General features: G+C 46.6%; 4 protein-coding genes and 3 long non-coding RNA genes across 10 annotated transcripts; 5 read left to right on the forward strand and 2 right to left on the reverse strand.

Moving 5' to 3' along the window:
* The first annotated feature begins 55540 nt into the window (after nt 1-55540).
* On the forward strand, nt 55541-72363 carry LOC139050524 (TNF receptor-associated factor 6-like). The gene is made up of 2 exons (XM_070527024.1): nt 55541-56148; nt 70967-72363. The coding sequence occupies exons 1-2, from the start codon at nt 55864-55866 to the stop codon at nt 72134-72136; spliced, it is 1455 nt and encodes a 484-aa protein (XP_070383125.1). The 5' UTR covers nt 55541-55863; the 3' UTR covers nt 72137-72363.
* Nucleotides 72364-81007: 8644 nt separating this feature from the next.
* Nucleotides 81008-83066, reverse strand: LOC139050892 (uncharacterized). Its single transcript, XR_011509118.1, has 4 exons — nt 82880-83066; nt 81825-81949; nt 81422-81561; nt 81008-81345 (listed from the first exon to the last, which is right to left on the reverse strand). It is a non-coding gene; the product is annotated as an uncharacterized lncRNA (long non-coding RNA).
* A 49693-nt stretch (nt 83067-132759) lies between these two features.
* Nucleotides 132760-140993, forward strand: LOC139051061 (TNF receptor-associated factor 6-like). The gene is made up of 2 exons (XM_070528112.1): nt 132760-133109; nt 139758-140993. Exons 1-2 carry the CDS (start codon nt 132825-132827, stop codon nt 140871-140873), a joined length of 1401 nt encoding a protein of 466 aa, XP_070384213.1. The 5' UTR covers nt 132760-132824; the 3' UTR covers nt 140874-140993.
* Nucleotides 140994-153970: 12977 nt separating this feature from the next.
* LOC139050613 (uncharacterized) lies at nt 153971-161230 on the reverse strand. 2 transcript variants are annotated; one of them, XR_011508973.1, is made up of 4 exons: nt 160942-161230; nt 159697-159801; nt 156843-156987; nt 153971-154063 (listed from the first exon to the last, which is right to left on the reverse strand). It is a non-coding gene; the product is annotated as an uncharacterized lncRNA (long non-coding RNA). The 2 variants fall into 2 exon arrangements; XR_011508972.1 differs by having other exon boundaries at nt 160794-161230.
* Nucleotides 161231-175571: 14341 nt separating this feature from the next.
* LOC139050481 (TNF receptor-associated factor 6-B-like) lies at nt 175572-218780 on the forward strand. 3 transcript variants are annotated; one of them, XM_070526911.1, is made up of 3 exons: nt 175589-176003; nt 214482-214811; nt 217552-218780. In XM_070526911.1, the coding sequence occupies exons 1-3, from the start codon at nt 175662-175664 to the stop codon at nt 218662-218664; spliced, it is 1785 nt and encodes a 594-aa protein (XP_070383012.1). In that variant the 5' UTR covers nt 175589-175661; the 3' UTR covers nt 218665-218780. The 3 variants fall into 3 exon arrangements, with proteins under 3 accessions (XP_070383013.1, XP_070383012.1, XP_070383014.1); XM_070526912.1 differs by lacking the exons at nt 214482-214811; nt 217552-218780 and adding an exon at nt 180676-181811 and having other exon boundaries at nt 175572-176003; XM_070526913.1 differs by lacking the exon at nt 214482-214811 and having other exon boundaries at nt 175590-176003.
* Nucleotides 218781-241283: 22503 nt separating this feature from the next.
* LOC139050585 (uncharacterized) lies at nt 241284-247558 on the forward strand. Its single transcript, XR_011508958.1, has 3 exons — nt 241284-241336; nt 245880-245945; nt 247492-247558. It is a non-coding gene; the product is annotated as an uncharacterized lncRNA (long non-coding RNA).
* A 13546-nt stretch (nt 247559-261104) lies between these two features.
* On the forward strand, nt 261105-265930 carry LOC139050583 (TNF receptor-associated factor 6-like). The gene is made up of 2 exons (XM_070527147.1): nt 261105-261493; nt 264551-265930. Exons 1-2 carry the CDS (start codon nt 261152-261154, stop codon nt 265664-265666), a joined length of 1458 nt encoding a protein of 485 aa, XP_070383248.1. The 5' UTR covers nt 261105-261151; the 3' UTR covers nt 265667-265930.
* The last annotated feature ends 5879 nt before the right edge of the window (nt 265931-271809 follow it).

The following is a 271809-nucleotide window of genomic DNA, read 5'->3' on the forward strand; positions in this document are numbered from 1 at the left end:
CGAAAAAGGCTATTTACAGGCTATATATACTGGAGCCAGGCAGGCAGGCCGACACTCACTCGCGCCAGGGGCACCGACCAACTTCATCGTCGTTCTCGCGGCGGCTCATCTCGTGAGCATCGCTCGATCATATCGTAAAACTCCTCCCCTCCCCCCCGCCCCAGCGGCAAAAGCACCGCCACAGTGCTGTTAAATATCCAAGGCGCGTGGAAAGTTGTAGGGCTTCAGTTGGGCGACGTGGACAATGTCTGTGGTTGTCACAGCGGAGGACGTAGCGGGCATGGCTAGAACGATTTCATAGGTGGCATCTGTCACTTTGCGTAGCACGCGATATGGGCCTGTGCAGCAGGAAAGCAGTTTTTCAAAAAAGCTAACGTTACGCGATGGTGACCAAAGCAACACGATGGGGCTCGGCACGAAATGAATATCACGGTGACAGAGGTAGTAGGATTGCTTCTGTTTGTCTTGACACACTTGTAGACGAGCGCGCGCAAGTTGGCGAGCATGGTCAGCGTGGGCGATTGCATCATGGGCATAATCGCTAGTTGAAGCTCTGGCGGACGGAAGCACAGTGTCCAGTGGTAGCGTCGGTTCGCGGCCATACAAGAGGTAAAACGGAGAACAGTCAGCAGTTTCGAGACGGGAAGAGTTGTACCCAAAGGTAAAGTAAGGTACAGCCAGGTCCCAGTCACGGTGATCGTCGGGGCGTCTGTATTCGGATAGCATGTCTGTAAAGGTATGGTTCAAACGCTCAGTGAGGTCGTTCATTTGGAGGTAGTAGTGGGTGGTAAATTTAGGCTGTATTGAGCAGGCATGCATGATGTCATCGATGACTTTGGCCAAAAACGTACGACCACGGTCTGTTAGCAATTGACGCGAAGCACCATGAATCAAAATGATATACAGGAGGAAGTCCGCAACATCACTTGCGCAACTGGTTGGAAGAGCACGGGTTACGGCGTAGCCTCGCGTAGTAGCCCCAACTGCAACCCACTTGTTTCCTGATGTAGATTCCGGAAATGGCCGAGAAGGTCTAAGCCTACACGAAGGAAGGGCTCGGCAGAGATGTCGAGTGGCTCGAGGTAACCAGCGGGGAGCTGGGAAGGCTTCTTGCGTCGTTGGCAAAGCTCAAAAGAGGCGACGTAACGTCGTACCAAACGGGCAAGGCCCGGCAAGAAAAAACAGCGACGTACACGGTCATAAGTTCGAGATACGCCCAGATGTCCTGCCGTTGGTGCGTCGTGAAGCTCTTCTAGAACGGTGGAGAGGAGTTGTTTCGCTATTACAAGCAGGAACTTAGAGCTGTCTGGATGAAGGTTACGAGGGTACAGAGTACCTTCGTGGAGGACGAAGAAGCGTAGAGTAGCATCGGCCGGAGAGTGTTCAAAATGGTCGATGAGTGCTTTGGTGTAGGAGTCACGGCGTTGCTCGTCAGCGAAACGAAGCACCTGTGATACAGAGAATACGCACGAATCACTGGCAATATTGGAGGAGTCAGATTCGTCAGCAGGGTAACGCGACCAGCTGTCAGCGTCTTGTTGCAGCGGCCAGACTTGTACACCACGGAATATGAAAATTCTTGCAGCCTCAAAGCCCATTGACCAAGCCGGCCTGTAGGATCTTTTAGCGATGAGAGCCAGCAGAGAGCATGATGGTCTGCGACTACGGAAAAAGGGCGACCGTAAAGTTAAGGACGACGCAACTGCGCAACCGCCCAGACAACATCAAGGCATTCTTCTTCCGTAATGGAATAGTTGTGCTCTGATGGTGCTAAGAGGCGGCTCGCATAAGCAATAATGCGATCCTGGCCACGCTTGCGCTGAGCTAAGACGGCACCTACGCCACGACTGCTGCCATCTGTAGGCAATTCTGTAGGGGCATCAGGGTCAAAGTGGGCGACAATGGATGGTGAGGTTAGAAGAGTGACAAGACGAAAGAAGGTGGTGGTTTCTGCAGCACCCCACGAGAATAGCACGCCTTTCTTCAAAAGATTAGTCAGGGGCCTAGCAATTGCCGCAAAATCTGGAACAAAACGGCTAAACTACGAGCATAGCCCTACAAAACTTCGAAGGTCTGCGGCTGTCTTCGGAACCAGAAACTCTCGGACAGTGCAAGTTTTGTCAGGATCAGGCTTTAATCCGGAAGCGTCAACGAGATGGCCCAAACGAGTAATTTGTCGGTGGCCAAAACGACATTGGGACGAGTTAAGTTGCAGCTTCGCCTTTTGCAATACCTCAAGTATACTTGTTAGATGCTGAAGGTGAGTGTCGAACGTTGTCGAGAAGACGATTACGTCGTCGAGGTAGCCGAGGCATGTGGACCATTTGAAACCTTGGAGCAAAGAGTCCATCATACGCTCACAGGTGGCAGGGGCGTTGCATAATCCAAACGCCATTACATTAAATTGGTATAGGCCAACAGGTGTGATGAACGCGGTATTTTCTCTGTCCATACCGTCAACAGCAATCTGCTAGTATCCCGAACGAAGATCAATAGAGGAGAGATAGCTGGAACCGTGGAGGAAGTCAAGGGCACCGTCTATACGCGGCGTGCACGCCGATGGCCGCGCCACTGGTGGCGGCCTTGCGCAGAACGCACGAGAGAGGAGCGAGCCGCGCGCCGTAGCACACCGTAGTTTGTTGCGTCGCTGATAGTGCTTCTCCGTCTTATTTGTGTTTTCAGAGCAAAATAGGCAACAGCCTTCGCATGTGTGGGATGGCCAAAGCTTCCGAAGAATGTCGAAGAAGAATTCTTGCATGGTGGGGGCCTCCAATACCGGCGAAAACGTGCCAGCGATACAGTTCTAATTATTCCCCGCAAAGCCTCATCAGCAGGAGCAACGGTGGCAATAGATCGTCGCTTCGGTGCGAAATTTCTTGTTCTCATCCTTTCCTTTGTCGTTTCGGTGTTTTTTTCTTTTTTATTGGTATTTTTTTACTCGATTGTAGTTAGATGCGTAAGCGACGAAGTTCGTCTGCAGTGCAACATGCGGTTTAAAGGCATTTCGCTAAAGTTCGGAATGCCATTTGCCGCTTATATTGTTTTCCGCTTCTTTACCGCGTTGGGCTAGCTAGGCAGCATGACTGCATGAGCGCATTGTGTTGTATGTTAAAGTTACAGAAGTTTCCAAGAACTGAAATTGTTAGTTTTATGTGGCCAGGTAAGTCCTCGCACCAGCTGTCACGCACTTCATGTTTTTACATCTATTTTATGTGCGGTTTTGCACATGTTTAACTGTTGCTAGTTGCTTCGTGCATAACTCTTGATTCTTTTGAGCTGCGAGGTTTTCACCCTGCCTCGTTTGTGAAGGGTATAAATCACGCTGTGTCTTATCGGAATGACACCATGCAAGTGCTTCTTTAACAGCTTTATTCATTTCTCCCGAGGGCATCTTAGATATTGTGTTTTTTTGGGAAATGTGTTTAGAACATAGGTAGCTCAGGGCGAGAATTGCTAATAGTTGCTGCATATGGTATTTTTGTTCCATTTTTCGCTGAATAGTGCACGTCGCGTTTGGTAAGTCATCACACCTTGATGCTGTCTGAGCAGACTTAACACGCCAAGTGATATGTTTGTTTCACAGCGTAGTCGCTTCTTGCAAGTGAATTTTGTACTCAACTGAATTATTTCTTATTATGCTCATGCCGCATAGGACTAAACCCGGCCTTGCCGCCAGCGCTGGATCCAATTTGACTGGCGCTGCTCTGCCTTTAAATATATCATGTGGCACCTCTCTCTAGTAACATTTAAAAAAAGTACTGCAATGTTAGTCAGACTATAGCTTTGTACGTTTCCAAGCAGCTCCCTTAGGGAATTTAAAATTGCAAAAACTGCAGCGCGAAAGGCAATTCATCGGCGGTACAGCGCTAACACGCGCTTTTATTAACCCGTGTAATTGGTGGCTTCGTTGACTATAGTGTACGCGTTTCTATCAATAAATTCGCAATTCTTCTCCTTCAGGCGACTTTCACTACACTTATTCGGCAGCGTCACATGTATTCATCGGCAGAAAAATCACAATGGCATATTCAGACATCGCAGCGTGCGGATTTGTTATCTAAGTCTGCACTAACGACGGGTTCTTAATATTGAGGTACAGAAGCAGCATCACGGCAAGGGTACAATTAAAAAAAACCGTCGAGACATCGCATTAGTCAAAAAAATTTGTCGGCTATTTTACATGAGCTCCACTTCATGTAAATTGTCTTCATGGCGTTTGTCTGCGGGACGCACCTGGCGCGTATGTGGACCATGTTGCCCCAAACACCGGTAAAATATAGTTCATACCCGCTCCCACAGAGGTCTGCGTCTTCCCTACAGCTGTCACCGCAGAAGAAGCAGTCTGGCGCCTGAACAAAGGACAAATCGCAGCCGCGAACTTTAGTCACCCTTGCTGCAAAGCGTTGTCGTCTGCTACTGCTCCCGCGCGTATTGTTGGAAGCGCACGCTAGGTGGCTATCAGTGGCGCCTGTATAGGCGGTGCACGAGGCCTATACGTGGGCGCGGGTAGACGTCCTTTTTAGTAATGTTGATCAGATGACAGTAGTTTGCACAGAAGCGCCACGTGCCGTCCTTCTCCATAACGAACGCCACAGGTGACGGCCAAGGACTCGAAGATGGCTCAATGATCTTTTTATGTAGCATTTCTTTTCACTTGATTTTGAATTACTCGGCGTTCCGATGCAGAAACTCGGTATGGTCGTCGGTGAATACGCGTAGCATCGCCAGTAAGAATCCGATGCTTGACCGCGAGCGTCTGACCTAAACAGCGATCGTCAAAGTCGAAAATATCTCGGTAGGACGAGAATATTTGCAAAGGTCTTCAGCCTGTGCAGAGGACAGGTCCGTCGCAACCATTTTCGTTGTGTTGTGATCGGCGCCCGAGGCTGGCGCGAGGGGCATGCTAAGCTCGCAAGAACCATCAGTCGATAACGCTGCCACGCATTCGTCTCCAAGACAATCAACGCTGGCAAGGCAAATACCTTGCGGTAGAATCCAAAGTTACAGACAGGCATGCGAGTGCGGTTAACAGTAATAATAGTAAGTATACTGTGCGGCGCGGTAACGCCATACTGTACTGAAATGTCGGGCAGAGGAGTGACGAGGTACTCGCCATCAGGAACTGGTGAGAAACACAACAGTTCAACGTAGGCTATTGACTTTGGCGGCAGGCGAAGAAAGCCGGTGGGACGTAAGCGGCAGTCGGGTGCGTCAGAAAGTTCTGCTAGCATCGGCAACTCAAGGCGAAGGTTGCTGGAAGAGCAGTCAATAAGAGCAGAATGCGCGGAGAGAAAATCGAAGCCGAGAATTAGGTCGTGGCGGCCGGCGATGCTGACATGCCGTGCACATGCCGATGATAGGCGCAGTACTACCATCCGCAACGCGGACGACGCGTGCCGACACTGGGGTGAGGAGCTTTTGGAGTCGTCGTCGGAAGGCAGGACTCATAATAGAAAGATGTGCTTCTGTATCAATGAGTACCGTGACAGGATAGCCGTCAACGTCAAGAAGGTTTCGGTTAGTAGGTAACGTGAGCAGAGGATTTGAGGGCAGGGTCGACAACGCAGCTTCACCTACAGAAGCTGCAGTGCTTAGTTTTCCGGCTGGATACGGGAGCCGATAGGCATTAAAGACAAGCGACGGCATTCGGGCGAACGAGACTCACGGCGTCGAGGTGAGGGCGAGCGGCTGTAGTGAAGGTTTGGAGCAGGAGCATCAGCGGCAGTGGGTTCATGGCGGGTGGTATAGGGAACAGAAGGTCCAAAAGTACGGAAATAAGCAGTGGCGTATATCCGAGGAGGTGGTGCCCATCGGCTGTGGCAGGGACGAGCGACGTGGCCAATGCGACAGCAGTGGAAGCAGATCGGCCTGTCATCAGGGGTACGCCGTTCGGATGGGTTGCGGCGAGATGTGGCAGAAAAGCACTGCCGGGGACGAGGAAGGCCACTAGAGAAATGGGGAACGCTGGGTTGAGACGTGGAACACACGGAGTTCAGACCGCTGGTCTCAAATTCCTGTCTGACGACGGCCTGAATCATCACTATGGTGGTTGCTGGCGGATCGGGAGGCGTCGTGGAGAAAGCTGGCGAACAGGTGGCCTCGCGTTCGCGGCGAACAATACGGGTGACGCCGTCACAGGTAGTGGTCTGACGCGGCCGACCCTCACATGTCGACGTCGCAGCAGTGTTGGGTAGCCGCGTAATGCGGTGTGAGTTACGGCGGCTCTTCGCTTGTTCAAGACGAGGGCATTTTTGTATGATGGCCTCGATAGTCCAGACGTTGCTGAAAAGAAGCAAATTGAAAGCGTCGTCGGCGATGCCTTTTAGCAGATGTACCACTTTATCTACTTGCGACATATTATCGTCAGCTTTGTGGCATAGACCCAAGACGTCGAAGATGTAGGGAACGTACGGCTCTGTAGATGACTGAACACGAGGCGCAAGAGCCTTTGCCGCGGCAACCTTGTGTTCAATGTGGTCGCCGAACAGTTCCCTTAGCTTTTCTTTGAAACTGTCGCAACTGGTTATCTCGTCGTCATGCGTTTGGTGCCACACGCGAGGGGTGGCACCGAGATAGAAGATTATATTGGCGAGCGTAGTCGTTGGGTCCCACTAGTTATTAGCACTGGCGTGTTCATAGAGCTTGATCCAGTCGTCATCATCCTTTCCCTCCAGACCAGAGTACACACCTGGGTGACGATGTGGGGAAACCGTGGCGATTTGGAGCAGTCGGACAAGCCGAAGCCGTTGCAGAGGGGGGCTCATCACCGGGAGGCACGGTCACAAGCTCGATGTGCCGACCACTTCGGATTTCCGTGGCGAGGACGGGCATCGCTAACCTCCACCAGAACGTTACGCGTGGAAAGAGACAGACGAAGGAGGCTATTTACACTGGAGCCAGGCAACCAGGCCGACATTCACTCGCGCCAAGGGCACAGACTAGCTTCATCGTCCTTCTAGCAGTGGCTCGTCTTTTGAGCATCGCTCGATGATATCGCAATTATATCAGAAAAATGTAATGGGACAGCAGTGTGTTTCCTTAGGTCACGTTTATTTGGAACACTGGTGGTAGTACCGAGACTTGCGCTGCTTCAGCTACATGTGGCGTACATTAGATATTCCGAGGCTTCCGTTGCTCTGGCTACATGTAAGGGGCACCATCAGCTGTATCGGCCCCTTTTTAGGTGGCAGTCGCTTGCCAACGTCACCCATGAGCATGAACACAACGCAGTAACTAACGTAGAACGACCAACGCGCTGTGACAATGAAGGCATCACATCAACGACATAGCAATTTGGAATTTGCGCAGATGCAATAACCATATCATGATGATGACGGCTTGGGAACAATGGCATCGCAACGAGTGTATCACTATTTATGATGACGATGGCGTGAAGATGACCGGAGGACGAATCTAGAATGATGGCGAAGGCACGAGGACGACTGCGTAGCGACTGTGTGAGATAGATGCATGGCAGTGACTGTATGACGACGACTCAATGAGAACCATGGGATGACAACAGCGGCATAATTCTGATTGAATAACAACAGAATTAAATAGATCCACAAAGCAACCTCTGTCGATGGAATGACAAACGCATTATGCAAATGATGGCATGATCACGGTGAGGTGACGTTGCTGACATGATAATGATAGTAAAACGACAGCGTGACGATGACGTCATGAGGACGCTCACATGACAATGGTTTTGTGATGACGGTGATCTGACAGCCATGGCATGAATTACATGAAGATTTATTGATTTTAGAGGCGCTAGGGTCAGGTATGGCCAAAGAGCGCCATTAAAAAGACAGTGAATGAATTCTCGATGGCAAAACGTGACAAATGTTATGAACTTGAAAAGCGAATGACAGATGTAACTTGGCTGTAGAGGGGCCTAAAAGCTTTAATGAAAAGGAATGACGAATCAAACGTTTGAGTAACGGCAACACTCCTACATCACCATTGAGCCCTGGAATGCAGGTTCTGGGAGGCACGGGCTTTACAATAATGCAATGGCAACATCAGCCTCAAATGAAAGGATGTGCAACATATACCTTGCGCTTACAATGTGCAATGTACCTATATCTCGTAGAAACGTTAAAACGAACGCAATGTCAAAAAGTGGGCCAATGCCGAGAAACATTAACAGGTGGATGGAACTGTGCTTTCTACATGCCCGGGCCGAGTACTTTTTTCTTTGAACTTATGCTGCCGGACACTCTAAGAAAACGTGAAGTGCCGTTTGTGTCTCACCACATCTATCCCAGACAGGAGGATCATCATCGGTCACCAGGTGTGGCATATCCTAAGAGGCAGAAGAAAGCGTAATTGTGTTGTATTTGTAGTATTGGTGGCCTGTTTCCGAGGCTTGGCTTAGTAACGTAGGGTTTATTAAATTTCTCAGTGTCCCACGTACATTAACAATAGCCCCTGAGTTTCTTACGAAGGAAGGGCTTTGAATCAATGACAGCACAATTATGGAATAATTATTTTCTGTTGTATTTACTGATGTGGTTATACACTCTACAAGCATATTACCCTCGATGTCTCTGTGGCCAGCTATGCAGCATGTTATGATGTTGATTAGATGCGTACAAAGTGCAGAGCACTGAATAGAGTAAGGAAAGGATTCTTATTTTTATGGGGAAATTCAGCTTTTAACGACGCTTAATGAACCTGTAAATATTATTCCCTTTTGTATTTTAATTTCCTTGACGTGTATAACAACCAACAATAGTCTTTAGGCTTCCACCGTAAGTATTCTTGCTTCCGGATGCAAGCAGCCGGATTCCGAGAAGCAGGGGCCGACTACAGCATGAAAAACGCCGACATGTGACTTTGAAGCATTAGTGTAAACTTCTGTGCCCGACTACATTGACTGACATTCTAGGAAGTGTTTTTGTTTGTATTTCTAGCCCACCCTTTGTAACTTTTAAAAGCGATGTGTCTCAATCTATCAGCTGCCACAGCCACGTCGGTACTGGCATGACTGTAGCCATGAGAGCGTTTCCCGCAAGTGGAACAGCCATTGCTTTGCTGAGGTTTCTCACACGCAGTGTAGGGAGTTCTCTGACTGTTCGAGAGTGTAAAAAAGTTTGGCTCTCGTCATATCGTTCACGGTTTTGTTACAAGGATGCTCAGGGCTAGCGTGTACTTTCAGGAGATACATGGAACTGAAAAACGACTTTTGCAGATGTAGTAACCAGTGATTCGATTCTACATAGTGGCTTCGTACCGAGTTGTACGCAAAGCTCCTGTGGCTAGACGTATCGCTAATTTATAAACAGGATCAAGCATTTTGGGCACTCTTTGTCGTAGACGGATATGCCATAAAGCAGTAGTCCGAGCGGGTCGTTGAATAGTTTTGTACAGATTCGTTAAGCATGTTGTCTCACTACCTCAATTTGTGTGCGAGACAATTTCCCATATCTTTATTGTATTCAGGCACTTGGACTTGCCGTATTTGCATGTTCTCTCACTACCTCAATTTGTGTGCGAGACAATTTCCCATATCTTTATTGTATTCAGGCACTTGGACTTGCCGTATTTGATGAATGGGATGCAACTTAGGAGTGGAGTATTTGGGGCTCTCAGCCATGCACTTGGGACAAAGGAATGACAACACAGTAGTGCAAACAATCCCAAGGGAATTTATTGGGCCTAGACTAATGCCTGCTAGCCGAGTTGCTATCCACAAAACATGCCGATGGACGCGCGACAAATCGCGGCAGTCCGACTCACCGCGACCGGATAGCGAGCGAATATGTTCGCCCCATGCTGGACACCAACACCTGGTCCTTCGCGTGCACGGTCACACGAATTGTGGCGCATTCGAAAGATCGTATTCGTCCATTCCGGGGTAGGCCTCGTGCGACGGTTTCGCAGAAGCATGGATCGGCGCATACGAAGAACGTCGCGCTGCTTGCCGTTTCCCAGCAAAAGAGGAAGAGCCTTCTCTTTTTTGCGCCCAGGTAACCCCGCCGTTAGTTGGCAATAGCAGAGCAACACTCGCGCCATCTCTCGTACTACCCTGCAAGCATACCGACTGCCGCAGTAAAGCCAAGCGGCGAAGCCGGATTGCAGGAGACGGAGCTATGCGATAAACCAGCATATCAGGGGACGCGTGAGAGTCGCGCATCGCCACAAGCATGACGCCCAAGAATTTATTATCTGTGTTCAGAAGATTGGGCTTTCCTTGCAGCTGGGTAGTGGGATCTGTGAATTGTCCTCTTTTTCTTTAACGAGGAACACAGCAGCGGTTATCCGGATTCACCTTGAACCCATTTTCGTCTCCTTATTTAGATGCATTCTTCAATCCTAGATGAACTTGCGTCTCGTAGACTGCAAGATTGCAGAATTTAAAACCTACCTCTGCGTTCTCTCCGTAAACAGAATAAAAAACGGCGCGAGGTAGCGAATAAAGAAACGTGTTCTTCTTCACAATAAGAAGTGTACATCTCAGGATGCCTCTGTCGGATGCCCCAGTTTTCTACTTGAATCGACGCGAAAGTCTGTTGCCAATTTTTACGCCAAAAGTACGTTTCGAGAGGTAGCTTTCAATAACTTTCAGCAGGTTCTCCCTGATACGCATTTGTGCTAGGTCTCAGAGGATTCCGTAGCGCCACGTTGTGACTTAGGCCTTTTCCACGTACCGAAATATCAATAAAAAGAACTATTTATGGACAAAAGCATAACAAATATTAGCCTCCACACGCACGAAGTGATCGCTTCTTGACCGAGCTTCTCTAAATCCGCATTGGTACGGATCTAGCTTTTTGTTTGATTCAAAGTGATGTAGGGCAAGGCTACAATTTATGATATTTTTGAACAACTTGCAACTTGTTGGTGCTGTCAGGCGATAGCTTGTTACTGAACCGGGATCCTTACCCTATTTCAACGCAGGGATTACAATAGCTTCGTTCCACGAGGATCAAAGATGTCTCGCGCTGCCTAGAGAGTATTAAAGAGTGCGAGTAGTGTGAATTATGTGTCTCGGCGAAGGTTTTTAACTATCTCGCACCTAACTCTGTCAGGACCGGAGGAGAGGTATGGCATGTGTTCAGAGAAGCTTTCAGCTCGGCTATGCAGGAAGGCCAGTTAAACCGTTCGTTTGGACTATATTTACGCTAGAGTGGCTTCCGCTCCTCTGTTTCTTTGAATTTCAGAAAATACAAGGATTAGCACATAGAGTAAGAAACGCACACAAAGTAATCACCAAGAGCGTCGGTCTGGTCCTTCCGACTGTTTCTTTGTTTATTTACCAAGGGCAGCGGATGTACTTGCTGCTCCTTCAGCCTTCTCGGCCCGTCCCAAACTTTCACCTCCTGTGTCTGCGAATTAATTGCAGAAAGAAACCCCTCCCAGGTTGTCCCCCTTGCTTGACTTAGCGTCCTCCTTCCTGCGATTTAATCTGTTTGAATGTAATAAGTTTCTGCGCATTAGCATACCGACGGAGGATGCCCCAACTTTATTTTCTTTCGAGCGCCCCTCTCTTCTGTCATCATTCCACAAAGGAACTATTTCATAAGGTACCACAGGTCTGTCGCATGCACTTTTCTGTTGCGTCTATTATTAAAGCGATAAATTACGCTACGGCGTTGTCGAGGCAAAGTGTACTCACGAAATCTTGTGGTCAATAACATGCGTCTTAAAGATCCCAGTGGACCACTCATAGTTTCCACGGGAGATGATTTGGAGGGCTTTCGTTTTGCTGTATCATCTAAAGTGTTATAAGAAAGTGGTCACTTCCGAAGCGATTTTGTTATTATACTGCACTCTAAATATGGGAAGATGGTCGCAGAGCCCATTGCTAAATCCATTGCGGAATATGAATTATTTTGTATTATTTAATACGATGGCTTTTTTTTGTTAAAGAGACACGTACAAAGAGTACAAGAAAGTTTTCTATAAGGCGGCCTCTGGTGTCGCACCGGCAGTCTCCCCAAATTGGGTCATGAGCCCTCAAACCGCCTGTTATCACTTATGGGTCTGGGAGCTGGTGAATGTGACTACGAAATTTCGGTTTAATAAGTTGATAGTTGCGTGGCATATAAATGGATCAAGTCGTTTTGTAAACAACACTGCTCGGACGGACGCGGCCTAACAGACGTTTGAAAAGCTATATGTGAGCAAGCGACGGACCTGCAGAACGACCTGGTCCGGACGAGGCAACAGCGTCGTCGCGGTCTTAGTAAAACATTGTGTACTGCCGGGGAAGACTCACTTGTCTCAAATTTGGATGTGCCTACAAAGACACAGAGCACCTCGGGCTGATATCAAGATAATGATTCCGTTATGTCGTCTGATTCCGTTATGTCGTCTCGATTACGGATTAGTCTCCTGTCATTCCATTCTGCGCGTCCATTGTAGTGCTATAAAATGGGTGCGCGTTCTGTCAGTTAAGGAGACATTCAAGTATATGTTCATTCCCCGCCTTGGCCAATGATCTTTTGTTTTATTTTTTGCCTTGGTCGAGAGAACCGCGCTGCTCCTCCCGCGCCTGCGGCGCCGCTGTTATGCATTGCGCCCCACGAGGCGCTGGATGCTCGCCTTGGCTAGCCTTTGCAGGCGGCTTGTTCGTGTTTTACGCCTCGACTGGTGAGTAGAAGTCGTGTGGCCTGACGGCTTATGAGTTGCCGAGCACTTTTGCTAATTTGGCGGAGTATTACCTGCTGCCACCATGGGCGCAGGCACCATACCCGAAGGCTCATTGGGCACGGGCCGTCGAAGTGGCGAATTCCGACGAAGCGCTGCCCCCTGACGTGCAGCAGCCGCGTATGCTATACTGTGAAAACTGAGAGCATTTTTCTGGCTTCCTTGAACGAGGTATTTTCTGTGATTTTAAAGGTAATTATTTCTTGCTCTTTTTTCCTAGTTTCACATGACTGGGAATATGCCCAGTGGTTGCCTTCCCAGTTCACACATTGGGATGTGCCAAAGTAGTTATCGGAGGAGTGACCTTTTTCGCTACATTTTGCGCAGGTGAGTTGACATCGGCAGGTATGCGAGCTGTGGCCATACTTCTGACACTTGAAGCACCGCCGAGAATTGGGGATTTAGGGCTCATGCGGGTTCTAGTATAGCGCGTCTCGATAGTCTCTGGTATATTACTAGAGCAAAATGTAATTATCAGGTGCTTTGTTGAGATTTCGTTGTTGTCACATATGATTTTTATTCCTTTTACCTAAAAAACATTTTGGTCCCCATCTGAGATCACGCCTCTGGCTGTGTCCATGGGGCGATGTGGAGTCACTGTTATTGGGATGTCGGCAAAACTTAACAACAGCAAGCTTTTCATGTTGCAGCTTGTCACAAACCTGAAATAAAAAAGCTCCTATTGTTATCTTGCTAGCTTTATAGCCTGGTGCTACAGTGCCCGTTAGTGATTTCTGTACAAGAGAATGTAAAATAACTCTTAATGGTTTTTCATGTTTATCGCTGTGAATAACGTGACAGTGTGGGAAAGATTCTTTGTGTTGAACGAAGAATTTCAGGGAGCCTGCGGTGCGTATCAGCTTAGCAGTGGTACGATCAGGAAGCAAAAACAAAGGTTCTCTATGTATGGCGGATGTAATTACTTAGGCAGTAACAGCAGCCAATCACCACGAAGTCCAGCAACAGAAACGCACAAGTTTCGCACAGCAATGACTTGCACATGCCAACCGTGCATCGCTGCTGTAGCCTAATGCGCCATACTCAAGCTTGGATATACCGCGCCAGGTTAACCCATGCCGCCTGGGAGAGACAGAAAAATCGGGAAGAGAGGACAGGACAGAAGAGGTAGTTGGCAGACAAGCAAAGATAGAGGAAAGGGATAGGAAAAGGCTACCGCCCATTTCCTCCGGGTGCATCAGTTCTAGGGCGCTGTCTGCGTTAAGCGGATGCCAAAGAGGTTTGTTGCCTTCTCCAAGGGCTTTAAAGGTCCACAGCTCTCGCTTCGGCTGAACCCCCGAGATTGCCCTTCCCCCGGTGAAAGCTAAATCGCGCACGGCTAGACGCGAGATGTTCCAACCCGCATGTGCTCGTGCATGTGGTGTCATCACATGCCAAACGCCTGCTGATGCAGACGCCCCTGTGAGAACAATGAACTTAGAATGACAATGATAGAACGAGAAAAACGGCATCATGACGAAGATGTGACATCGAATGCGCGAAGACAACTGTATGACAACTACCCAATGATGACGTTGCGCAACAGAGATATGCGCACAATGGCGTGACGAGTGTGGGAGGATGACTACATCACGCAGACTGTATTATGATGATGGTGTTACGATGGCAGCATGACGAAAATGATTCCAAAGCTGGAACGACGACAATGGAACGATCGAGAAGGCCTCACGTGACGAGGGCAGACCTAGGGCCCTATAACGTAAAACTATTCCAATATGTTTCTATTCTAATCTCCTGACGTCAAATTTGCGTAACCACCAACGCAAGCACCGGGCGGTCACCCGCAGGGCTGTCTGAACGGACCAATCAAACGCTCTCCTCGTTCATAGGCGGTCACTTTTGTTTGCTTGAAAAACGAATAACATTGCCTACACTGAGCGGCTTGTCGTAGCTAATGGGCTGACAAGAGGCGAGGAGAACGCTCTAGTGGAGAGGGATTCGATGGGGCCGAGCCACTGCACTGAAAGTCGATAACAGGATGAAGAGGGTGGTGCCGGCGTCTACGATTGGTCGGCTTTCCCTTACTTAGCTTGTGGCGGCTGGTCGAAAATCGCGGCGGCGTGCAGCGGAAGTTCAAGAATCAAAGAAGAGTTGGCAGAATTAGGGGGTAAACGTGCCGAAAGTGCTTCAAAACGTTACACGGCCACGCAAGAAGCTTTATTATACGCAAATACACCCATGCTCTCCGGCAGGTGCGAGTAGCCAGCGTCTGAACGCTCGGCGGCAGCCATCTTCTATTCCTTTTGGAACGGGGCAGCCCGCGGCTATTCCGAAAAAAAAATTCAGTTTTGTTCGGCATATTAATGCATCTTTATCGCGTACACGTCACGTTAACGCGGGGAGTTCCTGCGGCTTTGTGACGTCGCGTGACAGGCAGGTGAAGTGGGTGCAGCCCGAACATTTTTACCAATAGCCGAAGGCTAATGGCGAAAAGGGGTCGAATCAGAAATAACTGTTTTTCTTTTTTCTGTCAAATCATGCATAATCAGTGTGTACACATCATATCAGATGGGGAGGTATCGCGGTTTTTGTGACGCCGCGTGACACACAGCTGAAGTGAGGGTGGTCGAAAAAAAGTTTTTGACCAATCGTGGAGGGCTGATAGCAGAATTGGAATAGAAACGTTTGGAAAAGTTTTACGTTATAGCGCCCCTAGTTGCGCAAGCGATCAGACAGCATGGACCACTGGGTCGGCAAAGAAGGCGTGATGACAACTACATGTCGAGTCAGGGAACCAAACTTTAATGACGTCAATGAAATGACCATGACTGTCTCACAACGAAGGCTTGACAACGAATGCATGATGACTGTGTACATGACGACTACGCCACGAGGATAGTCGCATAACAAACCTGGAATGAGGACAACGCAAGGACCATAATGAAATTCGTTGCACTAGCACATACCTTGTAGCCCGCGATAATCGACAACTTGGCCGACTAGACTAGACTAGACTAGAAGTCTGAAGACGACTGCATGACGAGAATCAGATGACGAAGCTTTCGTGAAGATGATAGAACCGCCACAATTAAACAAGTGCGTAATTAGTAGGCCAAGAAAGTAGGCATCTTGGGCCACTGGGTTGGCGTGAGAAGATAGATAGATAGATAGATAGATAGATAGATAGATAGATAGATAGATAGATAGATAGATAGATAGATAGATAGATAGATAGATAGATAGATAGATAGATAGATAGATAGATAGATAGATAGATAGATAGATAGATAGATAGACAGACAGACAGACAGACAGACAGACAGACAGACAGACAGACAGACAGACAGACAGACAGACAGACAGACAGACAGACAGACAGACAGACAGACAGACAGACAGATAGATAGATAGATAGATAGATAGATAGATAGATAGATAGATAGATAGATAGATAGATAGATAGATAGATAGATAGATAGATAGATAGATAGATAGATAGATAGATAGATAGATAGATAGATAGATAGATAGATAGATAGATAGATAGATACAAATCTCAATATGGCTAAATTATGCTTATGTTTCTAATCGCATTAACAAAGAGGAACAATTATCTGTGTCTCTACTTCTCCATGGGAAATACCGCCTCCACAAACGATGAGGACATGGACTGGAGTCTTTTTGGTTGTGTGTGTTCCCCATCAAATATTTGTCTGACACGTTGTACCGAGAGTTAAAAAACATTGATGAGATAGTTGTTAGTATAGAACGATGTAGATACAAATCCCTTAAATTTTGTGGCACATACCCACTCGGGGGTATAACGAAAAGTCGGGTAGTTCAACATAACATAAATAAAATGTAAACTAGTTCACAGAAATTTTGAGAACAGGTATATTACCGACATAAAGATTGGAGATGACTCTAGCAAACATTAGGAATTAACAAAAACGAAAAAGCATGAATTTATTTCTCACTGTGTGCTGGCAACACGGAGGCAAGCTTTGCCTTTGTGTGAGTGTATGTATTGCGCGGACAAACGCTCAGTTTATTTCATCGACGATTACGGCGGAAAACAGAGAAAAAAAGAACAGGGTCAACAACTTGTACTTCTGCGTACTTGGATAGTAACGTTTAATATATTAAAGAAGCGCACTGCTACCTTATTATGTTCACATCACATTCTTATCGGTAGTTCAACGAGTTCTACGGATTGATAATGAGTCTAATGGTAAACGCATTGAAGTCCAATCTTTAACGTATTCGCAGAAGAAATACAGTGAAGTATAGATGCTTCAGATCCCTGCCCGCTACAGGTGAATAGACACGGACATTTTAATGCGTAAACATTCTTTGGCGACCTTCCTGAAATTAAAAGTTAAGGTATGGGGTTTTACGTGCCAAAACCACTTTCTGATTATGAGGCACGCCGTAGTCGAGGACTCCGGAAATTTCGGTCACCTGGGGTTCTTTAACGTACACTTGAATCTAAGTACACGGGTGTTTTCGAATTTTCCCCCATCGAAATGCGGCCGCCGTGGCTGGGATTCGATCCCACGACCTCGTGCTCTGCAGCCTAACACCATAGCAACTGAGCAACCAGGGTGGTTTGACCTTCCTAGCCCTGTCACGCGAAAACTGTAATACCTTGTATTTCCAGAAAACGTGTAATTTGCAATTGTTAAGACATTTATCATTATGAAAGTGTAAATGCAGATGATTGCCAGCGTTTACGCGACAAGGCACAATTTAAAGCAAAAAAATAAAATAAAAAGATAATAGCCATAAATATACATAGGGCTCCTTATAAAATGCACGAGGGAGCTTATAGTAGGAGTGGGCCTACTGAAGTTTGGAGGTGAGCCAAATTGAAATTTTTGGTTGGGTCACCTTGAAATTGGGAGGTGGGCCAACTGAAACTTGGGTGTGGGTCGACTTGACTTTGGCGGTCAGCCAACTTGACTTTGGGGGTGTGCCAACTTGAAATTTGCAACTGGGCCAACTTGAAATTTGTGGGTGGGCCAACTTACAACCTGGGGTGGGCCAACTAAATTTAGAGGGTTGGAAAACTTAAAATTTGGAGGTGGGCCAACTTGAAATTTGGGAGTGTGCCAATTTAAATTTGGAGTGGGCCAACATGAGGTGGGGACGTTCGTTTACTGAAATTTGGGATGAGCCCACTTGATATTTTGTGTTGGGTCAACGTAATTTGAGGGTGTCAACCGAAAGTTGGGTGTCAGCCATTTTGACATCTGGAGGTGTGCCAACGTGAAATCTGGGGGTTAGCGATTTGATATTTGGGGATTGGCCAAGTTAACATTTCGCGGGAGACAACTTAAGATTGGGCATGCGCATAAGGTTTGGCCAAGTTAAATTTAAGGGTGTGCCAAATTAGAATTTGGAGCTGGACCTACTTAAAATTTGGGTGTGGACCAACTTAACATCTGGGGTAGCCCAATGTCCATTTGGACGCTGCTGAGCTACCTTCATGTTGTGAACACCTCGCGAGCAAGCGAAGGCGTTCAGACACTTGGCGCGTTTTCATTGGGCCTTACCGATGCGCACCCAGAACACCGGCGTGAGCTTGCGTGGACAAGGAACGCGCGCATAACACAGGCTTGCGAGAGCAACAGCGAGGGTGACGTGGCAAGGTGACGATGCACTCACAGATCACACAGTGCCGCACGCGCTACTGTGGCAGCTGGTGTTCCCTTTTGACCGCTCTGCTCCGTCGAGGCGCCATCGTGTCCTGCGTTCTGGCTCAAGTGGTGCGATTGCATAGAAGGAACCAGGTGCGGTGAGAAAATCTGGCAAGTGTCGGCTAAATCCTAAGCATTCTTTGCTCCCGCAAAGGTCAGGCGTAGACGCGCATAGGCTAGGAAATGCAAGTAACCAAAAGTAAGCAAGAAACAAAGTCAGACGAGCCAAACAATGCTTGTGCATTGGTAGACAATTCCTCGAATTTTATTAGGTTTACTGCACCGCCAAATGTAATCATGTCTTCTCCATTCCTGACACCTGTCGTGTCTCCATTCGTGTATTAGGCCGTTGACTTTCGCATATGTCTAAAGGCAGCGGCCCGTTGACCGCCTCCACTGCAGGAAATGAGGTCAATCCCCGCTTATACATTGAGCCGGGAGAAGCATAAATGCGTATAGTGAACGCTTTGTTTTCGCGGAGCAGTTGCCGTTAGGTGCAATTTTCTGCGCCACCCTGCTGTCTGCTTTTTGCAAGTTGTGAACGAAGTCAATGGTATTTACCCAGGCCTAAGTGGCCAGTCAGCGTGTGCCAGATAGCGCCTAATTTCCGCTATAGCTCATACTCGCACGTAGAGGCTTAATGGCCTTTTACTAGCAAGTAAACTTTCTGCAGAAAGTAATCAAGAGAATTTCGGAGCGGTTTATCATTGACTTAATAAAGTGCTATTATGTAACGTTCATGACGCTCTCAAGCGTGGCATCCGGTCGTTTAAGGTGATCGTGTTAAGCTTCAATTGAACCTTTTAGACCGGTTGTCTTAGGCTCCTATTCCTGCGGCGAGTGCTGGCGTGCTATCTCGGCGTTACCGAGTGAACTGCAAAGGATGAAATCGAACACAAAGCTCAGCGGTGGATGAAACTGCGACTTCGCTTTCGACGCGAAAGAAAGCGAAGTCTTGGGATCTCCTCGTGTTGGAAATGCTCTTTGGCGAGTATGTTTTTTGCAAAGCGATCTAGTGATCTCGCCGATCTTTCGCCGATCTAGTGAGCTCGTTTCCAGTCAAACAACTGTAGTGTTGTGTTCCTGCATGCCTCCTCGTGGAACGTAAGCGGGGATGCGATCGTCGGCAATTGTGCACTGTCCAAAGTTGTCTGCAATCTACAAAGACGGTTTACACGCGTGAAAAGCTTCCCGCTTCATGCAGTACGTGTAGTGACCTTCATCTGTGCGCCATCCGCACACTACTCGTAACCGAAGTCGTAAAGGCGGCGAATTCCGTCGGCTACGTGAGACGGTCGGTTTCTCGCTGTGCGCGAGAGAAGGGGGGAGCGTAGCGTACTGGCGTGCGCCTGCTTTCCAGCACATGCAAACCCTACATTTGCACTGCGTTATGGTAGCTGCATGCAGGCTGTTTTACAACACACGTGCAAATAGAAAATTCGCGGCGCTTTGCGACGAAACCTGCGTCAAGGGCGGGAGATAAACATGCACCTTCCGTTGAGCGTGCTAACACGAACGAGCTCGCAGTAGATCAAAATCCAGGTTTGGGCGAGTTCGTGTATTCATAAGACCTTCCAACACCAGTTATCATCAGTCAGTCCGCACTCGTGCCGTCTTTGTTTTCGTTGCTAGCGTTTTCGCGCAGTCAGGTTCTTACCTCAAGCTTCCTTCTTTTCGCGAAAGCTGGCCTTGACAGCGGTGACGACCTCCTTGTGTATGCGAACACTGACGGCACTGCGCCAGGCCTTAGACGAGCCGACTTGACTGGCAAACCTAACGCACGTTTTAATGAAAAAATTTTGTGATAATCGTCGTCACGGAAGTGGTTGGAGCACAGCACGGTTGTTCTTGAGGGCTTGAAATTCTTTCGCTTCACAGCAGCCTCCCATTTCGTCAAAAGCTTCTTGGTTTTGGGGGGAAGTAATGGAAGACAACATCGTCGCGGCCGCTGGTGTTCGTGCAACCGTAGGCTGCACAGAAAGCCGGCATGATCGGCCCACCACTTCAGTTGATGCTGCGCACGTTGACTACCACTCTACATACACGCAGACGCACCAACAAAGGAATGCAGGGTCGATCGAAGCAGATTACGATGGCACGCACGCAGAAACAAGCTCGGTCAGGCACGGTCGCGGAGGCTGCGAAGGAACGGAACACTAGTGTTGACGTCACAACACCGCGGTTTCCGGTCTCCGCTCGCATCGTCAGCGTCAGCAGCAGCGCGCGGCATTCGACGGGGGGCGGAGCTACAGCGCAATTTTAACCGACGAATACGTCGCTCCTAATTGAAAAAAAACCAAATTTTACCTACATTGTTTATAAGGTTCCCGCTTCCGTATATGAGCGTCTTATTGAATTCGACAGACTCTTCAGCTTCCCTTTGAGTACACTGCGCTTTGAAGCGCAGTCTGCACTTCAAATCGCAGCCATGTTGTAGCGATTGTTTATATTGTTTATCTGACTGGTCAAGTAGCGTAAATGCTAGCTATATTCTTAACTCTACATTACTCTGCTAGCACTTTTTGCCGTTTCTTATGTCAAAAAATGCTGAGCAATGTTGAACGCGTTTTACTGAGGCAAATTGTTCGTTGCACAAGCCGTAGGCAAAGCGACGGCCAGACTCAGACAATGAAATGGGTGAAGTAATAAATGGTGAAAGTTATAAATGCTCTCAGGGCACTCCTTTACTGGGCTTCTTTCACTGAAAAATGCCTTTGTAATGTTGAAAGCGTCAAACAGAAAAGAAACAGAAACTTCACTGCACAGGGTAGTCTGTGTTGAATATGTGTACCACCATTTGTGATGGCCAGTGAAACCGTTTGTTTATTTAGAAGCGGAAACCTGAAAAATGCAACAATATGGCAAGGTGTTGATTCACAATATGGCAACCTTTCACATGCACCTCTTGCGAGCAGCCACATGCACTGATGCGTAAACGCGTGAACAGGGGTAAGAAGCGAAGTTACTGTGCAAACCACCTGATGCTTTTAACATAAGATATACTTAAACTATTATGTTGCCATAGCTGATAGAACTTTCTTTTGTGTGAGTTGGCTAATCACATTGTGGCAACGACACAAGACGCAAGGACAGGATAGAGGAGAAAGCACTGCGAGAAGACAGATTGAGAATAGAAGGTAAACGAGAGGAGGAAAGCCTTAATGAGTTCCAAGAGGCCAGCTCTGCTATTGACATGAATTGGTACTTTGAACAAGAGGAGTCAATGAAATTGTGAGAAAAAGAAACGTAGCTGAGAGAAAACTTACGAAAACAAACGCAAACATAGAAATGGGCAGAAACAACAATAAGCACAAACACGCAAAGAAGCACGCACATATTAACTACACATGCAGCAAAACGCGAAATTGGTGGAAATAAAGAAATATACACAAACATGCAAGGAAGCAAGCACACTCATTTATAGACAGATGCGGGTAGAGCTATTAGGAACAGTTTATAAGCAGGTGTGTCTACCTTGTCGTATCTTTTTTTCTTTAGAGCAAAGCTATATATAGCTACTTTGTGGCGGTGGTTGATGTCCGTCCGCCTGCACGTCGCATCGACACGAATTAATTTTCGTCGTGTTTCTCGCGAATACTCAGTAGCTCTCAATCTGATGTAGGTACCTTGGTACCTTGAGGTACCTTGACGTAGGTACCTTGCAGGTACAAAACGTTACGCAGAAATTGGCCGCTAAGAGGAGTCTATCATTACACCGAGCTTAATTTGCTTGTCATAATTAGGTCACAGTGAAGTTGTAAACCTCATAAAATTTCCATCTGCTGTCAATACATGGCCGTCTACGAAGGGAGTATGCTTACAGAAAACTGCTGTACCCTTTGTTTTGTCGCAATCCCGAAACAAATTATGTGACAATTAGGCACTAAGAGGACTCTAACATTACGGTGACTTTCATCTTCTTTTCATAATTACCTAGCTCACAGAGGAGTTGTAAATATTGTGCGATTCCCGCCTGCCACGCAGCGGTACTTGCAGACGCCACCACTTCACAAAAGAATGAGGAATAAATCACTCCATAGTCAAAAGATGTATTCTTTGTCTGTGCCCTTCAATAATAATAATAATAATAATAATAATAATAATAATAATAATAATAATAATAATAATAATAATAATAATAATAATAATAATAATAATAATAATAATAATAATAATAAAGCTATTTATACATAGATGTGTCGATTGAAGTAAAGCAGAGCACAGCTTCGCTGCTCGTCCTTCTTCACAGAGTGGAAGGACCGATGAATCTTTTTGCAAAGTTTGCCTCACATTGTCATAGGAATCTTTAGTAGCAACATATCAGGAGAATCTAAAAGCAGGGCGCAGCTGTTTTGTGGAAAAGCATATCGAGCTCTCTAGCACACCTCTTACCTGATTGTGTCACAGCAGGCACTCTACAGCTGGTGCGTGCCGTGACCAAAGAGTAAGCAAAAAGCAGCGCAGCGACGCGACTTCATGCCACGATCTCTTGTGTAGGCACCGGTTTAATGTTCATAATTTTATACAACTTTGTACTGGGGCTAACTTTAACGAAACAGGCACTGCGAGCAAACATGTGACCATTACTAATTCAATGACATTCGCTCTAGCGGCGCGTGTTAGTCACTGGTTGTTTGCATTAGTGGTCAGAATTCAATCGACTGTGGTACACAACGCTCGAACTACGCTGCTAGACGCTCCGCTATCTCATAGCACTGCTGCCAACGATCATTCGCGTTTAGCTGCCAGCAACTAATACTTGCGTTGGAGGTTGCTTTCGCAAATTGTTTTGTTGAAGTACTCGGAGGTTTGTTTAATCCGTGCATGTTTTTCTCCTTTCTACTGAGAATGGTTTTGCTCCATCACTTCACCACGTCCGACGAAAAACACACCGACACAGTACATGAACACACCCGCCGCTCACGTAGGTACCATACCTTTTTCAAACTTAGCTCGTCGTAACTTCACTTTGGAACAAAACGAAACACCACGGAATAAACACCCAGGTTGTTTTGTTTGCAGCGGTGCGTCGCTCCTGGGTCCCGTTCTCAACCAAAGCATAGCGCAGCTTCACTGATGCTCGCTGCAATCTTCGCCTGATCACAGCCGATACCTTACGTACGCGGCATAAATGGTGCATTGTAAGCGAGCAATAATATTTACGGCATGACAGACCACCACAAACAGTTTTGGAATTCACTCTGGCGAGGGGCATACGCACACTACTGACGCAAGAACCTAAACGGGTTGAGGTGGACTTTCTTTTTTTTTTTCGACCCAATTTCGCGACACAGTGCGTTATGGCACGTTCACAGTAGAAATTCGGCGTCTACAAGGAACGGAATTCTCCTGCTGCCGAAATTAGCGTAGTGCACACTGATTGAACACCGCGCCGTCGCAACGCGATACAGAGACATCTTCATGCAAAACGCTCATCTCCAAGCAAGCGCGGGATACCACGGATGTCCCCACGACACACAACTTTACTCGCGGCCAATTTTCTGTGGCTGTGAAGGCAAAGCTACTAGGGCGGAGCTTCTGCACATGTGTTACCGCGCTAGGTAGTCCGCCAGCGTTTGACAGTGCTTTTGGTTGCTCGTAACAGACGCCGAATTGGTGCAATTTCCCCGTGCGACTGATTGGCTAGACGTGGAAGGGGAAAGCCGCAAAACAAGCAAGCTTTTACTATCAGTGGCGTTTTTTTCATTTATTGAACTGTTGCTAATAACGTGTTTATGTTGTCCTTTCCCTAGATTCAACTAATGTGGGTGAAAACGCCGAACTCTTTCAGAAGCGCTTCACTTCTATGCGCTTTGCCTGCGTGGCTTTCCGTTCATAACCAGAGAGAGTTCTCCGCGAATATAGAGTGTAATAGGATAGGGGAGTTGGTCCAGCGGACGCCTTGGAAAGCGCAGAGGGTGATGCAAAAAACGCTGCCATTGCGGTGGCGCTGCCATCGCCTTATCCTGAAGCTCTGACTGTTTCAGCAGCGTGCATTGGCAGAGAGGAGGTCAAGTGCGGAGTAGCTGTCGTCTGCTCAACGCACCATCATTGTTGACTCGTTTGCATTGTTTCTGTCGCTCTTTTCCCATTTTATTGACTACAGGTCGGTAGGGAAAAAATCACTCATTTCGCCACTGAATATCAAAACTACATGCAGCAGAGTGAAACGCCTGTCAAATGTCCATGCTGCTGCGGTAGGGTCTCCGACTCGACAAGCATCCGACTGGCGTGTGGGACCGCTCTTCAGGTGAAGGGGACGGTGGTGCAAACAACTTTTCAGCAAAAAAAAAAACCCAGTAGGGAGCCCCCCGCGGACGCACTCCCCCTTCCTATTATACTCCTTCAAAACTGCGCAGTTATCTCTGCTCGCGTAGAGTTCGCGTGTATTCAAGCGGAGCTTGTATTTGCTCACAAGCTGCGTCATCGTGGTCATGCAAAAAAAGGAACAAACCAGTTGCTCCCAGAGGAGCAGCATGCTGGAAAGAGTGCTTTGATGAGTTGACAGCTGCGCAGGCGCCGGAGCGTGAGTGATAAGCAAGGATTCCAGATGCACGGGCGTGCGCTCATGCCACGCGCAATCAATCAGAGCCGTTTCGCTTCCGCCGGGGAGGGAAATGGCAGGAAAAGCTTTCGCGCGTGCAGCATAGAGAAAGGCATTCAACAATAGCGGAAAATCCCATAGAGCCCAGCAGCCGAATTGACTGTAGCGCACCAAGCGGATTGGATTAACTGCATCCGGTTCCGGTGTTGAGGCCGCGCGATTTGAACGCTAGCTCGGACGCGCTACGCCGACTGCGCCATTCAGCGCCTTTTGTTTGTTTGTTTTTTTCTAGCTTCGCTTCGACGGCTCAATGGCGCGCGATCCTAGTGCGAAGTCGTTTGTCTAATTAAAATGACTGCGAACGATCTTCACAAGCCTCCATCAAATCTGCGCCAAGTCCAATTTCAAAAAGACGCAAAAGTTTTTGTAAATGAGGCAATATTTCGCTCTATATAGATGCTCGTTCCGGCCTTTTATGCGTTCATCCAAGGTTGTGGCACCACGTATGCAGCAGCAGTTTCCGTATGAAGCTCCACCGCAGGGCATCAGCTGAAAAAAAGTAAATTACAAGCATGTGTCATTTTGGCATGTAGACCTTATAGGAACACTGTGTGTAGAGGGAAAACGTGCGGAAGTGGTGAATGGACGAAATTACAAGCAATTCGGTTTTACATAAATACCGTCGAGAATACCCGACTAATTCCAAGCCGCGTTATAAATTATGAAAAAAAAAACATCTGATTTCCAAGCATTCCCTCTTTCCGGAGGAATATTTCCTGCATTTTAAGAGCAGAAATGCACGGCCGATTGCGCGTTTCCAAAACGTGACTCCAGCCTATGCGATTGTGCGCTACATACACAGGGTTGGCCACAAACAAACAGTTAGACCATGCTAGACGCTCGCAGAATGCCTTCAACTCGCACTCAGCAGAAATGCTTGCGTGCAAAGCCTCTTTTCAGTCGTTCAGAAGACAGAATTCTCTATTTCATGGTTTTTCAAATGCTCGGCGTTATCTTTTGCGCGTTCTGCCGGCGCAAGCGCGACACGTCAGTGTTATCGCTCTTGGCAATCCCTCGTCGCGTCTTCGACAACCGTGAGTATCGAAATAAGGTATATGTTGCGGGGCCATAGAAAGCGTCCCAAACTCGTCTCGCTAAGATTCTGTAAACGACAAACATACCGTCACCACGGCCGGCTTGCTCTTTGGCTAACTGCATTTGTTGTATAGCCCACTCCTGTCTCTAATGCCGCAAGGCCCTGAGAGTAAATAAAGAAAATAAATAAATAAATAAAAATTAATAATTCATTAATAATTAAATAACCCCGTGCGCAAAAAGCGTGCCTGAAGGCGACCCCAAGAAGTAACGAAATTAGCTACAATAATGTTCGGGGTCAAAAAAGCGCCAAAACTTGTTCCAGTAATATTCAATACACGCGAAACTACATCACACGGCCGGCTGATTTTTGCCAACTGCGTCACAACGCCGGACGCGGCCACTGTGGATGAAAAGTACCCTAGAAAGTAGCGAAATTAGTTACAATAATGTTGTGGGTCAGAGAAAGCGCCAGAACTTATCCCAGCAAGATTCAGTACACGCGAAACTGTGTCACAAAGCCGCGTGCGGCGAGCGTGACCAAAACTATCGAAATAAGTTATAATAATGTTGGGGCTCATTGCATTGCAAACATCTCCCAGTACTAGTCACTAATTCAAGTTAACTACGCCAGGACGGCCGAGCAGTTTCTCACCAACTGCGTCACATGTCACTGTTCCTTGCCATCTAAGCCAAAATTGATTGAAATGCGTGAAAGACGGTCGAAGAAAATTTCTCACTTTGCCGTAGTCCCGTAGTGCAGTGATGCCGTGTCTGAATGCAGAAGGAACGCAAGAACACGCCGGGAGCCCAACAAACACGCTAAATCCAAAACAGACGGGTCGCCCAACTGGCGACGTTCACATGCGCAACCGGCCTCGCTGTCTTCGGTGGCCTGTGTGACGCATGAGGCATGCATCTGTCGCGCCTGGCACCTGGCGTGCCGTTAGCTTGTTGCTAGGTAACGGAAGAAAAATAAGTCCCATAGTATACGTTCATTTATACGCAAAACTTTTTAGTTATAGCGGGAAATATTTAAAAAATAAGACCTTGTGTCTAAGTTCATTTCACATTCTTTTTTAAGTTCGTGTCAACTAAGAGATCGGATTAACACTAGTCGTGTCTTGTTCCCTGTCCACAGTTTTTGCCGAGTGTCCGCTCTTGTTGAATTTCTTTGTCTGTGCCCGCTGTGCCCGCTTCATTTCCATTATGTCTGGGTATACTAATGGGACGGTCACGCGTTGTGCGGCCCCTGAAGAACGGCCAGCGTTAGACGAGCGCCGGGGAGAACTCGCCCGCGTAAGAGCTCGCCGTTGGTGCACCGATCTACAGTTAGAACCGGCCGATCCCAGGCTACCGACAGCAACGAGAGGAAGATACCGAGCTTAGGCAGCGGGAGAACGAAGCAATCCGGCACCATTACTTGCGGGTTCGTTAACCGTGACGAAAGTCAGGTATCCGCAGGACAAGCTGCGCTTACCCCAATTTTACGGTAGAAGTGATAATCAATTTTACGTTAAGACTCTTCATCACTGCCTGTAACGCAGATGATAAACCCTGAGCAAGACGAGGCAGTACTGCTAGGCCTCCTCACAAGCACCCTTCTGGCGATGCATGGCGTGAAGAAGAAGCACTCGCCGAAAAGACGAAGCCAGCAGCGTTGGTGGGATTGTCGTGCTTTGCTAGAGCGCGAGAAGCTTGGCCACGACACTTTGTCAGGCCACGCTATCCTTGTGCTTCATGTGGCACTCGCCAAAAACGGACTGGTGGTTACGTGCCAATTCGATGAGACTTTCCGATGTCGCGACGCCCTTTGTAGACTGTGACATGACGAGTGTGTCTGGCTTGCCCGCCATCTTTCGAATTTCTGACTCGCGCTCCGACTGGTCCGCTGCGAAAATCTGTCCTGGACTGATCGGCACCAAACAAAGGGTTGTTCCGGCGGATCTCGCCGCCGGCGTACTGGCTTCCGCGCCACTCCACACATCGAATATCTTAGTGTGAACGTGCCATTACACGGATAAACTTTGCTGCCTCTGTAATTCTGACTGATTCGCGCGCTGACCAACAGCGGTCGGCCGTCGAGCTAGCGATCAAGATATTGGCGATGATAACCTGGGCTCTTGTTGAAAAGGAATCAACATCGACTGATTCGATAGCTAAAGCTAGCGCAATCATTGTCCGTATTCTTACCTAAAATAAAGTTATCTCTTCGTAACAGAATTGCCGTGGTACCGGCAGAGCCGATTGAGCCGACGTGACCAGGGTGTACATGACGATGCACCGGCTCAGCTTCGTCCAAATCGTTTTGCAGCCAAATGCATTGCACCTCACAGGAGGCCTCCTCACCCTGCACGCGCGGGCTGTGTATGCGCTGCCGATATCGTAACAGCACAGTGGTGGCGTCTGTGCCAATAGTGCGAACGAATCTCGAGTGGGCTTACAATTGTTATCTCAGTGTTATACGCTACTGCCACCACCAACCATAGTACTGTTTACGAGCACTAAACGGACGCCCGGGAGGAGATGTAACAGTACAAACATGCACTGAAGAGGTATCGCAGCCACGATGGCAGCGATTCAGAAATGGTGGACTGTCTTACAAGCTGGTGACAAAGGATGACCACGAAGCCAGCCTTTGCCATGTTTCGTGTACCACCGCCTACATGCCATCCGCGTAACACCGTTGCACCGGCCGAAGGGAAAAGGCTTCCTTTGTGTCTGCCCGGAAGTTTTAGTTAATGTTCATGTCAGCAATCTGTGGAGTCCCATCACGCACCATCACACGCGTCTCTTCCAGAAGGCCAGTAACGCTTGCTGCTGTATGGATGGGGCTGCTGTCATGGCCGCGAGAGGAGTGCCGACAAAATACTAGTACTCCGTACTCCACGCGAACGTGTCGGCGACTGCGTCTTTTCTTGTCTAGAAGTTTACGTTTTGGATTTGGAGTAAAGTTTACTATTCCTTGGTGCAGACGCTCGTTTTATTCATATTGTTACGTGCCGAAAAACACCGATGAAAGAGGCTATATACAGGGTATTTACACGGGAGCCGGACTACCAGGCCGACACTAGTCCGCGCCAAAGGCACTGACACACTTCGTCGTCATTCTCGCGGCGGCTCGTCCCTTGAGCATTGCTCGATGATATCGTAATACTACCCCCCGGCGGCAAAAGCGCCGTCACGGTGCTGTTAAATATCCAAGGCGCGTGGAGAGTTATAGGGTTTGAGTCGGGCGACGTGGACAATGTCACTGGTTATCACAGCGGAGGACGTAGTGGGCATGGCTAGAGCGATTTCGTAGGTGACATCGGTTACTTGGCGAAGCACGCGATATGGGCCTGTGTAGCCGGAAAGCAGTTTTTCACAAAGGCCAACTTTACGCGATGGTGACCAAAGCAACACGAGAGCGCCTGGCACAAATGGACATCATGGTGACGTAGGTCGTAGCGTTGCTTTTGTTTGCATTGAGAGACTTGTAGACGAGCGCGCGCAAGTTGGCGAGCATGGTGAGCATGGGCGATAGCATCACGGGCATAAGCGCTAGTTGAAGCTGTGATGGACGGAAGCACTGTGTCCAGTGGTAGCGTTGGTTCACGGCCATACAAGAGGTAAAAAGGCGAACAGCCAGCAGTTTCGAGACGGGAAGAGTTATACGCAAATGTAATGTAAGGTAGAGCCTAGTCCCAGTCACGGTGGTCGTCTGAAACGTATTTAGATAGCATGTCTGTAAGGGTGCGGTTCAAACGCTCAGTGAGGCTGTTCGTTTGAGAGTGGTTGGAGGTGGTAAATTTATGCTGTATTGAGCAGGCACGCATGATGTCGTCAGTGACTTTGGCTAAGAACGCACGGCCACGGTCGGTTAGCAATTGACGCGGAGCACCATGAATCAAAATGTAATCATCCAGGAGGAAGTCCGCAACATCAGTTCCGCAACTGGTCGGAAGAGCGCGGGTTATGGCGGAGCGGGTCGCGTAGTCCGCCGCGTCGGCAACCCATTAGTTTCCTGATGTAGATTCCGGAAATGGGCCAAGAAGGTCTAAGCCGACACGATGGAAGGGCTCGGCAGGGATGTCAAGCGGTATCAGGTAACCAGCCGGGAACTGGGAAGGCTTCTTGCGTCGTTGGCAAAGTTCACTAGCGGCGACGTAAAGTTGTACGAAACGGGCAAGACCCGGCCAGAAAAAACGGCGACGTACACGGTCATAGGTTCGAGATACGCCGAGGTGTCCTGCCATTGGTGCGTCGTGGAGCTCTTCTAGAACGGTTGAGCGAAGGTGTTTAGGTATGACAAGTAGGAACTCAGAGCCGTCCCGATGAAGGTTAAGACGGTACAGAGTACCGTGGCGAAGGACGAAGAGGCGTAGAGTGGTGTCGGCCGGAGAGTGTTCAAAACGGTCGATGAGTGCTCTGATGTGGGCGTCACGACGTTGCTCGTCGGCTAAATGAAGCAGCTGCGACACAGAGAATACACAAGCAGCACTGGTAATATTGTTGGAGTCAGGCTCGTCAACAGCGTAACGCGACAACCTGTCAGCGTCTTGGTGCAGGCGGCCAGACTTGTAGACCACGGAATACCAAAGTTCTTGTAGTCTCAAAGCCCATTGACCAAGTCGGCCTCTAGGTTCCTTTAGGGATGAGAGCCAGCAGAGAGCATTATGGTCAGTGACTACGGAAAAAGGGCGACAGTAGAGGTAAGGACGGAACTTCGCAACCACCCAGACTACAGCAATGCATTCTCGTTCCGTAATGGAATAGTTGCGCTCCGATGGCGTGTGGACGCGGCTCGCATAAGCAATAATGCGATCCTGGCCACGCTGACGCTCAGCTAAGACGGCGCCTACGCCATGACCACTGGCATCTGTACGCAATTTTGTAGGGGCATCAGGGTCGAAGTGGGCGAGAATAGGTGGTGAGGAGAGAAGATTGACGAAACGAGAGAAGGCGGCGGCTTCTGCTGTACCTCACAAGAATTGTACGCCTTTCTTCAAAAGATTAGTGAGGGGTCGCGCAATTGCCGCTAAATCTTCAACAGAACGACGAAAGTACGAGCATAGCCAGAAAAAACTTCGAACGTCTGCGGCTGTCTTCAGAACCGGAAAGTCTCGGACAGCGCGAGTTTTGTCGGGATCAGGCTGTAATCCGGAAGCGTCACTGCGATAGCCCAAAAGAGTAATTTGTCGGTGGCCAAAACGACATTTGGACTCGTTAAGTTGCAGCTTCGCCTTTCGAAATACCTGAAGTATACTTGTTAGACGCTGAAGGTGAGTGTCGAACGTTGGCTAGAAGACGCTTACGTCGTCGAGGTAGCAGAGGCATGTGAACCATTTGAAACCACGGCTCAAGGAGTCCATCATACGCTCAAAAGTGGCAGGGGCGTTGCATAATCCAAACTGCATTACTTTAAATTGGTATAGGCCATCAGGTGTGATGAACGAGGTCTGTGTCCATATCGCCAACAGCAATCTGCCAGTATCCAGAACGAAGAACAACAGAAGAGAAATAGCTGGAACCGTGGAGGCAGTCAATGGAGTCATGTATACGTGGGAGCGGGTAGACGTCCATCTTAGTAATGTTGTTCAGATGGCGCTAGTCTACACAGAAGCGCCACGTGCCATCCTACTTCTTAACCAACACTACAGGTGACGCCCAGGGACTCGAAGAAGGCTCAATGATGTTTTTGTCTAGCATTTTGTTGACTTCACATTGAATTACTCGGCGTTCCGACGCAGAAACTCGATACGGTGGTCGGTGAATAGGAGTAGCATCGCCAGTAAGAATCCGATGCTTGACCGCGAGCGTCTGGCCTAAAGGGCGATCGCTGAAGTCGAAAATATCCCTGTAGGACGATAATAGTTGGTAAAGGTCTTCAGCCTGCGCAGAAGACAGGTCCGTCGCAACCATTTTCTGTATCTTGGGATCGGCGGCTGAGGCTGGCACGATGGGCCTGCTAAGCTGGCAAGAAGCATCGGTCGAAAAAGTTGCCACGTGATGGTCGCCGAGACAATCAACGTTGGCAAAGCAAATACATTGCAGTAGAATTTGCTTTGCCAATCCAAAGTTAAAGATAGGCATGAAAGTGTGGTTCGCAGTAATAGTAAGTATACTGTGAGGCACGGTAACGTCATACTGTACTTGAATGTCGGGCAGAGGGGTGACGACGTACAGTCGCCCAAATCTTTAACTGGTGTGCGGGAGCGGCGACTTTTCCGGGCGTCAGCGCCGTATGACGCGGCGAGGCTGGAAACAGCCTAGTAGACGATGGGCCCAGCTGTGCGCGCTTTGTCCGCATGCGCTTTGCCTCAGACTGTTTCCAGCCTCGCCCCGTCAAACGGCGCTGACACACGGAAAAGTCGCCGCTCCCGCACATCAGTTAAAGATTTGGGCGACTGTACTCGCCATCAGGAACTGGTGGGGAAGAGAAGAGTTCAATATAGGCTATTGATTTTGGCGGCAGGCGAATAAAGCCGGTGGGGCGTAGGCGGCACTGCGGTGTGTCAGAAGGTTCTGCGAGAATCGGCCACTCAAGGCAAAGGGTACTGGAAGAGCAGTCAATAAGAGCAGAATGCGCGGCGAGAAAATCGAGGCCGAGAATGAGGTCATGGGGACAATGAGCAATCATGGTGAAATGGACAGGAGTGTGGCGGCAGGCGATGCTGACACGTGCCGTACACATGCCGGTGATAGGCACAGTACCGCCAACTGCAACGCGGACGACGCGAGCCGACGCTGTGGTGAGGAGATTGTTCAGCCCTCGTCGGAAGGCAGCACTCACAATAGAAAGATGCGCACCTGTATCGATGAGTGCCGTGACAGGATATCCATCAATGTCAACGTCAAGAAGGTTTTGGTTCCTGTGTAACGTGAGCAGAGGATTTCAGGGCAGGGTGGACAACGCAGCTTCACCTGCAGAAGCTGCAGTGCCTAGTTTTCCGGCTGGATCCGGGAGGCGATAGGCGACGGAGAGAAGCCACGGGGTTGGGGCGAACGAGACTGACGGCGTCGAGGTGAGGGACAGCGGCTGTAGCGAAGGTTCGATGCAGGAGCATCAGTGGCAATGGGTCCATGGCGGGTGGCATAGGGAACAGAAGGTCCAAAGGGGCGGGGATGAGCGGCGGTGTATATCCGAGGAAGTGGTGGTCATTGGTTTCGGCAGTGACTAGCGACGTGGCCGATGCGACAGCAGTGGAAGCAGATCGGCCTGTCCTCAGGGGTACGCCATTGGGACGGGTTGCGGCGAGATGTGGCAGGAAAAGACTGCCGGGGACGGGGAGGGCTGCTAGAGAACTGGGGAACCGTGGGTGGAGACGATGAACACACGGAGTTGAGACCCGTGTTCCGAAATTCCTGTCTGACGACGGCCTGAATCAGTGAAATCGTGGTTACTGGTGGATCGGGAGGCGTCGCGGAGAAAGCTGGCAAACAGGCGGCCTCGAGGTCTCGGCGAACAATACGGGTTACATCGTCACAGGGGGTGGTCTGACGTGGTCGACCCTCACATGTCGACGTAGCAGCAGTGTTGGGTAGCCGCGTGATGTGATGTGTGATACGGCGGCTCTTAGCTTGTTCAAGGTGACGGCATTCTTGTTAACTTGGCGTCGATAGTCGAGTCGTGACCGAAAACAAGCAAATTGAAAGCATCGTCGGCGATGCCTTTTAGCACATGCGACACTTTGTCTGCTTCAGACATCGCATCGTCTGTTTTGGGGTGGAGAGCCAAGTTGTCGAGGATGTACGGAACGTACGGCTCTGTAGATGTCTGAACACGAGACGCAAGAGCGTTTCTCGCGGCAGCCTTGCGCCCAATGGGGTCGCCGAACAGTCCCCTGAGCTTTCCTTTGAAACTGTCCCAACTGTTTATTTCGTCGTCATGCGTTTGGTGCCACACGCGTGGGGTGCCGCCGAGATAAAAGATGACATTGGCGAGCATGATGGTTGGATCCAACCTGCTGTTAGGACTGGCGTGTTCATGGAGCTTGATCCATTCGTCAACGTCCTCTCCCTCCAGGAGAGAGAACACACCAGGGTCACGATGTTGGGCAACCGTGATGATTGGAGCAGTCAGACAAGCCGAAGCCGTTCCAGAGGCTGTCTCGTCACCGGGAGGCATGTGACAAGCTCGATGTACCGACCACTCCGGGGTTCCGTGGTGAGGACGGGGATCGCTGACCTCCACCAAGATGTTATGTGTGGAAAAAAAATTGGCTGAAGGCTTAGCTTGGTTAAGCCTCGAAGATTGCGAAAGCCAAGCGCCATCGCTTGGCCGCAGCAGATCGTTCCAGCCTCGCCTTGTACACATCATCCGACATAGCGCAAGGCAGCGCACCGACCACTGCGAGGAGCCGAGCTGTAGCCCCATTTATCCTCCTGGCGTGACGTCACACCAGCGAGCGCCCTCGCTCGGTAGCGCCGCAGCAGCGGCGCGCAAGGCTTCGCCTCCACCATCGGTGCCGCTAGCTGGGGCCCCGTCTCTTCGTCTGGCGTGACGTCACACCAGCGAGCGCCCTCTCTCGGTAGCGCCGCAGCAGTGGCGCGCAAGGCTTCGCCTCCACCATCAGTGCCGCGAGCTGGGGCCCCGTCTCTCGGTCTCGCGTGACGTCACACCAGCGAGCGCCCTCTCTCGGTAGCGCCGCAGCAGAGGCGCGCAAGGCTTCGCCTCCACTATCGATGCCGCGAGCAGGGGCCCCATCTCTCAGTCTGGCGTGACGTCACACGGTCACGTGACGCGCAGCTGTGTAAGCAGGCGCCACGACCACCGATGGGCCGAAAGTGCGAGCAGTACTGCTTTTGCAATAAAACACAGATGAAAGAGGCTATATACAGAGTATATACACAGGAGCCAGATCACCAGGCCGACACTCGCCCCCGCCAAGGGCACAGACCCACTTCGTCGTCGTTCTCGCGGCGGCTTGTCCCTTGAGCATCGCTCGATGATATCGTAATAATATGAACATAACGGTGCCTTACATATGTGCCGCTTTGGAACGGCCCGCGTAAGAGGAGCGCGCGAGGAGACGATGTTGCGAAATCGACGGCGCGCACAGCCGAGTGACTGCCGCTGGAACGCAAGTGCCCTCACTGCGTCATTACAGCTGGCCATTGGCGCTGCAGGAAGCCACAGTCCCGATCATTGGCAACCGGAAGCCGGAAGCCTACGCTTAAAACGCTCTAACCCTCGCGGTTTACCACAATGCTACACCTTGCTTCCACGGGTGACGCTGTATGTACCAGCGGCCGCGCACTCACATTGTCGCCTTTCAATCAGTGAGCACTGCACGTTGACCTTGTCTACTTTAGCGCCGGCATTTGGTCTACACTTTTCTTTATTTTCGATTACGCATATGGAAATTGGAATTAATTGGTTCTTCACGGTCGGCTGCATGCTCTTCTGTGGGCGTTTGTTCAATGGTTCCTCAGTTCAGCAGCTGCTGGCGTCATTTCTGGATGAAAATCAATCTGGCGCAGAGCTTTATAGCTACTCTGTCATAGCGTCATACACTGTCATAGCAATATGTCCCGTTCTCTTCTCTTGTGTTCTCTGTGTTCTTCTTTGGCCTCTGAAAGTAGTTATAATGAATTGATACCAACTTTCCCAACAAGATGTTCCCTTACTCGGTCACAACTTGCTTGGCAACTGGCGGCCATATTTATTTGGACTTGATGACAGCGCTTTGTTGAAGCAATCTACAAGATTACTCGTTATGTATTTGGTGCCATGCATAGTATGCAATGCAAACGTTGCCGACACAGCCGCTGTGACTGTGAAGAGTTCTTGCACGATACATAGCCAACCGCCCCGTAGGGGATGTTCTGGTTTGTTGGTTGATCTGCGAATTTTTCCAAGCCTCTTCACGTCACCTGGAGTATATCTAGGCAAACCGTCCGTTGCTTTCTGCAGTCTTCCTTTTCTAAAGTCGCGCTTTCCTAATTTTCTAAGTACAGATGCGAATAATTTTTTCAATGCGATATCATTGTATCTCTCGTGCTTTGTGTTGAAATGCAGTTAACATTTACGAAGTAAATGTCATACGGAAAGACACCCCAAATAAAAACGATCTGGGAGACCTCCTGTCAGAACCTCTATCAGATATCGCACGTGTAAGATGGCAGCTAAGCTTAAAGCGGCAGAAATATGCAAATCAACATTTTAGAAACAATTAAACAGATGAGGTAGTTTAAGATTACAGGACAATGAGCAAGGTGTCGCTTATGGATTAGGCACATGAGTACAATGAATTTAAAAAAATTAGTAGCATAATAGTTGTATAAAACCATGAGTACATGAAAACACAGCAAATAAACATATAGGGTGAATATACAGGAAGAGCCATTTTCTAGTAACAATGAGAGATACACAAGTATTACTTTAAATCGGGTAATATACCTTGACATCTAAAACTGTTTTTTAAGCTGTCAGAAGAACCATTGCGATGGGAACGATGTAATAGTTGATGGGAGAAAATTCCAAGTGAAATGGCTCAGGAGAGGGCTGTCATTTCAGCTTTGTTTGTGTTTACTTTTCGTAGTAAAAAGTTAGTGAAAAGCAGGTGCCTGTATTTTATAGTTGCGTTGTGGTTAATACCTCAGCGGGAATGTCACCATTTGGCAATGAAATAAAGAAAGACCTAGCTTAAGTTTAAATGTGCACGTAGCTGGTAAATTCTCAAGATTGCGATAGACGGGTGGTGAAGATTCCACGTACGGACTATGAGTAATTATTCGAACTGCCCTGTCCTCAAGTTGGATGGATGTAGACAGTAATGTCTGGTACATGTTACTCCTTAATGAAACACAGTAGATGAGGTGACTGTTAATGAAAGCGTAGTAAAGCAATCTCTAAATATGTTTCTGGAAGCAAAACATCGTTCGAATGAGTAAACAGATGCAATCTTCTTATTCACAGATTTTACGTGAGCTTAAATCTGAGCTGAGGATCTGCTACAACGCCAGGGACTGTGACAAAATTTGATAAGCCAATCGCACAACTGTTTACGCATGAATCAGAAATTATTGTAAAGGTTTTTCTGGATGATGTAAATAACATAAAGCCTGTTTAAACGGGGTTAATTTTAAGCGTTGTTCTTACACCATGAGGTTACATTCGCGACTTCAGCGTTTAAAATTGTTGGTAAACAAGTATCATCTTTTTTCTTTGGCAAAGCGGATGCAATCGTAAGAATTAGGCGATCGTGGTAACGCATGAATATATATATATATACACATTTATATATGGCGCAGGAGGGAAGCCGGAAATGAACCTCGGGGCACGCTTTGGCTAGTTGTTATATCGCGCGGTAAAACATCTCCATAGCTAGCAACTTGACATCTGTCAGTAAAAAAAAAAATTAAAATATGGGGTTTTACGTGCCAAAACCACTTTCTGATTATGAGGCACGCCGTAGTGGAGGACTCCGGAAATTTCGACCACCTGGGGTTCTTTAACGTGCACCTAAATCTAAGCACACGGGTGTTTTAAGCATTTCGCCCCCATCAAAATGCGACCGCCGTGGCCGGGATTCGATCCCACGACCTCGTGCTCAGCAGCCCAACGCCACAGCCACTGAGCAACCACGGCGGGTGTTCATCTGTTAGTAAGAGAGCATCGAAAAAGTGCTAAGAGAGGCCCGCATATTCTAAGAGATTGAAGTTTAACTTACAGTATGACGTGGTTAATAGTATTAAAAGCTTTATTTAAATTAGTGAATACAGCCCCTGCCTATATCGCCATTTTCAATTAACTGTTTCATGCTGTCAGTAAATTTTATGAGCGGTAATTTTGTTCATAATGTAGGGCAAAAACCAAATTGCTTAGGTGTAAAAATGTTTTATTTTGTTTGATAGTTCATTAGGGGGTTATTAATAAGCTTCTCGAATTATTTAGTAAAGTATGGGAGGATGGCTATCGGGCGATAATTAGACACCGTGGCTTGTTTAAGACTCGTTGGAATAAACGCCTGAGCAAAATTCAGTGTTATGACAGAAGGGACAAAAAGTTGGCGAGTAACAATGTTAATTTTAGATACAATAATTAAACCAAAGCCACTGCCTGGGGCCTCAAGACTTACGATAGTTCTGCGAGCTCCTTCAAGTGGTGTGTGTTTAAAAAAAGGGGGGAGGGGGGGATACGTGAAAGAGTACATGGCGTAATATCAACTTAATTGTGCAGTTGTTCATCAAGCGTTAAGCTTAACTTTGTCACTTACGAAATTGGCGCTTGCAGTAGTGTTCGCAGTGGTAACCACGATAATTTGATGAATGTGAGCTGTGAAATTGATCTGTGATTATGCACCCCCGCTACAATTCCCACTGTCTGGATGTATTGTTAATAAACATATAAAATACAAGATCTATAAAACCTGCTATTTTTATGCTTCTCTACAGCCGCAATCCAGCATACGTCTTGACGCGGCTGCTTACTCACACAAGCAGGCAACAGCTGCTACTGTTGGCTGTTGTTATTTGATACCTTTTCACGGATGTCATGTCTTCCATCGTTGACGCTTGGCGGCGTACCATTGAAACGTGAAAAAAATATCTTGGAAATAAAATTGCGACTTGGAAACTGTTGATTATGAAGTTTTCAAATGTGATGCATAACATCAAATTCAAGCTCGCACAATTACGCAAGTACGTATTAATTTAGATGATTACGTTTTAGCAATTAGCTAATGAACGACAAGAAAAACTTATCTAGTTTGAGGAGTGCGACAGCTTAAGAGATACCATTGATCGCATCACTGCACCTCGTAGCCCATATTTTAAAGACACGTTGGAGTGCGCTTAGACGGGACACCTTGTATTTATATATTACTTCCACAACAAGTCGACCTGCATGCAACACGTAACAATGTAATTGTTTACCTTTCCAAATAATTACTTTACTGCACCAGGAAATTAAAGAAGAAATATCAGAACCAATGAGACTATTCGACTACATTGTCATACCAATGAAAAACACGCCACTGCAAGAGCCAGTGCATTAAAAGCATACTTAAGTCTGTACCATAAGGTTTAACACGTGAAAGCCAAAAACGTTGACATAACCTTCAAGGAACAAGATACCCACATAACGAAGGAACGAAAGCATTACAACTAATGGTGCTGGATATATATCGACTACCTGCAACAAAAACAGACCACAACAAAAACTGCTACAACACTACCTGGAGACATGTCTTGACAACGTAAGAAGGGATAGAAACTTACCTGATATCGCACTTCATAACCATACAAGACAACACACAGGATCCCACGCCCACTGATACGATGAACCGGACGAAGCAGGAACATGGTATGTTGAGCCCAAAATACACAGCACAGTTGAAGCGAAACATCGCCAAGAACCAAAATCAGCAGGCCCCAATAATATCACCTACCAATTCGTAAGAACACCGAACACAAACCCATGAAAAGGACTGCGACACTACTTCCACATTCTTGATTAGAGCCAAATCACGCCAGCATGGAAAGAGGCAAAATTGACGCTATTACGTACGGGCAGAGGAAAAGCACTTCAACAACAAAGTGCCTCCCATCCGATATCTGTATTGAGCAACGCCGAAAAACTGTTCAGCGCAATCTTTAACGGAATACTAGCAAAGGTCTGTGAATCAAACACCACATTCACAGAATTTGAAAACGGCTTCAGACTAAGCCGTAGGAAAAGTGATCAGATATTCACTCTGGGCCAGGCTCTATAAATGAAAAATAAAGTAAAATCGCGTTATGTCTGGCTTTCCTTGATAATGAAAAAGCTTATCACGATGGCCCCCACTCGAGGCCTTGGCGAAAACTGCGAGACATCAGACTAGAATGCACTAGCACAGACCTGCTCAAATACGTATGCACGGCTTGCACAGCAATGTACACACTCCACGAACTTAGGTCGAAGAAATTCCACCAAAAGATAGAAGTTAAACATGGATGTCCTTTGTTCCTGTGACGCAGGTTCGTCTTCTTTAACTGCTGGAGATGATTCCCTGAGGCGAAGCCTCCGAGAACTCAATTGAGGACAAAGTCGTTTCCTCCATAACACACACAAAACTTTTAATGCAACTAGTGTGGAGAGAAACACATAAAATAAACACTCAACGAAACGTTCACAACAATACGTAACATAGGCTCAGAGCTATAAATCTACCAGTAGCGCTTCAGTTTCCCGGCCCAGACCACGTGTACTGGCTCCTCTAAGCAGCTCCCGTAATTGCCATGTGTGCCACCCGCATCTCCTTCGCCGATCACTCTACTATCGTTCTCTTTTCCGTGGTCGCCCACTGTCCCCGCTACATATTCTCGGCCTGGACTTGCTCTCAGTGCATTCCGCTCTGATAGACTGTTCAGCCGGTACTCTCCGCCTTGACTTGCCTGTTCTGGACCACCCTGAACCACCCCACAGTCGCCTCAGTTCCGCAGACTTCATTCGCTTGCCACCTTCAGCACTGATTTACGTTGAGTTCGTATCATCACCGCCTGTGCCCGACAGTAAATACATCGCGTCTCCCATGTAAGACCTTCTCCTTTTACATGGTATCATGGTACATCATACTGTTTTATCTATTACGAGCAATTGCGTCTGCCTACCAGTTGTCGATTTTGGCTTGACGACACAAGTGCTGCCACGTGGAATATCCCTGTCCCCGCTTTGCCCATTTCAGGATCACGCAGTAGCATGTGTTGTAGCAGACGACAGCTCGACCAACCCTACTCTACAATCGCAGTCTGCAACTTGCACAATAGCGGACTTAAAGAGAATGGTTGCGCCTGGCTTGCCATCCGAGCACGCTGATGGGCTCTACAGCTTTCTGTTTTTATACCGAGATGTTTTTTACATAAATGATCGTCCTTTCGCTCAAACAACAGCTGTAAGACATCGCATGAACACCGGTGATGCTCCTCTGATTCATCACCGCCCATACCGAGTATTGCCGGCTGAGCGTCAAGTTATCCATGAAGTTCGCGAAATGCTTGCTAAGAATATTATTGAGCCATCCTGTAGACCTTGGGCGTCACCTGTTGTCCTGGTGAAAAATAAAGATGGCTCATAGCGATGTTGCGTCGATTAGGGCCACCTTAACAGAGTTAGAGAAAGGACGTGTATCCTCTACCTTGCACTGATGACGGCCTTGACTCCCTATACGGTGCTCCCTATTTTTATTCTAATAACCTTCGTTCCGCCTACTGGCAGATTGCCGTGGATGCTCCAGACCGCTATAGGACAGCGTTTGTAACACCCGATGGTAAATATCAATTCAAAGTGATGCCATTTGGTATATGTAACGCTCCAGTCACATTGAAGCGCATGATGGACTCTCTTCTTCACTGTGTCAAATGGCCCACATGCCAGTGCTTCTTGGTCGACGTTATAGTGTACTCCCCCACATTCTCCACGCACCTCAAGCGCCTATCAGCAGTGCTGGACGTTTTTTCATCGAGCCGGTTCTGAAACTAAACACATCAGAGTGCCACTTTGGCCGTCGCCAGATTACAGTGTTCAGACCCGTCATTGATGTGAATGGAGTGCAAGCGAACCCAGGCAAAATCCATGCTTTTACGCACCTCCCTGTTCTAAAGTGTATCGAGGATGTCCACACCTTTATCGGCCTATGCTCGTACTTCCGCCGTTTTAAGAAAACTTTCGCGGCCATCGCACGACCTCTTACCGAGCTTTTGAAAAAAGAGTGTGGCGATAACGAGGCCTCAAGTGTGGCGATAACGAGGCCTCAAGTGGGACGATAACGAGGTTTCTGCGTTCTCGCATATAATCAAACTTCTCACCACGCTGCCCATTCTTGACCATTTTTATTTCTCTGCCCTTACCGAACTCGGTACTGGTGCAAGCGACCATCGAATCGACGAAGTACTAGCACAACTTCAGCACGGGAACGGCAGTGTTATTGCTTACGCCAGTAGGGTCCTCTGAACAAACTGTGCAAGCGACCATCGTATCGACGAAGTACTAGCACAACTTCAGCACGGGAACGGCAGTGTTATTGCTAACGCCAGTAGGGTCCTCTGAACAAATTCCGAGCTTAGCTATTCTATCACTGCTCGCGAGTGCCTGGCCCTAGTGTGGGTGATTGCGAAATTGTACCCTTAATTATATGGCTGACCCTTTTCAGTCGTCGCATACCAAAACGCGATTTGCTAGTTATGTTCACTGAAAGATCCTACAGGACAACTTAGTCGTTGGAACATACGCGACTAGCCGTCTCCGCAAGGACGCCGATTGACTGCCCCGCTACCTGGTCGGCCAGCCTGACAATACCGACAGTAGCACCGTCAACGACACTTTCTCTGTTTCCGCCTTTGCTTACATCGCCGATGAGCTGTACCAGGACCCGTCGCTGCAAGCATTAATCAAGTGTCTGCACTCTTCACCTAACTGCGCCTGTGTTCACCAATATGTCCTCCAGGGTGGAATTATGAACCGAAGGAACGTTCTCCACCCCGGATATGATCTTCTTGTCGCGCCCAAACATCTATGACGGACTGTACTCGTCGAGCTTCATGACGCACCCACGGCAGGACACATTCACGTATATGGCACGTACGACTGCGTTTGCCGCTGCTTCAATTGGCCCGGTCTAGCTTGCTGCATCGGGTGCTACGTTGCTGCCTGTCATTGCTGCCAGTGCCGGAAAACGCCTCAGCTGTTGCCTGCCAGTCATCTGCAGCTGATCACCTTCCCTGTGGAATCATTCTGCCATGTCGGATTAGATCTTCTCTGTCACTTTTTGCCACGTCATCCTCTGCCAACAAATGGGTATCCGTTGCAAGTGATTACGCCACCCGATACACCACTGCACGAGCTGTCCCAACCACTTCCACCGCTGACATCCTAGACTTCCTCTTGCACGACATCACATTGCGTCATGGCGCCCCGCGACAGATGCTTACTGATCGTAGACGCAAATTTTTCTTGAAAGTTATCGCAGACATTGTACGTTCCTGCTCCACTCTGAACCTCATACCACCTTCAAACCAATCGACTAAGGAGCAGTTCAACCGTACCCTCACATAAATGCTGTCCATGTACGTTTCGAAAGACCACCATGGCTGGGACATTGCTCTTCATAGGTCATGTTTGCCTACAACTCTTCTCCCCACGACACCGCGGAATTCTCTTCATTTTATCTATTGTAGGGTCGCGAACCAGCATTGCCCCTTGATACTTCACTTCTTCCTGCTGCGACCTAACAAGCCAGTATGCGCGCGGCGCCATGACCCCTGCCGGCCAAGCGCGCGTGCTTGCACGTACTCGATTGACGGCCTCGCAAACAACTCAGCAGCGTCTGTACGACGCCCGCCACCGTGATGTACAGTTTTCGTCTGGTGCGCTCGTGCTACTGTGGCCACCCTCTCGTCATGTGGGACTTTGAAAGAAGCTCCTTTCCCGGTACACGGGCCCCTACTGCGTGCTGCACCAGGTGACACCAACGACCAGTGAAATTCCTCCGGTCAATTCTAGCTCCCCTCTGCCCCAGCATGCAGCGATGTCGTGCACATCAGTAGGTTCAATGCCTGCTACACTGCTTCCCAGCATGGCCCTTATCTGCTCCAGGACGGCGCTTTTGCCGCCGGGGATAGTGCTACGGACCAGTATTCGCGACGTGCAATAACGAAGAGGTAAGTGGCGCTAAGACTTCAACGACGATTAACGGCTAGCGCAGGCTGTTGCCTTTTTGGCGACGTGTAGCGTATTTACCTGTAAATATACGCGTACGTAGTGTTACGTCTGCGTCTTCCCACGTAAAAATATATTTCTTTAGGTGTGTTATAAATTCTTTTCGCATTTTCTAAGAAATGTTACTGTTAACTAAGTGTCCTTATTTTCCAGTATGATGCAAGAAAATTTGAATAACTTATAGGGTTTTACGTGCCAAAAACACTTTCTGATTATTAGGCACGCCGTAATTGGGGACTCCGGAAACTTCGACCACCTTGGGCTCTTTAACGTGCACCTAAATCTAAGTACACGGGTGTTTTCACCCCCATCTCAATGCGGCCGCCATGGCCGGGATTCGATCCCGCGACCTCGTGCTCAGCAGCCCAACACCATAGCCGTTGAGCAACCATGGCGGGTAGTATGATGCAAGGAGCCGTTAAGTAAATGCGTGGTTTGACATTAGGACCTGGTTTGTGAAGGACACATTCACGGTTATTTAAGGTGAACCAATGCATATACATGGGTGCATATCGTCATGTAGTAGTAACGGTAAAGAACACAGTAGCAATACTGCGAATCACGAAACTAACTTTTATCGGGCTAACCTGTGCACAAAAGGAGGCTACAGATAACGCCCAACGATATCGGTGAACGCTGTCGGTCATGGTGGAAACAGAGAAAGAAATTCAACCAGCGCGGACACTCCCATAGAGCCCAGCAGCAGAATGGACTGCAGCGCACCAAGCGGATGGGATTACCACCTCCCGGTTTCGGTTGTGGGCGCGCGCGTTTTGAACACCAGGTGGTGTACGCCACGGCGGCTCCGTACGGCTCCGCTCCTCGGCGCGGCATTTTTTTTTCTCGCTACTGCGTAATCACGCACGGCCTTGGCGCGGAATCGTTTTATTATTTAGTAAAAAAAGATTGCGATCGGTCTTTACAAGCCTCCACCGAATCTGTGCCACGTGCAATTTTTTGAACGCAAGACGTCTTCTGAAATTATGAAATGTTTATTTTGCTTCATATAAATGCTTGTTCCGGGCTTTTTGTGCATTCATCCAAAGTTGTAGCACCAGGTAAGCAGCAGTCGTTGCAGTAGCAAGCTCCACCGAACGCCATCAGCTGAAAAAAAAGTAAATTACAAGCATGTAACATTTTGGTATATTGACTCAACAGGAATACTCCGTGTAGAGGCTAGACGTGCGTAAGTGGTAAATGGGCGGTATTACAGATAAATTCACTTTTACATACATTTCATAGCAAATGGCCTCCTCCAATACAATGCCATAAAATATGAAGAAAACACCTGATTTTCAAGCATCCCTCCTTTCCCGGGCATTATTTCCTGCACTTCACGAGCACAAGTACTCCTGTGGGCTGCGCGGTTCCAAAACAACTTGGCCTCAGTCGACGCGATCGTACCAAGTACACAGAGGTGGCCACAGCACAGGCTCTCAGCCGGACCATGTTACACGCTCGCAGATTGCTGTCTAGTCGCACTCAAGACAACTTCGTGCGTGCAAAGCTTGTTTTCAGTCGCTCAGAAGACAAAATGGTTAAGTTCTTGGGTTTTAGGCTCCTCGGCATTAACTTTTACGCGTTCTGCCTGTGCAAGCATGACACTTCAGTGTTATCACTCTTGGGAATGCCTCGTCACGTGTTCGACGAGCGTGGGCACCGTAAGAAGGTATATGCTATTGCAGGGCTATAAAAAGCGTCACAAACTTCTCCCTCTAAAATTTAGTGCATGCCAAACTAACTGTCACCATGGCTGACTTGATTTTTTTCCTAACTGGTTCACAACCCCAGGCTCGGCGAACATGCCTCAAACGTATCCCAAAAGGTTATGAAACCAATCACAATAATCTGGGGGGTCAGAGAATACGTCACCAACTTGTGCCAGTAAAATTCAGCATATGCGAAACTGCGGCACAACGCCATGCACGGCGCGCGTATCTCAAAAGTATTCCAAAAAGTAGCTAAATACAATAATTTTGGGGGGTCAGGGAAGGTGTCACGAGCTTGCCCCAGTAAGATTCACTACACGCGCAACCATCACCCCGGTCGAGCTGCTAACCGCGTCACATAGCCGGGTGCGGCAAGCGTGCCCAAAAACTAGCGAAATAAGTTACAACGGGTCTCATAGAAAGCGTCGCAAAAATTTCGCATTACGAGTACATAATTCAACTGCGCCAGAACGGCCGAGCTGTGTTTCGCTAACTTCGTCACTGGTGCCGCTTTGGGGCCCTAAGCGTAAGTTTGCTTGACATGCGTCGCAGACTTAAAATTTCTCACCTTGTCGTAGTCCAATGGGGCAGTGGTGCCGTGTCTATATGCAGAACGAACGCAATAAAACGCCGGGAGCCCAACAAACGGGCTACATCCAAAAGATGCGGGTCGTCGAACAGACGAACTTCACATGCGCAGCCGGCCACGCTCGCATCGCTGGCATGTCTGGCGCATGACGCATCATATGGCGCGTCTGGCGTGCCGCTAGCTTGTTGCTAGGCCACGTAAGGAAAAAATGACGCGAAGTATATGTTGATTTATACGCAAAACGTTTTAGTTTTAGCGGCAAAGAATAGAAAAGAAATAAAGATCTGTGAGTTCATTTCAGATTCTATTTTCCTCTTTTTTTTCCGATGCTCGCGTCAACTAACGGATGGTATTAACACTAGGCGTGACGTGCTTCTGGTTGGCAGTTTTCCTAGAGTGTCCCCTCTTGTTAAATTTCCAATACAAATGGGCGCCTCCCGCACTAAGCCATAACATTTGTTGGTCAGTCAAAATCGGTCACCCGATACAGATAAACAAGTAGTCGTATCAATATTCAATCACCACATGTTCGTCCTGCAGAAAATATTCCTATATACTAACGTTTCATCTTAGCAGCTGGTGTTGACTATTATTCAATTTGTTGGCAGCTCATGCAGCTACCTACGCACGTTTTTTTTTTACAGCGAAGCTGTGTACCTCTACCGTCAAATGAAACTTTCGTTTCGTAGGCGTGGTAAGCCGAAAACTCCCCATACATGGCCGATCCCGAAGATAGTGCAATGCCGGGCCGACCCGCGACGGAGGTGCAGTTCGCCATTAGTGGCCCACATACACAACTTCGCTGGTGATCTTTCTTCACAGAGTGGAAGGGCACTGAGATCTTTAAGTGTAGTAAGTCGGAAGAATCGAAATTTATAATATCCCGGCCACGGCGGCCGCATTTCGATGGAGGCGAAATGCGAAAACACCCGTGTACTTAGATTTAGGTGTACGTTCAAGAGCCCCAGGTGGTCAAAATTTCCGGAGTCCTCCACTACGGCATGCCTCATAATCAGAAAGTGGTTTTGGTGCGTAAAACAACATAATTTTAATTTTTAGAAATTTATATTCCTGTAGCCTATGCTAAATGATTGGTTTCAAGAAAACGAACGTTGGTAGAAGAATAAGAGGTTACCTTCTCTTAGAAAATTACAATTTTTGTAATTTATATACGATAACCTCCGCACTGCACGTGCGCGCTGCTGTCTTGCTTTTGTAGCCTAACTGAAAAAGTGTTATGAACGAGTTCGTAGCTTTTGTATAATGCACTTGTACTTGCAGTCAGCATCTATATGCTGTGCAATGGACAAGAGCAACACGACAATCAGGCAAACGAACACGTGAAACACTTTAAAGATTCTCGATTAGGATGAGTTAGTAGTTTATAGTGCAAGAAATACACGTAAACGAATGCTGGCTTTCACCGTTTCTTGTTTCATATTTTCATGCATATTTAACATGAAATGGCAACGGGAAAACTATTAAATGCATAAACTGCCAAGCAAATATAAATTTCAGGCTTTGCAGTGCTGTCACCTCCACTATTGAAAAGTTTACACCGTTTGGGTCGTATCTTGTCCCACAACAATAATAGTCCTCTGCCTTGCCCACATTTCCTTTTTTTAACACTGCGAGCCTGGTACTTCCATGTCACAAGCGGCATGTGCGCTATCAGAGTGGAAAAGCATTCTTGGCAGGATAGTAGCGAGCGCCGAGCTTTCAAGAAAGGAAACGCAAGCAAGGCAGATTATCATTATTGTGTGAGACAAGATACGAACCAAAGGGCATACACTTCTTTAATTGTGCGTTTCCTGCTCACAGCATTGTTATGTTTTGCTATAAATTTTGTGCAATTACATTTGATTGTTCATTGAATGACAAAAGCGTGCGTTGTTTTATAACTCGAGGTACATTAGCCAACATCAAAGTTACGTCATCCGGATGTTGTAATGATTAAGTTATAACAGTGTCATACTTGTGGTGCATAAGGCTAAGCCCGATGTTGTCTGTTCATCAAAAAAGCGGACATTACCAGCATGTAGGCAACGTTATAAGCCGACATTTGGGCACATTCAGACAACGTTACGTTAACATATTGCGTTACCTGGGTCGGTCCTTGCAAATGCGATTACAATAGAGGTGGTGTCTCCCAGGCGAGGAGCGGCTACGACACCTACTACGGGGTCGTACTGGAGGAAATCGTCGTAGATTTCCGACGGCGTCTAATTCCAGAAGGCATTGTATATGATCCAACATACGGATAATATAGGCGGTCTTGCCACACGTTTGCTCATCTAATTGGACAGATTTCAAGGTAAGGTAGATGAGTACCCTGGTCTTGATTGGTGTGCTGATAGTGAAAGTATTGTTTGGTAGGGTCACTATGAATGCGATCTCGGGCGGCCACATATTGTAGCGGGGGTTGATGCCGGGACATACTGCGCCGAGGCAGGGTGGTGAGCTTATCGTGCGGAGTGAGAGACCACGTGGCCGTACGACAACCATATACTCAATAACAGGGAGGTGGACGAGAGGCGTTTGTTTACGGGGAATCTGCGGCATAGGCTGCGTTAGCATGGACGCTGACTTGGCTGCAGCGACGCGGCCCTTACCTTGTCGAGACGAGGCTGCGGCGTTGTATTTAGCGGATGGGACAGAGCGGGATCGTTCGCAGCGGTCGCTTAACTTGGTTACCAGTTCCCTATTTTGGTCAGTGAGGTGGCTCGCATACAACGGCGTATTCCATGGTGGTGTAGTTGGCAGTTCGCCAGTGCAGGTGGCGAGTGGCCCGTAAGTGGGTTGTGCGGGCTCGTATTGGTCCAGACGTGGTATCGGAATTCTTGGGAGACGTTCATTGACTTTGGGTATTGTGGACGATAAAAAATCACCGAAAACAGACGAAGTAGGATGTCATGGGAAACGCGTCCACTTGGTACGGCCCCCTAGCGGTGATCCCGCTGTTAACTGGTACCACAAGCAGCGTTTCACAAGGATGGTTGGTTGATTAGTTCGGGTTTAATGGTGCAAACGTGACTAAGACCATGCTGCGCCAGTCACAAGACAATAGAAACGCAACGTTAAAGTACGTAAACCTGTATTGCATTACATTTGGTGAAAATAACCATTTGTCTCTAAAAAGCCGATGTTAGCAGATGGCGAAAGTGGGTCATGTGCCAGTAATAGGACAAGGTGTAAAGGTATATGTAAATTATACAGGTTTTCTAAAAGCTTTCGTCATTGTGTTTTGACGTGTGGACGTGTCATAAGAATGCATATCACTGTAACAATATTGTTGTTTTTCATCTCACAGAAGTACAGAGTGCAGATTGCTATGCAAATATATTGGCGCTATTACAAAAAATAAAACCAAATACAAAAGTACACAGCGCAAGTTTTTCAACAAAAGTAGTGATGCTATTTCATCAGGTAGTCAACAAGCGCTGATGATAGATTTCACGTCCACAGCTGAGCCAATCGAAGGGAGAAAGCGCGTCAACTCGCAGCAAGTTTTTGGCAGGAATGAGTCGAAGAAAACATTAGTGTGACAATAGGGGATGCCGACCTTCAACTGGTTGTCAGTGCGAGATGATACGTAGGAAGGATGGAAAAGAAGTTCGCTGTTTATGATGGGCAAAAGATTTTATCAAACAAGGATAGGCGAGAAACTTTTCACCGGAGAAGTACATCTGGCAGTCTAAGATTCGATTTCATTAAGGAAACGCTAACTGTACGGCAATAGTTGGAGGTAATGAAACGAGCGGAACGGTTTTGCTAGGATTCGATGAGGTTAATTGAGTCGTGTTCAGCAGGATCCCATATTGCCGACGCGTATTCAAGTTCAGGCCTGGCTAGAGTTTGGTCAAGTAACTGTTTAAATGTAAGGGGGCTTGAGCAAAATTGCGGTGCAAGCATCCGAGAGTATGAGTTGCGTTGGCGGTGATGAAGTCAATGTGCAAGTTCCATGAGAAATTACTGGTTATGTGAACACCAAGATCTGATCAAGAAACGCCAATGTATGAAAGCCTCTAACCCTACAGCTAGAATAGAACTGGCAGAACTTTCGATGTTAATCAACAAGCGTAAGACAGCTGACATGAGGAAGTATAATATGGATGGAATTGAACATGCTCTCAGGAACGGAGGAAGCCTAAAAACAGTGAAGAAGAAACTAGGAATTGGCAAGAATCAGATGTATGCGTTAAGAGACAAAGCCGGAAATATCATAACTAATATGGATGAGATAGTTCAAGTGGCTGAGGAGTTCTATAGAGATTTATACAGTACCAGTGGCACCCACGACGATAAGGGAAGAGAAAATAGTCTAGTGGAATTCGAAATCCCATAGGTTACGTCGGAAGAAGTAAAGAAAGCCTTAGGAGATATGCAAAGGGGGAAGGCAGCTGGGGAGGATCAGATAACAGCAGATTTGTTGAAGGATGGTGGGCAGATTGTTCTAGAGAAACTGGCCACCCTGTATACGCAATGCCTCATGACCTCGAGCGTACCGGAATCTTGGAAGAACGCTGACATAATCCTAATCCATAAGAAAGGGGACCCCAAGGACTTGAAAAATTATAGACCGATCAGCTTACTGTCCGTTGCCTACAGACTATTCACTAAGGTAATCGCAAATAGAATCAGGAACACCTTAGACTTCTGTCAAGCAAAGGACCAGGCAGGATTCCGTAAAGGCTACTCAACAATAGATCATATTCACACTATCAATCAGGTGATAGAGAAATGTGCGGAATATAACCAACCCTTATATATAGCTTTCATTGATTACGAGAAAGCGTTTGATTCTGTCGAAACCTCAGCTGTCGTGGAGGCATTACGGAATCAGGTTGTAGACGAGCCGTATGTAAAAATACTGAATAAATATCTATAGTGGCTCCACAGCCACCGTAGTCCTCCATAAAGAAAGCAACAAAATCCGAATCTAGAAAGGCGTCAGACAGGGAGATACGATCTCTCCAATGCTATTCACAGCGTGTTTACAGGAGGTATTCAGAGACCTGGATTGGGAAGAATTGGGGATTAAAGTTAGTGGAGAATACCTTAGTAACTTGCGATTCGCTGATGATATTGCCTTGCTTAGTAACTCAGGGGACCAATTGCAATGCATGCTCACTGACCTGGAGAGGCAAAGCAGAAGAGTGGGTTTAAAAATTAATCTGCAGAAAACTAAAGTAATGTTTAACAGTCTCGGAAGAGAACAGCAATTTACAATAGGCAGTGAGGCACTGGAAGTAGTAAGGGAATACATCTACTTAGGGCATGTAGTGACGGCAGATCCGGATTATGAGACAGAAATAATCAGAAGAATAAGAATGGGCTGGGGTGCGTTTGGCAGGCATTCTCAGATCATGAGCAGCAGGTTGCCATTATCCCTCAAGAGGAAAGTGTATAATAGCTGCGTCTTACCAGTACTCACCTACGGGGCAGAAACCTGTAGGCTTACGAAAAGGGTTCTACTCAAATTGAGGACGACGCAACGAGCTATGGAATGAAGAATGATACGTGTAACGTTAAGGGATAAGAAAAGAGCAGAGTGGGTGAGGGAACAAACGCGAGGTAATGACATCTTAGTTGAAATGAAGAAAAAGAAATGGGAATGGGCAGGACATGTAATGAGGAGGGAGGATAACCGATGGTCATTAAGGGTTACGGACTGGATCCCAAGGGAAGGGAAGCGAGCAGGGGGCGGCAGAAAGTTAGGTGGGCGGATGAGATTAAGAAGTTTGCAGGGACAGCATGGCCACAATTAGTACATGAACGGGGTTGTTGGAGAAGTATGGGAAAGGCCTTTGCCCTGCAATGGGCGTAACCAGGCTGATGATGATGATGATTAACACCAAGATATTTGTAGGATGAAACTTCATCAAGCTGGTCTTAGTTAATAATGCAACCAGAACAAACAGGAGTATTAGAATGACGCGAAATTGTCATGCTTTTACATTTGTTAGTTTTTAAAGTGATTAGCCATTTATTACACGAATTGCAGGTAGCGTTAAGGTTAGATTGAGGAATACAAGAATCGTTTGAACTTGTTATTACTCGATACGAAACACAGTCGGCAGCAAATAATTTAATAGGAGAGCTAATGTTAACAGGAAGGTCATTATTGTATATAATAAACTCTAAGGGACCTAAAACAGAGCCTTGCGGAACGCCGGATGTTACCTTACAAGGGGGTGAGGTGCAGTCATTGGCTAGCACAATCTGAGAATGGCTAGCAAGGAAGGATCCGATCCACCTAAGGATGTGAGGATCTACATTTATTGTGCTGATTTTATTGAGAAGCAATAGATGGGGAACATTGTCGAAGGATTTAACGAAATGTAAGAAAATGCAGTCAATAACAAATGCGATGTCGAAGGCAGAAGAAATGCTGTGGGTGAAAACAATAGTTGCGTTTCGGACGAGAAGAATTTGTGGGAACCATGATAGGAGGGACTAAAAAAGAATTTGTTGCTAGAAAAGACACAAGACTTGAATAGATGACATGTTCTAGTAGTTTGCAAGGAATTGACGTTACGGATATCGGTCTTTAATTAATGGAAGATTTGGGGTTACTTGATTTAAAGATCTGGACCACCTTCCCCACTTTAAAATTTAACGGAAGTGTAGAAGACTGAATAGACTGGGTGAAAATGTGTGACAAAAAATAGATGTGTATGAATCTGTCTTCTTAGAAACTTCAAGTTAATTTCATCAACACCGCAGCATGAAGGCAATTTCAATTTCCTTATTAGGCTCATTATTCCCACGTAATCAATCGCAATCGGGTCACTTGGACAAAAATGGCGAATACATACATATGGCGTCCCACATGAATTGGGATGCGAAAAGGATGAAACAAATGGAATATTTAACACAGTACAACATTCCTCAGGACTCATGAAGTCATCATATGGGCCCTTTAATTATATGACGTCTCTTTTGATCGGCTTAAGGATTTTCCAAAACGTTGTTTGCTCATTGGCGATAAATGATACCAGCGTATTATTTAAAAATGCATGCTGCGCTTCCCTAACAGCAGTGCGATAAGAGGACAACGTGTCTCGATACGCGCACCAATGAACACGTATTGAACAATAGGGTTGGTTTTGTGTGCCGAGACGGTGACAGCAACAGTTTCTGCGTTACTATTAATGGTAACTTTTCTAGCTGCGATACTGCGCGGCAGGACAATGGCTATACCACCTGAAAGCTGGCTCACCTAAGTAATTTCGCGCCATACCAAAGTGAAGCATTTTAACAATTTTATATTTTTCGCCTAAGTTTGTTTCCGTAAGCACAAGGCCATAGGAGAGAAGTTACTCTCTCTCTCTCTCTGAGGTGCTGTAGGGCCGTGGGTTGGGCGCCGAGACACGTGTCTCGGGCCTTGGGGTTTTGTTGATTTAAGGGACCAGCGGCACTAGTGTCTGCAGGCCCTTCGAAGAGAATGGAGCATCACGGACTGCTTCCACCACGGGGTTGGGAGTGGTCACTGCTAGACCATTGTGCGTTGCTCGGAGGACTCCTGAGGCCTCCGTGACGCTGCCCCCATCTGAGTTACATCAGCATAACTACTTGTCGAAAGGTAGGACAATGGCTTTCCTGCTTCAAAGAACGAGATTTTGTTTTCACAGTTAGTGCAATTACTTCCTCTTATTTTTTCCATCAAGGGCAAGGCCACGAGTAAGCTGCATGGCCTCCATTGTGGTTCACACAATGTGGGGGAGAAGTGCAATTGTCAGGTTGGTGGTCATTGGAGCTGCATATAGCACAGGTTATTTGTCCTCGGCATGCACGTAAAGCATATCCAAACTTTCTACATTTGAAACCTAACCTAGGGATCGCAATATGTGGTCCGACATTTACTTTTATGTAACCTGCATCCAGCGAGGTAGGCATTACCTCGTTTCAGTGCTGACTATAACACGTCTTGTGGGATTTTTTGCTCATTTTTGCGAATGACCATTCCTTGTACTGTGGTCACAATTTGTTCCTGGATACCCTCCAGAAGTTTCTTATCGCTCAAGCCAGGAAAGCCTTTCTCTTATATCACACCCCTGTTAATATTTAGTGTTCTGTGCGGTGAAATTGTCACCGTCGCGTCGCAAATACTGAGATGTTCTGAGACGTTTTGTGCTTGATCTTTTTCATTTAGTTTTAGGAGGTCCACGCTGGACATTTTTGAGGCTTTGTATGCCGGTCCAATTTTGTCTTTCAGGCATTTGACCACGGGGAACGGTGGGAGCTTTCATACTGGTATGTTGTATTTGCTGTGGACTACATAGTATTCGAGAAATGATGGGGCGCGTTGCTCCGAAAGCAGAACTGGAACGATACTTCAGTGCGGCATCTTTTCAGATGCAGATCATCGACAACAGAAGTATGCGCTGCTATAATAAATGTGTACGTTCTGCAACAGCGCGACCGCCCAACACGGAGCCCAACGTGGGGACGCTGCAGGCTTGCATAGAAGTTTGCATGGCGCTAGTCGTACGCCACTACTGTAAGCAAATATGGCGTACCCAAGTTAGGATAGTCACACAGGGTAACCCTTCCCACCTGGGAGAAAGGAAGTAAATGGAAGAGAGAAGACGACAGGAAAGGCCAAAAATGAGACAGAAAGACTAAGGCTCGAGGGAGAGAGAGAGAGAAAAATTCATATACCGATTTGCCCCGGTTGGGTCTGTCCGGTGGTGCGTCTACGTAATGTAGAGGCTAAAGAGGTGTGTTGCTTCTGCTGGGGGTCTTAACGGACCGAACACCCTGCTACGACACAGCCTCCAGGATCCCTCATTCCGCCGACACGACACAGCGCGCCCAAAGCCTGCTGGCGCAGATGCCTCTCCGGAGCGTTTGACATGGAGTACAACACGACGCGGCCGCCTTTATTGTTGGTCCGGTGGCAAAAGGCTACTCCTCCACCGACACTAGTTCAGCCTAATCATCGCAACGTGCAGAGGGTCAGAGATAAAGACTCGAGATCACCCAATCCCAAACTACACGAATGCTTGCCGCCATGCTAAAACTCGAGCTTGCACCTTGGGTTTGCCTCGTCTCGCGAGGAATGTTAGTTTCAATATACAGCACGCGCACCAGCGCGCGCCCATTTGGCTCAATATTTCCGCTTTGGTAGACATCGTTTCGTTTTTTCTGTGGCAAGAAGAGCGCAGATATTCGTTGGCGCAGATATTCTTGATATTGCTGTGCTTGGACTGGCACAATCTGTACCGCAATATCCGCGCATGCGCAAGCGTGGGCTCAAGCTTTTGCGCATTGGCATCCGTAGGCGTGGTTTGGCTTTGCCTTGCGTATTCAGAAATTGATCTTAACTTGGAGCCTGTGCTTGACTTCATCTAACTGACGCCTATCTTGAACACGCGAAAGGAAACGAAATGTGCATCCTCTGCACGCGCATGCAAGGTATCATTTAGGCGAAGTGAAGCGTGGGCTTCAATATACATTCCTGAATATGGGAGGCTACAGTATGCTGTGACATTCTTTGGCAACGTTATCGATAAAAATATTCGCGCAGTCTTTAAAGATGGTTTCCTTTAGTGTATCTCCCTTCAGACGCCATTCAATCATCCTCTCCCTCTCGATGCCTCTCTTAGAATTATTCTTCGACCGCGTTCAGTTGGAACTTGCGTGCTTGATCAAAATCGTCCTTTGTGGTGCTTGAGGCAATGATAAAGCTGTGACTCAAACTTTCAAGAGATTGCTGACACAACCAGGCGGCTAGATAATTTCCAGCCTTTTCCTTGTATGAAGCGGCGCGATCGGTGCTGCGAGCCGAAAGGGAGTGGTTGTGGCACCACGGCGAATGTAATGTAATGGAACCGGCAGTTCCGAGAATACTGCGCTCTCGAGGCTAGAACTTTCCGCAGAACCGTTGACACAACATTTTCAGGCAAACTGACGCGCTGCTCCTCATGGCTGCTCAAGACCAGCGCTACACGTTGTTTGGGTTTTCACCTGAGCTGGATTGGAGACCAGTGCACTTCGTCGATTCCGCACCAGTGAACAGAATATGCGAAGCGTGTGGTCTGCTGCCCAGAGTGAACATCTTTATGCCCTGTGGACACGTGCTATGTCAAAGCTGCTATGAGCAATGCCTCCTCGACGACGCATACGCCTGTCCGCTGGACGGTCAACCGTTTCTTGAAGAAGACGCCCAGTGGGCATACTTTTCTTTGGAGAACCTGCTCAGCCGGAAGGTGAGAACGCGAAGAACTCTTGTCTGTCATTTCATTGTCGTTACCGTTCTTGGAAATCGAACCACGATTTCTTAATTCTATCTCACCGTTTACGTTGACCGATCTAGGAGATAGGGCGTTCAAACAAAGCGTTCGAAATGGCATGGTCTTATAATACGACCATACTGTGGCGCTGGTGGAAAGCGCAGTGCTCTATAAATCTTTCCTCATTGCAGCCACCATTTTCAGATGTCATTCTAATGGTGCGGCTCTGGTCAAAGGCGCAGATGCTGCCATTGCGTCGCAGCGCCTCTGGTCGCACAGGCAGTTGCAGACGTTTCACGGTATTGCAAACTGGTTCTTTTGGAATTAGCGCTCAAAGTTCCGGTTGGTTTGCGGGGTGTACGCGTAAAGCACAGTATTAAGTGGAGCACCAACTCCAAGCCAAAGTACAACATACTGCTACAAAAGGACACATCCGAAAGCATGCTAAGCGCTTTCTTGTATAGCTACGGGGATTCGATCTGCATAACGTTTTCCCCAGATCTTGGTGTTTTTACACGCAACCACATGCCCCCTTTGTGAAATCGGCTATATTATGTTTGTCGAGGCGAGAAAAGTGAGCGCCGGAGGTGGAAGGCGCATGGCGGTCAATAGAACCGCGCGCAGGGGTACCCGGCGTCGCTCCGTCGAGATCACTGTAACGTCAACGATCGCATTCGCGCCCTTTCCGTTTGTGCTTAGACGCTTCATTGCTCATTGTTCATGTCCGCGGCGTCTCTTCTTTGCATGTGTAGCAAAAATTGGAGGACGCTTAAGCTTCGCCTTCAAGAGTGGGACGCGACAGCGTTCCCGTCGACCCGCCAAGGGGTATATGACAATGCGCTACGGCACAGCAATCACTTACGATGCGCCCCGCATCGGACTTAGCGCCCACCTATCACGCGGTGAGCGTCGAGCAACGCAGCGTTGGGCGCGGCAACGAAACGTGCGCCTGAGCGAACGAAACGAACCAAAGAACTCGGTGTCTCGGAGGGGAAACGATCTACGCCAGCCAAACGTCGTGATCGGCACGGGCAGAGAGATAGATAGTAATCTAAACCGGAAGCACGGCGAAGCGTCGTCAGGGGAGAGGGAGTCCCGCGACGCGCCTGGCAGCGGTCCCAATGCGCGCGCGGCGCGCCTCCTGTCGGGGCAGCGCCGTACATTGAGAGGAGGGGGTCTTCTGTGTTTGCCGCAAGATGGCTCTGCGTGTGCGGAAAGCGCAGAAGAAATGCAGCGGAAACGCACTTCGCAACTCGTGTAATTGTGACTTCTGTACGTTACATGTTCATAATTACCGATATACACCGCAGTATAACTTTCTACGGCTCGTTTCGAAGGCAACACCGCATTCACTAGAGGCGCGTTTGCACCGCTTGGAAGCAACGAACTCGTGGCTGAGTGGTAGCGTCTCCGTCTCACACTCCGGAGACCTGGGTTCGATTCCCACCGGGCCAATCTTGGAAGTTGCTTTTTATTTATGAAGCGCCTGCCGTGATTTATCGCTCACGGTCAACGCCGCCGACGCCGACGACACCGGCTTTTCTGCGACACGAGCTCCTTAACGCTATCGCGTTAATATGCGCTCGGCAAAGCTAGGTCATGTACAGGAAAGTCTTGGTGGCATTGAGTGAAACGATTAGGAAAGGAGGCGAAGCGTCGTGAAGGGGGAGGCTAGGCTGATGCGCGCTGGTTTGGCCTCCTCTGGCAGTTCCTGCAAGTTTTGTTTGCGCTATTCACTTACTGGATTCGTCGATCGATACTGGATCGAGAGGCCTCAGCATCGAGTGAGAGCGGAGCAGCGACGCACGCGGAGGCAGGCCCAGCACGAGCCGAGCGCTCCCCAAGTCATCACCAAGCGCCGGGCACGCACTGAATAATTCCGGCCAAAGGGGTGGGCTTGGCATGCCCCAGGAGAGTCCCGACGCACGTGCTAAGCGTCTTGCCACAATGTAGATACTGAGGGCTTTCGGTGTCACGTTGATTCGTCTGTGAGTGCTGAAAACGCGCTCCAGGAAACCCAACTTACACATCTGCGTAGAACACTACAATTTAAATTCGCACTTGTTCCGATAAGAACAGTGGGAAAACGCCACGCTACCCAGACGAACTGCATATATCTGCATTGCATTACGAGGGTCACGCAATGCATTCCCGGCCATCCCTAGGGGTAGGGCGCGGGTGCACCGCTAGCCAGGAGAAGAGGATGCCGTATGCGAACGTAAGCGCGAGTGCGATCGTGCCCGTAAGGCGGCCAATCCTGTGTATGGGCAACGGCATGCACATCCCATGCGTACGCAGCGCCAATGCGATCCGATCGTGCCCATCAACGAGACGGAAGCCAGACGTCATCGCCGTGCTGATCTCGAGGTTCGCAACCGGGAGAACACGGCCAAACGCCAGCGACTCGTGGTGACCTGAAGACAATTTCTGCCGATGAACAGAGCTACATAGGTCCAGAAGAATCCCGAATGAGACCAGAAACGTGTTTTGTTTTTCATAATTGATGAGGTAGTGCTTCTGGTAAAGCGCACATAATAACGTTTGGTGTAATGACTCAACCTTGCTAACTCTGCAAATACAATGGGATCTATGTCGTGTTCTGTGACGTGGCATGTACGTATTTACATTTTTTCCGAGGGCCGTATGTACCATGCTAGCAGCTTATTGCTGTCGCTGAGCGCAAGACGCGGCTGCATGATTTTCGACTTATTCGAATGGTATCGTTGATTCTATCTCGTCTAAGATCTCGCCGATGGTTGTTTAATCTAATCGCGTGCGGGACGCGAACAGTCTGCTACTTAGTGAAAAGTATGGTGACATCAGTGATTACGCTGGAACTTTCTACAAGTCATGTGTAATCGCCGACAAGCTTGAACCGCAGATCAGATTTTCCAGGATGGACGAGAGTGCTCGCCGCTATAATTGTGTTACTTGTTTCACTGGGCAGGTACGCCCGACGAACACGTAGTTTTGTGAGCTGCATTCTGCTTTGTGTATTTGTATTGTCACTACACCATGACTACATTAATGTAGAATTGTGCTCGATATTCATAATGTATAGCAGTATTCATTATTAAATCACTTAGATTCGTTGAGAAAGTTATCCGATCCCTACGACATTCGCCCTAAAATATTTTTTTATTATGACACTACCTTTTGTTGCAATATTCGTGCATCATCCTTTGGTATTGTTGATTATTAAACTGAACAAGATAAGATGACAAGTAAGAATTACGTTAGCAATCGTGCAAGATGCCTGTGCAGGTGGGTGCAAAAGTGCTAACAGTTTTCTGGAAATATCGGTAATCTCTGTTCATCGTAAAGGTTCCGAAAACAAATCTATTGCCTTTGAATATAAGTTGCCATAATATAAGAGAAATGTGCTAGCATCAACTACACTAAAGCTCATAATAAGGATGAAGCTTGGACTAATAAGATTACTTAACTATTGAAATTGCCGAATTATTTTACCACTTTTGAATAATTTGGATAGTGCTTGTACGAAGCCGAGCAGCTCGGTATATAATAGCTAGTACTGTATATAGTGCACAGTACAGTGAGGAGCACAGTGTATTATCTAGGAGTAGCTTCTATGTTTGGCCTACATCCTAATTTTACTTCATCCTACACAGCCGTGCATTCGGCTCGCAGCATCAGATGGCTGTTGGCGGAAACCAGTTTATGTATCTTCCCCAAATTGGTGTCAGCGCTAGCGGAGACTATATTTCCGAAAGGTTATCTTGTTGATGGCGAAAAAATTGCTGCAGCCGTTGACGTTGTGTTAGACAGAATAAAATCTCTCACTGCCAATGAATCTCGGCGTCACGCTCGCATAACTTATCCACATCAATTCCAAACTCTGCTCAGTCACACGCTCTTCAAGTAGGTCCTTGTTACCGACTGGTACGTTACAAACATGTTTAATTGCCCCCATCAAACACTGGAGAGCGTATCTTCATTGAAGTGGAGAAGGTCCCCATATGAACACAGTGCTTATTTTAAAACATTAATTTTGTCACTTATGTATCCTTACGTGATTTGAATGCGCAAGCATGATGACTTCTCTAAGTTCTTACCCTAAATTACGACTGTACATTAGTCTACTTTATTACCCCTTAACCGAATATTGGGAGTCAGCCAGATCGGTGTGTCACGGCTTCCGTCCGATGCCATGGCTGTTGACCATGGGATTTCACAGTGCGGTTGGCAGCAGGTCCACTGGCAGGGCCGCGACGTCATCACGTATAATGTTTACCTGTTACAAAGACTTATGAATATCTTCTGTGCAAATCATATAAACAAGAGACAAACAATAATAATTGTTTATTACGCCGGCTAGCAAAAGTAAAAAAAAAACATTCTACCACACATAACACACGAACTTTTGAGAAATGGGAATTCAACACATGTAAGACAACATATGTTTTACAAATGGTAATAAACTGGCTACTGAGATTGCTAAATACAATCATAAGAAAAACATTGAACCTGATAACATTACTTTCAAGAAACTTTGTGACTAGTTTCGTAAATAGAAAAAAAGACACGAAATCACTTCGCTATTCTTCCATTTACTTTATTTTCTTTACAATTCGTTTTGTGTATATTTCCGGTGCGAGCCTATTGTTCGATTTATACTGTCTGTTTTGAGCCAAGCTTTTGTGCAGATTAATCTTGTTAATGTTCTAACTTCTGTTTGTTTATTTGATCGTAAATGTATATAGCATTGTAAGATGTATGCAGTAACTTGTGCTGAGTGAGAATTTAAAAATGTGTTAGATATATGGGGTCCTGAGAGTTGAATGCATGCGGTTCGTGCCTCTGGAGAATTCGAACGCGATGCCGTAAAAGTTTAATGTATTCTTTTTCTTTCGTATTCGAAATTTGAATGCTTATGGATTTCTATATCACATTTTGCATAATTTGCTGACCGCTACGTGAAGTTGCCAGTGGAGGCGCTCACGGCCTTGTCAGGCTGCCATTATGACAGCTTTTTCTGCAGGCCTCCAGCATCATGTATATGCGTGATACGAATATATTATTATTATTATTATTATTATTATTATTATTATTATTATTATTATTATTATTATTATTAACATTATTATTAATACTACTACTACTACTACTACTACTTGGTCAGATGGGTTCTCTTGCTACTGGATGTTAACGCCAGACGCTCGCAGAATTTTTCGCTTCATGACGAATAGAAGTATTGCGCGTCAAGGAACTACCCCTATTGCTACACCGTGGCGTGGTTTTTACTGCTGCACTATCTGCAATAGACTGCACTATTTGCACGATCGGCCCACTGAGTTGGTTAGCCTAGAAGTCCTGGTTGGTTCCCCAAGAATTCCAGATGGAATAAAAACATTTTTATTGGCAAATACACACCGATTGGGATCTACTAATCAGGGGGGGGCTTGCATCCTTAATTTGAGTGTCAACTCTCAGTATTGGAAATATAATAATTACTTATTGTAATTGTAAGTGGCCACAATAATGCGCTTAACCCCATTTGACACAGTTTTGAATGCATCTGCTTTCATATCGGTCATAGATACTGGACGTAGTCGGTTCAGTTTTCTTTTTTAGAGGATGAAAGCTTGGTACCCAATTGGATATCAAAGGGCTGAAATGGATAACCTCATAACGCCGTCGGCACCACCTGGCCACTTCTCACCGATCTGCTCGTAAGCTTAAAGACAATGGCGCAAACCATTAAAAAGTCTAGATTTCCTCGCATTTTTTAATCTACGGGGTGTTTAATTTGATGGTTAATAAAACTTTGAAATTCCACCCATGACATCTGGTAAAACTATACCTCACCTATATTACTATCGGAGGCAGACATGGTTTCCACAAAGGAAAGCGAACAATTGACTGCTTAAGAAATTTGTGCTAATGAGATTTAAACTAATTACTTCGCGCCGCATATTGCAATTTACAAATTGTAAGCGGAGACTTCTGATGTTATATTGACATTTAACTAATTTTAAAGATAACACCAGTTACGAGATATTCGTTCCCACAGTTTGCGACCGAACGCAGTAGCGTTCCAATTACTTCTAAGGACCGGTGCATGGAAAGGACGTTTTGTTGAAAAAGTAATTGAAATCGCAAATTTTTACCATACATTCTTACCACACGTTTGACTGCACCCACCTTAAAACAAGAGCTAGATTCGCAATGCGCTCCAAGTGAATGATCCTTGTGAGATCTCTGACTTCAGTGAGAGACGACGACGAAGCGTCTTTTGACACAGCGCTGTTCATTCTAGGAAGAATAAGCTTTTATTTTGGGAACAGTATTCCGGGGTAAGCCCCGGTTCTACTCTCGGTGGGAGGTCTCCTCATTCCAGGAACCCTCTGGCCTTCGCTGCTTCCTTGACCCTGGCGATGAGACGTCGTTGTTGTTCCAGGTCCTCGAAGACAAGCTTTCCCTCCCACGCTTCTATGGGGTCTTTGCTTTGTCTGGCGTTGGAACAGTCTCTCGCTGAAGGCAATGCGTCTTTGTCTAGATACCATGGACATTCGAGGATCAGGTGCGCTAATGTGTCTGGTACGCCGCACATTGGGCAGTGGTATCCTTGTAGCGTTGGGTACAGTCTATGCATGATGATTCCGTGGATATAAGTATTACTTTGCAGTCTTCTGAGTGTAGTGCTTTCTTCCTTGTTGAGCTTTTGGTGAGGTGGTAGGTATACCCTGCGTTTCAGCCTGTGATGTTAAAGGGTCCCTGAGTACATGATGGGTACGATCTCTGCCTCCGCTGGCGCAGACCGGGCGTCTCGAGAGTAGGAAGGGTTGGCCCGGCAGGTGTGGCCTCGGGCCGTGGCGTGTGCCGCTTCGTTCCCCGCCAGCCCCTCGTGCCCAGGAACCCATGTCACGCAGGTGTAGGGGATCGGAGTTCTGCGGTGCTTCAATAGCTTCAGTGCTTCTGTCGACACGCGACCCTTAGCGTAGTTCCTGACGGCTGCTTGAGAATCTGAGATGACAGCTGCGTCCATGCACGTGGTAGGTGCTAGGGCGATCGCCGTCTCTTCTGCAGTCTCGGGGTTTTGGGCACGGACTGTGGCAGACGCTAGCTCCCTGCCCTGAGAATCTACGACGCTCAGGGCGTAAGCGTTTCTTTGCGGGTATTTGGTTGCGTCGGTGTATCTGGCGTCCAGATCTTGCCTGTGTCTTCGCCGTAGAGCATCCACTCGGGCTTGTCTCCTTTCCTTGTGGTACGTGGAATGCATGTTGCGTGGAATTGGGGCTATGCACAGGGATTGGCGGAGGTTTGAATAAATTCTTTTTTTTTCGGTCCGTGGTGGCGATAAAGGTTTCACCGTAGCTCAGCCGTTGCAGCACTGATCTTCCGGTGGACGTGAGCTTCAGTCGTTCTAATTGACTAGCTTTGTGAGCTTCAGCTAGCTCTTGCCAGGTGTTGTGTACGCCCATCTTGAGAAGTCTCGTAGTCGACGCCGTACTTAGTAGGCCCAGGGCAATTTTGATGGCTTTCCGTATTTGAATGTTAATTTTTTCTACCTCTACATTCTTCAGCGCGAGGTAGGCCGGGCCGTATGTTATTTGACTGGTGAGGAGTGCATGCATCACGCGTAGCGTGTCTTGTTCTTTAAGTCCGCTTCCATGGCTTGCTACTCTTTTGACGAAATGCGTGAGCTGTGATAGCGTTCGCTCTAGTCGCGGGAGGGTGGCCGCCCCGGACCCGTCTTTGTGTATGTGTAGCCCTAAAGCTCGTAGGGTTTCCACTTTTGGAATGGGCGTTCCATTGTGGGTGTCGTTAGGACCGGGTTCATCGTAGCCGGGTGGTCTGCCTCTCGTCTTGACTTGAGGAGGAGGTGTTCGGACTTCTTGGGAGCACAGCGGAGGCCGCATTTGTGCAAGTAGCTCTCGATGGTATCTACTGCTTCCTGTAGGCGTGTTTCCTGCGTTCCAGTGTTTGAGGCCCTTGTCCATAACGTGTACAAGGGCCTCAAACGTGTTCTTTCTATCTACGGTTTATTTCTGTGAAAACCTAAGTTCATCCGCTGGTCCTCGCTCCCTACTCGGTATTCATGGAAGTGGACAACCCCGCACGTCTGCTGGCGACGGCGGCGTCTGCGGCGGCCGCCTCCAGGAAGCGGATCGCTCAGCAGAGTGACACCGACAGCGAGGACACCCATGTCTACCCTCTCAGGAGTCAGGACACTTACGATGACGACTTCCAGCTTGTGCAGAGCCGCAGAGCGAAGAGAAGGAACACAAGGACGTTCTCATCGTCAAGCACGCAAACAGTGAGACAGACGCAGAGGCCGGACGCCAATACCATCATATTTATGCCCCTGCTTCCCACCATCAACATGAAGCAACTTAACAGGCAATCTGTGTCGATGTCACTGGAAGCCCTGGCGCCAAATGAAATATCGGACATTCGAGTGAACACCCGAAAAAATCTACTGACGGTTGATGTCCAGCATGCGGCTGCTTTGACCACTCTACGCAGCGTAACAGACCTCGATGGCATTCAGGTGCGCTCTTACATCCCTCTGGGACCTGACGTAGTCACAGGCGTTACGACGTAGACATCGCCATCCTTAATAACGATTTGCCCATTCTTATCAAGCCAGCCAATGATGAGGTCATCGTTGATGTTAGGTGGCTAGGCAGTTCACGCTGCGTGAAAATAGCATTCAAGGGTAAATATATACCCTCGCATGTTAAGGTGGGACACTTCAGACATGCAGTGCGGCCTTTCATTGCAAAACCTCTTCAGTGCCGCAAACGCATGAAACTGGGACACGTGAGCAGCGTCTGCGAAAATCGGGCAGTATGCCCCCGCTGCGGAGAGCCCACGCTGCAGATGAATGTGGCGCGACTGTAATGAAGTGTTCAAACTGCGGAGGATCGCATGAAGCTTCATCGCAGAAATGCCCACATATTAAGAAGGAAATGGCCATCTTGAAAGAGATCGCGAGAGATCATTCATCTCATCGCGAAGCCGCCGATAAAATCAGGAAGCGACGTTCACGTAGCCGGCGCTCCTGAAGGAAGGCGCATGCCACTTCCTACAACACCACCTCCTCCTCCACCGCTCAGGCCAGACAATGTGGAAAGGACCGCGAAGAACAAGTCCACTGAGAAGACCACATCTACCGAATCTTGGCCGGCTCTACCGAAACGACAACATTCCTCAACAGAATCACAGCAAACTTTCGCTGGACAACCCCCGACGTCTACTGTCGGCAATTTGTACGACCAAGACAGGCAGGTGGCTGATATGCTGCAATCGCTGATTAATACACTGCGAATTATAATGAACAAGCTTCAAACACCAGCAGCTCGAAGCGCTCTGCAAATACTGGATGCACTAAATCCAGTGCTTGCTAGCATCGTTTAGGCATCATGGCTCGACCAATAGTCCCCCTCCGCAATAAAGTTAAAGTGCGTCGATCTTTCAGTGGAATGCCAGGGTTCTAAGGACCCGTATATCAGACTTTCGCCAATTCATTTTTACAAATCGCTTCCCCATACTGGTTATTTGCGAACCAAATACATCAACGCCACTCAGACTGTCCGGTTATGAATCTTTCGTCTCGTCCACATGCGGCGCGAGCACGAAAGTGACCATCTACATCCACACGCACTTAACATATGTCGCTTACGTGGTAGAGCCTCATGACGACAACCAATATATCTGCCTAAATGTCCAAAAGAAGAATGTGTCATTTACACTAATTAGAGCCTACATATCGCCAGCGGGTCACTTTGACGGCGAAGGACTTCAGAAAATACTACTAATGAACAATGGCCCCTGGGTTAGCACAGGTGACTTCGACGCGCATCACCAGCTATGGGGAAGCACTAAAATTGACTCCAAAGGCAGGAGTCTTGCCTCCTTTGCTGCCGACTATGATTTGTGCTGTGTGAATGACGGCAGCCCTACATTTCTGCGAGGCACGACCTATAGTAGCTGCTTGGACTTTGGTGTCACGGCGCTTTGCCTCGAGTGTCCAAAGGATTACGGACATAGAAACACATGGAAGCGACCATATTTCAACACACGTAATAATTAGAGGAGTTGAGCAACGCTCCTCTATTGTCTTGCGTACAGTTGATTGGTCAAAGTTTAAAGGATATGGATGACGCATGTCGGGAAGGTCTTTTACACAATATCGAAGAAGCAATCGCAGAGGCATTGAAAACATCCATCTGCTCGCTTACAAGGCCAGCAAGGCGAACAGACTTGGACATGGAACTGCAGAGGCTGCGTGCGGCACGCCGACAGGCGGAGAAGAGGTATCGGCGCGCGAAGTACGTCTTGGATCTCAGGGCTTCACGACGCATAGAAAAGAAAGTCCAGCATCGCATGGATAAATTCCATGCGCATGGATAAAAAGCGATGGAATACTTTCTGCCAGTGGCTTGATCCCAGAAAATCGCTATCTCACATATGGAGAACGGTTAGGAGTCTTCGCTCATCTCTGCATCAAAGGAAGCCCTTCGCCGCTCTGGCCCTGAACCAACTCCGCTCGGAACACCAAGTGGCTGAAGATTTCTGTGTACGGGTTGCTGGGTCCGCGGCCATCATTACTGACGCAGCACTGAATGACATCCCTGAGGCACGTGTACCAGAAATGAACGTGCTATTTTCACTCGAAGAGCTCGATGCTGCGTTGGCGAACTGTAGGTGTTCTTCGTCACCAGGACCTGATGGCATCACGTTTGCTGCCCTATGCCACCTTGGACATGACGCACGTGATGAGCTGCTCAACTACTACAATGAGTCTTGGCACAACGGCGCCGTTCCTAAACAATGGAAATCGAGCCGCTGGATCCCCATTCTGAAACCTGGAAAGTCTCCACTTCAGATCTCATCATATCTTCCGATTGCGTTTACGAGCTGGTCGGCAAAGTAATGGAAAGAATGATTCTTGCTCGCTTGGAATGGTACCTAGAACAATTCAACATCTATCCGGACGCCATGACAGACATCCATCGACAACGTCATTGATATCGTAACATGGGTCCGAAATCAAGAAAGCCTCAAGCGCCTATCTGCGGCACTTTTTCTAGATATAAAAGGAGCATACGACAACGTCGCCCATGAGGCCATACTGAAGTCATTTCAGGCTGTTGGAGTTGGTGGCCGGATATATAAATGGATTCGGGACTATTTGACTGAGAGGCGTTTTTATTCGAAGCATATTACGAGAGCTTAACCCAGCTCCTCAGGCGCGGCGATGTCGCCTTCGATACCGCGTGACACCGTGACGTCACGACAGAGGAGAAATGGGGCTCCAACTCGCGCCGTCGCTCGCGGCGTCGCGGCGGTATATAAGCAGCTGCGCTTGCCTCTGCTAGACACTCACGAGGCGAGATGCCTCCTGGAGACAGAGCTGCTCGTTGGAACGAGAAGCGAAGGTTGCGGCGTGCTACAGAGACTGATTTTCTAGGTGGCTTTGGCTCAACTCTTGCAAGATGGGCTGGGTGGGAATCGAACCAGGGTCTCCGGAGTGTTAGACGGAGACGCTACCACTGAGCCACGATTACGATGCTTCAAAGCGGTACAAAAGCGCCTCTAGTGAATGCGGTGTTGCCTTAGAAACGAGCTGTTTCTCAGGCGTGCGTCTCTTGCTCAGGCGCACATTTCGTTGCCGCGCCGAACGCTGCGTTGCTCGACGCTCACCGCGTCGGATGCGGGACGCGTAGTCGCTGCGCCGTAGCCCATTGTCTTACACCCCTTGGCGGGTCGACGGGAGCGCTGTCGCGTTCCACTCTTGAAGGCGAAGCAGAGTAACGCATGAGTTGTTTCTTCGTCTAGCCGAACCAAATATAGCCAAGCAACATCAGTTCACCAGGCTAAACAGTGGTTCAACAACTAAAATAAAGGCTAGTATGCTTCGCATCCTGGGCTTAACCTTAGCTAAGCCACAGCCATTTTTTCTTACAGACCGAAGACGGCCCAACTTCAGACCATTACATCTGCCGTGGTGTGCCGCAGGGTGAAGTGTTGAGCCCTATTTTGTTCAACCTTATCCTGGTAGGACTAGCGGATTACCTACCGCAGACAGTTCATGTCTCAATATACGCCGAGGCCATTTGCATTTGGGCCTTTGCGGTGACTCACCCTCAGGAACGAGCCAGGCTTCACCGGGCGGCAACCATGACGACGTCTTCTCTCCGAGAACAAGGCCTCAACGTGTTTACTGAAAAGTGCGCATTATTGGTTTTACGCGCAAACAAATGTCATTGTACCCTGTTTCCATCAATGGTCAAGCTGTATCTTATGTTAAGACGCATCGCTTTGTGGGCGTCATCATTGACCGCAACCTCTCGTGGAGCCCTCAATGCGTCTATCTGAAGAAGTTAGTCGCCATTGTTCAGGTTTTCAAATGTCTCTGCGGAAAGAACTGGGGTACACCAGTTCATTCTATGTTGCAGCTGTACAGGGTCTTGTTTCTCGTACTCCTACATTACAGCCTACCAGTGTTGTCAAATGCATGCAAGACGAACTTTCGCGCCTTGGAGAGCATACAAGGTCAAGCCCTACGCACGTGTTTAGGGCTGCCTCGGTGCACCTCAACAGCAGCAACAATCGCCATGGCGGGAGACCATACAATCCAGACACATGCAACTGTCGACTCTCTCAGAGGGCACATTCACCATCTGTCAAGGATCCATGACCATCATTAGGCCTCCCTACCAGCCGAGAGACATCAAGCGAGATTTTCACGAATGATTAATGCTCATCAAGAGTGCACACCGGCATCTTTTACACCGGCGGTGAAGCCTTCCTCTCCCCTGTGGTGCCTGCGACAGCCTCGAGTGAATTTTCCTATTCCTGGAAGTACAAAAAAGTCCAATCATCCAACCGCGGCTCTGAAGCAACTTACGCTCTTATTACTGCACCAGACGTATCATGACTACATTCATATGAATACCGATGGTTCAACCTCACCTACCAGATCAACTGCCGCATTCGTCGTTCCAGCCAAGAACTTTACAGTTAAATTCAAATTACCGACACGACTACATCTACATCGGCAGAACTTGCAGCTCTCCATGCCGCTATGATGTACATCACCGAAGAGCCAACATAGAAATGGGTCGTATTTTGTGACTCTAAGGCAGCCCTTCAAAGCATCTAGTCTGCATTACGTCACCGAACTTACGAGCACATGGTATCTGACATCAGGGAAGTCACCACCATGCTCTGGAATGAGGACACCACACTATATTACAATGGATTCCTGCTCACTGTAGCATCGTCGGCAGCAACCTAGCTTACAAGGCTACCCGGTGTGCCCACGAAGATACCAACACGCGTCCAACACATTTGGCGAGGTCGGACGCTGCCAGAGAACTTCGTCTACTTGCACGCAAGAAGTCACAAGATCCCTAGATTTAAAGTGCCTTCAATTGCAGATTACGTAAACTGGACCCCACGCTACGGCTACAGCTGCCATCTAGTCTTTCACGCGACGAAACAACCTTGTTGTGTCGCTTGTGGCTGGGAGTGGCGTTCACGAACGCATACTCCTACCGTATGGGAATGGCCGAGAGCCCGATGTGCGACTCCTGAGGGTGCGAGGAGACCATCGAGCACCCATTGTTTAGCTGCCCTCGCTACGATGTCCAACGCCCCTCTCTGCCGGAAACTGTACGCCGACTGGACTCGAGACTGTTCACCGAGTCAAAGATACTCAGACTGTGGCCACACCCGTCACTGGCTCGAAAAGCGATTCGTGCACTAGTGCAGGACTTGAAGTGCACCGGCTTAAGAGACCGTTTATAGTGTCCTTGTGTATGGTGTCCCTCCCACACTTAGTCAGTGCTTACTCTCCCCCTTTCTTCCTCTTTCTATTCCCCTTTTCCCCACCCCCAGTGTAGGGTAACAAACCGGATGCTGCTCTGGTTGACCTCCCTGCCTTTCCTATCCTTTTCTTCTCTCTGACTCTCTCTCTGACTTCAGTTCGTATATTGCGAAATATGCCCTGAAGTAATTAGTTTAAAAGACAATTAGTGAAATGTTGCCAATTATTTATACGTGTGCTCATTTTCGTTGTATGTAAAACATACTTCGAGTATTTCAGCACAACAACAAGATTTGTCCTAAATGCCAAAGGCGATTGTTTTAAAAAATCTCTTCCCATTGCCGTGAAACCGATGGTATATTCATATCTTAGATGAATGTTTGAGGGACGACTGCACTTTCATTTTGCGCTATATTGTCGTCACGGAGGATCGTTCTGGAAGACATCACGTAATACCGGCTAGCGGGTGAAACGGCTTGCTCTGAGGCACTGTGCAGCTGCTAACTCGCGTATTGTCCGCCGTAATGGCATAGCCGCGACGGTGTCGCGGTGCCAAGTATGAGGTCGCACGTTAGATTGGTGGTCACGATGGCAGCATTTCAGTGGTGGCGAAGTGCGAAAGTGCTCGTATACCGTCCATTTGCTCGACGCGAAAATACTGCAGACGGTCAGAATCGAACAGGACTCTCTCTGCCATGCATGCTTCGCAATCAGACTGTCGTTTCCCATGTAATGTCCCAGAATTTATTTTAACCCTGACGTTGATAAACATTCTGCGCCGCCAGATAGTACGATAACTTCGGACTTAGAAAAAAATGTATTTCCTCCCTTTCACTTGACTCGAAAGCTAGACTGAGGTGCTTGAAGAGGTCACACGGCTTCTCAGCAGTGTTTTGTAACCTAAGTTTTCAAGTCTTGGAAAAGGAGCGAAAATGTTGTGCTTGCCGGAGTTATTTGACGTTGCTACAAAACATTTATTTTCTCCTCTTGCAGGTAAAGTGCTGGAATGAGGACCATGGCTGTGAGGTGGTGCTGGCTGCTTCAGACTTGCACAGGCATTTTTACGAAGAGTGTGGATACCATTGTACACGTTGTCCGAAATGCTCGGCATTCGTTCTGCGCAGTAGTATGTGTGCGCACAGGAGAAGTGACTGCAGCAGCAATGCAGCGCCAAGCGTGGCGGAAGATCTGAACTCATCTAACAAGTCGGCGCAGAAAGCAGTGTTCATGGCATTGCAAAAAGTATTAGTAGAACTTGGAGGAGACATGAGGTGCCGGCTTTATGAATTAGTACGCGGCAGCATCGCTCCCTGCAATGTACTGAACGAGCTTTCGTGTAATGTAAATGCCTTGAGAGAGGCACTGGCAGAGCTGTCGGAAAAAACAGTGCATGAAACTAATGACGTTGGTGACGTTTGGCGATGCGTAAGCGCTCTTGGTGAGGCAACGAGTAAATGCCTCGAAAAGTTGGAACAGAGCAATACCGAGCTAAGGAGATATTTTGCCACCGACGGTGACCTAGTGCAGATAGTTTCCCACAGTGTGAGCACCTTCCAGGGTACACTTTCAGAAGCCCTAGAGCGTGCCACAGAAACGATCTGCCGAAAGTTGAATACCAGCACCGACCCCATAGCTGCGCTAAACGCTCAAGAGATGGAAACTGGCCATGTGGCATCGGATGTGCAAAGAGATCTCCTTGGAGTCACCACACTGAATTTTAAACACTACGAGGCTTACGTCCCGGGAGTGCAGTATCTAAAAGAAACGGCAGTGTCAATCGGCTCGGCCGGATTCTTTTGGGATCCTGTATATCTCGGTGGCTATTACATCTCGCCGGGTTTGCTTATGGAGATAAGTGAAGGCTCTCTATTTGTGTCCGCACAATATCGCCTGCACAAGGGTGCCATCGATAAATTTCTGAAATGGCCATTCAGTCATACCTTGATGGTCGCTTTCGTGAAATTCTCAACAAACAGAATCGGCGAGTCTTCAGATGAGACTGCCATCAGCATGGAAACTTCTGGCGGGCCTGCAGTTGCGATGAATACTACAAGTACCGTTTTTAACAATAAATGTGACTTTGAATATCTCGAACGTGAAGGCTATATTGAGAATGACCAGGCCCGGGTAAAGTGGGAACTTGTGCCTAGTGAATCCGAATAAATCCTATGCTTGCTGTGTACGGTTGTATAAACGAGTAACATCACTTGGATTTAGCTGTGCGTTTCGTGAGGTGGATAATAATGGGTGCGTACAAATGGAGAATGTGATCAAACAACGAATGTCCCTAGTATTTCTTTGAGGTTATTCCGCCTTTCCTGTTGCCCACAGTCGATTTATAACCCTTCTGTTTTAGACATGCCTTATACAAATAAATCGTCCGAAAGTGATGGCGTGTTTTTTTTTTTATTGTGATAGCAATTAGATGGACACTGCAAGTGAGTTTCTGCCGTCGGCGTTGCCATGAGGTTCCATGTAAATTCCAAGGGCGATAACACCGTCGCCACGCCCTCTACGCTCCATGTGCCAATGAAAGCGTGCCAGGGTAACGGATGATTGCGGCTCAATCTCGACCAGGCGAAAGGGACGAAAGCGGAGAGAAAGCGCGCCGTCTTGCGTCGCGCGCTAGCTACCCGACGTTTCGAGGCACCGGAGGAGAGGGAAGGGAGGCGGTCGGCGTTCTACTCCGGCTGCAACTGCGGATGTGGCGTCTACGCGCAGTCGCGGCGCGACATATTGGGAGTGATCTGCATTAGGGACAGCGTCTAGGTGCGTCGGCGGCTCGTAGCTTTGTGCGTGCTGCGTTTTCCCAGCACTCACTTTGTGTTGAAGCGACCGACAGCACGGAGATGACTTCGCTTGCTGCAGCTGCCGCGTTTGCTCAAGCCAGCGTTTGGACAGCGAGTGTCTGCGGCCATCGAGTATGATGTGCTCATGTTTTATGTGTGCGCTGGCAGCATGCTTGTTAATTTAGTTAGCAAATAAATATACAGAAGCTGTTACGGCCGATAAAAGTACTATCCTTACTTCGTATGGCTGTCTGCTAATTTGCTGTCAGACCGATGCTTCTCCTTTCAGGCTAAAATAACTTTTTTTTTTGATGACTCCACCATAAGACGTATTCTGAAGGGAGCTGATAAACAGGGTTCGTTTACCGTACTATTTCACGCAAAGTACTTGTTTTGTTCTTGGAATATCGTTTGAGTGAGTAGTGGCTAAACTGGTGGTAGCTTACAGGGCACGTTCAATTCTGCACTCATAACACACTATCGAACTATAGTGCCTAGAATATACTGGCTAGTGTGCCGTGCACCCGCTCTTTTCAATGGAGGAGCGTGGCGCCGCCTGCAGTGAATGCCCACGGTGGCCGGCAGAGGTCGCTGCCATATGGGTGGGTGCAGAACGGACAGAAGGCTGGCACCAACTGATGTAGTTTGTGAAAAACATTTAGAAAACAGATTAGCCTGGCGTGCATTCTCTATCACCGTGAATGGTGTTGTCCACGAGATTCCTCACGATAAAACACGCCTGAAACCCTATGCCATACCAACGATATTTCCTGAGTATCCTAAGCATGCACCTTGTGAGTGCCAGGAAAAAGAAAAACAAGAAATAAGGAGCAGTAGTGATTCGAACTGCAGGTTATGTTGCACGAAATATCACTGCCAAAAATTCTTGACCGCAGTGTGCAGGGTTAATTCCTTTGCGTAAGTAAAGCTGAAGCTAGTGCTGACGCTGCTTCATATTGCACTACGCATTTTGATAATGGAGGCCTTGCCTACCTTCGTCAGACCTTGTCAACCGCTGTGAAGGTCATCTAAAATGCTTTTACTGTGTTCCTTAGTAAAAACAAGTTACATGTTGCGAGTCTAGCTGATTTTTCAGGTCAGCTCCGGACACTGCCCTTTCCACAACTAGGGTGCCCAGAGTATGAAAAACCAGCTTTAACAGCAGTTGTAAAGTTCTGTTTTCTTTAGGTTTCGGTTAATGTAGAAGGCATCAACAAAGAGAGAGAAGCGCAAAGGCAACGGCAGAAGCTCCTTAAACTGCGTCTCTGCCACTAGATCTATCTTCTTCATGCATGTGTACATTATCTCATATCTAGTGCTGTCTTGTGCCTGCGTTTGACTGTTGTTACGCTTTAATAAAACTTTTGTTACGCTCCACTAAAATATCTCTTTATTATTTTTGTTCACGTATGTCAGAAATGGAATAAACTTCACGTATTTACCTAGCCCCTTCAGTCACGAATTAAAGCAAAGTGCGGGAAAATTATTCCACATGCTTTTTCGACAAGAGGATGTTCCCAGAATGAAAATAAAGCAAAGAAAAATTTTTTTTTCCTCCTTACTGAATTTTAGCACGCGTACACATATGTGTACATTGTGACAGCCAGTACAAATGAGACAAAGTTGCATTTCGCGTCTGAGGCAAAGCATTTGTTTATTTCGCATAGAAACGTCATTCAAAAAAGGAAACTGAAAGCTCATTTGTTATGGAATGCGTAAAAGCAGTCATTTGTCGCTGAATGACAAAGGAACACGTTGCATTTGCGGCATCGAACTCGCGTCCTTGAATTCCAGCCTTCTAGCTTGCAACGCTGAGCAAAGCTATTATTGCCTGTGTGTGCTGGCCAGTGGTTCATTCCGTCATACCGGACGGCATTTACGGGCCGCGGCTCAGCATTGTGCACCTTCCTTGGGGGCTCCTTCGCATCGTTGCTTGGGCGACCGCGTTTCCTGGCACCATTCTTGTTGCACATTATCAATGCCAAGCCCACATCATTCTGAAATGCCAACAAGTCCAGAATTTTCCTGCGTTGGAAGCAGTTGTCATTTGCGTCAGCCAGGTACTCTTGCCATCCATTCACTAATGAGAATGACGTGAAATGAGAGATGACGCGTACTGGCCACTTCCTTGTTCTTTGCTTTAGTGGGTACAACGACAGCAAAAAATCCATCTTGTCAACTCCGCCCATCGATTCATTGTACTGGCTGATGATTTCAGGCACGGTATGTCGACATGCTTCTTTCATGCCTCACTCCAACGTTTAACATTTGTAGGCTCCCCAACACCCAAGAATGTCGACGCAACATTCACAATGCCATAGTCCTGCCACCTGACAACTGTGACGTCACCACTTTTGGTGACACTGGCATCCATACTGCCGCGTCCTTCTTTTTTAAGGGCCTTCTCCGACTTCAGTGGACATCCTTGCAGCCTATTGCTATGGAGGAGAAGGAAGAAGACGACGAATCTGCTGCTAGTCTGTCTGAGTAGCTCTGCCTACATTTATCGTTATTTTCGTTATTTTCTGCTAGTATTACTGGTCAGAACGGTTCAAGACGTCGGTCGACTCGAAAAGGTACCTTCCGTATCGGAGACCGACGGGTGCTGCGCCACCCGCCGCCTCACAAGGTGCTAGAAGGAACCAAGCTGGCACCGACGAGCACCCCGCCATGACCTCCCAAGGGCTGACTCCGGGTCAGAAACGCCAGCTGGTTTGTACAAGCCAGCCTGACTGCAAACGACAAGACACTGGTGAATCTGAAGACGAGTCAATTATCATCGAGGGCGACAACGTGGCAAACCCTTCAGACCTGGACATGGACGAGGGTGGTTTCCGAATTGTGCGCCATCGTAAAGACAGGGCGGAGGGCATTCCAGTGTTAATCACTGCCACATCTGAAAGAGCTGATCTAAGGCAAGTAAACCCTATTGCCCTGTATTCTGAGCTTGAAACGATCCTCGGTGGAGCACCAGTGAAGAGCCACTTCACAGCACAGGGAGCATTGCTATTAGATGTAGAGACAGAAGGACAAGCCAGCGTCCTTCTAGAGACCAAGAATATCGGCGGCATAGACATATCTGCCCGTGTCCCGCACAGTTATATGAAAAACACGTGCATTGTTAGAGGAGTTCCTAAATGGTACTCGGATAAAGAGCTGCTCACCTACCTGAGACCTCAGGGAGTATTCCATGCAAGAAGAATCACCCATCGGGTCCAAACCTCGTCATCTGAATGGGAGTCAAGGCGCACTAACTCGGTGATTCTCACATTTGCTCCAAATTCTGAACGCCCGGAGAAGATCAACCTTGGTTTTACCAGACACGAGCTTATCGACTACGTGGAGACACCACCACGCTGTTTTAAGTGTCAGCGCTTCGGACATATCGCTAAGTACTGTCGTGGAGAACAGAGGTGCAAGCGCTGTGGAGGACCTCATGACTTTAAGACTTGTGCAACTAAAGACAACTTTGTGTGTGCAAATTGCGGCGGTGACCATCCTGCTAGCTACGGTCGATGTCCTGCGCGGACAGCTGCTCAGCAGAGAAATAAGTTGTTTGTTCTGGGTCCAAAGAGTGCAAGCGCACCATCGAACACGAAGAAGACGCCCAGAGCGCCACAACTAACTGGTTTGGAAACAGAGTACGCATCTCATTTCCCGCGTCTCACACCGATAAACGAAGTTATTGAGCCAACGCAAACGGTCACAGCGGCTGAGAAACCTGTTCGAAAAGAGTCCGAAAAACGCACCTATGCGGCCGCAGTAAACCGACCTCAAGTACCACATGGCAACAGTCAGCAGGAAAACTGCCAGCATGTGATACGCGCCTTGTTCACGGCACTACGTTCCCACGTCGCGAAGATGCCTGCTAGTTCAACGAAGGATATGTTGGAAGCAGTGCTGGCTCTTGAGTCAGTAATACTCTGCCCTACTTCCCCGTACCCTCAGTAACATAATGGCAGCTTCTCGCCAACTTGGTCCATTCCGTCGTCCAAAAGTGCCCTTAATAATGCAATGGAACTGCGCCGGCATTCTACAGCGTCTTTCTGAACTCAGCCTTTTCCTTCGAGACATACCTATACCAATTCTAGCCCTCTCGGAGGCCGGTCTCCCAAATGGAAGGACGATCCCAGGGTACATCAGACATGGAAATCCGAGTATACCATCATTTGCAAACGGAAGTGCGATGATATACATCAGGCGAGAAATACCTCACGTCACCTTACCAGTGCAAGACCTTTGTTCTACCTTCTTGGAAGTCGCCGCTGTGCAAGTGTGTCTAGGAAAACGAACACTCAGTGTGGTGTCGGTGTATATAAGTGCGCGCAGGAAGGTCTCCATGGAGGCGTTCATAAAGGACCTTTGCATTCGTTGCCCCTCTCCTATAATAATCTGTGGCGACTTTAACGCACATCATTCGCTTTTGGGAGATAAGACTGCAGATTACCGAGGCAAGGAACTTGTCGCAGCCACGGATGCTGCTGACTTATGTATCGCGAACGATGGCAAACCAACTTTCTTCAGACCACCAGATTCATGGAGTGCCATAGACCTCGTGATCCATTCTACAGACCTTGTCGTATCGTCAACAACGGCCCCAGACAGGATGGGCAGTGACCACTTTCCGATCTTCACCACCATCACCGGATTTCACACTGCTGGGCGGCAATTCTGTGCTGTGACCCGCTGGGACACATACAGAGAAGCGTTGGATGAATCCCCTGGTGAGCTGTTCGCAGATATGCTGCGGAGCAAAAGAGTGGCTACCTCAATGTTGAAACTGCCAGACCATTTCCCTACTCCTGATTTGAAACTAAAGAACCTCTGCGCAGCGCGTTGGAGAGCGGAACGAAAACTAATGAGAAAAACGGGAAATCCATCAGCGAAAACTGAATACAACAGGATAAACGCTGTCATCCGTCGTCACACAAAAAGCTTAAGACGAGTTCAATGGGCTGCTTTCTGTGAGAGTTTATCGGCGTTTACTCCCATGACAAGGATATGGGGAGTAATGAATAGCCTATCTGGAAAGATTCGCATACACAGGCCATTCGAAGCACTTGCTTTAAAGCAAGGAAAAGATTTGCAAACCCTTGCAGAAGATTTTGCAGACGTATACACATCTGGCAGATCAGCAGGAGTATCGAACCCTCTGTTGTCTGCAGCATTCCATACCATGGATACGCCGTTCACCTTTCGTGAGTTGGATTTGGCGCTTAGCAAATTAAGAAGACGCTGTGCTGTGGGTCCCGATTCGATCAGCAATCAGATGCTGACAAATCTGCCATATGAACGCAAACGAGCCCTTCTGGACATATTTAATCACGTCTGGAGCACAGGAGAGATCCCAGAAGCGTGGAAGACAGCATGGGTGGTGCCAGTGCTCAAGCCCGGAAAGGATCCTGCAAACCTCACCTCATATCGGCCAGCATCGCTAACATCATGCGTATCAAAGTTGATGGAAAGACTAATATGTACGAGGTTAACATGGTATCTTGAGCAAAGAAATAGACTGCCATCATGTATGACCGGATTTCGTCCACGGTTGAGTGCCCAGGACAGTGTCTTGGATCTACTAAGCCATATCGAGCACCATCGCGTAGACGGCCTTTCCACACTCGCCATATTTATGGACGTTGCCAAGGCATACGACTGTGTGCTTCACACAGGCATCATCAACGGACTCCGAGCTATGGGCGTCTCTGGAAATGCTCTTCGATTCGTCCACGAATTTCTGAGTGACCGATGTGTCCAAGTTAAGCTCGGATGTATAATGAGTGACAAACGACGAATTTCCCTCGGCGTCCCACAAGGAAGTGTCCTGTCTCCCTTGCTTTTTAACGTTGCCATGGCCAGCCTCCCAGATGCCCTGAAAGTAGGTCGGACGGCAGTTAAAATGTCCATCTACGCAGATGACATCTGCATTTGGATCTCGGGGTACCAACACAAACGTTTGGCCCGGATAGCCCAGGCCGCAATCTCCACTATCGATCGCCACTTATCGACGCTTGGCCTGTCTTTATCAGCAGAAAAATCTGCCTTCATGCTTTTCCCGGGAGTGAGACGCAAGTCAACACATCTGACGCTGAATATCAGAGGGCATTCACTTCTTCGTGCAACTCATGTTCGATTCCTGGGCGTCACCATCGACAACAAGCTACTTTGGCGTGGTGCGGTCGAAAGTGTTGTGGCTGCATCAGTGCAAAGAATCAACGCACTTCGTCGATTGGCAGGTGTACGTTGGGGAAACAATCCTATATCCATGCTTAAACTGAACGCTGCACTGATAACAAGCCGCATTCTCTATCAGCTCCCTCTGATATCACCGTCATCGAGTCAATTCGAGCGCTTGGAGGCAGTGCACAGAAAGGGACTTCGCTTGGCGATGGGAGTTCCAACGACGGCTTCAAACAAGAAAGTCACTAATGAGGCAGAGTCTCTCCCACTCCGCCTCTTGGCATCTCAGGCCTTGCTGACGCAGATATTACGGCTGGACGAGTCACGCGCAGGCACGGCGCTTCTCCGGCGGCTAAGAGCAAGAACTCGCTCACATTTTCATGCGGCGCTGAACACCTTCCGATTTTTAGGATTGGAATGGCCTAAACAAAGCCGCCTTGACCCGCCATGGTCTTTTCCGGACGTTACCTGCAGCCTTAATGTACCCCACCTACCGACGAAACGCACCATTTCAGCTGCCGAAGCCAAGTTTCATGTGATGAACCACTTGAGCACTGTGTTTCAAAGCCACCTACAAGTATACACAGACGGTTCGGTGTGCGCACAAACAGATAGCTGTGCAGCGGCATTCTGCATACCATCCCTTGATGTGTCATGGTCTGGCCGACTGGATCGTGTAGTTTCCTCTACAACAGTAGAAAGCGCCGCAATCACCGCGGCTTTGCGGAAACTACGGGCCTTTTCTGCACGTGATGTCGTGGTGCTGACGGATTCCAAGTCAGCATTACAAAGATTACATCGGGGCCTACCTCTAGAGAAATTTACAAGGCAGTCTCTGGCACTGATTGACGACCTAACGAGCAAAGGATTTAGCATAAGGTTTCAGTGGATTCCATCACACGTAGGAATTGATGGAAACGAGGAAGCTGACGCCCTTGCACGCCTAGCGCTGACATGTGTCCCAAAAGTGAAAGCTCCAAAACCTTTTCAAAACTCTAAGGGTGCAATCCGCCTTCACTTTAGAGAGATGCACAAGAATCCACACGAACCCTGTGTGACTCATGGATTTACACGCGAACAAGCGACGCTTTTATACCGCATCAGGAGCGACTCCGCGTACACCCCAGCTTGGTTATTCAAGACTGGGCTTCGCGCTTCCCCACTCTGTGCTTTCTGTGGTGACATTGGCGACATCGAACACTTCATTTGGCTATGCCCCCAGTTTGACACAGAAAGAAAAGCGATGGTCGACAAGCTACAAAAAAGCGGTCTTACGCACAGGACCTTTGAGGACGTTGTTTTCCCCGGAGGGCCCGCGGCATTCAGGAAGAGAGCGCAACGACTGCTGATAGCCTTCCTGCAAGACACGGGGCTCACCGACAGCTGGTGACACACCCCGGATCTCAACTCGGAGGAGGATCAGGCGGAACAATTGCCGGCTATGTATGCCAGGCTAACCCCGCCTGCTTCAACATCACCACCACCACCACCACCACCACCACCACCACCTATTGCTATGGATGGTGCCAATAGCCCAAATACCTATTTCCTTCAGTTCTTGAAGCAGTGTTATCGAAGTGAAATAGTTATCAAAATAACATTTGAAGTTACGCAGTTTTGGGAGGTGCTGAGTCACCCTAATCACAATGGAGCCACCAAGCCCTAGGTGCTTGTGCTCCACTGAGGTGCCGGTACCTTTTCCCTGGTAAAACTCGACGTCATGCGCGACACCACTGGAGCTGCAACGAACAAACACTTTCACACCTTCAGGGTTGGGTTTGTTACAGACAAATTGCTTCGCAACGACTCTCCCTGTAAAGGGGATCATTTGCTCATCGATGCTGTTTTTTTCAGTAGGAGGCAGTTCAAGGCATCTCTTCCTGACAGCATCAAGGAGCGGTCGCACTTTCCAAACTTGTCAGTTCCAGTGTGATCTGGGTCTGGCTCAGTGACATGTAGTGCAGAACGGAGCCTGAAAAATCTGTTCACGCTCATTGCTCCCGACACACTTGCAGTTTGCGTTGCAGGACTCCAGTACATCCTGACGCGTGGGAATTTCAGTGTTCCCATTATCAATAACATTCCAAAGAACGTTTTTATTTCTTCTGGTGTTGTTCCAAGGATGGCTCCTGAAGTCTGAAGCGCGTAGATGTTCGTGCAACGTGCAATCTCTTCAAACAGTTCTTCTGTAATGTACCTGAAGAAGTACTCACACGGTTCAATCACAACACTGACATCACGGCCTGCAGAATGAAATGTGGCGTCGGGCGGCTCAAATTCCGCACTGGTCCAAACAGCTTTCCTCTTTTGTCGGCCGGCGTCTTTTTGTTGCTCATCATGGTCTAGCAGAGGATCAAGACGCTCAGCTGCTCCGGAAGGACCAGCTTCATTGTCTGTGACGGCCGCCTGCCAAACAAAATTTATTTTATAATTGCCCAGGGAAACACGACAGAATCACAATCGCGGTCATTCCGCCACTCACAGATTGATTGGGATGCCCTTCTTCTTCCTCGTCGTCAGAAAGTCCGATATCCGACGTGTTCCCATCGTCAATTCTGGACAGCAGTCTTTCTGCCTAGTCATCATCGAGTCTTCTTCGTTGTCTTCCATGATTTCTCAAGTCTGAAATGCGGAAACACCAAACGTTCTATCAGTAAAAACCTCAAGTACAAGATACGCCATCTTTCGGTTTGTGCCGATAGCGGCACGCCGTACACAATTGTGTACGCTGAAGTTTGAGCTGGATTTTCTAGCGCGGTAATGCAGCTCTAATAGATTTCACGGTTTCTACGTGTTCCTTGTGTCTTTACGAGCATAAAAAACCGCGCAGGTGCCTCCCAATAGCAATATAAATCCAGAAACCTTTGGTTTGGTAAATCACTTACCAGCGTTCCCGTGGAATGTGGCGGCGTCCATCTTGGAAGTGGCTGTTTGCGACTTCATTTCTCGATTGCAACGACAGATGGCGCCAGTAGTTTTGCCCAGTGCCCATACAAACCTACACAAACGTCTGTCGCGCGGGAAATTTGAACTCCAAGAGAGGAAAAAAATCCGCAAAATCGCGTACACAAACGTGTACGCCGTGACTCAAGGGGCTAGCATAAAGATGCATAGTACACAGAACACCGCAGTTCCTTTTACAGGCTAATTTATTTACTCAATATCATACCCTCGGGGCCCAGTGGGCATTAGGAGGGGATGGGTACATGGTTTATAAACAATCAAAAACATTCAAACCTATGAGAACAGTAAAATAAATAGGCAGAAACAGCAGCAAATAAAAAGAAAGAACAGCGAAATTTGAGTCATTTCAAAAGATGATCGGATAGAACGGCCTTGAATGGTTATGCATTAATACAACATTAATAGAACAGTAGCGTAACCTTAAAATTCTGTGACTTTATTAGAAACAAAGTGCTATCTAAAGCTTACGCTTAAAAAAAATGATGCTGCCGTCATCACTTGAATAAAAAACAAGTGTCTTACATATTGCCTCAGAGACACGAAGGCGAACGCTCTGTAAAGCCTACTGTAATCTACGCTAATGTTCCTTCATCCCCTCTAATCCACCTTAATCCAATCACTAATTAATAATTAAATTTGCTAATCATTAATCATCTCTTATACACAGCTGGACATGCTTTGGTTCGCTTCTGGCCTTCCTTGGATCGTGTGATATGTTCTGCTCCTCACAACACGACATTGAAACATAGAGATTTAAGGCTACTGCCTTAAAATTACGTTTTCTTTTCGCCAGCATAGAAATCCATGAGGTTCCCCGTCGAAGCCGAGCTGGATAGCACAAGCTTTTCACGCAAGCGACAAGCGCTAAAGAAGCCTGTTGTAATCAAAACAAACCCTAATAGTAATCAGCTGCCCAAATTTGAACTGCGGCCTCGCTACAGCTTAACAAAAAGAAAAAGCGCAGCAGCCCGCTTACCGATGCGGTGGAAACAAGGCGCGTTACGAAGACCGGATGGTGCCGCGGCACCCACCTGCACTGCAGCGCTCCTAGCGGCTGCGGACGGCACACTAGCCAGTACATTAATAGTCGAACAATCAGAACTCCCCAACAGTAGTTTTCAGTGCGGTAGCAATATAGGCGGGCCTCACTGAATTTTCAAGCATCCGTGTAACCGCAAACGTGAGCCCCTCTCGAAGGCAGTGCAGTGTTACACAACTTCTTGAAGTGGTAGCTGTCACGAGATTACCATTCGAGCAACTGGCGCGTGGCGCACTAAACGCGGCTGTCGCCCGAGAGAAGCACGCATGCGATCCTAACCCAACAGTGATAGTGTTGGGCTGCTATGCTGGACGAGATAGGCAAGATCTCATCGTCGGACAAGCATTTGTCAAGCCGAAAGGTTTAAGTGGCTCATATCGCGTATGGTGCGGAAAACGCAGTCTGCGGTATAGAAAGTCATGTGACCTCGCCTCGGGCACACACGCGCTAGTTCCACTGTTCGCGTCTTTTTCGTCATCTCCTTCCACAGCTGGCTACGATGCCGCTCACCATGCCACAAAAAGGCACATTAAAGTAGCGTTAATTTAGGCACTTGAACCCACGACCTTTGGTACTATGGCTAAGGCAATTAGTGTGCAGCTAATTAATATATAGTTAAGCTTCGCGAACTCGATACTTGTGTTAATTAGGGCGAAGTTATTTCAGGCACGGGAAATTAAGGTTGGGTCAGCTAAGGCACTTAACCCACGAGCTGTGTTGGTTGAAAAGAAGTAACATCTCATTCGAATGAGAATGTCAAGCAATTAAATAACTGCATCCTGAGCACGCAGGCTCTCGCCTTGACCCTTTTTGGCCTATGCTAAAGTGACTGTCAGTTTTTATAGGTACACTACACCTGCTTTGGAAGTATGGTGAATTCCACTGCTAAATATGGAGCGTGCACATACATCGGCTTTCTTCTTTTTCTTTTTTTTTGCTCTGTGGCAGGAACATCCCAGTCCACAGGTCGGTCTAGAGTAAGTTTGCGTTTTCCATTGGCAGATTTGGATCAACCCGCTCTGTGACGAAGCGCGCCTTTCGATTCGTCGTGCAGAGGCGGATTTCATCAGAACTGCGACGACGCTTTGCCGTCAATTATGGATGCATGGCCTGCTTGATTTCACTCTTTCAGCTGAAAGCTGAAGCGCGAGCTCAATATGGAGGGCGGATATTGGCAGTGTCCAGGTGTTTTATTCTCAATATGCATGGCGGCTGCACGGCCGCCATTATCTGCCATATTGATTCTCTCATTGGTTGTCAAGAGGTCCCGTGTTTTGCAATTTGCCTCTGGAAGCGGATGTTTAGCAAAATGCAATTTTGCGTTTTGATCAAGATGAAATGTGACATGGAGCTACAAATTTGATCTCCTAGTGCTTTGTTCTGGTCCTTGGCTGGTATTTTGCGATGTTAGCACTTCGTAAAATAAAGCGAGTGGTAGTGTGCACAAGTCTGTTCGAACGATCTGCAATCTCACGAAAATGTGGGAGCGATATAAGATAGCCACCATGTCAGCTTGCTCATTGGCTGAAGGAATATTCTGTGAGGAGCGTTAGAAGGAGGGCCACTTCGTAAACGTCAGTTTGACGTTGCGTGGGTTGCCATTGCAGACATCTGCTGTTGTAATTTGCGGTGCGACGAGCCGCACGATTTAGGCTTATGAGTGGCCATATGCAATCCCGGCCGAGATGCATGCGTATCGCCACATTTTCCGTGTCATTTGGGGCCATGAAATTATTTCGTTCATAACGCCTGCTCAAACATTTGCATCGGTCTCGAGTGGTGCTGGCACTGGTGTTTTCGGCCTACATTTTAAAGGATCGCGTTTACGTGAAATAATATTGTTTGAAGATTACAGACCTCCTGTGACATCTTGCACTTTTCACTTCTGGTTCTGTATTCTAATCCAGAATAATGACTTTTCACAACATCGGGGGTTGTGACAATGGAGATTTTGTACGAAAAATAACTGTATGGAAGGCAACACCCTCATGTTTTCCGACGTAGTGCGAGTAAGCAGCGAGATGAACAGAAAGATGCCAGCGCCGGCGCTAGCGTCGCACATGCAGCTATCTGTGGCGCGCGCAACGCAATCTGTGATATTCCGCCGCTTCTCAGCCAGCCGAATCCGACGGAGTGATTGCGTTTCGCGAGACCGCAATAACGGGGCCTTCAACGAGCGCTCATCACCATTCAGCGGTTCGCGTATGCTGCAAGGTCGATCCGAATAAGTCAAGAAGCTTCGGGCAAAGGCGGTTCAGTACAAATTGTCACCGACATCAGCAAGAGTGGTTATGGAAGCAGCGATTGAAGCATGGCTCTGTTTGGAGGGAACAAACATATGCAAGCGAGACACAGTTAGATTCAATCAAAGAAAAAAAATTCCTGGTGAATCTTATATATTTGTGACGAGTTAAAAAATACAAGTTTATTTAATTTTATTATTATAAATAAATACATTTCTTTTCAGCGCCCATCGTTACAGGCACGAGGTCGCGGGATCGAATCCCGGCCACGGCGGCCGTATGTCGGTGGGGACCAAATGCGAAAACACCCGTGTACTTTGATTTAGGAGCCTGTTAAGAACCCTAGGTGGTGAAAATTTCCGGAGTCCTCCACTACGTTGTGCCTCATAATCAGAAAGTGGTTCTGGCACGTGAAATCCCATAATTTATTCTTTTTTATTCGTTACAGGGGGCGGTGACGCCGCTATCACTGGCAATGCAATGCACCTCTTGAAATGTGCAGAAAGGCGCGCTCGTACAGTTGACCTCTTGAAAGACGCCCCCCTCATACGTTGTGCCTTTATGCTTGTCAAAGTTTGTCTGAATTTGGTGACGCGGATAGATTCAGCCCTTTTTAATCTGTTCAGTCAAAAGTAGTGAGTTACGAGAGCCAGATAATTGTGTAGTTGTTTTCGTGCGACAGCGTTGGCCGACGGGTTTGGCAACCGATGATAAGATCAGCAATCTACACCTAAAGCTTTCGTCCGCCTCCAAAGAAAGTATGTTCTGTGCACGGGTGCGATTTCGACAACCGTACGGCTGGCCTTTTCCTGCATAGCCTTTCCGCGCTGAAAGCTGGAAACGCCCATCAAGTTGAAAGATGGGGCATTTGAATATATAGCTCTAAAGGCAGACCAACAAAACAAATTTCGCGCCTTCGAAAACAAAATGACATCACTCCTGTTTTTAACGGATATGACGTCACATTATTTCTTCTTCCGCCGGAAGTGTTCCCTCCACATATAGATGGCGCTAAGCCCCGTCAACCGCCGAGGAACCGCCATGTTTTGAACGTATGGGCTCCTATGGAAGCTTCGCTACCAGGTGTTTCACCTTGTATGCACATCTTGTATGCACATCTTGTATGCACATCTTTGCTTCGTGTTGTCGACAAATTCGACTTCACCCTGCCATCTGCTAGCCGCCTGGTTAGCTCAGATGGTAGAGCGGCTGCCCCGGAAAGGCGGTGGTCCCGGGTTCGAGTCCCGGACCAGGACGAATTTTTCTTCAACTATGAGGCCTTTCTTTCGAGGAACCCGTATAGGTTTCCTTTGTAGCAATTGCTACGAACGGGTAGATGTGTGATTTTCCCTTTATTCATTACTTCTCTCCACCTTGCGGGTTTCCGCAGAACTGCTACGTCAAACCTTGTATGTTGTATCAAGGTATAAAATAAGCACGTTTAACCTACATACGATGGCTCAATGCGTTTCTCGGCAACACGCATCCTGCCAATTGAAGCAGACGATAGAAGCGAGAGAATTTTTCGACAGAATAATTGTATGCGTTTAGGTCTCTGCTATGCGATGGCAGTTATATGGACACTGCAGGCTCATTTCTGCCGCCACCGTGAGGTTCCCTATTGCCGGCGAGCTCCACCACAGGAAAAGCTGGCGCCATTGTAGGCGTGACGTGGCATGAGGGACCACGTGGACACAGTGGCCGCGTCCGCTGCTTCGGAAGCGCCGAAGCGAGCAGAAAAAGAAAGTTTAAAGTCACACCTGCGCTGCGGTTATGATTAAGTGCTGATGCTTTACAGCCTTGGGTGTTTGCTTGACAACATTTTAAAGTACTATAATAGGTAGTGGCTGCCTTTGGACGCGTGCAGCATGGTAGGCTACTGCTCGGTGACGCAGTGCCGGACATAGGCAACGGAGCCCGGTGTCAGCCTTATTCACAAGTAGCCGCAGGGCAAGGAGCTGCGTGAAGCTTGACTGGCGAAACTTAGAACCGGCAGACAGCCATCGGCTACAACTCGGGTATGCAGCAAGCACAGACGGGAGGAACATTTCTGCTACGGCGCCGGGACTTGGCGATGTTCGGTGAGTAGCAGAAAGCGCGCACTGAGACGCTCGCCCACGCCCGGCTGCCCGGCTAATGTCATCAATGTTTGGTCTATGAACTTGTTCATGCTAGATACAGACAAGTTCACTGGAATGAAAAGGGAGCGATAAGACGCACATTAAAAAAACGGATGACATATGTTCATGTTTGTGTTATGAAATAATGCACTGGATTACGAAAAACAAGACCGATAAACATACAGTGCGACGCAACTTGAGAAATGATATTGATATGTCCAAGAATTTAGAAGACAGAAAAAGATTGAATCGTCCCGACGGCACATCACAGTCGCCGTAGCTTGGCGTCGATGTCTCCATAACGGGATTACTTTTTAACAGTTCTGATAGCGTCCACGCAACAATGGTTGCTAGTGTACTGTCAAATGTTCATATGGTGCGGCCTAAAGCTCACGGCATGGTGCAAAAACGCGCTCACAGCGAAAGCAAAGCATGGTGCGCAGATACACATGCAGACGCGCAGTAGGTCGCCGCGAACCCGTGCGATCACTGCATTGAGGCTTCATTCTGTTATGCCCCATTCTGTCATGCCCCCCCCCCATACATACAGCCCACTTTAAGAACATATTTTACGCAGTTTACTCTCCGCGTTTGCCTACCTTTCACGCAAGACGCCGGTTCGGGAGACTCCATCGCGGCGACCGCGCGCAGTGGCGTTCACTGTACGTATTCCGTAAAGAGATAGCGTCTGTAAACGATTCTGTGCGTTCAGTTTGCCCAAGATTATTGTATCTACAGCCAAAAACTTCCCTCGTTTTGTGAGTACCTATATAAATGTACAGGAGGGCGGCCGCGTGGTGTTTTTATTGAGCGCCGTAAGCGAAACCTATGAGGAGCGCGCCGCGTGATCCCTCATACTACGCAAGGGAGGCGCTTCCGACAGATGGCGACTCCGTACCTGCTCGCCCCCAATAGGCGACAAAATCCTAGGCGCGTGCCGTATATGCTGTATGCGCGGGAGAAAATCTGCAAATGTGATCCTACGATCGTGGCTCAATTTCACGCACGCAAGGAAGGAAAGCAAAGAGGTAGCGCGGCATCTTCCACCGCGGGAAGGCTGTTGGGAGAAGGTAAGAAGGGGTCTGCGTTCTACTACGGGGCGCCAGGCTCTGGGGGGAGGGTAGGGAGCGGGGGCACGTTCTACTACTGGTGGCCGCGTAGCGCCCGCCCGCCCAAGCTGCAGCGCCCGCCCGGGCTGCTGCAGCTTGAAAGTCACCTGCGGCGGGGACAGAGTCCGTCATGCGCTGTGTTTTGGCCGCTTAGTTCGCGTTGATGCGAGAGGCAGCAAGAACATAAATTCGCTTGCTGCTGCTGCCACACCTCCTCACCCCAGCGTTTTTACAACGAGTTTCCGCAGTCATCGAGTTAGATGTGTTCATGTTTTCTTGTGCACGCGTGACACAGCGCTTGTTAATTTAGTTAGTATGCCTATGCTTACATGTGGACACGGCAGATAAAACTACAATTTTTACTTCCAATAGCTGTCAAGTCGCCTTTCGGGCGAAACTGCGACTTTTATTTTTCTGAAGATGAAAACTCTACTTATCTATTAAGAAGAGTAGGTTCATAGCCTTCATTTCAGTTGTTTAGGCAAAAGGTGAAGTTTTCGTCACATTATGAAAGAAAATCGGCGCCAGCCGCACCATTGACGTGGCGATTACGTCACACCTCGAAGCAAATGGCAGAATGACCAGAATAGAGCCCGAGGCCCCGGTAAAGACATGCGCTTCTTGTCAATGCCATTCGTGCCCTTTCTATCATGCGACGATAACACGCGTGATGTCATTACGATGTTCAAATGTGTGGGAGCCAGAAACACCAGACAGCGAAACCAAAGCATAAGCTTGACTATCTGCTTGCGGTGCCAAACTTCTGGTATCGCTATTAAACTGCCGCAGACTCATCGCGGCTCAAAAGCGGGCCGGACATGAGCTGCGAGACGGCCAATAGCTGATGCGAATGACATGAAAGAGCCTTTGGTAGACTTTAGAATCTTTGTGTTCACGTGCTTCGACGCGAAGTTGCAACAGGTAGACGAAGATGTTGCGCACTTGGGCGACAGAGTGGCGCGTTGGCTAGAGCGAGCCACTCAGACAACTGTTCTAGACCAAACTGCTAATTTATTTCAGAGTTACACGAGGAAGTAGTCCAACAACTACCACTCGTATTGCTACAAAGGTGGTACAGTAACTTCGGCTTATAGGCAAGACAGCGCTTCTAGCGAATCCCGACGGACAAAAAAGCGCATTTTTCAACAAGCGCCCCTCACGATTTCCACCCAAAACGCAATCAGTACACCTTCTCTTCACGTCTGTACTCTATACATCTTTATTATTTCTTTTAATATAGCGGCAATAGATAGCTTGGCTGTGCTCTCCACTCCCATGCATTTTCGTTTTCAGCGACCTGTTTCCCGTGTGAACATATAAGTAGATCACTGGACTGATGTACAAAACTTGGTGTTATTGCTTACTGACTGTTTTAGTGACTTAAGTGCCGCAGTTTGTGAAAAATTTGTTAAAGTGTGTGTGTGCACGCGCACACACACACAGAAAAACTCGGGCGATCGCAGGTTACACCCAGCCTTTTGCTAAGCGGTGTTGCTGACTACTAGCACGTACGAACGGCGCCGTAAACTTGGTTTCAGAGACAGCATGCGCATACGTACGCAGCGCAATTGCAATGTATAATTTACGCAAGAAGCCTTTAATTAATCATTACCGTGTAGCCGCCGAAGCACGAAGGCGAGCTTTCTGATTCTCTTATTTTACAGCCAAACTGTCCGCCCCTAGGCTGTCGGGATTTTTCGCGGCATCAACATCACGAAAAAAAAAAAACTTCAGTCATTGAAGCGAGAAGTGCGTACATTATTTGGTATCACGGATACAAGATACAGCATGACGTTCATTCAAATAAATAAAAAAAGCAAATAAACAAGCATTCAAACCACATAATTTTGGATAAGCCCCTCCTGCTAACAATACGAAGCACGTAGCGCTCACCGCACACATTTTCCCGGTGAAGGTTACTGTTGCGCAAGCTGTCGCGTGGACGGCAGCTTGCAACGCATGCAGTGACGTCACTAGCCTTTCAGATATAATATACCCAGCCTAGCGACTGATTTCATTGTTGTTGCAGCACCGCTATTGCAACGCATAGTTAGGACTGCCAAGGTGCAGAGTGAATACGGGGAATGGCAAAGAGAAAAGAAACGGCAATACGATCAGCGGCGGCGTAGCGCTATGTCTCCGGTACGGCGGTATGGATAATATGGTACGCCTGCATTATCCTTTCAGTTGAATCATGCGCCGAAGGAAGAATTTAGCCAAAGTTGCAGTTTCTCCCGAAAGGCTAAGCATTGACTGTGATAGCTAATTAGTAGTCAGCTATACGAAGCAACGATAGTAGTTTTATCAGCCGTATCAACTTGGGAACATTCGCTTGCTAACGGATTTGACAACCACGGTGTCAGCGCGCACAAGCAAACATGAACACATCACACTCGATGGGCGCGGACACTCGTTGCAAAACGCAGGACGCTGTCTTGAGCAAGCGTGGCAGCAGCAGCGAGTGAATGGACTTTCTTGCGGTCTATCGTTTCTACGCGAGAGCGTCATTAACACTGCCCCCACGAAGGTATGAGCCGTCTGCAGATCCCTTTCACGATATGGGGCACGCGACGGCGCGCGGCTATGCAAATAATCCACTTGTGGGCGGAGCCTAAACCGCCTTCCCTCCCTCTCTCCCGTCCTGCCTCTCTTCTTTCCTCCTGGTATGCCGCGCGAGATTGAGCCACAATCTTCAGTTCCAAAAAGAGAAGTTGCTGCCAGAGCACAACGCCGCCCCCTCCCTTCCTTCCATACCCCCATGACCATTCGCTTCACGGAGAACGGGGAGTTCGCCCTCCGCTTTGTCCTTCGCGAGCCAGATTGAGCCGCGTTCGTCGCCTTCTATCGCGTGCTTTACTCGCACATACAGCATACGACGCACAGCGGTGGTGTTATTTCATTTCGTTTCTTTTTGACGAGCGTTGTTCTTGGGGCGTGCTAGCAGTTTGTGTTCATTATTTCCACTGCTTCAGGTTACAAGTGTCGCTACGTCCCGTAGGCTCTGTTGAGATTACTTCACGTCGTGTGTTGTTATGTGCTCTGCTCATGTAGTGTGTGTGTGTGTGTGTGTGTGTGTGTGTGTGTGCGTGTGCGTGTGCGTGTGCGTGCGTGCGTGCGTGTGTGTGTGTGTGTGTGTGTGTGTGTGTGTGTGTGTGTGTGTGTGTGTGTGTGTGTGTGTGTGTGTGTGTGTGTGTGTGTGTGTGTGTGGCGATGGCCCTCGTGGCTGCACCCAACACCGACTCACAATACGCAGACTTGGATTTTTGGGCATCATTCTCCATTTTTCTCGTATGTGTTGAGCAGCGGCGTATACAGCTACTGTGTATCTTTGCTGAACACAGTAAACACAAATTAGCCCATATGGGCGTTTTAACAGATGACATGCAATTTTTCCTCTCTAGTTTAATATAAGTAATCCCTCAAAAAGAAGTAAAATAAGCTAGAACCATCATTTTACCCCTGACCTCATTTTAAGGGGCATTGCGGTTGTAAAATTGGGGTTTTCAAGAAATAACGGTGCCGTACCGTAGATTGGGAGTGTTTAATAGGCCCATATCTAACACGAGCGAAATAGAGAGAATAATAATTCAGCACTGGGCAACAACGCTGTCAGCCACAGCGACAATGTCAGTAACACTCATTAATTATGCATTCTTTTCCCTTAAATAATTTGTATTAGGAGCCGGTCATTGTAGGGGATCAGTAAACATTTCATAGCTTAACTGCATGAGTTGGACAAAGGTTTTAGTTTGTAAAGAGCAAAGCCATTAAGATACAAGCTTTTGGAAAGCTTAGTTTAGCAATAAACTGAACAACATAGAAAACTCAATGTAGCAGCGGAAGTAATCCAATATAAACTTGCGACGAGCTTTTTCATGTTCTGTGTGATCATTGTAAAGTCAAATTTTTCTCCTTTAAGAACTGTGGCTCAGGCCGTTTAATCGCTAGCTGCGAGAATGAAGGAGCTCCATAGCCGGACATGAGACGCCTTTCAGCAGCTTCCCTTTTCAACATACCGAGTGGCCTTGGTCTCCTCTTTCCTAGAGTTTACTTTTTTTACCCTGTATGTTTTACGTGCAATGGCTAGTTTAGAGGCTTCACTTAGGGTGATTGGTGTGACACCTGCTGCGTGGGGCGATGTATGCAGGTTATACCACGTAACTGTAGCAAACATTAAAAATAAGCATATGCCACCTAGCTTCACAGAACCTAAATAATGTTGACTGCTGCCGCTTGGAAAATTTTGCCAAATTACTTTTTTGCATTGCTGGATTTTTTAAAAATTTTACCTAATTACTTAATTAGTATTATTCAATTAATAAACTTCTCATATTACAATTAGTTGAAAAGTGCCGATTTGAAATTTGTAGAGCAACATAAAGAATTCCAAGTACAGCTTTCTGTGGCTCAATATGTACTGCATTATATGTTTTTCGGAGCATGAAAGAGCCCGAGAATACCCGCAAAGTGCCTTGAGCAGCCAGTCCTGTGGCACTTTCGCGTGTATTCGAGGGCTTCCCCTGTATAGGCAAGTGTGTTCCAGTAAGAAAAAAAATACTGCGAAAGCCTAACATGACGTATTTCAGGACAAGTCCATGATGTAAATTACTATATGACAATAAAATAAAAGACTGAAGAAACAAGACTGTGCACAGTAGAAGTCTGCAGGTGAATGCATCAGCATAATGGGGGAGGACCGTAACTTCCTGCAAGTTTACAAAAACATTCATTAGGTTGGTTTCTGCCACATTATTGCAATTGTTCTTTATCGCATTATTATTGGAACAATGTGCTCTCTAGTATTGCACAATTAAATACACAGTTCGAATACACCATTTGCTTCCACCTTCACATCCATAGCCATATAGAGAAGTATGGTTAAAAATTTGCTTTGCTTCTCTGGCCTTCTTTTTAGGTCCTTCTCATGCTTGCTGAGCTTCTTAGAAAAAGTGTCATAGACACCTTCCAGAATTTAGAGGCAGCTTGAGCACATTGTACCGGATTGTGGAGAAGCCGAAAAGTTTGCAGTGTCTATAATGGTGTCCGGTAAATGAAAATTTCTTGCGTGATGAATTGTGCTTAGTACCAATTAGATTAAGTTATCATTTTAGCGAAATAATTGTTTTCCAGATATATGTAATTTAATGGGCGTCCAAAGAACCGCACTTTTTAAAAGAGTTGCTCACTTTGTAAGTCTATTGTTCAATGTTGTAAAATTCATGTACGTTGGGCAGCAGAGTGTTTGGCCTTCAGCTGAAGGTAGGATTGGCCCACTTGCATGCACATAACATAGCATTAGGACCAATGTGAGAAGACGAGTGATAACACAATACAGCCACTTAACAAAATCTACGCATAAGCAAACTCTTTGATGCAATCCCTAGGAAAGTAAGCAAAAATGTAAGAAAGTGATTATATGATGAACAGTACCTATATTTCAGGCGCATGGGCTTTTACCGCCATGTGCCATAACAGTTAATTATCTAGCACTATAAAGCTATTTGTCCAAATTAAGTCCAACTGCTCTGAAATCGAAAATTTTCATTTATTGCTCTATGAAGGTTTAGGCAGTGTCTTGAGCCACTTCCAGAATTAAATTTATAATTGTAGCCATCCTACGTGTGATAACAAAAAAGCATTTGGAACCAGGTGACTGTTATTCAGTACGCTAAGTGTACGTATTAGAACAGTCACTTATATTTTCATTGTAAACGTGTATAAAATATGTATCTACACATCTCGAAGCCATAGACTGTGCAACCTTAATCGAAGGTGTTATTGTGTGGATATGGGTTTTTCTGTAACATTGTCTAGAATTAGCAGTACATTAAGGTGTAATGAAGCAGAGCGAAAAATGTTGTTAAACCAAAATGTTCAAACTGCATCGTTAAGAGTCTTCAGTACATTTGGATGACTTTACAGCATGTAGTAAAACAAGAAAGGGAATTGAGGGACTCAAGTTTTGTTCCTTATTACCATATGGCACCAACAAACAATGAAAACAAATGAAAAGAGGAAGGGAAGTGAAGCGGCCAAAAGGGCAAGTCGCTCCAGATGGGAGCTGCACTCACATCTGCATTATGCATGCGATCTTTGAATTATAGCAGCAGCGAACCACCTGTTCACTTTGTAGCACATTTGTTTTGTTTGTGTACTAACCCTGGCCCTGGAAGAGTTGGGCAGTGCCACTAATGGCCTTGGTGCTGCATGCATCGCATTCTTCTAACCACAGGTGTCATGTATTATGTGAACCTAACTTCTTTTGAATTCATGTCACCCACTGAAGTTACACTTGAAAGGATGTGCCCTATTCGCCACCATTGCCTGGAGTAGCACTCGCTGACAGTCCCAGGGCAAGATATTAGCCGTGTTCAGCTATTATGCAAAGCTATTTTATATACAAATGTGGTAATTAGCAGACATGTTAAAAGCTTCACAGAATAAAATTCTTGATCCGCGTGTTACAGTGATTGTTATTTTGTTTTAACTCCGCACGCCTTTCTAGCTGCGCTGCGTCCTGTTGCTGACCACTCCAATTATCTCAGCAGAATCGTTACATAGGTGTGTTCTTTTATTATTCTTAGTGCTGATATTTTGCAGTTTAAATGCACAGATCGAATGAAAAACAGGTTGAAAGATGAACTGACAGGAGCTGTCTCCAATCGTTTGTTAGGAAGGAAAATCTTTGTTACAAGTTGTCATTATAGCAACACAAGAGAGTCTGCACATCAAAACAACAGTGCCTAACAAGCGACAGCATTGTACCGTAGAAGAATCTAAAACATCATGTGAAAACCTGTACTAAACTAGGGAGTGTATTGAAACGTTTGGGAGGCTTAAACTATTTCTTGGGTTACTCTGTCTCATTGCTTGAACTGAACTGATGTGTCCTGCAAAGCAGTTTGCATTCGCATTTGATACAATGTGCAGCAAAATGGGTACAATGCGCTGCGATACTCCAAGGGCCTACTATTGAAGTAGCAACCAGTTTGCTTAGTGTACTGCAGCCTTAGGAAAATGAAATGTACCACACTGCACCACATGCGCACGCAACGAACTTTAATCCATGGGCATTTGTACACAGTACTTGTGCAGGACTGGGCAGCTGCCTGTTTGTTCGTGACTGAAACAACTACGTAGATCATGAATGTATTGGGAAGCCACTATCTTTTTCAGTCAGTGTAATAGTTCATAAATATGTGGCATTTCCACGAACAACATTTTGTCTGCCACACCTTGCTTTGTTATTTTTTGCACTCCTGCCTTGATGGCTGCGAGGCACTTCAGGGCCGCTGAAGAGACAGGGGTAACCTAGTAGCTGGCCTTGCAAAGTTCTTACTTTGATTATTAAGAGCCAAATTGCCTTGGCCAATGCTGAACGGACACATCAAAACGTCACGGGATTATTGACAAAGTTAGAACGGCCTCGAAGGAAGCTTGTGAATGTTCTTTTTTTACTCACGTCTGTCTGCTGAGACCAAATCATATCAGCTTTTAATGAAGCAATGCACATGTTGGAAAACCTTAATATTGTTTTATTGCTTCTTAGACAAAGGGCTCTTAGTGGTAATTATGTAGGTTCAAGGGCTGTCGCACTGAGTAAGAAAATGTATTCCCGATACAGTGTGAACATAGTGTTAATGCTGAAGAACAGAGTGGCACCACCTGCTTAGTCTTACACAAGCACATGCACAGAAAAGGGATGCCTGTTGAGGTCGAGGGCCACCACTGGAGAGATCGACTGCTATCGCTATGACATATAATGTGACGTCACATGACTAGAGTTCACACCTTTGCTGCAGCTTGCTGTCTGCGCAATTGAATCCTTGATTGCAAGGTTGAAATTTATGTTTTAATCACAAGGAGGACATATATTTGCCAACACTTACAGCATGGTTCACTGCTCAGTGCTGCAGTGTTGGACGTATTTGACCAAGCCTGGGGCGAGTTCTCATGCATAACCCAAGTTCAAGCCACCGCTAGTTGCTTAGTTGATAAAGTAACTGAAAACGAAATAATAGTGTCGTCGAAAGAATCATGCAAGCGATTCACATGGAGCTTGTAACGTGCTCACTTGGTATGACATCAGTCAGAACCGCCTGTGCAGAAATGCTGGCAGAAGTGCGTCAGAAGTGTGGATTGAGGAGCGAAAAATATAAGCTGTTCAACATATAATATGCAAATAATAAATAGCAGTTCAGCAATAACTCTGGCTAAAAGGCAAGTCGCACTCCTCATGACGAATGACGTGAAAACAGTAGTGTTATTGCAGCAAAATTACCTATAGCTCTTTTGTGAATGATCACGCCAACTAAATAATCAATATAAAAGAGTCCAGTTGCTCCAATAAAAGTCTCTGTTGCGTTACACACCAGGCTGGGATGTAAGATCTAGGTTGTGTAACCAAGACGCCCATATGCAATGCGTAAAACATGTAAATACTTGGAAGTAACTGTGATTGAAGTGCTGCCATGAGTGGTGCCATGATCAATGTTTTAGGTGATAAATGCTCGCAAGATTTTTTTCCTGCACTATCATCATCGGGTTTTGAAAATTACATCGGTGCGCCAACAAGAATCACGTGTTCCTCCTTATCTGCCCTTGACCTTATTCTGACAAATATAGACACTGCAGTCGATAGTGCTGGTACGATTGCATGGGACCTTAGTGGTCACTGTCCAGTTTTTTTTTATGTATTGTAATGAATCCAACACGTGTAGAAACTCGACTACTGCATTTAAGATACAGCTTATCACACAAGATAGGCTTGAGTCTTTTAAAAAGGAGATAGCTAGTTGCGACTGGTCATCTGTGTTGGAAAACCAAGATGCCAACGACGCATACAATATTTTCAGCGATATCTTTACAAGAATTTACCACAAGCATTTTCCTTATAAAGTTATAAAATCTCCACGAAAAGCTAGAAAACCATGGATCACTAAACATTTGAAGATTAGTAAAGAAAAGCGTCGCAAGTACCATTCATCTTTACGGACACGTTCAGAAATCGCATTGAAGAATTTAAAATTTATAGGAATTGGTTGAATGCTGAGCTAAAGCAAGCAAAAAATACATATCAAAGCATTTTTGCGGATGTCAGTCGACCGCAGCCGGATGTAACGCGGAAAATTACCAATATTTTACTGGGTCGTAAGAACAAAACCAGTGTCCCAAATACAATAATAAACAATGGTTCCGCACTCAGCGGTAAATCACTTGCAGATTTTTTCAACGAGCCCTCGCATACGGCGATCCCACAAATACACCCTCTACCACCAAAGGTATACTTAACCCTGTTCAGCAAACCATTTTTATGCAGCCTATTGATGAATATGAAGTTTACAGTACCTTCGCTAGCTTAAAAAATAGCAAGGCAGTCGATATTGAATATGTGCACGTAAAGCCCATAAAATACTGTTTATGTTACTTTTCTAATTTACTGGCACATATATTCAATTTAGTGTTGCAATTGGGAAGCTTCCCAGAACGTATGAAATGTGCCAGGGTTTCAGTAATCTTTAAAGGTGGTGATCACAATGTACCGAGTCACTATAGGCCAATATCTGTATTGCCTGTTTTTTATGCGAAGCATATTACGAGGGCTAAACCCAGCTCCTCAGGCGCGGCGGTGACCATGAAATCACGTGACACCGTGACGTCACGACAGAGGAGAAGTGGCTTTGGCTCAACTCTTGCAAGACGGGCTGGGTGGGAATCGAACCAGGGTCTCCGGAGTGTGGGACGGAGACGCTACCACTGAGCCACGAGTACAACGCTTCAAAGCGGTACAAAAGCGCCTCTAGTGAATGCGGTGTTGCCTTAGAAACGCGCTGTTTCTAAGGCGTGCGTCTCTTGCTCAGGCGCACATTTCGTTGCCGCGCCGAACGCTGCTTTGCTCGACGCTCACCGCGCCCAATGCGGGACGCGTAGTCGCTGCCCTGTAGCCCATTGTCTTACACCCCTTGGCGGGTCGACGGGAACGCTGTCGCGTTCCACTCTTGAAGGCGAAGAAGTAATGCATGAGTTGTTTCTTCGTCTAGCCGAACCAAATATAGCCAAGCAACAGCAGTTCACCAGGCTAAACAGTGGTTCAACAACTAAAATAAAGGCTAGTATGCTTCGCATCCTGGGCTTAACCTTACCTAAGCCACAGCCATTTTCTAACGGTCTTGAAAAAACTGGAGGACGCTTAAGCTTCGCCTTCAAGAGTGGAACGCGACAGCGTTCCCGTCGACCCGCCAAGGGATGTGAGACAATGGGCTTCGGCGCAGCGACTACGCGCCCCGCATCGGACGCGGTGAGCTTCGAGCAACGCAGCGTTCGGCGCGGCAACGAAATGTGCGCCTGAGCAAGCGACGCACGCCTGAGCCTTAGAAGAGCTCGTTTCTAAGGCAACACCGCATTCACTAGAGGCGCGTTTGTACCGTTTTGAAGCATGGAACTCGTGGCTCAGTGGGCGGTCCCGGAGGCGTCTAGCATTGAGCTAGACGCGCAATCAAAGCGCCACGCTCCGGGCCTACCGTTTCCAGAAATCAACGATGGCTTCTCAAACATCACTTACACTCGCCACCTTAAACGTTCGAGGTCTCGCCTCTAGGAAAAAACAAAGTCAACTGTACCGGTTGTTAATGGAAGAAGATCTCGACGTTTTGGCTGTGCAGGAGACGAAAGTGGAAGGAGTAGAGGAGACGGCGAACATGCTGCGGGGGTTCGCTGCACGGTACCACGCCGTTGTGAGCCACGCTATCGGCAGGTCTGGTGGGTGCGTCCTCTTTGTTCGAAGGGATCCAGGACTGTCAGTGCAAAACGTTTTTTCGTGTTCTTCCGGTAGATTTGTGCTGTGTGATTTCACATATAGTGACATTGCATGGCGTGTTATGTGTGTTTATGCTCCAAGTGTGGCGCAGGAACGCGTTAATTTCTTTTCTAACCTAAGACAGTATTTGTGCATTGCTAAGCAGCTTGTTTTGATTGGGGATTTTAATTGCGTTTTGAATTCAAGTGATAGGTCAACTGGAAGAATGCTTAGAGACAAAAGCAGTGATGTATTGTCACAAATGATTGCAGATCATGAGCAAGAGGATATTGCAGAGTGCCTAGGGGGCTCCCGAGCTGTGAAGTACACTCATTTTCAGGGCAACAGCCATGCCCGCTTGGACCGACTGTACCTGTCACTGGATACGATCCCAAAGTGCCGCAGTTATAGTGTTTCGCCAATTTCTTTTACTGATCACTGCCTTGTAAAATGTCAAATAGGATCAAGGAAAGAGAGCAAGAGTTTTTCATGGGAGCAATGGAAATTGAATTCTAATTTATTAAGGGATGAATCTTTCAATGAAGCTGTGATTCGTGCAATTAAGAATATTCATGAAGATAGTGGGGAAAGAATAGGAGAGCAGTGGGAAATCTTTAAACAACAGATAAAAATTCAAGCGATAGAAAGATCCAGCATTTTATTATTTAAAGCCAAAAAGAAAGAGAAAGAGCTCAAGACGATTTTTGAAAAGCTAACAGCGCTTGAATGCGAAACGCCAGGTGTGTATGCCGAAGATCTGCGTAGTATCAAACAGAAACTGGAGCTTTATGATGAGAACCGTTATCGCGGAGCGCAAGTGAGAGGCAGGGTAGAAGCGATGGCCATAGATGAATGTCCAACAAAACGCTCACTTGGACTCGAAAAATGTCGCGCCCGGAGGAACCATATAGATGTTATTGAAGATAACGGGATAGTAATGACAGACAATGACAGCATAGGACGTGCTTTTGCTCGACATTACGAAGCGCTTTTTGCTTCCAGACCTGTGAATGCACAGAGATTTAAAGAAGAATTTCTTGAGAGAATGCCACGACTGCAAGATGACACCAGAACAGAGTTGGAATCACCCATATCACAAACGGAAGTAGAAAAGGCTATAGATAACCTGAATCTCGGCAAGTCGCCAGGGCCTGACGGTCTAAGCGCTTCGTTTTACAAGACGTTTAAAAAAGAATTGTCTCATCTGCTTACAGCTATTTTTAATGAGGCTTACGAACTAGATGTCCTGCCCCGGTCTTTTGGGGAAGCTCATACTGTATTAATACCAAAGACAGAAGAGACAGAGGAGTTAAAATTGGTTTCCTCATACAGGCCTATATCATTAACTAACTGTGATTATAAAATCTTGATGAAAGTGCTAGGAAGGCGCCTACAGAAAGTAATTAAGGAATTGGTTGGTCCTCACCAAACATGTGGAATTATGGGGCGTTCGATTGTGACTAATATACATAAGATGCGGTGTGTGATGGAGTGCTGCGACATTATGCAAGCAGGGGTAGCAATTCTACAGCTCGATCTCGAGAAAGCGTTTGATTGTGTACCTCATGGTATTTTGCTTGACATCCTAGACCACATCAATGTCGGATCCATCATTAGAGATGGGGTAGCTTTGGCGTACCGGAACTGCACTACGCGATTCATTGTTAACAAGTCAGTGGGGGCCCCCATTAACCTAAAGCGTTCTGTACGCCAGGGCTGCCCCCTGAGTCCCCTTCTGTTCAGTATATACATAGAAACAATGTGCCTAGCGATCATTGAAAGCAGCAACATTCACGGCTTCAGATTAAATGCATCGGAAGTTGAAATTCTGGCGTATGCGGATGACGTCGCAGTCTGTTGTACAGATAAAGAGAGTGTAGCTGCAGCTATCGCTGTAGTGAAAGGTTTTGGCAAGGTAACTGGAAGCATGGTAAACTGGGGAAAGTGTCTAGGCTTCTGGCACGGAGAATGGCCTTCCACCCCTGTCACTTTCGCCAATGTCAAGTGGCTGACGACACCCGTTAAATACCTAGGCGTCCCACTGGAATATTACAAAAATAACGATGAGTATTGGCAAGATCAAACAAGAGAAACACAGATAAAAGCGAACAAGTGGAAAGGTGGACGTCTGTCAATGTTTGCAAGAGCTACAGTCTGCAATCTATTTTTTGTCGCGAAAATATGGTATGTAATGCAGGTATTGCATTGTTCAAGGGTAAATATACAGAAGTTGCACCGAGTATTCGCAGTATTTGTGTGGGCTTCGAATTGGGAACGATGCAGTCGAACGAATTTGTTCAGGCGAGTTAAAGACGGAGGTTTGGGAATGACGCACCTTTTTATACGACAGGTCGTAAACCGGTTTTTATTTTTCCGCGACTTAAGCGATCCTTTCTTGCGCACGGTGTGCCAAGTGAGGCTAAGGAGCGCATTACCTAGCTATGTAGTCTGCACAGACAATATGAGCGGTCCTGTTTGTGGATTCCTTAAAGAAGTTATTTTAAGTGTACGGTTTTTGTCCGTTAGATTTTCAAATGAGTACCTTTTTTCAGTGAAACGTAAAACATTGTACAAAGATGTATGCGATCTAGTTCTCCCTGTGCCAATGTACAGGGCCATATACAGCGGAGGCCAAGGGCAAGACGTGCTTAAGCGGGTGAAAAGAATGCCAGTAACGCCAGAGACCAAGTCTTTCTTTTAGAGCGCAGCTCTTTGGCGTCCGTTCCTGGGTTTCGCGTCGTCGTCGTCGTCGTCGTCGTCGGCGTTGTCGGCGTTGTCGTCGGCCTCGTAACCAGCTCGCCGACGAATCTGCTGCTCCGCCGCCGCGCATGCGCGCTGTCGGCTCTCCGGGCGAGGGAGGATGATGGAAGGGAGGAGGAGAGATTGTGGAGGAGGGCTGGCTACACAAATGGCTCTTTGGCGTCCGTTCCTGGGTTTCGCGTCGTCGTCTGCCTCGTAACCAGCTCGCCGACGAATCTGCTCCGCCGCCGCGCATGCGCGCTGTCGGCTCTCCGGGCGAGGGAGGATGATGGAAGGGAGGAGGAGAGATTGTGGAGGAGGGCTGGCTACACAAATGGCTCTTTGGCGTCCGTTCCTGGGTTTCGCGTCGTCGTCGGCGTTATCGTCGGCCTCGTAACCAGCTCCGCCCCCCTTTCATTCCCCCAGCGCTAGCAGCGACCGACTGATACCGCTTTCGTGAGTCCGCTACCGCACTCACGAAAGACGTCGTGCACTTCCTGCAACTCGCATTAACCGTCCATCGATCCACACCGATGTTAGTAGTGGGGGACTTTAATGTTGACATAAAGACAAACAGCAATTTCCTAACACTTATGCGGGAGAACATCCCGTTCCTCTCGCTCGTAACGCGTCCCACGGCTGTGACAACCTCGCGAGGCACTTCTATAGATCTCGTCTTTGAGAATCAAGCATTGGTGTACCGAGTCGAACATATATCAGTCTATTTCCCCGACCACAAAGCTTCCATCATGACTGTTAAGAACTGTTAGTGGAGTCTTTGTTAAAGGAATACGTGTGAAAAATAAAAAAAAAATTCTGTGATAGCGCATACATGTGTTGCTCAATTTCTTTGCCTCAATCTATCGAAAAGGTGAAACAGCTTATTTGCTGCGCTCAAATTTCGCATTAGGAAGTAAGGTAATCGTCGGTAATTTTTTTTTAAGCTTCACACGGGTACGTTGAATGTCAAAACCTTTTTAGAAGATCGTGGGTTTTTCTTACCCTGGGGCTCGCATTGCTTGATCTGTAAGAAACCGGAAACTATCGATCATGTATTTCTAGATTGTTGGGCGGGTGTCTTCTTTTGGGATGTACTTCAGAGGACTATCAAAAACGACTTTCCTTTAGATCCACAGGGTATTAGATATTTATCTATAGAAAACGATGATGGACTGCCATTTGACCTTATTATGCTAGTTGGCCTTCACTGTCTATGGCGCGCCCGTATGGCGGGCTATCACTGCGATCCGGATGCTCGGCCTGCACGAATGCTGTTGCGAGAATGCATGTCGAGATTTGTGGAAATTCAGAAAGCACAAGATTGTGTACCTGCGTGGCTGTCAAGGGTGGAACCCTTGACCGCGTTCAAAGAATTCTAAAATAGTCAACCCTATAAGGCTGACACTTGGTGCTGAAAACATGCAAATTTGTCTTGTTTTCTCAAATGTCATTTGTTGTTTGATATAGAAGTACAAAACAGACAAAGAAAAAAAAAACTCGTGGCTCAGTGTTAGCGCCTCCGTCTCGCACTCCGGAGACCCCGGTTCGATACCCAGCCCACCTTGCAAGTTGTTTTTTATTCATGAAGGGCCTGCTGGGATTTATCGCTCACGGCCAACGCCGACGACACCGGCTTTTCTGCGACACGAGCTCCTTAACGCTATCGCGTTAAAATGTTATTCTCTCGAATGGCAAAATTTTTTGCCAAGCTTGATGTTTTAACAAATGCACAGTTCGGCTTCAGAAAGGGGACATTAACAGAGACAGCTCTACTTTCATTAAAGGAATTCATCGTACAAAACATAGAAAAGACCATGTTTATGATTACTCTATTTGTGGATTTTAACAAGGCGTTCTACTGCCTTGATCATTGTACACTACTTGGCAAATTGCAGTCTTATGGTATACGTGGTATTTTTTTTTATTTGTTTAAATCATATCTCAGTAAACGGCTACAGTGCACATGTATAAATAGCGAAACCTGAACCCTCTTACACAATAAATTTGGGGTACTGCAAGACAGTGTTCTAGGACCACTTTTGTATAACATCTATATTAATGATATCGTGCATTTAGACAGAAGGGCGAAATTTATTATATATGCAGACAACAGCACCATTTTAATGGAAGGATCTGATATAAACCAGTTATTATCACAATGTAACGATCTTCTAAAGAAGCTATCTATATCGTCTAAGAAAAATCAACTTAAGATTAATGCAACAAAGACAAAGGTTATGATATTTCATGCGAAAAGCAAAAAAGCAACATTAAACCATAACATTATTTTTGAGGATCGAGAATTCGGGATTGTTGACAGTTACTACATTCTTGGTGTTCATTTTTCATCTACTTTAACTTGGGATACACATGCAAGCAATCTATGTAAAAAACTATCCTCTGTGACAGGAGTACTATGCCGTTGTCGCGGCATGCTGCCAGCCTCCGCCAGACTACAGATATATTATGCCATTTTCGATTCACTCCTAAACTACTGTGCCTTTGTCTGGTGGACGACAACTAAAGCCAATATAAACAGACTTTTGATATTGCAGAAAAAAATTATTCGTCTCATCGGAAACCTATAATCTTTGTATACGACTAGAGATGCATATAAATTGTTTAATATTGTCAGAGTGGATCACCTTTACACATACCGATTAATATATCTGATGCAATTTTCTGAGACATCAGCAAACAACTTCATTGAACGTCTAGCATGCTTAGAACACCGTCAGCCTAGGATAAACACAAGAGAATCTGACAAATGGATTAGTCCACATTTCCGTACATGCTGCTACAAACACCAATCGCTAGCCTGCAACTTACCGTTTATTCTCAACAAATATGTAGATGTTGCAGGTTACAATAGGATGCAACTGAGACAATATTTTGTTCAGTTATGATATGTTGTTTCATTATTAACATGCCGTTTCCGTTGTTTTGTTTTTCTTATTTTTCTCCTGCATATATGTACTTCGCTGTCATTACTACGGTGCACTAAGACATAGTTATTTATAACGTAGCCATGACTATTACGTTTTCTGCCTCACATATATGTATATGTCTACTACAGTGTTTGATCGTGTGCCAAGGTGGTGTTGCCATGTAAGGTGTTTTGGGCCCCGTCAAGCTACTCTCGTAGCTTTTAGCCCAAAATGACCATCCAGTTTCTGTTTCTTTTACTGGAAAATAAAGATTGATTTTATTTGATTTGATTAAACTGCTGAATAAACTGATTAACACTTCACAGCGGGTGTCACACAATGTTGTTCTCTGCGCCACGGAAAGATTCCAGCAGATGGGTGCCACAAGGTCTCCTTGAAGCGAATACAGAGACAGGGTGCCAGCAAGCACGGACGAAATATTTTTCCATGTGCGTTGATGTAGTATATCACATTTATTTTGCTTGGTGGCATAGTCCTATTGGGGTAAAAAGTTTCTGCCTAAATACTCATCGCAGGGAGAACTCCAGCCAACTAAAGCGAGTTTCTTGTTCACACCTTGCCGCAGATGTAGACATGACCTATTTTTTCTCGGCGCATTTATTTATTAAGGACAACTTATTCCTTCTAGATTTAAGACGCCGTGCCAGGCGCTAACCATTGTTTTAAAAGTCTCACGAAACCGGGGAACATTATTTCTTTAAAGTCTTCTCATATCAGCTTGATACTGTCCCTGGCTTAGTATGGGTGCATGTGCTGTGGCTGCATAAAGGGACACTAAAGGTTACTGTTAAGTCAACGTGGACTGTTGAAATACCATCCCAGAAACTTCGAAACGTTTGTTTCGTGCCAAGGAGAGACTTATTTTAAGAGAAAATGCGTTCTGAAGAGTCAGCGTACCTCTAGCGCAGTTCAAATTGCCCACACACCGATCGAGGAGTACTGGCATCATGGTCTCATAGTGACGTTGCGCCATCGGTGAGTAGAACGGCGTCCGCAGACGGCGTTACGGAGTTTCTGCGCAAAACGCAAACGAGCGGCCAGAAATAGAGCCAAGACAGAGCCGACAGCAGAGCGAAAGTGGGAGTATGGTGGCTAGCGGAAGGAGAAACGTGCGACCACAAGCTGGTGCTTCATTCTATGACGCAAACTTCGACGCTCGTCACAATGGACCCTGACAACGACAGATTGGCACGCGATGTTGGGCTCAACTTCAGCGATTTGAGCACTGACGAGCGCGACCTGCTGCTGAGGGCTCGCGCTGCCGGTGTCATTGCGTACTACGATGGCGGCCTCGACACCGGCTCTCCGGAGCGGGAAAGCAAGGAGGGCTTCCCACGACATCACATGGACGCGGTATTCTCGCTGCTTGTTCCAAATGAAAGTTTCGCGAGCCAGCAGAACCCTCACAGCACGGCGCGATAACGAAACTACTGAAACTCCAAAGCGTGCGCGGTGCAGAGTCGAGCGAAAACAAAACCTTTCGACCACCCATATTTCTGAAGGGTAACGACAAAATGTTATTTTTTTCTTAGAATTTAATAGACTTAGACAAGTAGCATTCTTTCTCGTCTTATATTCGAATGAAATGATATTTTTAATACGAGTAGTTGAGTATTAGTAACACAAATTATGAGGAGTGCTTTCGTCATCGGGCTAGTACCGGAATGTCGCTGGGGGGTCTCAAATCGTGTCATGCATTTACCTCAATTTCTCGGTTACTAAAGCTCTGTTCGCGATTATATTGACGCCTTAGACATTCTAGAACATTGCTCTACCACTTTAACTTGAGTTTCTCGCAGCCTTTAGTGTCCCTTTAAAAGGTCATTTTCCTTGTGAATGTGTTCCAGTCGCAAGGAAGTCGCGACATTACTTGGACTTCAGCAACCGTTCATGTGATCTTACACAATTCGTTCAGATGTCGCAACCAAGCTTATATTTAAACAGATGCCTTTCTTTCATCTTGAAAATCTTAGATGAAACAAGGGAAAAATGGCTGCTTATGCATTTGTACGATATTCCGACTGAGAGAGGCGAGAAGTGATAAAATGTCCTACACTTTCATACTTTTTCTCATACATAAGTAGAAAATGTTTTAATAGGAATGAAGCAAATTCACTTTTTGCACTAGCTTATAACAGAAACAAATAAATGACAAACTGAGCTTTTAAGGGGGCCCTCAGAGGCCCAGTCTGTGCGTGTCTTCTTTTCTAGAGCAGGTGAGAACACATGCGGCGTGCGCAGGCCGTTTTAGAGGTGATCTGCTGCGTGTGGCAAGAGTGGACGTGCTGACATGGCATGGCATTATGTGCGCAGTCTTCCCTTGTGTTTAGTACAGGAGGATGCATAAAAATACAGAGTTGCTTCAGTGGAAACTCCCTAATCAGTAGTTTCACAGATGCATTGAAGCGAGAGACAAATAATTCGCCGCCACTGCTCGCACTTTTCATGATAGCGTGTTCCCACTGTGTATGACAGTATCAGCGAGGGTAGAGTGGATGCGAAACCAGAGCTGGGTTCGCTCGGCGATTTCATTGGAGAGTAAATTGGAGAATAAATTGGAGAGTCGGCGAATAATGATATGTTTTCACGATAAACCATATCTTTAATCGCCGACTCTCCAATTCAAAATTTTTTTTCTCTCATTCAAGTTAGCTTTTTTCCAACGGCGGCCCCTCGTGTGTGAAAACAATCCATTTCCAAATGTACCTATTTGAGTAAAAGTTGGAATCTCAGTAAAAAAAACAAAATTGCTGGTTTTAATGGCTTCGTTATGTCGGTGTTTAACTCTACGTAGCTGTAGAAAAAAATTGGAGGACGCTTAAGCTTCGCCTTCAAGAGTGGGACGCGACAGCGTTCCCGTCGACCCGCCAAGGGGTATAAGACAATGCGCTACGGCACAGCAATCACTTACGATGCGCCCCGCATCGGACTTAGCGCCCACCTATCACGCGGTGAGCGTCGAGCAACGCAGCGTTCGGCGCGGCAACGAAACGTGCGCCTGAGCGAACGAAACGAACCAAAGAACTCGGTGTCTCGGAGGGGAAACGATCTACGCCAGCCAAACGTCGTGATCGGCACGGGCAGAGAGATAGATAGTAATCTAAACCGGGAGCACGGCGAAGCGTCGTCAGGGGAGAGGGAGTCCCGCGACGCGCCTGGCAGCGGTCCCAATGCGCGCGCTGCGCGCCTCCTGTCGGGGCAGAGCCGTACATTGAGAGGAGGGGGTCTTCTGTGTTTGCCGCAAGATGGCTCTGCGTGTGCGGAAAGCGCAGAAAAAATGCAGCGGAAACGCACTTCGCAACTCGTGTAATTGTGACTTCTGTACGTTACATGTTCATAATTACCGATATACACCGCAGTATAACTTTCCACGGCTCGTTTCGAAGGCAACACCGCATTCACTAGAGGCGCGTTTGCACCGCTTGGAAGCATCGAACTCGTGGCTGAGTGGTAGCGTCTCCGTCTCACACTCCGGAGACCCTGGTTCGATTCCCACCGGGCCAATCTTGGAAGTTGCTTTTTATTTATGAAGCGCCTGCCGTGATTTATCGCTCACGGTCAACGCCGCAAACGCCGACGCCGACACCAACGCCGACGACACCGGCTTTGCTGCGACACGAGCTCCTTAACGCTATCGCGTTAAAAGCCGACTGTTGTCTGCTCACTCTGCGCCATGCCGACCCATGTCGGACTAAACTTAATTTTGGTTGGCCACGATGCTTATCGGTGGAGTAGTCGTCGTGTGTCCACCCATATACATTTTTGTGGGCTACCCGCAAAGCTCAAAGAACAGCTATATTTTGCTTATGTGCATTCACTCCTTGAGTAAGCATGTGTTTGCTAGGATCCCCATAGCATTGAGTTAGCTGGGATGCTTGAAAATGTTCAAATTATGGCAGTTAGGTTTATAACAGAAAGTCATACTAAAAGGCTTTGTATTACAAAAAGCGAGGGTAAGCTGCAATGGCAGCATTTGAAAGACTACAAAATGGCTTCCATTAACGTTATTTCACAGCATACACTGTTCGAAACATGTAGAGATAGAGAAATTTATTGTAGGCTATCATCATACCTCACAAGAAAGAGATCAGACTAAGAAAATTTGTTAACTTCCTCTTGTAGGTGATGCCTCACATTGTTTTTTCCTTGGACCAAAGGGACTGCAAGGTTTTTCCGTCTGCAAATGCTTGCATGGTTTCCAAATATATTTCGCTCCCTGCTTTGTGTGCTTGACTTCACTGTAACATATCACAGAGAATTTATACGCCCCACTGCAATGCCATTAGAGCCGAAGCATGTACTAAATAAATAACCACAAAAGGATTTCTGAGGGAGCGAAAATGGCACATGCAATAAAGATATGCGTAGATGTCCCGTCGGTGTCGCTGTCGAACAAGCAATTGTCATACCGAGGGAGTGAGCGAAATAACTAAATGTGTGCTTGCCAAAGTGTGGCTCTCATTTACATCTTGATTATGACTTAGCTACCTAAATAAGATTTGTTTTCTTTGTTTTGTCCTGTTTTTCTGTTAAGGTGTACTTTTTTCGTTTGTTTACTTTCATTAGGGTTGATTGTAGCTTATTTCATGTGCATATGTGACCAATAATGCCATCTGGAAGTTAGTGGTTGTGTGCATTTCTCGTTGCTTGTACTTTGTTCAGTTTGTGTGCTAAAGTCAATAGAGCAGCAACCTGTGTAAACCTGTATGTTGAATTTGTTTTCTTGTTTTAATACAAAATACCTGACTGGTTATGTGGCCAAATAAGCCATTGGAATATGAAAGCACAGATCATCAGAACATATCATTTGTTTTACTTATAATTAGCTTATTTCAACTGTAGAACCAACATGTTTTGGCATGTAGGTTTAAATAGAACTAATCTTTTTGTGATTCTTAGTTCTGAACACGGGAGAACAGTGCTAAGGACACAAAGCGAGTCCACATAGAAAAATGGCTTGGTGCATTGTGCACTGGCTGATATTTGATCGGTTTTTTGTAACAGACAAGCAGTTAAATATGCAGTCACGCTTTGTCAAAGGCATCATAGCACATAAAGAGACAAGAGATGATCACATACAAATGTGCCAGGGTTGTAGGTTTGTCAATAAACATGCCATTTTCTTGTAACTTCAGAAAACAGATGCCGCACTGCCACATTCGTCTTTTTTTATTTGGAGGGTTTTTATTACTTTCTGGGTTAATGGTTGCGGCTTTTCCTAACATGTTACACTTGTGAAATTCAGGCCATCATGTGCACTGCTTACAGTGTATGTACCCTAATGGTCACATTATAGTGGTGCTCAATCATGAAGGCTATCATTCAATTGTAGACTTGTCTGGTATATATATGCTTTTTCATGCCAAAGGAATGAAATATACCATGCTTGTATCAGAAGGAAAGAAACTGAGACTGATGTTTATTGTAGCACATAAATATATGCTTACCTGCATTAACATTCTTCCATAATTTAAATAACTTATTTGGTGCAGTTCTGTCACAATCATATTCTGGCTTATCCACTTAGATTAAGGAAAAAAGGCGAAAAAGTAAAACATTGTAGTGGATTTATATTATAGCCCTTGATTAATATTACCTTCTTCGCCGAGCAAATTTTCTTTTTGGAAAAGCAAAGCATATGTACAAAAGCTTGTTTTGACCAAATAGGCTGATGTTTGCGAGGCTTTACGAGCACCACCATAACCTTACAAAAGCCATTTGTGGCCGTTTGGTTATACAATTTTTGGTGTAATGACACCACACAAAGCAAATGAATAAAGATATGTACACATATGACACAAGCACCGGATTTCACTTCAAGCTTTAAAATAAGGAAACATGCACTATTTAATAACAGGTGGAGACATGTGATGATATCTGTTAAAAGAAATTCCTCGTGCAGTGCAATTCATAGATCAGTGATACATTTGTCATTCTTCTTAAATGTTTCAAGCGACAATTTCCTCGAATGTTATCAGGCATTGATACCTGGCTACAACGCAAGTTTTGTGGAACACAGGACCGTAGTCACATACTTTGCAGTATTTAACAATGTGCGAGGGAGGGTTGTTTCACATACATGACTCATACTCCCTCAATCTTCCTGATTTCGCAATAATATGTCATCCCATCTGCCCGAAGTAGGCATGATCTTACGATGGCAGCAAACTACACAACACTTACGGCCTAGCTGACTGGATGTATATTGTGCTTCAAGCCACAACCAACCTTTTTTTTATTTCTTGGCTTCAGCCTTTTGTTGCCACAGCACAAAACTCTCCTAACAAGGGCCTGAATAAAAACGATTTGCGCAACTAAATTACGCCTAAAGATGGAATATGAGATGAGTCAAGTAAAAAAGCGGTCGCAGTTATTTCGTATGCTTTTCTGATTTTCATGCGTAATTGTGCAGCTGGTCCCTAAGGGCAATTTTTCTGTGTGATGCATGTGAAAAGATATTTGCTCTGATGTTGGAGAAACACTGTAACCACAAATGCTTTGTGGCGTGTGGAACTGTCTGCACTCGGTGCACTGTGCAAAGGAGGTTATGTGAAGTCTGCCAATCCCATCCCATCGTGCCTGCATTGTATAGGCTTGCATTGTATTACTTTCAGATTGGGGCTAATGGAGTTGTTTGTGCTCAACAACTCTCAGCCGTACATTGTGATGCTCTGCAGCATAGACAGGTTCATTCCTGTGTTTTTCAAAACTCGTAGTAGCCAGAAATTATAACCACACGTATGTAAGATAATTAAGCTTTGGCAGATTCCCACGAAAAGGGCAAATGCAACAGTCATTCTTAGTTACATTGCAAGAAGAAATTGTTTTTGAATAAATGGTGGCACTTCGTATCACTAGGTGTCCAATATGATGTCTAATTTCTTATTAAAGCTAGAGTTAAGGTTAGGCGCTTGTGTCCTTCATGTCTTTGTCTTCGTTTGCTTCTGTGGTGCCATTACGCCAGAATAAATCCATGACAGAAGCTGCAAGTCCGTGCAGTTATACTGCGTTGTACTCAGTGCGGCTGGCGGCTGAATTTGATGAGTGCGAGCCAGCCGTAATAACTACAGAAGGGTATAATTTTGTGTCAACTGGTGATGCCAATTACAGTATGGTTCAGCGCAATCGATGGAACAATGAGAGGAGAGAAAGATGGGATAAGTGCTACTGGCAACTGTGAAAATTTACTGGAAGGTTTTGCTGCAGCAGGACAATACGTGCATTATCCTGCTGCAGTGAAATTAGTCAATGTTCATAGTTGCCAGTAGCGTCTGTGCGGTCTACATTACACTTCACCGTACTCTAACAGCAGTAACAACAGCAACCAACTGACATGAGCAATAATCAAAGCTCACTGAATTGCCAAATTGGAGGAGAAACGTTTCCGTGTAGCACCTGTTTTGTTAACTGACAAGTAGCTGGCATACCTGTCTGTAAACCTAAGACCACGTGCGTTTTCCAGGCACATACATTATTTTGTACAACTGCTCCCTGCTTCTTAGGTATTTTTATGGATTTTATTAAGCATTCCAGAGTACTTCACTGTTTGTCTGTTTAAAGTTAAATCTGTTGTCAGCCAGCACTGTGTCATTACTCTATAGGCCCTTACTTTGTCAGCGTCCTTGGCGCTGTTCCCACCTAAAGATGACTAACCAAATAACGATTTTTTAAATTTCAAATTATGAAGAGAGTATTCCTAATATGTATTTAATGAGAAAAATTTTCTACATTTTAGGAAGAAGTCCGGCTTGCCTAAAGCTTGTTGTGAAATGAAATGGCACTCCACATCCATTCATGCGCACTTGTCGTCATAGTCAGTCTGTTAGCTTAATGTTTGGTTCTTCCTATTGAATTCTCAAGAAACGTGCCAACTCTGTCATTCATTGAAAACAAATTTTTACCCTTGGAGACACCGCCATGCACAAAGCCCTTGAACTCATTATTACTTTTTTAAACAAATTCCAGCTCCTCTCTGCAGTTGTCAGCCAGCACTATCTGACATTACTCTATGGGCCCACTTACCTCCATTCTGAATAACACAAGGGTAGATGGATAGATGGCGACATTATTCATCAAGGCCTGTCCAACAGGGGACGTCTCATGCTGGAGCCACATATTTACAAGGGCACCAAGTGGCTCAAGCCTAAGACTTTCGTTGTTCAACCTGGCAAACCTTCTTGTTATAAAATTTTATCTACATCCATTGCACCACCCTCGACCAACGACCCAACAATACATTTGGCAACCCATGGCAAGGTAACAAACTCACATTCGAAGAAAAAAAATGTAGTGCGCACCTTGAAAGGTAGCATGAACAGTAGTTTATTTACTTGAATCAAATGCAGGTTTCCTTCCCAATTACTTTATTTTCATCTCCATTTTATTATTGGAAAGCATGGTTGCTCAGAGAGAATAATAATTCGAAGCTCACACAATTTTGCTCCTTTACGTCCGTTAAATCTATGATGGTTGCTAGACTACCAGTCCTGTCTGCAATTGCATAGCTGTCTTTTGAGTATGCATCTCTATTCGAAAGAATAGTTAGGCTTTAGCTCAGAATGTATGCTACTGTTTTCAGCTAAAATTGTATATCTAGTTGGGGACTGCGCTACCATGTGCATTTTAAATAAGATCGATATATTAATTGAAGTGCGAATAAATACAATCTCAATTGAACTCAGCTCGGGGCACTACACGATTCGAGGCCAATGTGAGAAGGAGGATTTGATTTCTGAAACAAGGCACTTGAACGTGGGAAAGCTTGACTAATTTCATCTAATTGCACTCTAAAAATATAGGGGAGACCCTGTTTGGAACGCTCACAAATCTAGTCGTAAATAAAACTGCATTTCAATGGGAGCGAAATGCAAAAACTCCCATGTACTTAGATTTAGGTGTGCGTTAAGGAACCTCAGGTTGTCCGAATCAATCTGGGGTTACTACGGCATGCTTCATGATCAGTTGGTGCTTCTGGCTCGAAAAATGCAATCATTTAATTTTTAATAGCTTGCTCTGAAATACAGCGCAATAACTACACTAAATTATTTAGCTTGTTTCTGTGATGTGTGCAACTTCCCTAATTCAGTACTTCGACATTTATCATCATACCTCTGTGCTAGTCCATGTAACATACCACTGATCTGACTAATTATACAAGCAACAGTTAATTTCGCCTGGCTTAGTCATGCAAGCTCCATATATACTCTGTGCAAAAGTGTGGAATATCAGTACAAAAGAACAGTTTCAGGACGTGGTTGTATAGTTACAGTTCAATATGAAACAAGATACAAATTCTTAGCATTTCTTTCATTTATTAATTTTATTGTGTTAGGACATGTAGAATAGTAGTAACTGGCATGTTTACAGTGTACAGTCTTCTTTTTTTAAATCCTGACAATTGTCTTAATGGGGCAAAAATGTGCTTTCTTTTGGGTCAGGAAGTGAACATATTATATTTGCTACATTTGGTGCAAAATAATTTCATTCTCTATCATTGTGTGTCTCGTGTATTTTTTTTTCAGCAAGTAGCAGTTGCTCTCGAAGGGATTTGCTGGCTTTGGAGGCATTGCCGATAACGAGCATTTTTGGAGGACGACTGTATGACAGCACAAGCTTTGCAAGGAGGGGCTCTGTAAACAGTGAAAGGGGAAAGTGTCGAAGAATGGCGGCGCCGGGTTCATTCACCATTGGACCAGGTGTGCTCGTGACTTGGTAAATTCAGCCGTGGCCTTGTGCTGTCGATTGGGCCAAGTGTGGCAAGCATGCAGCAAATTGCTTCGTGACGGGACGCCGAGCTTAGAAGTCACAGACGGAATACCTCTGGCCAACGTGTCGGACGCCGGCGTTCGCTCTAAGCAGGCGCAAAGCCGTGTCGCGTGGGAGCTCAGGGAAAGCCGTGGTTATTTGAGCCTTGATCACCGGCTGCCGATATTTCGGCCTGCGGTGTCCTGTCTGGTGCGTTGTAAGCGCGTGACCCGCGCCACCAAGCCTTTCGCTACGTGCCTGCCGCTCCTAAACTAACATGCCTTTAATTCCTTCACAAAACTGCCATTGTACCTCCCAGTCACAATGGGGGTGAAGTGGGCAGATTACGGTACTCCCGTTGCATGCCGAAATGATGCCCACCTCTATGGCAGTTTTATCATAGGCCCTTTCAATGGGAGGAAAAACATGTACAAAAGGGAATGCGCTAGACGACAAGCGAAAAACGCCCATCTGGGTGTTTTTCTGTTTACAGTCTAGAAAAAGCAGACGCTGACCTCGAACGTGCTCGGCGCATGAACCGAGAGCTTTTGATAGCTGCAGCACTCTCTTCTGGCGATCGTTCTGTTTGGACATACCCCGGCGAGATCTCGTGGTACGAAGCAGCACTTAAGCACCTTCTTGATAGCGGATTGAGAGACTGAGTGAGTGAGTGTTTATGAGCTTTTGAGACGACTAGACACGAATATGCGAAAGGTGATTACATTAGATAAAAGGGTAGTGATAGGACTGTATCGTCTCGCTACCTCTGCTGAGGACAGAAGTGTTGCCGATATCTTTGGCGTTGGTCGTTATGCGGTAAATTTGGCGTTCCGCGAGTTCTGCGCCACTGTTGTATGTAGTCTAGAGTCGTGTTACATAAGCTTCCACAGAGGAAACGAAGTGGACGAGCACTTGTGCCGTTTTGCAGCTGTCTATGGGTTTCCCCAAGCCATGAGCGACCTGGACAGATGCCACATTGAAGTGTCCACCCCCCTCCAAGGGATCATGCCACCGATTATATTAATTATAAAGGGTGCGACAGCGTTATATGGTTGGTCATTGTCCACCACACATATAGATTTATGTATACTAATGTAGGATCGCCTGGAAGAAATCAAGATGCAAGTGTCTTCCACCGGTCACGGCTTCACGAAGTGTTGGCAAGGAGCCTGTTCACAAGCAAAACAAAAGTACTGCAGGGTGTTTGCGTAGGTCCTGTGTTGCTTGCTGACCACGCATTCCCTTTGCTGGCCACGACAATAAAACCATAAACGCAACCTGGCCTGGCCGGGTCATATACACAGGTTTTAAACTACCGGCTGTAGAGTGCAAGGCGCGTAGTTGAAAATGCATTTGGTCGGCTGAAGGCACGGTTTGGCATCTTGTATCATCTCGAGTGCGATATTGACAACGTGAACTGCATCATTCGTGCGCGTTGTGTGCTGCATAACATATGTGAGCAGCTTAATGATCGTTGCGACGTCAAATGGGTTGATGCAATCAGAAAGTACGACAGACAACGACCTCAGCCAGTTTGCACAACAAAGCGGGGAAAACCATCTGGTCTTGTAGTAAGGAACGACCTGCCCAAACACCTGCATCGCATTGTATGATCAAATGTGTACATGTTGTGAAATTAACCTCTGGTTCATTAGAAGAACTTAATTTTTTTGGTAGCTTAGGTTGTGCACAACATGACTGCTTCGCTTGCCTTGGTCTCAATTCATTGTCATGTCATTATCATGGTAATGTATTGATGAGAAATATGTTGAACTTTACAAATAGCTTTTCATCGAGCTGATCTAGGTTTGTCGCATATACAAGGTACTTTAGTTGAAAGTGCACAAGACATTCATATTCGTATTATGAGAAGTGCGCTTACATAGAATGTCACTTCAGCATTGGTTTGTCTCTGACTTCTTGTTCATTTATTTGCAGCTTGCATGCGTTTTCTGTCATTAATCTGTCGGTCGAAGCGTGCAACTGAAAACAATCTTTATACCTCTGGGTTAGTGATCGTTGCTATACGACAATATTTAAATTGTGAAAGAAGGATTGATGATAGATGCATGACTGTGTCAAAGCGTGATTTTTTCAGCGTGCTTAGTTGCAAGTTAGTGCTGGTTTCATTGCGCTTTGGGTATTATGTCATTTACTGCAATTTCTTGCATTTTTTCTCAATTCTCATTTGCCACATAATTCGTGCTTGCAGATTCAGTTGAGCTACATGCAGTCGAAATCCTTTATAGTGGAGTGCTTGGGGCCTTTGCAATCGTTTATTATACTGGTCCATTTGTTGTAAATGCAGTGTACAGCTCACAGTAGAACTGGGACAGAATTATTAATCGTTTTACAGGTCATTTCGTTGTAGGTGCTCGTGACTGTACGTAATCTGCTGTCTTGAGTTACTGCTAGTGATTGACTAGCCTGAATGATACCAGCAATTACAACTGCATAGATTAAAATTCGTGCACAAACCACATGGACCTCTGTGCTAAATTGGTGCATACATATTTGCATTACTTTGTTTGCCCCGTTGCAGTGCAAATGAACCTGCTCGGTTAATTTGTCCAGCCACATTTATTGTGTATATGTATGCGTAATTTTGTCACTTTGGCGGTCCTACTTAACCGACCAGAACCTAATGTTGTGAAAATTGACAACATGCCGATCTGGTGAAGAGTCGCTATGTGGTTGCGACTACACACTACTAATGAATGCTCTTCAGAATTTTCGCGCTTAAAGTGACTTACCCAGAAGCAAGTGTGTAGATCTTTATTGCAAGGCCAGCATGAGAAACTGCAGATCATGAATGGTTCTATTGACGGTTGGTCCTTGATTCGAAATCTTTTGGCATCATGCGCATATGCTAGCATTTATATCATTAGCTTCCGCTTGAGCCTGCACCAACTTCATTTCCTTGCGCCTTTTTCCCTAAGATTTCCTGACAGGTAACATTTCTTCGTTGTGCCTGGCCAGGAGCGTCTGCAGAACAGTGGCTGGCTGCTTGTGACCTGTTGCAAGCTTGCTTGCAGCACTTGCATCATTATTGTTAGCCGCGCGTGTACTTGCACTGAGATCCCCTGCTAGGCCATTTACGCTGCAGGAAGGCGGGGATGCTAGATCACGGATAGCATCCCTGTTTAGCGTAGAAGTAGCTGCCGGCTCTGCCATGTCACCATCGGCTTCGAAAGCCAAACTGTCCCCCAAGGACCCAATCAATCACCTGTCAGCCTTCAGCCAGCTCTGTAACCTCTGGCACCTGTGCAAGGGAAAGCATAAAAAAATGTAGTACCACATTTTGAAGTTTGTCTTGCACAAATGCAGTTTTGTGATGCTTCATTATACCGCACATTGAAGTTAGGTGGTCGCATACCTGGCAAGGCTTCGTTTCGAGGGCACCTATTGGTCAGTTATGGAGTGCAATGAATGTCAGAGGAGGGGGGAATCTATAACTCAGCCAAGCATACCATGAACTTAAACAAGCACTGATACACTACTTCCCATGATGTACCACTACTTAGAAGAAACAATGGGATGCTAACTGCTCGTGCGGCATTTTCATATTTCTCGCACCATTTTTCACACTGATGTGTATCATGTGTATGCAGGACTGGCAATAGTCGATCATGTTTAGCTTTAACAGCAGCATTTTTATTGATGTTAAATACAAGAACACTCGTGTACTTTCATATATGGGTACAAATTAGGAACCGCGGGTGAAAAGTTTTCTTGTAGCCTTTACTATAGTGTGTCTCATATCATCAATGCCGCTTTGGGACGTGTGACATAAATTGCTTACAGTGTATTTAATTGCTTTTAATATTGCAGGCATAATATATTTTTTTTTTCTTTTCGCAAGGTGTTTTTCATAGTTCATTATATTTCTTCATAGCCTATTCAACCTCTATCAGAATAATTTTCTGTACTGTTCTTGCAACTCCACAATGTTGTGCTGGCACTTCTCTGCCTGAATATAAAATGTGGCATCTTTAATGTTCAAGCAACAGAGACTAGCTGGCACTTTTATGTTCATAAAAAAATATTTCAATACAAACCAAAGGCAGTATATTATGTTTTCTGCCTGTTTCAGTGCTACACAAAATTCAGCGAGAAATTAGCACATATAAAACTTTGAAGACTGGCTAATTTCACTTTCACAGATGACGAATAGGCAAGACAATTGCATATCTGGTAGTTTTCCTTTGCGTATATCTACCTTTGCACTTTCCTAAACAACAATCAACTAGCCCCCCCAAACTGCCCTGTTTTCGTAAATTACCTCAATGTTTTCCTACACCAGGAATTCATCCTTCATTGGCAAAGACCCAAGCATGTTTTGAAGCAGCCAGTGGTAGCGCCATCTTGAAGTGTTGAACTCAGTTTTCGTGCAGAGCAGCCTTTCCTTTCTAGAAACGAAAGTTGCATTTTAGTGCACGCATTTAAGAAGCGTGTTGAGAGGACATACTATTCCACCTCATGCATTTTAAATGCTCCCCTACCAACAAATACTGCAGGCCGGGGCATTTCAATATTTTTTGAGACTTGTAAAACTCTTTAAAATATTTTAAATTACCTAGCAGACAGTGCCATTAAAAAAAGAAGTGCCAGAAGCCACTGAACCCCACGTTGTTATCACTTTAGTTCTGGTGGCATATACAAAGGGTAAGTATCGGCTGCAATGGCACTATGATTGTTTCAGCATGAAATACTCAACAAGTTTACGGAAATAATTGCTCTGAAATCTGCATTTAATTTTAACGAAGCTTAACTTGTGTACTATGTACTGTCCCTTCAATATGGGCTTTAGAATGAAAGGTTCAGCATAGTATCGAGCAAGTTACTGCAAAGCTTCGCACAGGAGTACAGCGATTGAGGCGAGTATTGTAAATGGAAACAAAGTAGACGGCATAGGTCCTTGTGGCCTCCGTATCATGCATTTATTCCACATCTCATTCATTGTACGGACATTTCTGCCATCTGTAGCCGGAATTAAAGGTGACGTCGTCGGCCGCCTTGGGTTGTATTCAGCTCTAAATGCGGCACGACTCCCGAAGCCAAGCGTACGCAGCGGCACGACAACGGTGGCGTGTAAACCTAAGACTGCGACATAAGACTAAGTGCGAGTAAACCTAAGACTTAAAAGACTGCGGCGCCACTACCTTGCAAGCGTATGTACGCTGGTGAAGAGACACTTTGCCGATCGAGCGAAGCCTACTCTATGGCGAAGCCTACTGCAAGCAATAATTAGCATCCTATTCTGCTATCATAAGCGCAAAGCTTTTATGATTACACATGTCAAGCGGTACTTTCTGTACTTATAATAATAATAATAATAATAACCTTTATTTATTTCCATCAACGTGATGGGGGAGGTAAGGGAAAAAAAGCTGTAACAGACAGCTTGACTAGTTCCCGCCCCCCAAAGAAAAAAAAAAACATTCCATAAAGGCAGACAGTTCAGCTATCGACAGCAAAAAACATTCTTTGATTGTATAAAAATAATACGTAGAACTACAAGCATCTTTGTGGCGTATAAATATGCACATTCCCAAACATGTGAACATGTAACTGTAGACATTGTTGGAAGACATATGTAAACAGCGTACACACAACAACGGCTTATTAACATCTGCATAATGGTATATCCTGAACATTCGTCACTACATTTCACAATGAAAAAAGAAAGAGTTCAGGAAGCACGTCAGAAGACAAAAAGAAATTTGATATGCATACCAATTATACATACGAGAACAATGTTCAGGAAAATACAAGTGAGGCAGAAAAGAACAATTTTAATTGCTTTGTTGATGTATGTTCTATTTGTAGAGCGTGTCTGTGACAAAAATTTAATAATTCTGGCAGCTTTCTTTTCATCATTTGCTGTCCATAGGTAGTTCTACACGTTTCTACGTTCCAAAGTTCCCTACTACGTGTATCGTATAAAGGAGCTTTCTTAGACAGAGAAGCTAAAGCTGAGAGAAAGTTTATGTTTTCTTTCACATCCTTTTTATATGTTAAACACAGACGGTATGGATACATTTGAGTAATTTTCATAATTTCCAGCTTTTCAAACAAAGGCTGAAACGGATGATCTCGAGGAACACCGAGAACATGTCGCAACATTCTTTTTTGCATTGTAAGAATTGTACGTAAATTTGTAACAGCCGTAGTTCCCCAAACTAAATGTGCATAATTAATATGAGAGTGAAATAATGTATTGTAAAGAATAACCTTGACCTGCACAGGCAGTATCTCTTTATTAATGTACGTAGCTCCTACGAAACTTGAAATCTTAGAAACAACATGTTCCACGTGGTCTTCCCACGTTAAGTTCTCGTTGAACACAGCGCCAAGAGTTTTGAATGCGCGGAGTATTTCTATTTTTGAATCGCCCAACAAAAGATCTGTAATTATAAAAACGCTCTTATTCCTTGGACGGAAAAGTATGGCTTTCGTCTTGGCCGTGTTTATTTTTAATGCATTAGCACTTGACCACTCAGTCAAACGCGATAGGGAGCTATTTGCTTCAGAAATTAAGTCATTCGGACATGCAGCTGAGAAAAGCATAGTCTGAGAAAAGCATGGTCGGAGCAAGCATAGCGCTTGCTCCGTTTGTCCATTTTTTGGCGCAGCTACTTCATGTTGTACCATGTTTCCCCAGGCGGCAGCCCAGCGTTAGCCAGATTGTTCGCGTATATGCGCACATTCCGCATATTGGAGCGCAGCGCCCCACGATGATAGTCCCAAATGCGTATAAGCGCCCTTGTTGTCGAGTGTGGCCAGTTGCTGCACCTGTGGGTCATTGGTATGTCGATCGACGATAGTACGCACGCAACAACCATGGCGTCCGCCCTCTTGCCTGTCTCTTGGTTTGCGAGAGTAAACCGAGGTCGCCAAGCTCGGTTTGCGGTAACCATTGCTAGGCGGCTTTCTGCGGTTACCTCTGCCGTGTATCTAGCGGTAACTGCGGTCAGCTGTAACCGTAGTTAGCTTAATCTTGGTTAAGGCTGTTCGCGTGACAGGGGTATTAGTAGAAAGAGAAGCTCTGCAGTTTCTGCAATGCTTCTGATGGGAGTCACAGATAATTACAGCTGTCAAGAGCGTAATGTGGCAAAGGCCAGGAAGCTCCCAAGAGCATTGTGCAAATTCGACACGGTGGGGTAAAAACGAGTTTTTGCGTCGCCTTTCCTCTCTGACTCGCTCCTCTCAAGTATGCACATGCTGCGACGCCCCCCTCCCCCCCGCCCAATACGGTGTGCCTGCCAGCAGAAGCCACAGCAGCAACAGCAAAGGGAAAGTCGAAAGAAGAGGGAAAGGAAGCTTCGCTTTAAAAAGAAAGACCATAGTTAAGCCATGCAATGTCCCAAAGTTGGTTAGCGCTAGTAGAACGGCTTCAGTCGCACAACATGGACTCTCTCAAGCCGTGAGTATCACCACTGCTACCTCACAGCCGAGTACGCGAATTCCGTCGGATCCTCTTGTGAGGTCGGAAATTGCGGCCTAAAAGGTTGTCACTCAGTCCTCATCGACGTATCATTATCCAAACCCAAATACGGTTGCTAGGCTCACATTCCACGTATCATCATCGCAGATTGCAGTGCCAGCTATCGGTCCTCAGCTGGTTTTTGAAGCGCAGGCGGGCGAGTTGTCGGGCTTCTTCGGCGTGCTGGAGATAGGCGGAGACGTACAGATTCTCTTCGTGGGTGATGTACGGCAGCATGGTTTCGAAAGTCGTCGAGTGATGTCTGCCGTAAACCAGCTTGAACCGCGTCATTTAAGTTGTTTCTTGCACTGCCGTGTTATAAGTGAAAGTTACGTACGAAAGGACTCTGTCTCATGTCTTGTGCTCGAAGTTGACATACGTTGCTAGCATGTCGGCGAGGGTCTTGTTGAGGCGCTCCGTAACGCCATTCGTCCGCCGGTGGTACGCTTTTGTCCTCCTGTGGCCTGTGGCGCTGTATTGCAGAATGGATTGTCTGAGCTCTGCCGTAAAAGCCGTCCCTATATCGGTGATGATGACTTCTGGGGCACCATATTGCAGCTGGTAGTTCTCGCCGACCGAATTTTTCCACTTCGGCAGCATTACCTCTCGGCAGAGCTTTCGTTTCAGTGAAGGGGGTGAGATAGTACGCCGCCATGACGACCCACTTATTTCTACATGTTGACGTCGGAAAATGTCCCAACACATCCATCCTGATCTGCGTAAATGGTCGGCAAGGAGGCTTGATCGGCTGTAGTAATCCCGCAGGCCTTGTCGGTGGTGTCTTCCGGCGCTGACAGTCTAGGCATGTGTTGAAGTAACAGGCTACGTCGGCAGTCAGGCGCGGCAAGTAGTACCTTTCCTGCATCCTCGATAGCATCAAAGGAGAATCCGAGGTGCCCAGCGGTCAGATCGTCATGTAGGGCATCCAGTAATTCTGGACGCAGTGCAGAAGGAGCAACAAGAAAAAGGTTTGCGCGGACTGGTGCGAAGTTCTTTTTTACGAGTAGGTTGTTTTGAAGTTAAAAGGAAGACAATCCTCGCCTAAATGCTTTAGGGATAACGTCGGCTTACCCTTCCAAATGGTTGATGAGGCTTTATAGCTCCGGGCATGCGCGTTGCCGTTCACAAAGTCTTCCGCGCTTATTATTTCAAGGAAGGCGTCGTCACCATCGTAGTCTTGCAGCGGCGGGTGTATGGGGGCGCGTGATAGGCAATGGGAATCGGAGTGTTTTCGTCTGGACTTGAAGATTACAGTGATTTCATATTCTTGCAGTATGAGGCTCCAACGCGCTAGGCGTCCTGAAAGGCCTCTTAATTCGCTAGCCAAAACAACGCGTGCTAGTGGCGGTCTGGCTAGCTGCACTTGCTCGATGTCAGCCAAGACGAAATGGACACTACACAGCTGCTGGCCGTCATTCTCTTTGCAATCAGATAGCACGGAAAAAAAGCTGCCACCGTAACTTGCCGTAACGTCGGATTGCAGTCGCGCACAACGCAGCGCTTTCAGAACCATTCGACAACGTACGCGCGCATGATGCAACGCAACTGCAAAATGGCATCATTATTTTGATGGCTTCGGCTTTGGATCATTTTGGACCCGCATAACACTTGCCCTATTTTTAATTTGCTTTCTCCGGATTTGCGAAAAAATTGTTATGCTCCCTGATAATTATACGTCACGTAAATGATCTTCCAAAATTAGGCAGCCATGAATTTAAACATTTGTCTTGAAACACCCGTTACGTTCACGTTACAGAAAGAAAACTTGGTCGTACGAGCGTGGTTAGGTTTGAAATATGCATCGGTGGGCTTTTGAAGCGTGCTCGATGAATGATGAAGGCGCGGCGTAATTGCGCTTAATTTGCTTAACTGTAACGGTGCGGCTGCTCTCGATCAATGTCGAGTGCAGTTTCCTTTTGTAAGGTAGAACAATAAACACGCCCATGTTACAGAATGATCTAATGTACCTGAAGCAGCACCTGAGGCTGTCCTGCATTTCCTGCACTAATTCTTGCTCCTGTGTGCCGCTGTCACCAAATTCGGGCGTCATGATTTAGTGAAGATTTAGCAACATATTTTTAGCAATATCATTCGCAGCTCCATCACAGTATCGAGAAGCCACATGGCTGATTTTTCATACAGTTTTCACGTTTATAGCGACAGCAATTACATGGCCGCCTTTGACGAAGATAGGTCCACCTATCGAAACGTTGGCCAGGCTGTCTGAGGTACTTCAACCCTGTTTAAAAAAGTTTATACCACAGTGTGCCATTCCATCTGCCAGCCCCTTTCTTGTTTTTGGATGGACACAACCGGGGCACTATATCTGCCGGCGTTGCCGTGAGCTTACATATAAAGCGTAAGTGTGATGAGATCCGATCCCGCACCGTTCACTCTGCGCGTGAAAGGAAGCGTTGAAGGTACACTGTACTTCAAGAGTAAGGCGAGATGTATAGTAGCTAGGTGGGCACCTCATGTATATATAGGAGGTCATGTGATTAAATGCGCGTGAGCCGGCGGAAGAAAGGCGCTGGTTTAGCACGCTTCCCCACCTCTAGCCGTTGCTATAGCCTGGTCTTGCGCCACCCTCGCCCTATCTTGGAGAGAATCTCCGTTCGGTGTAAAGATGGGGGGATCCGAGGTAGCGCAATTTCAAGTTTCGGAGAGGTATTGGAGGAAGAGGCAGCAGAAGCGTTCGGTCCCCTCTGCGCCCTTCATCGCGCCAACGCTGTGACAGCAAGTGTTCGCGATTTGAGTGAGATCTATTCATGTGTGCACGTGTGCGTGTGACTCCGTGCTTGCTAATTGAATTAGTAAGCGACTGTTTACTGCAATGTATGCAGCCGATGAAGCTACGAGCCATGCTTCGTAAACTTGTCTAATACACTGCTATGGCTATCGAAATTTTGCCTTTCGGGCGAAACCTCTACGTTTTTGTTTTTATATTTCTAAGGGCTCTTAAAAGCAGTGTTGCATACGCTACTGTTTCTCCATCGTCGCGGAACACATCGCACCGCGGTAGCTCAGTAGGTTTGGTGCTACGCTGCTGAGCTCGAGGTCATGGGTCCAATCACAACCACGGCGGCCGCATTCCAATGGGGGCACATTGCAAGAACGCTCGCATTGCGTGCATTTCGTGCACGGTAAATAACCCGAACTGCTGAAAATAATGTGCAGTTTCTGTTGAAAATTATACTGCGTGTGCTTCAGAACAAGAACTTGATTTTGCAAGCTAAATCCTCAAAATTTAATATTACGTCGCGGAAGTACATTTACAAACAGCACTGCTGGGGCGTCTACTGATCTTATCTCGTTGCTGTGCTCCGTTTAGTAGCCAATACTTTTGTATTTAGATTCACCCATGGTCAGACTCCCATGTGACAAATCCAGGTATTCCTTATCACAAGAAAACCAGCTATACGATCAACAGATATGGCCACGGAAAATTATTTTTTATACTTAGAAGGCATTCTGCAGAACATGAAAAGAACGAAACAGTGAAAGACTGCATTACAACCAGGGCACAAACCCTGAGTATCTGCCTAAGCCAGTAGCAAGCATAAAGCCAAAATCAAGTATCTGGTACTTCTCCTGCATTGTAACCTTGCTCTCGCCAAGACTCATCTCGAGTTACCAAGTCGCCATCGCTCACAACGACTCTTCATAAGCCATTGCATTGGGAGACAATTGACTCATGCAGGAGGGTTGGCCATTGTTTGGTGACTCATTACTTGGCTAAGAAAATAGGAGTTACGTTGGTGCGACTCTCTTTTGGCCTGCTTTTTTACAGAGTGAACATATTTATAGGGGGCGTATAGCAGTAGGTCAACATTACCAGCGCACTTTTATGCACACTATACGAGGTGAACTGCATTTTAACTTATAGCGGTGGGAACACCCCTCCTATAGCAGGCGCTAAATTGCAGGGTTTCCTTCTTAATTATCAAGTTAAAATTTATTTTCTTTCTTCGACGCATCATATAAAATTCGTTGCAGATTTGAATTCCGCTGAATAAATTCAAGTTGGGCCTTGTTTTCGATTAAAAGGCAGTCTTTGTGGATCGATTTGTTTCCTCTCATTACCCAAGCACGCTTCAATCGCTGCTCCCATAACATCGCTTGCTGGTGTCGGGGACAAATGGCTCGGGACCGCTTTTTGTCCAAAGCTTCGCGAGACTTTTGAATCAATCTTGTTGAGAGTTGAAGCTGTCGACAGATTTGATTTATATGCTGTAAATTATTCGCGTTGTTTTTGTCTCCTAAGTGTTTCACTGCGACCGGCAATAACAAAAAAAAAATAACTAGAACAGCCTCAAACAGCGATCGTGGCCAAGTTTCGAGAGCAGACGGCTGCCTTGCTCATCAGATGTTCGATTCCCACATCAGTCACAGATTATTTTATTTTTGTTGACGCCAGGCGCGACGGGAAAGTGCATACCTACGGCAAAGTGCCGACAATAAGCCAAACAATGCTTCGCACTATTATGAGATGCGTTTGACCCATAGACCACATTTTGCGCGATCGACGAACGACCTCGCCGCACTCCCTCTAGTCTAGCCTTACTTGGCTTTGTGAGTACCATTGAGTTCTCTTTTTCGTGCCTGAAAGATCTACAATGTGTCAGAATGTTCTATTCCCACTTCACATCATTTACAATGGTTTTAACACATTATTGAGTAAATCAATTTGATTCTACACTTTACGTGGAACAACATTGCCAATGTGCTTGAAGTGAAACATATGGCATCTACTAAAATAATCCTGTCTTTTATTAATTTTACGAATAAATGTGCGCTTCACTTGAATTTTCGCCGTCTGGTTCAGAGTGGGGTTCCTCATAAAATTATATAAAAACTTATATAAACGACGGTATGACGAAAGTTGGATGAAGAAACTGGACTGGCGACGATACAAGAACCACGACGGCATCCTGGCAACGGTATGACAAAGTGGGAGGACAATGCGATGACGAGTGCATGAAGAAGATGGCACGACGACGCCTCGACGACAGTTGAGTGGCGAAGCTGGAATGACGGCTTCAGAAGGACCACGATGGCATCACGACGATGGTAGGGCAACGGATGCAATACGGCGAGTGTATGACTACGAAAGTACGCCGAGGACGCGATGACCAGGATGTCGTGGGAACGGTATGAGGACAAGGTGATAACGAATACATAACGACCAAGGAAGGGATGACAACGGCATGACGAGTGTTGGATGCCGAAGTTGCGGTGACGGCGTTAGAACGACCATGGTGGCATTACGAAGACGGTACGGCAACAAAGGCGCGGCGTCGACGCAATGGCGACGACAGGATGTAATAATAATATTATTTGGGGTTTTACGTGCCAAAACCACTTTCTGATTATGAGGCACGCCGTAGTGGAGGACTCCGGAAATTTTGACCACCTGGGGTTCTTTAACGTGCGCCTAAATCTAAGCACACGGGTGTTTTCGCATTTCGCCCCCATCGAAATGAGGCCGCCGTGGCCGGGATTCGTGCTCAGCAGCCCAACACCATAGCCACTGAGCAACCACGGCGGGTCCGACAGGATTTCGAGGGCGCAATGACGACGATGACGTAACAACGGTATGAGAACAATGAGATGAAAATGAATGTATGATGACGATGACGTGAGAACTACTGTATCACGAGGTTGTATGACGGTGATCGCGGGGCCACGATGGAATGACGGCAGACGAAATGACAAAGCAGGAAAGATGATGCAACGACCGCCAAGGCATCATGACCACATTTCTAGTGGCCCAAGCTATTAGACAACATAGACTATTGAGTTGGCGTAGAAAATGTGAACGCGACGGCATGACGACAGTCAGGTGAGGGAGATGGAATGACGACGATTGAAGGATCACGGAGGCATGGCGACCACGAGCACGTACCTAGTGGCCCAAGGCTGGTACACAACTTGCGTCACTGGGTCGGCGTAAGTAGATAGATAGATAGATAGATAGATAGATAGATAGATAGATAGATAGATAGATAGATAGATAGATAGACAGACAGACAGACAGACAGACAGACAGACAGACAGACAGACAGACAGACAGACAGACAGACAGACAGACAGACAGACAGACAGACAGACAGACAGACAGACAGACAGACAGACAGACAGACAGACAGACAGACAGACAGACAGATAGATAGATAGATAGATAGATAGATAGATAGATAGATAGATAGATAGATAGATAGATAGATAGATAGATAGATAGATAGATAGATAGATAGATAGATAGATAGATAGATAGATAGATAGATAGATAGATACGCGCGTCGGCAGTCTGACGCGAGACAGACAGGCACTGCCCTTGTGGTGAAGTGGTAACACAAGACTATTCCGACCACAGAGCAGAGGAAAATTCGCGAATCGATATCTTCCGTAAAACAAAAGCTATATTCAGAATGATATTTTGACGGAAATCTGACCACGAAAAGGAGGCCATTCTAATGCGGTTGTTGTTTTATAATTACGACAAATACAAAAAAAAATGTTAAACAACAGTGGGCCAAACTAAAATTTTGGTATGCTGGGCATGTTGTTTTCGAAAATTCGCGCCTATATTTTTTAGTGTGATAAAGAGTAGTGGGAAATTCGCCAAAAAATGACAACAAACAAATAAAGGATAGTTTTGCAAGGAAAACGTGTCGATTTGGTGGATGTTTGTCAAGGTTCTAGACTTTTAAGGCAATTTTTTCAGACATAAGTGGCGAATTGGCGAAGTTCTGGAGACGAAGTTGAGGAACGCTACGAGCTGATATTATTTCGATACTGTTTTTTTCGCGTGCATACTTTGCGTATTTGAGAAAACGATCAATGCTCGTCGCGAGGGAAGAAAATTTCATAGCGCAGCTCTTAGGCACCCGTTTCTGCGGCAAGCGTTGGTGCCGGCGTAACGCAGCGAACCATCGCACTGGATGAAAGAGCGACCGTAAAGCGCAGCGCGCGACGAAAAAAGCAGTGAGAGCGTGAGGTGGGAAGCGGAGGAGGAGGGTACAGCAATAGAACGAGGCAGAAAGCGGGTGAGGGTACGGTGACAGCGAGAGAAGAAAAGCGTAGTGCCGCAAAAGAGGTGCACTGCGGTGACGATGGCTACGAGGTGGCGCCAGAGTAGCGCGCGTCTTCGACGTCTGTCGGCGGCGGCTGCTGCAAATCCCGCCCACTGGTCACCAAAGCGCGTCTTGGGTGATCAGCGAGGCAGTCACGCCACACTTCGCTCCGTTTGCAACCTGCCGCACGACACGAATTGTCCCCGAAAGCCAACATAACGCGAAATAAAAACGCGTATAGAGTTGCGCTCAAATTTTGCACTAGGGAGTATCGTGATCGCCGGTGAATTCATATACAGCGAAGCCCACTATAGCTAGGATCCCAGGACACTTCTGCGTCCGTCACGTCAACAGAAAACCCATTGTGCCGATGCCAGCTGCTGTACATGGCGAGGAGGAATGGGTGATAACCCTGTAAGGCAGATGCGTGAAGCGAACATGAAGCAAAGCTTTCCTTTCAGTACGAAACGCCCAGGTGAAAGCAGCCGTCAAACCGCACGATTTATTACGAGGCGTACGACCTACCGCGTCGAGCAAAGTGCGCTGTTGCCACACCCTCGCCTGTGATCGTTGCCGGAGACCTTAATGTATAGCGAAAACAGCGCAGTGGTTCAGCCGCTTACTGGAAGACCTTGCCCTCGGTTACTTCAACGATGCCATTCTACTAACTATCGTACACGCGTCATGCATCCATTTAAATACCTGTGGACGAAAACATTTCTCACAAAAGAACGAAAACCATATTTGTGTATCGTAGCCACCACAAAGTAGTTATTGCAGTAACTTTAAGATAATAAATCAAGTGAAGCTTTTGTACACTACATTGAAACGCGTGTTTGTGTCATGTATCACTGTGAAGAGCAATGTGCGTAATAGGCGCACTTGTGGGATGAGAGTTTTTTTTTTTTTCAAGTTGCCCAACATTAGGCGCAACGCATCTACAGATTCACTGAACCACCACCTTCACAGGAGTGGATTGGAGGAGGTGTTTGTCTTTGTGAAATGTTTCGAGAAATCAGTTTTAGGACTAGTGAAATGGGACGAATTTGTAGAGCAATATCTGAGATGGTCAAGAGACACGTCTGGGACACTTGAAGTAGAATTATTGGGATCACTAGAAACAAAAATTCCAGGGTGTAATGTGCCAAAATCGTGATGTCCTAATAAGGCACTCAGTACACGCGGCATACGGAAGAATTTGGACCAGCGGGGTTACTTTAACGAGAAACCAATGCCGCATACACGGACGCTTTGGATTTCACCCCCATTAAAACTTGGCAGCCGTGGCCCAAATCGAAACCGCGAGAACGAGCTGAGAAGCCCAATGCCGCAGCCACTTGACTAACGCGGAGGCAAGAGGCATTTCAAATAGAGCGATGAAAACAACAACTTGCATTAGACTTTTTTTTATTGCCCCAGCAGTGCTTCCATCAGGATTGTAAATTTTTGCAGCCATTTCTAAGCAAAAGAAATCATACGCATCAAGTGTCCAGCTTGGAATGTAGTAGTCCTGTCACGAAGGCAAAATGCCGTTTGAGCAAGCGCACTTCAGCGCGCTCAGTGTCATTTTTGCAGCGCGCTGCTACCCAAGAAAGAAAAGTGTACATTAACATTTGTTGCCGATGAACAGTCAGAAGGCAAAGCACAGGTTTGTGAACCTAAATATGCATGTAAAAAACAGCTTGGAATTCATAGAAACAGCATTTACAAAGACGGCAGCGACAGGGACTTGTCCAGTGCCAGTGCCATTGACGCGTTTCGGCAAACGAATGTGCGGCCATCACCCGCCGTGGCGCAGTTTTCTGCTGTCTTTTCTTTCTTTTCCTTTCTTTCTTTCCATTTTTTCTTTCTTGCGGATTTTTTTTTTGCTTTTATTAGCTTGTAAGTTAGCAATTGAAAAAATGTTCTTGAAAACTACTTTTGAATATACTTTCAATATTACTTAATTTTTTTCTAGCTGCTAACGAGGATAAATACTTCGCCGCCACCAAGTATTTTCGCCAAGCACACTGCAGCAATTGTCTCTAAGCGTTCCCGTGCGGCAGACTGCGAATGACACTGGCGGTGAAATGCACTCGCTCAAAGTGCCCCGAAGAGGAAGCTTTAGCTCGGGCCCAACTCCGGCGCGGCCTATTCAAATACATTTGAAACGCAAAAAACATTTTTTCTCAGAGAACCCCAGGACCGATTTTAATGAAGTTTGCTGCATTTGAGAGAGAAAGTTAAATTCTAGTGACTGTCGGAAGCGAAATTTCGATTTAGCGCCTGCATTCCGTTTAAAAGATTTTCGAAAATTCGGAAGCTTCAAAGAAATAGAAGCACGATATTTCTAAACTATTAGCTCTGCATCAAGAACAGATATTGCGGTTCTGTAAACGGCACCTAATAGAACATTCAAAGCCGACCAATTTGATATGTAATTTTATATCTTACATGATTTTGTTACGGCGTGTACAAGGGTTCTGCAAAAGGTATATTTGCATATTACAATTTCTTTTATAATAATGTGTAACATACCAATTTTGTCCGCTTTAGATGTACTATTATATACAATTCACATAATTGTGATATCATATTTAATTGCTATGTGAAAAGTTGTAAATTTGACAGTTTCATTTTCTGAAAATTTTCGATATTTGTCAATATTTTATAAAAAATTAAGGTCCTAAAGAAGGAATTAGAAACCAGCAGTCACTAGACGTTGAGTTTTGCTTTTAAATGCAACAAACGTCGTCAAATTTGGTGCTGTAGTTGCCGAGAAAAAGGAATTCTCATTTTACAGGTATTTAGATAGGAGCACCCAAGCTAAAGCTTCCTCGTAAGCTTGCCCGCATGACCCGTGGGGTAGGAGTGCAAGAGAATCGAAGCTTCCTTCAAGCTGTTGTTTGAATTATAAAATTCGCCCCGTTCATTATTGCGTCTTTGGCGTCAATAAAACCGGTGAGCGGGAATGTTCCCTCATGCAGACGTCCTGCGCAATTGGACACACACGGTGATCCAACTGGTTGGCTTTCCTCCCATCGATGTATACGTGCGATTGGGCGTAATGGTAGTGCCAGCTTGTAGTTTCGACGGAAAGGGTGTGGTCTAATGAATAGAGCATTAGGCGGCGTTAGTTGGGGGACAGTGGTTCAATCCCACAATGGGTCAGCAAAGTCAGCAGCAAACTCCAGCAGCCACATTGAGGAAATACAGAGATGGTTTGGGAAGAAAGCTTCTGTTTAAAAATATGCCGACGGTCTTTATAAGATTTTATTCGTCCAATTGTTTCTTCATTTCGCAGCTAGTCGCACTTCTATCGTAGGCTGCCCCTTGACGTGCCAGTAAATTGTGTTTTCACGACCTTTAGTTTCAAGGTTCGCGACCTTTACAAATCGCCAATCCGAAAAAGGCGATAAAATTGTCGTTAACAAAAACTCCGCAGCTAGACGAGTATATAATTTTCACACCGTTACATCTACACATGACGATCGGCGCCGTGCACAATCAGGAACTGGCCGCAGCCTTATCAGAGTGATTGTAGCCTTGGCAACAGCTGAGAGGACATAGCGCGCTTGCAACGCTTCCGTTTCTGCAGAATCGTTGCCACGGCGTTTCGCAGCTGACGTATGCGCCGTTCGACATGGCTTCTCAAGGCAGGCTGTACACGCTGTGCGGTTTTAGCGAGGAACTGGACTGGAGACCTTTGCATTTCCTCGAGCCTGTTCCTGCTCACAGAATATGTGACGCATGTGGTGTGCTGCCCAGAAAGACAGTTTTTCTGCCCTGTCGAGACGTGCTGTGCATAAGCTGCTACGAGCAGTGCTTACTCAACGACAGACACGCCTGTCTACTCGACGGTGACCAGTTTCTTCCGGAGGAAGCTGAGTGGAGAGAATTTCCTTTGGAGAACCTGTTGAGGCGCAAGGTGAGAGCACGAGTGAACAAATTCGTGTGTCAGTGTTATCCAGGTCATTTTAGCAAAATGCATTGAATATATTTAGAAAGTAAAATGGGCGTGCTTTTTTTATAAATTTGTTGTTCGAGCTGATGAATCACGTCTGAGCTAGATGAAAGCAAATATGGAAATATTACATAGGCGTGAAACCGTGAGGGGAAGCAAATAGTTCGACACTATTGTCTGTATGTATCTTATCTTACTTTTAAATCACTATAATCCTAAGTTTCGCTTACTACTGACTGAAAGCTATGGGAACTCGTGCGCAATCATATATGTTGAGTGTAGCAAGCAGCCAGTATGCGGCAGCGCTATTGATTTATGAAATGTCCTTCTATTCGGGTTTGCCCACTCGCATCCGTTAGTGTGGCATAGGTTGCATTACTTTCGTTTTTATCGTCTATTTTAATGCAGGCATATTACAGTTTTCCTGTGCTTTTTCACGTCTGTCTTGTTCTACGACCTTTTTTATGCAACTGGTCTTTCACGGTGAAGGAGGCTAGGTTGCGTGTGTTAATCATCAAAAGATGTACTGATTTACTAAATTGTACTGAAATATTTGCTGTTATTCTCCAATAAGCCATATTCAAGTACAGTGTTCAACGTTTCAAGCGCGATGCCAGGAGCGTGGGGCTGTCGGCTTGCCTTGGTTCGCACCATGAACTATCGGCCAAAAAAGTAAACGGACCATGGCTTAGGTGGCCGGAGCGGCCACGAGGCGACACCGGGGCGCTACTATCTCGCTCGGCGCGCTTACAGCGAGAGGGCCTCGAGTGACGCCAGATTTCGCCCTCACTCTCACGCTGTACATCATCACGCTTGATAAATTTCTAGTGCTCCGTTCGGTTGCTCTGCTGCTGATGGTCGCGACGAAGGGGACCGTGCATCGCCGGTAGTCTAGCAGATGGCGCTGTCGCACAGTAGCGGACAGCCGCGCGGCATCAAACCGACCTGTTCTGATTGTTTTGCTTGTATTCACCTTATCCTTCACATTAGTGCATGCCGCCGGCGTACACCTCTGCTCGATTTTAGGCAACATCGCGCAAGTATAGGCGCAATGGCGGCTACGGCGACGCGTGGTCTTTCACGCCGGCGCGATATGTTACACAGTGGGAAGCGCTGCGCGCGCGGACGTCCGAAGCTATAGCGGCGGCGCTCGATGACTCGAGGTCAAGCCGAGTGAGCCAATTCATCGGGGTCGATGGGAACTTTTCATCGCACTGAGGACCCCTTCAAGCCATAGAATTCTTTCCTGAATAAAATTTCACGACTGGCTAGTTTATCCGATACGTCTTCCCATTCATCTCTTCCTGACGGTACTTTTGTAATGTGACATAACGGCCTACGCATTGTAACTAATCAAAGCAGTTTTCAGAGGCGTCGCTGATATCAATAGTCAACCCACTGCGGTAGACAATGCCTGAGAAGTAATCTCGACAGGAAAGCCGCACCCGCAGTAAAGCTGGACGCCTGTAACTTATCGCTTAAGTTGCCGGTGAAGCAGCGCATTGACACGGACACAGTGAAGACACACAAGGAAAGAAGACACTCGCTGCGTGTGTCGTCTGCGTTTCTTGTGTGTCTTCACTGTGTCCGTGTCAGTGCGCTGCTTCACCGGCAAGGTATGATGATTAATCACCAACTTGCCCAACTTGCATCATTACGTAACTTTTTCCACATTACGTAAGAATTTAGCCGCCGTTGCGGCTAAATTGAGCAGCGGTGGACGCCGGCGACATGCACTAATATGAAGGATAAGGTGAATATAGGCAAAACAACAATCAGAACGGGCCTTCGTTCCTTCTCAGTGCCGTGGTTGGATGCCCCGCTGCCGTCCGCTACTGTGTGACAGCACCATGTGCTACACTACCGGCAATGCACGGTCCCCTACGTCGTGACCGTGAGCAGCACAGCAACTGAACGGCGCACTAGAAATTTATCAAGCGTGACAAGGCCCCGCGTGAAGTGAGGGTGAGGTCTTGCGTCACTCGGAGCACTGTCGTCAGCGCGCGGAGCGAGATAGCAGCGCCGCGGTGTGGCCCCGCAGCCGCTCCGGCCACCTAAGCCGTGGTCCGTTTACTTTTTTGGCCGACAGTACGTTCGACTCGCAATGCTTTCCAAATCAGTATCGCGAATACCTGCTCCATCCTATACTTAATCGTAAGCGCAAGCTGTGATAACGAAGCCCTCAATAACATGCATGTGCGCCTACAAGTTTACCGCGGAACGGGAGTGTTTTTAATGTTCGTCCATGTTAGCTTCACGGCAACACACCGGAACCTGTTTGCGGAGAACCGGCCGGCTTCGCTCGCAAATCGGGGATTCTCTGTGCCACACAGAGGATGGGCCCTGCACCCACTTCTGTGATTTGCAGATGTCACACAGGGATGTGGCCAATTGGTAGCAGAGGCATGGTCGCAATGGCTACGCTCTGGCGTCACGGGCAGTCGCACTGCCGCCGACCACCCGCCGTGGTTGCTTAGTGGCTTTGCTGCAATGGCGGCTGCGTTTCAATGGGAGCAAGTGCACATTAAAAAAAAAAACCGAGGCCTGCTAAATTAATATCCGTACTGGTAGCTTGCATCTGTCGAGAGGGATCGCTGGAGACGCCGTGCCTGTGCAGATACCAGTGTCGCCGCGTCTTTTCTCAAGAAAGGCATCTGGACCATTTCTCTCGATGTGTCCTGTCCACATTTGCCACCATGGCCAGCCTGGACGCTGCCTTGTATTCCGCATTGGGATGGTAGCCACGGCAGCACAACGACGTGGTGCAGTTAGCAAGCTTAACTGCATAGGCGTCTCATGTCTATTGCGAGGTTCCTGCATGCGTGGCAAAATCACGCACCGCAGGGCTGCTCTTGAGTCTGTGAATGTTGCCGTAGACTCAATCTGTCTGTTCTATGACGCAAATAAAAGCGTCCCGCAGTTTACCTAGTTCAGTGGCTGTAGCTGAAGAGCGGTGACTGATAGTGGGAGGATTTGGTAACACTCGAAGGAAATCCGCGCACCAATGGCAGATGATGTAGGCCTGAAGGAGCCATTATTGTAAATATGACGGTGAGCCCTGTAGCTGGTGTTACCATGCTCTAGAGCAAATATGTCAGCTATGGAGCAGGAGTATTTGTCTCGCTCTTGAACCCAGACACGAAAGTGACAGTGGTCCATGAAGGAATCTTACACGGTGGTTCCGTCGGCATAGAAGGGCTTTGATGATTCAGCCGCAGCAAGCTCCGCACCACAGGACCGCTGTCTGAAGCAAGCGGATAACCCGGTACTGTGGCAGCAAAGCGCACGTGTACTCGAAGAAACTCCTGCTGCAGAAGCACTGGATCGATAGGCGTCTGCTTTCTGCAAGGGTTCCTACAATTGATGTGTTTTTCGGCAGGCCAAGGCACACTCTCAGGACTTTTCCTAGCGCACCAGTGAGCGCCTTTATGCCCTTTAGCACTGCTACGCTGCATCGCAGGAAACCTTCACAGAGAGCCATATACATGCGTGTCAGAGAACATAGAGAGGAGCCTGCAACATTGCGTTATAGGATACGGAATGTGCTCACGTATCACCCAATTTTTGCCCTCAGCATTCGAATATGCGGTGTGCACGTCAATAGCCTGTCGATTGTCACGCCCAGAAATTTGAGAGGTAGCGCATCGGACAGCGTGAGACATCATGCCTAGTGGAAGCAACGGCGGCCCACTTTTCTGGTGACATCGTTAGACGTCGCGCGAATAGCATTGTTTTAATGGAATTGATAGCTTTCTGGAAACTTGTTCGTAGGACGCATCTGTTACGACCACAGCCCCATATGCGGATGTCATCTGCATATAAAGACATTTCAACCGACGTGAGAATGCACTTCTCCAGTCCAATTAGAGAGACATTAGATAAAATCGGATTTGAAACACCGGGATAGGAAGCTCCTCGATGCAGTGTCTGCGGAGCTGTATCACGAGAAGATATCGGCACGGACAAGCACAGACTTTCAACTAAATCTTTTTTTTTTATGCGAAGCATATTACGAGAGCTCAACCCAGCTCCTCAGGCGCGGCGGTGTCGCCTTCAATACCACGGGACACCATGACGTCATGACAGAGGAGAAACGGGGCTCCAACTCGCGCCGTCGCTCGCGGCGTCGCGGCGGTATATAAGCAGCTGCGCTTGCCTCTGCTAGACACTCACGAGGTGAGATGCCTCCTGGAGACAGAGCTGCTCGTCGGAATGAGAAGCGAAGGTTGCGGCGTGCTACAGAGACTAATTTTCTAGGTGGCTTTTGCTCAACTCTTGCAAGATGGGCTGGGTGGGAATCGAACCAGGGTCTCCGGAGTGTGAGACGGAGACGCTACCACTGAGCCACGAGTACGATGCTTCAAAGCGGTACAAAAACGTCTCTAGTGAATGCGGTGTTGCCTTAGAAACGAGCTGTTTCTAAGGCTCAGGCGTGCGTCGCTTGCTCAGGCGCACATTTCATTGCCGCGCCGAACGCTGCGTTGTTCGACGCTCACCGCGTCCAATGCGGGGCGCGTAGTCGCTCCGCCGTAGCCCGTTGTCTTACACCCCTTGGCGGGTCGACGGGAACGCTGTCGCGTTCCACTCTTGAAGGCGAAGCAGAGTAACGCATGAGTTGTTTCTTCGTCTAGCCGAACCAAATATAGCCAAGAAACAGCAGTTCACCAGGCTAAACAGTGGTTCAACAGCTAAAATAAAGGCTAGTATGCTTCGCATCCTGGGCTTAACCATAGCTAAGCCACAGCCATTTTATTTTTCAGTCAGAGGCATTATTATAAGGAGTTCACCGCTCATGTGCAATGAAGCAACAACCTAAAAGAAAGCCATTGAAATCAGATGAACATATATGTTTGTTGCTTCATTGCGAATGTGTAGTAGACTCCTTGTATTTACGCCTCTGACCAAAATAAAGCTCTGTTTAACGTTTGGGCTTGTCCGTGTCGGTATGCTGTCGTCGCCGGTATTTATTTTACCAGAACACACTGTGCACTGATTAAGATGATCATAGCGGCGACGTGTATAAAGGATGCACTGAAGCAACCATGCCAGCACGAGATAGAGCAATGTTTTTTTTTTTTCAAACTTGACACCATCGTTTCCGGAAGCAGCTTTTCCTCGTTGTCTCATCACTTCAATATGTCAAACCATCTAGCAAAAAGAAAAAGACATAGGTTGCGAACCAGCAAGCGAAGAAAAACACAAGAGACCAGTGCAGTGATGTTATCGCACAACTTCTGGAAAGTTTTCCACCGGCATAATGAGAATTTACTTTTCAGTGCCACTTGCAAGCTGTGTGCTGTGTGCAATCGAATGAAAGAATACGATTGGCCCTAGTGCACCACCAATTGTAAAACAAGGTTCACAGATCGTACGCGCAATGTAATTTCCCAGATATCACATCGCTATGCCTATGTATCTATAGGACAAACAGAACAGTGTTACGATGATCGAGCGCATGAGTACAGCAATATCGTGAAGAATGGTCATCAGAGGTATTTAGCGAGCTCGTTAGAATAAGTGCGCATGCTCTCCTATGTTATAGAGGGCGAAATTTCCAGGAAAACTCAAAACTAGAGAGAGAGACAAAATGCAGGCATTATTTATAATAGAAACGTTGAGTGTAGCTGCGTTAGTATGACGTCTTTGGTGGAATCAGAAAAAGAAATAGACTTTTTGCTTCATGAAGAATGACCGCCATGTAGATGCCTTTGTATACGCAGGTCAATACAGGGATGAATATATAAAGGCTACAGTTGTTCAAATAACAATTCGATTGGTAGCCCACTTCTGTTCTGGGGTATTTGTCTTTCTGTGCGTCCTTGTGTCAGTAGCGCCGTTAAGTGTAATTCTCTGAATTAAAATATTTATTCCGTGCACCCTGTTACCTACGTAGTCTACACATCGCTCTACATAGGCGTTTTCCGCGAAAAAAATTTCTTCTCAAGAAGCCTCTCAATCCCGCTGCACCGCGAGGAATGCATACGTAACCATACGAACCGTTCCTCGTCGTAAGCGGCTCAGATGCTTGAAGATTTCAGTGCCCGACCGGAACGAAAACAGATTGCTGAACGTGAACGCAATGCCACCGAATCGGAGCAAACAAGTTACCTCAACGTACTAGGATATTTCGCCTTCAACAACCACTCTCCTTCGCAATGCAAATACCACCAGTTCGCACACACGGTACTAGCTGTGTCGCCGTTTCGCTCCTTAAGATTCACACGATTAGCGAAAATCCTTCTTTAAGCCAAACAGCAATAGTTCGTGGAATGTCGTACTCAAATGAGGTTGTCGCTGCCGCATTTTTTCTTTCTTCCGAACCGTTTCTGTCTGCAGTATGGTCAACATATTAAAAGAACATTATTTACTGCCCGTGTGACAGGAAGTGCGAAGGCATGAAATAACATAGAATATGTTATATGAACATGAATAGATTCCATTGTAGAATAATAACCATACTGTATCTTGATGCTTTTGCTCCCCGTCCCTTATGTAATACCCTGAAAGGGGTCCGTAAGCGACAATAAATGATGATGATAATGATGATGTTAAAATATAATATAATATAAATATCCTATGGAAAACTGCCTAAATGCTTTTTTTTCATTTCAGGTAAAATGTTGGAATGAAGAACGCGGCTGCGAGATGGTTTTGCCTGCATCAGAGTTGAACAAGCATTTTTGCTATGACTGTGAGCACCACTCTACGTCGTGCCCTAAATGTTCAAAGCTGGTGCTGCGTAGTAATGTGTCCGCGCATTTACAGAGCAAATGCCGAGACTATGCGGTGTCTCCGACGTCCGGTGCTGTAGAAAAGTCACACATTGACGAAAAAGCAGTGATGATGGCTCTGAATGCAAGCTTAGACGTGCGAGGAGTTGAAATTAAAGACAGGCTAGACGAAGTTATTAGTGATCATATTGTCCAAAATGACCGTCTAAATGAGATTTCACATTGCATGAACACGGTCAAAGAAGCACTGCTGCAAAGGTCAAGCGGCAGTAGTACGTTGGATAGCCTCACTTCACAATCTACAGTCACGTTATCTTCAGTTAGAGAAGTAGAAAAAAGATTGATTGACCACAGCGAAGAGACACGTGTGCTTGCAGGAACCTTAACGGATTCAATGAAAGAGCTGAAGGAAGTGTTGCAGGACACCACAAGGACATTCTCCAGAACTTCTGTAGGAGGTGTTGCTGGTATTGCTGGAACTAAGGACACTGAGAAGAAAGGAGGACATAGCACATGGAATAAAGAACTGGCCTTACACACAATAAACATTAAGCGATATGAGTTTTTTGTTAAGGGATACGAAGCAATGAAAAACAGCGCAAAAGCTAAAGGCTTTCATCATTGCTTGGAAGAAAGAATATACCTGTCTGGCTATCACGTGTCGCCAGGAGTGTACTTCAAAAAAGAGGGAGACCATGTGTTACTGCATCCTCTTTCTCAGCTTCACAAAGGTGTGATTGACGAATTTCTTGAGTGGCCTTTCAATCAGAACATTCAGGTGACCGTCAAACATCCATCCGAAAGGAAACAGTGCCAGAAGGTGTGGGAGACTAGCGGTACCCTTGGGCTCTTTGGAAGACCCGGAGAAAAAGCCAACCGGGACTGTATCAGCGAATACGCTTCATTTAGCCTAAATGATCTGGAACAGGAAGGGTACGTCAGGGAGGACAAGCTTCACATCGTGTGGGAGCTTCTTCCGAAGCCGGCAGCAGAATAAAACAGGGGAATTTTGCGTATTTAATTAAATACACGTGCCGTTTTATTTCTTGGAAACAAATTTCGCTCTTCCAGATGCCTTCGTTGAAAGCAAAATAAAGTTTGTTTATTGGCAATAGTATTTCAATGTGTACTTAAATACCCGACATCCCTTTTGTCTGAGTTTGTAAAATTGCCTAGCAGCTGTGCAATGTTCCTTTCAGAACAGTTTCTGCGTAAGTGACTAGCAGACAGAGAATATTCAAGAAATTTCATCATGGCTAATATTTCCTGATCATATATATATATATATATATATACGTGAAGTCCCTGAATTCCCTTCCCTTGGAATCCAGTCCATAACTCTTAAGGACCATCGGTTATCTTCCCTCCTCATTACATCTCCTGCCCATGCCCATTTCTTTTCTTCATTTCAACTAAGATGTCATTAACTCGCGTTTGTTCTCTCACCCCATCTGTTCTTTTTTATCCATTAACGTTACACCGATCATTCTTCTTTCCATAGCTGGTTGCGTCGTCCTCAATTTAAGTAGAACCCTTTTCGTAGGCCTCCAGCTTTCTGCCCCGTAGGCGAGTACTGGTAAGACAAAGCTGTTATACATATTTCTCTTGAGGGATAATGGCAACCTGCTGTTCATGATCTGAGAATGCCTGCCATACGCACGCGAGACCATTCTTATTTTTCTGATTATTTCACTCTCATGATCCGGATCTGCAGTTGCTGCCTGTCCTAAGTAGATGTATTCCCTTAAAACCTCCACTGTCTCGCTACCTATCGTAAACCACTGTTCTCCTCCGAGACTGTTAAACTTTAGTTTAGTTTTCTGCAGATTAATTTTTAGACCCACCCTTCTGCTTTGCCTCTCCAGGTCATTGAGCATGCATTACAATAATTCCCCTGAGTTGCTAAGCAAGGCAATATCATCAGCGAATCGCAAGTTACTAAAGTATTCTCTTTAACATACAGGTATTCCGTTTTTATTTTCCAATGGTAACCTATGGCACACATACAAAGGGGAATCATCTTGAAAACATAGTCATAGTGTTAGTGGCGCCATGATTTTTAAAAAGTTACTTTTGGCTCATAGCAGAATTCTACCCTTGAACTAAATTACTCGACGAGGCGGACATGACTTCTACGAGCGATCAGATGCGTATTTCATTATCCGTTTCACTAATTACGTATCTCGCTAGTTTATTTACAGCACATCTCACAATTCGCGAATTATAGCTATTTATAATTATAGCTATTATAGCGGTCCCACCCACGAATTCTGTGGATGGCACCGGTTTTGACATATGTGCCATCAACTTTGCGATAAAATTTGGCTTTTAAAAGGACGTATAAAAGGCAGAGTTGTTGCATATATCACGTGATGTAGGATCGCAAAAAAATAAAGGAGCTGCTCGAAAGAAAGCGTCGGCAGCGGACAAGGGCTACTGTCAATTTTTGTTATTCCAAAGCGTCGTCATGAAATGCGCAATCACGATCAAAAATACGTGGCCAACGCCTCCGGGCGCAAGAGGGGCTGTAGGGCCACACCACGGCACTGCCGTCCGCATTGGGCAAAGTGTAAAAAGTGTGATAAGTCTAAGTGTAATAACGACATAAAAACGGAAAGAGAAACAACATGTTCGTTGGAAAGGAAAAAAGAAGCCGAAAAGCTGGTGGAACAAGGAGATACGAGAAGCGATCGCCGAACGACAGAAAGCATCTCGAGAGCACAGGCAGGTAAAGAAGGCGCAGTTGCCACAGGATGAAGTAACTAGTAAATGGGATATATACCGGGAGAAAAAGTCTATGGTTCAAACAGTGGTTCAAGCAAAATTAAAAGGTGAAAGTGAACGTTGGTTGTCAGAAGTACGTGAGAAAAAGAAGGCCGCACCAAGAATATTTTGGAACCACATAATATAATTAGGCAGGAAGTCAACAACTATACAACAGCATATCCAAGACGAAGATGAAAACACACTGTAAGTAGAAGCGGCAATAAATTACATCCGAAAAGTAACAGCCGAATCTTTCCAAGGCAATGACCAGGTTGTATGAAAGAGACCCAAGCGGAAAAGGAGGTGGTGCTGACAAATTTAAACTGGAAGAAAGCGCAAGAGAAAACTCGTAAGCGCACCGCGACAGGGCTAGACGAGGTTCCCGTTAGGCTGACAAATGAACTGGGACCAAAACGTAAGGAAGCTCTGGTGTAAGTAGTGGAAAAACTTTAAAAGATATGCGAGTACCAGGCAGCTGGTGACAAATTAGAATGAATTTAATTGATAAAGGTAAAGGGGAGAAAGACGGAATTAACTCGTATAGACCGTGGCCCATTACATCGGTAATATATAGGCTAGCAATGCAGGCAATCAAATTAAAGCTTCAAGCAAGGGCAGAGAATAATGGCATTTTGGGAGAGCTTCAGAATGGCTTCAAAATAGGTAGGCGTTTGGATGATAACTTGTTTGTTCTTTCTGAGTATATTGAAATGTGAAAAGCAGAAAGCAGACCGTTGTATGTGGCCTTTATAGACATTACAGAAGCCTACGACAACGTAGACCGCAACATTTTGTGGAATATTCTGGAAGGGGAAGGCTTAGGCAACGATTGTCTACAGCTTTTGAGAAAGATTTACCTGGAAAACACCGTTTGCGTTGAAAGGGCAGGGATGAGGCGCGAGGAGAAATTTGATATCAACAAGGGACTGAGGCAGGGGTGCTCTTTATCCCCACGCTGTTTATGATGTACATGGTGAGGATGGAGAGGGTGCTAGAAAAAGGAATATCGGCTTTCATCTCTCATACAAACAGGCGGGTACAGTAGTAGAGCAGCAACTCCCAGGTTTATTTTACGTGGACGACATTGTGTTGCTAGCTAACAAGCAAAGTGATTTGCAACGTCTGGCTAATATCTGTGCACAGGAAGGCAGCAATTTAGGTTTGAAATTTAGTGCTAGAAAATCAGGTGTTATGGTATTCAATGAAAACAGTGAACAGACAATGGAGATACATGGCCAAGAAATATTTTGGGTAACAGAATATAAATACCTTGGTATATGGATAAACGAATTCAATATATATATGGTATCACAGGGAAAAACCACAACAGAAAAGGGGAAGAGAAATGCAGCCATAATGAAGCACCGAGCGCTATGGGGATACAGTAGGTACGGGGTCCTCCGAGGTATGTGGAAAGGTGTAATGGTTCCAGGACTTACTTTTCGGAATGCAGTTGTTTGCTTTAAATCAGTGGTACCATCAGGACTCGACGGGAACCAAAGGTGAGTGGGTCGACTTGCATTGGGCGCTCACGAGAAGACTACAATTGAAGCTGTGCAGGGTGATATGGGCTGGACTAGTTTTGATGTGAAGGAAGCCCGCAGTAAAATTGAGTATGAAGAACGGCTGAGGAATATGGAAGAAAGAAAATGGACTGGGAGAGTGTTCAGGTATCTCTACAGGAAAAACATTCATTCACAGTGAAGGAAAAGCACTAGGAAGCTTACCAGCAAGCACGCGGCCTGAAGGGTGGGCAACACAGCAACAAAGAAGTTCAAGCGGAAAGTCAGAGAGGCTCAAATAATGTCATGGGTGGCGGCAATGGAAAGAAAACCTGCCATGAGTAACTACTTAAGAAGAAAAAACGAAATCAGGAAAGAAACCATTTATGATGACTCAAAGGGAAGCTCATTACTTTTCGAATCGAGATCGGGATGCCTTAGAACACGCATCTCTAAAGCGAGGTATAAGAAGGAAGAAGAAGCATGTGTTCTCTGCGGTAAAGCTAGGGAAACAACGGAGCATGTTTTATTAGAATGTGAAGACGTCTACCCAGCGGTCGATTTAGGCACCACTGGCCTCCTTGAAGCCCTTGGGTTCAGCGGGAGCAGTGTTAGAGCAAACATGTCCGCAATAGGCAGTAAGAGGCGATTAGAGGATTGGTGAAAGGAAAGTAGGAAAACCACAAAAGACGGAGACGTGCAAAAGCACAGTTCACAAGAGGGGATCATAAAATTTGGGCGTGGTAGTTCATAATGTTTTGTTCCTTTTTTCATTGTTTAACCTAGGTAGGACATTAGGCAGTATAATAGCAAGAGCTTGGTGGCGCAACCCACCGCACCGTTCAAAAGGGGACGCTCATAATATTCATCCATCCATCCATCCATTCGGCTAAAGCCCTTACATCGGGCGCCCGCTGTGAGAGTACATCGAATAGCGAAAAACTTCGCCCTCACTTACAAGGACACATTTTCACAGCGCAACGATCCGCTGCACATAGAACCTCATCGCCAGATCCCTAGTACAGCTGAATCTTGCGATCCACAGGTGGAAATCTCACACGAAGTGACTTAGAGGTGCGAAATAACTTTAGCACAAGTACAACTCTTCACTTGATCCACAGGCTTAGCAGGGCATTGGGGCCAGTGAATTGCGTCCACCAGGAGCTGGTCTGCAAGTTCCTTGTGAAGCAAGATTATTGCCCTCACTTTACTGAGCTCCTATTTAAATCGTTCTGTGCTGTGCTTGAAGCAAATACCGTTTTATGGGCTCAGATTTGCAGATGCAGCTCCTCTCCTTTAGTATGCACTGTAGCAACTCAATGTGCTGTTGCTTCTTGGAGTGTTGCCACCGAGAGCTTAAACAAGGGGGTTTTAAAAAAAGATGCTGATAGCTTACGCCGCTTGCTATACATGGACACTTCTGATGCAGGGCATCCCCACCCTAAGAGAATGTGGGCAAAGTCACTTCTACCAGGTTTAGAGTCGCAGAGCGTTCAGCCGTCCTAACATAGCGTACTCAAGGTGACAAGCCTAACATCCGCATCCTCCCGGTCGGGAGCCCATCTCTCTCTTCCTCTTCTACGATGCGCCGCTCGAGCACGACTTCCAACATCCTCCGCGGCAAAGAAAGTCAGTTGCACAGTTCCAGAGGATATAGAAGTTGAACCGGTCTCGTGAGCTCTGTGTTGTCTGGTAGTCGGATTTTGCATGCTCTGACGTACCCATAGCTCCCGTTAAACATTCTAACAACTTTACCTAATACGCAAAACGTAATGGGTCCTTTGTTATCTCTAATAATGGCGAAGGCCATCATTCTTTAAACAGTTGTTGAGCTTGTGTGACCTGCTGTGTGCGCTTCTCAGCGTCAAGATGTACTCTTTATAACGGCGCTGCCAAAAGTCGTTTAGTTGTTGTCGTCTAAGTAACCAGGCGATCGGTGTGTATGTGCGAACTCCCATGTTCTGGTTAACTTGTGCTTGTGGAAAGGCAGTGAGACGTCTACCTGACAAAAAGTGCGAGGTAGCTAGTACTTCCGCTTCGGTAGAATCATCAGAAATGTATGTGAGCGGTCTAAAATTTATAACAGCTTTGATCTCTGTTATTAAAGTGTGGAGCTGTTCGAAGCTGAACCACCCTTTTCCTAGTGTTTTCGTAAGACACTTCTCAACTGTTAAAATTATCATCATTATTACCATCACCAGCCTGGTTACGCCCACTGCAGGGCAAAGGCTTCTCCCATACTTCTACAACTACACCAGTCATGTAGTGATTGTGCCCATGTTGTCCCTGCAAACTTCTTGATAACATCCGGCCACCCAGCTTTCGGCCGCCCTCTGTTACGCTTCCCTTACCTTGGAATCCCGTCCGTAACCCTTAATGACCATCGGTTATCTTTCGTCCTCATCACATGTCGTGCCCATGCCCCCATTTCTTTTTTCTTGAATTCAACTAAGACGTCATTAACTCGCGTTTGTTCCCTCACCCAATCTGCTCTTTTCTTATCCTTTAACGGTACACCCATCGTTCTTCTTTCCATAGCTCGTTGCGTCGTCCTCAATTTAGCTACCTCCTGTTCGAATCATTATTTCGCAAAATCCTCCCCACAATGAAGTGCACTCAGTATTGAATTGTGATGTTACTACATGCAGAAATGTTCTTTAGCTGGAAATCACGTACAAGTCCATATGTCAGCCTAAGTGCGCGACTGGCTGCCTTAAACTTTAAAGCACTGTCCGAGTAAATTACACATGGCAGACCACGGCGCGAAAAAAATAGAGGAAAAGCCAATAAAACAAAATTCCCAGTGATGTCGCTGGAAAATTCTAAGCGAGCAGCTCGCACTATAGCACAGGAAAATACTACAATGAATGCTTTCACAGAGCCGTTTTCCTTCACGAACGATAGACCAGCGAAATCGACGCCAAGCACTTCAACTGAATGAGATTTCGGTACTCTGTCGATTGGAAGCGGGGCTTTAGGAGCTAAAGCCGCCTTAAGACGAAACCCCGCCCAGACCCTGCACTGGGCAAGCACCTTGTCAACGCACTGGTGACCGCGCACTATCCAAAACTTCTCACACAACTCGGCGAGTGTTACACCGACACCACTGTCAAGAAGGCGTTTATGTTCGCTGTGGACGATGAAGTTCGTACAGCGATGATCTGCGGGTAGGAGTACAGGACATTTTATGCTGTCCGAAGCAGCTACGTTAGGAAGGTGAGGCTTGATCCTGATAATGACCTTGGCATCCATGAACGGGTGGTCTCGTATGGTCGACGTCTTGTCGAGAGCTTTGTCCGTTGTTAGTGCAGCAATCTCATTCCCAAAGATTTGGACTTGTAAAATCCTGAGCCAAGTATCTTCACTATCTCCTGAGCGGAAAGTGGACCTTCTGTTCTAGTATTAGATAGTGCTTGTCAATTTTGAATGAACCTCCTCACCCAAGTAGTGATTCCAAGGACCGTCTTCCAGCGACTATATTCGGTAACATCTAATATAGGCTCAGGAGTCCTACTCTGCGCCATCAGAAACACTTCTGGTGGTTTTCATTCGTCGAGTAACACCTCAGGTCAGTTCTCGCATCTATCTTCTTGTTTCGGTGATGGCATATCCACCATACCAATCCCTTCCATTTTTCAGGATCGTTGCAACAGGAACAAGGCTCTTCATTCTCGTATGAAGTTGATCGCCAGACGAATGCGTAGCTTGTTCTACGATACAGAGTGATTGTTGAAAAATACGACCCTTGATTGCTGCGCGAGAATCGCTCAGTATGGTGTGACTGGCTGGGTCAATAGTGGCCAGGGCGATGGCCACTTCCTCCGCCGTCTCGGCATTTCGGATAACAATGCTGGCAGCATGTGGGAGCAGGCCGCCTGCTGTGGTAACCGCCACAAAGCGCCGCCCATCTTGGTACTCAGCTGCGTCGACGAAGGTGACGCCCGCGGTATTGGCATAAACTTTCATGAGGGTGGTAGCTTGTGCCTTCCTGCGTTCTTTGTTGTGGTCTAGTCTCTTTGTTGTGGTCTATTCTTTGTTGTTGTGGAATAGGGTACGGCGTATATTCATTGCTGAATATCGCGTGGTATTGTGTGTTTGTCTGCATGTTGGCGGTGGTAGGTGAAATCAAGCTTGGTTAGAATGCTGCGGCACGTGTCCTTTAGAGTAAGCCGCTGCAGTTGGAATCGACATTGCGCTTCGATTAACTCGTGTAGCGTGTTATGGATACCTAATTGTAGTAGACGTTCCGTGCTGGTGTGGGTGGGTAGTCCTAAGGCCTGCTTAGGGGCTACTCTGATGATGATGTCCACTTTAGTCTTTTCAGTTTTGTACCAGTTTAGAAAGGGGGCAACGTAAGTAATCTGACAGATGATAAAAGATTGGACAAGGCGGATGAGGCTTTCTTCCTTCATACCCCTTCGTCGTTTCGTCACTGATTTCAGCAGTCTGGATGTATTAACGGTCTGTCGAAGGATCTTGTAGATAGCCGTACAGTTAGCTCCGTTGGCTTCGATGGTCATACCAAGAAGACGGATGCTAGGCACCATGGGTACGGGTCTGCCATCCCTCAGGTGGAGTTCGATTTTCTCGTATCGGCGTTTATTCGTGGAGCCCAGTGGAGGGCGTCCACGGAGTGTTGGGCGGTATAGGAGGAAGTCCGACTTTTTAGACTTCCTCCGATGGAATGTCTCCGACCGACAGCAAGGACTTCCGATTGGATAGGCAGTATCTTACGTAGCTGTGTGTTCTCCACGGTTGAGCAAGGAGATACGTTAAAGGATGGTGGAGTGCCTGATGTTATCGAAGGTGCGCTCGAGGTCGAGGGCCAAGATCGCCTTCGTGTGACGGGATTTGCCATCTAGGATTTGATGCTGAAGTTGCAGCATAGTGTCTTGGGTAGAAAGATGCTGTCTCAAGCCATTATCGAGCAGGGGTAAAGAGATGTGTCTTCGAGACGAGTGTTTACGCGGGTTAGGTGTGCGGGCTCCATCACCTTGCCTACACTTGAAGTGAGCGAGATGGGCTGGATACTTGCGGAGTAGATGGCTTACCGGGATTGGGGATGAGAATTACTTTGGCCGTTTTCCATGTCGAAGGAATGGATCCTTGGCGCCAGCAGTTATTCATGTATTCTGTTAGTTGTTGCACCGAGTCGTCATCTAGATTTTCATCCGACTGTATCATTATATTTGTAGACCGCATGACCGTGATTCTATGTCGGTAACTACAGTGTCCGTTGTTGCTTTTACACGGCGTTTACGGAACGTATTCGAGTCCGTCCAAGTCCCTTGTTCTTCTCGTAACGGCTGTTAGGTGTGGGAGAGTAATTTCGATGATAGATTGATCACTCTCGAGGTCGTGTTGGGCATTGCGCCAATGAGCGTTTCTGAGTTTTTGGTGAAAGTGAGGTCTGGTGTCGTGTCTCGTTCAGTTGAAGTGCCGAGGTTAGCCCAGTAATGAGGGTAAGCCGGAGATCATGGAAGTCTTGCCATAAGTTACGACCTGCAGGAGAGCTGTGTCTGTAAGCCCTTCCTGTGTGCGGAAGATTGAAGTCGCCTCCGATGATAAGGGGACTGCTGCCTGCGATGTTCAGGGCCTTTTTGAAGAGCCTTAGAAATCGGATATGGTGTATAGATGGAGTATTGTAGACATGGAGGATAAGATTCCTTTCTTTCATTTTCTGTGCCGGATGACCTCAATAAAGAGGGTTTTGAGGCGCCGATCGTGTTCGATTGCGGTAATTCTTTTTCGAACGAGTGTGGAGACTCCGTGTGGAGCGTAGTTCGCGGTGAAAGGTTGATATCCGGGAAGGTTGACCGGAGTGTCCTGCGTTTCCTGGAGTAAGATTGCGTCGGGTTGACATGAAGTAGTTCGGAGGTGCTGACGGAGAACGGGTTGTTTTTAGAGGTAGCCCCGGCAGTTCCACTGCCAGGACGCTGTGTCAGTGTTAGTGTGGGCCATGATGAAGGATAGGGGATGCCACAGTTGACAGGGTGGTGGCGATGGTTCCTGTCGTGTCCATGCCTACGGCTTGAGCTTTGGAAGCGGCTTCTGTAAAAAGGGTCAAACCCTTTTCGCTTCCATGGTGGTGACTGTGCGCACAAGAGTGATTAGAGAATTATGTAAAGTTTCTACCGTGCTTTGGAGTGTTACAAGCATGTCATTGACTTCGGAGCGTACTCTGCCCAGTGCTCCTTGTCGTACGGCTCGATTTTTTGGGGCTGGTCTTGAGAGTTTTTCGGGTTGGCTGTTGCTAGCGGGTTCTGGGGTGTTGGGTGTGGGTTGGGTTTTGGGTTGTTTGAGGCTGTGAACTTCCTGCTTAAGCTCTTGGAATAAATCACGCATAACTGCGTTTTCTTTCTTAAAGAGAAGCTGAAGAGCCTGTCCAATTCAATAAGATGCTCATATACGCATGCGGGAACTTTATAAACCATGCAGGTATAATTCGGGGGGGGAGGGATTTTTCACTTAGGAGCAACGTAATCGTCGGTTAAAATTGCGCTGTCGCTCCGCCGCCCGTCCAGCGCCGCGCGCTGCTGTTGACGCTGACGATGTGAGCGGAGACCGGAAACTGCAGCGTAGTGACGTCAGCACTGGTGTTCCGTTCCTTCACAGTCTCCGCCGCCGTGCCTGACCGTGCTTGTTTCTACGCGCGGGCCGTCATAAGCTGTTTCGCTCGACCCTGCATTCCTTTGTTTCAGTCTTAGTAGAATGGTAGTTAACGTACACACCATCAATTAAAATGGTGGGCCGACAATGCCGGCGTTCTGTGCAGCCTACGGTTGCATGAAACCCAGCGACCGCGATGATGTTTTCTTCCATTACTTCCCGCAAGACAAGAAGCTTTCAGCTTAGTGGGAAACTCCTGTAAAGCGAAAGAATTTTAAGCGCGCAAGAACAACCCTGCTGCGCTTTAACCACTTCTGTGATGACGATTACTACCAGAGTTTATCAAGAATGCGTGCTTTGGGTTCTCTTTCCTGTTAGCACGCTGAACGGAAGGTGCATGCTTATCTCCCGCCCTTAACGCAGCTCTCGTCGCCAAACGCCACGAATTTTCCATTCGAACGTCTGTTGTGAAAAAGCCGGCATGCAGCTACCATAACGTAGTGCAAGTGTATGTTTGCATGTGTTGGAAAGTCGGCTCACGCCAGGACGCTGCGCTCGTCCTCGCGCACAGAGAGAAACCGACCGTCTCACGTAGCCGACGAGATTCACCGGTTATGAGTAGCGTGCGGATGGCGCGCCGATGAAGGCTCTACACTACACGTGCTATAAGAGGCCGTAAACTTTCCCCCCTTTAAGCAGTCTTTGCAGATTGCCGACAGCTTTGGAGCAGCGCACAAATGCCGAAGATAGCATCACCGGTTACGTTCTACGAGGGAACATGCAGAAACATAACACTACAGTTGTTTGCCTGGAAACGAACTCACTGGATCGCTGAGTGCAACACGAGGAGATGCTGACACTTCGCCTTCGTTCGCGTCGAAAGCCCTGCTTGCACCAGAATTTTTGCTTCTTGGAGAGGCCGGCTCTTCGCAATCGGCTCGTACATGTAGGGGGTAAAGTATAAACCCCATACAAGCGATCTTGTACGCGACAGCGACAAGCGAGGCGATGGAGATGGCTTTCGGGTTTACTCGTCTACATGCGAGCGACGGCGAGCGAACTACATGCGAGCGACGGCTTTGAACAACGACTTCATGGTATGATGGCAGCAATATACGCGCCGCAAGTAGTGCGACGTGTGCTTAATAATTTAAGTTGATGTATTTTACTGTAAAAAGGAGCACAAGATATTTCTGGTCTTGCACGAGGTTCTTATTCTTGCACGTCTAAAATTCAATAGTTTGCTCGTTCCGTGCGACAATCAGTAGTACTTTAATTATGTACATCCAGTTTCGGCTTCGCGCTGTTGGCTAGTCGTCCATAGCACTTCTGAGCGACGAGCGACGAGTTCTAGATTTCTAGACGTGAGCGATCGAGCGGCAACAGAGAGCGATCTGTTCAAGCGACGGCCCGTTTTGTCGCTCGAAGCCGTCGCCCGTCGCGCGCAAGATCGCTCTCATGGGGTTTGGACTTAACGCCAAACTCCTAAAACAAACGCAAGCTCTCGAAATTTTCCATTACCGTCTTGGCAAAACACAAAACTACCTTGCACCGTGGTTCATGCGTAGCGGCAGCGGTTGGGCCGGACGAACAAAATCGTTGACGTCACGAGGCGCCCGACCATTCACACGCGGGAACGAGGCGCGCGAGCTGCCCCGAGTCTGCTGCCGCACTTTTCGTCGAAATAAAATCTCTTTGTGCTTCTTTCGCGCAATTTCCATGCGACATTCGAATTCGGAGGGTTGAAAACCATGTAGTACAGCTCTTCACTCATTTTTTTCTGGAAAACCTTTCCGCTTCCCTTTAAGGTGTTCGATATCTGTGTTGGGTTTAGGCAGTGGGGGGTATTTTACGTGACCCTCTTGCAAGACGCCTGTCAGGGCCTCTGTGAAGCTCACGTTTTCTGAGGTATATCTGGCTCCTGGATTCGACGTGGATCTTGATCTGGAACGGCCCACCCTCGGTCTAGAGAGGGAGCGGGACCGGGACCGGTGCTTAGTCTCCATCGACGGGAAATCTTCTGATTGAAGGGCTGATTGCTGTGCTGCTCGGCGTTCTCCGAGGTGTCTTCGTATAACGTACGGTGTTTTGTATGTGGCAGTACAAGCTTTGTCCGCTGTGGGATGGGATCCACGACAGAAAATGCACTTGGGTGCACAGTGATGATCTCGATCTGGGTTGCGAGCTCCGCCACCTCGGCCTATCTTGTTATTGGGCAACAGGCACACGTCCATGCGGTGCCCGAGACGGCCGCAGTGGTAACAGATATCGATCTGCTTGCGGTACAGGGAGCATGGGACTATTGTTGCGCCATACCGATCCATCCCTACTAGAAAATCCTATTTGTTTTCAAACGGGTTTCATCAAATAGGGTTATGGAACGGGACCCCGTTTGATCCTGTTCAGTCCTGACCTGTTTAAATCCCGTTTGTTCCTGTTTAAACCTGACCCGTTTAAATCCTGTTTAAACCTGACCCGTTTAAATCCTGTTTAATCCTGACCCGTTTAAATCCTGTTTAATCCTGACCCGTTTAATCCCGTCCTATCTAACCCAGACCTGTTTGCCCCTGTTCAGACCTATTTTTTGCTACATTCATACCAGGTCCTTTCAGAATGGATTGATGTTGCTTAATATAATTTACTCTTTACACATATTTTGTGCACTTGTGTATTTGCGATCAGCATTGAAGAGAAGTAGATCTGCATTAGGTTCGCAACAAGAAGCCACTTTCATATGTAGGTTTGCCTGGTACATTGCTCGATACGAAGATGAACACACAAATGGCAGGGAACACAATTTTCGGCATAAATTGATTAGCACTACCAACACTGATGTGATACATTATGAACAAGTTTTGTATGACCCACGAGTACGTTCTCTATGTATGACCTACAAGAAAATGCACCCTGAAGAAGATTGTACCTCCTTTTCATATTTATACTACAAGTATGCAAATGTAATTCTTGCTAGTTTAGTATATGTTCGATTACTTGTACTCGTCTTAATGCAGTGCTTCTTGCTGTAATGGTTTGTACACAAATCCACAGTAAAGTGTAATTTTGGGGTGAAAAATGTCAGGCAAAGTATTGGCATGTACTTGTAAGTGAAAAAGACAAGTATACTTTACGTAGGTATTTCTGTACACCCATTTGAGCTTTCATTAAGCCTGAAGTCCTCCGGCCTAAATAAAAGCATGTCATAAATGTCTCAAGCACTGTTTATTGGACCTTCTAACGGTATTTCGATGCATCCAGTCTGCCGAGAGAAGACCACTGGAGTGGGTTGCTTGGGTGAGAGCGAGCAGGGCACCTGAAAAAGTAAAGCCAATAATTTATCTTGACTCATGCAACAGGTTAGCACATAGGCAAATTCGCCTATGTTCTCACAGATAAGAAAGGTTCAGCATTCCAGTCATAGAAGATAACGAATACATCTTATTGAAAAATATGTGGTTTCATGCACTGCCTATGTTTCAAGGGAACATGGATTACTGTGGGAGAATAAGCTGTCATAATTAGCAGGCGATTGAAGCAAGTCTTATAGGAAAAAGATGGACACATCGTTTGATTAACAATAATTACTAGTATTGAAGCAACAGAATACAAACATGAAATATCTTTAAAAACAACACCGACAGGTTGAGATAATAAATTATTCAGAAACTAAACCCGTCTGCCAGCAAAATACCGTAGTGTACTGGCTCTGACATTGCGCTGCTCAGGCAGAGGGCATGGCATTGAATCCCAGCCACAATGGCTGCATTTAGATGGCAGGGAAATGCCAAAACCCCTATGTAAGGTCTATTGGGTACATGTCAAAGGAGACTAGGGATCCCGCCAACTTGAAGTTATAAAAACCGGGGTAAATTTCGAGATAAGTAAACTAACAAAAGTAGAAGGCCCTGGCCATGCGAAGACCATATAAAGCCTTTTAAGGTAGGTGCCAGCAGCCGCTAAATTTCTTGCAAAAGCGAAATATAGCAGAAGCGGTATTTTTCCGTAGATCACTTTTGCAAGGTATTTTACAATTTGACACCCGACATGTTGGGCATCTACGGGCAACAGCAATTCTGGCACAGATCATAGCAAACACTGTTGCACCTATGTATACATAGACACATAGGTATAGGTACAGTCGCCGACTGATTTTCCAGACATGATTACTCGGTCTGCTTCACGGCACCGACATTCTCCCCATGGACCATAATATATAACAACTTCCGAAAATTCGGACGCCTTGCAACCTCTCGTCTGATTTTTCGGACACTCCTTGAGCCAAATTGATCGAGAGCACCATGCACCGACTCTCACCGTGGCATGGTTCTACTTGCTGAACGCCATTTTTGTTTTGAACGAAGCCTCCTTGGTGCCCCACGAAGTGGCGCTACTACAAATCCCTGCTCATCATCATCGTTTCTGCCTGGTTTGTAGCTACAGCAGTTCCGGTCTCAGCTTAGTATGCGATGCCAAGACAATCCAGCAGCTGATTTGTTTGTTTCTTCGTGCACGACGCTGCAAGTAGGCCAGGTTTTTTGTTTGTGCAACTGATGTCGGCGTGACGATGTTTGACGAAGCAAGATGGGCCAATTCATTTCACTAATATTTAGAATAGCTACCTGTAAGCACCACCTACCTTTCAACAACATTTGCAAAGCAAAAAACCTCATCCTGAAAATCTGCACACGAAGACATCGGTAGCATCATCAGCGTGGGGCCTCAAGATAATTCGGCAAGCCAAGAAATTACTGACAGCACGAGTGCAATCATGCCAACAGGAAATCTGTGGCTGAATAATGCACCTTCTACCACTTGGCAGACAGTGCATTTTCGCAAGGCCCTAACTACGGCAGATCATTGTTAAGGAGTTCCTGAATGCACAACTCTATGCCATTTTCCCGCTGACTCTAGGGAAGCACCTCTACACAGTTGCAAGAAAAAAAGCTAGATGCCCCAAGAGAAATGAGCCCACTCAAGCCATGGAAGTTATGTTTACCTTGTCTTCCTACAACTACTCTAAACCTAGGACTGCTGTTTTGCACAAGGGAACAAACGTCAACATTGGTGCCTCGCCCAACACAAGTGGTCTGCGCCGTAGAAGGTGCCATCAGTCAGCCCACAGATGAGGCCCACACCAGTGCTGTCAGTGTGCTGTACAAATTGCAGAAGCACAGCCTACAAGCTTGCCTGCCTTAGTGTGATCGCAATAATGAACGAAAACCAACGAATCAAGTTTGTTTCGTGCTGAGAACAGTTGCCTCATGCTGGATTTTCCTACAATTCTTTCTAAGCACAGATAATGCTTCGTTTGTTGTGTAGGCATGTAAATAATGAAAAGGCCTGCATCACTATCTCTGAAAAAAATAATGTAAGAAAGCACGTACAGTACACAGGTGCAGTGTCTATCACATACTATTTCGTGCAGTAGAGGCTACATCGGATAAACCGGCAAATGTATAAATGACTGGCAGCGTGACCAAGCAAACTTGATGTGTGGGTCAGTTAGCAGTGGTAGTGCACTACTCTCGGTGCACATGCACCTATGTTTAAAAGCTGCTTGATCGTGACAAAATAAAAAGACAAAAGCGCTGGAGAGATATCTGAAACTTTTCTTATATGTATGACGAGGAACCTAGCACTAGCTCCCCATGCAGAGAATTACTAGACCGTGAGACTGCTTCTTATCATTGTAAAACAAATGTCACACTTACCATGTGATGCATCCTTTTCGTTTCTCTGCGAACAATATGTATTCAGATCTATTCTCCCCCTTTCACCTTTTGCACAATATTACTGTGCGAGCTATAATACTGAACTGTTAGTAGCACTCTGTCCTGTTGCCTCCTTTCTTTCCTTGTGAATTGTGTGCTAAATACGGCTTTTTTGGTGAAAGAGTGCTAGTTTAACGCATAAACTAGCGCCGTGGCACTTTGCAATAAAGGACTGTTATAATTCTCTAAATATATGTCCATGCAGAACAGTGTCAAAAGAACACCTTAAAGAAAGAACATGAGTGTATCTATCATAAAGACCAATCCTTGTCTTTTTTCCTTAACATAATTTTCAATACCGATATTGAAGTACAAGCTCACCATATTATATCACCTTGTCAATGAAGCAAGGCACAATGGCGCCCAACTGTCACGGGACCAACTTGGATGTGGAGATCAGCGCAGATCAGCAACATAGCATGGTCTGCTTACACTTCTTCTCCAGGTCCAGCCATACCTATAGCAGCTATAAAACAAGTGAGCTTAGAATAACAAGCGAAACAATATAAAAAGTGGCAGTGAACAAAGCAACTTTCGGTAGGCATAAATAGGATCGCATTGCTGACATTATGCACATAAGTAACTTCATTTTGAGCAACAACGCATCCAATTTAAGAAACATTATATGTATGAGCTATCTATGTGAGAAAGATTAATCGAACGCCCTCTATTTGCTACACCCCTCCCCTTATGCATGGATGTCTCCCTGACTGAGTGAGCTGGGCTGATCCCGGGTATAGTGTAAGTAAAGGGTGTCACTTGGTGGGCCAATCTCGATACCATTGCATGACTTGTACAATAATTTTAATGTGTATTGTAATGCTGGCCATCCTGCAGGCACTGCAACATTATAGCACCCATAAGGCTAATGGTATTACCTGATAAGGTTAACTAATAAGTGTCCCCAGAAGCATAACTCGGCATGTATACTCGGAGGCCATTAATATAAGAGAAGCAATAGCAGAGGCGAAGCTCTATCCTGTGCCATATGCAAAATGGCCGAGCACGCCCAGCTTTTGGTTACATTCTCACTTGTGACCACTGCAACAGGCTGACTGACATGCGTAACCAGCAGTTTGTAGGACCACATTTTCATAACCTGCATTTTTTTTTACATCTGAAGAGATCAGCCTCAAGCTCCATGCTGCGCTGCACTCGAGAAGCATTATAAACTGGCAACATTTAAATGCTATGCTGCATGGTTTGTTGCATGCTTTAGGAATTTACTTACTTATTTTACACATAGCTCATAGTCTCCAGTTGGAGTATTGCATGAGGTGGCAAGAAAACAAATTCTGAACTAACAAGGAGAACTTTCAACAAAACAAGTCAGACCAAAGAAAAAAAATAACATACTCTCATAATGGGACTATGTATCTGGCAGCTAGCTTATAAAAAAGACAATTAGGAATGTTTTACTACTGGTAGCGCTTTAGGGGATGGAATGTAGAATTCCAAGCATCATACACTTTTAAGCCACCTTTCGTGGTTTTTTGTTTTGAAGTCCTATTCTCTGTACTATTATAGAAATGAATAGCCCCTCCAAAATAAAACAAAGAAAACATGTAATGCACAGTAATGTAACACAATAATGTAATGCACAACAGTGAATACTTAGAAAAATGTAATTAAGAACATGGAGTCTATGTGGGCACAGATGTTAGATGTCTACATGAAAGCATAATAATAAAGGTGGGCAGAGCATTTATGCTATTGTCGGGCAACCTGCTGCAAGACATACAGGTAAAAGGATATGCATGCCTCACAACACAGTCCCTAAAAATATATGTCACAATACAGTGAGTAGGTATATCATGCTTATCTACAATAGCTCGTAATTATATTTATTTCAGAGGGGGCTACCTATGAACCTTGATCAAACTGAAGGTGGGCCAAATTCTAAATATACGATTCAAGTAGACAGAAAAGGGACGTTATGAATATGGCATCTACAGCAAAAGTGTTGTACATTATTGTTGTACATTATGTCATACCTGCCAACCTGTGAACATAATTTTTTGTAAAAATGCTGCAGACACTAAATTCTTTGTTGGGGACATAACACAGATTATTTTAAAGCTTGCTCTCAGCACCCCCATTGTTGCATACACACACACATTATTAATAAAGGGAAAATCGCACATCCACCCACTCGTAGCAATTGCTACAAAAGAAACCCGTACGGATTCCTCGAAAGGAAAGCCTCATGGTTGAAAAAAAGAAACCGTCCAGGTCCGGGACTCAAACCTGGGACCACCGTCTTTCCGGGACAGCCGCTTTACAATCTAAGATAACCAGGCGGCTAGCAGATGGCCGGGCGAATTCGAATTTGTCGACAACATGAAGCAAAGGCAAGGGTGTGACGTAATAGTTCTGCGGAAACGCGCAAGGTGTAGAGAGGTAATTAATAAAGGGGAAAAAAATATTACGTCAAACCCTTGCCTTTGCTTCGTGTTGTCAACTAATTCGACTTCGCCCTGCCATGTGCTAGCCACCTGGTTATCTCAGATGGTACAGTGGCTGCCTCGGAAAGGTGGTAGTCCCGGGTTCGAGTCCCGGACCAGGACGAATTTTTCTTCAACTGTGCAGCTTTCCTTTTGAGGAACACATACGGGTTTCCTTTGTAGCAAATGCTACGATGTCTGATTTTCCCTTTAATAATTACTTCTCCCCACCTCGTGTGTTTGCGCAGAACTATTACGTCACACACACATTATCAACCATTATTTAACTTGTCGTGCAGCACAAAAAGCAGCAGCGAACTTCAAACCAGTAACTGACAACTTTGTTTTTTCTTTAGATTACAGAGCTTTTACAGCGTGTTTGCTGCTGCCGCTTTATGCTGCTTCATGAATTTATCTGACCAAACTTCCCTAAAGCAAGTGCCCCTCTGATGTTCTCGTTAGAGATATTGCATCGCTAATAATAAACCATTACAAGTACCATTACAATTAATTTTTACGTGCATTTTAACAATGTCATGCCCTTAATCTCTCAACAGCTTTAAAATATCTTAACCAACACAACTTCATTGTCTTTCTAAAGTGACATCCATAAAATTGTAAAATGAGCCCACATTTGTAAACCCACGGAAAATTCAGGAGAGTTTCCAAACATGGATGATACCAACAAAATCTGCAGCTCGTGTAAGTGGCAGCAACTGCTTTGCACACACCTTGTCACAGCATGCACATCAGGTACTTTGCCGTGCTGTTGAGGCTGCAGAAGTGCCGCAGGTGCATATCTGGAGGTGCCTCTGGTTCACAAAATCTTGCCATCCCTAAACAATAATAAATGCTTAATTTATTGTAATCTCTGCTGAAACTGCAAACTTGTGATATAGAAAGATCACGTCATATTTTGAAAAAAGTCTCATACAACCAGTTACATGAAGCTGCAACTGGTTGTGCAAGTATCTGACCGTAACATCACAGGCGGTTAAATAACACGTAAATCGAACTGTAGCAAACATGAATCTACTATGAAAAAGTTCACACAAACGTACAGCTGTATAACGTGAAATGTGAATTGTACTATCAAAAAATTCCTTAGGACATGAAAAGCGTTCCAAAACCTAATTTGTTTATGCGGCGCAACAAAGCACTGCTCCCAAAGGACGATGCGCACAAAATTTCAACAGACCACCTCTTTTTCTGGAGAGACAATACAGAAAAGAGAAAGATTTTTCGATTAAAAAGAAACATTGCTTTTGTAATTTCGGCTTCTCTGCAAGATCGGAACCCTTTACAAGTACACGAAAACACACAGGACACTAATACACGTCATCTGACGACACTCTATAAACAGACGAATTTCCATACAAGCTGAAAATCTGGCCATGCGTCGACGAAGAAATCGGGTGCTATCTCGCGCAGCTGTTAGCTGTGAAGACGACACATCGACGTACTACTTCTGGAAATGCCTATACCATTTCTCGATGAAAAATTATGTACACAAGCAGTAACTTTCTTTGCTTGAATTTTTGTGCCCATTTAGATCAAAGAACCACCCGCGCTAGCGTGCTTCATAGGTGAAAGTAAATAAACCACAGATAGAGCTGTTGGTAACATGAATACGTTTTAGGGCAATTTCCATGGAACTTTTTGCTAAATGTGCAATGCGACATGAAGAACAACCATTTGAAAAGCACATTTATAATTCTTGCTGCTTTACTCATTCGGATTCGGTTGTTGTACGGATCTTGCGATACGTACAAGAACGCACACTTCACGAACCATAGACAGGAAGAATGCGCGCAAGCGCCGGACTTACCTTTCTAGGCGTACTCGGAAAATGCTCCTTGTAGCGTCACAGGTGCCGCGGCATCGACTGCACCAACGGTCCTTCCGGCGCACACACTGTTGAATTGCGGATCAACTACAGGACGTAAAAGCACAATTTTCATCAAATTCTTCCGTACAGTGTGACACGATGCGAGAGTGCCAGAGGAGGAGATCCTTTTCGTGAGCCCGGAACAAAGAAAGTGGCGAAGGCTCATACCTTCGACATCGGCGCACCACACGAAGGATACTGCGGGCTACATTACGCGGTCCCAGGGGTTTTGTGATTCTCAATGAATACAAAATGCACCACAATTACTCTCGGCACAGCGTACACACGATTAAACAGCTGCATCGGACGGCGTCAATGCAGCGCGCACTCACATGTAGCTAAGGCTGAAGACGGCAAAATAATATCACCTGTAACTTTACCGGCGCTACCTGTGCTGCCATCTGTAGGCCGCCACCGAAAGCGACCGTGCTTTCGGTGATTTCATGGATGGTGACGGCGTTGTATTTCGATGTTATGCGAGTCGTACAGCGTCTTGTACGACGTGTTTCAGCAACGTTGCTTTTAATGAAGAGGACGGCAATGTGCGCATACGCCTTATAGACGTCTCACCCACTTGAATAACACAACAGGAAATTTTCAGTCTGTCGTATTTTGGGACGTTGTGACTGTCGTTCTGTTCTCTGTTGTGTGACGTCTTGTAGTCGAAAATTCTGTAGCTTCTGATCAATATATTTGATTAAAAATTGACAGACACCTCTTTAAGGATAAGAAAAATTATTAATAAAAAAAAATGAAAGTAGAGAAAAAAAAAGCTTTCGCACAGGATTTGAACTGCGGACCTCGCGATTCTGAGACAAGCATCTTACCACCGCACCACGCCGAACACGCTCACACTTCGACTAGGCCAGCAATATAAATCTTTCTCTGAGTTGCTGTTTACATTTGCATTTTAAAAGCCCAGATGCGCTTTCACTTCACCGCGTCAACTGCCGCATCTCTATATGCGCAAATGTGTTGTTACCATCGACAGGTACATCGTGGAATGCTAGAACATCAATTTTGCTGTACCGATATCCATATTTAATAAGAAATTCAGAAATAGACAACGGTGACCGGGGACACTGCAGGTTGTTACTGCGGTAGTTCTGAACTTAGTGTCACACATTACTTCCCCCCTCTTTTTTTGGCTTCTGGATTGGATTGGCGCGGCTCGCTACGTGCTTGCGCGCGCTTTTCCGAGCGCAGATTGGTGTGCGCCTGGTTTCTGCACTAGGCTGTTATGCGATCGCTTTTTCGAGCGCAGATTGATGTGAGCCTGGTTTCTGCACTAGGCTTTTGCACAATCGCCTGCTTTTTGCACTGGGCTTTCAAAAGGTGAAGTGAGCGTCGCTTACTGCAGGCGGCAAGTGATTTGGCTCACGTACTGCGTGACCAAAAACATAGGCACGTGGCTCATGAAGGAGATGACCGGCGACTTGCTTAATCTGTCGGACCATGTCATCGCCGACTGGAGGAACTACGCTCGTGAGGTCGTGCGGGACGAGCTGCTGGCGCGACCCCCACTCGGTGGCCCCGGGAGGATTGTGCAAATTGATGAATGCCTCCTTCGCGGCAAGCGAAAATACAATCGAGGCCGCCTGATGACGGGCGACAACGTTCCGCCGAGCGCCAAAATTACGGCGGCATTGCAGATCGTGGACCATGGGTATTCGGCATGATCTGCGTGACCACCGGGGAGCTCCGACTATTCAAGGTCGACCGACGAGACGCGGCGACGCTAGGCCCCATTATTGCAGCCAACGTTGAACCGGGAACCACCATCCACAGTGATGAATGGGCCCCATACAACTGCATCCCGAACTTGGTGGGGGCTAACGGAGCAAGACTGAATTTGCAATGGGAGGCTGTATACCACAGCATGAACTTTGTAGACCCAATCACGGGCGCTCACACCCAGAAAATCGAAAGCTACTGGCAGAAGGTGAAGCGCTACCTCGACTCCGTCGGCTACAGGGTGACTCTACAGCTTCTCGAGTCGCACCTGATATGGCTATGGTGGGCATCGATTAATGGGCACATGCGCTGCAAGGACTCGTTTCTGCGTTTATTAGAAGCGATCGCACGGCGCTACCCAGTGTGACATAGTAATGGAAAATAAAGCGCAGTTTTCTGACCCTTTGCTTTTGTACGAATGTTTCCCGGCATTGCTGCGCGCTTCCATACACGGTAGGCCCGCGGCGCTGCACATCCGCAGTAAGCGACGCTCACTTCGCCTTTTGAAAGCCCAGTGCAAAAAGCAGGCGTGGCAGGCGATCGTGCAAAAGCCTAGTGCAGAAACCAGGCTCACATCAATCTGCGCTCAAGAAAGCGATCGCATAACAGCCTAGTGCAGAAACCAGGCGCACACCAATCTACGCTCGGAAAAGCGCGCGCAAGCACGTAGCGAGCCGCGCCAATCCAATCCAGAAGCCAAAGAAGAGGGGGGAAGTAATGTGTGACACTAAGTTCAGAACTACCGTTACTGCTAATTTCGACAGTTGTCTCTTGCTCTTTACAGTTTTGAGCTCGCATATAATTCGTGCGTTCAATGCACAATAGCTACATAAACACTCGTGGGTGAGTCTTGATCCGGACAGTATACTGGCTTCTCACGGCAGCGCTGTACCAGATTAATGAGACCCGAGCGAGAAAGCTTTTCACGCAACTTTGTGGAACAATCCAAAACTTCTTTTCCGCTTCGCATAAGCTTGTGCAATATTTCTGGGAAATTAACTAATGTGTCAGTGTAACCGCACATGTAAGTCCACAGGACTGTGTGCCCCATCTTACCAAATAAAACAAATCGGATACGCAGCCATTCCCGCAGATGGTATGATTTTGATCAGCGGCCGATTTTGAGGAGGCCGGTAGTGCGTTGCTGGTGCCGCGTCATCACGGCACAATTATAACAATTGGCCACGTCGACTTTAATACCGGTGTCGGTGCTATCAGTATTGCCGGCTTCAGAGAAGCACGATTGAATACCGCGCAAGAGAAAAGTACAGTGTACACCACCGATGCGAAGCTGACATTTTAAAGGGCCGCGACGGAATGTGCTTCTGTTGCGACTTCAGAACTCTTGGCCGTCGCGACCGAATGTTTCTGTTGCGACGTCAGAATTGCTGTCGTAACGTCAGAAATGTCTGTCGCAGCTACAGAAACGTTAGGAACTTCTGTCGTACAACAGAAATTTCTGTATTTGCAGCAGGAATTCCTGTTGTCTTTTTCAACTGGGCAGGACCGGGAATCGGTTTGAAATTCGCAGCTAGCATATCGCAGTTTGGTCTGTGAATGTTCCGAGGTGTTCACGCAATTTCTGCAGAGCTTGATAATGGCCCAATTTAGCACTAGGTGTTAAATTGTCAGGATGTCGAACAATAAAAAAGCTCCTCCCCAGTTATATTCAAGCATTAAACTGGTATGCATGATGCCATCCAGTATAGTTGCCAGAAAGCTCCAGATTAAACCAGCTTTTGTGACAAACAGGCGACCCTATATGGTGCCACTGCGTCAAGTATAAGCCAGTTTAGTTGCAAACAGGGCCCCTGTTAAGACCCATTTCTGCGTGAACTGGTCATGCCTATACCTGCTTGCATGCCAAACGGGACCCCGTTCAGACCTGTTCGTGTGTGAACTGGTCCTGTTTATACCTCTTTGCGTGCCAAACGGGACCCCGTTCAGACCTGTTCGTGTGTAAACTGGTCCAGTTTATACCTGTTTGCATGCCAAACGGGACCCCGTTCAAACCTGTTCATGTGTAAACTGGTCCAGTTTATACCTGTTTGCATGCCAAACGGGACCCCGTTCAAACCTGTTCATGTGTAAACTGGTCCTGTTTATACCTGTTTGTTGCTAAACAGGTCCCTGTTAGAACCAGTTTAAACCTGTATAACCCAGTTTGAATTTAAATAGGATTTTCCAATAGGGATGTCAGGTCCGTCGAAGGCAATGACGATGGTCGTGGTGGAACCGATGGACTTGGCGACTATGGCTAGAGGATTACGATCATTTATAATGTTAGCGTCTACTTATCGGGCGTTATCGGTCAGAGGGATGCCTGTAATGACTCCTTTGGTAGTATTAGCTGGGGCAGCTTCGTACGCGCTGAACTCATGGGTTACCCCTTTTAGTTAGATGGCCTTGATTCTTTCGTACCGGTCCGCAATTTGCGGGCCCGGCGTGCTGATCACCATGATGTTTTGCTGGTTGTACGAGCAGATTGTGTCCTTTTGACTGTCTTCTGAGCTAAGTTGCATTTCATGAAGAATGGCTGCAGACACTTAAGAGCTGCCGAACTTGGAAATATTGTGTGCTCCTTTGGGTCTGACGATGATCTTGATGTCATTTGCTGGTAATGGGAGCATGCGCCCTGCCTTCAGAACCAGAGTCCCAACTTGCTGCCTGGGTCTACAGCGAGAGGGAGAGTCTTGCGTCCTAATTTTTGTTATTGGGATACTTTTCGGCCCCATTTCTCGTCGTTCCGATGGCCGGTACACCGACGGGAACGGGCGGTACACCAGCCCATCTCGGCGGGTAACTCTTTTTGGGAAATATCTTTGCCACATGCTTGGACTTCCAGGCTTGGCGGATTTGCCAGAGGCTTGTGCGTCGTAGCAGTGCTCGCACGGGCACCCGTGGGAACGCGCCAGGTAGCCTGGGAGGCCGAGCACCTAGGAGCCCGAGCGCCTGGCGCAAGCGCTTAGTCTTAGCGCGGCGACGGCGTGGTCGTAACACAAATGTGGTCGCAGTCCTGGCAAAATAATTGTACCAGCTGATAACGTGATATCTACAGATTCCTGGTGGTCTCACATTTCGAATGATACAAAATTTGGGCTGGTATACACAGAAAATCCCGGAAAAAACGTTTCAAGAAGACAGAGATGATGTGAGCAAGTTCGCACACCACGGCGATCGCAGCGCCTCCCCTTTTACTTATAAAGTTAAAAAAAAATTTCTTTCTATGTCGCATCATATAAAATTCAATGCAGATTTGACTTTCGCTGAATAAATTCAAGTTGGGTCTTGTTTTATATCAAAAGGCAGTCGTTCTTTATTGTTATTGTTCCCTCATCATCTAGTCACGTTTCAATCGCAGCTCCCATAACAGGCCTTGTGGTATCAGTGACGATTGGTTGTGGACCGCTTTTCGCCCAAAGTTTCGTGAGCATGAATCAGCCCTGCTGAGAGTTGAAGCCGTCAACAGATTTAATTTTTTTGCTGTAAATCATGCGTTTTGTTTTTGGTTCCTAAGTGTTTCGCTGTGACCGGCAACAGCAAAACAAATGAAGACAACAAGAACAGCCTCAAAGAGCGATTGTGGCCAAATTATGAGAGTTATGAGAGTTAGGAGCTGCCGTGTTCGATATCAAAGGTTTGATTCCCACATCGGTCAGACATAATTTTATTTTACTTGACGCCAGGCGCGACAGGAAAGTGCATACCTACCGTAAAGCGCTGACAATGAGCCAAACAATGATTCGCACTATTATGATATGCGTTTGACCCGTAGATCACATTTTAGGTTATCGACTGTCGAGCTCGTCGCATTCCCTGTGCTCCAGTCTTACTGCCTTTCTGGGTACTATCAAGCACTATTTTTCGTGACTTCAAGATCTACAATGTGTCAGTATGTTCGATTTCCACTTCGCGTCATTTGCAATGGTTTTCACACATTAGTGAGTAAATCGTTTAGATTGTACACTTTAGGTGGAACAATATTGCCAATGTTCATGAAATGTAAAATATAGTGTCTGCTAAAAGAATTCTTAGTCTTTTATTTTTTTAACGAATAAATGGGTGCTGCATTTGAATTTTTGCCGTCCGCTTCGCATTGAGGTTCCGTTTAAAATTATATAAACACTTGATAAATGGCGGCACTTGACAAAACGGCACACCGACAGTTGGGCGTCGAAGTTGGAGTGATGGATTTAGAAGGACCACAATGGCATCACGACAAAGGTAGGGCAATGGATGCAATACGGCGAGCGAATAGCTACGAAAGTACGACGAGGACGCGATGACAGCAACGTCATGGAAAAGGTATGAGCACAATGTGATGACGAATACGACGAAGGAAGGGATGGACCACGGCATGACGAGAGTTGGATGCCGAAGTTGGGGCGAATATGGTAGAAGGACCGTGATGGCGTGACTAAGAAGGTACGGCAACGGAGGCGCGACGACGATATGTCGAGGGCGCAATGACGACGTTGGCATAACGACGGTATCAGGACAATGGGATGAATATGAATGTATGATGGCGATGACGTTACAACTGCTGTATCACGTTGTATGATGGTGATTGCGTGACCAAGACGAAATGAAGAAAGTAGGATGAAAAAGCAGGAAAGATGATGCAATGGCCGCCAGGGCATCATGACAACTTATCTAGTTGGCCAGGTTATTAGACAACGTAGACAATTGGGTTTGATAGTTGTGTTCATATAGGAGGTTGTGGCCAAGTACTGCACCAGGGTGGCCAATCCTGCTCTGGCGAGGGAATGCATAACCGGTTATGGTCACCGGGATCAGGCCACACTCCAGGCCTGTTTATGCAATTTTATCAACACGCGAATTTCTTTGTCAATCCAGTGGAAAATTGCGCGGCACCGGGATTCGAACCACGGACCTCTTGCACGCGAGGCGGGTGTTCTACCCCTACGCTACCGCTGCGGCAATATCATTACTAATGTCGATGAGATAGTTGAAGTGGCTGAGAAGCTCTATAGAGATTTATACAGTACCACTGGCAGCCACGACGATAATGGAAGAGGGAATAGACTAGACGAATGCGTAACGCCGGAAGAAGCAAAGAAAGCCTTGAGAGCTATGCAAAGGGGGAAGTCAGCTGGGGAGGATTAGGTAATAGCAGATTTGTTGAAGGATGGTGGGCAGATTGGTCTAGAGAAACTGGCCACCCTGTATACACAGTGCTTCACGACCTCGGGTGTACCGGAATTTTGGAAGAATTCTAGCATAATCCTATTCCATAAGATAGGGGACGCCAAAGAGTTGAAAAATTATAGACCGATCAGCTGACTGTCAGTTGCCTACAAACTATTTACTAAGGTTATCCCAAATAGAATCAGGAACACCTTAGACTTCTGTCAAGCAAAGGACCAGGCAGGATTCCATAAAGGCTACTCAACAATGGACCTTATTCACACTATCAATCAGGTATAACCATCTTAATATAACCAACCCTTATTTATAGCTTTCATTGATTACGAGAAAGCGTTTGATTCTGTCGAAACCTCAGCAGTCATGGAGGCATTACGGAATCAGGTTGTAGACGAGCCGTATGTAAAAATACTGAAAGATATATATAGCGGTTCCACAGCCACCGTAGTCCTCCATAAAGAAAGCAACAAAATCCCAGTAAAGAAAGGCGTCAGGCAGGGAGATACGTGTTTCACGTATTCATAGCGTCATTACAGGAGATATTCAGAGACCTGGATTGGGAAGAATTGGGGATAAAAGTTAATGGAGAATACATTAGTAATTTGCGATTCGCTGATGTTATTGCTTTGCTTAGTAACTCAGGGGACCAATTGCAATGCATGCTCACTTGCCTGGGGAGGCAAAGCAGAAGAGTGGGTCTAAAAATTATTCTGCGGAAAACTAAAGTAATGCTTAACAGTCCCGGAAGAGAACAGCAATTTACAATAGATAGCGAGGCACTGGAAGTGGTAAGGGAATACATCCACTTAGGACAGGTAGTGACCGCGGATCCGGATCATGAGACCGAAATAATCAGAAGAATAAGAATGGGCTTAGGTGCGTTTGGGAGACATTCGCAGATCATGAACAGCAGGTTGCCATTGTCCCCCAAGAAAAAAGTGTATAATAGCTGTGTCTTACCAGTACTCACCTACGGGGCAGAAACCTGGAGGCTTACGAAAATGGCTGTACTTAAATTGAGGACGACGCAACGAGCTATGGAAAGAAGAATAATGTGTGTAACGTTAAGGGATAAGAGCAGATTGGGTGAGCCAACAAACTCGATTTAATGACATCTTAGTTGAAACCAAGAAAAAGAAATGGGGGGGGGGGGGCATGGGCAGTACATGTAATGAGGAGGGAAGATAACCGATGGTCATTAAGGGTTACGGACTGGATTCCAAGGGAAGGGAAGCGTAGCAGGGGGCGGCAACAAGTTAGGTGGGTGGATGAGATTAAGCACTTTGCAGGGATGACATGGCCACAATTAGTACATGACCGTGGCTGTTGAAGAAGTATGGGAGAGGCCTTTGCCCTGTAGTGGGCGTAGCCAGGCTGATGATGATGATGGCTATTGGGTTAGCGTAGAAATTGTGACGACGACGGCATGACGACAGTCAGATGACGAAACTGGAATGACGACAATTGAAGGATCACGAAGGCATGATGAGAATGAGCACGCACCTAGTGACCCAAGCTGGTAGCTAGTGGTAGCCAGTCAGTGGGTCGGTGTAACTAGACAGACAGAAAGACAGACAGACAGACAGACAGCCAGACAGATAGACAGACAGACAGACAGACAGACAGACAGACAGATAGATAGATAGATAGATAGATAGATAGATAGATAGATAGATAGATAGATAGATAGATAGATAGATAGATAGATAGATAGATAGATAGATAGATAGATAGATAGATAGATAGATAGATAGATAGATAGATAGATAGATAGATAGATACGCGCGTCGGCCGGCTGACGCGAGAAAGGCAGGCATTGCGCTTTGCAATGAAGTGTTAAAAAATTCGCGAATTGATATTTTCACCAAAACAATAGCTATATTCAGATTGAGATGTTGACGGAAGTCGAACCACGGAAAGCGGGCATTTCTAATGCGTTTTTTGTTTTTGTTTTAAAATTGCGAGAAATACCGCAGTGCAAAGTGTTGGACAACTGTGAGCCAAAGTAAGATATTTGTATGCTGGGCATGTTATTTGCGAAAACTCTCTCCTAAATATTTTTGTGTAATAAAGAGTTGCGGAAATCCAACTGAAAATCACAACAAACAAATATAGGGTAGCTTTGCAAAGAAAACGTGTCGATTTCGTGGATCTTTGTCAAGATTTGAGACTTTTAAGCAATTTTTTCAGACCTAAGTGTCCAATTAGTACCTGTACGTATTTAGGAAGAATAATTTTATGTTCTGTTGACGAAGTTGAGGAAGGCTATGAACTAAAATTATTTGAATACTTTTTTTTCACCACCACGCTTTGCGTATTTGAGAAAACTGTCAATGTACGTCACAAGCACGTCACGTCCGCTTGTGCAGCGTGCGTTGGTGTCGGCGTAACCGAGCAAACGATCGCAGCGGATGAAAGAGCTAGCGTAGAGCGAAGCGCGCGTCGAAATAGTAGTGAGAGCGCGAGGTGGAAAGCGGAGGAGAAGGGCACAGCAGTACCATGAGGCGGAAAGCGGATGAGGGTACGGCGACAGCGAGAGAAAAAAAGCGTGCCGTCGTAAAAGAGGTGCACAGCGGTGACAATGGCTACGAGCTGGCGCCAGGGTAGCGCGCATCTTCGACGTCTGTCGGCGGCGGCTGCTGCAAATCCCGCCTACCGGTCACCCAAGCGATGCTTGGGTGATCAGTGAGGCAGTCAAGCCACACATCGCTCCGTTTGCAACGTACCGCACTACACGGATCGGCCGCGAAAGCCAACATAACGTGAAATAACAACGCGTATAGAGCTGCACTCACATTTCGCATTAGGGAGTATCGCGATTGCCGGGGAATACATTTAAAGCGAATCTCTTTTTAGCTAGGATCGCGGGACTTTTCTGCGTCCGTCACGTCGACACAAAGCCCAGTGTGCCGATGGAAGCTGCTGTACAAGGCGAGGTGGAATGGGTGATAACCCTGTAAGGCAGGGGCGTGAAGCGAACAAACAGCAAAGCTTTCGTTTCAGTACGAAACACCCAAATGAAAACAGCACTCAAACCGCATCATAAATTACGAGGCGTGCATCCTTCCGCATTGATCAAGGTGCGCGGATGCCGAAGCCATGCCGGTGATCGTTATCGGAGACCATAATGTATACCGGAAACGGGAAACAACGCAATGGTTCACCCGCTTGCTGGAAGACCTAGGCCTCGTATACTTCAACGATCCCATTCTACTAACTATCATACACGCGTCATGCATCTATTTCATCATCATCATCATCAGCCTGGTTACGCCCACTGCAGGGCAAAGGCCTCTCCCATGCTTCTCCAACAACCCCGGTCATGTACTAATTGTGGCCATGCCGTGCCTGCAAACTTCTTAATCTCTTCCGCCCACCTAACTTTCTGCCGCCCCCTGCTACGCTTCCCTTCAGTTGGGATCCAGTCCGTAACCCTTAATGACCATCGGTTATCTTCCCTCCTCATTACATGTCCTGCCCATGCCCATTTCTTTTTCTTGATTTGAACTAAGATGTCATTAACTCGCGTTTGTTCCCTCACCCAATCTGCTCTTTTCTTATCCCTTAACGTTACACCTATCATTCTTCTTTCCATAGCTCGTTGCGTCGTCCTCAATTTGAGTAGAACACTTTTCGTAAGCCTCCAGGTTTCTGCCCCGTAGGTGAGTACTGGTAAGACACAGCTATTATATACTTTTCTCTTGAGGGATAATGGCAACCTGCTGTTCATGATCTGAGAATGCCTGCCAAATGTTCCCCAGCCCATTCTTATTCTTCTGATTATTTCCTTCTCATGATCTGGATCCGCCGTCACTACCTGCCCTAAGTAGATGTATTCCCTTACGACTTCCAGTGCCTCGCTGCCTATTGTAAATTGCTGTTCTCTACCGAGACTGTTAAGCATTACTTTAGATTTCTGCAGATTAATTTTTAGACCCACTCTTCTGCGTTGCCTCTCCAGGTCAGTGAGCATGCATTGCAATTGGTCCCCTGAGTTACTAAGCAAGGCAAGTTACTAAGGTATTCTCCATTAACTTTTATCCCCAATTCTTCCCAATCCAGGTATCCGAATACCTCCTGTAAGCACGCTGTGAATAGCATTGGGGATATCGTATCTCCCTGCCTGACGCCTTTCTTTATTGGGATTTTGTTCCTTGCTTTATGGAGGACCACGGTGGCTGTGGAGCCGCTATAGATATCTTTCAGTATTTTTACATACGGCTCGTCTACACCCTCATTCCGTAATGCCTCCATGACTGCTGAGGTTTCGACAGAATCGAACGCTTTCTCGTAATCAATGAAAGCTATATATAAGGGTTGGTTATATTCCGCACATTTCTGTATCACCTGATTGATAGTGTGAATATGATCTATTGTTGAGTAGCCTTTACGGAATCCTGCCTGGTCCTTTTCTTGACAGAAGTCTAAGGTGCTCCTGATTCTATTTGCGATTACCTTAGTAAATAGTTTGTAGGCAACGGACAGTAAGCTGATCGGTCTATAATTTTTCAAATCTTTGGTGTCCCCTTTCTTATGGATTAGGATTATGCTAGCGTTCTTCCAAGATTCCGGTACGCTCGAGGTCATGAGGCATTGCGTATACAGGGTGGCCAGTTTCTCTAGAACAATCTGTCCCCCATCCTTCAACAAATCTGCTGTTACCTGATCCTCCCCAGCTGCCTTTCCCCTTTGCATATCTCCCAAGGCTTTCTTTACTTCTTCCGGGGTTATCTATTTACCTGTGGAGAAAAACATTTTTCGCGTAAGAACGGAAATCATATTTCTGTATCACAGTGACCACAAAGTAGTTGTTCCTGTAACCTTAAAATAATAAATAAAGTGAAGCTTTTGTAAACTGCATTGAAACGTGTGTTTGTGTAATATATCGCTGTGAAGAGCAATGTGCGTAATGGGCGCACATCCTGGGATGAGAGTTTCTTTTTCAAGTTGCCCAACATTAGGCGCAACGCATCTACAGATTCGCTGAACAGCCAGCTTCACAGGAGTGGATTGGCGGAGGTGTTTTTCTGTGCGAAATATTTGGAGAAATCAGTTTTAGGACTAGTGAAATGAGACGAATTTTCAGAACAATATCTGAGATTCTCAGAAGACACGTCTGGGATACTTGAAGTAGAATTACTGCAATCACTATAAACAAACATTCCGGGGTGTAATGTGCCGAAGTCTTGATGTCCTAATGAGGCATTCGGTGTATGCGAAATACGGAAGGATTTCGACCAGCGGTATTGCTTTAACGAGCAAGCAGTGCCGGATACACAGACGTTTCGCATTTCACCCCCATTAAAATTCAGCAGCCATGGCCTAGATCGAACCCGCCAGCTCGAGCTCAGCAGCCCAGTGCTGTAGCCACTTGTCTAACGCACAGGCAAGAGGCATTTCAAATAGAGCAAAGAAAACAACTAGCATTTGATTTTTTTATTGCCGCAGCAGTACTTCCATAAGGATTGTCAATATATCTTGCCATTTCCTAAATAAAGGAAATCGTGCGCATCAAATGTCAAGCTTGGAATATAGTGCTCCTGCCACGAAGGCAAAGTGCCGTTTGAGCAAGCGCACTTCAGCGCGCTGCTACCCGAGAAAGAAAAGTGCACTTTCACATTGGTTGCCGATGAACAGTCAGAAGGCAAAGCACAGGTTTGTGAACTTAAATATGTGTGCACAAAAACCGTTTGGTATTCGTAGAAACTCCATTCACAAAGAAAAGACGACAGCGACAGGGACTTGTCCGATGCCAGTGCCATTGACGCGTTTCGCCAAACAAATGTGTGGCCATCACCCGTCGTGGCGCAGTTTTCTGCTGTCTTTTCTTTCTTTTCCTTTCTTTCTTTCTTCATTTTCTTTTTTACTGCTTTTTTGCAGTGTGGCACATTTTATTATCTTGTAACGTTAGCCATTGAAAAAAGTTCTTGAAGACTGCTTTTGAATATACTTTCAATCTTACTTTATTTTTTGCTAGTTGCTAACGTGGATAAACACTTCGCCGCCGCGAAGTATGTTCGCCAAGCACCCTCGAGGACGAGTGCGCTACGCACTCGTTGTCCCTAAGCGTTCCCGTGCGGCAGACGGCGAATGACACTGGCGGCTAAACGCGCTCGCCAAAGCGCACTTAACCCTTTACTGCACCTTGTTGCATTTGCGCAACATTCCGATGAACGGTGTTAAACCCAGAAGCAAAGTCTTTTTAAAGCTGCCTGTACGCGTTGTTGCATTTCCGCAACATTCGTCTAAAAAACGGGCCCCTTTGTGCTGCCATCTGTGCTCATCCTTCACACATTCTACCAAAACAAGCGTGGTGGAGGCTGCGCGCTCCCACGAGCAGTGATATGGTTAAGTTTTGCCCCTTGTAGATGGATTTCTCCATAAGCCAAAGCCCCCCAAAAATACTTACGCTAAGCTCCACATCCTCCTGACTCTGTAAATTAAAAAAAAAAACATTCCTATCTCGAAATATTTTGTTCCCGGCGACCGAACCTTGCTATGTTGCGCAAATGCAACAGCGTGTACATGGTTTATTTTCTTTGGAAAAGTGAAATGGCTTCTAAACGCATTGATGGCTCAGCAATTCCTCCTGATAGTGAAGGCAGCGACCATTCCTGGAGTGACGACAACCACGAGTGTCAATTCGTTTGGATTCAATATGCGTGCAAAATCTGTTCTGGTCGATTTTTTTTTTTCAAAAGGATGCGGTGCACCTGCACGCTGCCGTGTCGCGTCGTCACGGGCAAAGCCTGACGTCTGTGCTTCTATGTGCTAAATTTTGACAATAACGCGAGAACACTGCATTGTTTCCTGGCTGCACGGGAATCTGCACCACGTACTGCACGAAGTGTAGGAACCACCTGTGGTGCACAAGCAAGTACAATTGCTTCTTTTTGTTTCACACTAAATCATAGGTGCACCAATGATTATCACGTGCAAATAAACATCCGAGTATGAATCGCACTACGTCTGTCTTTCACCTTCAACTACTTCTTTACTTGCACGTTGTTGCAAATGTGCAACACACGCTTTTTCTGCACATTCAAACAAGAGAAATTCGCTAAAGTTAGTTTCCATGGCAGTACTGCTACTGTTATTCTTGTCACAACTCCATCAAAAATATTTTGAGGAAACAAAAAATTGTGAAGCAAAGGGTTAAGCTTGCCCGCATGACCCGTGGGGCAGGAGTGAAAGTGAATCGAAGCTTCCTTCAAGCTGTTGTTTGAATTATAAAAATTTGCCCGGTTCGTTATTGCGTTGTTGGCGGCAAGGAAATAGTGGAGCGGGAATGTGCCGTCACGCACCCGTCCTTAGCAACGACACACAAGCGGTGATCGAGCTGCCATTTGGCGAAACGGTTGTGCCAGGTTGTACTTTCAAAGGAAATGTTTGTTACGGCCTAGTTAATAGAACGTTAGGCCGTTTTACTTGGATTCAGTGCTTCGATCGCACAATGGGCAAATATTTTAATTTGATATTAAGGGTTGAACTATTCCGAAGTGAGCAGCAACATCCAGTAGCCACAGTGAGGAATGGCAGAGCTTGTTTGGACGGGAAGCTCCTGTTTAAAAACATCCAGACGGTCTTTACAAGATTTTATTCCTCCAATTCTTTCTTCATTTCGCAGTTAGTCGCGCTTCCATCGTAGGGTCCCCTTGATGTGCCAGTAAATTGTTTGCACGGCCTTTAGTTTCAAGGTTCGCGACCTTTACAAATCGCCAATCCGAAAAAGGCGATAAAAATGTCGGCAGCAACTTTTACGCACCTAGGCGAGTAGATAAATGCCACACTGTTACATCTTTAGTTCGTGAGCGGCGCCCTTAGTAGTCAAGAACTAGCCACAGCATTATCGGAGTGATTGTAGCCTTGGCAACAGCTGAGAGGACATAGCGCGCTGGCAACGCATCCATGTTTCCGCAGAATCGTTGGCACGGCGTTTCGCAGTTGACGTATGCGCCGTCCGTCATGGCTTCTCAAGGCAAGCTGTACACGCTGTGCGGTTTTACCGAGGAACTGGACTGGAGACCTTTGCATTTCGTCGAGCCTGTTCCTGCTCACAGAATATGTGGCGCATGTGGTGTGCTGCCCAGAAAGACCGCTTTTCTGCCCTGTCGAGACGTGCTGTGCAAACGCTGCTACGAGCAGTGCGTACTCGACGACGGACACGCCTGTCTACTCGACGGTGACCAGTTTCTTCCAGAGGACGCTGAGTGGAGAGACTTTCCGTTGGAGAACCTGCTGAGGCGCAAGGTAAGCGAGCACGAGTGAACGAATTCGTGTGTCAGTGTTATCCAGGACATTTTAGCAAAATGCATCGGAAGTATTTAGAAAGTGAAATGGGCATGCTATGTTATAAATAGGGGTCATTTGTTGTTAGAGCGGATAAATGACGTGTAAGCTAGATGAAAGCAAATATGGAAATATTACATAGGCGAGAAACCATAAGGAGAACCAAATAGTTTTACACTCTTGTCTGTATGTATATTATTCGACTTTTATATCGCTATAATTCTAAGTTTTGCCTTCTACTGACTGAAAGCTATGGGAACTCGTGCGCAATCAGATATGCTGAAGGTATCAAGCAGCGAATATGCGGCAGCGCTATTGATTTAGGAACTGCCCTTCTATTCGCGGATGCTTACTCGCGTCCGTTAGTGCGGCATAGGGTGAATTACTATCGTTTTCATCGTCTACATTAATGCAGGCATGTTACAGTTTTCTTATGCTCTTTCTCGTCTGTCTTGTTCTCCGACCTTTCATCTGAAACTGGCCTTTCAAGGGGAAATAGGCTATGTTGCGTGTGTTAATCAACAGACATACTGATTTGCAAAGTGGACTGAAATATTTACTGTTATTCTCTAATAAGCCATATACAAGTACAGTGCTCAACATTTCAAGAGCGATGCAAGGAGCGTGCGGCTGTCGGCTTCTCTGGCTTTTCTCCCTCTGCGTTCGACTCGCAATGCCTTCCAAATCAGTATCGCGGAGAATACCTCTTCCGTCCTATACTTAATCGTGAGCAGAAGCTTTGATAACGAAGCGCTCAATGACATGCGTGTGCGTCTACAAGTTTATCGCGGAACGCGAGTGTTATTAATGTTCGTCCACGTTAACGACACGGCAACTCACCGCAACCTGTTTGCGGCGAACCGGCCGGCTTCACTCGCCAATCGGGAATTCTCCGTGCCGCACCGAGGTTGACTCCAGGAACCAATTTTGTGATTTGCAGAAGTCACGCAGTGATGTGGCCAATTGGTAGCAGAGGCGTGGTCGCAATGGCTACGCTCTGGCGTCGCCGGCAGCCGCACTACCGCTGACCACCCGCCGTGGTTGCTTAGTGGCTTTGCTGCAGTGGTGGCTGCGTTTCAATTGGAGCAAGTGCACATTAACGGTACCAAGGCCTTCTAAATTATTCTCCGTACTGGTTGCTTTCATCTGTCCAGAGAGCTAGTTGGAGACGCCAAGCGTGTGCCGATACCACTATCGCGACGTCTTTTCTCGAGAAAGATATCTGGACCATTTCTCTCGAAGTGGTCCTGTCCACCTTTGGCAGCAGGGTCAGCCTGGACGCTGCCTTCTATTCCGCAGTGGGAAGGTAACCAGGGCAGCGCAGCAATGTGATGAAGTTATCAAGTTTTAATGATTGGGTGCCTCATCTCCATTACGAGGTGTTTCTGCATGCGTGGCGAATACAGGGACCGCAGGGCCGCTCCTGAGTCGGCCAACGTTGCCGTAGATTTAATCTGGCTGCTCTATGACGCAAATAAAAGCGTCCCGCATTGTGCCTGGTTCAGTGGCTGTAGCTAAAGGGCGGTGACTGATAGTGGGATAATTTGGTAACACACGAGGGGAATTCGCGCACCAATGGGAGATGATGTAGGCGTAACGGAGCCATTAATGCAAATATGACGGTGAGCCGTGTAGCTGATGTTACCGATCTCTATATCAAATGTGTCGCCGATGGAGCAGGAGTATTTATCTCGCTCTTGAACCCCAGCACGAAAGTGACAGTGGACCTCGAAGGACTTTTACACGTTGGTTCCGTCGGCATAGAAGGGCTTTGATAATTCAGCGGGAACAAGCTCGGCACCACAGGACAGCTGTCTGAAGCAAGCTGATAACCCGGTGATAACCAGCTGATAACCAGCAAAGCGCATGTGTAGTCGAAGAAACTCCTGTTGCAGAAGCACTGGAACCGATAAGCGCCTACTTTCAGCAATTATTATTATTTGTTTTGAACACATATACACATATACACAGGTATTAGGAAAGGGTAAGTGAGGAGCAGGCTGGCAACTGCCACCGGAAGGGGCACAACGCCTGCCTACTCTTCTGAAGGGAGGTGACAGCAACACAGAAATAGAAGATAGGAAGGAGGGGAGGAAAAATGAAAGAGGAAAGGAGAGCAACAGGACACTGCAACAGGACAAATCTAAAGACTAAAGTAGAACTCTGCAGCCGGAATTAAAGTGACGCCGCGTCCAACAGCCTCCACAATTATGAACCACATCCATGGCTAGTTCGCTGTGCGGCTAATTCCTGCAATTGAAGTGTTTTTCGGCAGGCCAGTGCACACTCTCAGGACTTTTGCTTGCGCCCCAGTGAGCGCCTTTATGTCGGTTCAGGCAATGCCTTGTAGCACAGCTAGGCTGTATCGCAGGAAACCTTCACAGAGAGCCATGTACATGCGTGGCAGAGAATTTACAGAGTTGCCCCCAGCGTTGCGTGATAGGATGCGGAATGTGCTCACGTATCACCCAATTTTTGATCTCAGCATTCGAATATGCGGTGTGCACGTTAATAGCCTGTCGATTGTCACGCCCAGAAATTTGAGAGGTACTGCATCGGACAGCGCAAGACATCATGCCTAGTGGAAGCAACGGCGGCCCACTTTTCTGGTGGCATATTTAGACGTTGCGCGAATAGCAATGTTTTAATGGAATTGATAGCTTTCTGCAAACTTGCTCGTAGGACGCATCTGTTGCGACCACAGCACCATATGCAGATGTCATCTGCATATAGAGACGTTTCAACCGCCGTGAGAATGCACTTCTCCAGTCTCATTTGACAGACATTAGATAACATCGAATTTGAAACACGATGCTGGGAAGCTCCTCGATGCAGTGTGTGCGGAGCTGTATCACGAGAGGATATCGACACGGACCAAGCACAGACTTTCAGCAAAAATTTTTTTGAGTCAGAGGCATTATTCAAAGGAGTTCACCGCTCCTGTGCAATGAAATAACAACCTAAAAGAAAGCCATTGAAATCAGATGAACATACCGTTGTTGCTTCATTGCGAATGTCGAGTAGACTCCTTACATTTACGCCTCTGACCGAAATGAAATTCTGTTCAACGTTTGGGCTTGTCCGTGTCGGTATACTGTCGTCGCCGGTATTTATTTTAACAGAACACACTGTGCACTGATTATGATGTTCATAGCGGCGACGTGTATAAGGGATGTATTTAAGCACCCATGCGACCATCGGATCGAGCAATGCTTTATATTTTCAAATTTGACAGCATGGTTATCGGTAACGCCTTTCCCCGTTGTCTTATCATTTCGGTATGTGAAACCATCCAGCAAAAAGAAAAAGGCATAGGTTGCGGGCCATCACGCGCAGAAAAGCACAAGAGACCAGCGCATGGATGTTATCGCACAACTTGAGGAAAGTGTTCAGCCGGCATAATGAGAATTTCCTTTTCAGTGGCACTTGCAAGCTGTGTACCATGTGCAATCGAATGAAGTCATACGATCGGACCTAGTGCACCACCAATTGTAAAACAAAGTTTACAGACCGTACGCGCAATGTAATTTCACAGATACCGCATAGCTGTGCTTAGTTATCTATAAGACAAACGGAACAGTGTTCCAATGATCGCGTAGGTCAGTTCTGCAATATCGTGAAGAATGGTCATCAGACGTATTTAGCGAGCCCATTAGAATAAGTGCGCATGCACTCCCATGGTTTAGGAGGCGATATTTTCAGGGAAACTCAAAACTAAAGAGAGATAAAAAATGCAGACATTATTTATAATTGAAACGTTGACTGTAGCTGCGAAAGTATGATGTCTTTGGTGGAACCAGAAAAAGAAATATACTTTTTTGCTTCATGAAGAATGACTGCCATGTAGATGCTTTTGTATACGCAGCTAAATAGAGGGATGGATTTATATAAAGGCTAGAGTTGTTCAAATGACAATTCCATTGACATCCCGCTTCTGTTCTGGGGTATTTGTCTATCTGTGCGGCCTTGCGTCAGTAGCGCTGTTTGAGTATAATTCTTTGAAATAAAATATTTATTCCGTGCACACTGGTAACTTCATAGTTTACACATCTCTCTACATAAGCATTTTCCGCAAAAAAGCGTTTCTTCTCAAGACACTTCTCACCCCAGCCGAGTTCGAGGAGCGCATACGTAACTATACCAAACCGCTCCTTGTCGTTAAGCGGCTGAGAAGCCGGAGGGTTTCAGTGCCCTACCGGTACGAAAACGGATTGCTGAACGTGAACGCAACGCCACCCAATCGGAGCAAACAAGTTACCTCAACGTACTAAGATATTTCACCTTCAACAACCACTATCCTTCGCAATGCAAATACCACCAGTTTGCACACATGATACAAGGGGCGTCGGCGTTTCGCTCCTCAAAATTCACACGATTAGTGATAATCCTACTTTAAGCCAAACAGCAATAGTTCCTGTAATGTCGCACTCAAATGAGCTTGTCGCTGCCGCCTTTCTTTTTTCTTCTGAATAGCTTCTGTCTGCACTATGGTCAACATCTTAAAATAACATTATTTAGTGCCCGTGTGACAGGAAGCTCGAAGGCATAAAATAAGATAGAATATGTTAAAATGGAAAATAATACGAAGATTCTATGCAAAATTGCTTAAACACTTCTTTTTTTTCCATTTCAGATTAAATGTTGGAATGAAGAACGCGGCTGCGACGTGGTTTTGCCTGCATCAGAGTTGAACAAGCATTTTTGCAATTACTGTGAGCACCACTCTACGTCGTGCCGTAAATGTTCAGAGCTCGTGCTGCGTAGTGATGTGTCCGCGCATTTACAGAGCAAATGCCGAGACTATGCGGTGTCTCCGACATCCGGTGCTGTAGAAAAGTCGCACATTGACGAAAAAGCAGTGATGATGGCTCTGAATGAAAGCTTAGACGTCGGAGTAGTTGAAATAAAGCACAGGCTAGACGAAGTTATTAGTGGTCACATTGTCCAAAATGACCGGCTAAATGAGATTTCACATTGCATGAACACGGTCAAAGAAGCACTGCTACAAAGGCCAAGAGTCAGTACTACGTTGGATCACCTTACTTCACAATCAACAGCTACGTTATCTTCAGTTAGAGAAGTCGAGGAAAGATTGATTGACCACAGCGAAGAGACACGTGTGCTTGCAGGAACCTTAACGGATTCAATAAAAGAGCTGAAGGAAGTGTTGCAGGACACCACAAGGACATCCTCCCTGAATTGCGTAGGTAGTGTTGCTGGTATTGGTGGAGCGAAGTACCCTGAGAAGAATGGACAGGGCACATTGAATAAAGAACTGGCCTTACACACAATAAGCATTAAGCGGTATGAGTATTTTGTTAAGGGATACGAAGCAATGAAAAACAGCGCAAAAGCTAAAGGCTTTCATCGTTGCTCGGAAGAAACAATATACTTATCTGGCTATCACGTGTCGCCAGGAGTGTACTTCAAAGAAGCGGGAGATCAGGTGTTTCTGTATCCTTGGTTTGAGCTGCACAAGGGTGTGATCGACGAATTTCTTCAGTGGCCTTTCAATCAGGACATTCGGGTGACCGTGAAACATCCATGCCAAAGCGAACAGTGCCAGAAGGTGTGGAACACTAGCGGTGAAATTGAGTTCTGTGGAAGACCCGGAGAAACAGACAACAATGGCTTTTACCCCCAATGTGTTTCATTTAGCCTAATTTATCTTGAACGTGAAGGGTACGTCAGGGAGGACAAGCTTCACGTAGTGTGGGAGCTTCTTCCGAAGCCCGTAGCAGAATAAATTAGAATTTTACGTATTTAATTGAGTTCAACATGTTGGATATTTGCTGTTAAATATATATATATATATATATATATATATATATATATATATATATATATATATAACAGCAAATATCCAACATGATGAATTCTTGGTATTTCTCTCTGTCTGCGAGTCACCTACACAGGAACTGTTCTCAAAGGACCATTCTCCTTTGGTTCTTTGGAAAGTTTATAAACTCACAAAAGCGATGTCGGGGAAAGTACACATTGAAAAATTATTGAAAAAAGAACGAAGCTTTATTTTCCTTTCAACGTAGGCATCTGGAAGACCGAAATTTGTTTCCAGGAAATAAAACGGCATGCGTACTCAATTAAATACGTAAACTTCTAATTTATTCTGCTACGGGCTTCGGAAGAAGCTCCCACACTACGTGAAGCTTGTCCTCCCTGACGTACCCTTCACGTTCAAGATAAATTAGGCTAAATGAAACACATTGGGGGTAAAAGCCATTGTTGTCTGTTTCTCCGGGTCTTCCACAGAACTCAATTTCACCGCTAGTGTTCCACACCTTCTGGCACTGTTCGCTTTGGCATGGATGTTTCATGGTCACCCGAATGTCCTGATTGAAAGGCCACTGAAGAAATTCGTCGATCACACCCTTGTGCAGCTCAAACCAAGGATACAGAAACACCTGATCTCCCGCTTCTTTGAAGTACACTCCTGGCGACACGTGATAGCCAGATAGGTATATTGTTTCTTCCGAGCAACGATGAAAGCCTTTAGCTTTTGCGCTGTTTTTCATTGCTTCGTATCCCTTAACAAAATACTCATATCGCTTAATGCTTATTGTGTGTAAGGCCAGTTCTTTATTCAATGTGCCCTGTCCATTCTTCTCAGGGTACTTCGCTCCACCAATACCAGCAACACTACCTACGCAATTCAGGGAGGATGTCCTTGTGGTGTCCTGCAACACTTCCTTCAGCTCTTTTATTGAATCCGTTAAGGTTCCTGCAAGCACACGTGTCTCTTCGCTGTGGTCAATCAATCTTTCCTCGACTTCTCTAACTGAAGATAACGTAGCTGTTGATTGTGAAGTAAGGTGATCCAACGTAGTACTGACTCTTGGCCTTTGTAGCAGTGCTTCTTTGACCGTGTTCATGCAATGTGAAATCTCATTTAGCCGGTCATTTTGGACAATGTGACCACTAATAACTTCGTCTAGCCTGTGCTTTATTTCAACTACTCCGACGTCTAAGCTTTCATTCAGAGCCATCATCACTGCTTTTTCGTCAATGTGCGACTTTTCTACAGCACCGGACGTCGGAGACACCGCATAGTCTCGGCATTTGCTCTGTAAATGCGCGGACACATCACTACGCAGCACGAGCTCTGAACATTTAGGGCACGACGTAGAGTGGTGCTCACAGTAATTGCAAAAATGCTTGTTCAACTCTGATGCAGGCAAAACCACGTCGCAGCCGCGTTCTTCATTCCAACATTTGATCTGAAATGGAAAAAAAAAGAAGTGTTTAAGCAATTTTGCATAGAATCTTCGTATTATTTTCCATTTTAACATATTCTATCTTATGTTATGCCTTCGAGCTTCCTGTCACACGGGCACTAAATAATGTTGTTTTAAGATGTTGACCATAGTGCAGACAGAAGCTATTCAGAAGAAAAAAGAAAGGCGGCAGCGACAAGCTCATTTGAGTGCGACATTACAGGAACTATTGCTGTTTGGCTTAAAGTAGGATTATCACTAATCGTGTGAATTTTGAGGAGCGAAACGCCGACACCCCTTGTATCATGTGTGCAAACTGGTGGTATTTGCATTGCGAAGGATAGTGGTTGTTGAAGGTGAAATATTTGCTGTTATATATATAAATATATATATATATATATATATATATATATATATATATATGTAAATGTTCTTCCGGTTTGGCTAATTCATATATATATATCGATCAGCCAAACCGCACAAACGTTATAGTCGATGCCTTCAGGGCTGACACAAACAGCTTGCATTTCTGACGAAACAATCCGTGCATGCTAACTCAATTCCTATCGCATAGACTTGTTTAACTTACATGTAGGTCGTTTTATTTTCCAATGTTCATTTACGGCACACCTACAAAGGGGAGTCATCTTAAAAACATAGTCATTGTCTTAGCTGCGCCATTATTTGACAAAAATTACCTTTGGCTGATAGGACAATTCTATCCTTCAACTAAGCTACTCGCCGAGGTGGACTTGACTTCTTCGAGCGATAAGATGCGTGTTTGATTAACCGTTTCACTAATTACGTATCTCGCTAGATTATGTACAGCACATCTTACAACTTGCGAATTATAGCTATTTCTAATTAGAGGTATTATAGCGGTCGCATCCACGAATTCTGTGGACGACACCGGTTTTAGCGTACCTGCCATCAACTTTGCGATAAAATTTGGTTTTTAAAAGGACGTCTAGAAGGCATAGTTGATGCATATATCACATGATTTAGGATCGCAAAAAAAGACGCGGCCCTAAAGAAAGCGTCGGCAGCGGACAAGGGCTACTGTCAACTTTTTTATTTGACATCGTGGTCATGAAATATGCAACCACGATCAAAAATATGCGGCGCACCCCTCCGGGCGGATGAGCGGCTGCAAGGCCACACCACGGCGCTGCTGTTCCCATCGGGCGCCTGCTTTGAGAGTACATCGAATAACGACAAACTTCGCCCTCACTCTCGTACGACCGCTTCACCCGCTTGATAAAGTTCAATTGCGGCATTCACCTGTTACACAACTGACGGTTAATTAGAAAAAGGGCTCGTCAGTGCGCGCTTGCATTCCTCCCCGCACTGGCGCATAGGAGTAGCACGCAGAGAGCAACCACTTTGTTGGTGTGAACATCCGTCCTCTCTAATGTACCGTTTTCGTTTAAAGCGAAACGAAATGAAATGCGACCCTCACTACTAGGATGACATTGCAGAAACCGTCGTAACCTGCTAGCCGTACCCGAAAGCATTCCGCCGCCGCGGCGCCAAGGACTTCGGAAGCACGGCATACGCAACGCCTGTAATAGAAACAAGCGCTTATTGACATGCCGAAAACACACATGCCTCTCACGACGTTGGATTGAGGGTGGGGTGTGTTCGGTTAAAGGTGGATTACTTTGGATTGGGGATGCATTTGGTTGCATTGAAGTGGATTAAGTCGGATCACAGTAAATTGTCGTGCCTTAGGTATATTTCATAGATTGCAGTGTAATAAGAGAGAATTGGGTAGCATTTGGGCGAATTAAGGTAGTTGACGTTGGATTGAGGCTGGATAACGTTACATCAAGGGTGGACCTTGGTGGAATATGTTGGATTAAGAGTAGATTACATTGAATCGACGGCGAATTTCATTGCAATGAGGTGTATTCTGGTCGGTTGCGGCGGATAAGGAGTGAATTAGGTTGTAATAGGGCGGATTGAAGTGGATTAGGCTTGATTACGCTCTATTGCACTGTTGCCTTCACATATCGAGCCATAGAACCGTAGGTGTCCTCTTTCTTATGCAAAAGTTAGATCTTGAATTTTCTGGAGAAAAAACTGTACTACCAACCAGCGAATCAATCAGGTGATAGAGAAATGTGCGGAATGTAACCAACCCTTATATATAGCTTTCATTGATTACGAGAAAGCGTTTGATTCTGTCGAAACCTCAGCAGTCATGGACACGTTATGGAATCAGGGTGTAAACGAGCCGTATGTAAAAATACTTAAAGATATATATAGCGGTTCCACAGTCACCGTAGTCCTCCATAAAGAAAGCAACAAAATCCCAATAAAGAAAGGCGTCAGGCAGGGAGATTCGTGTTTCACGTATTCACAGCGTCTTTACAGGAGGTATTCAGAGACCTGGATTTGGAAGAACTGGGGATAAAAGTTAATGGAGAATTCCTTAGTAACTTGCGATTTGCTGATGATATTGCCATGCGTAGTAACTCAAGGGACCAATTGCAAAGTGTGCTCACTGACCTGGGGAGGCAAAGCAGAAGAGTTGGTCTAAAAATTAATCTGCAGAAAACTAAAGTAATGTTTAACAGTCTCGGAAAATAGATAGATAGATAGATAGATAGATAGATAGATAGATAGATAGATAGATAGATAGATAGATAGATAGATAGATAGATAGATAGATAGATGGATGGATAGATAGATAGATAGATAGATAGATAGATGGATGGATGGATGGATGGATGGATGGATGGATGGATGGATGGATGGATGGATGGATGGATGGATGGATGGATGGATGGATGGATGGATGGATGGATGGATGGATGGATGGATGGATGGATGGATGGATGGATGGATGGATGGATGGATGGATGGATGGATGGATGGATGGATGGATGGATGGATGGATGGATGGATGGATGGATGGATGGATGGATGGATGGATGGATGGATGGATGGATGGATGGATGGATGGATGGATGGATGGATGGATGGATGGATGGATGGATGGATGGATGGATGGATGGATGGATGGATGGATGGATGGATGGATGGATAGATAGATAGATAGATAGATAGATAGATAGATAGATAGATAGATAGATAGATAGATAGATAGATAGATAGATAGATAGATAGATAGATAGATAGATAGATAGATAGATAGATAGATAGATAGATAGATAGATAGATAGATAGATAGATAGATAGATAGATAGATAGATAGATAGATAGATAGATAGATAGATAGATAGATAGATAGATAGATAGATAGATAGATAGATAGATAGATAGATAGATAGATAGATAGATAGATAGATAGATAGATAGATAGATAGATAGATAGATAGATAGATAGATAGATAGATAGATAGATAGATAGATAGATAGATAGATAGATAGATAGATAGATAGATAGATAGATAGATAGATAGATAGATAGATAGATAGATAGATAGATAGATAGATAGATAGATAGATAGATAGATAGATAGATAGATAGATAGATAGATAGATAGATAGATAGATAGATAGATAGATAGATAGATAGATAGATAGATAGATAGATAGATAGATAGATAGATAGATAGATAGATAGATAGATAGATAGATAGATAGATAGATAGATAGATAGATAGATAGATAGATAGATAGATAGATAGATAGATAGATAGATAGATAGATAGATAGATAGATAGATAGATAGATAGATAGATAGATAGATAGATAGATAGATAGATAGATAGATAGATAGATAGATAGATAGATAGATAGATAGATAGATAGATAGATAGATAGATAGATAGATAGATAGATAGATAGATAGATAGATAGATAGATAGATAGATAGATAGATAGATAGATAGATAGATAGATAGATAGATAGATGGGTCGGTCACAACTTTGTTTTACGTTGTTGCACTCCCACAGCATGCGTTTAGGTGTGTCTGGTCCTTCCTGGCACAATTTTCACATGTCGTCCAGATGCTTATCTCTGAAGATACGTTTCAGATGGAATGGATTAGGGAAGGTGTTCGTCTGGAGTTGTCGCCAGGCGACGGCCTGCCTCCTGTTCAATTTGGGACTCCGTGCTGGGTAGATCCTTCTGGCGTTCAAATATGCACTGGTTATGTCGTTGTATCTGGTGAGCCTGTCCCGTTCTCCTCCAGAAGCGTTCGCTATCGTGCGAGAGGCGTAGGCCTGTTCGGCGCGTCGAGTCATGTCTCACGCCGTCCGGTGCGCCGTCTCGTTTTGGTTCGGGAGCGCGTCGCCTTCCGTGGTGACGTGCGCGGGGAACGATATGACCGTCGAGCTCGCGGTTTTAGATCTGCCCGCTTTGGCCAGAATGGACAGGGCTTCCTTTGAAATTCGACCTTTGGCATAATTATTTACTGCCGTTTGCGAGTCACTTAGTACGACTTCGCATTCCTGTTCTGTGAGGGCCAGCGCAATCGCTACTTTCTCCGCTGTTTCCGAGTGTTTGGTGTACACACTGCATGTGGTCCTGATTTTTGACTCTGCGTCTATGACTACGGCGGTGTATTTTTGGCCGTTCGCATATTCCGCTGCGTCGACAAAGAGCGCGTTTCTCTCCCTGCGGAATGAACGGAGCAGACCCTCGGTTCTTGCCTTTCTTCTACCGCGGTTGTAATCGGGGTGCACGTTTCTTGGGATCTTTGCCACCGTAATGGTATCTCTGATTTTTAGGGGATTTGCATTTTCTGGCCGTGCTGGTCGTGGTACGTTATGCCGAGCGTGTTCATAATGTACCTTCCCGTCGTGGTGTTCGAAAGGCGTTCGAGCTCCGAGATGCGTTGTGCTTCGGCTATTTCTTCTAGAGTGTTGTATATGCCCAGCTGAGCCAGGAGCTTGGTGCTCGTCGATTCCGGGAGGCCCAGGGCTGTCTTGTACGTTTTCCTTATGAGCGTGTTGATCTTGCTCTTTTCCGCGACGTGCCAGCTGTGGTATGCGGCTACCTAGGCGATGTTGCTGACAACGAATGACTGAATCAGTCGAATGACGTTTTCTTCCTTCATGCCCGCGTCTCTATTGGTTATTCTCTTCATGAGTCTCGTGGCGCTGGTGACTTTGCCTACTATCTTCCTCACGGTTTCGCCGTTTGCTCCGTTGGCCTCAATGATTATTCCGAGGATTTTGATCTTGTTTACTTTGGGGATGGCGTTTCCGTCTTGGGTGTACAGGCCGATTTCCTCGTACTCCAGGGGTCATGCGTAGCTCTTTGGTGGCATGCCTCTGCGCGTGGGCCGGTAAACGAGTAGTTCGGACTTGCTCGGGGCGCATCTGAGGCCCGTTCCTTGGAGGTACTCTTCGACTTTGTGAATGGCCATTTGTAGTGCGTGTTCAATTTGCCCGTCACTGCCGCGGTCCGCCCAAATCGTTATATCGTCTGCGTGTATAGCGTGGTCGATTCCTTCGATTTCCCGTAGTTTGCTGGGGAGACCCATCATGACTAAGTTGAAAAGGAGCGGATATATAACTGAACCCTGGGGGGTACCTGCACTTCCCTGGGTTCGTTCTTCGGACTCGAGGTCGCCAACCGTCAGGGTGGCTTTGGGATCGTTCAGAAAGTCCCTGACGTAGTTGTAGGCCCTTTCCCCAAGGTTCAGATTAGGCACCTGTTTAAGGATCGACTCGTGAGCGATGTTGTCGAATGCTTTCTCCAGGTCTAGTCCTAGGATGGCTCTGGTGTTTCTTGTCTTGTCGTCAAAGATCTGGTTCTTTAGTTGTAACATGACGTCCTGCGTGGACAGGCGGGATCGGAAGCCTATCAAGGGGTGGGGGGTAGGCTTCCGTTTCTTCTAGATGGCTGTTGATACGGTTCAGGAAGGCGTGTTACAAGACCTTACCCACGCACGACGTGAGATAGATTGGGCGTAGTTTCTCCTAACTCAATGGCTTTCCCTGCTTGGGTATGAGGATAGCCTTGGACCTCCTCCACTGCTCCGGGATGCGGCCTTCTCTCCAGCTCTTGTTCATATAGCCCGTGAGTTTGATGACAGTAACGTCCAGGTTTTTGAGCGTTTTCTTGTTAACCCTGTCCGGTCATGGGGCTGACTCGCCATTGAGTCATTGAAGTGCCGTTCTCATTTCCACCTCAATGAAGATTTCATCGAACTTGGTACTAGGACTGCCAGTCTACCGGCCATGCTCGACCATCGGTCGTTGCGGGAGGTACTTGTCGCAGGGTTTCATGATGATTTGCATCTCGCTCGCCGCCCCTTTTTCTTTGTGCAGAAGTCTCTGCATGTCGGCTCTTTGCTTGTATTTGCATTGGGTTTCGCCCAACAGGTGCCTCAGCAGTCGCCACTTACTTCAGTTGTGGAGTTGGCCATCCGGGGCGTTGCAGACTTCGTCCCACTGTTGCTTGCTCAAAGTTTTACAGTGCCTTTCGATTTGTTTGTTTAGGTCGGCTATCTTTTTTCTCAGCTTTCGATTGAGCCGCTGGCCTTGCCATCGGGTTTGTATAGATTTCTTGGCTTCCCAGAGGTGGGCGAGGCGACTGTCCATCTTCTCCGTCAGGAAATCGGAAGTGATGGTTTGCGTGACGTTCCCGAGATCCCTGGTCAGGTGCGCGATCCATCTGTCAATATCACCGATTGGCTCGTCATCTTGCCTGATATTCCGGTGTTTGCGGAACTTGTCCCAGTCTGTCCATTTGAAGCTTTTACTGGGAGGGTGGTTCCCGCTCGGGGGATCGTGATCTCGATGATCATCTGCTCGCTACCTAGGTCTTCTAGGGTGTCACTCCAGGTAGCCCTCTCGATGTTTTTGATCATTGTTAAGTCCGGTGTGGTATGTCTTGCAACCGAATTGCCCATACGTATTAGGGCGCTGGAATCTGTGATGGAGGGTGTATTCCAAGTCTTGCGAGTCCTGCCATAACTGTTTGCCCTTGGTTGTGCTGTGGCCGTATCCCCAGGCATGGCACGGCGCGCTGAAGTCCCCACCCACTATTAGCGGGTTCAGGCGGGCGAGCTCGGGTGCCTTTTTGAGCAGAAACAGAAAACGCTGCCGTCTTTTGGATGGGTTACTGTATATGTTCAGTATAAAGATGCTATTCTGTTGCGTTCTGTTAGGAATAATTTCTATCATTATAGGCTCGGAAGAGAACAGCAATATACAATAGGTAGCGGGCACTGGAAGTGGTAAGGGAATACATCTACTTAGGGCAGATAGTGACGGCGGATCCAGATCATGAGACGGAAATAATCAGAATAATAAGAATGGGCTGGGGTGTGTTTGCCAGGCATTTTCAGATCATGAACAGCAGTTTGCCATTATCCCTCAAGAAAAAAGTGTATAATAGCTGTATCTTACCAGTACTCACCTACGGGGCAGAAACCTGGAGGCTTACGAAAAGGGTTCTACTCAAAATGAGGACGAAGCAACGAGCTATGGAAAGTAGAATGATGGGTGTAACCTTAAGGGATAAGAAAAGAGCAGATTGGGTGAGCGAACAGAGGCGAGTTAATGACATATTAGTTGAAATCAAGAAAAAGAAATGGGCATGGGCAGGACATGTAATGAGGAGGGGAGATAACCGATGGTCCTTAAGGGTTACGGACTGGATTCCAAGGGAAGGGAAGAGTATCAGGGGGCGGCAGAAAGTTAGGTGAGCGGATGACCTCAAGAAGTTTGCAAGGATGACTTGACCACAATTAGTACATGACCGTGGTTGTTGGAGAAGTATGGGAGAGGCCTTTGCCTTGCAGTGGGCGTAACCAGGCTGATGATGATGACGAACCAGCACGGCACTGTTTCTAGTCTGAAAAAAAAAGTGTAAGGGCGATCAATCAGATTGATGCGGAGTAGATGAGATAGCATACTGTCTTCCTTCACTCGTTCAGGTGTACAAATTTTCATTTGATAATCTTCCACACACATGTCTCGTTAAATTCTGACTCCTCATTACTTTCATCAGTCGTCAGTGTCGCGCAGATAATTCGTCGGGAGGCTACGTCGCACACAGACCTGCTGTTTGAAACATTCGTCGTTTCCTCTAGCGGTTCCTATTTGGGCGCTCCCAATTTCGCCCTCTTTGATTGCGTTTTAGCTCATGGTGTGGTAACTATGCAGATTGTGGAAAAGTGATAATTTGTGCAGAGTCCTCACATTATTACGGGAGCTCTAGAGCAATGATTCAGCCTCACGTCACAGGTCTGGCAGCTTATCTGGCGAGCAGCCAACCCGCCCGTCCACCGCTGTATTTGGTACCATCAAATGTAACCGTAAAAGTGGTCCTCCTGCCAGATTTTCGGGGTATTTTGCCATCTCAAATATGGCAGTCCTCTGATTGGTCCGGTCCGCTGAGATCACATCACGTTAACGATATCATCTAGTAATTCAGTAGTAGAAATTGCAAATTTCTTGCCGCCCTCTGATATATCGTTCAGGTCAGGTGACCTTGATGACATCACCCTCGACCAATGGCAATTGAAAATATTGCGCTACCTTCTGAGTGGTCTGTTGAGGGTCACATGGCCTTAATTACGTCACCACTCTCATACAATGCCAAAATTGAAATATGCCACCATCGTATGATTGGTCAATTGTGGGTCAAGTGATCGAAGAAGTCATCGCCCTATCGACCAATCATAATTTCAAATTCGGCGCTGTCCTCTCATTGCTCCGTTGGGGATCACGTTCCAGTAATGACGTCATCACTGTCTCAACCAATAGTGATTTCAAATGCGGCGCCATCTTGTGATTGACCAAGTGGGGGCAATGTGACTAAGAATAAATCACCGCCCTCTTGATAAATGACAATTTCAAATTTCGTGCCGTCCCGTCATTGGCCCATTCTAGATCACATGACGAAAATGGCATGACCACCCTTTTGAAAATTGCATTTCAAAATTTGACGCCATCCTAAGATTGGCCATTGGGATCACGTGACTAACATGGCGTCAGCACCCGCTCAACAAATAGCGATTTAAAATTCAGCCCTCCTTTGATTAGTTGATCGGGGGACGTGTGACCTTGATGACGTCATCACCCTCTCAACCAATCTGTGAATTTCCGTGACCAGTGTTTCAGTTCAAGAGAAACGCCTAAGCTGACGCCGGGATTCGATGGTAATTGGGCGTGTAATGTTTTCGCATTATTATTCAATTAGGAATGAGTAACTGTAGGAACATACGAGGCGAAGTATTTGAAGTCAACTTGAATCAAAAAAGCAACAGGGGCTTTGTCTGTAACGCAATGTATCAATTAATACGCTATAAGAAAGGAAAGAGCACCGGTAGGGCTTTCCCGAATTGACCGACCAATGCCTTCATGGGCCAATACCACAAACTAAACAGGACACAGGTGCTAACGCTAGCCTTGTTACAGACGCATAGCTATCTCAACACCAGCACGTTACACATCATCTAACCGGACGTCTACACCGACGACGCGTGCCCCTCGCTCGGCGACATGGCGACACTCGCACATGCGCGCTGGGAGTGTAGAAACGCTCCACGCGACTCTACACTGTGAGCAAGAATTATCCTAGATGGGAGTAAATGACTTCTCTAGCGCATTACCCGATGGGAGGTTAATATACACTAGTTAGGACGAGCAAAAATTTTACTCCCCTGCGGAACTGAGGATTCCGATGGACTCATGGGTAGTATACGTTTGCATACATTGGTGAAGGTTTGCAAGGATAGATGGGATGATATGTTTACAGCCATCGATGAGCTTTTGCAGAGAACTGTGGGAGTATATATATACCTCCATCAAGGTGCTTGTGGAGGGAATTATGGGAGAATATGTGTACATCAATCGAGGAGCTTTTGCAGAGAACTATGGGTGTGTATTGTTACTTAGTAATCACGATGAAGAAGACAGCAAAACTGTGATTAACCAAACTAGCATTTTATTGGGCGAACTTGTGCCCTGAAAAGCAGGCTACACTCAAAGAACAACGATAACGGCAAACACACTCGGCGATCGTCGAAAATCTGATCAGTGGGTCAAGCGAGTCGGCTTTTATACATCAGTAATCGGATGCTCCAGAGTAATTGCTGGCACCAACGTGTCTTCCACAAAGCTCTACACTATTCGCGTCGCTCATACTTGCAATCAGATTAGACAAGGTTCGGTGACGGACGGCGTATGGAACCACCGATAACTTTCCAGAAACTTCCGATACGTGCAGCCGTATCCTACACTGTGCGATAACATTTGTTAGGCAGTGACAAGCGGTCACCCGGAAAAGATAAACAAGTACACCTATGAATACCCCCACTCTTCAAAAGTACCGAGCCGATGGAGCAAACGAAAGTAATAAACAAAAACACCTGAAGCAAAGAGGAAAAAAAACGACGTTCGTCAGCGTGCGTAAACGGGCATAAGATGCACCACGTGGACCACTTCAGATCGTGCGAGGCGCCGCTCACAGTCCAGTTCGCCAATACGTCGGATGATTTCGTAGGGTCTGAAATAGCGTCGCAATAGTTTCTCACTGAGTCCTCGTCGGCGTATCGCGGTCCAAATCCAAACATGGTCGCCGGGCTGGTACTCGACGTAGCCTCGTCGGAGGCTGTAGCGGCGGCGTCACACGCGGCCAGTAATACCTTTTCTGTATCCTGGACAGCGTCCGGGAGAATCCGAGGTACCCAGCGGTTGGGTCAACATGTAGGGCGTGCACTACTGGACGCAGCGCTGACGGAACAACAACAAGGCAGTTGGCGCGGACTGGTGAGAAGTTTTCTTCACAAGCAGGTTGTTTGGTAGCGTGAACGAACACAAAAATGGGACGACGCTTAAGCGTCGCCTTCAAGAGTGGAACGCGATAGAGTTATCGCACGCCGTTCGCACCGCCCACTAATTCGCTCGGCATGCTCTTGAGTCACACAATGACGAAACCTGCGCCTGAGGAAGTGGTGCGAACGAAGCAACTCAGTATCTCGGAGGGAGAAACTATCTACGCGAGCCACACGTCATTATCGGCACGGACAGCCGGGACACGACGCGCCATGAAGGCGGACACGATCATGGGACTGACGTCTCGATGGTAACGTCCTCTATCTCGCTTGGGAGCACCACGCAGACTCATGACTCCTCGCCAGCAGCACGGCACTCATCGCAGGGCACGCTTTCCCACCAGACCCGCTACGGCGCAGCGATCACGTCCTAGGCGTCCCGCATCGTACGCCGCGCCTAGGAATCGCGCTGTGAGCGGAAAGAGGAGCCGTGTCACCTAAACACGAGGGTCCGTGTGACGCACGCTCGAAGTTGGAAGGGGAGTGAGCGAGGAAACTTATTAAACGCAAGGGTATTGGGGCATCCTCACCCCGGTCCCCGCACGGCCCCAATGCGCTCAAAGGGGACCACGCTATTCTTACACCGTGAACGAGACGAAGGGGAGACACAGGCGAGAGGCGCGCCACCTGTCGGGGCAGCGCCGTACATTGCGAGGGGGGTGGGGTCTTATGTGTTTGCCGCAAGATGGCTCTGGGTGAACGCCAAGCGCAGAAGAAATGTAGCGGAAACGTACTTCACTACGCGTTCAACAGCGACTTGTGTAATTTAAATGCCGATAATTACCGATATACACCGCAGTATACATCTTTCTACGGCGTGTTTCTAAGGCACCACCGCATTCACTAGACGCGCTTTTGTCCCGCTTTGAAGCATCGAACTCGTGGCTGAATTGTAGCGTTTCCGTCTCACACTCCATAGACCCTGGTTCGATTTCCAACCAGCCTATCTTGCAAGTTGTTATTTATGCATTCCCTGCTCCCGTATGCCGCGTATGGCTCTGTTAGCTCCGGCTTTGCTCGTCGCTGTGTAGAGAAGCCATCGCGCCTATTATTCCAAGGAAAGCGTTTCGTACTTTTGTCCGGACTTGTAGATTACCGTGACGTCATATTCTTGCAGTCTGAGGCTCCACAGCGTCAGCCGTCCTGAAGAGCCCTGTAATTTAGTTAGCCCACACAGCGTGTGATGGTCGCTGATCACGTTAAATGGCCTGCCATATAAGTAAGCCGGCATTTTGCTGTAGCTCAAATGGTGGCCTGCCATTCCTTTTCAGTCCTAGAACAATTGCCTTCGGCTTTTTGACAGCGACCAGCTCGCATTAGCTATCACCCGTTCAAGTCCGTCTTTCCTTTGGACTAGAAAGGCGCCTAGGCTACTGGCGTCTGTGTGTATTTCGTATCAGCGTCCTCGTCGATGTGTGCAAGTACCGGCAGCGACTGCATGCGTCGTTCGAGTTCTTGAAGTGCGTTAGCCTGCGGCGTTTCCCACTTGAACTCGACATCATATTTGGTTAGATGTGTTAGCGGTTACGCGATGCGTGAAGGGTTCTTGACAAAGCGCCTATAGTAGGCGCACATGCCAAGGAATATACGGACTGAATTCCTGTCGATGGGTTGAGGGGACTTTGCGATGGCAGCTGTCTTCTGCGGGTCGGGGCGGACTCCATATTTGCTGATGACGTGGCCTAGGAATAGAAGCTCATCGTAAGCGAAGCGGCACTTTTCCAGCATCAGAGTGAGCCTTGATGAATTCATGGCCTCTAATACTATCGCAGGCCGCCCATGATAATCGAAATTTTCGGCGAAGACAACGACATCATCCAAGTAAACAAGAGACGTCTGCCACTTCAATCCTGCTAACACTGTGTCCTTGACGCGCTGAAACGTTGCAGGCGGTGAGCACAGTCCCAATATCATGACCTTGAACCCGTGGAGGCCGCCTGGCGTGATGAAGGCAATCTTTTCGCGATCTCTCTCGTCGACTTCTATTTGCCAGTAGCCAGACTTGAGGTCCATGGATCAGGAGTATTTAGCGTTGGAGAGCGGATCCAATGCGTCGTCTATTGGTGGAAGGGGGTATACGTCCTGCTTCGTGATTTGTTCAGTTGACCATGTTCGACGCAGAAACGTATTGTTTGGTCCTTTTTCTTCACCAGGACTACCGGAGATGCCTGCGGGCTCTCCGACGGCTGGATGATGTTGTAGCGCAGCATTTCTAACGTCACGTCACGTTCTCGCGTCGAAACTCGGTAAGGGCTCTGTCGTTGTGGTCGAGCGCACTCTTCAGTTATTACGCAATTTTCTGCGACTGGTGTGTGTCGAGTGCTCGATGACGTCGAAAAACACTCTTTGTATCGTAGGAGAAGACTTCGGAGCTGTTGCCGACTACTCATGAGCAGACTTGGATTTATGTGGAAGTCTGGTACGGGAACTATGGTCGTCATGCTAGATGCGGCAGAATCCTAGAGGACAACCGCATTGCTAGTTTTCACAATTTTCTCGAAGTACGCGATTGTCGTGGCTTTGTTGACGAGCCTGAACTTCTTGCAGAAGTTTGTCAGCAACACCTTCGTTTTTCCTCCGTGCAGTCCAGCGACCTCTGTTGCGCGATAAATTTCACGGTCGAGTAGTAGACGTTGGTCACCCTCGATGACGCCATCTACGTCAGCGGGTGCTTCGGAGGTGACGGAAATAGTTATGATGGAGCGCGGTGGGATGCACAATTGATATTCGAGCACACTCAAGGCGTGGTTACTACGAGAGCCCTCCGGAGCTAACGCTTCATCTTCCGACAACGTTATCGATTTCGACTTTAGGTCGATGACTGCGCGGTGTTGGATCAGGAAGTTCATGCCAAGAATGACGTCTCGTGAACACTGTTAGAGGATAACGAAGGTGGCAGGGTAAGTCCGGTCGTGAATTGTAAGTCTTGCCGTGCAGATTCTAGTCGGCTTAGTGAGGTGTCCTCCAGCACTACGAATTTCAGGGCCTTTTCATGCAGTCTTAACTTTCAACTGGGTGGTGATGTGTCCACTCATTACGGAATAATGGGCCACTGGGTCCGCTAAGGCGGTGACTGCGTGGCCGTCGAGAAGCGCGTCGACGTTGGCTGGTCTTAGTCTTGCGTTGCAGTTACGTCCTCGGGTTGGATCACGGCTACGTCATGTTTACGTGTCGCTGGTATATGACGTCATCAGGTCTTTGGCCGATGCATTCTTTGCTTCCCGGCTTCGTCGGGATAACCGCGTGTCGTTATCTCATGGAGATTGTCACTTCGGCGTCTTCGTCGGCTGCGGAGGATCCTTGTCATTTCGACGAACAGCAACCGCACCTCCATCGGTTGCTGCTTTTAGTTTTCCGGGTACGGGCTTGGAGACCGGCCCCGGGTTGGGTCAGTGTATGGTCGGTGTTGCGAAGTCAGGGAGCGGCCGGGTGAGGCGAACGGGCGGTCGTCGTGGGCTCCACTGGGTAGCGGTGAGGTTGTCGGCGATATCGCGAGGGCGTTCACCACGCTGGGGGCGCAGAGCGTTGACAGCGAACCCTCGTAGTCCAATTTCGCTGTATGGTCGTCGGCGGTAGACATGTCCGGCTTCCCCGCAATGGTAGCAGAGCGGGCGGTGGTCGGCGGTGCGCAAAATATGTTTTCCTCGGAGCGGTTCGCTGGCCGAAAGGTGGGTGAGGTGGCCGCGACGGCGGTAGCGGCGTCTGGTGACGGCATCGCGGCATCATGGGGCGCTGGCGCGGGCGACGTCGGCGGGCGACGGCGGCGTATGTAATCGTTTCCGGCTGCGGCGTTGGCGGTTGTACTCTGGTAACCCCAAGTGAACGCTGAACCTATTTTTTTGACGATGTCGGTGATCGAGGCCACTTGAGGCTGCAACGAAGGAAAGACCTTGCGCTGTTCTTCGCGCCTAATGGCCCTGATGGTCTCTTGAAGGTGGTCGGAACCCAGTCCTTGGATGCTGGACTGCAGCGTGGGAACTTCGCGATTATATAGCCTAGTGCGCATTTCCATAGTTTTCTCGATAGTCGATGCCTTTGTAGAAAACTCAACTGCGGTCTTCGGCGGGTCGCGAATCAGTCCGAAAAATAGTTCTTGTTTGACGCCTGCATCAGGAAGCGGACTTTTTTCTCCTTCAATATTTTCGGGTTGGCGTGCACGAAAAGACGGGCCATCTTCTCTGTCAAGATCGCTATGGTCTCATTGGGAAGCTGTACTCCGGTTTCTAGTGGCGCTTAGGCGCGCTCTTCACGCACAACGCTTGTGAATGTTTGCAGGAAGCCGATTCGGAACAGGTCCCACGTCGTTAAGCTTGCCTTCTCGATTCTCGAACCATGTCCTGGCCGCATCTCCCATTGCGAAAATGACATGTTGCAGCTTGTAGTCGCTGTTCCAGCTGTTAAACGTAGCGACCCTCTCATACGCCTCCAGCCAGCTTTCCGCGTCCTCGAATGTGGAACCGCGGAACGTCGGTGGCTCCCTGGGCTGCTGAAGAACTATTGGAGCCGATGCGGCTGTCATTGGGGCTGTCTTCTTGGTCATCTCTGGACGATCTTCTTGGTCGTCTTTGGTAGAACTCGGTATTTGAGGGGCATCTGCTGTAGCCGGCTGCTTGCTCGATGTTCGGGGACGACGTTGGTGTTGTCCTTGTGGACCGGGCTTTGATTACGGCTTCGGGGGGGCGTCCGGTACATAAACGTAAAGCACCTCCACCAGATGTCACGCAGTAGTGGTGGTTAAGAAGGTAGGAAAACTGGTATTAACGAAACTAGCGTTTTATTTGGCTAACTTGTGCCCTGAAAAGCAGGCTACACTCAGTGAACAACGACAGTGGTGAACACACTCCGCCATCGTCGAAAACATGATCAGCGGCTCAAGCGCGTCGGCTTTTATACATAAGTCGTCGAACGCTCCAGAGTAATCGCAGGGACACGCGTGTCTTCCGCAAAGTTCTGCGCTATTCGTGTCGCGCATACTGCAATCAGATTACACAACGTTCGGTGACAAATAGCGGATGGAACCATCTGTAGCATTTCAGAAACATCCGATACATGCAGGCGCGTCCTGCGCTGTGCGATAACATTTGTTAGGCGGTAACAAGCGGTCATCCGGAAAAGATAAACAAGTCCACGTGTCATTATGTTCAGATCCAATAAAGAGCTTTTGCGGGGAACTATGGGAGTATATGTTTACATCCATCGAGGAGCTTTTGCAGGGAATTATGGGAATAATTTTTTTTTTGAGGGAGGGTTCGCAGGGTATCATAGGAGTATTTATCTATACATTGATCGCGGTTTTACAGGAACATATGGGAGTATCTGTTCACGTGACTCTGCTTGCATGCCGATTTCAGAATTTTTATTATTGATTTTCCGCACTGGGAATACACAATATATTGGTGTCCAAGGTAGAAGATGCAATCAAAGTAAGCGAAGTAGTGCTTTGTGGGAAATAAATTTATTGCATAAGCACTTAAGCAAAAAAGAAATGGACGTCACAAGCACTGGGTTTTTAGTCTTTCTTGTCCATGTGTTATCTGCACAAACCACACAGTACGAATAGAAAGCAACTCATCCAGCTGCAGGTTGTAGCCAAACCTTATGAAATACAAAAAAACATACATGCAAGCCAGACACAAGTGCCTAAACAACGTGCAGTACAGTCTTTGTGGAATTAGCAGTAATCGCAGAGCATTCTGTGACAAAGCTGGACTTTATGGTACTACGAAAGGTAAAGCAAAGAGTAAGAAGGACATCATTTCTCATTGATATTGACATGAGCAAGAGTTTAAGCAGGAAAAACTGGTGAAGACGCCAATACCGTTATCGCACTTCACAACTAAGTGATTAGGAAAATTAAAGTTCTGGTATTCAATAATAGTGCCATTTCTACATTAACAAGCTGGCATGATGGAATGAATAAAGCAGAATTCAGCGTTGCTTTTTTCTCCTTACCAGTGAAAGGCAAACATGGTGGAGTCATCAGGGACACTAAAGTGCTTTTGAATTGTACCCTTGTTTTAAGAGGGGGTGAAAGTGCATGGCCCTTTATTAGCAGCACCCCATCACAATTCCTTGATCCGACTGACTCTAGGCTGTAGTGTCCACTTCGCAACCTACGGATCAAGCCCTTAGCTCCAAGCATACATCTTACTTAAATTTCCTAACGCAATAACACTGCAAGAAAAAGCAAGGTCGGCAGAAAAGAAACAAAAGGGCCAGAACTATGACAAGTAAGCTTCCGACAGCCATCATCCAAGCTTCGTTTCTGACATTCCACCTGGATAATGCTGCTGGTGCAAAAAGGCTTCAGAGCCTTAGAACCGCCATCTGGGCCCACTTTCAAGATTATTAAAGGCAAAAATATATATAAATAAATAAAGGCAGTGCTTGATTGGATTATGAAAGATCATGTGGACTCGTTAAAACAATTTTTGGAAGCTCCGTTCCGTATCATCTCGGGAAAAATAAAAATTAAAACAATTTCTCAGGGAAGTGTGCAAATCTGACAGCGACTCTGTTATGAGGGATTTCTCACTCCCTTTAAAAAAAAACGAGGGATCCATTTGTTGGCTCAAAGACTTGCTTGCACACAGTAACGGCTGCTGCCCTTAAGCATGGTCAAGGCAGGGGCGTAGCCAGGGGGTGGGAGGGTCTTATGGGGCTTCAGCCCCCCCGTCCCCCCCCCCCCCGATATTTTTTCGTACTGTGCATGCACCGCCGACCAAAGCAACCCTAGGCGCCGGAAATCATACTGTATTTTGACTAGAACGTCTTTTTCATGCTCGAAAAGCCATTTCACTGCGAAAATTGCGAACTCGGGCTGGATATCGCGGCAACGCCCACGCACCGGGGGTCACATAACGCAAGCAGCCCCGTCCGAGCACAAAGTTTCAAGGACGCTTTGTTGGCGAAAGGGCGCGCCGCGCCATCTCGCGGAGGCCGTGGGATCTACACTCTATCATGGAATCTACGGAACGCGTGGATGTCAATTCGGAAACTTTATGGGTACAAATTTCTCAAACTTCTGATGTGAAAGGTTCATTGACATTTCCAAACGTGTGCTTTAGATATTCAATTGCAGAACATTGTAAGTTTAATGTTTCCATAAATATTTGACGCCAAAGGTGCATTAACTTTTCCAAAGTCGCACATCGGGCCATACAACGAGACTAGCCAAATCAACACGCTATCAGACAAGTTCACAAAGCCCGCCGCGAGGCCCAATGAGATGAAGCGTTGTGGCGGTCCATTCGTGCCGTCATGTCACGTAAAAAAATATCAACATTTTTTTTTTTCACCTGCGCCAAAGTATCCAGTGAAGACACTAAAGCCAGCCAAGGTAACTACGTTCTTATTTATTTTTTCTACTCCGACCTTTAATCGCGAGAACACATTGAGCCTCTACAATTTTTTTTTTGTTCTCGCTCCCCTACCTGGGGGCTGCCAGAGCCAGCCAGGGCGCGTGCGTTTTTCTCGTGTTGCCCCGACCACCGCGCGGCGCACTTCGGTGCGCGTTCGGTTTTCTCTGACAGAGTGCATTTTCGCCTGGCAGAGTTTTGGACGCTAGCAGACGAGAAAAAGAAACAATGGTCGCTCGCCGCCATCACTGTGGGGACTCGACGGATTCCACTGCGTTCGCTTGAGCGCAACCTCTCCTGAAAGTCTTGTCTCGCCGGTGTAGGATACCGAGCAGTATGCGCGTGGTTCTTAGTGGGCGGAGCATCTCGTGTTTTCTTCGATATTCCGTTATAGCCACATTAGTTGCCCAAAATAGGCATTCGATTGTGACCAACATACTTTCCTTTGCATTTTTTTTTTCATTACGGCTCCCCTCCCCACAAAAGGAAAAAAAAGCGTTGCGGCGCAGCGAATTGTCGCATGATGAAAGTTCCATTTTGTTACTTCTTTGCGGAAAGTAATGGGCCATGGGACGCTTCAGCTGCCAGATACCCTTATTATATTGTTGCGATAGAAATTATATGGAGACTCTAGGCGCATTCCTGCCATCGCCGTCGCCCTCATGTTCCGCATAAAGTTCAAGGGCGATAACATCGTTCGTGGCCTCGCGCCGCATGTTGTATGCGCGAGTGAAATTGTGTGGGGGGTGGGTGGGAATGCGTGAGCCGACGATCGTAGCTCAGTCTTGTGTGCGCAAAGGAGAAAAGCGGGGAGCAAGCGCGGCGCCTTCCGTCGCGCGCGATACATCGGGGTTAGTGGATGCAATTAGGGCGGGATGTAGGATTCTGTGAATCTGTGTTTGCGCAACATGTTTATTTGTCTTGTTTGACCCATTATATACCGTGACTTTCTCTTAGATACGTCGATTTATTGGAGACTTATACGTATGTTTAGATACCTTGTTGCGAGGTTTTGTGTATACGTGCAGTGAACTTTGTTTCCAGTGGCAATTTTTCGCCCTTTATCAAGCTGTATGTTCGCATTTGTATATTCCATTGTATCTTCGCATTTCTAATGTACGAGGGCGAGTCAAATGAAAGTTAGCCTACCCACCCAGCGCAATTATGGTTCTGTTCATTATCTGCAAGGCCTGCGCGTAGCACGCAGACATCTCTCATTTACAAATGTGGCACGATGCTGTGAGGATAAACGTTATTTAATGCGTGCATAATCTGGATTTAACATGGTTGCGTGACGTAATGGGCGCTCCTGAAGTTGAGCAGCGTGGTGCCGTGAGGTATATGACAGCTGAAGGTGTTTCCCAAAAAGAAATTAGTCACCGTATGGCTGCCGTGTACATTAAACATTGCATTTCATTGGCCACTATGAGGCGTTAGAACAAATGGTTCAAAGAAGGACGTGGGAGTTGCAAAGACGATCCCAGACCGGGCCAAAGGCATCATGCAATCACCTCTAACAACATTGCAAAGGTTGATGAGCTGATGGCACAAGAACGGATGATAAGCATCGATGAAGTGGCAGAGCGTGTGAACATCAGTCACGGTTCGGTTCACCGTCACCGTTCACGCCATAATTCATGAACATCTCGGTTGTCGCCTATTGTGTGCGCAATGGATGCGCAAGATTTTGAACCACCGCCAGAATACGGAGAAGTTCGGCGCTGCTTTCACTCATCTGATCCGGTATCTCAATAAGGGTGACGATTTCTTTTCTGCAGTTGTAATCGGGTAGTAACCATGGTGCCACTACTACGAGCCGGAAACACGACGGGAAAGCTTACAATGGAAACATTCGAATTCAACACCCCCAAAGAAAGCAAAGGCCATCATTTCCGCCGGAAAGGTGTTGTTGACTTTTATTTTTCGATCGTCAGGAGCGATTACTGATAGAATTTGCTAAATCTTGAGAGGCTATCAATTGTTTCCGATATGTTGAAACGCCGGATCGGCAGCGCGTCACAATCAAGAACAAACTACGTGAAAAATTGACGGATGGGGTCATCTTGTTCCACGACAATGCCCGTCCCCACGTCGCAGATGTGGTTAATATAAACCTGGCGAATTTCAAGTGGAAAACGCTGCAATATCCGCCATGCAGCTCAGATCTGTCGCCTTGCGACTTCCACATTTTGGGGCAAACGAAAAAATAGCTCAAGTGAACGAGATTCGTCTCGGACAATGACGTGAAAGTCAGCTGCAGAAATTTTGAAGCAGCAACCCGAGAAGCTTTATGAGAAGGGAATTACGCGACTCGTTAGTCAATGGGACAAATGTGTAAATGCTCATGGAGGCTACTTTTAAACCAAGTACCCCGTTTGTCATATATTCGCATTGGCTCACTTTTACTTCACTCGCCCTCGTATATTCTGCAGAACTCCTGCTTTTTATAGATACATGCTCTCTTCTACGACTATACTTTTGATGCAATTACTCACGATACCCGACCGGTGACAGCGTAATACATTGGAACAAACGGCAGCGTCATTGAGATTTTTCACTGCCCATCGCATATGTACAAGAATGTAAACAAGGATCTTGAATGACAAAGTTTCTTTAACATATTTGTCCTCAACTTGTTCATTTCATGGCGTTTACATTTTTCATATCAGCGGCATGCACTGCGTTGCTGGTATCGAACTGATGTAGTTCTAAAGTTCGTGTGATATTTTCCTTACTTATTAAATAGACAGAAAACATGGAAGCATTGACATAAGTTATGTTGAGCACAATTTTTGGCATATACGAGCATAATATTATATGAAAAAAACATATTTTACTTGTATTGACCGCGCGTAGCGTTCAAGAATTCGTTTTCAGCATCTTTGGCAATGGCAATGCAGTTATTATTCATGTATTTGATCCGTAGGCAAATTGTTGAAGAGGAGGCTTTAGCTTGGGCCAAACTCCGACGCGGCCTATTCAGATACACGTAAAACAGAGAAACGCTTTTCTGAGATAACTACTGAATCGCTTTTATTAAAATTTATTGTTTTGATAGAGTAAGTTAAATTCTAGTGTGTGTTCGAAGCTAAATTTTGATTTAGGGCCGGCACTTTGTTTAAAATATTTTGAAAAATTCGAAACTTCGAAAACATTGGACGAAGTTTACAAATTAATATCTCTACATCAAGAGGACATATCGCTGTTCTGTAAACGGCATCCATTACACCAGTCAGGATGAACGAATTCGATATGTCTATTTGTATCTTACGTGAATTGGTTATGTTATGTAAAAGGGTTCCGCAAGAGCCGTATTTCCATAATACTTAATTTTTTCAGACCCATGTGTGCCATATCAATTTTGTCCGCTGTAGATATACTATTATGTGCAATTCACAAAATTGTAATATCAATTTTCATTGCTGATTTACAGAGTTGTAAACTTCATTGCTTCGTTTTCTGAAAATTTTCGAATTTTACCGCTTTTCAATAAAATATTGACGACCTAAATCGAAAAGTCGGAACAAACGGTCACCAGAATAGTATTCATTGCAAATTTCACTTTCGCTCAATAAATTCAAGTTGGGTCTTGTTTTCTATTTAAAGGCAGTCTTCCCTTATCGATATTTTTCCCTAATCGCCTAGTCGCGCTTCAATCGCTGTTCCCATAACAACCCTTGCTGGTGTCAGTGACAACTGGTTCTGGGCCGTTTTTCGCCGAAAGTTTCGCGAGCACTTCCAATCAGCCTTACTGAGAGTTGCAGCTTTCAACAGATTAGATTTTTTCGTTGTAAATAATACGTTTTGTTTGGGCTCCTAAGGGTTTCACTGTGACCGGCAACAGCAAAACGAAAAGGAATACAAGAACATCCTGAAAGAATGATCGTGGCCAAGTTAAGAGAGCACCTGGCTGCCGTGCTCGACATCAGAGGTAGGATTCCCACATCGGTCAAACATAATTTTACTTTTCATAAAGACAGGCCCGACAGGAAACTGCATATCCACCGCAAAGTGCCGACAAGGACCCAAACACTGATTCGAACTATTATGGGATGCGTTTGACCCGTAGATCGCATTTTAGGCGATCGACTACCGAGCTTGCCGCATTCCCTGTGCTCCAGTCTTAGTTGCTGTTCTGGGTACTGGCAAGCACTATATTTCGTGGCTTCAAGTTATACAATATGTCAGTATGTTCGATTTCCACTTCGCGTCATTTTCAATGGTTTTAACACATTATTTAGTAAAACATTTCGACAGTACGGTTTACGTGGAACAACATTGCTGATGTGGTTTAAGTGTAAAATATAGTGTCTACAAACAGAATTGTTTGTCTTTTATTATTTGACGAATAAATGAGCGCTTCGTGTGAATTTTTGCCGTCCGCTTCGCAGTGAGGTTCCGTATGACATTATATAAATACTTATATAAACAACGGCGTGACGAGAGTTGGATGCCGAAGTTTGGGTGAAGGTGTTAGAGGGACCATGATGGCTTCACTAAGAAGGTACGGCAACGGAGGCACGACAACGACGATATGTCGAGCGCGCAATGACGACGATGGCATAACGAGGGTATCTGGACAATGGGATGAATATCAATGTATGATGACGATGACGATGTTGTATGATGTTGTACGGCGGTGATTGCGTGACCACGACGAAATTTAAAAATCGGATGACATATCAGGCAAGACGATGCAACGACCGCTGTCAAGAATGGCGAGCTGCGAAACAAGATTGCCACACAGTTACGACACGGCGACATGACGCGCACCTCCCCCTCTCCGTCGCTGCAGCGGGGAGGCGTTCGAAGAAGCGGCCTTTGTGCTGGAATCCGCCGCCTTCCACCCGCCCCATCGACATTGTGGCGGAACGAGTTCGGTGTTTGAACAATGTTTCCGGAGTTCCCCAACGCGGAGCTGATTTGACACGCATGGACAAGCTGCCGCGGGAACGACGTATTTTTGTGCTTCTCACGCTTCGGAGTGGCGCAGAACAACGAGCGACCCTCGAGCGGCACCGATAGTTCCCGGAACGGCACCCCGCCAACGCCATCGTCGGGCATCAGAGCGCGGTTGCCTTTGTGTACGTAAACTGATCTTCAGAGCAGCTGCGAGTTGGTGATGAGTAAACGAACAGTCGCCGCGTCGTATGACCGGCGGATCGAGTGTATAAAAACTGTGGTTGTGCGAATGCTGAGGACACTTCTCTTGAGCAGTCATGTTAGACTGAGTCACTTCTCTCATGCAGTCATGTTGGACTGTTACTCTTTTTCTCAAGCAGTCATGTTAGACTGATTTAATTTCTGTAAATAAACCCTTTTTCCTCGTTCTCGATGAGAAGCAGTTCTTCACTTCATCAACGATCTCAGCGTTAATAAGTTGGACGACGGCATGGGCCAGCTACCTTCGAATTCATGCCGTACTCCAATCTTGGCAAAGGACCACGGACGATGGGATTGAGCCCCCAATCCTGACAACTGGCTGAGAGCGGTGAGATGCACTTTGCGACATGGTGCTGTATCTGCGGTGAGTGCTTGGTTTTTGCTTTGACTCTCTAGGCTTCATTTTGTGGTTGTTCTGTTTAGAACAGTAGGGAAGCTAGATTGTTGTGTGTTAGCTAGGTTGTGTTTTCCTAGCTAGATTTAGAGAGCAGAATCAAGACAGTAAAGCAGCAGTCATGGATTTAAGGACACTGCTGAGAGACGAGTTGTTGATTGTTGGTGAGGAACTGGGCCTAGATGTACGCAAGGCAATGCTCAAATCGGAATTATTGGAGCTAATTTCCAATCAGGCCAGTGAGGAAGATATTGAAATGGGAATGGAACTTCTCAAAAAGAGAGATGTGGGAGGAAAGAGGGGAGAGTCCAACCGTGGTTGAATACGTGCTAAATTTACTGGAGCGGCTAAGCGCAACCCAAGAACTAGTCGGAAAGGACATGGCAATAGCTCAAATGAACGCCAAAGTCTATTACGACAAGAATGCGAGGCTTCGTACGTTTAAAGTTGGCTTAACGATGAAAGCGGAAAAGTGTAGGTTTGGTTGTTCGCAGGTTACTTATCTGGGCCATGTTGTCGGTCAGGACATGAGACGGCCGGCTGAGCAGAAGATAGCTACGATTGGAGAATTTTCTCAGCCGCGCACGAAAACGGACCTTCGTTCATTATTGGGACTTGTGGGGTACTATCAACGGTACATTCCGAGTTACTCGCAATTGGCAAGTTCATTAACAGACGCCCTCCGAAAGGGAGCACCGCGTAACGTACACTGGGATAGGGACAAAGAGAACGCTTTCCAAAGTTTGAAAACGCTGTTGGTTTCTCGCCCTGTGCTTCGCGCGCCAGACTACACAAAGGAATTCATAGTTCAATGCGACGCAAGCGACAGAGGTATGGGCGTGGTACTTAGTCAGGTCGGCGACGATAACGAGGAGCATCCTATCCTCTACGCCAGCCGTAAACTAAATGTAAGAGAGGAAGCCTACAGCGCTTCAGAGAAGGAATGCGCTTGTTTGGTTTGGGCCGCCCAGAAGTTGTCGTGTTACTTGTACGGAGCGAAGTTCATCTTCGAGACCGACCACTGTCCTCTGACGTGGCTCAATCAAATGTCACACAAAAACGGCCGCTTGCTCCGATGGAGCCTCACTCTCCAAGAGTACAACTTCTCCGTTAGATATAAGAAGGGAAAGTTGCATAGCAATGCGGATGGTTTGAGCAGGCTAATTTGAATTCTGCGTTTGAGGGTCCCGCCTAAATTTTAGGGTTACTAGTGTTAGCTTTTCTTTAGGCGAAGAAAATCCCCTCTCATTCAGCAGAATTCCCTCCAATAATTGCTGAATTTGTCAGCAGGAATTTGCTTCAGAAATTGGCATAGTGAAATGTAGCATTTTTTTTTGTTTCTGCACTTATGTTGTTGTTGGTTTTTTTTTTTTTTGAAGCCTAGCGAGTCTAAAGTGAGAGCCAATGCACGTCATCTCGGCGCAGAGCCGTGTTGTGGGGTTCATTTTGCAGTTGCCTGTCCTTGTTGGATGTTTTGGGGCGGTGACATCAATGCACAAGTGGTCGCTGCGAGCCAAGACATCAATCCCCCCCTGACCAGCAGCCGTTCTCTTCCTGCCTAGCGGTTGTCAGCGCTAGACAGTCGAGACTTTCCGGGCCATGGAGGCGCTGTCAAGAATGGCGAGCTGCGAAACAAGATTGCCACACAGTTACGACAGGGCGACACGACGCGCACCTCCCCCTCTCCGTCGCTGCAGCGGGGAGGCGTTCGAAGAAGCGGCCTTTGTGCTGGAATCCGCCGCCTTCCACCCGCCCCATCGACATTGTGGCGGAACGAGTTCGGTGTTTGAACAATGTTTCCGGAGTTCCCCAACGCGGAGCTGATTTGACACGCATGGACAAGCTGCCGCGGGAACGACGTATTTTTGTGCTTCTCACGCTTCGGAGTGGCGCAGAACAACGAGCGACCCTCGAGCGGCACCGATAGTTCCCGGAACGGCACCCCGCCAACGCCGTCGTCGGGCATCAGAGCGCGGTTGCCTTTGTGTACGTAAACTGATCTTCAGAGCAGCTGCGAGTTGGTGATGAGTAAACGAACAGTCGCCGCGTCGTATGACCGGCGGATCGAGTGTATAAAAACTGTGGTTGTGCAAATGCTGAGGACACTTCTCTTGAGCAGTCATGTTAGACTGAGTCACTTCTCTCATGCAGTCATGTTGGACTGTTACTCTTTTTCTCAAGCAGTCATGTTAGACTGATTTAATTTCTGTAAATAAACCCTTTTTCCTCGTTCTCGATGAGAAGCAGTTCTTCACTTCATCAACGATCTCAGCGTAAATAAGTTGGACGACGGCATGGGCCAGCTACCTTCGAATTCATGCCGTACTCCAATCTTGGCAAAGGACCACGGACGATGGGATTGAGCCCCCAATCCTGACACCGCCAAGGCATCATGACTACTTATCTAGTGGGCCAAGCTATAAGACAACGTAGACTATTGGGCTGGCGTAGAAAATGTGACCCCGAGGGCATGACGACAGTCAGATGAAGCTGGAATGAGGACGATTCAAGGATCGATAAGGCATGACGACCATGAGCACGTACCTAGTGGTAGACAAGTTGTGTCACTGGGTCGGCGTAAGTAGATGGATGGATGGATGGATGGATGGATGGATGGATGGATGGATGGATGGATGGATGGATGGATGGATGGATGGATGGATGGATGGATGGATGGATGGATGGATGGATGGATGGATGGATGGATGGATGGATGGATGGATGGATGGATGGATGGATGGATGGATGGATGGATGGATGGATGGATGGATGGATGGATGGATGGATGGATGGATGGATGGATGGATGGATGGATGGATGGATGGATGGATGGATGGATGGATGGATGGATGGATGGATGGATGGATGGATGGATGGATGGATGGATGGATGGATGGATGGATGGATGGATGGATGGATGGATGGATGGATGGATGGATGGATGGATGGATGGATGGATGGATGGATGGATGGATGGATGGATGGATGGATGGATGGATGGATGGATGGATGGATGGATGGATGGATGGATGGATGGATGGATGGATGGATGGATGGATGGATGGATGGATGGATGGATGGATGGATGGATGGATGGATGGATGGATGGATGGATGGATGGATGGATGGATGGATGGATGGATGGATGGATGGATGGATGGATGGATGGATGGATGGATGGATGGATGGATGGATGGATGGATGGATGGATGGATGGATGGATGGATGGATGGATGGATGGATGGATGGATGGATGGATGGATGGATGGATGGATGGATGGATGGATGGATGGATGGATGGATGGATGGATGGATGGATGGATGGATGGATGGATGGATGGATGGATGGATGGATGGATGGATGGATGGATGGATGGATGGATGGATGGATGGATGGATGGATGGATGGATGGATGGATGGATGGATGGATGGATGGATGGATGGATGGATGGATGGATGGATGGATGGATGGATGGATGGATGGATGGATGGATGGATGGATGGATGGATGGATGGATGGATGGATGGATGGATGGATGGATGGATGGATGGATGGATGGATGGATGGATGGATGGATGGATGGATGGATGGATGGATGGATGGATGGATGGATGGATGGATGGATGGATGGATGGATGGATGGATGGATGGATGGATGGATGGATGGATGGATGGATGGATGGATGGATGGATGGATGGATGGATGGATGGATGGATGGATGGATGGATGGATGGATGGATGGATGGATGGATGGATGGATGGATGGATGGATGGATGGATGGATGGATGGATGGATGGATGGATGGATGGATGGATGGATGGATGGATGGATGGATGGATGGATGGATGGATGGATGGATGGATGGATGGATGGATGGATGGATGGATGGATGGATGGATGGATGGATGGATGGATGGATGGATGGATGGATGGATGGATGGATGGATGGATGGATGGATGGATGGATGGATGGATGGATGGATGGATGGATGGATGGATGGATGGATGGATGGATGGATGGATGGATGGATGGATGGATGGATGGATGGATGGATGGATGGATGGATGGATGGATGGATGGATGGATGGATGGATGGATGGATGGATGGATGGATGGATGGATGGATGGATGGATGGATGGATGGATGGATGGATGGATGGATGGATGGATGGATGGATGGATGGATGGATGGATGGATGGATGGATGGATGGATGGATGGATGGATGGATGGATGGATGGATGGATGGATGGATGGATGGATGGATGGATGGATGGATGGATGGATGGATGGATGGATGGATGGATGGATGGATGGATGGATGGATGGATGGATGGATACGCGAGTCGGCAGTGTGACGCGAGACAGACAGGTATTGCGCTTTGCGATGAAGTGTTCAGACAAAACTATTCGGAGCAAGGAGCAGAGGAAAATTCGCGAACCAGTATCTTCCATAAACAAAAACTATATTCAGAATGAGATATTGACGGAAATTTAACCACGGAAAGAAGGCCTTCCTAATGTGCTTTTTGTTTTATAACTACGACGAGTACCACCGTGCAAAATATTGGACAACAGTGGGCCAAACTAAAATTTTCGTATGCTGCGCAGGTTATTTTCGAAAATTCGCGCCTAAATATTGTAGTGTAAGATATCGTTGTGCGAAATTCGACAAAAAATCACAACAAACAAATAAAGGGTAATTTCGCAAGGAAAACTTGTCGATTCGGTGGATGTTTGTCAAGATTCGAGACTTTTGGGGCTATTTTTTTTACCTAAGTGGCCAATTAGTACCTTAACGAATGTAAGACGAATACTTTTATGTTGTGTAGACGAAGTTGAGGATGGCTACGAACTGAAATACTTTCGATACTGTTTTTTTTTTCGCCACCATACTTTGCGTGTTTCAAAAAAATATGAAAGCACGTCACTACGGAAGAAAATTTTATAGCGCAGCTTTTAGGCACCCGTTTCTGCGGCGAGCGTTGGTGTCGGCGTAACCGAGCGAACGATCGCAGCGGAGGAAAGAGCGACCGTAGAGCGCAGCGCGGGACGAGAAATGTAGTGAGGGGGGGGAGGGGGAGAGCGCGAAGTAGAAGGCGGAGGAGGGCACAGCGGAAGCATGAGGAGGAAAGCGGGTGAGGGTAAGCCGAAAGCGAGAGAAGAAAAGCGTATTGTTGTAAAAGAGCTGCACAGCGGTGACGACGGCTACGAGCTGGCGCCAGAGTAGTGCGCGTCTTCGACGTCTGGCGGCGAAGGCTGCTGCAAATCCCGCCCACTGGTCACTTAAGCGCTGCTTGGGTGATCAGCCAGGCAGTCACGCCACACTACACTCCGTTTGCGACATGCCGCACGACACGGATTGACCGCGAAAGCCAATATAACGTGATATAAGAACGTGTATGGAGCTGGGCTCAGATTTCGCATTAGGGGGTATCGCGATCGCCGGTGAATTCATTTACAGCCCAGGTCTCTATACCTAGGATCCCGGGACTTTTCTGTGTCCGTCACGTCGACAGAAAGCCCAGTGCGCCGATGCCAGCTGCTGTACAGGGCGAGGAGGAATGGGTAATGACCCTGTAAGGCAGATGCGGGAAGCGAACATGCAGCAAAGCTTTCGTTTCAGTACGAAACGCCCGAGTGAAAACAGTCGTCGAACCGCATGATTTGTTAAGAGGCGTGCGTCGTTCCGCGTTGAGCAACGTGCGCTGCCGGCAATGACTCGCCGGTGGTCGTTGTCGGATACTTTAATGTATACCGGAAACCGGAAACAAAGCAGTGGTTCAGCCGCTTTGTGGAAGACCTTGGCCTCGGTTACATCAACGATCCCATTCTAATGACTATCGTACACGCGTCATGCATCCATTTACCTGTGGACAAAAACATTTCTCGCATAAGAACGGAAGTCTTATTTCTTTATCATAGGGGCCACAAAGTGGTTTTTGCAGTAATTTTAAACTAATAAATAAAGTAGAGATCTTGTAAACTGCATAGAAAGGGCCGTTTGTGTCATAGGTCAATAGAAGAGCAATTTGCGTAATGGCCGAAGATCATGGGAGGATTGTTTTGTTTTTTTTTCACGTTGGCCTATATTAGGCGCAACAAATCTACAGATTCGTTGAACAGCCACCTTTATAGGAGTGGATTGGCGGAGGTTTTTTTTTCCGTGTGATAAAATTGGAGAAACCAGTTTTAGGACTAGTGGAATTAGCCGAATTTTCCGAGGAATATCTGAGATGGTCTACAGACATGTCTGGGACACTTAACCTCGAATTACTCCAATCTCTGTGAACAAACATTGCGGGGCGTAAAGTGCCATGATCGTGATCGCCTTATGAAGCACTCAGTGGAGGCGGAATGCGGAAGAATTTGGACCAGCGGGGTCACATTAACGTACAAACAATGCAGGGTACACGGACGCGTCGCATTTCACGCCCATTAAAATTCGGCAGCCGTGGCCCAGATTGAACCAACGACCGCGAGCTCAGCAACCCTATGCCGCAGCCACTTGACTAACGCGGGGGCAAGAGGCATTGAAAATCGGCTTTTGCATTCGAATGGAGCGAGGCTACACGAATAACGAGGCTACACACTTCGGCACCGTGCAGTACGTTCGCCAAGCACACTCGAGGACGAGTGCACTGTCCTGTAATCGTCCCTAAGCGTTCCCGTGCAGAAGCCTGCGATTGACACTAGCGGCTAAATGCACTCGATCAAAGTGCACTCAAGCTTGCCCGTGTGACTCATGTGGCAGGGGCATTAGTGATTGGAGGCGTGCTTGAAGCTGTTGTTTAAATTACATGAATTTCCCAGTTTATTCCTACGTGTCTGGCGCCAAGGAAACGGGCAAGCGGGAATGTTCCCTCACCTAGCCGTCCTGCGCAACTGGACACCCACGGTGAACGAGCTCATTGGCCTTCCTGACATCCATGTGTACGTGCGATTTGGCGTAATGGTAGTGCCAGGTTGTGGTTTCGAAGGAAATCTTGTAGCCTAATGAATAGAACATTAGGCTGCTTTAGTTGGGGGACAGTGGTTCGATCCCACAATGGGCAAATAGTTTAAATATTATTTTAAGGATTGAACTATTCGCAAGTCAGCTGCAACATCCAGCAGTCACAGTGAGGAATGACAGAAATGGTTTGGAAGGAAAGCTTCTGTTTAAAAATAACCGGACGGTCGCCACAAGATATTATTCTCTTCGTCCAATTGTTTCTTCATTTCCCAGCTAGTCGCGCTTCCATCGTAGCCTGCCCCTTGACGCGTCAGTAAATTGTTTTTCCAAGGCCTATAACGGTTCGCGACCTTTACGAAAAATCGCCAATACGAAAAAGGCGTTAAAATTGTCGGTAGCAACATTTACGCAGCTAGGCGGGTAGATTATTTGCACGCTGTTACATCTATAGTTCGCAAGCGGCGCCGTGAACATTGAGGAACTGGCCGTAGCATTATCAGTGTGATAGTAGTCTTGGCAACAGCTGAGATTACATAGAGCACTGGCAACGCTTGCATGTTTCCGCAGAATCGTTGGCACGGCGTATCGCAGTCGACGTATGCGCCGTTCGTCATGACTTCTCAAGGGAAGCTGTACACGCTGTGCGGTTTTACCGAGGAACTGGACTGGAGACCTTTACATTTCGTCGAGCCTGTTCCTGCTCACAGATTATGTGGCGCATGTGGTGTGCTTCCCAGAAAGACAGTTTTTCTGCCCTGTCGAGACGTGCTTTGCAAAAGCTGCTTCGATCAGTGTGTACTCGACGACGGACACGCCTGCCTACTCGACGGTGACCAATTTCTTCCAGAGGACGCTGAGTGGAGAGAATTTCCTTTGCAGAACCTGCTGAGGCGCAAGGTAAGAGAGGACGAGCAAACATATTCGTGCGTCAGTGTTATCCAGATTATTTTAGCAAAATTAATCGAATATATTTGGAAAGTAAAGTGGTCATGCCTTTTTTTAGAAATTATGGTCATTTGCTGTTAGAGCGGAGAAACCGTGAAGAGAATAAAAATATTTTGACGCTATTGTTTGTATCTTATGCTACTTTTAAACCGCTATAATTTTTGTAAGTACATGTACGTCTCGCTTCCTACTGACTTGAAGCTGTGGGAACTCGTGCGCAATCAGGTATAATGAGCGTAGCAAGCAGCGAGTATGCGGCAGCGCTATTGCTTTGTGTACTGCCCTTCTATTCGGGTATGCTTCTTCGCATCCGTTAGTGCGACATAGGGTGCATTACTTTTGTTTTCATCGCCCATTTTAACGCAGGCGTGTCGAAGTTTTCTTGTATTCTTTCCCGTCTTTTGTTCTTCAACCTTTTTCTACAACTGATCGTACACTGCGAAGGACGCTATATTGCGTGTCTTAATCATAAATAGACATGCTGATTTGCTAACGTGCACTGAAATATTTGCTGTTCTTTTCTAATAAACCACATACAAGTACAGTGTTTAACGTTTCAAGTGTGATGCCAGGAGCGTGTGGCTGTCGGCTTCTCTGAGATTGCTCCACCTGCGTTGGACTCGCAACGCTTTGCAAATAAGTATCGCGGAGAATAGCTCTTCTATCGTATACTTAATCGTCAGCCGAAGCTATGATAACGAAGCGCTCAATGGCATGCGTGTGCGTGTACAAGTTTACCGTGGAATGCGAGTGTTTTTAATGTTCGTCCAAGTTAGTGGCACGGTAACTCACCGCAACCTGTTTGCGGAGAATCAGCCGGCTACGCTCGCCAATCCGGAAATCTCTGTGCCACACAACGATGCGCCCGCGACCCACTTCTGTGATTTGCAGCAGTCACACAGTGATGTGGCCAATTAGTAGCAGAGGTGTGGTCGCAATGGCTACGCTCTGGCGTTGCCGGCAGCCGCACCACCGCTGATCACCCGCCATGGTTGCTTAGTGGCTTCGCTGCAGTGGCGGCGGCCTCTCAAGGGGAGCGAGTGCACGTTAAGAAAACCCAAGGCTCGTAGTTCTGGCATGTAAACATCCATAATTTAATTTTAACTTTTAAGTTTTAATGATATTTTGATGTTAGCCTGACTGTTCGCCTGACATGCTTAGGTACTCGGTGATGATCAAGATATGTACAGTAATAAAAACTTAACAGCACAACAGTTGCGCGCGCGGGCGCACACGCACACACACGCGCGCGCACACACACACACACACACACACACACACACACACACACACACACACACACACACACACACACACACACACACACACACACACACACACACATGTACAATGTTTTGTTATGGCACGTGGGCCGCAAGAGCGTCAGCAGCACTTCCGCAGCGCGTAGCGCCCAGACGGTTCTTTCCCATGGAGCAATAATGTGCCGTAGTGCCAAGCTAGATTCCCGTCGAAGGAGCAGTGCCGCCTTCAAGTACTCTCTGTGACGCTAGCGCCAGCTCTCGCACAGAACATGCCGCAGGTCTTCAGGGATGTTACATTGAGATTATATTAGTGAGTCCGTGAGTTCAATCTTACACTTGAAGTAGGTTGTGTAGGTCACTTCGAGTCTGATGCGGCAAAGGCGTCAGTATGTCACTACTGCAATAACGTGAAGAATGGGCATGAAAGGTATTTAGCGAGCCTATTAGAATAAGTGCGCATGCACTGCCATGTTTTAGAAGATGAGGCTTCCAGGGAAACGCAAAACTAGACAGAGAAATAATAGAGGCATTATTTATAATAGAAACTGTAGTCTGTAGCCTGTTGACGGTAGCTGCGTAATATGTCTTTGGTGGAATCAGAAAAATATAGACACATTTTGCATGACGGAGAATGACTGCCATGTATATTCCTTTGTATGCGCAGATCAATGCAGGGATGGATATATAAAGGCTAGAGTTCTTGAAATAGCAATTCGATTGCTAGCCCGCTTGTGTTCTGGGGTATTTGTCTATCTGTGCGTCCTTGGGTCAGTAGCGCCGTTTGAGTGTAATTATCTTAAATAAAATATTTATTCCGTGCACCCTGTTACCTTCGCAGTCCACACATCGCTCTACATAAGCGTTTTCCGCAAAAAAAAAGATATTCTCAAGAAGCTTCTCCCCCCAACCGAGTTCGAGGAACGCATACGTAACCATACCGAACCGCTCCTCGTTGTTCAGCGGCTCAGACGCCTGAGGATCTCAGTGCCCTACCGGGAAGAAAACGGATTGCTGAACGTGAACACAACGCCACCCAATAGGAGCAAACGATGTTACCTCAACGTATTAAGACATTTCACCTTCAAGAACCACTCTCCTTCGCAATGCAAATACCACCAGATTGCACACATGATACAAGTGGTGTCACCGTTTCGCTCCTGAAAATTAACACGATTAGTGAAAATCTTTCTTTAAGCCAAACCGCAATAGATCATCTAAAGTCGCACTTAAATGAGGTTGTCGCTGCCGCATTGCTTATTTCTTCCGAACCATATCTCTCTGCAGTGTGGTCAACATCTTAGAAGAACATTACTTAGTGCTCGTGTGACAGGAAGTTCGAAGGCAAGAAAAAACCTAGAATATGTTAGAATGGAAAATAATATAAAGATCCTATGGAAAATTGCTTAAACACTTTTTTTCTTTCATTTCAGATAAAATGTTGGAATGAAGAACGCGGCTGCGACGTTGTTTTGCCTGCATCAGAGTTGAACAAGCATTTTTGCAATGACTGTGAGCACCACGCTACGTCGTGCCCTAAATGTTCAAAGCTGGTGCTGCGTAGTAATGTGTCCGCGCATTTACAGAGCAAATGCCGAGACTACGCGGCGTCTCCGACGTCCAGTGTTGTAGAAAAGTCACACAGTGAAGAAAAAGCGATGATGGCTCTGACTGAAAGCTTAGACGTGGGAGTGGTTGAAATAAAGCACAGGCTAGATGAAGTTATTAGTGGTCACACTGTCCAAAGTGACCGGCTAAATGATATATCACATTGCATAAACACGGTCAAAGAAGCACTGCTACAAAGGCCCAGTGGAAACAGTACGTTGGATCACCTTACTTCACAATGTACAGTTATGTTATCTTCAGTTAGAGAGGTCGAGGAAAGATTGATTGACCACAGTGAAGAGACACGTGTGCTTTCAGGAACCTTAACGGATTTAATAAAAGAGCTGAAGGAAGTGTTGCAGGACACCGCAAGGACAGTCTCCATAAATTGCGTAGGAAGTGTTGCTGGTATTGCTGGAGCGAAGGACACTGAGAAGAAAGCAGGACAGGGTACATTGAATAAAGAACTGGCCTTGCACACAATAAACACTAATCGATATGAGTTCATGGCTAAGGGATACGAAGCAATGAAAAAGAGGGCATATTCTGAAGGCTTTCATCGTTGCTCGGAAGAAGCAATATACCTATCTGGCTATCACGTGTCGCCAGGAGTGCGCTTCAAAAAAGCGGGAGATCAGGTGTTACTGCATCCTACTATTCAGCTGCACAAGGGAGTGATCGACGAATTTCTTCAGTGGCCTTTCAGTCGGAACATTGGAGTGACCGTCAAGCATCCGTCGCAAAGCAAACAGTGCCAGAAGGTGTGGAACATTGACGGCAAACTTCAGTTCTTTGGAAAACCCGGAGAAACGGGCAACGATGGCGCTTTCGCCTCAATCATTTCATTTAGCCTAAATGATCTTGAAGGTGAAGGGTACGTCGAGGATGACAAGCTTCACATCGTGTGGGAGCTTCTTTCGAAGTCCGTAGCAAAATAAATGAGGGGAATTTCGCGTATTTCGTTCAATACACACGCTGTTTTATTTCCTGGAAACAAATTCGCTCTTCCCAATGCCTTCGTTGAAAGCAAAGTAAAGCTTCGTTTTTTTCTCAACAGTTTTTCAATGTGTGCTTATCTACCCGACATCGCTTTAGTGTGAGTTTATAAAACTGCCTTTCAACTGTGCATTGTTCCATTCTGAACGGTATGTGTCCGTGACTTGCAGACAGAGTGAATTCAAAATAATATTCCATCATGGGTGATATTTGCTGTTCTATATATCTATGTATATATATATATATATATATTAGCCGAACTTCCCAAACGTTAGAGACGATGCCTGCAGTATTGCAACAAAAAAGCTTGCATTTCTGGCGAAACAATCCGTGCGTGTTAATTCAATTCCTATCGCGTAGACTTGCTCAAGTTACGGGTACTTTGTTTTATTTTGCGATGTTAATTTACGGCACACATACAAAGGGGAATCATCTTTTGAAGATAGTCGTGTTAGCTGCACCATTATTTTAAAAAATAATTTTGGCTGATCGCATAATTCTACCCTCGAACCAAATTATTCTACGAGGCTGACATGACATCTACGAGCGATCAGACGTGGATTTGATCAGCTGTTTCACTAATTGCGTTTCCCGCTAGTTTCTTTACAGCACATCTAACGATTTGTGAGTTATAGCTATTTATAATTATAGCTATTACAGCAGTCTCATCCACGAATTCGGCGGATGGCACCCGTTTTGACATATGTGCCATCAACTTTGCGGTAAAATTAGCTTTTTCAAAGGACGTTTGGAAGACATAGTTGGTGCATATAAAACATGATTTAGGATCGCCAAGAAAAGATGCGGCACGAAAGCGTGAGCAGCGGACAAGGGCTACTCTTAACTTTTTTTTATTCCATAGCGTCATCATGAAATGTGCAATCGCGATCAAAAAATTGGAGGACGCTTGAGCTTCGCCTTCAAGAGTGGAACGCGACAGCGTTCCCGTCGACCCGCCAAGGGGTGTAAGACAATGCGCTACGGCGCAGCGATCACTTACGAGGCACCCCGCATCGGACACGGTGAGCGTCGAGCAATGCAGTGTTCGGCGCGGCAACGAAATGTGCGCCTGAGCAAACGGAACGAACCAAAGAACTCGGTGTCTCGGAGGAGGAAACTATCAACGCCAGCCGAACGTCGTGATCGGCACGGGCAGAGAGATAGATAGATGGTAATCTAAAGAAAGGAACGGCGCTTGAGTCTGCAACCCGTGTGGGAGAACGGCGAAGCGTCGTCAGGGGAGAGGGAGTCGGGGCATGCGACGCGCCTTGCACCGGTCCGCGCACAGCCCGGGCGCGCCACCTGTCGGGACAGCGCCGTACATTGAGAGGAGGGGGTCTTCTGTGTTTGCCGCAAGATGGCTCTGCGTGTGCGGTAAGCACAGAAGAAATGTTGCGGAGACGTACTGCGCTATTCATGTAAATGCGACCTCTGTAAGTTACATGCTCGTAATTACCGATATACACCGCAGTATAACTTTCTACGGCACGTTTCTAAAGCAACACCGCATTCACTAGAAGCGCTTTTGTACTTTCTTTCAAGCATCGAACTCGTGGCTGAGTGGTAGCGTCTCCGTCTCACACTCCGGAGACCCTGGTTCGATTCCCACCCAGCCCATCTTCGATGTTCCTTTTTATTCATGAAGTGCCTCACGGTCAACGCCGCGGACGCCGACGCCGACGACACCGGCTTTTCTGGGACACGAGCTCCTTAACGCTATCGCGTTATAATACGCGGCCCACAGCTCCGCAGGAAGCGACTGCAGGGCCATACCATGGCGCTGCTGTCAGCATCGGCCTAGTGTTGCTGTATATGCTCCCGCAGGGAGCAGAGTTGCGCATAGGTCCGCCGTCATGCTCCAGCTCTGCAGCGAAGCGACTCCTCGCGCGCGCAGGAGCCAAATGCCGCGCGGTGTTCCGCCTTTGTCTCTAGTGGTCGCGAGCTACAAGCACCAATTGTTCGCAGGCGCTTAGCAAAGGGCACTTCTTAATACAGGCTACGCTCGAACGAGTCATTCGTGCAGCCGGAGGGGGTGGGCTTCCAACCAACGGAAACTTTGCATGCACCTATGTAAACATGCATATACAAACACACGCACGAACGTACAAATAGGGGGTAGGACCACCTTCGATTACCCAAAATAAAATACTCCCTTGGCTCGAACAGCTCCAAAGATCGCTCGCAAACGCGCAGTACGTCGCCACAAAAGGCGGTGCAATGATTTTCAGCATGCATATGAAGTTGTCTTATCATGGTCAGAAGGCAAGAAATGTTTTAAAGAGTGTTTAGAGAAAACTTCACACACGTAAGCTGGGCACTTAGCGCATTTTGGCTGTCGAAACCAGCCGATTAATGACCGTCGCCAAGAGAGTTATCGTGCCAGCACTTATGTCAGTGACCGTTAACAGAGGGTCATTTATCACTAGCCATCGTTCACAACAGCTGCACGTTTTCGATACATGCGGTACAGACACAGATGTAAGCGCATTTCAAATGTTCACATGCGCACATTTTAAGCAAAGCTTACTTTTACTATTAATTCATACCACATACTAATCAGCTATTTAGTTGCAGCAAATCTGCAAGTACAAAAAGATTCAAGATGCAAGAGCTTCTAGATCAAATTTATTTCATGCAAGGGATTGCATGAACGGCTGCTGGCAGCAGGCCAAGTGTGCTGGTTCTTCGATCCTTGGGGGCAGAATTCAAAGAAACTGGAGAGGCAACAAGCTATTAAGGGTGACAACAAGATATTTTTATTGCACTAGTCACATCAAGATGGCGAACTCGCAGAGTAATTATTCACACAGTGCAGACTGTAATATGGCAACACATTTTTCTTGATCTCTCACCACTCAGAGAAGAGCCAGTAGTTGAAGACACTGTATCAAGGCAATGAAATAACTGAAGCACGCTAAGGCCAAAAACCCAAGTTACAAAGCTTTGTGACCTATCGCATCAGAGGCAAGGAAATTTTACGTCATTCAACAGTGCATTCTCTGCACTCCCGCCCACAGGAAACAGCATTAACCAAAGCACAACGTAGATTTCCAGTTCTGTTCCACTGGCACCGCGTAGAGCGCTTTACCGCCTTCTGTGCGGTTTGTGCAGTATGGTGCGCTGCACGCCGTCATACTGGAATACAAGTGCCAGTACGATGTGTTTCGTATCACTTCACCAAGGTCCTTGACTTCACATCGTCGAATACCGTACCTGAAACCCGCAGCTGCTCCTCTGAACGCACGATCGACAGTCTTCTGATTGCAATGGCGATGGCACTGATGGAAACGACGAGTTCGTACGAGTCGGCGATGCGCCCGTAAAGTTGGCTTCGCACGGCGCGGATCATTTGACGTCCAATAGCGGTGCGAACGGCGCCGGAAACTTTATGCGCAACTCTGCTCCCTGCGGGAGCCTATACAGGAACACTACATCGGCCTAAGCCCTTACATCGGGTGCCTGCTGTGAGAGTACATCGAATAACGAGAAACTTCACCCTCACCCTCGTACGGCCGCTTCACCCGCTTGATAAATTTCAAGTGCGGCGTTCACCTGTTACGCAGCTGACGTTCAGTTGTAAAGAGGGCTCGTCTGCGCGCTTGCCTTCCTCCCTGCACTGGCGCATAGGAGTAGCAAGCAAAGAGCCACCATTTTGTTGGTGTCAACACCCGTCCTGTCTAACGTACCGTTCTCTTTTGAGGCGAAATGTAATGCAATGCGAGTCTCGTTACTAGGCTCACATTGCAGAAACTGTCCGAACCTGCCAGCCGTGCCCGAAAGCATACCGCCGCCGCCGTGCCAAGGCCTACGGCTGCACGGCATACGTAACGCCTATAATTGAAACAAGCGCTTCATTGACATGCCGGAAACACGCTTGCCTCCCAAGACACTGAATCAGGGTCTGCTGAGTTAAATGTGGATTGCGTAGGATTGAGGATGCAAGTGATTGGATTGAAGTGGATTAGGTCGGATTATGGTGAATTGTCGTGAATTAACGGTATATTTCATAGATTGCAGTGTATTAAGAGAGAATTAGGTAGAATTGGGGCGAATCAAGATGGTTCACTGTAATAAGGCTGGATAATGTTAGATCAAGTGCGGGCCATTCTGGATTACGTTGGATTAAGAGTAGTTTGCATTGAATTGAGGGCGAATTCCTTTGCAATAAGGTGTAATTAGGTTAGGAATTAGGTTGTAATAAGGCGGATTGAGGTGTATTGGGCTTGATTACGCGCTATTGCACAGTTGCCTTCACATATCGAGACACAGAAGCGTAGGTGTCCTTTTGTGTAAAAGCTAGATCTTGAATTTGCAGGAAAAAAACTGTACCCCCAACTAGCCCGGCACTGAAAGCCGGTACTCGCCCAGCACTCAAGTCTGAAAAAAATGTAAGGGCGATCAATCAGATCGATGCGGAGAAGATGCGATAACATGCTGTCTTCCTTCACTCGTTCAGGTATATGAATCTTCATTTGATAATCTTCCACACACATACCTCATTAAATTCTGATTCCTCGTTACTTCCAGCAATCCTCAGTGTCGCGCAGATAATTCTTCGGGAGGCTATCTCGCCTATAGACCTGCTGTTTGAGAAATTCGTCATTTCTTCTAGCGGTTGCTTTTTGGGCGCTCCCAATTTCGTCCTGTTGGGTTGCCTGTTAAGTCCTGGTGCAGTAACTATGGAAATCGTTTAATAATGATAACTCGCGCAGTGTCCTCACATTACTATGGCAGCTCTAGTTCAGTGATTCAGCCTAACGTCACTGCTCTGGCAAGTAGGACACCCGCCCGTCCAGCGTTGCATATGGTACCATCAAGTGTAACCGTGGAGACGGGCGTCCTGCCACATTTTCGGGGTATTTTTCCATCTCAAATGTGGCACTGTCCTCTGAGTGGTGCAGTCGGATGAAGGTCATGTCACGTTAATAACATAACGTTCTTACGAATAGTAATTTCAAATTCGGCGCCGTCCTCTGATTGGTCAGTCAGGTGACGTGATCTTGATGACATCATCACCCTCGACCAGTGGCAATTTAAAAGTTCGCGTTGCCTGTTGAGGGTCACGTGACCTTCACGACGCCACCACTCATGCAATGAAAAAATTTATGGTGTAATCGTCTGATTGGTGCATTGGGGGTCACGTGATTGAAGTCATCGTCCTATTGACAAATCGCAATTTCAAATTTGGCGCGGTCCCGTGGGGGTCATGTGACAGAATAATCATCGCCCCCTCCATAAAGGGCACTTTCAAATTTTGTGCTGTCCCATGATTGGCCCATTGCGGATCACATCACTAACATGGCGTCATCACCATATCGGTAATTGCAATTTGAAATTTGGCGCCATCTTGTGATTGGCCATTGTGATCACGTGACTAATATGGCGTCATCACCTTCTCGACAAATGGTGATTTCAAATTCAGCCCTCCTCTCATTAGTTCTTCAGGGGACGCGTGACCTTGATGATGTCATCACCCTCTTTACCAATCAATGAATTTTCGTGACCACTGTTTCGGTTCAACAGGAAAGCCTAAGGTGACGCCGGGTTTCGGTGCTAATTGGGCCTATAAGGTTTTCGCATAACTATTCACTCAGGAATGAGTAGCTACCACTGGTTAACTGCAGGAACATACGAGGTGTAGTAATTGAAGTCAACCTAAATACAAAAACAACAGGGGCTTTGTCTGCAACACAATGTATCAATTAATACACTATCGGAAACGAAAAAGCAACGGCAGGGCTTTCTCGAATTGACAGACCAGTGGCTTGACGGGACAATACCACAAACTGAACAGGATGCAAGCGCTAATACTATGCTTGTTACAGACACATAGCTATCCCCACACTACCTCGTTACACATCATCTACGCGGACGTCTACCATGACGACGCGTGCCCCTCGCGCGTGACCCTCAGTGAGCAAAAATGATCCTAGGTGGGAGTAAATGACGTGCTCAAGCGCATTCCCCGATGAGAGGTTAATTTACTCTGGTTAGGAGGAGCAAAAATTTGACTCGCCTGCTGAACGGAGGTTTCGGATGGACTTATGGGAGATAAGTTTACATCCATCGGGGAGCTTATGCAGGGTAATTACGGGGGAGCATATGTTTACATCAATCGAGGAGCTTTTGCAGGGAGCTATGGGAGTATATATGCTAATATCTAATGAAAATATTTTGTAGGAAACTATGGGAATATATGTTTACACCAATCAAGGAGCTCCTGCAAGAACTTATGGGAATACTTTTTACTTTTGAGGGAGGATTTGCAGGGTATCATAGGGGTATTTCTTTATACATTGATCACGGTTTTACAGGGACAATATGGAGTATCTGTTCACGTGACTCTCCTTGTATGCTGATTTCAGAATTTATAAAATTGATTTTCCGCACTGGGAATACACAGTATATTTGTTTCCAAGCTAGAAGATGCAAACAACATAGGCGAAGTAGAGCTTTGTAGAAGATAAATTTATTGCATAAGCACAAAGGCAACAAAGAAATGGACGACACAAGCACTGGTTTTATTCTTTCTTGTCGATGTTTTACTTGCACAAACCACAAAGTACGAATTGAAAGCAGCTGATCCAACTGCAGGTTTAAACCAATACCTTATGAAACATCACCAAAATACTTGGAAACCTGCCACAAGTGCCTAAACAAGGCGCAATACAGTCACTTTGGAAAAAACAGTAATAGCGTAGCATTCTGTTACAAACCAAAATTTTGTGGGACGACGAAAGGTAAAGCACATAGTTAACAGGACATCATTTCTCATTCATACTGACATGGACAAGAGTTCAAGCAGCAAAAACTGGGGAAGATGCCAAAACACATATTGCACTTCAAAACTAAGTGATTAGCAAAACGAAAGTTCTGGTAGGCAATAACAGTGTCATTTTTACAGCAACAAGCTGGCAGAGTGAACTATATAAAGGAAAATTCTGCTTTGATTTTTCCCCATACCACCGAAAGGCGATCATGGTAGAGTCTTCAGGAACAGTGAAGTGCTTTTTAATTGCACCACGGTTTTATGAATGGGCGAAAGTGCATGCCCCCTTAATAGCAGCACCCCATCACAATTCCTTGCACCGACTGACTCTAGGCTGTAGTGTGCACTTTGCAACCTACGGATCAAGCACTTAGCTCCAAGCATACATCTTGCTTAAATTTCCCAATGCAATAACACTGAAGGAAAAAGCAAAGTCAGCAGAAAAGAAACAAAAGTGCCAGAATAATGACAAGCAAGCTTCTGATAGTTATCATTCAAGCTTCCTTCCTGATATTCCACCTGGACAGTGATGCTGGTGCGAAAGGGCTCACAGATCCTAAGAACCGCCGTCTGGGCCCACTTTGAAGATTAATAAAGGCAAAAAACAGGCAGTGCTGCACTGGATTGTGAAAGGCCATATGGACTAGTTGAAATAACTTTCGGAAGCTTCGTTCCACAATATCTTGTGAAGAATAAAAAGTAAAAGAAGTTTCTCCGAGAATTGCGCCAATTTAATAGCGACGCTGATATAAGAGATTTCTCACACCCTAGAACAAGTGATATTTTTGCTGGCTCACGGCGTTGCTTACTCACAGCAACTGCTGCTGTCCTTGAGCACGGTCAAGGCTTGTTTCAGTGGTAGCCCCCACGCAAGATAGTGGCGTCGTCGCATCAGCTTTTACGGCAGCAGCCATAGATGGTCCTTGCTGACGTTCAATGCAAGGCCAGTATATTGAAATGCGAGTAACAAAAATGATGAATTACTTATTAAAGACCTGTACAAATAAGTTATCTATTCAAACAAGGTATACGCAGGTAACATTTATTTTGTCATTGTTGATAATTATGTTTCAAGACAAATTAGAGGCTTCAAACCTGTCTTGCAATTGAATTTAATGTAGCCGGAACACAGTGTAACTCCCTTTAACAACATTGCTGTAACAGGGTGAAAGCCTAAATTGCATTGCATGTATTCCAAAGAAATAAATAAAAGTTAGATTTAATATAGAATGCAACGGTTGTTAAACTTCTCTTAACAGTGTCGTGTCGCTACAAGACAATGAAGCCTCATGGCTGCAGATACTACACATAAATGACTAAATAAGTAAGTAAATAAAAGGTGCATATAAGCAACGAAATAAGATGTTGACTAGTAGCAGAAAAAAGGAAGCATGTTAAACATCACTATAAAATGGCACCAGGGATTGGTGTGAACATAATACTGAGAACAGTGCTACACTTATGGTTTACGGGAATCACCAAGTGAAGGATGCAGAAAAGTATTAGGCTGTTCGACGGCCTCCAAAATCTGCAATGCCATAAACTAGAGTACCTAAAAGCATAGCTCCTGGCCGTTTGTGTAATTGAAGTCAACAGAGGATGCTTCTATTGAAGCCAATGTATGTACCTCTTTTTTGATTTGCACGCGCTGTTTAAATAAAACAAAAAACACAAACACAGTACGGACTAACAATGGTGTGCATTCGCTGCCATGCTTTCCCTTTTACACACTGCCATGAGTCACTGGCAGATCATGTGAGATAATGTGGAGAGGACGACGACACCCGTCAGTGAAACTGAGAATGCATACATCAGGTGAGAAGCACGCGATATGTGTGAGAGAGAAAAAAAATGAAGGAAAAGGGGAGGAAAGCAGAGGCGCGGGCATTGCTGACATGGATGAGAAGCAAGGCAGTCGCATCTCGAGCTGTGCTGTGGAGATGACAAGCAGTACCTTCAGGCACCACGCACCGACGAGGGGACAATCGAGAGTTGGCCAGCAACAGCTCCTGCTTCTGAGTCCAGACTACGTCGGCGTGGCTGTGCTCCGCGGCCTCAATCCAACCCCACACTGCCATAATCGGCCGCTGTCCAGCGCCACGGAGGAAATCACCTGACCACATCAGCATACCACTGCCCGACTAGTCCAAACCGTGTCCTGTGCCACGCATTTTTCGTAAGAGAGCTACAACCTCGTCGCTCGCAACGGACGTCGACGCTTTCACCGCGTTGGAACTACGTAGCCTGTCGTCTTGCCCCACGCTCAACCCACGTTCATACTCTCACGGCCGAAGCATTCAATTCTTAGAGACTATGTGTCACTTGGCCAGTCCGACTAGGAACATTATGCTGCTTATGTCTAGCTTGTTTCTCTTATGTATACACCTAGTTTTGCGAATATATCTTGTGTATATAGGATTTTCGCTATGTGAGTTTACTTGGCTCTTCATTTGTTTTCGGTTATAATTGTGTCTTCGGACACATGTTTATCGTGTTCGAATTGTGTCTCTGTCCATTGCTGAAGCGCTGAAATTCGTGACAACTGGCGAGCCTGTCAGTATTTGTTCTTCTTGCCCTGGTATTTCACATGCACGAGCTCGTGTCTAAGTTTCCTGGAGGGATCGTGCGCAGCCACCACGACATATGACTGCAGAGCGCGTGCAAGGGTCTCGCTCATGCCGGGGACGTAGGGTATAGAAGCCCGTTTTTTTGGTGGGTCCGGGGTGGGTGGGTACTGCAAGAATCAGCTGGTGACCTACTGAGGAAATAAAGTACTAAGATTACCCACAAGTTGTAGATTCCCGTCACACAGCATTGTTTTCAGTGTGGTCACCCGCTGTTGTGCCCACGCTTTCAACCGATGAAGAAGAGAGCCGACAACAGACCTCTTTTACGAAGCAGGGTGCACCGAGTTGTAGTTGAGGTAACGACCACAGTGCGTTTCCTTCATAAACATCTTGAATAACATAATTCGCTCTTCGCGTTGCACAAGGATGTCGAAGAATGGCGTTGGCCTTCAGATTCCACTTGTACGGTGAACTTAAACCTAATTGTTGCTTGCATATTGTTTAGCTGAGCCCTAGAGGTCAAGGTTTAACTCAAGATGAATTCATTTACACCGACACCTAAGGTCTCCTTCAGAGATGTCAATCACTGCTTCAGTGTTTTGCAATGAGGGAACCTTGACTTCTTCCCAGCTCACCTAACATTATGCAAGCTGCAATTAAGTGCACAGTAGCAGTGGAATCTGAAGGCCAGCTGCCGTTCTGGGACTCCCTTGTGCAATGCGAAGGGCCAGACCTGTTATTCGAGGTGTTTAGGATTCACACCCTGTGCGCTACCTCAACTACCTATCGCTGCACCCTGCTTCACAAATGGGGTCTATTGTCGGCTCTCTTCTTCGTCGGGCGAAAAATGTGCGCACAATAGCGGAAGACCACATGGCGGAGAATGCCCTTGTGCGGCAGGAATTGATCTCCTGTGGATACCCTCAGTATTTCATTGATTCAGTAGGGCGCCAGCTGGCTTGTGCAGTGCCCACCCACTCGGGACGCACCAAAAACGGGCTTTATACTATATGTTCTCGGCATAGGCAAGACCCTTGGACGCGTTCTGTGGTCATATGACTTGCAGGCTGCGCACGTTCCCTCCCGGAAACATAGACACGAGCTCGTGCATGTGTAACACCCTTTGGAAAACGACAAGTTCCCAGGCGTGGTGTACGTCATTCCGTGTGCGGACTTTCGGCATGTTTACGTCCAGAAATGAAACGTTGCATTGAATTCCCTCCCGAACACTGCTCAACTACGCCCATTCTGGGTAAAATCTCGCATGATTGCCAAGAAAGGAAATCATTCCACGTGCCGTCATCTTGTGTCCCTAATCTTCCAAACCATGGCGCACACTCTTAATAGCAACCAAGAAAATCTACCGTTTATGTATGCCAAGTCCCTTATTCATGTTTTGAGCCGCACATAAAAAGGCCGCCAGCTCTGCCATTTTTCAACGTAAATATATATTTGAAACCATTTTGGTTGTGTTTTATTACTTCTCAGTTTTTCCATGGCCCCTTCGACTTCAAATTACCGAGGCTTACTGCATGTACACGTGTTTACAGTTACACGCTTATTTTATGTCTCTCAGCATGTCTGCTAGGCTACAGTTCGTGTTGAGCACCATGAATACTTCTCCTCAGGGTCACCACATCACGAAAGATACGCATCAAATGCATCTGGAAAATTAATCTTTTAGATGTAGTACATGTTACAAACATTACACAAACAGATTTGAAACAATGTCAGTGATACTGGCCACAGCTTCCAATTTACGGAGGCTCAATGCGGGCTTCTCGACGGCATTGCCGTCTTTCAGGAAGCGCCAACAAGCAGCCCCTGTGATGCTCCTATCCAGAGTGGCGGAACTCCCCACACCAATTTTTCCAGTTCTTTGCATTACAAAGAGTCCCGGCCATGGCACTGGAGCAGGTGCCACTCCACCTGTCAATGTATACATTTCCTACGTGAACCTGCAATAAAAGAGGGCAGAAACTCATTAAGAGTGCTTACGTGTGGGATCGTGAAAACACCTTTGGTGATCCATATGGCTACAATGTGACGTGTTCAATATGGTAAATGCAGCAGACACAACCTAAAGGAAATGACAGCCGATTTTTAATCACCTATTTCTTGGTGGCGTAATGTAAAGCTCACCCTCTGTAGTGTTTACATCTGCAGCGATTACTTCCAAAAGCACATGGATATTACGTAAGCAGAATTTTTCGATCGCAGCAGCCTCGAAACAAGTAAGAGTCCTTTCTCCAGCAACGCTGCGAAGTGAGAGCCACGTAGGTAGCCCACCTCGCAAGTTGTTAAAGCCACCCATCGTGCTGCTTTCACAGGAGTTAGTTTCACTGTTGTTGACCACCTACAATTTGACCTTGTGTGGCACTTTTAAAAATAAAAAGCTGGTACAGTAGGTTCACGTTGTTGCACATACATTTCGTAAATTTGTACCGCATTTTTCTTTAAATATACGCCTACGTCGTGGCTGGCTAGCCCCTGTCGTCGTTTTGTCCACAGACACGCGAACTCATTGAAAGCGAAGGCAGCACGATTTTTCTGCTCACTACGAACGAACGCTTACCTGCGCATTGTAAGTCAGGAAATACTTATAACAATAAAAAGTATACTGCACTTCACTGCTAATATTAGCACCAGTTGAATAGTAAGTCACGTGATGTACCTCTTATGAAGCATGATTTTGCTGCGTGAGGCGCTAATGGTCATTTTTGGTGACATTTAGAGACGAATTAAAATATCAATGTTTCATGGGAAAAACATGGTTCGCCTTAGCTGCTATGATACAAAATGATTCGGCCAGCGGGGTTATCTCAATTCATGTCCTGAGCGGCTCACTGTCATTTTAGAACATTTAGAACCAAAGAGCTGCAACGGCTTCACGGAAGTGTGCTTGTTTCACACCCCAAGCTCTATTCCCACTGTAGGGGTTGGAGGACGGACTTCGCGATGAAAACCAAACTTGGGAGTATTTTTTACATTACATACAGAGTGGTGAGACTCAAGTAACAGTCGTACAGTCATTACGGGCAGGCAGCAACTCGGACGCTGCGGCCCGCGGCAAGAAGTTCGAGAGAGGTGAATCAGGGAATCAGGAAATGCTCTGGTCTCTCTGGAGTGCTTCTTTTAAACCCTTCGAGGACTGGAAGTCGCGTCATGTTCGACCAATGGGAGAGTCCGCTCAGATGACGCCATTTTCAGCCAATGGTTGGCGCCCGTATCGCGTTGTCACACCCGGTGGCTCTCTGCGGTCTTGCCTCGCAGACTTGCAATGCGCTTCTTCCAAGGCAGAGAATGGGGGGGGGGGGGTGCTCATGCTCCATTGTCTGAATGCCCACCTGCTCCCGGTGCTACGGCCCCGCAGCGGTAGCAAATGTCTTCTTCAAAGGCGAAGAAGGGTGACGATTGGGCTCCATTGTCCGAAGGCCCCTTCTAATCCCGGCGGCGTACGAACTTGTTTGCAAGTGTCCTGCCTCAGGAATGTGGCACCCCTGCTTCTGCATTCCTCAATTAGCTGTGCTGCGATTCGAAGTGGTTTAGGGAACTCGAAGTAGCCTCAGGAAACGGCGCCATATCGAACACCACGCAGTCCGGCAAACTATCTTATTAAAGCAGGTAATTTGATTTGTTGCAGGAACCTACCTGAGAAATCAGACATCAAGCATTTTTGACGCATTTTTTATTGTTTATACAATCGACCATTGGTTTTATATCACTAATTGCTGGCACAATTACAGGTATGTCTACAATTACAGGTATACAATTACAGGTATGTCCAACTGTGCGATAAATGTAACCGGAAAGTGCCGGTACGTCCGGTGGCATTCGTGTATAGGCTGTACACAATATATATGGCTTACCTCTGCCTGAATATAATCTTGAAAGAGACTCTACAAGCAATACATAAAGAGTTTCAGTGAGGAAAGTCGACACTTTCAGCTTTTTGAAGTGCAGAAAGTGATACAGTTTGCACGGCATGGTGTTCCGCAAAAAACTGGAAAAACAAAGATTCTAAAGGATGGACATAAGAGAAAGAAATATGGCGCTACAATCAACTGTTTATTAGGCACAAAGCTTGCTACATATATACCGCGCACACTCTCGACATCAGGGCCAGCAATGAGCAAGTGACAGGTCATCTTGCCTGCGTCAAACTCAACAATATGATGTGCCTCTAGTAGTTCCCAAGCAGTTTTATCTCTTCTCCTGTCTAGGATTCTCACTTCAGAAAAACGTGGCTTACAGCAGCACGATCTGCACAGCGCCGAGAGATGGGTGTTCATATCTGCTTTTAAATCGTTTGCGTGTTCCCCCATTCGGTTGCGCACACAACGATCAGTCTGCCCGATGTAGGTTTTCCCCTAACTTAGCTGTATCTGACAAACCACAGCAGTGGAACACTTTTCCACGTAGCATTTTGCGTACTTGTACGTTTGCACTGCACATCGCATGATTCGGGGGCGTAAGCGAGACTGTTTCTTCGGGGCGGAAAACACAACGGGTCCCTGCTCACCACGTTCTTCGGGTTGTGACCACCCTGTTCTTCTAAAGTGCTACCTGAACCTTTCTTCGGAAATCCTGCTCACCTCCCTCACTCCCCTTGGGATAATTGCTACATTTGAGCAGCAAGGTTTCTGCCACCGAGGTGATGACCCGATGAGGAAATGTGGCATTTAAAATCCGCTGGAGCTGATGCTCCGAAGCTAGATAGAAACGCCACGTGTAAAAGTGTTGCACTGCTGTGGTTTAACAGATCCCGCTAAGTTACGGGAAACCTACGTCGGACAGGCTGACTCTTATGTGACCGACCGCTTAGTGAAAACCCAAACAATTTAAAAAAGGATATGAACACTTATCATTCCGCGCATTGCAAATCGTGGTTCTGTAAGCCATGTTTTTCTAAGGTTACAATCCTAGGCAGGAGTAGGGAAAAAAACGCGCGGGATCTACTAGAGGCATATCACAATCATATCAGTGGTCAAGCATCTGTTAGTCACGCGTCTGATGCATTATATGATGCGGAAATTAAATCGTTGGGTTCGACTCAAACAAGATGACCTGTACCTCGATCTTTGCTGCCCCTGATGTCCAGACTGTGTGCAGTATATATGTATCAAGCTTTGTGCTTAATAAACCATTGTGAGTGTACCATCGTCTTTCTTTCTATTCTTTCTGTGCTTTGAATTTTTCGTTTTCCAACTTTTTTCGCTGCAACACCATGTCGTTCAGCAAACACCAACTTGCCCAAGAGAAAGTTATTGTGCGGTACAGGTTGTGCCAGCCAACCAGAATAAGAGCGCTCCTAGTATCGCCAAGGATCACCATCGGAGCGATCATTGATAGCCAAAATGCAGCTTGTGTCTATACAACTCCTGGGTTGTGCGATGGGGCTATCGTGAGATAAACCATGAATGCAGTACATAATAACATGCTTTATGAAACGCCACAGTATTACTTACTGACTGGAAGTGGCATAAATGGTGAGATTGTTCTGGCTCAAAACATTTCGAGTTCATCAACCCTGACTAAAATGTAACTGACAAAGTTGGTGCACGTTCATGTTTAACTTTTGATGGTGACACAACACGGGGCAGAAGGGAGACCACAGGGCACGAAATCCGTCAATTTTACATTTACTTTGCTGTAATGAATGAAGAAAATATTTTTACTTCATCTGCGCTTGTACTGCACAGTTCTTTCAGAAAGAGAGCATAAGTTGCAATAAAAATGCATGAAAGCATACGAGTACTTGCATAACAAATAAATTAAGAAAGCACAGAGTGATCACTATTTCATGTCATTTAGAGCGTGTTCGTCTTTGTCATGCAATCATAATGAGCGCGGACGGACACGTCCTAGATTTGTTGGTGAATTGGTTGCCGTACATGAACAAAACAGATGAACAATCTAAATGTGATGCGAAGCACCAGTCGTGTCAATGCATTGTCAAGTGAGTGAAATATGGCGCTCTCCTGGGTGCATGTTGAGGCATCAGCCAGCCTGTCCCATCGACATCTGACCAAATATACAGATGATGAAAAGAATATAATACTCTACCCCTGACGGACACCAGAGAAATTTGGTGGCATCTTTAACTAACCAAGTCTCCCTTGCCTGAGTGCCTTTTTCAATTCGCTTGTGAACTGCTATGAATACACTTTTCCGGCATAAGATAGGCAGGGTATGCACAACAGTCCGCAAGTCAATTGAGAAAGGCGAGCAGAGAAGCGAGGTTTGCTTGGTTAAAGATGTCACCAACTTTGTCTGGTGTGTCTAAGAGGCAGTGTACTATGTTCCTTTCACATGTCGTCAAATGCACACAGCGCAGACTGGCCATAACTATATGTGCCAAATATGTGCCAAAGAAATCACCATATTTCACTGAAAAGCCCAGTATGCTCGCCCAACTTGGCAGTGCATGGCCGCGATAGGGTTTCAGACTAGATTAAGATCGTTCATTTGTTTTCACCAACGGTGAAAAATTGATGAGAACAATTAGTGAACCATACCACATAAGACAGGCGTGAGCCAGCCCTCATTATCAATGCGACATAGGCATCCTTTCATGAAGACAAGGATAGAAATTAATATGGACATATTTACTTTTCTTTTTACGCAAATACCGTTTTCGTGGTTTTATGCCTTTATATCACAGCTTACACCTTCTCTCTGAAAGAACTTGTGCACAGTATAAGCACAGATCCAGTCTTATTCTTAATTTTAATCCTTCTATCAAAATAAAGAGACAACTGTTAGCAGCAGTCACGTTGTTTAGTCTTCCTTCCCTCCATTTGTAAATTCTGTCCTGAAAAGTTACATCAAGTGACCGGTATTCTCACAAGGAAACTGCAAATTTCACATTGTAAACATGGCTGCTTCTCAGAAAATGCACAAATGTGGGGATTAGTATCAGTGTTGCAGAATGTGGCAATAGTAAGTGTATGCTAGATTCACGTTGCTGCGATGCTTCAGTTGTCACACGACTACTCTGCTTAAAGGCGCCCTGAACCACCCCTCGGGCTTTGCGAAAGAACATAGTCAACGGATGGTACATGCTGCTGTGAACATCTCAGCCAAATTTTGCACGCCTGAGCGACACGTGGGGCTCACAAGCGGAGCGCGAAGTGGACTTTTTCGCAAAGGCTTTTGTTTCAATCGAAACCAAATTCTCGCTCGCTTTTGTGTGCCTTATTGCGTCATAAAGGACGTTCCTTTAGACGGCTGCCATTGGCTGATCGCTGACAATCAAGAAGGTGTTTGGATCAATGCACTTCCTACTGTTACCCTGCATAATAATTAACACATTTAACCAAACGGGCTGAAGTAAGCGAAGACTACGCTTTAAATTTTCATATGGATGACGCACTTCCGGGCGAAACCCGATGTCGTCTACTGACGCTCTGCCATGGCTCAGCGGCATCGAGAGCCAGCGCACCCGCGTGCGTTCGTACTATTTTTACCGCACTACCCTTTTGGCATCGCCGCCTGCATACTTCGCTTATTCTGTGTGGTTTTCAACGCCGAAAGCGGTCTCAAATCTTACAAAGCTTATGACGCAGCACTGCCGCTTAGTTCTAAAGCCGTGGATCTCGTGCTGTTCAGTGCGAATGAGCATTTTATATATTGACACGTGTACTTATCTTTATCGGGCAACCACGTTTCGCAGCCTAACAAATGTAATCGCACAGCCTGGGACGCGCCTGTATGTATCCGACGTTTCTGGAAAGTTATCGACGCCTCTATCCGCGTGTCTGTTGTCGCCGAACCTTGTGTTATCAGATTTCATCGCGTGACACGAATGGTGTAGAACTTTGTGGAAGACACGCGGGTCCCATCAGTTAATCTGGAACATGGAATGGAACATGGAACATGGAATCTGGAATGTCCTGGACCAGCACGGTGCAATCATCAACCTCAAGTCGAAGTCAGTAACGCTGTCGGAAGATAAAGCAATGCCGCCGGAGAGCCCTCGTAGTCACCACGCCTTGAGTGTGCTCGAAGATCAAGTGAGCGTCCCGCCTCGCTGCACCATCGTTATTTCGGTCAGCACCGAAACACCCGCTGACGTAGAAGGCGTCATTGAAGGCGACCAACGTCTGCTGCTAGACCATGAAATTTGCGTCGCAAGAGGGATCGCTCGACTGCATGGAGGGAAAACTGAAGTGTTGCTGACAAACTTCAGCCAGGAGTTCAAGCACATCAACAAGGGCACGACGATCGCGTACATCGAGGAAATTCTGGAAACAAGTAATGCGTTTGTCCTCTCGGATTCCGCCGCATCTACCCCGACGACCATGGTTCCCGAACCAGACTACGACATTAATCCAAATCTCCCTATGATTAAGCAACAGCAGCTCAGAAGTCTGCTCCGACGATACAAAGGCTGCTTTTCGCCATCATCGAGGATTCGACAAACACAAGTCGCCAAGCATCGCATAATCACCGAGGAATGCGCTCGCCCACTCCGTCAGAGCCCTTACCGAGTTTCGGCGCGAGAACGTGAAGCTATAAGAGAACAAGTCGACGAAATGCTGCGCGACGACATCATCCAGCCGTCGAAAAGCCCGTGGGCATCCCCTGTTGTTCTGGTAAAGAAAAAGGACGGAACCCTACGTTTCTGCGTCGATTATCGTCGTCTGAACAAGATCACGAAGGACGTATACCCCCTCCCACGGATAGACGACGCATTGGATCGGCTCTGCAACGCTAAATACTTCTTGTCCATGGACCTAAAATCTGGCTATTGGCAAATAGAAGTCGACGAAAGAGATCGCGAAAAGACCGCCTTCATCACCCCAGACGGCCTCTACCAGTTCAAGGTTATGCCATTCGGACTGTGCTCGGCGCCTGCAACGTTCCAGTGCGTGATGGACACTGTTTTAGCAGGATTGAAGTGGCAGACCTGTCTCGTATACTTGGATGACGTCGTCGTCTTCGCCGGAAATTTCGACGTTCACCTTAGGCGGCTGCCAACAGTACTAGAGGCCATCAGGTCTTCAGGACTTACTCTTAAGCCGGAAAAGTGCCGCTTCGCTTACGAGGAGCTTCTATTTTTAGGCCACGTCATCAGCAAATCTGGAGTCCGCCCCGACCCGCAGAAGACAGCTGCCATAGCAAAGTTCCCACAGCCCATCGACAAGAAGGCAGTGCGTAGATTTCTTGGCATGTGTGCCTACTACAGGCGATTTGTCAAGAACTTTTCACGCATCGCTGAGCCGCTGACGCAGCTAACTAAATGCGACGTCGAGTTCAAGTGGGAAACGCCGCAGGCCGAGGCATTTCAAGAACTCAAACGACGCATGCAGTCGCCGCCCGTACTTGCGCACTTCGACGATCACGCCGATACCGAAATCCACACTGACGCCAGTAGCCTAGGCCTCGGCGCCGTCCTGGTCCAGAGAAAAGATAGACATGAACACGTGATAGCTTACGCTAGCCGGTCGTTGTCAAAAGCGGAAGGCAATTATTCTACAACTGAAAAGGAATGCCTCGCCATCGTTTGGGCTACAGCGAAATTTCGCCCTTACCTATATGGCAGGCCATTCAAAGTCGTCAGCGACCATCACGCCTTGTGTTGGCAAGCGAATTTAAAGGATCCCTCAGGACGGCTGGCACGGTGGAGCCTCAGACTACAAGAATACGACATCACCGTAACATACAAGTCCGGACGAAAACACTCAGACGCCGACTGCCTGTCCCGCGCCCCCATTGACCCGCCGCCGCAAGATGACGAGGATTACGACGAATTCCTCGGAATAATAAGCGCGGAAGACTTCGCCGAACAACAACGAGCGGACCCGGAACTTAAAAGCCTCGTCGATTATTTGGAAGGGCACACCGACGTTGTCCCCAGGGCATTTAGGCGCGGATTATCTTCCTTCACGCTTCAAGACAGTCTACTCGTGAAGAAGAACTTCTCGCCAGTCCGCGCCAATTACCTTCTTGTTGTCCCGTCAGGACTTCGTCCAGAAGTATTGCATGCCCTACATGACGATCCGACCGCTGGACACCTGGGATTTTCCCGGACACTATCGAGGATACAAGAAAAGTATTATTGGCCTCGCCTGACCGCCGACGTCGCCCGTTATGTTAGAACATGCCGAGACTGTCGGCGACGCAAGACACCGCCGACAAGGCCAGCCGGATTACTACAGCCAATCGAGCCTCCTTGCCGACCATTCCAGCAGATCGGGATGGACTTGCTGGGACCCTTTCCGACGTCAATAACCGGAAATAAGTGGATCGTCGTGGCGACGGACTACCTCACCCGCTTCGCTGAAACAAAAGCACTGCCGAAAGGTAGCGCAGCCGAAGTGGCGAAATTCTTTGTCGAAAACATCCTGCTGCGACATGGCGCCCCAGAAGTCCTCATCACCGACCGAGGAACGGCCTTTGCAGCGGAGCTCACCCAAGCCATTCTGAAATACAGTCAGACAAGGCACAGGAGGACAACGGCTTACCACCCGCAGACGAATGGTCTTACGGAGCGGTTGAATAAGACCCTCGCCGACATGCTAGCGATGTACGTCGACGTCGAACACAAGACCTGGGATGCCGTCCTGCCGTACGTAACATTCGCTTATAACACGGCGGTGCAAGAAACCACACAGATCACGCCGTTCAAGCTGGTCTACGGCAGGAACCCGACGACGACGCTCGGCGCCATGCTGCCGCACGTATTGACGAAGAGAATGTTGACGTCGCTAGCCACCTCCAGCGCGCCGAAGAAGCCCGACAGCTCGCCCGCCTGCGAATCAAGAGCCAGCAGAGGACCGACAGCCGACACTACAACCTCCGACGACGCTTCGTCGAGTACCAGCCCGGCGACCGTGTTTGGGTATGGACGCCGATACGCCGGCGAGGACTCAGTGAGAAGCTACTGCGACGCTATTTCGGACCCTACAAGGTCATCCGACGTATTGGCGCACTAGACTATGAGGTCGTGCCAGACGGCATTTCGCACTCACAGCGGCGCCGCGCACGATCTGAAGTGGTCCACGTGGTGCGCCTTAAACCATTTTACGGACGCTGACGAACTTTCTTATTTTGTTGTTTTCTTTGCCACGAGTGCTTTTCTTTGTTACTTTCGTTTGTTTGCAGCATCGGGTCGATGCTTTTTAAGAGGGGGGTAATGACACGTGTACTTTATCGGGCAACCACGTTTCGCAGCCTAACGAATGTAATTGGCCAGCCTGGGACGCGCCTGTATGTATCCGACGTTTCTGGAAAGTTATCGACGCCTCTATCCGCGTGGCTGTTGTAGCCGAACCTTGTGTTATCAGATTTCATCGCGTGACACGAATGGTGTAGAACTTTGTGGAAGACACGCGGGTCCCATCAGTTAATCTGGAACATTCGACGACTGATCTATAAAAGCCGACGCGCTTGACCCGCTGATCAGTTTTCCGACGATCGCCGACCGTGTTCGCCGCTAGCGTTGTGCTATAAGTGTAGCCTGTTTTTGTGGGCACAGGTTCGCCCAATAAAAGCTAGTTTTGTATTCCACCGTACTGCTTCTTTCTTCGCCGTCACTACGACGTAACAATATATACATATATATATATACATACATGTATGTATGTATGTATGTATGTATGTATGTATGTATGTATGTATGTATGTATGGATATATATCTATGTATTTGCGAGCAAGTCCTTTGGTGACCAAGGCCTCTGAACGGCGCCTCGCGAAACCTGAGGATTAGAACCAAATATATTTTCAGCTAATTATATAACGCTTGAATAACGCACTTCAGCGGAGCACAGCGACGCACTTGTGAATTTGCGGATCCAACGGTAAGGTCGGAACTACAGCCCGAAGGCGACCGTGAACTCCTTAGGCGCACTTTTGTTTCCACTAGTCTTCTAGACGCGCGGACGCGCACGACCTTCAATGTCGACAGAGTTAAGGTTGCTGACACTACGGCTCTCCTGTCGCCGCTTCGATCGCTGTCGTTTTCACGCAGCGGCAAAAGTGCCAAACGCGACCTCCCAAGGCCAATGGCAGGGACCTGCAAACCTGAAAGGGAGTTATCTTCTCTCCCTAATTAACCTTAAGGTGCGGTTCCCATTGAAATCTCCAGCAGACAAAGTACTAAATGTACAGCCTGGCGAGGCTCCGCAATGCAATACCTACCTCCGGAAGTTGCAGCACAGTAACCGCAGGTTCTCCGATTAGTTTTCTGCGACTTACTAGACTGTTTCGATGCTCGTGCGTCTGCCTCGGAGCTGGTTGTATCTCCGTTTTATTCCGCTCGGCTCATTTCGACAGAAGTGAATTTTACGCCTGAGATTGCGTCGCCACCGAGCGCGCTAAGCGCGCATCTATTTGTGAGAGCAATCAGTAAGCGAGATGCGCCTTGCCATGTCAGCGGGTGCAAAGCTAGTGACAGATAATCCGTGAAGTCTCGGTATTTGCTGCCTCAAAATGACTCCTTGCGGTCTGCTTGGCTACAGCGCATTGACCTTCCTTCCAAGCGTACGCGTTTGCGGTAGGCACTTCGCCCGTGATGCTTTCCATTACGATCCCGAACTTCAGTGCACGGACGCCAGTTGGACACATTTGCGTTTGAAGGCAAATGCACTGATGACGTTGTTCTTTCCGGACAGACAGGTAAGCGGGGAATTAGTATTTCTTATACCTTACGTCTACAAACTTGTAGCAATACAGTGATACACTTGTCAATCAGCCGCAGTAAAAAATATGCTATAGTTTTCCAGATCTAATGAGTCGGTCACAAGCACTGATGTATGGACTCTGCAGCAGACATTCGGGTATTTCAGAGAGGCTGTGTATCGTTTTTGTGATCCCAATAAAGTTAGTTTATTACAGCCCACTTCAATTATGACCATTCTGAGTATTTCTTTACCTTAACAATGCTTTAGTGAGTCAGACATTAAAATTGTGCCTCAGTTGGAACCGGCGAGATGGCGGTGACCCTTACAAGTTTTCTACTGCTCACGCAGGTGTTTACGGCGAACTTTTCCCTGGCGGTCCTTCCTCACGGATTACCCTTCGACGACGTATGCCTGGAATTGTTCGACAGCGGTTCTTCGTCTTCGACAGATTTGTTCGAGGCCTTCAAGCTACAACAGTGTCCAGCTGGTGACGAATTTGGACATTTTCCGTTTCTGAGCTGGCAACATTGCCAAGAGGGCGTTGACGCTGTCAAGTGTCAGCTACAAAAGCAGCGGAGCAGCACTGTAACGATGGGGCGTGGAACCGGCGAGATGGCGGTGACCCTTACAAGTTTTCTACTGCTCACGCAGGTTGGCTCTTTTTGCTCTTTGAAAGCGTCTCGCTTTATTTTGCCGGTTCCACCCCAACTGCTTTATCTTACTTTTTCCTGTCGGAGACGCGGTTCTGTGGTGTCGAATCGTGTGCATGTCAAGCGGCACTTTTCACTTTTTCGTAGCCCGGCATTTTATCTACTTATTTTGCTGCTTTGTGGCGGAGATATTGAGTGTAACACAGGTCCGTCAACTGCTGAACAAATCCAAGAACTGTTAAAGGGTCAAGGTGCGATACTTTCCAAGTTATCGCAGCTCACCGCAGACGTTACTGACGTTAAAGCTCGCCTTCTTTCGTTGGAAACTAAGCTAGCAAAGATAGACACAATTGAAAAAACCTTGGCTAACGTTGAAGATCAGCAGCAACAAGATCATGATGCTTTGGCAGGCATGATTAAAAAATTGGACGACTTGGAAAATCGTGGTAAGCGCAATAATTTGCTTTTTTATGGCTTGGCAGATTCTAATGCCAATGAGACGGCAGCCCAGTCTGAGGAACTCATAAGTCTGTGCACTGCGAAGCTTGAATTGCCTTCGTTAGCTATTGAACGTGCGCATAGGCTGGGTAAATTCTGCGCAGGAAAAAATCGGCCCGTCATTGTTTGTTTCAATTCTTTTAAAGACCGCCAAGCCGTGCTTGCAAAAGCATTCAAGCTCAAGGGATCGAGCGTTTCTATATCTGAAGACTTTTCCCGTACTGTCCGTGATAAGCGAAAAAAATTATGGGCGTATGCCAAACAAAACAGCGAAGAAGGCTTGAAACCAGTTCTGAAGTTTGATACGCTTCACTTGGGGAGCAGGCGCTTTCAATGGGACGGTAAAGCCGGCGTTGCACGGGAGCAATGACAAATTACTGTTAATGCTGCGATGTGCCCCGTCAGCGTTCTGTTAGTCAACTGCCGCAGTGTCAAAAATAAAATTGATGATTTTCACTTTTTTCTTCGTACTATCCAACCGACCATTGTTTTGGGAACAGAATCTTGGCTTGACCCAACTGTCGCAAGCACTGAAGTATTTCCGGACACGTACGAGTGTTTTCGTCGTGACCGCTGTACGCGTGGTGGAGGGGTGTTTATTCTTGTCCACAATAGTATCCCAAGCGTGCAAATGGAATTTCCGGATAATGAAACTGAATCGATTTTTTGTAAAATAAGGCTACTCAATGGGAAAGCAATTGTTCTTGGGTCATTTTATAGGCCTCCTGGTCCTTCTGTAGAACCACTAGTTCATTTAGGCAATTTTCTTGAAAGTATTAAGAATGAATGCCTTGTTCTAGGGGGGGACTTCAACCTTCCGGATATTGACTGGTCAGCTGGGGAACCAAGGGATACTGCTCGAGGGAGCCTATACTCAACTTTCTTTGATATTTTAGATCAGAATACTTTTTATCAGTATGTGCACGAGCCATCACGCACTGACGGAACAGGTCACGTACTCGACCTTTTGCTCTGTATCGTGCCTGATGTTGTATACAATGTACGGGTGTTGCCAGGTTTGAGCGATCACAACGTTGTTCTAGCAGATTTATCAGTTCAGTATGTGAAGGTTGCAAAAACACCTAGTCGAAAGATTTATGCCTACAGCAGGGCCAACTACGAGGCGAATAGCGCTGCTTTCGAGTCATTCTTTCCAACTTTTGATGCACTCGCAGATAATCTAGATATCGAACAACTATGGAATACCTTCAAATTGAAATTGTTCGAACTACGTGAAGCTTTTGTCCCATCACGAGTTATATCAAGTAGGCGAGCTCGAGACAAACCCTGGTTTAACACAGAGTTACGTGCCCTTGTTCGACGACAGCGACGAAACTATCAAAGATATAAGGCGTCTAATTCGCCAGAGCATTTGGCCTTGCTGAAAGCAACAAAAACTAAATTTAGGCAAAAGTCCGACATCGCTAAGGACTTCTATTTCTTTAATCTAGAAGAAAGACCTGTCAGGGATACCAAAGAATTTTGGAGGTACGTGAAGCGTAATAGCAAAGACAACAGATCAATACCTGCTTTGAAAAATGAGGAAACTATTATTCATGATAATGAGTCTAAACTTGAAATTTTTAGCCGTTATTTTTCATCTGTCTTTTTGCCGTCTAGCTCACGTACTGTCTGTTTTTAATTACCTGCTGAAATAGACCCCATGCCAGAAGTTACCTTTTGTGTCGATGGTATCCGTAAATTATTAAAAGATGTGAACCAGGCTAAGGCATGCGGCCCTGGTGACATTCCTGCCGCTATCATACGGAACTGTGCGGACGCGTTATGCTTTTATTTTGTCCGGATGTTTCAGAAGTCCCTCAATGAAACTGATATGCCAGGTGATTGGAAGTTAGCGCGAGTCGTGCCCATACATAAGAGTGGGGTGCGTAACTCCGTTCAGAACTACAGGCCCGTTTCCTTAACTAGTATAACCTGCAAAATTATGGAGCATGTAATATACAGTTGTGTTATGGCCCACTTAACTAAGCATAATCTCCTATGTCCCTGCCAACATGGTTTCAGGCGTGGTTTATCGTGCAATACACAGTTGGTAGAGTTTATTCATGATTTAGCCTCGGCAGTTGATAAGCAACAAGTTGTGTACTGCGTTTTTTTTGGATTTCAGTAAAGCGTTTGATGTAGTCGCACAGTCTCCTACTCTCCAAATTAAAAGCTTATAACTTGGATGGTAAAATAATAGCGTGGATTGCCGAATATTTGTCATTGCGGAAACAGGCTGTGGTTCTGAACGGTATATCTTCGCAATATGCATCAGTTACGTCGGGAGTTTCCCAAGGCTCAGTGTTGGGGCAACTATTGTTTTTGTTGTATATTAATGATATTTCAGCTGGTATACAGTCTTCATTCAGGATGTTTGCCGATGATTGTGTTGTTTATAGAGTCATAGATGCCATTTCCGATTCACAAATCCTGCAAGTTGACCTAAACACTATCGCAGACTGGTGTGTGCGTTGGGATATGTCGTTAAATATAAATAAGACTGTTCACGTCACCTTTACAAGAAAACGAGCTAATCATCCCTATAGGTATAGAATTTAAATATCTAGGTGTGTTTTTTTTACTTCTGATTTACGATGGAACAAGCATGTTAACTATATTGAAAATAAGGCACCATCAGTCTTGGGATTCTTGCGGCGCAATTTTAGTCATTTACCGAGTGCACGCAGTTGTACTTTAGTCATGTACGTTCAATACTTGAATATGGATGTGTTTGTTGGGACCCACACACATCTGAGCTTATAAACAAATTAGAAAAAATCCAGAATAGGGCAGTGAGATTTGTTCTTGGTAATTATAGCCGGCAGCTTAGCATGACAGAAAGCAAACTTAAACTTAAATGGCAAGAGCTGAAGGATCGTAGAAAGCATATTAGATTAAAATTTTTCCACGATATTTATTATTCTAAAACAGGCATAATCCGCGATAAATATATCCAGGCACCATACTATATATCTAGGCGATTTGACCACTGTTTGAAGGTCAGGGAATTTTCTTGTAGGGGTGACGTCTTCCGTTATTCTTTCTTTGTTAGAACTGTTCAAGATTGGAACAGTTTGCCATCGACCATTGTATATATTACAGAAAATGATGCTTTTTACCACGCATTGAACTAATTTGTTGATGTATTGATTCAAGTTTGTAACCTCCCTGCTGTAATGCCCTACGGGGCGATGCAGGTAACTAATAAATAATAATAATAAATAATAATAAAGTTCCAACATGCCGAGATGCAGTATTACTTGCATGACAGTTGCATTGTTCAAAGTGCTAATAAATAATATTCAACTAATTAGGATGTGGCAAATGTTGCAATAACAAAGTGACACAACTTAGTGCTTCATGCAAACCAGCATAGTAGCAGCTTGCACCTCCCACCCCTCCCATTTAGATTGATATTCCTGGTTGTAATTTTCTGAGACGCATTCTTTAAGCTATGAGAAGGAAGACTATACACTATTACAATGTCATGAGATAGTTTGGATACAATTGGCTATGAAAACAGGTTAATGTTCGTTTTTCTACAAAGTACATGTGATTTTGAACTGTTTCGACATGTGGCATAACGCAATGGATTATACGCTAATGAAGAATTGTATTACTGCACTAATCTGCGAATTCAACTGTGATGTGTCACATAGTAAAAGCAGTCTCTAAAAGTTTACGCAACTATTGAGATGGAATTCTATTATCACAGATGATTTGAAGAGTCCGGTGCCATTAATAAACACTTAGTAGTTGCGAGGGGACTACAGCTGAGAGTTGTAGACCATTTGCATAAAGGGTGTTCAGTATTCACAAATTAATTTATGGCTACATAAATTCATTATTGATTAGTACCAGCAGTGGTCTTCCATGTTACTGTGACACATTTTCACAGCGCAATGATCCGCTGCACGGAGAACCCCATCGCCAGATCCCCCGTGCAGTTGCATCTTGCGATCCACCGACATAAAGTTCACTGGAAGTGAATTAGAGGTGCCAAATAACTTTAGCACATGTATAACTGATCACTTGATCCACAGGTTTAGCAGGGCATTGGGGCCAGTGAACTGCATCCAACCGGAGCTGGTCTGCTAGTTTCCTGTCAAGTAAGAATATTGCCCTCCCTTTACTGAGCTCCTATACTAAATCGTTCTGTGCTGCGCTTGAAGCAAGTACCGTGTTATGGGTTCATATTTGAATGAATGAGTGTTTATTTGACCGAAACCTATACAAAGAATCTCTGTCAAAGAGGCTGACAAAAAGACACGAATGCCCAATTGTCACTTCCCTTCTTCGACACGTACTGTGTGCACAAAACGCTCAAGCATGCAGGTTAAGCATGGTACACAAAGTGGATACATACAAAAAAATGAAAAGTACAAGAAATGCGTAAGAGAAATATTGAATGCGATTTGTGTAGAAAATAATGAACAGTTATACGTGAAGCGACAACAAATAGATGTTAACTTTTTCTTAAAGTGCTTAGGGATGGGAATTCATTTATTATAGTGAGTAAGCCAGGGTGATGATTCATAAAATGAGCAACTACGAATGATCGCTTTTGCATGCCGTAATTTGTACGGATGTTGCCCTAGTTGTTAATTATTGCTTTGAGTTGTATTTTTGTTCATTCCGGGGGTATGCTCTAAAAAAGGCGCTTAAATTTAGTTTTACCTCTTCAAATATTGCAATGGCTGTTTTTTTTTGTTAAATAAGGTTTTCTATTGTGAAAATTTAATTCCTCTTGAAAAGCGGTCGGAGTAGCTTCTATAGGACGCATTCTCAATTACCTGAATCATGGGCTTCTGCAAGGTTAGTAAACTATGGATGTTGGTTTCCGTTGTGGTACACAGACAAATAAACAATATTGGAGGCGCGAAGGCACTAGGCTATAGTATAATTGCTTTTTTATCTAGATGGTACTAGATTCCTTAATTTATTAATAACACTAATGAATCTTGCAATGCTGGTTTTATTCTTGCCGAAATGACTGGACCAGCCTAAATTTTCTTCAAACGTAACACGGAGGAACGCCTGGGACGTAGAACGTGTAATGACTTCATCACAGAATTGTAATACTAAGCTGTCATTAATACCCTTGTTATGAGGGACAAAATTATTGTATTTTGTCTTTTTAGTGCTCAATTCCAACTTATTTCCTCTAAGCCAGTCTGGAAGATTACTGAGTAAATATTTGCTTCTTGCTCGAGAGTAATAAAGTTTCCACCATAAAAAAGATAGTGTCATCAGCACACATGATTATGTCAGGTGTTAGAGGCACGTCATTAATGTATAACAAAAAAAGAAGTGGCCCTGCCATGGACCCCTGCGGAACACTGTATTTGACTTCACCCGCTGCCGATTTGGAATGGCAAATGCATGTGTACATTAGTCGGTTGCTTAAATAATTTTTAATTTGGTTAAGAGCAGTGCCCCTAATGCCGTACTCATTTAACTTTTGTAACAGGATATCTAGCCTAATCCGATTGAATGCTTTTTTGAAGTGAAGAAATATTCCTATTGTGTAGAGCTTGTCCTGAAAGTTACTTATTATTTTTTCTTTGATGTGTAGCAACGCAATTTCATTACATTTCATTACATTGGTGTTTTCGGGAACTGTATTGCTTTTCTGTTATCTTATTTTGTGCACAGAAATTTAAAATTCTGCCGTGAGTGACCTGCTCTACTATTTTGGAAAAGACTGGGAGAACTGAAGTTGGTATGTAGTTGTTCACGTCATTCCTGTCACCCCCTTTAAAAACTAAAGATACTCGTGCAATCTTTATTTCATCGCGGAATGCGCCAGTACACAAAATTAAATTGCGTATGTCTGACATTGTGTGACAAATATGCAGCGCCACAGCTTTTATTGGTTCTGCCTTTTTGCCATCCACATCACATGCAGTGGAATTCTTTAACTTAAGAAATATGTTACTTATTTTAGCTTCAACTGTTGGTGCAAGAAAGAGCAACCTGGTCATACTACATGGAATATAAGACGTGTTAGTTGGGCTATCAGCGTCAGACGCAACAGACGCGCCACATCGTAAGAAATGCTGATTAAACTTATTGACCAGTGCAGTCCTTGTGAAGGTACGCCTTTATCCGTAACCTCAAAAACACAATTTCGGTCACTGTTCGGAAGCAGATCCTTCAACGTTTCCCAAAGGTTTTTGGGTCATTAAGAATATGAGTGAACTTATTCTCATAATTCCTCTCCCTTGCCAGCTTTATATCACGGCCTAATTTATTCTTGACCTTTTTATTTTATTAAGTAATTTGGTTCCCTTGTCTTTATAAAAGTAGCGAAATGTCTATCTCGTTCGTTTATTTGCTTTAGAAGCGCGGTGTCGACCCACGGTTTCCTGCATTTTTTTTCTTCTTCTAGCTTCGCTTACAGGGAAAGCTTTGTAATAAAGGTCTTTCATTATGGCGAGAAAGCGATTGAATGCCTGTACAGGAACAGTGAATGCGTATACTTCAGACCATACCGCTTTGCTGACTGGCGCCTCAAAATATGCAATCGTGTTCTTGGTTATCAATCTGTGCGCGTGTCACTTTTGCACTGTCAGCACACTTTCGTCTCACGTGTAAAGAATAGGAAAATGGGCATGTAATCACTCACGTCAGAGATGAGTACACTCGACTCTAATCCAGTTAATCGCGTTGTAAAACACAAGTCAAGTAGGATTTCAGATTTATTCATCACCTTGGTTGGAACTATAATATCATTTTGTAGCCATCCAAAAGAAAACATCTAGAAACGCTTGTTTGGATTGGTCTACTGAAATCAGGTTAATAATAATATCGCCCGTTACAATTATGGGAGTGCCAAGCTGTGTACAAAAATCCAACATACATTCAATGAAATCTAATAACATGGATACAACACCGGATTCAGGCCTGTATATAACTACAGATATAGTATTCGCACAGTTGATCATCAGGGGTTCATAGTGCTCGTGCATTACAGAAAACTCAGAAATTACCTCAAAGCACATATCGTGTTTTAGGTAAAAAGCTACGCTACCCCCTTTCTTATTTTTTCTGCACAGTGGCAACACTTATAGACTGAGAAGTGTACAGTGTCGTACTGGCCGGGGAGCCAAGTCCGAGAGAACGCAAAGATATCAAACTCATGCTGTAATTCATGTAGAAACCTGCACACAGTTTCGTCCTTGCTTTTTAAGCTTTGTGCATTCAAATGAAACAAAGACATCTGATTTCTATCACATAACTCCCTGCTTGGTTTTGATGGAAAGCTTGTCCTAGTACTTCCATTCCTGAAAAAAGGTAATACACGTAGGTGAGGGGTATTTGCTGCGGAACATCACTTCCCTCAAATCGCACTAACATGCCTCCGCGTGTTGTTTCTCTGAACGCCAGCCTAGGAGCTCCAGTTCAGGCTAATCGCACTGAAGAGGGCCCACACACGGCGCAACTACCATTCTGTTAGTCCAGAGGCAGAGACAATGTGCTGCTGCGTGTTATGGCGACTCGGGGTCGAAGACGAGAGACTGAATGTTGGAGCAGACGAAGCGAAGACGAGAAGCTTTATACAATACGTACATGTAGCAGGTAATAGTACCGGTGCCGAAGAGAGCACCGAACTAATGGGGCGGCTGATGGCGACTCACCCTTAACAACGGACCGGTTCCGCCTTGAACGGCCCCTCAGCAGGTCTGGCCATTTTGAGCTAACACGTGCCGAGCATAAAATGCGCGCTAATGATCCTGTCTGCTAAATATTCATCGCTACGCGCAGCGGAAACCATCGAAATCTCAAACTGAACGTCGTTCGCCCTTCTGCGAGCGGGCGCCGCGCTCCCAGCCGGAGAGTGGACGTATATCGCACAAGTGCACCTACGTACATCCCGCTATTGTGACGTCGCTTCATGTAACACGTGAATGTGCAAATAATTACAGCGAAGCTGCCTATGGCTAGCTTGTGGATGATCTCGTCTGCGTGGACATGGACCAACAATTCTGCATACATGGGCCGATACCTAAGATAGTGCCATACCGGGCCCACCCACGACAGAAGTGCAGTTCGCCAGCAAGGGGCCCACATTCGCAGCTTCACTGGTCGTCCTTCGTCACAGAGTGGAAGGGCACTGAATTTTCAATGGAACGTCTGTTATTTGCGTAATATCTTGCTTCAGTAGACGAAGTAAAGTTCAGAGAAGTAATAAAACACACTAACCAAATGTCTACGTGTTCTTGTTTTATTTCGCACCGCAGAGAGAGAGAGATTTGCTTCCGTTTTCTCCGATTGTTCCTACGTGATGCAGCCGCTTGTGCGGATAACGTACATACGTTATTTTCCACCGTGCCCCGCCCTCCGTGCATACTCTATGAACCGCTTGTGTCTGCACCAGTATACGCTTAGCACTGACTTATGCGTCTTGTCAGGAGCTCTCATGCAGAACGCCCAAAATCGCGTGACGCCGTCAGTAGAAGTGCGCCGCGCAGAAAAAGAAAAGAAAAAGTGGGGAAAAGAATGCCTCACACCATCCTTGAGTTGCGGGATGGTAGAACGAACGGAAGAAATTTCTCTTGCAGAGGCTAGACGGAGTATGTGGTGAGAGTGTCTCCTTTGGCAGTGGCCCAAAGGTTCGCGGCACTGAAATATTTCCGTCTAGGCTATTGATGAACCAATTCGAAACAATATTGCGAAAGAATGCTCCTAGAGGGCACGTAACAACTTTCAGTGTATATATTGATATAATTGATATGAATAAAAGTACTATCTATCTATCTATCTATCTATCTATCTATCTATCTATCTATCTATCTATCTATCTATCTATCTATCTATCTATCTATCTATCTATCTATCTATCTATCTATCTATCTGAAAGCTTCTATGTGACCTGGTGAGGGGCCCTTTAAATCCCTTTGGCGATACCTCGTCGGCAGGAACGACGCGAGGAATGTCCTGACGTCAGCCGCGTCAACTTCCCCTTTCGTCGAGGGAAAAGTCTAAGCTGCATGCAGCTGGCTTCCACCGCAAGGGGTCAGCTGTTCTGTGGAATTTTGAAGGCGGTCACTGGATTCGTCGTGCTGCTTTGTGCTCCCGGACTTCTCAGTTCAACCCACGGAAAAGGTTCCGCGTTGGGTGTTTGAAGGCCAGCACAAGGGCCACCTCTTCAGAAGAAAGAGGGGGGGATGGGGGAGCACCCGTTGCCGCGATGATAGGCACGCAATGTGGCTCAACAGCACCCCTCTCCCCTTCCACCACACAATGCATCAAGAAGTTGAGTTATCCGACGCCCCTCGAACGATTGGATGCGCTAGTTGACTCACGTCGTTCATTGATCGGAGTGATATGCATTTCCGCTTTTCAGCAGGTGGTCTTCCCAGGTGCTCGGCCCTGAGAAGGTCCACTAGAACAACGGATAATCAACGCCAGACCACCCCGTCCAAAGCAACAACCCTCCGTATGCTCTTGAAAGCGCCAGACCAAAGTCACGGTGCAATGTGTCCTGTGAAATGGGGCTACGCTAAACGCAAGAAACTAAAGAAAGGCTTCCGTACAAAACGGGAAATCTTTAGATACAGACCTTTCCTTAATTATCAACGCGTGACAACGCTAATCAAATCATAATTGCTTTGCAAGCGATTCTTGATTGTAATGCGGCCAGGTTTGAAGCCACGAAAAAAGGGAGCGCCAGAAAAAGCGCCTAGCGATGGAGAAAAGAATCGCGACCCCGGGAAAGTACGAAGCATCGCGCTGATGATGCATGGATGGATGGATGGATTCGGATGCTGTGAGCACTCTGTTTGGGACTTTGTGGGTTCCGCCACGAAGCCTTGCTGGTTGTATTACTTAATATCCTACTTATCCTGAAAAAAAAAGATAAAGAAAATCAAGATGAACTTCTATAACCAGGCTTTCTGAACCCCTATTATGAACTTTGTTTTTGCATGCCCCCGTTCTTTGTCGTTTCCGTACCTCCATCAATCTTTCAATCGCCGATTACTAATCTCTACTGCAGACATGCTTACTTTCCTCCTGCTCGAGCTGAGCCCAAGGACTTCAAGGAGGCCAGATATCCCTATATTACCCGCCGTGGTTGAGCAGTGGCTATGGCGTGGGGCTGCTCAATATGAGGTCGCGGGATCGAATCCTGGCCATGGCGGACGCATTTGGATGGGGTCGAAATGCGAAAACACCCATGCAATTATATTTAGATGCACCTTAAAGAACCCCAGGTGGTCAAAACTTCCGGAGTCCTCCACTACGGCGTGCCTCGCAATCATAAAGTGGTTCTGCCACGTAAAAACCCATAATTTATATCTTGCTACGGCATGAGCCGGGCGAGACGAAGAGGAAGAAGACGTGAGCTGGTGCGAACAACCGGCACCTGGATGCATCAAATGGAGCCCCGCCCTTTCTCTAGAAAATTCGGCGAGGACGTGGAGGAATGGCTCACCCACTACGAGCGTGTGAGCAAGTACAACGGCTGGAATTCCACGACTCAGCTCGACATTGTGGTTGTGTTCCTCACAGACACTGCGCTAGTGTGGTTCGAGAATCATGAAGATACGTTCAAAACGTGGGACAGCTTCGTTACTCACCTCACATAGTGCTTTGGCGATTCCACCACCAAAAGGAAGCGGGCGGAGCAGACATTGCTTCAGCGCGCTCAAGTCCCAGGTGAGACCTGTACTACGTACATAGAGGCGATCCTGAAGCTTTGCAAGACTGTCAATCCTCGAATATCCGAAGAGGACAAGGTTGGGCACCTTCTCAAAGGCATAGCGGAGGATGTTTACAATTATTTAATCGTAAAGTATAGTCTCACCTCGGTCGCCGAGCTCATCAAGCATTGCTGCACATTTGAGACCTTGAAGCTGCGCCGTATTACGCCAAAGTTTGGCAGGCTAGCAAATATCACAACGGTGGCAAGCGTTGACGAAAACGGTAACTGCACTTTTCAATTTGACCTTGCGGCAACTATAAGGCAAATTGTCCGCGAAGAACTTGAATCACACACCAAAGGGGCGGATGTCGGACAGCTTGGTTGCGCTTCCAACCAACCTCAAGAACATGCATCTGCTGTGTCAGCATTGTCTGCCATGCCAGGCGTTGCAGACTGTCGAGTCGATCAGCCACGACAGCATCGACCTACCTTTCCCGACGACATGACGCACGTTCAACGAACTCGTCGAGCTACCACCACGAATCGGAATTCGGAAGATCGCGTTTATTATTCGCAGCATCCCAGGATTGACTCCGAGGCATACAACGTTGGTCGCGCATCGCCTGTATGTTAAAGCTGTGGCGCCTCAGGACACATTCCTAGTTTTTGTCGCCGGCGCCGACAGACAACAACATATGTCCCACCACCAACTTGGCCTAATTTTGGACGTGATATTTATGAGGACCGATGGCCGATAGACCCTGCAAACACCACAGGCGCGCCATTTCGGAATACCTTCCGCCAGTATAGTAGAAGGAGTGGCTCGCCAGCTTCAGACCGCAGCGTGACGCCCCCAACCAGTCGCCAACGCCGTTCACCGTCACTACGGCGACGTGCTACGTCTCCACCGCCGTCGGGAAACTAGCCGGCGCGGCCGATGGAGGTAAGGTCGCCGGACAGTCTGCGTCTCTGCGAAATACTCCTCTTCCTATTATGATGGTGAAGAACAAAGTGCGTGTGTTAATTCATAGTATACCTGCAACAGCATTAGTGGATACTGGTGCTACCGTTTCCGTCATGAATGTGACTTTCAAAGAGAGGCTGGGTCGGAAAGTTATGTTCCCGTGGAATGATGGTGTGACGTTTCGTGGTGTCAGTGGAGAGTGCCTAGTTCCCTTTGGTAATTGCGTTGCAAGTGTTTTATTCGGAGGAGAAGATCTTAATACAGAATTTCTCGTACTACCGCGATGCACTCTTGATGTGATTCTCGGGATTGACTTTCTTCAGGATTGTGGTGCATCCGTTAACTGTGGCACAGGCGAAATTACTTTGAATAGCGCCCTTCTCGCCACCCTTGCCGACACATCCTTACCAGTGAAAAACTATTGGGCTGTTTCGAACGATTTGCTGCTACCGCCTTGGTCGCTGTCACGTATCCCTGTCAATTTCGCTGCTGCCGACCTTTCATCGTTTGACGCGCAAGTCCAGCCACTTACGTCGATCTGCGCAAGGAAAGATGTACTTGTACCACGCTCTGTCGTGAGAGTAGTGAATGGCGCCTCAAATTTGTGGGCTTTCAATTGTTCTTGCGTCCCTGCCGTTCTCCCGCGTGATATGAAGCTCGCTGAATTTGACGAGATTACTTACAGCTGTATTACAGTATTAAGCGAGGAGGAGCAGTCTCACACTAGCGATCCCCAACGAAGCATTTCTGAAGAGCAGATCCTACGAATGATCAACAACGCACTGCCCTCACATGAGCGCCGCGCTCTCGCACAAGTTTTGTGGGCACATCTTTCTGTGTTCGATTTCACACAAGGCGACAAGCAGGCTTTACTCCCGCGTTCTCGTGCTCGCCACAGAACGCGGCGTCCGTTCCTGGGTTTCGCGTCGTCGTCGGCGTTGTCGTCGGCCTCGTAACCAGCTCCGCCCCCCTTTCATCCCCCCAGCGCTAGCAGCGACCGACTGATACCGCTGGATGCCGCTGACGCCGCTAGAGAGTCAAGATAACGTGACTGCATAGAACACCGTCGCCGCCATGCAGAAAGAGGAGGAAAGGGTCCCCCCCCCTGTTCTTGTGTGGCGGATAGGGTGCTCTTCAGTTGCCGACGCGCCGGTTATTTCACGTAGGCCCCGGCACGTCGACGAATACGTGACCACCTTCCCACGGCTAGACCTGGTTCTTAGCGCTGCGGAAGCGAGGGTATCATATTGTTTGTGTCGGCATCGGCGGCGTTGTCCCTGAAACCAACTCCGCAGCTGGGGTTGACTCACTATCGGCGTCAGCGGCATCAGTCAGTCGCTGCTATCTCTTCCCTCCTCCCTTTATCGTGTTGTCCGCTTGCTGCGCGCTCTTCTGCCCCCATCGTTTGCCGCTGGGTGTACACGCCGCCCCCTCCCCCCTCTTCCTGCGAGTCTCCGGTTGTCAAAGCGCCGGCTCGAACTTAATTCCTTTCTTCGCTCCTCCTCCAATGCAACCTCTTTGCGGTGGCAATCAGAGAGCCAGATCGGTGGCGGCTGATCTGTATATGTGCACCGCCCGAGCCGAAATTGCCGCTGCCGTTCGCCCTGTGCGGTGGCAATCAGAGAGCCAGATCGGTGGCGGCGGATCTGTATATGTGCACCGCCCGAGCCGAAATTGCCGCTGCCGTTCGCCACTGCGAAATTATCTGCCAGTTCTTTCTGAGCCATGAGCGAGACGACCGATGGAAGTCCTCCGTCTGCTGCTCCTGCTGCTGCTGCTGCTAAACGAGCTGCCAGAGCAGAGGCCCAGCGCCGTCGCCGTCAGAATCCAGAGGTGCGTGCCGCCGAAGCAAAAGCTTACCGTCGCCGCCGTCTAGATGATCCAGGAGTACGCGTCGCCGAAGCAATACCGTCTCCAAAGGAATACGTGTGAAAAATAAAAAAAATTCTGTGATAGCGCATACATGTGTTGCTCGATTTCTTTGCCTCAATCTATCGAAAAGGTGAAACAGCTTGTTTGCTGCGCTCAAATTTCGCATTAGGAAGTAGCGTAATCGTCGGTAATTTTTTTCCTAAACGCCTAGTCACGCTTCAATCGCTGTTCCCATAACAACCCTTGCTGGTGTCAGTGGCAATTAGTTCTGCGCCGTTTTTCGCCGAAAGTTTGGAGACCACTTCGAATCAGCCTTACTGAGAGTTGAACCTTAAGATTTGATTTTTTCGTTGCAAATAATACGTTTTGTTTTGGGCTCCTAAGTGTTTCACTGTGACCGGCAATAGTAAAACGAAAAACAAAACAAGAACAGCCTCAAAGAATGATCGTGGCCAAGTTATGAGAGCACCTGGCTGTCGTGCTCGACATAAGAGGTTGGATTCCCACATCGGTCACACATAATTTTACTTTTCTTCAAGACAGGCGCGACAAAAAACTGCATACCCATCGCAAAGTGCCCACAAGGACCCAAACACTGATTCGCACTATTATGAGATGCGTTTGGCCCGTAGATCACATTTTAGGCGATGGACTACCGAGCTCGCCGCATTCCGTGTGCTCCAGTCTTAGTTGCCGTTCTGGGTACTATCAAGTACTATTTTTCGTGGCTTCAAGTTATACAATATGTCAGTATGTTCGATTTCCACTTCGCGTCATTTTCAATGGTTTTAACACATTATTTAGTAAAACATTTCGACAGTACGGTTTACGTGGAACAACATTGCTGATGTGGTTTAAGTGTAAAATATAGTGTCTACAAACAGAATTGTTTGTCTTTTATTATTTGACGAATAAATGAGCGCTTCGTGTGAATTTTTCCCGTCCGCTTCGCAGTGAGGGTCCGTATCAAATTATTTAAATACTTATATTAACGACGGTATGACGAGAGTTGGATGGACGCACTGGAATGGCGACGATACAGAAACTGAGGCGGTATCATGACAACGCCATGACAGGGGTGTGAGGACAATGCGATGACGAGTGCATGAAGACGATGGCGCGACAAATGCATGACGACAGTTGGGCATCGAAGCTGGAGTTACGGTTTCAGAAGGACCACGATGGCATCACGATGAGGGTAGGGCAACGGATGCAATACGGGAGCGTATGACTACGAAAGTATGACGACGACCCGATGACAACGATGTCATGGGAACGGTATGAGGACATGTGATGACGAATGCATAACGACCAAGGAACGGATGGACCACGGCATGACGAGAGTTGGACGCCGAAGTTGGGGTGAAGGTGTTAAGGGACCATGATGGCTTCACTAAGAAGGTGCGGCAACGGAGGCACGACGACGACACAATGACGACGATGGCATAACGAGGGTATCATGACAATGGGATGAATATGAATGTATGATGGCGATGGCGATGTTGTATGATGTTGTATGACGGTGACTTCGTGACCACGACGAAATTAAAAAATCGGATGACATATCAGGCAAGACGACGCAACGACCGCCAAGGCATCATGACCACTTATCTAGTGGGCCAAGCTATAAGACAACGTAGACTATTGGGTTGGCGTAGAAAATGTGACCCCGAGGGCATGACGACCGTCAGATGAAGCTGGAATGAGGACGATTGAAGGATCAAGAAGGCATGACGACCATGAGCACGTACCTAGTGGTAGACAACTTGTGTCACTGGGTCGGCGTAAATAGATAGATAGATAGATAGATAGATAGATAGATAGATAGACAGACAGACAGACAGACAGACAGACAGACAGACAGACAGACAGACAGACAGACAGACAGACAGACAGACAGACAGACAGACAGACAGACAGACAGACAGATAGACAGATAGACAGATAGACAGATAGACAGATAGATAGATAGATAGATAGATAGATAGATAGATAGATAGATAGATAGATAGATAGATAGATAGATAGATAGATAGATAGATAGATAGATAGATAGATAGATACGCGCGTCGGCAGTCTGACGCGAGACAGACAGGTATTGCGCTTTGCGATGAAGTGTTAAGACAAAACTATTCGGAGCATACAGCAGAGGAAAATTCGCGAATCAATATCTTCCATAAACAAAAACTATATTCAGAATTAGATATTGACGGAAATCTAACCACGCAAAGCAGGCCTTTCTAATGCGCTTTTTGTTTTATAACTACGATGAGTACCACCATGCAAAATATTAGACAACAGTGGGCCAAACTAAAAGTTTTGTATGCTGCGCAGGTTATTTTCGAAAATTCACGCCTAAATATTTTAATGTAAATAGAGTTTTGGGCAGTTCGAAAAAAGATCACAGCAAACAAATAAATGGTAGTTTTACAAGGAAAACTTGTCGATTTGGTGGATGTTTGTCAAGATTCGAGACTTTTAAGGCTATTTTTTTTCCCTAAGTGGCAAATTAGTACCTTAACGATTATAAGACGAATACTTTTATGTTGTGTAGACGAAGTTGAGGATGGCTACGAGCTGAAAATATTTCGATACTGTTTTAACGCGACAGCGTTAAGCAGCTTGTGTCGCAGAAAAGCCGCTGTCGTCGGCATCTGCGGCGTAGGCCCGAGCGATAAATCCCAGAAGGCACTTCAAAAATAAAAAAACATCTTGCAAGATAGACTGGTGGGAATCGAACCTGGATTTCCGGAGTGTGAGACGGAGACGCTACCGCTCAGCGACGAGTTCGTTCCCATAAAACAGGACAAAATCACCTCTAGTGAAGGCGGTGTTGCCTTAGAAACGTGCAGTAGAAAAGTTATACAGTGGTTATACCAGTAATTATGACCATGTAACTTACAGAAGTCGCAGTTTCACGAGTAGCGAAGTACGTATCCGCTAAATTTCTTCTACGCTCTGCGCACACGTAGAGCCATCTTGCGGCAAACACAGAAGACCCCCTCCTCGCAATATACGGCGCTGCGGCGACACGTGGCGCCTCACTCGCCCCATGACCGCGTCCGCCGTCATGGCGCGTGGGGGCCCGGCTATCTCTGCCGGTCGCGACGTTTGGCTGGCGTAGCGCGTTTGAGTAGGCGGTGTGAACGGGATGCGATAACGCTATCGCATGCCACTCTTGAAGGCGAAGCTTAAGCGTCCTCCAATATTTTTTTCGCCACCATGCTTTGCGTGTTTCAGAAAAATATCAAAGCACGTCACGACGGAAGAAAATTTTAGAGCGCAGCTTTTAGGCACCCGTTTCTGCGGCGAGCGTTGGTGTCAGCGTAACCGAGCGAACCATCGCAGCAGACGAAAGAGCGACCGTAGAGCGCAGCGCGGGACGAAAAATGTAGTGAGAGGGACGAGAGTGCGAAGTAGAAAGCGGAGGAGGGCACAGCGGAAGCATGAGGAGGAACGCGGGTGAGAGTAGGGCGACAGCGAGAGAAGGAAAGCGTATTGTCGTAAAAGAGGTGCACAGCGGTGACGAAGGCTACGAGCTGGCGCCAGAGTAGTGCGCGTCTTCGACGTCTGTCGGCGAAAGCTGCTGCAAATCCCGCCCACCGGTCACTCAAGCGCTGCTTGGGTGATCAGCGGGGCAGTCACGCCACACTACACTCCGTTTGCAACATGCCGCACGACACGGATTGACCGCGAAAGCCAATATAACATGAAATAAGAACGTGTATAGAGCTGGGCTCAGATTTCGCATTAGGGGGTATCACGATCGCCGGTGAACTCATTTACAGCCAGGGTTTCTATACCTATGATCCCGGGACTTTTCTGTGTCCGTCACGTTGACAGAAAGCCCAGTGCTCCGATGCCAGATGCTGTACAGGGCGAGGAGGAATGGGTAATGACCCTGCAAGGCAGATGCGTAAAGCGAACATGCAGCAAAGCTTTCGTTTCAGTACGAAACGCCCAAGTGAAAACAGTCGTCAAACCGCATGATTTTTTAAGAGGCGTGCGTCGTTCCGCGTTGAGCAACGTGCGCTGCCGGCAATGACTCGCCGGTGGTCGTTGTCGGATACCTTAATGCATACCGGAAACCGGAAACAAAGCAGTGGTTCAGCCGCTTTGTGGAAGACGTTGCTCGGTTACATCAACGATCCATTTGTAATACCTATCGTACACGCGTCATGCATCCATTTACCTGTGGACAAAAACATTTCTCGCATAAGAACGGAAGTCTTATTTCTGTATCATAGGGGCCACAAAGTGGTTTTTGCAGTAATTTTAAACTAATAAATAAAGTAGAGATCTGCTAAACTGCATAGAAAGGGGTGTTCGTGTCATAGGTCAATAGAAGAGCAATTTGCGTAATGGCCGAAAATCATGGGAGGATTGTTTTTTTTTCACGTTGCCCTATATTAGGCGCAAGAAATCTACAGATTCGCTGAACAGCCACCCTTATAGGAGTGGATTGGCGGAGGTTTTTTTTCCGTATGATAAAATTGGAGAAACCAGTTTTTAAGACTAGTGGAATTGGCCGAATTTTCCGACCAAAATCTGAGATGGTCTAAAAACATGTCTGGGACACAACCTAGAATTACTCCAATCTCTATGAACAAACATTGCGGGGTGTGAGGTGCCATAATCGTGATCGCCTTATGAAGCACTCAGTGGAGGCGGAATGCGGAAGAATTTGGACCAGCGGGGTAACCTTAACGAGCTAACAATGCAGGGCACACGGACACTTCGCATTTCACCCCCATTAAAATTCGGCAGCCGTGGCCCAGATTGAACCCACGACCGCGAGCTCAGCAGCCCAATGCCGCAGCTACGGGACAAACGCGGGGGCAAGAGGCATTGGAAATCAAATCAGCTTTTGCATTCGAATAGAGCGAGGCTACACTAATAACGAGGCTACACACTTCGGCACCGCGCAGTATGTTCGCCAAGCACGCTCGAGGACGAGTGCACTGTGCTGTAATTGTCCCTAAGCGTTCCCGTGCAGAAGCCTGCGAATGACAATAGCGGCTAAACGCACTCGCTCAAAGTGCACTCAAGCTTGTCCGTATGACCCGTGTGGCAGGGGCATGAGTGATTGGTGGCGTGCTTGAACCTGTTGTTTATATTACACAGATTTGCCCAGTTTATTCTTACATGTCTGGCGCCAAGGAAACAGGCAAGCGGGAATGTTCCCTCACCTAGCCGTCCTGCCCAATTGGACACACACGGTGATCGAGCTCGTTGGCCTTCCTGACATCGATGTGTACGTGCGATTGGGCGTAATGGTAGTGCCAGGTTGTGGTTTCGAAGGAAATCTTGTGGCCTAATGAATAGAACATTAGGCTGCTTTAGTTGGGGGACAGTGGTTCGATCCCACAATGGGCAAATAGTTTAAATATTATTTTAAGGATTGAACTATTCGCAACTCAGCTGAAACATCCAGCAGCCATAGTGGGGAATCACAGAGATGGTTTGGAAAGAAAGCTTCTGTTTAAATATATCCGGACGGTCGCCACAAGATATTATTCTCTTCGTCCAATTGTTCCTTTATTTCCCAGCTAGTCGCGCTTCCATCTTAGCCTGCCCCTTGACGCGTCAGTAAATTGTTTTTCGAAGGCCTTTAACGGTTCGCGACCTTTACGAAAAATCGCCAATACGAAAAAGGCGATAAAATTGACGGTAGCAACATTTACGCAGCTAGGCGGGTAGATTATTTCCACGCCGTTACATCTATAGTTCGCGAGCGGCGCCGTGAACATTGAGGAACTGGCCGTAACATTATCAGTGTGATAGTAGTCTTGGCAACAGCTGAGATTACATAGAGCACTGGCAACGCTTGCATGTTTCCGCAGAATCGTTGGCACGGCGTATCGCAGTCGACGTTTGCGCCGTTCGTCATGGCTTCTCAAGGCAAGCTGTACACGCTGTGCGGTTTTACCGAGGAACTGGACTGGAGACCTTTGCATTTCCTCGAGCCTGTTCCTGCCCACAGAATATGTGGCGCATGTGGTGTGCTGCCCAGAAAGACCGTTTTTCTGCCCTGTCGAGACGTGCTGTGCATAAGCTGCTACGAGCAATGCGTACTCGACGACGGACACGCCTGTATACTCGACGGTGAACAGTTCCTTCCAGAGGACGTTCAGTGGATAGAATTTCCTTTGGAGAACCTGCTGAGGCGCAAGGTAAGAGAGGACGAGCCAACATATTCGTGTGTCAGTGTTATCCAGATTATTTTAGCAAAATTAATCGAATATATTTGGAAAGTAAAGTGGTCATGCTTTTTTTTTTAGAAATAATGGTCATTTGCTGTTAGAGCGGAGGAATCACGTGTAAGCTAGATGAAAGGAAATATGGAAATAATACATAGGCGGAGAAACCGTGAAGAGAAGCAAAATATTTTGACGCTATTGTTTGTATCTTATGCTACTTCTAAATCGCTATAATTTTTGAAAGTACGTCTCGCTTCCTACTGACTTGAAGCTGTGGGAACTCGTGCGCAATCGGGTATGTTGAGCGTAGCCAGCAGCGAGTATGCGGCAGCGCTACTGATTTATGAACTGCCCTTCTACCCGCCGTGGTTACTCAGTGGCTATGGTGTTAGGCTGCTGAGCACAAGGTCGCGGGATCGAATCCTGGCCACGGCGGCCGCATTTGGATGGGGGCGAAATGCGTAAACACCCGTGTACTTAGATTTACGTGCACGTTAAAGAACCCCGGGTGGTCGAAATTTCCGGAGTCCTCCACTACGGTGTGCCTCATAATCAGAAAGTGGTTTTGGCACGTAAAACCCCATATTTTTTTTTAACTGCCCTTCTATTCGGGTATGCTTACTCGCATCCCTTAGTGTGGCATAGGGTACATTACTTTGTTTTCATCGCCCATTTTAACGCAGGCGTGTCGAAGTTTTCTAGTGTTCTTTCCCGCATGTTGTTCTCCGACCTTTTTTCTACAACTGGTCTTACACCGCGAAGGACGCTAGGTTGCGTGTCTTAATCACCAATAGACATACTGTTTTGCTAAATTGCACAGAAATATTTGCTGTTCTTTTCTAATAAACCACATACAAGTACAGTGTTTAGCATTTCAAGTGTGATGCCAGGAGCGTGTGGCTGTCGGCTTGTCTTGGATTGCTCCATCTGCGTTGGACTCGCAACGCTTTGCAAATCGGTATCGCGGAGACTAACTCTTCCATCGTATACTCATTCGTCAGCCGAAGCTGTGATAACGAAGCCCTGAATGACACGCGTGTGCGTGTACAAGTTTACCGCGGAGTGGAAGTGTTTTTAATGTTCGTCCACGTTAGCGGCACGGCAACTCACCGCAACCTGTTTGCGGAGAATCGGCCGGCTGCGCTCACCAATCGGGAAATCTCCGTGCCACACAAAGGATAGGTCCGCGACCCACTTCTGTGATTTGCAGTACTCGCACAGTGATGCGACCAATTTGTAGCAGAGGTGTGGTCGCAATGGCTACGCTCTGGCGCTGCCGGCAGCCGCACCACCGCTGATCACCCGCCGTGGTTGCTTAGTGGCTTCGCTGCAGTGGCAGCTGCCTTTCAAGGGGAGCGAGTGCACGTTAAAAAAACCCAAGGTCTTCTAATTGGCTCATACTTGGCTCGTAGTTCTGGCACGTAAAAATCCATAATTTAATTGTATTTTTTAATTTGTAATGATATTTTGATGTTAACCTGACTGTTCGCCCGACTTGCTTAAGTACTGGGTGATGATCATGATATGTACAGTAATAAAAACTTAACAGCACAACAGTCGCGCGCGCGCGCGTGCGCACCCACCCACCCACCCACACACACACACACACACACACACACACACACACACACACACACACACGCACACGCACACGCACACGCACACGCACACGCACACACACACACACACTGTTTTGGTAAGGCACGTGGGCCGCAACAGCGTCAGCAGCACTTCCACAGCGCGTAGCGCACAGACGGTGCTTTCCCATGGAGCAATAATTTGCCGTAGTGGCAAGCTGGACTCCCGTCGAAGGAGCAGTGCCGCCTTCAAATACTCTGTGACGCTAGCGCCAGCTCTCGCACAGAACATGCCGCAGGTCTTCAGGGATGTTACATTGAGATCATATTAGTGAGTCCGTGAGTTCAATCTTACACCTCACGTAGGTTGTGTAGGCCACGTCGAGTCTTATGCGGTAAAGGCGTCAGTACGTCAGTACTGCAATAACGAGAAGAATGGGCATGAAAGGTATTTAGCGTGCCCATTAGAATAAGTGCGCATGCACTGCCATGTATTAGATCACAAGGTTTCCAGGGAAACGCAAAACTTGACAGAGAAATAATACAGGCATTATTTATAATAGAAACTGTAGCCTGTAGCCTGTTGACGGTAGCTGCGTAATATGTCTTTGGTGGAATCAGAAAAATAAATACTCATTTTGCATGACGGAGAATGACTGCTATGTATATTCCTTTGTATGCGCAGATCAATACAGGGATGGATATATAAAGGCTAGAGTTCTTGAAATAGCAATTCGATTGCTAGCCCGCTTGTGTTCTTGGGTATTTGTCTACCTGTGCGTCCTTGGGTCAGTAGCGCCGTTTGAGCGTAATTATCTGAAATAAAATATTTATTCCGTGCACCCTGTTACCTTCGTAGTCTACACATCGCTCTACGTGACCGTTTTCCGCAAAAAAAAATATTTCTTCTCAAGAAGCTTCTCCCCCAGCCGAGTTCGAGGAACGCATACGTAACCATACCGAACCACTCTTCGTTGTTAAGCGGCTCAGACGCCTGAGGATTTCAGTGCCCTACCGGAACGAAAACGGATTCCTGAACGTGAACACAACGCCACCCAATCGGAGCAAACGATGTTACCTCAACGTATTAAGACATTTCACCTTCAAGAACTACTCTCCTTCGCAATGCAGATACCACCAGTTTGCACACATGATACAAGTGGTGTCACCGTTTCGCTCCTGAAAATCAACACGATTAGTGAAAATCCTTCTTTAAGCCAAACAACAATAGTTCATGTGATGTCCCACTCAAATGAAGTTGTCGCTGCCGCATTTCTTATTTCTTCCGAACCCTTTCTGTCTGCAGTATGGTCAACATCTTAAAAGAACATTATTTAGTGTTCGTGTGACAGGAATTTCGAAGGCATGAAAAAACATAGAATATGTTAGAATGGAAAATAATATAAAGATCTCATGGAAAATTGCTTAAACACTTTTTTTTCTTTCATTTCAGATAAAATGTTGGAATGAAGTACGCGGCTGCGACGTTGTTTTGCCTGCATCAGAGTTGAACAAGCATTTTTGCAATGACTGTAAGCACCACGCTACGTCGTGCCCTAAATGTTCAAAGATGGTGCTGCGTAGTAATGTGTCCGCGCATCTACAGAACAAATGCCGAGGCTATGCGGTGTCTCCGACGTCCGGTGCTGTAGAAAAGTCACACATTGACGAAAAAGCAGTGATGATGGCTCTGAATGCAAGCTTAGACGTGCGAGGAGTTGAAATTAAAGACAGGCTAGACGAAGTTATTAGTGATCACATTGTCCAAAATGACCGGCTAAATGAGATTTCACATTGCATGAACACGGTCAAAGAAGCACTGCTACAAAGGCCAAGCGGAAGTAGTACGCTGGATCACCTTACTTCACAATCTACAGTTACGTTATCTTCAGTTAGAAAAGTAGAAAAAAGATTGATTGACCACAGCGAAGAGACACGTGTGCTTGCAGGAACCTTAACGGATTCAATGAAAGAGCTGAAGGAAGTGTTGCAGGACACCGCAAGGACATTCTCCATAAACTGCGTAGGAAGTGTTGCTGGTATTGCTGGAGCGAAGGACACTGAGAAGAAAGCAGGACAGGGCACATTGAATAAAGAACTGGCCTTGCACACAATAAACACTAATCGATATGAGTTCATGGCTAAGGGATACGAAGCAATGAAAAAGAGGGCATATTCTGAAGGCTTTCATCGTTGCTCGGAAGAAGCAATATACCTATCTGGCTATCACGTGTCACCAGGAGTGTACTTCAAAAAAGCGGGCGATCATGTGTGTCTGCATCCTCATTTTCAGCTGCACAAGGGTGTGATCGACGAATTTCTTCAGTGGCCTTTCAATCAGGACATTCGGGTGACCGTCAAGCATCCGTCGCAAAGCAAACAGTGCCAGAAGTTGTGGAACACTAAGGGCGAACTTCAGTTCTTTGGAAGACCCGGAGAAAGAGCCAACGCTGGCTGTGCCCCTGTGTTGGTTTCATGTAGCCTAAATGATCTTGAAGGCGAAGGGTACATCACGGAGGACAAGCTTCACGTAGTGTGGGAGCTTCTTCCGAAGCCCGTAGCAGAATAAATGAGGGGAATTTTGCGTAGTTCATTAAATACATATGCTGTTTTGTTTCCTGGAAACGAATTTCGCTCTGCCAAATGCCTTCGTTAAACGCAAAGTAAAGCCTCGTTTTTTTTTCAATAGTTTTTGTATGTGTGCTTATCTACCCGACATCGCTTTAGAGTGAGTTTATAAAATTGCCTGTCAACTGTGTATTGTTCCATTCAGAACTGTTTCTGTCTAGGGCACTCGAGGTCGGAGAGAATTAAAAAAAATTATCATGGTTGATATTTACTGTTTTTTTTACATATTAGCCAAACCGCGAATCCTTAGAGACCATGCCTTCTGTGCTGAAACAAAAAGCTTGCATTTGTGACGAAACAATCCGTGCATATTAACGCAATTCGTATCGGATAGACTTGTTTTACTTACAGGTACTTCGTTTTATTTTCCAATCCTAATTTACGGTACACATACAAAGCGGAATCATCTTGGAAACACAGCCATTGTGTTAGCTGCGCCACTATTTTGAAAAATTAATTTTGGCTGATAGTAAAATTTTACCCTCGCGCTAAAGTACTCGACCAGGCGGACATGACGTCTACGAGCGATCAGACGCCGATTCGATTAACCCTTTCACTAATTACGTGCCTCGCTTGTTTATTTGCAGCACATCTTACAATTTGCAAGCGATAGCTATTTATAATTACAGCTATTATAATGGTCCCATATACGAATTCTGTTGAAGGCACCGGTTTTGACATATGTGCCATCAACTTTGCGATAAAATTTGGCTTTTAAAAGGGCGTTTAGAAGGCATAGTTGGTGCGTTTATCACATGATTTAGGATTGCGGAAAAAATACGCGGCACGAAAGAAAGCGTCGACAGCGGAGAAGGTCTACTGTAACCTTTTTTTTTTTTTAATTTCACAGCGTCGCCATGAATTGTGCAATCGCGATCAAAAATACGCCGCCCACACCTCCGGGCGCAGGAAGCGGCTGCAGGGCCACACCAGGGCGCTGCTGCATCATGGGTCTAAAGCCCTTACATCGGCCGCCGGCTGTGAGAGTACATCGAATAACGAGAAACGACGCCCTCACTCACGTACGGCCGCTTCACCCGCTTGATAAATTTCAAGTGCGGCGTTCACCTGCTGCACAGCTGGCGGTCCATTGGAAAGAGGGCTCTTCAGTGCGCCCTTGCCTTCCTCCCTGCACTGGCGCGTAATGGTACGCCCACACTAGCGACAAAAACGCGCGCGACACGCCGCACGCGGCAAGCGCCCGCGCGGCAGACGCGTGCGGGCAAGTCCACAGTCGCGTTTTGCGGCACGCGGCAGCGGCCCGTGGAGTCCCGCGTTGTCTCGTTCCATTCGATACTTCTCGCGATAACGCGCTCTTCGCTCTGCCCATTTCGTCTTCCATCGGAAGTGTCTGTGTTCTTTTGCGCCACAGCCGGCCACGCTCAGGCATGTCGGATACGGACGAGGAGCTACTGGTGACTGTGAACACTATAATACTTGTTTGTTCTTTACTTGTGCGACGCCGACGTGCCAGACAGCGGACGAGAAAGTTTTTGAGTGCGGTACAGGGACACTGAGGGCCAGGCGCGCACTCTGCTTCCCCACCTTCACCAATTACTCACCTCTCATGCCAAACTGCTGTCCATAATGTGCTAGCGGTTGGCGCGCAGCTCCTTGTCCGACGCTCGATTTATCATAGAGGTACGCATATCCGCGAACGGTTTCCGAAAACGCCTCCATTGCGAGGCGAATTCTTCGTCGACGCCTCAGTGGCGGTGTGGTAAGGCTTAACTAAAACAGCCCTCTTGACTGGAAATGGCCTCTGAGATTTTACGGCGCGCGTGTCACTGTTCAGTCTCAGAGCCCATAGATTATGATTCTTTGCTTATGCGACAGGTGGCGCCACAACAGCGCGGCTCGTAAAGCGGCTCGCTTCTGATTGGTGGACGTTTCGCGTCTGCCGCGGAAAATGGGTCTCGCACTCATTCGCGCGTTTGCCGCGCGTTGCTGCCGCTTTTCGTGAATCTTGCCGCGCGCGACAGCACCGCTCGCCGCGCGCGTTGCGTCACGCGCGTTTTTGTCGCTAGTGTGGACGTACCATAAGAGTAGCACGGAAAACGCCACCATTTTGTTGGTGTCGACGCCCGTCCTGTCATTTTCGTTTAAGCGAAACAAAATGCAGTGTGAGCCTCGTTACTAGGCTCACATTGAAGAAACCGTCCGAACCTGCCAGCCGTGCCCGAAAGCATTCTGCCGGCGCCGTGCCAAGAATTACAGCAGCACGGCATACCGGAATGCCTATAATAGAAACAAGCGCTTCTTTGACATGCCGCAAACACACATGCCTCCCTAGACATTGGATTAAGGGTGGAGTGTGTACGATCAAAGGTGGATTTCTTTGGATTGAGGATGCATTTTGTTGGATTGAAGTGGATTACGCCTAATTACGGTGGATTGTCTTGTACTAATGTTACATTTGATAGATTGCAGTTTATTAAGAGAGAATTAGTTTGGATTGGGGCAAATCAAGGTGGATGACGTTGGATTAAGGATGGATAACATTAGATCAAGGGCGGACCATGGTAGATTACGTTGGATTAAGAGTAGATTGCATTGAATTGAGGGAGAATTCCATTGCAATAGGGTGGATTCTGGTAAATAGCGGTGGATTATGAGTGAATTAGGTTGTAGTAGAGCGCATTGAGGTACACGAGACTTGAATACGCTGTATTTCACTGTCACCACATATCGAGCCCCAGACGCGTAGGTGTGCTCTTTCTTGTGAAAAACATAGATCTTGAATTTTCTGAAAAAAGCTGCACTATCAACTAGCTCGGCACAAAAAAAAATGTAGGGACGATCAATTAGATCGATGCGGAGAAGATGCGATAACATGCTGTCTTCCTTCACTCGTTCACTTATACGGATTTTCATTTATTAATCTTCAACATACATATTTAATTATATTCTGATTCCTCGTTACTTACAGCAAGCCTCATTGTTGCGCAGATAATTCGTTGGGAGGCTATGTCGCACATAATTCTGTTGTTTGAGAAATTCGCAGTTTTCACTAGAGGTTGCTTTTTGGACGCTATCAATTTCGTCCTCTTCGGTTGCTTGTTACCCCCAGGTGCGGTAACTATCCAAATTGTGTAACAATGATAATTCATGAATTGTTCTCAAATTACTACGGGAGCTCTAGTGCAGTGAGTGATTCAGCCTAACGTCACAGCTCTGGCAGTATCTCTGGCAAGCAGGCATCCCGCCCGTTCACCGTTGTATTTGGCACCGTCAAGGGTAACCGTTGAGACGGGCCTCCTGCCAGGTTTTCGGGGTATTTTTCTATCTAAAATATGGCACTATTCTCTGATTGCTGCGGTCCGCTGAAGGTCACGTCACGTTAATGACATCACTTTCACAACAAATAGTGATTTGGAATTCGGCGTCTTCCTCTGATTGGTCGGTCAGGTCACGTGACCTTGATAACATGATCAGCTTCGACCAATGGCATTTTAAAGGTTGGTCCTGCCTGCTGAGTGGTCTGTTGAAAGTCACGTGACCTTCATGACGGCACCATTCATACAATGCCAAAATTGAAATGTGGCGCCATCGTCTGATTGGTTCATTGGAGGTCACGTGATTGAAGATGTCATCGACCTATCGACCAATCGTAATTTCAAATTCGGATCTGTTCTCTGATTGGTCCTTTGGGTATCGCGTTACCGTAATGACGTCATCAGTCCCGACCTAGTGTGATTTCAAATTTGGCGCCATCCTGTCATTGGCAATTCGGATCACGTGAATATTGGCGTCATCACCCTCTCGACAAATGGACACTTGAAATTCAGCCCTCCTCTCATTAGTTCTTCGGGGGACACGTGACTTTGATGACGTCATCACCCTCTCGATCTGTCAGTGAATTTTCGTAACCACTGTTTCGGTTCAACAAGAAAGCGCAAAGTGACCAAGGTTTCGATGCTAATTGGGCGTACAGTGTTTTCGCATTATTATTCACGCAGGAAGGAATAGCTACCACTAGCTAACTGCAGGAACATACGAGGTAAAGTATTGGAGGGCAACTTGGATAAAAAAAATCAACAGCGGCTTTGTCTGCAACGCGATATATCAACGAATACACTATCAGAAACGAAAGAGCCCCGGCAGGGCTTTCCCGAGTTGACGACGCAGGCACGCACGCTACGCTTCTTAAAGACACATAGCTATTCCAACACCACCACGTTACACATCATCTACCCGGACGTCTACTGCAACGACGCGTGCCCTTCGTGCGGCGACATGGCGGCAGTCGCACATGCGCTCTGAGAGGGTAGAAACGCGCCGCGCGACTTTACAGAAGAATGATCCTAGATCGGATCCTATAAATGATCCTAGATGGGAGTAAATGACTTCTCCTCTAGCGCATTCTCCGATGGAAGGTTAATATACTCCGGTTAGGAAGGGTAAAACTTTTACTCCCCTGCTGATAGGATGTTTTGGATGGACTTATAGGAGTATATCGTTACATCCATCGGGGAGTTCTTGCAGGTAACCTTGGGAGTATATGCTTGCATCGATCGAGGAGCTTTTGCACGGAATTATGGAAATATATGTTTACCTCCATCAAGGAACTTGTGCAGGGAATTATGGGATCATATGTTTACATCAATCGAACAGCTTTCGGTAGGATATATAGTAGTATATATTCACATCCATCGAGAAGCTTTTGCAGAGAACTATGGAAGTATATCGTCATGTAGTAGTGACGATCAACAAAGCAGCAAAACTGTGATTCACAAAACTAGCGCTTTATTAAGCTAACTTGTGCTCTCAAAAACAGACTACACTCAAAGAACAATGATAGCAGCGAACAAACTCGGCGATTGTCGAAAATCTGATCAGCGGGTCAGGCGCATTGGCTCTTATACATCAGTGGTCGAATGTTCCATAGTAATCGCTGGGACGCGTGTCTCTTCCAGAAAGTTCTACACTATTGGCGACGCGCATACATGCAATCAGATTACACAAGGTTCGGTGGCAGACAGCGGATGACGCCATCGAAAGCATTCCAGAAACTTCGCATGCATGCAGGCGCGTCCTGCGCGGTGCGATAACATTTCTTAGGTGATGATAAGCGGTCACCTGGAAAAGATAAACAAGTGCACGTGTCAATATGTTAGCACCCAATGAAGAGCTTTTGCGGGGAAATATGGGAGTATATGTTCACATCCATCGAGCAGGTTTCACAGGGATTTATTGGAATACTTTTTTTTTACTTTGAGGGAGCTTTCGCAGGTATCATACGAGTATTTCTTTATACATTGATCGGGCTTTTACAGGATGATATGGGAGAATCTGTTCACGTGACTCAGCTTGTATGCCGATTGAGAATTTTGAATATTGAAGTTCCGCACTGGGAAATACACATTATATTGTTTTCCAAGCTGAAAGATGCAATCAAAATAAGCGAAGTAGTGCTTTGTGGGAAATAAATTCATTGCATAAGCACATAGGCAAAGAAGAAATGGACGACACAAGCGCTGATTTTTTGGTCTTTCTTGTCCATGTGTTACTTGCACAAACCAAACAGTACGAATAGAAAGCAAGTTACCAGTTGCAGGTTTCAGCCAAGATCTTATGCAATACAGCAAAAATACATGGAAACCTGCCACAAGTGCCTAAACAAGGTGCACACCGAAAGGCAAATATGGTAAGTCATCAGGGACAGTAAAGTGCTTTTGAATTGTACCCCGGTTTTAAGAGTGGGTGAAAGTGTGTGCCCCCTTAATAGCAGCGCTCCACCACAATTTCTTGCACCGACTGACTCTAGGCTGTAGTGTGCACTTTGCAACCTACGCATCAAGCGCTTACCTCCAAGCATACATCTTGCTTAAATTTCCTAACGCAATTACACTGAAAGAAAAAGCAAAGTAATTAAAAAAGAAACAAAAGTGCCAGAATAATGACAAGCAAGCTTCTGACAGCCATCATCAAAGCTTCCTTCTTGATATTCCACCTGGACGATGCTGCTGGTGCAAAAAGGCTTACAGAGCCTTATAAATGCCCTGTGGGCCCACTTTGAAGATTAATAAAGGCGAAGAACCGACAGTGCTGGACTGAATTATAAAAGAGCAGGTGGACTAGTTG

The sequence above is a fragment of the Dermacentor albipictus genome, chromosome 10, assembly GCF_038994185.2.
Source record: "Dermacentor albipictus isolate Rhodes 1998 colony chromosome 10, USDA_Dalb.pri_finalv2, whole genome shotgun sequence".
NCBI lineage: Eukaryota > Metazoa > Arthropoda > Arachnida > Ixodida > Ixodidae > Dermacentor > Dermacentor albipictus.

Excerpts from the sequence above, each read along its gene's own strand:
- LOC139050524 (XM_070527024.1), top strand. The coding sequence starts at position 55,864 with ATGGCTGCTCAAGACCAGCGCTACACGTTGTTTGGGTTTTCACCTGAG. Across the intron at positions 56,149-70,966 it reads AGAACCTGCTCAGCCGGAAG|GTAAAGTGCTGGAATGAGGA; the intron begins GTGAGAACGCGA and ends CTCCTCTTGCAG.
- LOC139051061 (XM_070528112.1), top strand. The coding sequence starts at position 132,825 with ATGGCTTCTCAAGGCAGGCTGTACACGCTGTGCGGTTTTAGCGAGGAA. Across the intron at positions 133,110-139,757 it reads AGAACCTGTTGAGGCGCAAG|GTAAAATGTTGGAATGAAGA; the intron begins GTGAGAGCACGA and ends TTTTCATTTCAG.
- LOC139050481 (XM_070526911.1), top strand. The coding sequence starts at position 175,662 with ATGTTTCCGCAGAATCGTTGGCACGGCGTTTCGCAGTTGACGTATGCG. Across the intron at positions 176,004-214,481 it reads AGAACCTGCTGAGGCGCAAG|AATCGTTGGCACGGCGTATC; the intron begins GTAAGCGAGCAC and ends ATGTTTCCGCAG. Across the intron at positions 214,812-217,551 it reads AGAACCTGCTGAGGCGCAAG|ATAAAATGTTGGAATGAAGA; the intron begins GTAAGAGAGGAC and ends CTTTCATTTCAG.
- LOC139050583 (XM_070527147.1), top strand. The coding sequence starts at position 261,152 with ATGTTTCCGCAGAATCGTTGGCACGGCGTATCGCAGTCGACGTTTGCG. Across the intron at positions 261,494-264,550 it reads AGAACCTGCTGAGGCGCAAG|ATAAAATGTTGGAATGAAGT; the intron begins GTAAGAGAGGAC and ends CTTTCATTTCAG.